The 228,941-nt window shown below is 39.3% G+C and overlaps 5 protein-coding genes, 2 non-coding genes and 2 pseudogenes across 42 annotated transcripts; 3 read left to right on the top strand and 6 right to left on the bottom strand.

Moving 5' to 3' along the window:
• Positions 1-26,041: 26,041 nt before the first annotated feature.
• Positions 26,042-46,977, bottom strand: PBLD (phenazine biosynthesis like protein domain containing). 2 transcript variants are annotated; one of them, XM_067025506.1, is made up of 10 exons: positions 46,908-46,977; positions 36,903-36,916; positions 36,361-36,460; positions 35,886-35,984; positions 33,537-33,646; positions 33,295-33,324; positions 30,227-30,315; positions 29,811-29,989; positions 27,682-27,744; positions 26,042-26,249 (listed from the first exon to the last, which is right to left on the bottom strand). In XM_067025506.1, the coding sequence occupies exons 1-10, from the start codon at positions 46,975-46,977 to the stop codon at positions 26,137-26,139; spliced, it is 867 nt and encodes a 288-aa protein (XP_066881607.1). In that variant the 3' UTR covers positions 26,042-26,136. The 2 variants fall into 2 exon arrangements, with proteins under 2 accessions (XP_066881607.1, XP_058908700.1); XM_059052717.2 differs by lacking the exons at positions 36,903-36,916; positions 46,908-46,977 and adding an exon at positions 46,895-46,900.
• Positions 40,198-40,332, bottom strand: LOC131751693 (small nucleolar RNA SNORA70). The gene has a single exon (XR_009334261.1). It is a non-coding gene; the product is annotated as a small nucleolar RNA SNORA70 (small nucleolar RNA).
• On the bottom strand, positions 46,960-123,599 carry RUFY2 (RUN and FYVE domain containing 2). 14 transcript variants are annotated; one of them, XM_067025483.1, is made up of 18 exons: positions 123,162-123,452; positions 121,451-121,624; positions 117,430-117,547; positions 111,114-111,215; positions 109,285-109,408; positions 109,030-109,091; positions 108,145-108,210; positions 105,165-105,234; positions 102,820-102,921; positions 102,562-102,678; positions 101,559-101,726; positions 99,496-99,593; positions 96,954-97,073; positions 88,859-88,988; positions 88,464-88,558; positions 82,622-82,670; positions 76,897-76,974; positions 46,960-47,040 (listed from the first exon to the last, which is right to left on the bottom strand). In XM_067025483.1, exons 1-18 carry the CDS (start codon positions 123,313-123,315, stop codon positions 47,029-47,031), a joined length of 1,839 nt encoding a protein of 612 aa, XP_066881584.1. In that variant the 5' UTR covers positions 123,316-123,452; the 3' UTR covers positions 46,960-47,028. The 14 variants fall into 14 exon arrangements, 12 of the variants coding, with proteins under 12 accessions (XP_066881584.1, XP_058908674.1, XP_066881586.1 ...); XM_059052691.2 differs by lacking the exons at positions 46,960-47,040; positions 123,162-123,452 and adding exons at positions 74,540-76,805; positions 123,490-123,588; XR_010838955.1 differs by lacking the exons at positions 46,960-47,040; positions 123,162-123,452 and adding exons at positions 74,556-76,805; positions 123,490-123,588 and having other exon boundaries at positions 96,954-97,116.
• Positions 62,431-73,313, top strand: HNRNPH3 (heterogeneous nuclear ribonucleoprotein H3). 17 transcript variants are annotated; one of them, XM_067025492.1, is made up of 10 exons: positions 62,431-62,745; positions 67,989-68,123; positions 68,643-68,781; positions 69,292-69,476; positions 69,933-70,019; positions 70,304-70,419; positions 71,456-71,591; positions 72,321-72,416; positions 72,494-72,586; positions 73,014-73,313. In XM_067025492.1, exons 1-10 carry the CDS (start codon positions 62,595-62,597, stop codon positions 73,088-73,090), a joined length of 1,215 nt encoding a protein of 404 aa, XP_066881593.1. In that variant the 5' UTR covers positions 62,431-62,594; the 3' UTR covers positions 73,091-73,313. The 17 variants fall into 17 exon arrangements, with proteins under 17 accessions (XP_066881593.1, XP_058908681.2, XP_066881592.1 ...); XM_059052698.2 differs by having other exon boundaries at positions 62,436-62,994; XM_067025491.1 differs by having other exon boundaries at positions 62,446-62,994; positions 69,292-69,431.
• LOC131751718 (small nucleolar RNA SNORA18) lies at positions 77,330-77,448 on the top strand (annotated as a pseudogene).
• Positions 84,183-84,312, bottom strand: LOC131751714 (small nucleolar RNA SNORA19). Its single transcript, XR_009334279.1, has one exon. It is a non-coding gene; the product is annotated as a small nucleolar RNA SNORA19 (small nucleolar RNA).
• On the top strand, positions 111,530-115,051 carry LOC136793657 (large ribosomal subunit protein eL33 pseudogene; annotated as a pseudogene).
• Positions 123,600-130,574: 6,975 nt separating the features above from the next.
• Positions 130,575-182,947, bottom strand: DNA2 (DNA replication helicase/nuclease 2). Of its 4 annotated transcripts, none has more exons than XM_059052672.2 (21): positions 175,700-175,870; positions 173,803-173,988; positions 173,318-173,501; positions 170,390-170,535; positions 162,442-162,573; positions 157,992-158,211; positions 154,755-154,872; positions 152,880-153,042; positions 151,238-151,432; positions 148,975-149,205; positions 145,819-145,935; positions 145,624-145,733; positions 144,853-144,962; positions 143,997-144,221; positions 137,708-137,901; positions 137,526-137,615; positions 137,239-137,443; positions 135,337-135,426; positions 134,550-134,732; positions 132,322-132,468; positions 130,575-131,683 (listed from the first exon to the last, which is right to left on the bottom strand). In XM_059052672.2, exons 1-21 carry the CDS (start codon positions 175,771-175,773, stop codon positions 131,615-131,617), a joined length of 3,189 nt encoding a protein of 1,062 aa, XP_058908655.1. In that variant the 5' UTR covers positions 175,774-175,870; the 3' UTR covers positions 130,575-131,614. The 4 variants fall into 4 exon arrangements, with proteins under 4 accessions (XP_058908655.1, XP_066881579.1, XP_066881580.1 ...); XM_067025478.1 differs by lacking the exon at positions 175,700-175,870 and adding an exon at positions 182,796-182,947 and having other exon boundaries at positions 130,576-131,683; XM_067025479.1 differs by lacking the exon at positions 175,700-175,870 and adding an exon at positions 182,796-182,947 and having other exon boundaries at positions 130,576-131,683; positions 157,992-158,124.
• A 3,483-nt stretch (positions 182,948-186,430) lies between these two features.
• SLC25A16 (solute carrier family 25 member 16) lies at positions 186,431-219,682 on the bottom strand. 3 transcript variants are annotated; one of them, XM_067025505.1, is made up of 10 exons: positions 219,413-219,682; positions 213,317-213,409; positions 213,088-213,123; positions 208,049-208,182; positions 207,316-207,379; positions 199,191-199,312; positions 198,875-198,941; positions 194,561-194,723; positions 190,086-190,154; positions 186,551-188,293 (listed from the first exon to the last, which is right to left on the bottom strand). In XM_067025505.1, exons 4-10 carry the CDS (start codon positions 208,109-208,111, stop codon positions 188,137-188,139), a joined length of 705 nt encoding a protein of 234 aa, XP_066881606.1. In that variant the 5' UTR covers positions 208,112-208,182; positions 213,088-213,123; positions 213,317-213,409; positions 219,413-219,682; the 3' UTR covers positions 186,551-188,136. The 3 variants fall into 3 exon arrangements, with proteins under 3 accessions (XP_058908692.2, XP_066881606.1, XP_066881605.1); XM_059052709.2 differs by lacking the exons at positions 186,551-188,293; positions 213,088-213,123 and adding an exon at positions 186,431-186,516 and having other exon boundaries at positions 219,413-219,661; XM_067025504.1 differs by lacking the exon at positions 213,088-213,123 and having other exon boundaries at positions 219,413-219,676.
• Positions 219,683-228,941: the final 9,259 nt, after the last annotated feature.

Below are 228,941 nucleotides of genomic sequence, written 5' to 3'. Positions count from 1 at the left end.
GACGCACGGCAAAATCCTGACATTACAGCCTTCGTCTGTTGGAAGTTTCTCCAAAGCTATGTCCAACACTAACACACCATCTGGAGTGGCCGGGCTGTCCCCAAAAGAATAACAAGGTGGGGGTGGGCGGAGGGTTGGTTCATCCTTTCCCATATCAGCGAGCAGCTTACATTACCAAAAACTGAACCAAGGTTTTAAAATTATTAGAAATCACTTGTGTGAATATGTTGGTCTTGAAATTTTAAGATATTTAGACGTTTAGTGTCAGAAAATTTCGCTTTGTCAAGATGTGTGGCAATTTTGCACAATGCTGACTGAATGTTTTCAATTGAGTATATTCATTTTATTTTAGCTATTAAGCAAGTTGGGACAAACTAGCAGGTCCTAATATTATTTCAGACCTGAAATTTTACTGGGCAAATAATTTGGCTGTTTTCTGCAGAATAATTTATTACAGCATATTAAAAGATATTGATGTGCTCAGAGACATAGAAAACAAACTTATGGTTACCAAAGGGGATCGGGTGGGGAACAAATTAGGAGTTTGGGATTAACATATACACACTCCTATATATAAAATAAATAAACAAGGACCTACTGTATAGCACAGGGAACTATATTCAATATTTTGTAGTAACCTATAATGGAAAAAAATCTGAAAAAGAATATATATATAAACTGAATCACTTTGCTGTACACCTGAAACTAACACAACATTGTAAATTAACTATACTTCAATTTAAAAAATGGTTTAGGGCTTCCCTGGTGGCGCAGTGGTTGAGAACCTGCCTGCTAATGCAGGGGACACGGGTTCGAGCCCTGGTCTGGGAAGATCCAACATGCCACGGAGCAACTAGGCCCGTGAGCCACAACTACTGAGCCTGCGCATCTGGAGCCTGTGCTCCGCAACAAGAGAGGCCACGATACTGAGAGGCCCGCGCACCGCGATGAAGAGTGGCCCCCGCTTGCCACAACTAAAGAAAGCCCTCGCACAGAAACGAAGACCCAACACAGCAAAAATAAATTAATTAATAAACTCCTACCCCCCAACATCTAAAAAAAAATGGTTTAAAAAAGATATGAATGTGTATGTAAAAGATGTATATTATCCTACTATATAATTGGATTGTGTGAGCTTGGATACTTAGGCAAATTCAGAATTTATACTCAATTCCCCCTGACACCGGTTTATAAATGTTTTCGGGACATATATTGAGATGATAATCACTTAATTATTTAATTTGACTTTTAAATCTAATAAAACTAATCATAATGTGCATACATGTGCAAAATGGAAATATCTAAGTGATTTGTGAGGTTTTAAAAAATAATTCCTAATGGAAGACTTTTTCCCCCACCTCATAAAGCTATAAACATGTCATACTACTTGGATGTTTCAATTGTGTCAGCTGTCCTCACGAACAATAATGAAGCATGATTTCCACTATTGATAGTGATGTGCTGATTTATAGAGAAACCATTAACTTGATTCTCTTATCTCAGCTTCTTTCTAGCTCTTAAGGAAGAGTAAAGTGGCAAAGAAACCAGTTCCAAATAGATTCAAGCCAGAATCATTTCTGGATTCTTTACTAAGATCAAGTTTGTTCTTTCTCCTTTTGAAGTATGGATTATGTAGGCATTATTCTCAGATATTTTTGTTTAATTAAATTATCAACAAGTTCCCACAAATCAGGAGTCTTTTAACTGTGTCTTACTTCCCTTACCATTGCTTGAGACTAAAACCCCATTGTGACTGCCCTGACTCCAAGTCCTGTCTTCCCATAAATAGTTGATTAATCCCCAGCTGAAGCAATGACAATGAAATGAAGTTGAGTAACATGAAGACAATAGAATGCAATTGGACATTAATGATCTCCAGCGTGACAGATGTTGAACACAGACTTTTGCATGGAGACACTCAGCTCTATTACTCTGATTCTTAACAGTCTTGGTCAGGAACAGCAGTCCTATGACAGGAGAGACTATGTTTAGTCATCAAAATGTCAAATACATTTTTTTGAGTTTTCATGGAAATCAGCCCTACTAATGCTATTATTTCTCATGCTCATTTATCTCATCTGTTTCCCCCAAGGAGCCTCCTCTGTGCTACCCTTTGGAATGTTTCCCTAAAAAACATACTGCTCTGGACACTATTGACCAAAGTGCTAATGAGATGCATGATTTTGCAGGCCATGTATTCAGGGTGGGTGAGAATATAGCCTGTGCACCAAGAGAATTGTAAACACAACTTGAAGAGAAAAAGGAAGCCCAGCAGTGTGCACACCACATAGCTATATTAGAACAAACTAGCAGATATCTGTGACATGAAATTGATCCAAGGATAGACAGTATTGCTGCAATAAAGGGCCTTAGAAGGTATATAGTAATTCATTGCCCAAATGTATTCTGAAGGACAATTTATTAGTACTACAAAGATGCTTCTGGGGGAAAAGGATTCCACTGTCAAGTAAATTTGGGAAACACATCTGCTATCTCCTGCTTAGAGTCATGAAGCAAAATTGGTATTAGTAAAGTTTCTGAGAAGTCCTGGAGTAAAGAAACCTTCTGACTCCAGAGTTTCCTAGACCTTCTCCAACACAGAACCCTTTCTTCCTAGAAAGGTCTTTTAACAAAGTTCCTTGGAATACATGTTTCCAAACCTGCTCTAATACCTTCCATTTATTTTATAGAGGAGGAGACTGAGATCCAGAGACTAAACATTAGGTTCAAAGGCACTGAGCAACTTAGTGACTGAATTAAGAAGTCAAATCTCCTGTAGCCTCTGATTTTAGAGGTTTTACAATTGAGATCACTTAATACAAGCCCCTTAGTTTACACTGGGGCAGCTGAGATCCACTAATGACTTCCCAAAGTCAGCAGAGTCACTAGTAAAAGCTTCAGGAATAGAATTAGAAATTTTGTGCTTAAAGGACAGTGTCATTTATTTCATAACCCTAGTGTCTAGCACAGTGCATAGAAAATAACAAGTAATAAACAACCCAGCCGGAGTGGCTGAAAAAAATGTTACATAAATGATAGATAAATGCCAATCAGAATGCGTGTATTGCCAGTGAATAACCTTTACAAATAATTCACATTCCCTCACCTTGTAAAGAACACACATTAGATCCACATTTTGAATGCAGAATTGATCCTTTCTTATCAAGAAACACATCTATAGCCATTTGAGGCATAAGAACTTGCATGTCAGACTAATTTCTACCATGTTTCTATACTGAGGGCATGATCCTACCAGGTGAATTGGCAGTTACTATATGTCTAGGGTTGGCCAGAAATCAAAACTGGCAGATGGAGATGGGAGAGAGTGGAAGATAGAAAGAGCTTACACCTGTAGGAGCAGAGAAGTAGGAGAAACATTATTTTAGAGGTAAAAGATCAATGGCTGGAAATTACTACATTAAATGGATAGACTAGATTAAAGGGTAAGCGTCTTAATTATCCAAAACTATAATTTTCTAAATAAAAACTCTCCAAAGAAACACACAATTAAAAGAGAGGAGAACACTTGTTCATTCTGAATTTGCCAAAAAAATATGGAAAATGAGGAATGGGGTTTGCTTCTGGAGAGCATGGCAACTGGGGGACTCTGAGTACCTGAAAGACATCAGAGGTGAGCCAGCAAAAGACAAAGGAACAATGAAGTTGAGTTCCACTTATATTTCACGAAAGACCAGAAGTGCAAGGTCTTAAACATTCTTGTGATTTTATAACGTGCTATGTAGTTACCAAGTGGGGAAAAAACTGCAAAAGGATTTATGTGTTTAGAGAAAGGAAGGGAGAGGCAAAGTCTTGCATCTCTGTTGCCTGCCCCTCAATGATCCAGGGAAGAGAAAACCCACTGGAGGGAAGAAACTAAGAAGGGACAGAGACTAACAATGGGGCCAAGAGAGAGATGAAAAAGATGGGAGGCCCTGTCCTAGGCCCCAGAAATGATCTCTCACCTCCAGAAAATACGGGCTTACTAAAGGGCCCCAGCTGATTCTCCAACCCCCAGTACATGCTGCTTCAGAATCCTGGCTTGGGAGTCTGATTTAGCTTCTAGTGCCAAGAGCCAGAATGACTTGTAGGGTTTGGACTCTGGGTGGTAGACCTTAGCCTCCTCTTAGTGTCTGGGCTGAGCAGCATCTTTGAAGTCAGTTTTGAATCCTGGATCTCCTTTCAACTAGCTGTGTACTCTTGCACAAATCACTTCTCTGATTTCTCCATCTGCAAAGTGGAATCATAATACATACCTCACAGGGCAGCAGTGAGCATTAAATGGGGTTTTATTAAATAAAGACCTCTGCCAGGTCCCTAAGAAAGTCACTCTTTAAATGACATCTAATACTTTACAAGTGATAATGAAAATGAATTCATCATCAGCTTCTGCAGCTTTTGACTTTAATGAATAATTTTTGAACCTTTTACACATAAAGCTACAGTTAAGGGGAAAGGGATAAACTGGGAGATTAGGACTGACACATACACACTACTATATATAAAATAGATAACGGGCTTCCCTGGTGGTGCAGTAGTTGAGGGTCTGCCTGCTAATGCAGGGGACACAGGTTTGAGCCCTGGTCTGGGAGGATCCCACGTGCCGCAGAGCAACTAGGCCCGTGAGCCACAACTACTGAGCCTGCGCGTCTGGAGCCTGTGCTCCGCAACAAGAGAGGCCGCGGTGGTGAGAGGCACGCGCACCGCGATGAAGAGTGGCCCCCGCTTGCCGCAACTAGAGAAAGCCCTCGCACAGAAATAAAGACCCAACACAGCAAAAATAAATTAATTAATTAATAAACTCCTACCCCCAACATCTTCTAAAAAAAAAGATAACTAATAAGGACCTATTGTATAGCACAGGGGACTCGACTCAATACTCTGTAATGGCCTATATGGGAAAAGAGTCTAAAAAAGAGTAGATAATATGTACACATATAACTGATTCACTTTGCTGTACACCTGAAACTAACAACACTGTAATCAACGATATTCCAATTTTTTTTAAAAAGTTACAGTTAAGCATGATGTGAATTCCAGTTGTGTGACCTTGAGAAATTTACCTAACCTCTCTAAGCCTCTTACCTTATCTGTAAGGAGGGTTAATAATAGATGTTATAGAATTGATATGAGGATTTAGTTAGTTACTCTTTGTAAAGCACTTAGACCTATGCTTGGCATACAATTAAATGCAATACAGGTGCTTGTTTAGATAAACAAAATGACCTGTTGCAATTATCCAGATCATTTTTGTTTTATTTCCTTTCTCTGCAGTGCTTGACCCACAGAATGAATAGGGACAGGGAGGCGAGGTTAAATTCAAAGGAGTTCCTTCTGCCTTTGATACTGGAGCAATCTAAGATTGAAATATCAGAGGCTAAAAAAACGTAGCTCAGGGCCTTACTGGGTAGCAGATTTGGTGGTTTCATTGTAGTTAGAGGTTCAATCTCACAATGACAGACACATATTTTAAAGCATTAATTTACAGGAGATGCTCCACTTTTCCAGTGACTGAAATGTTTGCACTCACCATCCAGGGTCCTTCCCTTCCTAGAACTGAGGTTTCTGAGAAGATGAATCAATAATCATGATGTTTCTCAGATGTCCCTGGCGGTACAGGGTGGGTAAGACTCTGCACTTCCAATGCAGGGGGCCTGGGTTTGATCCCTGATTGGGGAACTAGATCCCGCATGCATGCTACAACTAAGGCCCGGTACAGCCTAAATAAATACATTTTTTTTTAAAAAAAGTAATAATCATGATGTCTCTTTTCATGAACGTAGATAGATGCATAACAAAAGGGAATCAGTCTCAGGGGTGTGCTGGACTGTTCTATGGTAAATTTGGGCTGGGAGCTATGTTTTTTAGAATGCCCTTCCCTGTGTGCTTCTGGGTTTGAGTTAGGCCAAAGTGAAGCTGCATGAGCTTGGGAGGCAGAAGTGAAGCCACCATGGTCTGAAGATCAGTGTAGATTAGAGGCCGTGAGAGATAGATGCAGAGGTACTGGTAGATTCCAGTTTGTCTTTGCTCTTCTTCATGCTGCATCCAGTGTGGTCCCTCTCAACCGTCAGCCCTGCTGACCAACAGCGGCCCCAGGCCCACTATCAGATGCTTCACGTGAACTCACAGAGGTGGTGGCCTCAAAGAAGCGGACTCCTGCACCAGTGCCCCCACCCAGTCTTACTCCTACAGCTGGACATGCTTGGCTTCCAGACTCCCCTGCAAGCTCTGACTCATTCAGCCCAGCCAGGGCTGCTTAGAGACTGTTCTCTCATCCTTCAACAACCCTTTTTGGAACTTTGTCCCTAGCTCCTTCCCCAATTGTGTAGGGACTCATCCTTATAATAAATTCCTTCTTCTATAATACTCACAGTGGCTCTGCTTCCCTGGTTGAACCCTGACTGATACAAGGAATCTTTCACCTGGCCACAGAAAGGCCATAGGACCTATCCCTGCACAGAGACCCTCCACACTGGTGCCCCATGGTCTATGTGTCTGCCAGAATTAGAGCCTTTGTCTCTTGGACACTAATTACTATTTCCATCTGTTCAGCCCTGTGCCAGGCAACAGCAGGGATAAGACAGCATTTAGCCTAATGGAATTCACCATCTAGTTGTGGAGATAAGATCCAAGAGACATCAAAAAAGTTGCCTGAGGGAAATTCCTGGCGGTCCAGTGGTTAGGACTTGGCACTTTCACTGCCGACCGACGCCTCAGGTTCGATTCCTGCTCAGGATCCAGCAAGTCTTGCAGTGCAGCCAAAATAATAATAATAATAAAGAGAAGCTTTAAAAAAAGAAAAAAGAAAAAAAAAAAGACTAGCCTGAGTAGTAAACCAGGGTCATGGCCCCCAAGAGGTGCGCTAGATAGTCCATTAGAGTATGGGAAATGATCAGAAATTTTGCTGATATTTATTTTATCTCATTCTTTTCATTTCTGTCTCAAGGTATGTTTTATAGTGTACAAAATATAAATACATATATTTATATGTGAGTATATACCAATGCTTTTTGTTTTTTTTTAACTGATAGGAGCACGTGAGCAGAAAAGTTGGGACCACTGTCCTAGGCATGAGGCAGTACGTGGTTAGTACAATTAGGAGCTCAGAGCAAGGAGATTTCACTGTGCTCTGGAGGACAAAGGATTTCAGCTACCTCTCTTACTGCTGCCCGCTCAAAAGGCTTCTCCTCCTCCACTGCCCACACTCACCCACACCTCTGGGCTTCTTCACTGGTTGCTCCCCCAGCCTCAAACGCCATTTCCCCAGATCTTCCCTGGCTGGCTCCGTTGTATCATTCAGCTCCTGCTCTATCCGATGCTGTATGTCCCTAGTTGTTTGTTTAGAAACTCCAGGAAGTCAGGGGCTTCCTCTGTACTGTTCCTAGCTATATCTCCAGTATCTTGAACTCTGTCTAGTACATAATAGATGCTCAAGAAATACTGGTTGAAGGAACGAAGGAAAAGAAGGGAGGAGGAAAAGGGAGATGAAGGGACCCCCACACATAAAGGGAGAGTAGAAACTGTCCCCCTTAGCAACACAGCTCTTTTTCCTCCTGCTAATAGGATTCTTTGGGGGGAAACTGTGCCCTCCAAAGGCAGGGACCACAGGCCTGCTGCTTTTGTTTCTGCTCTGAAATTGTGATATCTGCTGCTTCACAGTGAGCAGGTGGCTTACTCCCACAAAGGGTGGCTCTCATTACAATCCAGGTTTCAGGCAGTACCTGAGTCAGCGCAGAGTAAAAGCCCAGAGGCCTCGTTGGCCCAGGCCAGCCGCTGATGCCAGCTCCCTGCCCCAAGGGGAAGCAATTTTCTGTTGATTTGAGCTGGTGTTGCTTTTTTGTTTCCTTGTGCAGTTTCAGCAGCTTGGCTGTACAAGTTATTCTAAATGTCCAAACACCCAGGTCTTTTAATTCTGAAGTTGTGTCCCTGTCCCTCCTCACCATCGTGTTTGAGTCTTACTTTCCTGCCTCCTACTGACTTCCCCTGAGTGGGAAGCAAAAAGAAATCATGCCTAGCTGACCAGATATCTGTACCCATGAGATTCCTAGGCTCTGTCTAAGTGGAGTCCAACATTGATAGTCATAGGAGTATATACTCTTTTCTATTCATTTGGCAACCATATACCAATTTGTTTCATTGTTTCAGACTAATTTTCATTCATTTGTTTATTCAACAAATATGTTTTGCACGTACTATGTGCTGGGTACTGTTGTAAGCCCTAGAAATAATGTTGACCACACTGCAAAAATCTCCACCCTCATGGATATTTAAAACTTGTTATTGTTGCTATATTCTGATGAATTTATTTTCTGTTTCTCCAGATAGGTTATAATCTTTTTTGAGGGAAGGGGAAAATTTTAGATATCTGGGTCTAGAGTGTTCAGTGAATACATATTTGCTGTTGTTGACTGAAGGTCTTACTCAGGCTGATCTTAAGCAAAGGAAACCAATATCATCACCATAAAAAAATTAACACCTACGGGAAACACCAAATGCTTACCAGGTCTTAGCTCCTAGCTTCATCATACCTTTTGAGTAGGGACTGTTACAATCTTCATTTTGTGGCCAAGAAAACTGAGGGCTCTGGTTAAACTGAGCTACACAGCCAGCGACTAGATTTGAAATCCAGTTCTCTTTCTTCCTAGAGCCCGTGCGCCATGCTGCACTGAGTCTTATCTAGAAGAGCTTTGATGTCAGAGAAAGAGACTTATTCATCACTGGGCCCCCAGTGCCTAGAATGATGCCTGGCACATAGTAGATCCTCATTAAAGTGCTGTGACATGTTCACAGCACTGTATCAGTCCCAGCAAGTCTCAGCCCTGCTAAACAGTAGGCAGTGGGGCGGGTAACTGGCAGGCATGATTAGACTATTTCTGTGAACCAAGTCTGAGGTTTCCTTGGAGCACCATCTCCCACTACTGGTATAGAATTAGTACCTAGTGCTGCGCTTGGTGTCTGATGTGCCTGGGGGTGGATCAGAAGCTTCTAAGGACTCACGGACCTCAGCCTTCCTCTTTGGATCCTTCTGCAAGACCCTCACCCTCCACTTCCCGTCTCCCACTGTGTCACGGTATGCCCTCCTCCTTAGGTTCCTGGAGCCTGTACGACCCTCAGTCTGGTTAGTGGGGTCCCTCATTTACCATGAGCTCTCTTCTCCCAAGCACTGGTCACTTGCTCTTCTCTCAGAAGAGGACAAGGGGCCTGCTTCATCCTACACATTCTTCTGGAGCCCCAGGACCCACCACTTGATCATTTCCACATTTCGCCAAACATAAAGCCTCCTGCTTCTGCATCTCTTCACACAGTCTCAGATCCTCAGAAGTCAGTACCAAAGGAGAGGGAGCCTAAGTTTGCAATGCCCCTCTGACACTGGGCTCCTGACCATCTTCCTCATAGGCCAGTTTCACCACTGAGGTGGCTCTTCCAACTCCAGCCTTCCACTGCTTGCATGTTCACCTCCCCACCACTGCCTGCTCCTGAGGCTTCAGTGGACCAGACAACTGAGCACCTGACGCTTTGCCAGTCATAAAACCACTGCTGACTGCAGGGCTCAGAGTACAAGTAATGCCCACAACCCCTTCCTTTCAGCTCACTTGTCCAGTTCCCCAGCTAATGCCCAGTTGCCGTATAATCTGTCACTCTAGGTCATCTAGGTAACGATTCACCCTAGCAAGTTTGCTTTGCTACTAACTGATGAACAGTGAATTGGGACCCAGGTTACACTGGTTCAGGCCTCCATGCTCCCTGGTGTCGTGCAGGATGCAGGTAAGTCATATCGAATGGAAGCCAAAAGTTTACTTAACTACTTAATGACTTTAGGCCAAGAAACACCCTGGAACACAAGTTTTCTGCAGAAGTCCACTATAAGAACCTTTTACCAATTCGATCTCCCAAGTGTCTCCATACTCAAATAGGTCAGAGAAATTCCAGAGTGCTGTTTCCAACCTTCAGTGCCCCCTTTCTCCCATGCCTCACTTCACCCAGGAGATCAGCTTTATTTGTTCCCCCAAAGTATGTTTCCCAAAGTGTGTTCTGAAACTCTTACCCTTCCATAAAGAAAAGGAAATTCTGGCTTAAACAAAGGTATACAGGCTTTACTATGATCATGGTCCTTCTCAGAATGGGAAATTCAGAGTTTCCTAAATTATGTGGCCATGGAAACTCTTCATCTCATTGGATATCCAGAGAGCAATACCCACAGAAATATTTTTGGAAAATACAACCTGAGTCCACACTCTTACATTAAGGAAAACGCCATCTTAAAAATATCTGTGGGCTTCCCTGGTGGCGCAGTGGTTGAGAGTCCGCCTGCCGATGCAGGGGACGCAGGTTCGTGCCCCGGTCTGGGAAGATCCCACATGCCGCGGAGCGGCTGAGCCCGTGAGCCATGGCCGCTGAGCCTGCGCGTCCGGAGCCTGTGCTCCGCAACGGGAGAGGCCACAACAGTGAGAGGCCCACGTACAGAAAAAAAAAAAAAAAAAACAACAACTGTGTATTTTTTTTTAATCTGTATATCTTTACACTCAAAAGTTTAACTTGCTATTTTGAAATGAAGAAACCAACCTCTTCTCTTCTACATTCTAGTCATTCTTTTGAGTCCTGAAGATTTCTCTTATAAAGTGACTTGTGAGCATGCAAACGCTCCAGGTAGTGCTGAGGGTGAGGTGGATGTGCTGGGAGAAGACTGTTGGGGCTGAGAAAACTTTCAGGACAAAAAACTGGCTGGTGAGCAGGATGGTCAGAGGTCATTGCTCAGCTGGCAGCCAGCCCAGAATTTGACTGTACATAAAGGGACCCAGGAAAGGAAGTGCCAACAGAGAGAAGGGCATTGGTGGCAGGATAAGATTCAAACTCCAGCCTAACCCACAGTTTATTGCCCCAGGCCTGGTGGTAACACATGCCTGTGAATAACCTACCACTGTTATTTGAATGTTTCTAACTATTGTCCAGTTAATCCACTAAAAAGAGATAGAAACAGACAGAATCAGACATTGTATGCCTCCTGATGGAAAAATACAGTAACAGGTGTATCTACTAAAAAGTTGAACCTGAATCTTATTAGGCCTCCACCTCGAACAATCAATTTTCATGACCTTCAGGGGACAGAGAAACATGTTAAGAGATACCACGTGGTGGGGGGGGGGGCACAATCAGCAAAATCCAGAACTGAGAATCTCAGTAGGACAACTGACACATTGATAACAAGTATCCTGCATGAAGAAAAAGTGAAGAGGGAACCTAGGAAATTAGAACAAGAGGCTAGAACCATATCAACCAAGTACAATGTATGGATCTTGTTTGAATCCTGACTCAAACCGACTCTAAAAATATTTATGAGACAATGAGGGAAATTTGGACACTGATTGCACATTTGATAAGGAATTACTGTTAATTATTTTCAGTGTAATAAAAATATCATGGTTACATTAAGTCTCTCTCTCTCTCTCTCTCTCTCTCTCTCTCTCTCTCTCTATATATATATATATATATATATATATATATATATATATATAATAATTATTTATTTGGCTGCGCCAGGTCTTAGTTGCAGCATGCAGGATGTTAGTTCCCAGACCAGGGATCGAACCCAGTCCCCCTGCATTGGGAGCATGGAGTCTTAACTACTGGACCACCAGGGAATACGAAAGTCCTTATATTTTAGAGATACATACTGAAATAGTCACAAATGAAATTATATATGTGGGATTTGCTTCAAAATAATCTAGGGCAAAGGGAAATGGGTGGATGTATACGTAAAACAAAATTGCCTATGAATTAATAGTTGTTGAAGCTGAGTGATGGAGATATTATGGTTCATTATAGCTGGCCTGGAAATGGGGACATAATTCAGGAATTCCCTGGAGGTCCAGTGGTTAGGACTCAGCGCTTCCACTGCACGGGGCACAGGTTTGATACCTGGTCTGGGAACTAAAATCCCGCATGCCACCCTGGGGGCCAAAAAAAGAAAAAAAAGAAATGGGGACATAACTCATAACAGTAGCAGTGTGTGTCTTCAGGTTTTAGGTGCTGGTGGACAGCATCAGCGCCTTGGGGTCAAGGAGGTGACCTAGTTCAACCAAACCACCAAGTCTGCTTCTGAAGCTGATCCAACTCTTTTCTGGTTTTATCCAAGACCTGCCTAGAGATACACCTAACTGCTTCCCCCTGGTCTGATCCCAGTCCCTTTACTGTGTGGGAGGAGAGGAAGAGTGGGAGACTTAGAGAGACAAATGTAAGGCACTAGAGTCCTCAAGCAGGAAGCTCTGTAAGAGAAAGCTCTAACTGCTAACTTATGACATGGAAACATGAAAATTCCGGGAAGCTGGTAGAAGTTTTGGTGAATTATGTGAAGTCTAATAAGCTAAAGCAAGACCACTGATCTCCAAGTGGCTCCTGCAGAAGTGAGTATGGGTTGTGCCGAGGGCAGCTATCTGGGTGGAGGCTGGTCATGTCCATAGGGGGAGGATGCACTCCGTGGCCAGAAAAGAGCAGGAATCGAACTGGCCCTAACAGGGATTCGTGTCTTTAGCTCTGTTACAAAGTTACCCACCCCTTGGTGACATCATATGAAAATCTCCCTATTTGAGGGAGCTAGGAGGGAGACTGTTCTCTTGCTCACGGATTTTGCCCAGCTTCAAAGATGTCACTGATAAATGGACCCAACCTCACATTTGGATCCTCAGAGGAAGCCCTTTGCAGAAGATGAGACCAGAGCCTTCCTAGTCTGAATCAGTGCCTGAATGTGGATTAGAAGCATGGATCCTGTGGAAGAAGCCATTTCCAGTAATGACTGTAAGAAACCCATGGCTTGCTTCACTGGATGATTGGGACAGCCGAGGCTGTTTCAATTAATCACTGAAGGTAATGTTATAATTCATTTTTTAAAAATGTACTTAGCTGTACAAGTTTGTGCAACTTAGATGAGCCTGGGGCCTTTTTTTTCAGAGATTTTAGCACTTGCAAAATTAATGCTACAGTGTCACCTATATACTTGAGAAAGCGCATTTGGTCATTTTGTGTAGGCACAAATTTAAATCCCAGGTTACCAGACATAGATGTAAATCGCTTAGCCAAAGAACAGATCCAGCTGGCTAACCATCTGGCACATGCATCTCCGTGTAGGCTTATAGCTCTTGTGGCTGAAGATGCCTTTTGTGGGGGAAATTTTATGTTATGATGATATTCTCAAGGTTGGAGAACCCAAAGATTTTTGATTAAACCACTTGCAAACATCACAAACTTACTGTACAAAACTTATCCCTCTCTGCTTTTTTTTTTTTTTAAGTTTTCAGTAGGTAACATCACTTAAGGTTCTTGCAGAAGAAAAAAAGAAAATGGAACCAGTCTTTAAGCAAAAAGGGGATATGGAACGATATGAGGAATAGCTCACTAAATCAAAGGAAACTTAAACAACCCATTCTCTGGCAGGACATGAATGAAAGTGACCTGGGACCTTAGCAGCCATTGCTCTTGGCCCCGGAGCATTATCATGAGATGACTCTGCTCCAACTTGCTTGTCTATTCCAGTCAAGTTTTCAAATACCCAGGAGAGAGAAATGGACTGGCCAGCTTGTCAGGCATCTCTAGCTATGGCTAGGAAACAGTAACATGGTCACTGGGGGGCTGGTTATGAGCTAGAAGCCACTGCAGTTTGTGTCTGTTAGAGAAAGGGGGACCCTTTCATCCTGCCCCAATGATAGGGATCCAGCAGAAATTGTAGATAAAGAAAAAAAGTAATCAGGCATCTCATGGAAACAGATTCTGGCTATAACACAGTTCTCAGCCAACCACTGCTCTCTCTTCATCTGGGAGAAATGGCCATTCCTGTTCTCCTCACCCAGCTCCACTCAAAAGCAGGGCTCCGGGGCTTCCCTGGTGGCGCAGTGGTTGAGAGTCCGCCTGCCGATGCAGGGGACGCGGTTCGTGCCCCGGTTCGGGAAGATCCCGCGTGCCGCGGAGCAGCTGGGCCTGTGAGCCATGGCCACTGAGCCTGCGCTTCCGGAGCCTGTGCTCCGCAACGGGATAGGCCACAACAGTGAGAGGCCCACGTACCGCAAAAAAAAAAAAAAAAAAAAAAAAAAAGAAAAGAAAAAAAAAGCAGGGCTCCTCACCCCTGTTCCCTTGTTGTCTATTGCAATAAAATGGCCTCTGATGGAGGAGACGAGAGCTTGGAGTACATGTGGCCAGGCAGGCCCATGCACCATCAGAGTGTCTGGCCCTGAAGAATGCAACCCCATCCTCAGCTACACAAAAGTTTTTCTTCCACGTGAGTAAGCACTTGATCTGGATCTCTCCACATCTCTCCTGGGAATCTTATCCAACTGCCTCCTGGGAATGATCCACCTGAGAAACACAACGGAAGTCCTTGCCATGGCTGTTGCTGGGTTCCCTGGAGTTCTGGTTCTAATAGGACTGGGGACTGGCATGAAGTGCTTCTAAAGCAACAACCCATTCATGGCAGGGTGAATCAAAATATGGTGTTATGCCTGGATCTTTATCTCTTTGTTGAAAAATAAGAAAGACTCATGAATAAGAACAAGGGAGAAATGAGCAAGTTAATGAATTCACATACAACTTTAAGACTGTGGAGTTTGACGGTAAAATGTTAAAATTTAAGATTTTAAAACCAGGGTTTCCTTGGTGGCACAGTGGTTAAGAATCTGCCTGCCAATGCAGGGGACACGGGTTCGAGCCCTGGTCCTGAAGATCTCACATGCCGCGGAGCAACTAAGCCCGTGTGCCACAGTTACTGAGCCTGTGCTCTAGAGCCCACGAGCCACAACTACTGAGCCCGTGTGCTGCAACTACTGAAGCCTGTGCGCCTAGAGCCTGTGCTCCACAAGAGAAGCCACCGCAACAAGAAGCCTGCGTGCCACAACTAGAGAAAGACTGTACACAGCAACAAAGACCCAACGCAGCCAAAAATTTAAATAAATAAAATAAATTTTTAAAAAAAGATTTTAAAACCAGCACTGCTCACTCAAGTCTTCTGTTCCTGCCTATTTTAACATGCTTATCTTGTTCATATTTGGCCAGAATTATCATTATCCTTATTGTCATTTTTAATACCCAAGATGTATTAAAAGTACATCCATGTACCAGATACTATACTAAACACTTTCACCATATTATCTTATTCCATCCTCTCAGCAGCCCAGTGAGGTGGGTACAATTATTATCCCCATTTTACAGATGAGGAATGTGAGGCCCAGAGAGGTTAAGAAACTTGCCCCAAGGTCCTTCTGCTGGTGAGTGGTGGAAACTGAATTTGTCTGACTGCAGAAAATAACCTCTTAACCACCATAAAATCTGAGTCGGAACATTGATAATGATTCAATATTGCCATAGGCAGAGGAACCCACATGTCTCCCTCAGGCTGTGGTAAAGCTTTGGGGGCTTACATGTACTGCATTTGTGGTCAGACCCTTAGGGAACTGTTGACCGAAACCACAGGCCTTGGCCAGGCCCACTTGCCTGAGTTGTCTCACATCAGGAGGTCCTGATAAGGAACACGGTGCTGCCTTGAAAGCTAACCAGGAGACTTCAGGAGGAGCCAAAAGAGGAAGGAGACAACCAACCTCCCAGAGTCCTTTGCTCTGGAACCCATCTTGGCTGAGAGATGCTCGTGCCACCAGGAAGGACCCTGAGTCAAGACTATGGGCCAAGCAAAATGATTGGCCAGAGACAACCCGGAAAATAACCCCATTACCATAAACCCTGAGACTACAACCATGTAGTAGAGCAGTTCTCCTGGGTTCCCTTACCCTGCTGCTCTCTGCCCAGGCGCCCCTTTCCAATAAAGTCTCTTGCATTGTCAGCACACGTGTCTCCTTGGACAATTCATTTCAGAGTGTTAGGCAATAGCCCACTCTCGGGCCCTGGAAGGGGTCTCCCTTCTTGTCACAAGACCTCCCGGTCTTGGATAAATAGTGGCCTGATAGCCAGGCTCCAACACTAGCCTCTAGTAAACAGACTCTTTAATTTAGCTTATCGATGGGCAGTGAAGACATCAGACTCCATTGCAGCAACCCTGGGAGGATGCTCTGAGCTCTGCCCTGCCCATTAGGAGCTGTAAGTTTGTGCAACAACCAGAAAATTAAACCCACCCGGGGAGGGGACATTGATTTCCAATTGGCATAGTTCACCAGATGCTGTTTGGTCTAAGAATTGCTTGACCTCTACTAGTGACGCCACCTGCCTTGGCTTTGGAGGGAGTGTTCCCAGCAGGAAAGGCCACTGCACTCCTGCTTGCTGCTGGATGTTGGGCTGTAGGCGTGGCGGGCTCCCCATATGTTGCAGGGGAGAGGCCAGCCACGCCCTGGGATGGATTCACCCTCTTATCCAACTCTGGGGCTAAAGCTACCCCCAAGAGATTACAGGCGCTCCCACCCCCAACTAATTAAATAGGTGGCCTCCTGATGCTAAAAGGGAATGAGGGCGGAAAAACAGCCGGACCCAGAAACCACCGATGCGTGCCTAAACAGTCTCTAATGGGTCAGGGTGGTTCTTTGCTGGAGACCTGGTGTTCTGTATAGTTTGTAGTTTTCAAATCTTATAGTTCAAAATGTATGTCATAGAAGCTTTACACATTATTTAAAATAATATTACCTATTAATGAGTATATCTTACAATTATTATTATTACACACCAATCCTTGTGTTAAAACATTGGAATAAAAGTAACTATTCAAAGACAATAGTTTTTCTCATGGGACAACCTGCAGATGATTCTACTACCTTATACAACACACACACAAACACGTAAAGAGGAGGCTTCTGGATTCAAAGCTAAGTGTCTGCCTAAATTACCTAAATCTAAATGTTCCTGCAATTATAAGTTTAGATGAAAACTAAAATCATGGTTTGGATTAAGGAAAGAAACCTTTAGAGTTTTTCAGGAGTTCAGCCCTCAAGTGAGTTATTATTAGTTGTTCTGCTTTCCATTGTTTTTGCTACAAATCGTTTAGGAGAGGATCTGAGATGCAAAGAGGAAGACAGTTGCAATAATAGGAAATTGGACTAAATTAAAATGATACTAAGTCACAGCACAACTTGGCCTCTTTGCCACCAACTTTTGACATTCTAATTAGGGTAAATGGTTATGCAAATCTAGTCAGTCACTCATTTCTCCCCCAGCCAGAGCGCGTGTGATTGTTTAAGTGAGGACTGTTGATGGCATAATTAAAGCTCTCCTAAAAATTAACTGGGAATTGGAGGACAGCCTCCAAAGATGCCCTAATTTGTGGGCAGCCCAGCACAGCTGTCCTTTTGTCCAGCCTGCCACCAGGACGCCTCGAGTTTCCCCATCAATATAATAGAATGTGACACTTGAGGTGTTCTCAAGCCTCAGTCCACAGGATGGAGTGGAAGACACAGACCGGCAAGAGTCTGCTGTACCCAGGGTTGCCTCCTGGGCATGTTCAGCTGAGAAAATGGGGTTTCAGGTGACCCCAAACACGGAGCACAGAACACCTGGGTTTGGGGGGCATCTATGAAACAGAATTAATTGGTTGTGAGTTGATAAACGTTGAAGCTGCATGATGGGTGCAAGGGGCAGGGGGGGAGGGGAGCGGCAGGGAAGAAAGTCCGGAGTAGTAACTATAGTATCAATATTTGCTTTGTTTTTGTGCATGCTTGAAATTGTCCACAATAAAAAAAAAAATTTTTTTATGTGTACAATACTGTTAATTAAACAAGGAGGCCTTTCAAAATAAACAAAAAAATAAATAAACAAGGAGGTCGTTAGACTCAGGTGGTTCTCATACTTAGCTACATAAGCAAACCAAAACCTAAACCCATAGATGCATCAAGGGTAAAAAGTCAAAACCTAAGGACAACCAATCACAGACAGCCAACTAGGCTTTCCCAAACGATGTTGGAGCTTAGTCAATCAAATAATTTCCTTGCTCTGCTTCAAAGTCTTCTCGATAATAAAGTCTTGTCCCAGGCCCTGTCAGTGAAGTGCTCCTAACCACTTCTGGTTTGGCACTGCCTGATTGGAATAGATGTTTGCTCAGATAAGCTCTTAAATTTTAAAAATATGCCCCAGTTTATCTTTTTTTAAAAAAATAAATTTATATATTTATTTTTGGCTGTGTTGGGTCTTCGTTGCTGCACACAGGCTTTCTCTAGTTGCGGCAAGTGAGGGCTACTCGTCATTGCGGTGCGAGGCCTCCTCATTGTCATGGCTTCTCTTGTTGCAGAGCATGGGCTCTAGGCACACAGGCTTCAGTAGTTGGGGCACACGGGCTCAGTAGTTGTGGCTCGTGGGCTCTAGAGCACAGGCTCAGCAGTTGTGGCGCACGGGCTTTGTTGCTCCGTGGCATGTGGGATCTTCCCGGACCAAGGCTCGAACCCGTGTCCCCTGCATTGGCAGGCGGATTCTTAACCACTGCGCCACCAGAGGAGCCCCCAGTTTATCTTTTAACACTACCAAAAACTAACATTGACCATGAGGAGGAAGTTATCAGTAGCAAAAGTCAACTTATGGTTATCCTCTTAAAGGAGGAGAGTCATAGAGCACCTACTAGTTAACATGAGTATGCTGTTCTATTACTTCTTATAACAACACACCCCCACATCCCACCTAACGACTCTTCCCAGTTAGGCCCAAGCTTGGAATGAAGAGCAAAGACTGAGGAGAGACCAGGAGAGAAATGGGTCCAGGTAAGAGATAGAAGACGGGAAATCAGCTGAAGAGGGTGAGAAGAGTGAGATCCCCAGGTATCTATCCAGAGGATAACTAAGAGTTGATTATGAATTAATTCTATGTCGTTGTTGGGCTGCACCCTGCAGGCTTGCAAGCCCTGTACTTGCCCAACTTCAAGAAAGCCTGGAGTCAGCAGCAGAGACATCTACGGTTTGATGGATGGCAGAGCTTACATGTCTGAAGCAAGGTCCTGGAGCAAGACCCCATTGTGTGCGGTGGCTGGCGGGCAAGATGGCAGCCGTCTTAGCTCCTGTGGGGTGGGGCCGGGGACGGGGTGGGGGGGGGGAGAGATCAGGTTGGCTCATTGGTTACCGGGGAAACTAGCAGAAGGGCACGCCCCTCACTGCCCTTTTGAGAAGCTATCAGGTAAAGATGTTCAGATCTAAAGATTAGAACAATGACTAGCTGGGGTCTGGGGCAAGTACATACATAGGAAGGTCAGTCATAGGAGTAGGTATAGGTGAAGCAGGCACTGGTCGAGGGGATGAACAGAGAGCAAGAGAACAGACACCTTGAGCGGCCTGGGTGGCCTAACCATACAGTCATTAAAAAAAACAGTACAATCCGGGTTTCCCTGGTGGCGCAGTGGTTGAGAGTCTGCCTACCGATGCAGGGGACACGGGTTCGTGCCCCGGTCTGGGAAGATCCCACATGCCGCGGAGCGGCTGGGCCCGTGGGCCATGGCCGCTGAGCCTGCGCGTCCGGAGCCTGTGCTCCACAACGGGAGAGGCCACAACAGTGAGAGGCCCGCATACCGCGCAAAAAAAAAAAAGCAGTACAACCCCATTTGACTTAAAAATAACTTAAGTAAACACTGCTAAATTTAAAAACTAAAAAGTACCTGATAGTCAAGGTGCAGATTCTCTCATGTTTGACAAGCTCCCCTGGCAGCCATGAGTTAAGATGCAATGGGAAAAGAAGTTGGTAGTTTCAGTCCTATAGGTGGATGTTTTTTAAAGACGGGGCCCCTTGGCTACAGGAATCACAATGCAAGATAGCTGCAGGCCTTGGAAATCACCTATCTTCCCCAGTGCAGAATGATGCTTTTCCTTTCTTTTAGAATTATCCATGTCTAGGGTGACAGTAATTAATGAGCTAGTAAAAAGCCTCCCCAGTCAGGCTGTGCCCAGGATTTCCAAGCTTTGTTAGGAAAACTTGAGAGAACCAGTGTGGACTAATTAATTGGTCTTCGGGTAGTAACTAAATCAAAGGTGTCTTGGGTACCCTGGGAAACCAGAGTCTCCTCTTTCTTGTGAATCAATCAGCTTAAGATTGATGAAGGGCTGCTAAGGTCAGGCTTAGAAACACAAAACCATCTGCCAATTCTCTAGGGCTGGTACCTACAATAGAGCAATTTTAGAAGAACAGGTGTTCACTTTTAACTTACCTCTTCTTTTCTTTTTTGCTGAAATCATGACTTTAGCTAGGAAGAGCCTCCAGTTGGTTGATGAAATTCACAAACAGTCTATTGTAACTTAAAATAACCTGGCCCAAAGGTATTGTGATAACCTCAATTGTTCTTGCACAAAGTCATAAACCACTTATCCCAGGACTTCCCTGGTGGTCCAGTGGTTAAGACTCCATGCTCCCAATGCAGGGGGCCTGGGCTTGATCCCTGGTCAGGGAACTAGATCCCACATGCCGCAACTAAGAGCCTGCATACCACAACTAAAAAGATCCCGCACACCAAAAGGAAGATCCCGCGTGTGGCCACTAAGACCCAGTGCAGCCACATATATAAATACTAAAAAAAAAAAAAAACCACTCATCCCTGACAATGGCCACTCTGGCCTCTCTGGAAGAATTTGACAGCATCAGAAAACAGTAACTACAAGGCATTGCCCCAGAACAGCTGCCATTGCCCCAGAATGGCTGCCATAGACTGAAAGTTTGTGTGTCCCCCAAATTCACATGTTGAAACTGAATCCCCAGTGTGATGGTACATGGAGGTGGGGTCTTTGGGAAGTGCTTAGGTCATGAGGGTGGAGCCCTCATGAATCAGATTAGTGCCCTTATTTTAAAAAAGACACCCCATAGAGATCCCCTGCCCCTTCCACCATGTGAGGACACAACAAGAAGATTGCCATCTATGAACCAGGAAGCAGGCTCTCACCAGACATCAAATCTGCCACTGCCTTGATCTTGGACTGCTACCTTCCAGAACAATGAGAAATAAATGTTTATTGTTTATAAGCCACCTAGTCTATGGTATTTTTGTTATAGCAGCCCAAACAGATGAAGGTAAAGACTAAGCCAAGGAACACTGTTTCACTCTGAGTGTGGAACAGATCCAGTCTTGTCCATCTCCTTTGCAGAGTAGGCTTGAGAGCCCACAAAGTCCATAAAACCTGACACTTAAATGTTTCCGGTTCCTTGAAAGTATCTGCAGTAGGCTAAGAAAATTTTCATAAGTTTTTGATGATGATCTATAAACACATCCATATGTTTGTTGATGATGGCTCAATGACTATAGTTGTTGTTCCTCTATTAAGAAAAAAAAAAAAAAAGATTCAGGGTTAACACCAAGTTTTCTTCTTTTAAATGGAGGTATTTCTTGTTCTTGTTAACCATTTATGTCTCCAATTTCCCAAGAATATGGGAAATTCCCCCAGACACTCTTGTGGTAGATCGTATTTTTCCAAAGATTGCTGCAGTCAAATATACCCCATCTCATAGGCTCTTATTACAATGTGACATTAACAATCCTCCATTAAGAGGTGGGATTTGTGTCCCTGCCCCATGAGCCTGGACAGACCTTCATAAATGCCTCAACCAATAGAATGTGGCAGAAGTAAAATCATGTGACTTCCTGGTATAGTCATAAAAGGTGAGACAGCTTCCACTTGGTTTCTTGGGGCCTTGGGAGCCAAGCCTACATGGAGGAAGTCCAGCTCTCCTAAACCTGCCATGCTGGAAACATCACGTGGAGAGATAATGTAGAGATAAAGGTGTTCAAGGAGGCCTAACTGGGGACTTCCCTGGTGGTGCAGTGGCTAAGATTCCGCTCTCCTCATGCAGGGGGCCTGATCAGGGAACTAGATCCCACATGCCTGCTGCAACTAAGAATTTGCATGCCACAACTAAGGAGCATATGTGCCACAACTAAGGAGCCAGCAAGCCACAACTAAGGAGCCCACCAGCCACAACTAAGACCCGGCACAACCAAATACATAAATAAGATAAAATAAATTTTTTTTTTTTTAAAAGGAGGCCTTACTGTTCCAGCTCTCAGCTGTTTCAACTCTCAGCTGTTTCAGTGTCCCCAACTCAGGCTCCAAACGTGTGTAAACAGCCTTTGATGATCCCAGCCCTGCCTTTGAACCACCCCGGCTGACACCAGGTGGAGTAGAAACAAGCCTTCCCAATATGTCCCGTGCAAATTCCTGGGGACCCACAGAATCTCCGAGCATACCTCTAAATTTGGGGGTAACATTACACAGGACAGTAACCAAAGCAACCCTCTAGGGATATTCCTTGAAGTACAGCAAGGGCACTAGATTTGTAATCACATAGCCTGGTTTTGAATCCAGATCTAATCATCTCACTTAGCAGAGTAAACTTAAGCAAGTCAATTTCCTTTCTGAGCATTACTTTCCTCATCTATAAAACAAGGATAATAATGACTGCCTTAATATACATCAAAACATTGGGGAGAATATTTCCACACTTATGACAGACAAAAGTTCATAATAAAGAAACTGGTAACAAAATGCAATGGAAAATAAGCAAAATACATGAATAGAGAGTTCAGAGAAGATAAAATATAAGTAGCAAGTTACTGTAACAAAAGATGTTTAACTTTCCTAATCAGGTAAATGCAAAGTAATACTAAGCTATCACTTATCAGATTAGCAAAATTCTGCTGGTAGACTGTGGTGAAAAGGATACAGTGCTCTGGCAACATGAACAGCTACAGTCTCTTTTGGAAGGGTATCTGACAATAGCTACTAAAATGAAAAACACACACATTCCACTTTTTTTTTGCATGTGAGATCTTATTTCCCCCACCAGGGATCGAACCCATGCCACCTGCATTGGAAGTGTGGAGTCTCAACCACTGGACTACCAGGGATGTCCCCCAAAATACACACATTATTCAAACCAGCAATCTCTCTCTCTCAAGTCTATCCTAAAGAAATAAAAGTACCAGGACATAGAAAATAAAATAAAGTTGCTCTCTGCAGTACAGCTTCTAATGGTAAAGCATCTGGAAATAAAATCAAAGGTCTTCAATAGGAGACTGAAGGGGGAATTCCCTGGCGGTCCAGTGGTTAAGACTCTGTGATTCCAACGCAGGGGGCACGGGTTTGACCCCTGGTCAGGGAAATAAGATATTGCATGCCGTGAGGTGTAGCCAAAAATAAAAATAAAAAAAATAGGAGACTGAGGGGATTGATTGAGTAAATGGTGGAACAGCTAATAATGTTAGAACAAGCTAGAATGAGCTATAGTATGGATCTCTATAGTGTAGGTCTCTAGCCACCTCTACAGTACTGCTTCCCTTGTTCAGGATCCACATTCCCAGGAGATGGTTTCTGATTTGGTGGAGCCCGAGTAGCATGACTGCCCCCTGAGGTGCAGAGAGAGGTAGCACCTGGCCACCTTGGCTTCCTTGGAGGAAGTTGGCCAGTACCTCCTTGACTATTCACAATGATGCTGCATAACTCCAAACAAATAATCATAACAACAAGAAGTCAGGAAATGGCTTTAATCTATCTTGAGCTAAAAATTGAAAACAATTTTCCCATTCTTTAGCTATCCTTGAGTTTACCTGATGCCCCTTCAGCTGGACAGTCTCATTTCTTTCTCTGTTCCAATAGTACAAGGCTGTGACTCCTCTTATTGTGATTCAATACACAGGGTGTTCATGGTCTCCAAGAGTTCAGTCTCGCACTCACCTGATGCTCTCTGACACGAAGGACTGGTTTGTGGTTTTGACTGTCTCTGCTGTAAGTCCCATCCCATCAATCAATGGTCTCTGTTCAGCAAAAGCCATTTTGCATGTGTATAAAAGAGAAAATAGGCTTGAACGATCTTCCCCTTTACTAGAATCTCACTAGAGTGCTATACACTTTTTGATATAGGGATCAATCCCTGCTGGGAAAGATTACAGTATTAACTTGCAGTGAATGATTAACATTGCCAAGCCAACTCCCTAATATTGTATAAAATAAAATGTTTTGGCTCCCCTAAAAATCAGGGTTTCTTATTCTTGCAGGTCTCAGCAGCCCAACTTGTTTTGCATATGGTTGCATGTTTAATTAGTGATCCTTTTGTAAGTGTCTGCAATTAGCACCATGATGATTAATAAAATAACTCCTTTAAAGCTCCATTTAGCTAGCAGAACTGCACAATCAGGTGTAATTAATTCATCATTAATAAATCATGGCTGATTAAGTAATCTGTATATTACCAACATTTTACTGAACAGCTCCCACCTGAGCACAGCTAATTTTTCTATGCTGAACAGAACTGGAAAAACTAAGAGAAAAAAAAAAAAACCCAGCTCCTCCAAAACTGCACTAAGCAGCAAGTATATTGGTATGGTCAAGGAGATTCTGAGATAATGCACATTTAGTTATTGAGCTACATAGGCAATTGTCACTTGGGAGAGAAGAAAATAGTGGCTGAATACTAGTGGCTCTCAAGTGTACACCAGGATCACCTGGAGGGCTTGTTATAAATCAGATTTCTGGTCTCCATCTCCAGAGCTTCTGATTCAGTGGGTCTGGGATGGGGCCTGAGAATTTGCTTTTCTAACAAGCTCCCAGGTGGTGCAGATGCTGCTTGTCTAGGGACCACACCTGGAGAACCATAGTTCTCCCTTTCTCATACCCTGAGGATGACTCACAATCGCCATGATTCCTACGTCCTTTCTATAGGTTTTAATAGTTTAAAAAACAACAATAAAAATAGCTTACAGTATTTTTTTTTTTTTTCCTGCGGTACACAGGCCTCTCACTGTTGTGGCCTCTCCCGTTGCGGAGCACAGGCTCTGGACGCGCAGGTTCAGCGGCCATGGCTCACGGGCCCAGCCGCTCCGCGGCACGTGGGATCCTCCCAGACCGGGGCATGAACCCGTGTCCCCTGCATCGGCAGGCAAACTCTCAACCACTGCACCACCAGGGAAGCCCGCTTACAGTATTATTTATCTATCCTTGTGTTTACATGCTATCTCTTCAACTGGATTGTAAGTTTAATAATTACTTCCTTTTATTTCTCTCAGCCCCCATAGAAGCTAACTACTTCCAAGATGTAGGAACTCTAGACAAAACCCAGACATGCCATGTGCATTCATCTCTGAAGTCTTGCTCATGCCCCAGTCTTTCGAAGCCCTGTCCTTCAACACTCCCTAGACTATGCCATAGCATTCAGTGTCTGCCATATGTAGACCCTAATCACAGACCAGTGCAAGTGCTCATTATCTTTTCATGAAAGGATGAGCCTTGTTTTCCCAGTTAGAGTCCCTTGAGAGCTCTATAAGCTTCACCTCTAATCTCCTTTGCAGCCTGGCCCCCAGCTCTCCACCCCACCAGCTTCTAGCCTGGTGTCTTATACACAGGAGACAGCAAATTGCTTTTTACCAACCACATCAGATTGCTGAGCAGTAGATCTGACACATGGGCTGGGAATTCAGATCCCAGCTGGTCACCTAACTTGCAGAATACATGGGAGCCACAACAAGGGGAATTCCCACCCCAAAAAGAACTTGGAAAGGGGCAAGATATTACTTTTCATGTTTAATTTTACTACCACTCTATCACACATACATTTTAAAAAATTTCTGGGCTTTTTAGTTATTTAGTTACATGTCCTGATTTTTAGTTATTAAACATGAATGTATTCCAATGAAGAAAATAACTTTTTAGGTACATTACAATTACTCCAATCTTACCCTCCACACATGAACTCTTTGCACTTTTCTATCTTCATGATCCATCTTTGTCCATATAAATTTGTATTCTCCACAGACACAGTATAACATTGCTAACAGTTTATACTCTATTGTGATTTTCTTTCTTGGTATTGTATCATGAAATTTTTTTTATACTTACTCATAGTTATTGGGTCTTTTCAATGGCTGCAAAATAGTCTATCTGGTACTCACACCTAAGTTTAAACGGTTTGCTCTTACTCCTCATAAATTTGTTCCTCATTTTGTGATTGGTGCTCATAATCAAAGGTGACAACATTATTCTTCGTTATTGGTTACTTACATTTCAAATATACTCACAGGTAGAGCCAAAACTCCATTAGTTAATTAGTCAGGAAGCATTATTAAATTTCCATTAGTATGTCTTTGTTGTTCTATGTCTAAGGTGAGGATTAAGTAGACTACTATGCAAACTTTATTCAAAGCAGCCCCTTACATTTCTTTCTACACAGAAAATACTTAGTAAGTCAAGATTGCAGCATCACGCACAAGCGCGTCTAGGCCGTCAGCGTGCCCTCTAAAACAAGAGCAGCACTTCCCTTGATGTCAACTCGTCCATCAGGACGCAGGGAAATCTTCAATTCTCCTCCCCGGCTGGAACACTGAAAGGCTAAAGAAAACATAAAACGAGTCACAAATTAAGATCATTTTCATCCTTTTTAATTGACAGGACATAGTGAGAGACCACGTATTACAAGCTCTAGAATGCTCCCAGGTCAGTTTAAAGAACACATTCCTTCAAACAAACAAAAAACAAAATAAATGAACAAACCAAACACAAATACATAGACACAGAGAACAGAGGGTGGTTGCCAGAGGCGAAGGGTCAGGGAGGGGCGGGGAGATCAAAATGGGTGAAGGGGATCAACTGTACGGTGAGAGATGGAAAATAAATTTTTGGTGGTGAGCATGTTGTAGGGGATATAGAAGCAGGAATACAATGTATATGTGACACTTATATAATGTTATAAATCAATGTTACCTTAATAAAAATCAATTAATCTTAAAATTTTTTTTAAATAGAATGCATTCCTTCATCTGTGCATGGTATTGCCCAGCCCACCCCACTCTGCTGAGGACTGAGAGACCACAGATGCAATTTGATCCACAAAATACACAGCTCTACAGCTTCGCTTCCTGAGCCACTTCCTCTATTACTTCCTGTAATGCCCCGACATACCCCACCCATAGCATCCTCCCTGGCTCTGTCTAGGAGAAGGCAAGCACATGTGAAAAGACAGAGGCTAGGACTAAAAGTCTAAGAAGATAAAGAGGGGTGCTCCTGGCCCTTCTGAAAAGGCCCCACCTTCCGAGGTCTGAATAGGACAAAGGGAGTTCTTTACTTATTGTGGTTAGCAAGCAACCATACTTGTCAGGCAACCATGAGGCACAGCCTCAGGCTTCCTAAGTTTAGGGGAGTAATTAGGCTCACCAAAGAAAGAGAACAGCCACCATGCTATTCCCAAATCAGGGTCACAGAGACTTAACCATCCCACTAAGTAAGAACCTCCATCCTTTAAAGTCAAACTCCCACTTTGATTGTGTAGCCTGTACCACATACAGACTACTAGCCACATAGTACTAGCTGTGTAAATTCCACTGGCTGCCTTTATTTTATCTGCCTCAGGCAATATGTAAATCACTAGGAGACTTGGTTCCAAAGCAATTTGTCTGATTTAATCTCATAACTAGCAATGGCAGTAAGGAACCTTGGTAATAATCATCCAGTCTCCACCTGTCACATTATAAATAACCTTTCTGGGCCAAAGTTATACAACTAGTTAACTTTATTCAACAAACATTTATTGGGTACTTACTGTATTAGAAGTGTGTCCTTGTGTTGGGAGAGACAGAGGTGGAAGATGTTTGGAGTGGAGGATGTTTTGAGTAGAAGGTTCAGGAGGAAGGAATTCGAAACCTCTCGCTTTCACGTGGGTGATAGTTAACATTTTATTACATCTTCAAGTGGATAGTACATATGAGAAGAAATACTAGCTTCAAGTTAAGCAAATTTTTTAAAATTTGAAAAAGAGCTGTCCTACCGTGCATGGCTTTCTTCCCCAGTTGCTGGGACCAGTAGCTGCTGAGAACTGTATGTGCAGACCCTTAAAAGAAGTGAAAAGTTATGGTACAATCCCAAAGAAAACAGGGGCAACTCTGTGCTAAATTCATAAACAATCAACTATCCAGTTTGACTAAACCTTAGATGACTTAGTCATTACGTTGGCCATGGCCACAGCCAAGTGTGGAATTAAGGATAGGAAGACGTAGAATTTACGGATTAACTCCTCCAAACGATGTATCCACTGTGTCTTATACTTTCTGAAGGCTGAATTAAACTGTAGGTTTTAATTCTTGTCTTGTCTACCAGTTCATTGTCAGCCCATGGTAGAATCAAGGTATTCACATAAATCTGTCTACATCTTTCAAGGGAAAAATATCTCCTTCCTCTTAGGACACACATGAAAGAAAAGGTGGGAACTCTGACAAAAGGCTGTATTTCCCACCAAGTCAGCCTTCACAGGTTTTCGGTGCCAGAAGAACTTTCTTTTAGTGAGGTATTTTTTCATATGATTGTGCACTAGGTTTAGATCAGAGAATAGATATTAAAATGAAGAAACAAAATGTAAAGTAATAACTGACAGAAAAGTCTTTGGGAGAAAAAAGGATGGTTTGGAAAAGGTCTCTCCTTCAGGAAAACTTACTAATGTTATGGGAGGTCCACATAGGGTGCCCAAGCATCCCAGTATGCCTGAGACTGTCCCGGTTTTAGCACTGAAGATACTGTATGCTGAGAAGTCCCTCAGTCTCAAGCAAACTGAAATGGTTGGTCATTGCTGCCCTTCCCACTCTAGAAAAGCATTATTACAGGGGGAAAAACTTGCCCTCTGTGGTAATTAAAATCTTTGGGAAGCAGCTGTGCAAGTGTAAGTCCACTCAGAACTTCTTTTCTACTGGGGAGGATTGAGTTGGACAAACAGTTGCTGGGCATTTTCCTGAGTCTTTAAAAGTACTTGCTTGCTGAGCTTTGAATTTCACATATTTTGTTCCTCAGAGTAACTAAGTCAAGGTCCCGAAACCATCCCAGCCCCTGCCATGACCAGAACAGGAGGCTCACAGTCTCTGCTCAGCCTCCTTTTACCCTGGCCACTATCCCATCCACCAGCCTCCTCCATCCAGCATCCCCCCTTTTGCAGCTCAGTCCATTCTTCTCAAGGAGGAGGAAAGTATGAGGCTTCACATTTTTGCCCATCTTTGATTTCATCCCTCTGCTTCTGTCTGGTAGAAGATCCTGAATACCCAGGTTCCTGAACCCATCCCACCCACTTTGTGGGCAGGTCAGGGAAATGAGGAGTGGAGGAAAAAACAAAACCACCATGCCTGTCCCAATTTCCCACCAGCAGTCCAGGGCTTGATCCTTCAAAAACCAAATCTTATCTAGATCAATGATCATGCAGGCTGGTCACTGAAAAGGAAAAAAGTCTTTGGGAATGTAGTGGACATTGGCCACTGGATTTTGCAAATGGCAGCTCTAGAAGTGTTGGCTCAGGGAGACAGTTTTGTTATTATTAAAATACCTAATAGCTATTGGGCACTTACCGTGTGCCAGGCACTGTGTCGAGCACTTAACATGCGTTGTGTTTACATGACATATTTTATAGCCAGGGAACAAAAGCTTTAAAAAGTTAAGTCAGGGACTTCCCCGGTGGTCCAGTGGTTCAGACTTCGCCTTCCAGTGCAGGGGGTGTGGGTTCAATCCCCGGTCGAGGAGCTAAGATCCCACAGGCCTTGTGGCCAAAAAAAAAAAAAACAAACCTCCAAAACATAAAAATCGAAGCAATATTGTAACAAATTCAATAAAGACTTTTAAAAAAATGGTCCACATCAAAAAAAATCTAAAAAAAAAGTCATTTGCCCAAGGTCAACGGCTAGGAAGCTAGGATGCAAACCCAGGCTGTCTGACACTAGTTTAATCCTGCTATACTGCCTCCTTAACTCTGTGTTTTTCACATGAAACTTCAGTGAAGGGATGGGGGAGGGGGAGGCAGGTAAACAAAGGCATCTCAAAAACCAAACAACCTGAAAGGTCGTGTGGAGGGCACATAAACAGCTACTTGCTATCCTCCTCCCTCTCCACTGCTTAGCCCTCTTCAGGACTCAGTCAAATTACCTGTTACGGGGTCTTCAGCCACACCAAACCATGGAGTGAAATATCTGGAGTAAAAGTCAAACGCTTGAGTCTGCCCATCAGGCTCTCCCTTGATGGTGAGAATGAGTCCTTTCACCTTCCCCGTGTTTTCCACTTGCGGCAGATTCTGTGTGTTCACTTTCAGGCTCTCCAGAAATGACCTTGTTCATAAACGGGATGGATCAGGACAAAGCCATTCAATAGACTACCTACTACCCACACTCCGTAAAGAAGGCCAGGATGCAGCTTGCCAAATGGCTCACCAGGAGGGGAACAAAACTCTCTGGCTGTGTAAATCATGGTTTGATGGAACATGGCACAGCCAGATCAAGTCAGAGCTATAAATCTGGGTGCTTGGCCTTCCCCAGGGTGCTGACAAAGCCAAAAATCTTGTTTACCTGTTGTAAGTATCACTGAGCCGGACCAGGAGCTTTCGGGTATCTGGGGAATAGCGGATGTCCTGAACCAGTGTGTCACCTATGGCAGTCTATGGAGACAGACCAAAACCTCCTCAGGAATTTATGAATTTGACCCATGTTTGGAGAGCAACCTCTCATGAGCGTCTGCTCTGTGCCAGGCACACCCAACATCTCCAATCCCAGGAGTTTCAGGTCAGTTTTGGGACTCAAGGCATTGCTCAAGAAGGCCAGTTTCCTGGCAGCCAGAGACCTTGATGAGGGTTGAGTTCACTCTCTGAGTTTAGCCAAAGATAGGCGTTGTTCACACGTTACTACGTGCCTCAACACACAGCTCCTTCAAGTGGGTATTTTCCCCACAGATAAGAAGATTCAGAGAGGCCCAAGGTCACACACACACACACACACACACACACACACACACACACACACCTTGACCCAGGTCTGAGGGGCCCTGGAGTCAAAGCTCTGAATTATTACTGTCTACTATCTGCAGAGGTGGGGGCTTCATGCCTGCCTCTTGGAGCTGTTGTGAGGATTAAATGAAATAATACGTAGAGTTCCTGCAGCAGTAACTAGAAGCTTCCACATGGGAAGGACTCAGGGCCAGCAGTCTGACTGGAAGTGGGGACTAGGGCACTTGCCTCAATGCTGCTCTGCTTGGCAAGCTCACTGTTCTCACACAGACTGTATGCTACAGATCAAGAACGTAGCAACATTTTCTAGAGATACCTTGATTCACCCTCTACTGGGCTGCACATAGCCTCACTCATATCTAAGACACTGTATGTTTGTCTTGTCTTTGCTGGCTTGGGGTACTGAGGGAGATTATGAGAGGACAAAAGCCCCTCCGAGTCGTCCTGTGGCACCACCACCAGCTGCCGGCAGAACAGACAAGAGTTACATGGTAGTTGTCTGGTTGTCACGAGGTGGCTTCAGGTTCTCTAAACTTCTTTAGGGACTGAGGTGTTCTAGGTCCTATGGCCAAGACTCCCTCTGCCGTGGGTGATGCCTGGAATGCCTGCCTCTGTGACCACTGCTGACCAACGTCCCCCCGCAGAAACGGGAACTCCTACAGCCCGATCCCATATGCTCTCCGGGGCCTCTCAGTCCCTCTGAAGGGTCATCCAGCCCTTCCCTGCATGGATTCTTATGTCAATTTGAAAGTTTAACTCTCAGCTGAGAATATTATTGCTAGTTTCTAGGAACACAAAATGACAATACTCACAATAAATAACCCTTCATCATCCTCATTTTACAAATGCCGACCCTGAGGCTTAGATCAGGTTAAGCTCTTTCTACCACGAACAAGGTCTACCACTGTGAATATTTTCCATTTTCTTGCCAATATGTTTAAAGTATTTTTATTATATTATATATAATATATTATATATAATATATATTATATATAATATATATAATATATTAATATATTATATATAATATATATAATATATATAATATATATTAATATATATATTTATAATACATATTTATATATATTATATATATAATATATATAAATATATATTATATATATAATATATATAAATATATATTATATATATAATATATTAATATACAATATAATATATTATATTATATATATATTATTATATTTATTAATTTGGCTTGTCTCCCAAAACTCAAGCCCTAGGTAGAGCTGAGTGTAAAATCAGAATCCATGATACTTGCTTATACTCTGAAAACTTAAAGCAAAACACTAAAGAGATTATAAAGGCTGAGTAGAAAATTCACTGAGAAATACCATTATATGCCATTTTACAGAATCATTTTTTTCTCATGGCTGCCCTTGGCCTGGTCCTGACCTGGGCCCTTCCTGCTCTACAAACTAAGCACCTGGCCATCCAGGGCTGCTCTGGCCTTCTGGAATCTCTGGCGACAACTGTAGTGCCTGCTGCACTGGGTGACAGTGAGAATTAAATGAGATAATACATTAAAACACTTAGTGCGCGGCACTGCACAGGGGAGACTCTCAGAAAGGTTCATTGTCATCATCACCATCATCAGCATCATCATCATCAAGCCCCATCCCCACACAGACCCCTTGAGGAGGCCAGTCTATGTATCTTGTCTTCTCTATAGAGGTTCCCATGCTTTCCTGCTCTCTTCCATCAAAGCACAGCCCTGTCATCTCAGGCGTATTCTCCACTAAAGACATCAGGACACCGACAGCTGCCAGGCAGTTTCCACTCTTTTCTTTCACTCTCAGCCTGCCACATGATAGTCTCCCCTCCCCCACCTTTCCATGGAGGCTAATCGGACAATGAAGAGTCAGGGAAAACTGGTCAACCTTCTCACTAAATAGATTCAATATTATTATTATTTTTCTTTTTCTTTTTTTTTTCTGGCTGTGTCGGGTCTTTGTTGGGGCGCAAGGGCTTCTCTTTAGTTGTGGCACACGAGCTTCTCTCTAGTTGTGGCGTGTGGGTTTTCTCTTTCTAGTTGTGGCTCTTGGGGTCTGTAGTTTGCGCACAACGGCTCTATCGGTGAGGCACACGGGCTGTATCGGTGAGGCGCACAGGCTTAGTTGCCCCGAGGCATGTGGGATCTTTGTTTCCTAACCAGGGATCAAACACCCATCCCCTGCATTGTAAGGTGGATTCTTTACCATTGGACCACCAGAGAAGTCCCTAGATTCAATATTAAAATTCAAATATCGGGGCTTCCCTGGTGGCGCAGTGGTTGAGAGTCCCCCTGCCAATGCAGGGGACACGGGTTCATGCCCCGGTCCGGGAGGATCCCACATGCCGCGGAGCGGCTGGGCCCGTGAGCCATGGCTGCTGAGCCTGCGCATCCGGAGCCTGTGTTCTGCAACGGGAGAGGCCACAGCAGTGAGAGGCCCGCGAACCACAAGAAAAAAAAAAAATTGAAATCTCAAATGCACAGTGCAGTATTCAACCAAGCTTAGAATGGAACACTTGTACTGGTAGAAGGCCTATCTGTTGAGATCAAATAGTACCGAATTTTTGTTCAAACGATAACAGATGATCATGTCACACGGCTCAAGTTTGATTCTTTTCACCAACCTTTATCAATTCCTCCACTTCACGGAAGTCCTAAATTGGGAAAAAAGACAAAACTATTGTCAAACAGGAAAGCTGTCAGTTTACGGCAATAACTAAAAAGAGCTGGGAATTCACTGGCAGTCCAGTGGTTAGGACTCCATGCTCTCACTGCCGAGGGCCTGGTTCAATCCCTGGTCGGGGACTTAACATCCCATAAGCCGTGCAGGGCGGCCAAAAGAAAAAAAAAATTAAAAAGATCTGACCTGGGGATGGGCTGGATAAAGAGGCAGGTCCAGGACGATACCATCCTCTTCTCTTCTGGCCTTTAGTTCCCCACTCAGAGTGACAAAGGTTAGGGTGCTATTCATGTTTTCTGGCCAAAAAAAGAATTCTATTTTGTCAACTAGAAAACTTTTTGAAAGGAATCAAGAAATAGCAAAATAAACATTGTTATATAGTTGCATGTCTGTTTTTTTGTTTGTTTTGTTTTTTTGTGTGTGTGGTACACAGGCCTCTCACTGCTGTGGCCTCTCCCGTTGCGGAGCACAGGCTCCAGACGCGCAGGCTCAGCGGCCATGGCTCACGGGCCCAGCCGCTCCGCGGCATGTGGGATCTTTCTGGACCGGCGCACGAACCCGTGTCCCCTGCATCGGCAGGTGGATTCTCAACCACTGCGCCACCAGGGAAGCCCTGCATGTCTGTTTTGATCACTGTTATGTAGTCTTAGATTCTCTTGCAGTGTTGTCCTTTCCAGTAAAGGGGTCCCAGGTTTGGGTTACTGGGGTCCTAAGTGGAGAAAACTCTCAATGGATTCTAATTTGAGAACCAAGAACATAACTGATTGGACTTGGCATCATGCTGTGCCCTTGAAAAAATTATTTAATCTCCTTAAACCTCAATTTCCTCATTAATAAAATGGGGTAATAATTAAAACTATACTAATTTCATTTTACCAATAAACTGGGGGTAATAATTAAACATAGCTCATAGGGATGCTATAATGTTTTCTAATGCAGATTTTTAACTATCCCCCTATAATACTATAGAGTTATAAACTCTACTAGTTTAAGATAAGCCAAAGGGATGACAAATAGAACATACAGGTTATGTACAACAGTCTGAGATGAACAAATCAAGCTTACCATAAACAAACCAAACTATACTAACATCTTGATTTAAAGATTAGATCACCAAACCTGATATAATATCCCTTCATGTTACTGATACAACTTGGGCCACTTATCTCAGTGTGGGTAACATTTTTAGTGAAAACAAAGATTTATGACCTAATTCTTTTCTCTTCCCTAACATTTCTGTAATACTTAACCATATCTCAAAGGTGAGGAAATTCAGCATTGCTGATTAACTTTCACAGAATAAAATTTACATTCTGAAACCCAAAGTTTAATTCTTCTCATTATAATTGGTGTAAGACATCATTATTTACAAAGCATTTTCTCATCGAACCTTAGGCCCACCCTGTGGAGGACTATCAGGCCTTTCTTTGGTGCTACCACTTTGCAGTTCAACTTCTCCTTGTGTTCAATTCTGCTTTCTTTACTCCCTTAACAATACTGATCTCAAGAACACTGCCCCCAATTCTTCTGGCATGCCAGTGTGTCTCAGAGCCTGCTTCCTGGGCAAACTTGACCTAATAACACCTTCCCTTATCATCCCCATCTAAGTTACACCCCCAGAGAACTTCTTTTTCCAACACCCTACTCCCCACAGTTACCCCTCTGTCATATCATCGTGTTTATTTCCTTGTTTAATTTTGTTTGTTGTCTATACTTATTCATGGCTGCTTCCATCTCCACTTTTAGGACATTTCCAGGCATCTCTTTGCCCCATTCCCACAAAGCCCTGATCTTTATCTCTTATACTAAGTGTAGCTGAGATGGAAACAGGTAGGATTAAGGTGCTGCATCCTCTCTTCACAGGGTAAATGTATACAGCTGGGGCTCATTAATATTTAAAATTCAGAGTAGGGCTTCCCTGGTGGCGCAGTGGTTGAGAGTCCGCCTGCCGATGCAGGGAACACGGGTTCGTGCCCCGGTCCAGGAAGATCCCACATGCCGCGGAGCGGCTGGGGCCGTGAGCCATGGCCGCTGAGCCTGCACGTCCGGAGCCTGTGCTCCACAACAGGAGAGGCCAGCCACAGCAGTGACAGGCCCACATAACGCAAAAAAAAAAAAAAAAAAATTCAGAGTAAAAAAGCTCTTACTGTAAAATGTATTTCAATGTGGGTGGGGACATATTCGGTGCAAAGTTATGTCCTTTTGGTTCCCCAATATCATATCATGTTAGACAACTATTCTGCCTTGAAAGCTCTGCTCCTGTGTTTGTCACAGAGACCAGAGAGCTCCTATTTAGAAGAAAATGGCATTCCAGGAAACAATGACCATGGCTTTCCAACATGCATGGCACATTCTCTGAAAGATCAAAGTGTTATAGAAGCTTGCTGGTTTTGTTTCTGCATAATAAACCACATGAAATAAACTTTGCAATGTCTTTATACCAGTCACTTTGGTTCACAGGAAAGAATGTGTGAGAGTTTTAAAAAATATTTGTTATTTGCTAAATGGTAAGTTCATAAAAGAAAATCACGTTACTTATTTTGTGAAACAGAACAGCTGCAGAAGCCAGGGTAGCGTGGCCACAGAGAGGAACCTCACTCACTGGTGTAAACCACCTTAATCCAAAGCAGGAACCTTCAGAGGAGAAAAAACCAAAGAGAGACAAGATCATTCCCATACAAGGGGGTAGTAAACTTTTCATTTTCTTATTCTTTTCTAAATATTTCATTAGCATGATTTATCACTGAAACATGTTGTGAAAGGAGGAGCAAAGTCTAGGCAAGCCTCCTAGGGCCCCCCAGTACTAGATCTGGAGCTGAAACACTCAAATTCACCAACACCTGCTCCCCCAGATGAAATGAAAACCAGATTAGAAGCTCCCCCTCTCCCTCCTATCTGCATGCAAATAGTAAATGGACATTTCCCTTAACTATCATTCCCCCACTGGAAAAGCAGCTTCTTGTACCATTCAGGAATGGTTAAAAAAAAAAAAAAAACACAACGTATTTACTTTGCGTAAAGTTGTCAGTCGGGTGTAGTTTTTGGATAAAAGCAGTTTCAGAGAGATTCATTTCCTTTGCAATTTTCTGATGCATGTCTTCATCCAATTTCTAAATTAGAAACAAAAGGTTATTGAGACTCCAGAAACAAAAATCTGACTTCCTTGGACAGCAACTGCCACTAGTAAATAACAGTTTATTAATATTAAAAGTTATATGCCTAAAAGGAAAAATCACCAAGGAATTCAAGGCACTTTTATAAAGATGGTTTGTCAGAAATCCATGCATGCAACCATGTGAAGAGCTGTGGAGGTTAAAAGCTAGAACAAATTCTGAAAACCTACCAGCCTGAGCTATCCTTTGTCAGATTATTATCTAGTCTATCTGAGAGCATGTGTTCTCTTCTAAAAATAATTTCTGCAAACTCTACAATCTCTCTTTCCTGTTGGATGAAGAGATGTTAGGTGCCCACTCTGAGCAGGCTGGACCACTCTGCCCCCATTTATGCACAGTTCACTCTCTTTCATGAGTCAAGCCTCAGGCCAAAGGTCACCTCCTCCAGAAAGCCTTCCAGACTGCTCTGTCTCTTCCCCAGTGCTTAGACCACCTGAAATTACTTGCTATGTCCTTTTAATGTCTGTTCCCCCCACCTCTGACTCTGGCTCTATGAGAGTACCAACTTTGCTACTTTGCTTTGTCCTGGTTTAGAACAATGCTTTTATTCATCCTGGGATGGAAGGAGGTCAATAAATATTTGCTAAGAGAATAATTATCCAGTTAACCTTCATTTTAAAAACCCTCAATATAGATATTTTTATCCACTTACACATAAACAAATTAAATACAGAAAGTTTGTGTAATATCCTAAGAACACAATACACCTAATAAATGGTAGAGTGATTAAGAATGTGGGCTTTGCAAATGGTAAGAACCAGTGAATCTAGAGGAAAAGTATATAGATGTTCATTCTTGAAATTTTTCTTAAGTTTTTTAATTTTTCAAAATAAAATAATTTTTTTAAAGTGGGCTTTGGAAACAGACATAATTAGCTTTGTATCCTGGGTCAGCTCCTAGAAACAGTGCAAGAGTGGGCAAGTCATTTCACCTCCTGAAGCCTCAGCTTCTATGCCTTTAAAGTGGGAATAATGGTACTTAGGTCAAAGGGTTACTGTGAAGACACATACATACATATACATGCATACACACACATACACACATTCCTCTTAACTCAAGGGAAAAAAATGGGCTGAAGCATGAATTTTCTTTTTGAGAATGAAAAGCAATTTTTTTAATCAACAAAATGATCACTACTTAGATTCTGAATTCTAAAGAAATCTCAAGAATTAACTATACTCCAATAAAAATTTATTTAAAAAAAAGAAATCTCAAGACAAATGCATTCTTACTTTGGCAAAACTTACTATTCTTGAGCTGCTGAAACCCAGAAATAAGAATTATACTTTATTCTAATAAATTCATAATTCACTTATCTGAGTTATGCAAGTTAAACACCCTTGTCTTTTAGTTGATTCAAATTCTTTTGAAACACTTTCCATATACTCATATAACATTACAGATATGTTTACCTATTAAAGTTTCTGTATTGAAAAAAAGGCATAAAACAGCAGCTGTGAAAAATCAGTCATGATTTTAAAACTATCAGCTGATGTAAAAATCCTAACAGGAGACTTACTAAGCTTTTCTGAAAGGAGCTCTGTATTAAAAATCTGTAGAGGCTCTGTAGTCCTACAGAAAGAGAAATCACGTAAGACATAGATACTTATTTTCTGAAAAAAATAACACAATGGGTTTTTCTGTTTGTTTTTTACTTAACACTTTTCTTTCAAAAGATTTAATCCAATAATGCATATAAAGTGCTCATCACAGTGCCTGATGCATAGTAAGTACTTGATAAATGTTACCTTTCTGAGTGATTCAAAGCCAGTGCTTTAACCTGCCACACTGCACTGCCTCCCCATAACAAGGAAATTATTATTATCCCTTTAACAGGTTGCAGGCAAGAAAACCAATGTCTATCAGATAAAATGGACTCCTGCAAGCAGAATCAATCACTGAGTGCCATGCTAGGCCACCAGCATCAGCACCATTCCCAAGGGAATGTGTTAGAAATGGAGAGTCTCAGGCCCTGCCCCAGACCTTCTGAATCAGAATCTCCATCTTAACCAGAAACCAGGTGATCCGTGAGCACATTAAAGTCTGGGGAGCCCTGGTGTATAAGGTATGGTCCTGTGGTCAAGGGCCTGAGCCTCTCAGTGGAGGAGTCAAGATAGATACAGAAATCAGCAATGGGTTTTGACATTAAGTACTCTAGGACTTTAAAGGTGAAGACTTGATGTGGACCTAGAAAAAGGGAAGATTTTGGTGAGTTGAACAGGAAAATGTGGGCAAAAAGCTTTGTACTGGGGACGCTTCTTGGGCAAATCACTTGACCTCACTTCTTTCTCCTTCTGTTAAATCTTTGACACTCTAGGATTCTGTAAGCTAAGGTAAGGAGAATTCGGATGGTAGGAATGAAGTGGAATGAACACATGTCACACCTCTGGGCACCTGTGGGCCTGGGGAGTGAGAAGTCCCACCTGAGTAGAGGAGGGGGTTTGGTGCTGCTGAGGCCAGCAAGGCAACAATGCTCAGAAGTGAACTCAAGCGCTTCACAGTGGCCTGTTGAAGGTTCTCCATGGAAACTGGCCCACCTGCCAGTGCATATAACACCTGAGAGAAACTCAGAGCCATTTAATTCCCCAGGGCTGAGTCCGCAGTCACAGGCCTCAAAGGTGATTGAAGGGTTGATGAAAAAAAGCCTGGATTTGCCTCCTTGACTGCAGGAACCTGCAGGGCCTGCCAGTCCTTCCTGTATCTGACCTGGCCAAACTCCCTATCCTTGTCCCTCCTTTCTTTGCCTATTGCTTCCCTTGATCTTTAGGACCAGAGTCTCTAAAAGTATTAAAGCATTTCACATTGTAGCCAAGCTCACCATCTACTGGTAATAGATTCCTTTGCAAATGGGCTTTTTTGCACATCAGCTAAAACACACACTACACTGACCATCAACTCTTTAATCTTCTCTGCTTTGGTATATTTCACCAATTACAATTTAAATTTCTATAAGTACAATTTCTGCCCCAGAACACTGAAAATGCACCTGCTATTTGCCTGAGGGGCCAGAGACAATGTAGAAAGTATGATAGTAGCAGCCCTCTATGTGCACCACATGTGGCTGAATTTCTACACTGGAACCAAAGATCAAAATAATGGTGAATCACGAGAAGATCAATATTGCTTCAACTTAGAGAGCTTTAGGAAAAGAAGAATGAGACTACATTCATTCAAAATACTGAATTTTGGTTCCAGTAATGTTTCCATTTTACACTACAAGCTTATTTTTATTATTTATTTATTTAGTTAGTTTTTGACAAGGACAAGAAAGTAGGGTTTATTGGTGGGCATGGGGGGGGGCAGCGCCAAGGCTCTCACAAGTGCAGGGCCTGCCATTTGTCCAGGGGGCCATGATTAGGGATGTACTTGACCCCACAGCCATCTGGGATGAGCCGCTTTTCTGCAACCATGTTTTCAAATTCATCTGCATTAAACTTAGTAAATCCCCACTTCTTGGAGATGTGGATCTTCTGGCGGCCTGGGAACTTGAACTTGGCCCTGCGGAGGGCCTCAATCACATGCTCCTTGTTCTGCAGCTTGGTGCAGATGGACATTATGACCTGGCCAATGTGGACCCCGGCCACTGTGCCTTGGGGCTTTCCAAAGGCACCACGCATACCTGTCTGGAGCCTAGATTGGGGACAGCATGCCAGTCATTAATGTCCACTGGAAAGGGCTGTCTCCAAGGTCCCTTAGGGCAACCCATACAGGCAACAGGCTGCATACAGTACCGAGGAGGCTGCTGTTTGCAGCCGCTGCGCACAGGGCCCCCATGGGGAAAAAAGCACAGTCGGCTTAACTGGCTGCAAATACAAGCTTATTTTTAAATGTAACACATAATAGTTTCAAACCAACCCGATAATTTTAGTTCTCTTGCTTTAATATCCATTTCCTTTTGCCAATTTCACATGAGTCAAGCTTATAGCTGCAAAATTAGAGCCATGTTTGTTTTTCTGCCTTCCAATGTACTGCATTGGGACACTGAGATTCCATCACTATATGGCCCGCGAAAGATTAATGATCAGAAAATCAGATACTCCCATCTTGTGGCAATTTAGAAATATAACAGCCTAAACAGGACAGTCCTGCTCCGTTCATTTGTCCCTCTGCTTTCCTTCCAGCAATGGAAAAGCACTTGGATGTAGAAAGTTCTAAATCACCTAGAAATGGGAGATTCCTTTCGAGGCACTTGGATTTCCGATTGTAAAGTTATGTCCACACAATGCAGCACTCAAACTCCAGGCCATCTTCAGTTGCTTCTAATGGATCTTATGGATGCTTAGTCTCTCCAGCTCCATCACAGAACCCAAAGCACATACTCACTTTGCATACCCTGCCCACCCCACCCTACCAATGAGAACAAAAGATGAATAATTGTTGGCTAACTAGAACTCTTAAAAGGAGATTTTGCCATAATATCACTGATTATAATATTTTCACTTTCACTCAACAGGTATCTATTTAGTGCCTCCCATGTGCTAGGCCTTGTGCTGGAACAAGTCAGAATAGATTAAGATCTCATGGAGTGTACAGTAGTAGTGAGAGAGACAGGCATTGAATGAATTACAAGAGTGATTTATCAACTGGGAAGGGGTACCATGGGAGCACATAAAAGGGGAAGACATTTAGTCTAGTATTGAGTACAGTGGGTTAAAAGCATGGGCACTGCAGTCAGGCAGACCTGGGGTGGGATTCTGAAGTCAGCCATTTAACCTTCTTCTGCTGTTTTCTCATCTGTAAAATGGGGATAATAATAATAAGACCTACTCATAGAGTGGTTGTGAGGGTGAAATGAAATAATATATGAAAAGAAATTAGCACAGTATGTATCTGGCTGAACTTGGCTGAAGTCACTGCCCTCAAAGCTGACAGTTATGTTCTAGAAGCCAGTGAGGATACTTGGGAAGCAGAAATTCCCACATTAACATTTCCTCTTCCTTTGCGTTGCTCTCTTCTCTCAAATACTTGGTAAAGGAAAACATTTCACTGTCCTAGAAAAATCTTCTCTGCACTTTGCATCATTTTTCTGGGCATAAAAATGAGATATGAGGTTGTAACCCTCTAGAAACCCCAGGAGCCTCTGACCCAGTGTGGTCACACTGAGCCAGTGATCCTCTCTCTAAGGAAGGGCAGCAAGTTTGGAAATGGCCACTGCACATGAGTTAAAGCATGGATTGAACACAGCATTGCTATATACCTGTTTTTCTTTAAATATATAACCCACCAAGCTGTAAAAGGGGCTTTGGGTCATCCCTAAATTTAACCAGAAAAACCAGAACAGCAAGTACTTTAGGAACTAAAACTAAGCATTCCTCTTTAAAAGTGTGAAGCCAGGGACTTCTCGCAGTCCAGTGGTTAAGAGGTCACCTTCCAAAGCAGGGGGTGTGGGTTCAATCCCTGGTTGGGGAGCTAAGATTCCCACATGCCTCAGGGCCCAAAAAACCAAAACAAAACAGAAGCAATATTGTAACAGACTCAATAAAAACTTAAAAAAAAAAAGTGTGAAGCCTATCCTTGCTGTCACTGGAAATGATTAGTAGTGTTTAAAAGAATAGAAACACACATATATGAATATTACGTTTGATCCTAGCACAGTGCCCAGCTTATGGTAGACAGCTAAAGGCCAGTTGAATCGGGGTAAATAAATACACTGGGCACACAATGAAGTTGTTTTTACGGATAATTTAAACAGGAAAACTCCAGAATAAGCCTCTCTTTAGAGAAGGTACCTTCTGAAACAATGGTTTTCAACTGGGGGTGATTTTTGATGGTCATGTTTGGGGGAGAAGAAGAGACTACTGTCATCTAGTGGGTCAAAGCCCAGGATCTGCCCAACATTTTACAATGCACATGACGGCCTCACACAATAAAGAACTTTCCAGTCCAAAATAACACTGCTATTGAGAAGCCCTGCCCTAAAAACACACAAATACATACACACACACATACACACACACACACACACACAAAATGACAACAAAAACAAAAACCTTAAGGCTTTGTTAGAATATGAAGGAGAATAAATATGGCTCCCTACCTCTGTTGATATGTTATTTTCACTAAATAGTAAAGTTGGTTTACAGAAAAATAAACAAAGTACCACCCCTTTTCACTACCACAGCCCTCTGACCTATTCCAATAGTTGGTCGGGAGTTCCTATAGTTTTTACACCGCTGTAATTGTAATGTATCTATTTCACTTTTTAAAATATTGTTTCTATACATTTTCCATGTCTCTACATCATTTTTATTGTAAAATTGTCAGGCATTTGAGAAAACCATCGATTTTTTTTAATTAAAAATTTTTTTTTCAAATATCTGTTTCATGTTCCATTTAGCCCTTAATCTGTTTTTGCTTTCACCTAATGTACAGTGTTATAAGTTCCTCATGTGAAAATTTTTAAAATGGACTTGTCTAGAAAGGAAAACAAAACTTTAGAATATTCTAGAAGCTCTGGGAATGTTGTTACCCAGAATTTTTTCCTCCAGCGGTCTCTTATCAAGTATTTAAAAAGCTCAAAGTACAATTATCTAGTCTTTAGTCTGTCCACCAAGTTTTTCTATAGTTAGTCTCATCTCAGTCAAATTTTAAATAATTTTAAACAAAACAAAATGAAAAAGAAAATTCCTTTGCAGTCCTGCACTTAAAATCTGAAGCATTTTTTCCCCGATAAAAATCCAGTGTTGGGCTTCCCTGTTGGCGCAGTGGTTGAGAGTCCGCCTGCCGATGCAGGTGACATGGGTTCATGCCCCAGTCTGGGAAGATCCCACATGCCACGGAGTGGCTAGGCCCGTGAGCCATGGCCACTGAGCCTGCGCTTCCAGAGCCTGTGCTCCGCAACGGGAGAGGCCACAACAGTGAGAGGCCAGCATACTGCAAAAAAAAAAAAAAAAAAAAAAAAAAAATCCAGTGTTGTTCCATGCTCTGCATCCCCATGGGACCTGGCATGAGTCCCCATGGTACCTGGTAACTGGTCTTTCAGCCTCTGTGGTAACTATGGGATAATGATCAGGTTTAAAAGTATATTTCCCCTGCTAGACTCTGAGCACCTCAAGGACAGGCAAACTTACTGATCTCTATACCTCCCGTCCCTACCCTGGAGCCTGGCTCACGGTAGATGTCAACAAATATTTGTAGACTATGTAATGACAGGCTGAACACCTACCAAGTTGTGGTCAGCATTATAAGGTTTAGCACTTATCTATGATTTTTCCTGAGTTCACTTGTGTTCTCTCTAGGTGTTTCAGGTGTCCACTATCTCCAGCCATGTGTAAAAGAATCCAAGGGTGGAAACAACAGTTTACACTTCCATTATAATTTTTATTGATTATGCATTGGGGAAAGTGCTAAATTAGCCTCCGGGAGAGGACTCTTGTGTCCACAGGATAGAAAACTAGCAAACTAGTCTTTAGATACCTATTCGGTTGTCCCTGACAGGCCATCAAATTAGCCTGGTCTCACAGGTCTAAGGCACAGAAGGGAATTGAGAGACTCTGCAGAAAGTGTTCCCAGACGGATCACAGACTTCATCTTCTTTTTCTTCCTTCCTTCAGTACTAAAGCATATTGCTTTTAACTATGCTGTTTTTTGTCTAAATTTTTATTTCCTAGCTTTTCCAAATATATAAATAACATGCAAAATATATTTTAATGGAGAGATAGAGAGGGGAGAGAGAGATCTTAAGTCTGGAGTTTAGTGACTGTACTGGAGGTAAAAAGGAGTAAATTGAGGAATAATACTGATTCTTGCCATCTGGTGAAACTGAGAACATAAATCACTCAAAACTTTTCCAAAACTCTTCAGGAATATTACATGGGGGGCTTCCCTGGTGGCGCAGTGGTTGAGAGTCCGCCTGCCAATGCAGGGAACACGGGTTCGTGTCCCGGTCCGGGAAGATCCCACATGCCGCAGAGCGGCTGGGCCCGTGAGCCATGGCCGCTGAGCCTGCGCGTCCGGAGCCTGTGCTCCGCAATGGGAGAGGCCACAACAGTGAGAGGCCAGCGTACCACAAAAAAAAAAAAAAAAAAAAAAAAAAAAAAAAAAAAAAAAAAAAGAATATTACATGGGGACATGGGGCAAATATATTAAGACTCTTTTTTAAATTTTTTAATTTAATTTTATTTTTGGCTGCATTGGGCTTCGTTGCTGCATGTGGGCTTTCTCTAGTTGCGCAAGCGGGGGCTGTTCTTCGTTGTGGTGCTCGGGCTTCTCACTGCAGTGGCTTCTCTTGTTGCAGAGCACAGGCCCCAGGTGCACGGGCTTCAGTAGTTGTGGCTCATGGGCTCCAGAGTGCAGGATCAGTAGTTGTGGCACACGGGCTTAGTTGCTCCGCGGCATGTGGGATCTTCCGGACCAGGGCTCGAACCCGTGTCCCCTTCATTGGCAGGCGGATTCTTAACCACTGAGCCACCAGGGAAGCACCTATATTAAGACTCTTGACAAGCAGATTTAGTCAATTTCACAAGTCCTTGACGTGAAGCTATGTTTGCCATATTGTTTCTAAACAAAGTTCACGTTTTAGAATCCGGCTGTTATTCTCTCACTAATTCTCCTAAGCTCTTGTGTTACTTGACAAAGCCTAATAACTTTATTACTTTCTGCACTTTGTGGTTGGAAAATGCCAACTGCAAGGTTGCATGGTGAATGCATCATCAAGGTAAGATGAGGACTCTGTTTTGTTTTATTTATTTACTTATTTATTTTTGGCTGCGTTGGGTCTTCGCTGCTACGGGTGGGCTTTCTCTAGTTGCAGCAAGTGGGGGCTACTCTTCTTTGCGGTGTGTGGGCTTCTTGTGGGGTCTTCTCTTGTTGCGGAGCACTGGCTCTAGGCGCGCGGGCTTCAGTAATTGTGGTAGGTGGGCTCTAGAGCGCAGGCTCAGTAGCTGTGGCTCACGGGCTTAGTTGCTCCGTGGCATGTGGGATCTTCCTGGAGCAGGGCTCAAACCCGTGTCCCCGAATTGGCAGGCGAATTCTTAACCACTGCTCTACCAGGGAAGCCCAAGGTAAAATGAGGACTCTTGATCACAATTTTGCTGCTCCATTTGACGGAAAAAATAAGTATACCAGACTCAATTAACAATATTCACCTGTCTCAGTAAAACCTCAGCCATTCTCCATCTTGATTTACAGTACAATCACCTGGGGAGCTTTAAAAAACAGTGCTGCTTGGGTCCCACCCCCAGAGATTCTATTGTGATTGGTTGGGCAGAGGAATATTTAAAGCAACTCAGGTGATTTTAATCTGCAGCCAGCTTGATGTTTGCACTCAAAGGCCCCAATTTAATAAGACTTTTTTTTTTTTTTTTTTTTTTTTTTTTGCGGTACTCCGGCCTCTCACTGCTGTGGCCTCTCCCGTTGCGGAGCACAGGCTCCGGACGCGCAGGCCCAGCGGCCATTGCTCACGGGCCCAGCCGCTCCGCGGCATGTGGGATCTTCCCGGACCGGGGCACGAACCCGTGTCCCCTGCAGTAGCAGGCAGATTCTCAACCACTGAGTCACCAGGGAAGCCCAAAGAGCCATTTTAAAATGAGACTTTCAGTAAGCTGAGTTCTCCCTATGTTAGAGCTTAATTCCTTCTATCTTTATACTGAATTACTTAATTCCTTGCAAAATGTCTCATCTTTGGTCCTGAAAAGAATTTCTAATTGTCTGAACTATAGGTATGGTTAAAAATATCCAGCTAGGGGCTTCCCTGGTGGCGCAGTGGTTGAGAGTCTGCCTGCCGATTCAGGGGACGCGGGTTCGTGCCCCGGTCCGGGAAGATCCCACATGCCGCGGAGCAGCTGGGCCCGTGAGCCATGGCCGCTGAGCCTGCGCATCCGGAGCCTGTGCTGCACAACGGGAGAGGCCACAACAGTGAGAGGCCCGCGTACCGAAAAAAAAAAAAAAAAATCTAGCTAGAATCTTTTAAGCTAAATGTAGTATCAGCCAGGTCCAGTCACATAAAACTCATCTAATTTCATTCTCCTCCCCATTTGGTGCTAACTAAATGAAAACACAGAGGCTACAGGGAGCTCGAGGTTTTTTTTGGCGGGGGGCAGGGCGGCGGGGGGCGGGGGGAGTCTCAACCACCAAACCACCAGGGAAATACCCCCCACTTTTTTTTTAATTGGCTCTAGTTCTCCTTTACATGAATCTTCATTTCTCTAGACCTAAGCATCTAGGTGTAAGCAGTCTCATCATATGATTTGGTCAAAATCAACTTCCAGACATGAACACTGCTGATATCATTTGACAAAAAACACAAACCAGAGAGGTACACAAATAGGTGGGTCTGATTTTTTTTTTTTTTTTTTTTTTTTTTAGCACATACTTGGTTCTACGGGAATCTAGGATTTGAGGCACTGCACTTCAAAAGAAAATACTACTTACATTTTCTAGGAGCAAACAGCAGCAGGATTCCCACGAAATGCTTTTGATGTGAATGCATCTGCTATGAAAATAGGGAACTTCATTTTCCTTGCAAGCCGTTTCTGCAAGCTCTCAAAATTGCTGGTAGCCTGCTTTCATGCTTGTTGCTGCAAAAAATCAAAAAGTTAATGTTTTACTTGATGTACAGAAGCAACTAGCATTTTCCAGGTACAAAGTCAAGCAATTATTCTAACACACCTACATTTAAAGTGATCCTCTGATATTAAGCCTCTAAATTGAATGTTTTAAATTACTGGATTAATAGAATATTTTTTTCATAGTGTACATATACTTAACATAATCATATTCCTAGAGTAGCCAAAACTACATTAGGCTGTTTTTAATGAAGTGCATGAAACTTTCAAGGGGCATATATGTTGCTTATAGTTTCCCAATGAATATTACTGCCCTTTTAATATAATGCATTTTTTCTAATTATAAAAAATATGCCCATTATCACTTTTCTAGTGGCGCTGTGGTTGAGAATCCTCCTGCCAATGCAGGGGACACGGGTTCGAGCCCTGGTCCGGAAGATCCCACATGCCGCGGAGCAACTAAGCCCATGTGCCACAACTATTGATCCTGCACTCTGGAGCCCATGAGCCGCAACTACTGAAGCCCGTGCACCTGGAGCCTGTGCTCTGCATGAAAAGAAACCCGCGCACTGCAAAGAAGAGTAGCCCCCGCTCACCGCAGCTGGAGAAAGCCCGAGCTCAGAAACAAAGACCCAACGCAGCCAAAAATAAATTTATATATTTTTTAAATGCCCATTATAAAAAAACTTGGAAAATCAAAAAGTGACTCATAACCATGTAAATCAGCAATAACTTTTTTTTTTGGACTTAACATAGTCAAAGGAGCCTCATGCTTTAATTTTGTGTTATTTTATAAATCTGCAGATGGAGATTTTTTAACTCATAATATAGATTTGTTAAAATATAGCTTTTCATTATAAGAATAACACTTTCTCTTTACTGAAAACCTGTAAAATATAGAAAAGCAGGGTGGGGAGGAGATCTCCTGTATTCTCATGCCCTACAGAGAGAAATTCTGTTAAACATTCTCAGTGTTTCCTTTGCTTTACCAGAAAGCATGGGTTTTGTCATAGGCATGGAGGGATTCTTCCCTCCCAAAGTTATAGAACTTTCAAAAAATTCAGCAAATTAGGAGGTGCTTTGTTTAAATCTAAAAGAAATTAACCTATACTAACATGTATTTCTTGTTCTCAAGATTAAGATAAATAACGGCGGGATGCCTTGCTGGCGTCCACACCTGGCACCAGCCCACTAGGCAGCTCCCAGGCCTACAGGTTTCTTTTCTTTGTGTTTAATTTATTATACAAGTGTTTTGCTTAAATTTCTTGCCAAATGCCTACTATTTTCTGCCTTTTTTTTTAGGTATAATTGGTGTATTACTTTCAGGAGTACAACATACTGATCCGATATTTTTTTATATTGGGAAATGATTTACCACAATCATTAACTACCTAGTTAATCCATCACCATACAAAGTTACAAAAAAAAGGTTTTTTTGTGTGTGATGAAATTTTGAAGATCTACTCTCTTAGCAGCTTTCAAATATGCATACATTATTGTTAACTATAGTCACCATGCTGTACATGACATTCCCAGGACTTATTTATTTTACAACTGTTAAGTTTGTACCTTTTGACCCCCTTCAAAAACTTCAGTAAGGTTGCACCTTTTGACCCCCAAGCAATAACATTGTTAGTATTTTAGATATACAGTTTTTAATCATAATTTTTACCCTTTTAACAGTATAGCATGAGTATAAATGCTTCAAAAACATCATTTTAATAGATTTACAATAGGCTCATGCATATGCTATAAATTATTTAACTATTTCCCTTTTGGTGAGTATTTATTTCTAATTTTTCACTTGTAAAGATAATGTAGTGATCAAATTTTTTGACTGTAAATTTGGTCTGCATTTCTGATTATTTAATTATAATAGATTCCCAAAAACCAAATCCCTGGGTCAAAGTGTACAGACATCTTAACTTACACATACAGTTAAATTTATCTTCAGAGAGTATATCAACTTAGCATATGAGAATGCCCCACCATCGGTGATCTGATAGATTTTTAAATACCTTGAATTTTCATTTGTGTTTCTTGGATTATTCTAACCAGACTGCAAAGAGCATAAAGTCAGAACCTCTTCTTATTTTTCTTTGCTACTAAAATTTCAGTTTCTAGAACAGTGCCTGACACAATAAATGTTTATTGAATTAATAATATACTGAGCATGCATCACAACTGAACTTTCATATATTGACTGGCAAATACTTAGGGCTTCTCAACATGGTATCATCTGCCAGCCAACATTTAAGTTTCAGTAGCATCACCATTATTGAGAGTACATTGCAGTTCGTTTATGTAATTATTTGGAAATGTTATTATAGATTGCCTTTATTATTTTAGAAAAATTGAATAGAGACCAGAAACAAATGACAGTTCTGACAATGAAGCACAGTTTTCATAAACATAATTGACACTGTTACAGAAATCATAAGTATGCCAAAAGGAGCACGTTTTTAGCCTCATTGAACTACAGCCCCGTTGGTCTCAGCCATCAGCTGTGTTCAATTGGATGAGAAAATTTATATTGAAAAGACTGTCTAACTTTCCTACAGAGATTATAAATTACATATTTATGTTTTTAAAATGTTTTAGATAGTCTTGTTTTCTTGCTCTAATTTGGTACAGAAAAATAAAATTCTACAACTAAGTACTTTATCAGGCTTCTAGAAATACTGCATTGCTTCTCAAGTGAAAACATTTCTTTAAAGGGAAAAATCCTCCAAGTCTCTAATATACAATGTCATTTGCCTGTTTGACAACCACCCTTCTCCACCCCACCCCTCCCACACACACACTTGCACTTCTCTTTTTCTAAAAGAACTCTGATTTCGTTTGGGGAGGCAATGCACCCGGCCCCATCAATGTATCATAAATGGTCTAAGCCAATCCGTATGATTTCATTCTCCTGTGCCAGATGCTCCCTCTTCCAGATCCTCCTGCAGCTAGAGATGTGGCCATAGGACCCATTTAGAGCAAGATTGCTGCAGAGATTCTAGGGACAATCTTTGGCTTTCTGATAAAAGGGGCAGACGGGAAAGGAAAATGGACAGCTTCTTTTTCCCCCTCCTCTTTTTCCTGTCTTGAATATGTTGCTGATGCCTGGAAATGCAACGATCATCTTTTGACCATGAGGTGACAAATATGAAGAGGAAAAGCTAACAAACTAGGTAAGGAAGAAATAGTATAGGTTCTTTACAATGTAGTTAACCTGCTAAATCAATGTTAGACCCTCCTACTTCCAGACTTATTAAGTAAACAGCAAATATCCTTAAGGTTCAAACTATTGTCAGTCCATGGAGTAGCCAAAATAATGGCCGAAGTAGCCAAAGGTGTCCACATTCTAATTCCAAGAACTTGTTAATGTGCTATGTTGCATGGCAGCAGGGAATTAAGGCTGCATACGGGATTAAGGTTGCTAATCAACTGATTTTTTAACATTTGAAGGCAGGATATTTTTTAAATTTTATTTTTATCTTTGGCTGCATTGGGTCTTCCTTGCTATGCCCGGGTTTTCTCTAGTTGTGGTGAGTGGGGGCTACTCTTTGTTGCAGTGCACGGGGCTTCTCATTGTGGTGGCTTCTCTTGTTGCAGAGCATGGGCTCTAGGTGCACAGGCTTCAGTGGTTGCAGCATGCGGGTTTGGTAGTTGTAGCGCTTGGGCTCTTGGCCATGTGAGCTTCAATAGTTGTGGCAGGCAGCCTCAGTAGTTGTGGCTTGTGGGCTCTAGAGCACAGGCTCCGTAGTTATGGCGCACGGGCTTAGTTCCTCCACATGTGGGATCTTCACAGACCAGGGATCAAACCCGTGTCCCCTGCATTGGCAGGTGGATTCTTAACCACTGCACCACCAGGGAAGTTCCAACTGACCTTAATAAGATTATTTTGGATTATCCCAGTGGACTCAATGTCACAGGGGTCTTTAAAAGTGGAAGAGGGAGGCAGAAAAGTTCAAGGCAGTGATTTGAACATGCTGTGCTGCTGGGTTAAAGACAGAGGAAGGGGACAAAAGCCAAGAAATATAGGTAGCCTCTAGAAATTGAATAAGGTGGGACTTCCCTGGTGGTCCAATGGTTAAGAATCCGTGCTCCCAATGTAGGGGGCATGGGTTTGATCCCTGGTCAGGGAAGTTCCCCGACCCCATGCCATGGAGCATGGCCAAAAAAAAAAAAAAAAAAAAAAATTGAACAAGGCAAGGAAACAAATTCTCCCCTAGAACCTCTAGAAGGAACAGATCTGGATTAGTCAGTTGAGGATGCCATAACAAACCATAGACTGAGTGGCTTAAACAACAGAATTTCTTTTCTCACAATCTGGAGACTGGGAAGTCCCAGATCAAGATTGATTTTATCCCAGTGAGACCTATTTTGGATTTGTGACCTTCCGAATTATAAAATAATAAATTTGTGTTGTTACACACTAGATTTGTGATAATTTGTTATAGCAGCAATAGGAAATGAACACAATCCAGTATTCTGTTACTTGCAGCCCAGCAAAATCCTAACTGCTGCACAAATTTCCAAGAACAATAATAATAAATACTTACTGAGCACTTATTATGTGCTAGACATGGTTGTAAGAGCATTTAATCCTCAGAGCATCTCATGAGATAGATCCTTATTATAATCTCCATTTCCATTTTACAGGTGAATAAACAGAGGCTCAGAAATTTTAAGTAACTTGCCCAAGGTCACACATTTAGGCAATGCCTAAATTTGAACCCAAATAGTCTAACTCCAGAGTCCATGTTGTTAACCACCATGCCTTAGAATATATCCCAGGATCAGAATTTGAGGAACTCTTACTTAAGGAACTAAAATGTTAGTTCCATGAAATTGTAAACTACCACTGCATTAAGAGAAATTTTGTCTTAAGTGTTAAAATACTTTAGACCATCTTTGAAATGAAAACTCAAGAGTTTAAAAATTCTCTTAGAATTTGCAGACACTCAAGAATACAAAGGACCCTGGTACAAGAAACACTAAATAATTGTACTATGTATGAAAACTAAACAAGATTTCTGATTAAGTAAGAAGAGTTCTTGGTCAAGTCTGAAAGTTTCTTATTTATTTATTTATTTATTTGTGGCACCCGGGCCTCTCACTGTTGTGGCCTCTCCCACTGCGGAGCACAGGCTCCGGACACGCAGGCTCAGCGGCCATGGCTCACGGGCCAGTGGCTCCACGGCATGCGGGATCTTCCCGGACCGGGGCACGAACCTGCGTCCCCTGCATCAGCAGGCGGACTCTCAACCACTGCGCCACCAGGGAAGCCCAAGCATTTTAATTTGTTCTAGAACAGTGCTTTTCAGATTTTAGCATTCATCAGAATCACCTGTGGGGATGTATTAAAACACAAATTGCTGGACTCCATGCCCAGAATTTTTTATTTCATAAGTCTGAGGTGGGGCCCAAGAATTTACATTTCTAACAAGTTCCCAAGTGATACTGATGCCATACTTGGAGAATCACTACAAAAAGAGCATGAAGTTTCTAACACCATAAATGTATAAAAATTATCTTTCTAAAATGTATTTTATAAATTTAATTTTTATTCTCAAAGGGTAGAAAAAGTATTTTTATTCATTTAATTTGATTAATATTCCTGTTGTGCTCTATGGTAACCAATTATGCTTAACATAGGGTTCACATTAACAATTTAATTTTCAAAAATTACTGTGTATTTCCTAAACACCAGGCACATGCTAGATTTGGGGGATAAAATGATGAACAAGTCACTAACTCTCTGTCAAGGTATTCTCACTCAGTGAGGAGACCAATGTAAAAAATTATAAAATATAAAAGAAAAAGATATAGATACAATGCTTATGAACACAAGGAGAGAGCAATAACTCTGCCCAGGAGACAGTCAGAGGGAGCTCCAGAGATGAGGTGACATTTGAATGGGTCCAAAAACATACACAAAAAAATGTCCAGCAGTTCCATAAGGTGGGAACAGGTATCTTGGGCAGAGTGCATGGATTAATCCCAGAGTAAGCAATTCAATATGGAAATAGATGTGGCAAGAGGATAGGAGAGGGTGGAGATAAGGCCATAAAGATCTGCTGGAGCCAATGTTCATGATTTGTTCTTTATCTTTGTGGATTCAGAAATCCAAAGTTCAGTTCAACAGCTACTGTGTGGCAGGCAGATTCCAATGCTAGGCACCAGGGAGAGAAGAGAATCTCATGAATGAGCCATACACCTCTACCCTGAGGATCTAATTTAGAATTTATTTTTGAAGATGTCTTTTTTTTTTTCTCTCTCTCTCTCCTTAAAATTAATTTTGGTTTCATTCCTATAAGGAAAAGGCAGGCTTAACGTCCCCCTGAATTGCTGAGAGAAAATTTGAAGCAGGTAAAGTTTGAGCAACTTGCCTTTATTTACCCAGTAAATGGGCTTGCTCAAATTTTGGCATCCAGTCAAATGGCTGGTCCTCAGGTGCAGCTATCAGGCAGGGCTCTGAGCAACTATCCAGCACGGTGTTTTTCAAATGATCCAAATAATTTAAATTATCCTTCTCTAGTTTCACTGACATTCCATTTGGACACCTAGAGTGGCTTTACATGTCCCTCAATAATGCCAAGCAAATATGCTGTTTAAAAAGAAATAAATTACCCCCAGAGGGTACAAGCTCATAAATCTAAATTTATATGATTTCGGGACTTCCCTGGTGGCGCAGTGGTTAAGAATCTGCCTGCCAATACTGGGGACACGGGGTCAATCTCTGGCCGGGGAAGATCCCACATGCTGTGGAGCATCCCATGCACCAGAATTACTGAGCCTGCACTCTAGAGCCCGTGAGCCACAACTACTGAAGCTCGTGTGCCTAGAGCCTGTGCTCCACAACAAGAGAAGCCACCGCAATGAGAAGCCTGCGCACCGCAACGAAGAGTAGCCCCCACTCACCGCCACTAGAGAAAGCCCACACGCAGCAACAAAGACTCAACGCAGCCAAAAATAAATACATAAAATAAATTTATAAATTCATATGATTTCTCAACTATTCATACTTCTCTTTTTTAACTCTTTAGTTTTTAATCATCAAATTAGTATATGAATATAATCCTTTTATAAACAATAAAATAGTACGGAAAAAACTAAAACCCCATTTGACAATTCCCTGTCCCACTACCTTCCCCGGAGTTCTACTGGGTTTGTTTTTGAGAACACAGTAGACACCCTCCTGAATTCTAATCTTGGTTCCTTTCCCATGTAAATGTAGGGAAATCATAAATCTTCCTTGTTCAAATAGCTTAGTCATTAAACCTGCCCATGGGTATGCCTGGGAACACTGAGGCTTATTTGTCCCTCTGTAACTGTCTTAGCTTGGTTACAGTCTCTTGTGGCTACAGACAACAGAAAGTTGATTTCTGTTATTCTGTAGCTGTTAGCATAAAAGAATCCACTTAGCTTTTGCTTATGACTACTGCGTCAAAACAAGGATACTCATTAATAAATGCCAGTTTAGTTCTTTGAAAATGTAAATACTTACTAATAGAGCACTGACTGGCATTCAAAGTGTACTTGAACACTGTCTACTTGCTGGTGAAAAGAAAATGAGTCTACAAAGGAATTACAAATTATAAGTAAAGTAAGTTTTTAAATAAAAATTTGGAAGAAAGTCTATTTTTAGTTTCATTTAGCTACTAAGACCACACACACACACACACACACACACACACACACACACACACACACACACACACGGCATTCAACTGCTTTGTGTTTACTTTTACCCATATTTCCTAGACTTAACAGAAGCTCTGAAACACTTCCTTTGTTCAAATATTTTTAGACTCCTTCTGATTTCTTCAACTACATTTATGTTTGAATACCCACTGTTTTGGATGGAAATTTTTCACTTTTCTGTTAAAGCTTACAGTTCTCATCTTATCACCATGACTTACCATTTATCAACCAAATTATTGTCCCCCGCTTCCTCTCCCCACTGGTAACCACTAGTTTGTTCTCTATATTTGTGAGTCCGTTTCTTTTTTGTTATATTCACTAGTTTGTTGTATTTTTTAGATTCCACATATAAGCGATAACATACAGTATTTGTCTTTGTCTGACTTATTTCACTTAGCATAATACCCTCCAAGTCCACCCACACAGTTGCAAATGGCAAAACTTCATTCTTTTTTATGACTGAGTAGTATTCCATTGTATAAATATACCATATCTTCTTTAACCATTCATCTGTTGATGGACACTTAGGTTGCTTCCATATTTTGCCAATTGTAAATAATGCTGCTATGAACACTGAGGTGCATGTCTCTTTTCAAATTAGTATTTTTGGTTTTTTTCAGATACATACCCAGAAGTTGAATTGCTGAGTCATATGGTAGTTCTATTTCTAGTTTTGTTTTGCTTTTTTTTTGCGGTACGTGGGCCTCTCACTGTTGTGGCCTCTCCCGTTGCGGAGCACAGGCTCTGGACGTGCAGGCTAAGAGGCCATGGCTCACGGGCCTAGCTGCTCTGCCGCATGTGGGATCTTCCCAGACCAGGGCACAAACCTGTGTCCCCTGCATCGGCAGGTGGACTCTCAACCACTGTGCCACAAGGGAAGCCCCTGTTTCTAGTTTTTTGAGAAACCTCCATACTCCCTTTTCTCCACATCCTTGCCAACATTTGTTATTTGTATTCTTTTTGATAATAGCCATATACATGTTATTTATAGATATTCATATTCATATATATAATATCTAGTTAATACAAAAGCAAGCAGTAATGGAGGAATAGAGAAACAATAAAGACATGACATATAGAAAACAATTAGCAAAATGGCAGACTTAAACCCTACCTTAATTACATTAAATGTAAATGGACTAAATTCACATCAAAGGGATTTTTTTTAAAGACATGATCTAACTATATGCTTTCTATAAGAGACAAACTTTAAATTCAAAGACACAAATAGGTTGAAAGTAAAAAAATGGGGAAAAGATATGCCATGCAAAGTATAACCAAAAGAGAGCTGGAGTGACTATACTAATAACAAACAAAATTGATTTTAAGACAATATGTTACTAGACACAACGAATTTATAATGATAAAAGTATCAACCTATCTGGAATATATGACAGTTATAAATGTATATGCACCTAACAACAGAACCCCAAAACACATGAAGCAAAAACTGACAGAATAAAAGAAAGAAACAAATCAACAATAATAGTTGGAGACTCAATGCCTAGTTTCAATGGATAGAACAACTAGACAGAAGATCAACAAGATTTAACAATACTATAAACCAACTAGACCTATCAGACATCTCTAGTACACCCCACAATAGCAGTAAACAGCACATCCTTCTCAAGTGCACATGAAGCATTCTCCAGAATAGACCATGTTAGGTAGCCCATAAAACAAGTCTCAATAAATTTAAAGGCCTGGAATCATACAAAGTGTGTCCTTCAACCACAATAGAATAAAATTACATTTTAATAACAAAAGAAAAAGGAAATTTGGGAAATGTGGAAACTAAACAACATTCCCCAATAATAAAAGGAAGTGAAGCTCCCTGGAGAAATGTCTGATTCTAGGGCCAGGGTAGAAAATACCAGATGAGCCTGCAGCATCTTCTAGTACCAGAAAGTAAGGCAGTCTCAAAAAATAAAAAGGATAGGGGCATGTCAAAGGGATATAGAAGCCAATCTGAAAGTGCTCCCAGTGGCCTAAGCAAGAATAATTTGAGCAACAAAATTAGTAATGTAGTAGTAGATTATAACCCAAAGTACAAAATGAATATCCATGAGTCTGTACTGACATATATGAAAGATGAAAGAATGAAAGAAAAACCTTACAGAATATCAAATAATTTATCTAGCTACTCTCTCTTCCAGCAGATGGAGTTTATTTATTTATATAAATTTATTTATTTATTTTTATTTTTGGCTGCATTGGGTCTTTGCTGCTGCACGCAGGCTTTCTCTAGTTGCAGAGAGTGGGGGCTACTCTTTGTCGACGTGCGCGGACTTCTCCTTGTGGTGGCTTCCAGGAGATGGAGTTTAAATACCCCTTGAGTGTGGGTGCACTCAGTTACTTGTTTCCAAAAGAGTAGACCATAGGAAGAGGATAAAAAGCAACTTCACGGTGGAGAAATCTGGCAAACACTACCTCACCCAGGTGATTAAAGGTAACACCATCAGTGATAAGTCATGTTGACAGCATATACTTTTGATATGGTGGGATGGGAATGGCACTTTACTTCTGTAGTCTTCTTCCCAAGAACACATTACTCTTGTCTAATCATGGCAAAGACATCAGAGAAATTCCAACTGAAGGATATTCTACAAAGTACTTGACTAGAGGATGCTAAGGAGAATGCTGACTAATGTAATTTAGCATCCCAGATCAGATACTGGAACACAAAAAGGATGTTACAGAAAAACAAGTGAACCCCAAATAAAGTGTGGAGTTTAGTTAATAGCAATGGACCAATGCTGGTTCATTACTTGTGACAAACGTACCATAGAATGTAAGATGTTAACAACAAAGGAAACTGAGTGAGAGGTATACAGGAACTCTTTGTACTATCTTTGCAAATTTTTGTAAACCTACAACTATTCTAAAATTTTTAAATCATTTAAAAAAAAAACAAAACTGAGGCCTGCCAATAACCATGTAAGTGCACTTGGAAGCAGATCTTCTATCAGTTGAGCCTTGAGTAACTGCAGGCCCAGCTGACACTTTTTTAAAAATTAATTTAATTAATTAATTTATTTATTATCTTTGGCCATGTTGGGTCTTCGTTGTTGCACACGGGCTTTCTCTAGTTGCGGCGTGTGGGGGCTACTCTTCATTGCAGCACGTGGGCTTCTCATGTTGCAGAGCACGGGCTCTAGGCGCACAGGCTTCAGTAGTTGTGGCACACAGGCTCAGTAGTTGTGGCTCACGGGCTTTGTTGTTCCGTGGCATGTGGGATCTTCCCGGACCAGGGCTCAAACCCATGTCCCCTGCATTGGTAGGCGGATTCTTAACCACTGTGCCACCAGGGAAGCCCCCAGTTGACACTTTTGATTGCAGCTTTATAAGAGACCCTGAGCCAGAGGCACCCATCTAAGCTGCCCTCAGGTTTCAGACCCACAGAAACAATGAAATAATAAAAGTCTGTTGTTTTAAGCTGCTAAGTTTTAGGGTAATTTGTTAACAGCAATACTAAGTAATAAAGTATGATTTCTTTTTTTCCCCAGTTTTACGGAGATATAATTGGCATACATTATTGTGTAAGTTTAAGGTATATAGCATAATAGTTTGACTTACATATATTCTGATTACTGCAGTAAGTTTAGTTAGCATCTATCACCTCTTATAAATACAATAAAAAGAGAAAGCAAAAAAAGAAAAATGTTTCCTTGTAATGAGAACTCTTAGGATTCACTCTCTTAACAACTTTCATACATCATATAGTAGTGTTAATTATAGTCATCATGCTGTATATTACAACCCTAGTACTTACCTTGTAAAGTATCATTTTTTTATATATAATATTCAGAAGTAGCCACTGCAAAACATAGGGACAAGATGCAGTCAATCTGTTTGAATTATATTTCTCATTATTCCTCATTGTAAGCTAATAAGTTCTCATTCCAGTTTTTACAACAGATTCTAGACCAAATTTACCTAGCCTGAGCCTATCTCCCTAAACTATCAGAATGTAAAAGCAAAATATACGTTGGTGAATGCCAGCTGTATATCCTAGCACATATTAATTTCCTACTAGACACATCCACTTGGATTGTATATGGCACCTCAAAATCAGTATACTCAAGTCCTATATTCCCTATGTCAGTTACTATCCCCACCATCAAACCCTAAACCAAAAATAACTCATCCTTGACTTTTTACTCATCCATCCACAGCTTCTCTAATCAATCACTAAATCCTGCTGATAATGGCTCCTAAATATCTCAAAGACATCCTCTTATATCTATCCCAGTACCACTGTTCTAGTTTAAGAGCTCATCATCTCTGCTGGGCCTTCTTTGCTAGACTGTGGTGAAAATTAGTTACTTAAAGTGCCTCCACCCCCAATATAACCATAGTTATTTGTACACTAAGAGGCATAGGTACATATATGAAGAAACATATTTTTATCTACCACTCAGAAGCTTAAAATCATGTGTGGGAGGAGAGGGGAATGGTCTGTTACTCTTAACGGTACAGTGCTTTCTAAGTTATCAATGTGCTTATAAAATATGAAAACCAGTACAATAGTTTGATTTAAATTCCTTAAGTAGCTATCTTTTGTAGCTGCTTTCCCTGTTCTTCACAGCAATCCACTGGGACAGAAATAATGTTCAACACTTTTAATTATTTTCAAAAATTAGAGAAAGTGTGCTAGGTGCTTTTTTCCTTTTAAGTTGCAATTTGTTTACTTAGTATATAATTATTCTAATTGGATGAGACCTTTTGGCTTCCCTAATCCCAGAATGAACACTAGGGTGACTTGAAGATACAAAAAAGTATCAAGAATATAAACTGTAATTAAGTCTTGTCTTGAGAAATAATTTTGAAATATGATCGAAAGACTACTGCTTTTTAAAGAGAGCAGATATATATAAATCAAAGAACAAGCATTTCACAAAACCTTAGTAAGACAGATGTAGTGTTCAAAAGGCATTAACTACCTTAATTAGACACACTCCTAGAAACTTATTTGTGGGTTTGTTACATTTTTAGCTTATTTGATTTTCCTGTAGACAAAAATATTGTAGTAATCCAGTTTTTATGTTATTTCAGAATGCCAGTGGGGGTATGTGAACAACTATCTTAGCCAATTTTTAGTTAATATGCTTTCCCTCCCCCAAAAGAGTACAGTGTCTTTCAATTTCTCTTTTTCAGGCTCTGCGTGGAATTTTCCTGTTCACTTCATCCTGGTGGTATAATCAGGATCACGTGTTAGCTGTCTTGTTTTCCTCTGGGCCGTGTGGGTACTTCTATTTCCTTCTCCTTTTTCATCTCTTCTCTCATTTTGGCCTCTAACAAGACCCTCTGCAGGGTCCCTCTGATCTCTGTACTAATAGGAAAGCACTGAAATGACGAAAAGGAAGACAGAGGAAAAAAAAAAAAAAAGCAGCTGGGAGTCCTTAGTTCTAACCATCTCTATGGAAACAATTCCACAGAGACCAATCTGGAAACAATTCAGTACGGACCACTGGAGCAATGGTGAGCCAATCTCACCAAGCCTTACTTACAGGACTCAACGTGCAAATGAGAATAGTTGATAGACATTTTTTTTTGAGAAAAGTAATAAAATAGGAAGCCAAATAAAAATTAAGTTTACCCCTATATAACGTACTTTTTTTAAAACTTAAAACTTCCTACTTGATGTAATAATAAAAAAGCCAAAGGCATGCATGTGCCAATTTCAAGTCCTTCCCAAGCATTCACACTGGCAAACAGCAGAATGCCCAATACAATGAAATGTGGCCAAAAAACCAAAGCATTGCAATTTGGTGGTGAAAAGTCCTAAGAATGATTTTAGGATTATGGCCCGTAACAATAAAAGTATGTGGAGAGAATGCCAAACTCATTCAGGCAGTAAACAGATTGCTTGAATTCACGCAAAGGGTAAAAGGGATTACAGAATTCCATCTACCAAATCAGGTTGAAAGACAGAAAGAATAAAGTAGTGATGTAATTTGAATCCAGGGAAGAACTCCATCTGAAGCGGAAGCTTGGAGTCTTACTAATACAGCAATTATTAGAGAAAAAAATTAAAAAGAAAGCTCCCCAGACCCCCTCAGTGTCAGACACCAAGATATCAAGTTTCAGTCCTGTTCAAAAGTCTCCAGCCAATAAACCATTAACTGCAGGTCCCCAGAGATGCTAACTGCAGTGTTAGCTAGAAATAACTTCAATCTGGGGACTTCCCTGGCAGTCCAGTGGTTAAGACTTCCCCTTCCAATACAGGGGGTGAGGGTTCGATTCCTGGTCAGGAAGCTAAGATCCCACATGACTTGGGGCCAAAAAACCAAAACATAAAACAGAAGCAATACTGTAACAAATTCAATAATTTAAAAATGGTCCAGATCAAAGAAAAAATCTTTTAAAAAAGTAACTTCAATTTGCCTAAAATGATGTTTGTTCCCTTAAAGGTTATTTACATCTCCAGGTAGGTACATAGTGCTTTAAGACCCTAAGTCCCTGGAGTAAAAACCACTTGGGTTTAAATCCTAGCTTCTGCCACTAGGTGTGTGACCTTGGGCAACTTTTTACATTTCTCTAGAACTCAGGCATACCATCTGTAAAATGGGGATAATAATTATTATTTTTCAGGGTTATAAAGAGTCAGTGAATTGAGCACAGCACCTAGCTCAAGCAAGCTCTCAATAATTGTGAGCTATCGTTATTACATTATCCAGTTTCATTTTTCTATCTCTTGTAAATGATGACATTGTCCCTTACCCTTCTCTAAGGGTTATTTTGAGGGAGTGGTCTCAAGAAAGACAGTAGGGCATTATGACCCAGACAATTCTTACTGTCGCACACTTGTCTTAAGCAGGTTTGAGGATGAATTAAAGCCACGAAATGGAAGTTTCCATTATATGACGGTAACTGGCCTCCTGTCTCCACCCTACACACTGCAAACCTCATTAAAGAAAAATTATTCAAGCTTCTCCACTGCTAATACCCCTTGCTCACCCTCATCCCACTCCCGACGGGCTTCCTAGTGCCTGTAGTACGAAGTACAAAGTCTTCGGATACTGAAGGTGTACAACTTAGGTTCGTCCACATTTGCAACCTTCGGGAACATCCGTGTACTCGAACTCATTTCCTTCTCTCCCTCGCATTTGACATACGTTCCTTCGTTTGCACTTTAACTTGCATTGATCTCGGTACAAGGACTGCCCTTCACTCTTACAGAAATTAGGCTTGCTTGTTTTTTGGGTTTTGTTTTTGTTTTTCCCTAAAAGCTGTCACTAGGAACCTCGGTGGTATGCGAGCCAGCACAACCAAAAATTATTAGGCGTCACTTGTTCGCGCAAATTTCAAGAATGCAAAGCATTATTCAGAAAACAACCCGAAATCGGGTACCGCAAGCGGCTGATGGGTCACTGAGATTACAAAATGGGAGACATTAAAAGTGAGACAGAATGCGAAAGCGAGAAGAGGAAGCGAGGAGTGATCTGCAGGGAAACTTCAATCATGAACATCCTCCCCCTCGCCCCCAACGAGACCCACGTTGGGGCGACTGGGCCGGCAGTGCCAAAGCCGGGGGATGGAGCCCCAGCCCGAGAACCCAAATCAGGGCCTGGTGGACACTCTCGTATCTTCCCAGCTGAGAAACCCTACTATTTTTACCGCATAATGCAAACATGGTGGACAAGAAAAGCCCTCCCCGCGTTTGGTGGCCGAACCACGTGGCTCCCTTTCCACGCAGGTGACGCTGAGGTAAGGGCGGGGCCTTTACCGAACTTGTTCTTGGTGCGGCAGAGCATCAGAGAACTTTTCCACACCCTGACGCCACGGTTCCTGCAACACAGGACCACTATTGCCTCTTCACATCTTCCCCGAGAGAGCAGAAAGGTGACCTCTGAGGATCTGATAGTTTTATGGGAAGCAAAAAGGTGGAGTTCGCAACCTCTTTCTTTAACTGGACTAGCTCCAGGATCTTCACCTCTCCCCGCAACAACCGAGCTTATCACCAACGCGCAAGCGCACTTCCTGCCGTCCGCCAAGGCTGGGCCGACTCTCTTGTCTCGCGTGAGTGGGGCCGGCCGGTCTTCCTTGCTCTCGCTCCACCCCCTCCTCCTCGCTCGCTCTCTCCCATCCCCCCAAGCCAGTCGCTCTGCTGCGCAGCTCCCTTAGCGGTTGCCGCCGCCGGAGACGGTTGGAAGAACCGTTGTGGGAGCGCTGCACGAGGCGGGCGACTTCTCACTGCTCACGACCGGACCCCGCGAGCACCGGAGTCGGCGGTACTGTCGCCCGACAGGGTATCTGAAGTAAAAGGGGGTAGGTTGGGCTGGTGGTTTCGAGAGCGGAGTCGGGAGAAGGACGAAAGAGCGACTGGGAGGGGGTGGGGCTGTGGGGGGGAAGTGTGGAGGTCGCCGCTCGGAGGCGGCCAGGCTGCGCCTCCCAGGCGATCTCCCACTTCAAGGAGGGCGGCCTCCCGGGGGGAGGAGTTACTCAGGTGGAATTCAGTGAACGAAACCGAGCCCCGAAGTGGGGGTCATCCAGCACTTCACCTCCTTTCCCTGCTGGTTTGGCCTCCGCCATTTTGGGTACGGCGGCGCGGCCACCTCAGCTTCCCGCCCTTCTCCTCTCTTTCTGTTTTTTGCCCCTCAGCTTCCGAAAACTGATTTAGAAGTCCGGGGGGTGGTTAAAGGTCCGTGGAAGGGATGAGGGTGGGGAAGGAAGCGAGCAGGGAAAGGCTGGGCACTTGGGTGGCGGGAGGATCTGGGCCGTCGGGCGCGCTCCCGATGGAAATGGCGCCAGATGGGCCTGGCCTCCCACCGCGGCCTCCCTTCCTCCGCAGTCTCGGCTGGGCTGCCTGGGCCGGCGGGACTGCGAGTGACTTCTGACGCAGATTCCCAAGATGTGAGAGGCTGGAGCTGGGGGAGGAAAGCCAATGGCGACGAAGGCGCTCAACTCCCAAATCCAGGACAAAGGAGCCAGACGGCCTCCTTTGTAATTCCGCCGCCCGGTGGCGAAGGTTTTTAAGCCAGGCTTGGCTGCCGGGCGGGGAGGGGGGGAAGGGGCGTACTCTCCCTAGCTCTTTGGTCTCTAGGGCAGCTAGATAAACGAAAAGTCTCCGGGGCGGAATAAAGGACGCTTAGCCGGCCCTTATAGTCCAGATTTGGAACTTCGAAAAGAGTACGTACTCATTTTCCAAAGGGTTTTTTTTTCCACGCTTCTCTTAAACGTATCGAAAGACTTTGTGGGTAATTGTTTTGTAAGCAGAAAAGCGGGTGACTTACCAGATAGGAATGTGAAATGGACTTATTTCAAATAGGTCGTCTGGATCCAGTGAACTGTGGAACTAGGCTTTTGGAACCTGTGGGCGGGGGTGGGATGGTTTAGCAATGGTTTTGTGTAGTTCGGTAAATATTGATTGGGTTAGAATTTAAGTAGGAGTTTTATTTTGGGGAAACGGTTGTTAAAACACAACCAGTGGTGGCAAAACTGTGTATAGGAATTGAAGTATTAAATCTCCAAGGGTTGGATTTTGTGCAGCGATTGTTTGGGCATTAGGCTGTAGAAGTAATATACTTCAAAATACAGTTAGGGTTTATTTTCTTGTGGTAACTAAGCATGTTTTCTATTTGGTGTAGTACTGTAGTAACGTTTTGACCAAGAAAATAAGCCTGCTCAACAGAAAGACAAACTGCAAGTTTAGTCATGTGATGCTGTGATGATTTTCGGTCCTTAGAACAGTCGGAGAACTGGTTCTGTAATTTTCACTGAAGACCGTACAAAAGGGACAGGCAGGCTGTTTTTCCAGCTTTAAAAACAAAAAACTCTTCCAGTTGTTGAAGATGTTTTATGATTCTTGTGGACTTTGAAACGACAGCCCAGAGTTTCCTATACTAGTTTCCTAGTATGTGACGTAACAGTTTCCCTGATTGGATTACTCTAGAAACCTTTTTTTTTCTGCCCTCTTTTTCATCTGCATCGTAATCTGGAAATCCATCTAATTGCCTTTATATTTTTAATAACTGTGTTCTTGGCTGAACTGCAGTGGCTGGTAACATTGTTCTAGAGAAGAACTTGATCATTTTAGAGACCTCACCACCTTTAGGTACTAGAGGTGTCTCTAATTTTGTTTTTATTTAAAATTAATGATGGGACTTCCCTGGTGGTCCAGTGGTTAAGACACCGCGCTCCTAATGCAGGGGGCATGGGTTCCATCCCTGGTCGGGGAACTAAGATCTCACATGCCTCACGGTGCGGCCAAAAAGATAAAAAATTCAGTTAAGGAGCAAGCACAGTGAAAGGGAAATGATGTAAAATTACCATGTTAAGCATTTCATCACCACTTATTGACGAAATTTTGAAGTTCCTTCTCATTTTTTTTAGCAGCAGTGGACTACTATTTAGAAAGTTATTAATGCATCAAACCCTTACTGTATGTATTATACTTCGGAAAATAGTATATGCCTCTGTTATAAAGGAATTTTTTATTTCTTTTGGTCTCTGTTAGATGCTTTTTCTTAACAGTTTTGTGATACAGTTCACATACCATAGACTTTACCCATTTAAAATCACATAACATGTGGTTTTTTGTGACTGGCTTTTTTCACTTAGCATAATGTTTAGGAAATTATATTTTAAATCTCATAAAAAACTGACTATATTTTAGTATTTCAACTGCTGGTATTTTAATTGGTGCTAACGCTAGGAATTCTTTAAAAAGCATTGTGATTAGCCATGACTGTTGCAAAGAAAGGTTGAGGTGGATTATCCTGAATAATTAGGAAATGCCATTTAGGTAGTTGCCGAGACAGCTTTATTAAGGTATTAGAGCAGATTGTCTTTTTTAATGTGTTTAGAGTTCGTCTTGGTTTTGTTTTAGAAAATAGAGTTCTAGGTTCAAATTTTGAGTTTTGAAGAGATAATAGAGTATGGCTTTCTTTATTGTGTACTCTTCATACACATGGGATGGAGAGTCACCCTATAAAATAGTTTATCTTCCGAATCTGCTGAATTTATCCTGATTTAAAATTGTGTTAACAGCTTGGTATTTTTTTGTAGGTTATGTTGTTTTTATATAGGTCTCATTGATACAGGCTGATAGAAAAATCAGAACTAGTTTGCTTGCCTAGTATTTCTTGCAAAGTGCTATTAAGACATAGTAAAGATATGTCAGTTTCTTTTTTTTTTTTTTTTTTTTTGTATTTGTTCCTGAAACAGTACCTTTACATTGAAAAAAAAGAATGTTCTAAATGAAATAAAGCCACCACATCTACGGTCTTTTCACAACAGATTAGATTGGCTTTGCAGAGTTCTTAAGTTTTTCATGAGGAAGTTAACATTTGAGGTTAGAGCCTCCCTATTTTTTCCTATTCTGTTCTTAAATTCCCCTTTGTAGAAAAGTTTTTAGGTTGCTGCCTGTTTTTGTTTTTGTTAAGAGAATGATAAAGATCTCCAAAATGTCTCAACTTTTTTCTCAAAGCCTACTTTCAGGGTGACTCTAGAGCTATTTTTTTAATAGTCTAGCTAATCACATATCCTAGTAAACATTTCCAGAGACCCCTTTTTTCCTCTCTCTGCTTTAGACCGTTCCTAAGGACACTTGAAAACTTAAGCCTTTGTTGACTTTGAAAAAGACTTGTTGTAACAGTCCTTATTTCCTTTCAAGATTCATGATGGTTTCCTATCCTTTAAGGTTCAGTTATTTTGTTTGTGGGTTATTTCATTAGTTTTACAGGGCCCCTTAAAATCCAATAACAGTGGCCACCATTGAATGATTACCATGTTGCAGACCAAGCACGGATTCCTTAACAGTCCAGTAAGGTATAAGTACCACTGCTGCACTCTACAGTTAAATGCAGAGGTTAAGTAGTTTGCTTAAATTAAGTAGCCAGTGAATGGCAGACTAGGGATTCAAACCCAGGGTTTCCTTTCTCTTAAAAGTTCTTCCCAGTTATTTGTGTGCATAATAATTAGTTGTAATGTCAGATAAAAATTTGTATCCTATTTTGAACATCTGTGTCTAGAGTGGCACTTAGCGTTTAAAAAAACAGCAAAACAAGTACCAAATGTGATTCGTATGCCAGAGGTATTTGCTTAATAACCACATTTGGATAATTTCTAGATTAGCTTGTTTAAATGCGTGGATTCTAGGGAAAAATTTTTACTCTTGAGATGCTACCCCTAACAGTTGCACTGATAATTAGATTGTGTGAAATTAAATACTAGTGAATACTGTTTATATGAAATATTCTCAAGCTTAAAGGAATCAAGTGAACAAATTGTTTTGTTTACAGGGGAGGAGGTGGTGAGGGAAAGGTTTGAAATATTCAGGTGAGTAGGATTCCTACAGCTGCATAGTGAAATTTATAAGATGTGGTAAGTTTCTGCAGCTGAAGGACTTCTGCATTAACCTCTTTAAAATGTTCGGGAATTTTAAAAGAAAGGGTGATTTGGTGGATGGTTCTTTGGGGGGGGGCAGAAGGAGGGTGTCTCATACCGTTTTTAATACTTTTTGAATGTGATTGCATTACTTTTTTAAAAGTTCTGTTTAAAGTAGTGAGTAAACTGGTTTTCAATATTACTATCTTCAATAATTTCCAAACAGGTGGCTACAAAAAACTGAAAGCCATTCACTTTTGAGTGCCCTTTTACCTCAGTTTTAAAATTCAGCCTAATTAACTCAGTAATTGTAAAACTTACTTTGGGGGAGTGTTTAAATCAGGTTTAAACACTGATAGGAATTTTTCCCCCTTCGAAAACAATTTGGTGTGTTCAGAATTACAGTGCATCTATTAAGTTGAGACTTTTAATACCATTTTTCTAACATTAAAGAATACTCATTGTACTTGTGACTTAGGCTCTTACTGTGAATGAATGATGGTACTGTGTACAACTTTTGGGTAATTAAGTTTTAAATAATTTGCATAACTATTCAAGTGAATAATGAAACCTGGAAAATTTGAGATGTGAGGAAGAGGCTAGAGTTGACATTAAGATGACAGGGTTGAAGAAATAGAGTTTGAAGACTGATGGTGGAATTATATGTAAGTTTTCTTAAAATTGGTTAATATATAATATTTGATACTTAGAAATTCAGTACTGGGGGGGGGGGTCAGGTTTCACTGCCTTTTCCTGGTCTTTTTGCCTACCCCCAAATAGAAAGGTGTTGTACTGTTGTATTGTGACGCTGTCACTGAAGTCACTGAACCATAGTTAACATTTCCTGTTGTGCACCACTGAGAGGTGTTTCTTCAGTACCTCTGGCAAGAGTGTATTTTGATTGACTGCTTTATGTGCTTGTTTATTTTTTATAGCATTTAAATCAAACGGTATTGAGATGGATTGGGTTATGAAACATAATGGTCCAAATGACGCTAGTGATGGGACAGTACGACTTCGTGGACTGCCATTTGGTTGCAGCAAAGAGGAAATAGTTCAGTTCTTTCAAGGTACCTCTAGTATTAGTCAAAGTTTAGTAGTATTTTAATTTTATATTTCTGTTACTCAGTTTTTAATTTGTAAAAACCCATTTGTTTGGGGGACTTTTTGATTTGAGTATATCTGGGTTAATGTATTAAGTTACGAAATGTGCTCCAGTTAATATTCAATACAGAATGTGTAAAAATATATAAAACCTAACTAATACGCAGTAAACTTAATTGAGAGTAATTATATGTGATGACATGAATTAGCGTATGGAGCATAGTTAAGTTTGATTTTTTTTTCCATGTAATATTAGGTGGGCTTTTTGAGTGTGTGTAATTTTAAAAGACGTTGGTTGCAGAAAAATTTTTATGTAATCCAATAATATTTGAAAAAAATCTTCCTTTTATATTATGGGGTGATGGGAAAACTAAGCTTTTTTGTTTTGTTTTGTTTAGACTTGTTTTAAATATTTGATTCAGATGGGAATGTTTCAGCCTTTAACACTGTTCCCCTTGATGGGGTTATTTGTCCTTGGGTTAAAGGGTTGGAAATCGTGCCAAATGGGATAACATTGACGATGGACTACCAGGGGAGAAGCACAGGGGAGGCCTTCGTGCAGTTTGCTTCAAAGGAGATAGCAGAAAATGCTCTGGGGAAACACAAGGAAAGAATAGGGCACAGGTGGGGATGGAGAGTTTGGGATGGTGTTAAATTTTTATTTTTGGGGGTTGTGGGTCACTATTGCTTAAATGGGGGGGTAACAGTAACATTTTTCTGGGGTAGTTTAAAAGAATTGATAATTATCTAAATTTAACTTGGAAACTACAGATTTGGGTGGGGAATTAATGCTATAATAGTTTGCTTAAATTAAAATTAGATTGTTTCCATTTTTTTGTAGGATGTTGTTGATAAATGCTTTTGTATAATCACCTGTTTTCTCTAAACACCTATTATATACTAAAGGAAACAAGCTTAAAATATTTTGTGAATTGTTTTCAAATGATTTGTATGTAAAACTTAAATATTAATTATTTAAGTTTGTAGGTGTAAAAAATGTTAACTTTTGGTGTATTTAGGCAATTTAAATTGGGTTATATCTAGATGTAGAAAAACCTACTGCATTTTGCCCAATATTTTATTTACTCTAGTATGTTTATGCTGAAACCTGTACCTTAAACCATTTTCAAATAGGTATATTGAGATCTTCAGAAGTAGCAGGAGTGAAATCAAAGGATTTTATGATCCACCAAGAAGATTGCTGGGCCAGCGACCGGGACCATATGATAGACCAATAGGAGGAAGAGGGGGTTATTATGGAGCTGGGCGTGGAAGTATGTATGACAGAATGCGACGAGGAGGTGATGGATATGATGGTGGTATGTGTATCTAATGAACAAAGGTTCTGTTGTCATTTTCTTAATGTTCCTGACACTTTGTCAAGAAATACAGAAATGGCAGTAATTCAGTACCTACTAGGTTTTAAAACCTGTTCATGAAGAGATGGATTCCCATGGCCAGCTATGGGACTTTATTGATGCACATATTGGCACCTGGTTTACTTATACAAAAATTTTTAAAAGATTATTACGTTTTGACATTTTCTGTTTGGCATCAGGGTGAAAATTAATTTTGTTGTCTAAATGTATCCTTTTCATATTTTTAATTTCCACCAAGTGTTAACTACTTTTTTCATATGCACTAAGTTGGAAGTTGCAAACTTTGTGGGAGGGTGGAGTTGCCAGACTGCTTGCCACAAAACATGCTTTTGTAAACTGGATTATAAAATTTGTCTCTTCAAAGCTTATTCATGTATTTCTCCTTAAATTACACAGGTTATGGAGGTTTTGATGACTATGGTGGCTATAATAATTATGGCTATGGAAATGATGGCTTTGATGACAGAATGAGAGATGGAAGAGGTAAAATAAATATTAAAGACAGTCATTTTTAGGTGAATTTCAGTATTTGCTTTACATGCACTTAGTGGTAATATAGGTGATTTGTATACAAAAGTCAACTCAGGCGTATTTCAGTGCATTCCTGCATAGGGCTTTATACAGATGTATACTTACAGGAAAATTCTCCATTTGATATTTAGAACAACTATAAATATTAATATTTCTTGGGATTGTCCCAAAAAAGGGTGTAAATAGGAAAAGGTGTGTATAGAGAAGAAATAATCTTTGGAAATTTTATTCTCGAGGTATGGGAGGACATGGCTATGGTGGAGCTGGTGATGCAAGCTCAGGTTTTCATGGTGGTCATTTTGTACATATGAGGGGATTACCTTTCCGTGCAACTGAAAATGACATTGCTAATGTGAGTAATTTTAGTAATTTATTAGTGACTTTATGCATAATCAGTCTCTAAATTTTGAAAATTCTTTAATGTACTCATCTTTGTCTTTTTAGTTTTAATGTCAGAAATCCCTTTAATATGAAAATACCTATGTCCTTATCTTCACTAGTTAATGAATATGTATGTGTCCATTGTGTGCCAGCCTACATAGGATTCAAGCAAGTTAAAAGCTACATTTATAAAATCCAGTTAATAATTTTGTGAAAGACTGAAGAGCAGAGTGGTGATGAGTGGAAGATTATTTCCTTGTGTCAAGTTTTGAAAGTGTTGTAAATATGTGACAAGTCAGTAAGTTTTAGTGGTGTGGTTTGGCTTTCTAGGCTTATGTGGTGATCAGAAATTGAACTGAAAATAATGGTAGTAGATGCTGCTATTACTGATTTGAAACTGGTTTGTTTCAAATTGGTTAGAGAATCAGCAAATTTCAGCCCATGGGGCCAAGTCAGTCACTGAGTAGTTGTGATAGAGACCCAGTGACCTACAAAGCTGAGGGTATTTATTTATCAACTAGCACTTGAAGAAAAATTTTGCTGTTGATCTTACTGGGAACCAATTGGACTAAGTTCCAGGTGCCTTTTGGGGTCACTTCAATCTGGTTAACTTGTGATTAGAACTAAATGATGTATTTTGGGAGCTCTGCATATACAGTGGGTAGGTTTATCAAACTCCATTGTTCTCAGTCATTTAACACCCAGTTTCTTTGCATATGTCAGTTTCAGGTGACTTTTTTCAAACAGTTTTGAAATACCTTTCTTGGGAGTGGGCCAGGGGAGCTTACTCTTCTCCCTCTCAGTATAGTAAGGAAAATATGGCTTTTTCATCTGTTTAAGGTAAACTGTTCTCTAGCTTAGAAATGTTTTTAAAATTTAATATCCCCTGGCTTATTTTAAAAGAGATCTCTTCTTTACATTTGTTTTAATATACTTAAAACCAAAATGTGTGGTAATTGGTTTTCAGTAATCTAAATAGAAAAGTAAAATAAAAGTTTTTTCTTTAGTTCTTCTCACCACTAAATCCAATCCGAGTGCATATTGATATTGGAGCTGATGGCAGAGCAACAGGAGAAGCAGATGTAGAGTTTGTGACACATGAAGATGCAGTAGCTGCCATGTCTAAAGATAAGAATAACATGCGTAAGTGGTATAACTTTCTCATTTGTAATTCCTCAAATGTAAGAGGTTCTGGGATCTGTAGATAACTTAGCGGTCTGGGGCCTGAAACCATGTGGCCTCATTATAATAAGTTCAGACTTCAGTGGCTTTCTGTTGAAGTTTACTCAGACTCTTAATACTTGACAGATTATTAGAGTTTTAAGTTACTAAAGAGAAAAAAATATGTATGTTTTTTGTACTTGCCTGAGTTTCTGTGCCATTTGCAAATTCTGTTTCTTAACATATTCGTTGATAACTTGGGTAAGTTATTCCTGCATGTCATCAAATCTGTCTTTAAGCCATTAAATTTAAACTCCACTAGTGATTCCCAAATCTGGCCACACATCAGTCACTTGATACTTAATAAGTTGTTCCAGACCCTACCCTCAAGCTACCCTCAATATTCTAATTCAATACTATGAATGGGCCTGGAATATGTTCTTAAGATGTATACCAGCAGGTTCTAAAATAATGAGTCAGCCCTTTTATAGATAAGGAAACTGAGGCGTCAAACACTTGTTACTTGTTCAAGCTTGAACAGTTTGAACAAAACTTAGATTTTAGTCCTATCTGGCCTTCACTTTGTCACTCCACTAGGAATTTGCAAGCATACTTTTTCAAGTTAATATTAGCCAGTCAGCCTTTTCACACTTCTGCTGATAAATTTGATCCATCATTCCTTTCTCCCATATTACTTTTTTTCCCTTAAAGAACATCGATACATTGAACTCTTCCTGAATTCAACTCCTGGAGGCGGCTCTGGAATGGGAGGTTCTGGAATGGGAGCCTATGGCAGAGATGGAATGGGTATGTAAAGTTTGTAAAATAAGCTGACTTAAGACACTTAGCAATCAGTCTTAAACTTTTTTTTTTTTTTCTTAAAGATAATCAGGGAGGCTATGGATCTGTTGGAAGAATGGGAATGGGGAACAATTACAGTGGAGGATATGGTACTCCTGATGGCCTGGGTGGTTATGGTAAGTGTCTGGTTACTCTGGTTCAGTTTGTGTTAGTCCCCTTATGTAGTGCAGAGTTGAAGTTCATTGATTGTTCTTTTTTAAAAAAAAAAAAATTATTTACTTATTTGGTTGCGCTGGGCCTTATTAGTTGCAACAGGCAGACTACTTACTTGTGGTTCACCAGCTCCTTAATTGCATCATGCGAACTCTTAGTTGCAGCATGCATGTGGGATCTAGTTCCCTGACCAGGGATTGAACCTGGGCCCCCTCTATTGGGAGCATGGAGTCTTACTATGCCATCACTGAAGTCCCTTTTTGTTTTGTTTTGTTTTTTAATTGGAGTATAGTTGATTTACAATGTTGTATTTTTTTTTTTTGTATATATTTTTAATATCTTATGCATTTATATCTTCTAAATGGTTCTTAATGTCTTTTTTTCCCTAAGGCCGTGGTGGTGGAGGCAGTGGTGGTTACTATGGGCAAGGTGGCATGAGTGGAGGTGGATGGCGTGGGATGTACTGAAGCATAACCACCGATATAAAAGTCCTGACAACAGCATCTGGTCTACTAGACTTTCTTACAGATTTAATTTCTTTTGTATTTTAAGAACTTTATAATGACTGAAGGAATGTGTTTTCAAACTATTATTTGGTAAAGCAACAGATTGTGATGGGAAAATCTGTTTTCTGTAGGTTTTATTTGTTGCATACTTTGACTTAAAAAATAAATTTTTATATTCAAACCACTGATGTTGATACTTTTTATATACTAGCTACTCCTGAGGATGTGCTGCTTTCGTAAGATTTGGGTTGATGTATTTTACTATTAGCTCTACAAGAAGTAGTTTAGTGTAATCTTAGTGGACAGTGGTTCACCTCTGCATAAACTACAAGTCTTAATGAGCAGACATCTAGAATAGAGCTTGGAAAATAATTAGTGTAACTCTTTAATAATTTCTCCTTGACAATACTGTAAATATAAAACCTTAAAGAGTTTAGGTGGCTTCAGGAGTATAAGTTCAGCTAATTCTATATTATTCTTTTTCAAAAGTCATTTATCAGGCATAGCTCTGAAATGTTAATGATCTAAGAGGTATCTGGCTATATGAATATTCATATTTGTGTTACCTGCAGATGGGAGTGTTGAAAAATCTAAATTCTAGCCCTAGATTTTAGAATAAATCCCCTCAGCACTTGACTGACGTACCAAAAAAATGTTTCCCAAAAGTGATAGTTGTAAGTTCTCAAAATGTCTTAGACTAAATAAGGTTCTCAGTGACATGAGAATTCAGTGCAAGTAGAAAGATATTTACCATGGAGTAGAATTCTCACAGATGTATTTTCAGTTTCCAGCCCAATAGTTAAAGTATATGGTTTTTTAATAACAACTGTATAGATGACTACTTTAAAAAAAATGTAAGACACAAGTCCATGTCTTGAGTCTTGCGATTGGATTTTGCATCTGATATGTTTAGAGTTTTAGAGCCATTGTGTTAAAAAATTATATGTAGCAAGGAAAAGGTGCTTTTTTACTTTTAATCCCTTTGATCAATATGGCTTTTTTCCAAATTGGCTAATGGATCAAAATGAAACCTGTCAATGTGAATTCAGTTATTGAACTTGTTACTTGTTTTTGCTAGAAATGTTATTAATGTAATAAATATCATTGTGGGAGATAAGAGTAATGGTGTCTGTCCTAGAATGCTTTGTGTCAGTTACTGATTATAAATCAAATTGGTAGAAGGTACTATGTCTAATTGAAGATTAGACAGTGACTAAGGAATCATTTCTGCTTGTTAGAGAAGGCAGCTTGATAACATAAGTGGAGCCTATCAACTGGAGCAATGATTCATCTTACTGCCTGTACTCCCTTAATTACCTATTTAAGTACTAGGCTCATACCACTTTTTAAAGAAAGATGACATGTGCTTTTATTTCCCCAGGATTACCCTATTAAAACGTACGCCTTCTAAAGTGGGCTAATTTTTCAAATCTTTTATTATATAAAATTCACATTTTAAAACTCTGGATAGAAGAATTACAATCACAATTCCTTGGCACCATGATAGCATTACTGTGGTAGTACTCCTAGATGAGGGAATGAATGGTATGTGAAGTTCACAAAGTACAAATTGACAGTTCTGTAACATAAAATCCAAAACTAGTAGAATGGTTTCTAGATAAAAGTCAAAACAAAATGGATCAACTTGTGTTACTCTCCTAAAAGCCTGCCTACAAAAAGCCCAAATCAATGGCAATGACATGAGTTTTGAGTGGCAAAGAAATTAAAGGGGGACTAAAAATCATGGTTTATTTGTTGAATGAAACCAGCCTTGGAATTTAAGAAAATCACATTTTAAGTTTAAGCACAGTTATAAAAAACAGTATTTGAAACTTTTCATTTTTGCTTTTTCTCATTTTCAGCAATCATAAAAATGTTAATCCAATCCCATCAGTACAAAATAGTTCCAAGAATGTAATCCATGTCTCATTCCTATCAGAGCATTAAGGACCACCTATAAATCGGTATGTCAGTTCTAACTGAACACTGAAAACTGGATTGAGAATATAAATCCGAAAGTAAAATAATGGTTTCATACTTTGGCAATTTAGAAAATTAAATAATTTTAAACTTCAATGTTAAGAATGTACTCTGAGGAAACAATCCTATAGAATAAGCAACCATATCTTAGCGGGAGGGAGGTAGCCATGATTCATTAATGCTCTTAGGAGTAATGTAGATACCTATGACATGTTTAAAAGGTTCTCAGACTTAAAAGTGCATGATTTAAATTAGGCTTAAAAGTAGAACCCCAAGTGGTGAGCACGCTGTTCAAATGGTTAATTATACAAGCGTAACTGGATTAAATTCTTGCTATGGCAGGGATTAGTGTTTATGTCATGCTTGAAATAGTTCAAGTATGAATTTAATGGCAGAGCTGAAACTACATCTTTAGGCCCTGGCTTGGAGGTGTTCAAATGGTAAATATTTTATTCTGTATATATACTGTAGTAGTAGACTGCTACAGTGTAATGCTTCCTAAAAGTTACTGGAATGGAAATGTAATACAGAATTTTTTTACTCAAGACTCATATCAAAAGCAAAGTTTTATTATTGCATTTTAGATTTCTTCTTAAATGCCTAGGGGAGAATCAAATTAGTAGCCTGTAATCCCTGCTACATTTTTTTCTGGGAAAGGGTTTATTTATGTTTTGACTTTCAAAGGGGTATGAGTCCTCCCTAAGAAATGCATATGGAATTTATTTTATTTTTTTTTTCCTCCCAGTAAGTGGGACTCACTGTTGTGGTCTCTCTCATTGTGGAGCACAGGCTCCGGACGCGCAGGCTCAGTGGCCATGGCCCACGGGCCCAGCCGCTCCGTGGCATGTGGGATCCTCCCGTACCGGGGCACGAACCCGTGTCCCCTGCATCGGCAGGCAGACTCTCAACCACTGTGCCACCAGGGAAGCCCTGCATTTCAGGCAAAATAATACCTCTGTAACACTGTTATCTGAAAGTTATCAGCAAATGTCACATTGACTTTTTAGAAAAGGAAGGCCTTTTCTAATGCAAAATGGGCAGAGGAAGGCAGAGCAAATAAATATTGTTGAAATCTTACCAAGGTAATGAAAAATGTTGAAATATAAATACTTCTGAAATGTGCATTTCCAATCTTTCAGAACTGTGAAGCTTTAAAGTGCATTAAAATTACAGGCACCATCAAATATCAGTTTGACAATCTGGAGAATGAAAAAATCTGAAGCCCTATTTTTAAGGTCTTTACAAAATAAGGCAAATGTGTTAGCTATGCTATCTGACCTCAATGGCATTAAGAAAAGAGTTACATGATTACTACATCAGGAATTAGGATAAAGTTACTGTAAAGCATGCCCTATCAAATTCTGAATTACAGTGGGGAAGGAAATGTCAAATTATACAATTTATAATTCCCGTGAGTTGAATATGTGGAAAGTAAAACTGGTACCAATGCTGTCTGAAAGCTGCTTAAGAAGGACTGTCTGAATATGCTGTATACACGTTCGTACATAACATTCATTGTAGGTACTTTTCATAAGAATTTAGTTCTGGAGTATTATGGCAAGTTAGATGAGCATCTTTGAATCAGTAATGCGTGACAGGAATCACAAACCCGTACTGGCTTTGGTGAAGAAGGCAAAGGCAGTTCGTTGTCAGAGCAAGCATTACAGAAAATTTCCCCACAGTTTCTACAGTGGTGCTATTAAATGGAAAAATCAGAGAAAAAAATTTTGAGTAAAATTAGCCATATTTGCAACATAACTTTTGGACTCACTTCCTATCTCCCTTACCTTTCTCTTAGAGAGTGAGAATTCCTTTTCACAAAGTTTACAATGTGTTGCTTCTTTGTCTTTCAACCAAACCAGTCCCTAGTAAGAGGAAAAATACAAATATTAATGCTCAAGTTGGTAACAAAGTTACATGTGAAAATATTTTCAACCAAGAGCATTTTATAGGAATAGATATGTATAGATTAACCAAAAATGAGTCCTTTGACAGATATACTAAAATAGTTGTAGATTTAACAAGTGTGGAATTTGCTTCAAAATAATCTGGGTGAGGAAGAAGGGATGTGGGTTGAATATGAATAAAGCAAGGCTTGGCCATATATTGATAAATAGTGAAACTGGGTCATGGTTCATTTTATTCTTCTTTTTACAACAATATTTGAACATTTCCGTGACAAATGTTTTTAACAAAAGTCTATTATGGATAGTAATTCTCTTTAAGGAAAGAACCCTAGTAAACCTGCATGGTTGGAAACACCTCATAGATTAACTGTGTGGTTTCCTTTACTCATAGAACTACCTGTTAGATCTGTGGGAAAGAACTACAAGACAGAGCTGCCAAGTAAACTATGAAAAACGTTAACAGTCAAACTTTTTATCTTAGGTATTGGCATATCCCAGTGATCTGTTCTAGGGTGTGATGGCTTAGGAGTGAATATGATTTGAACCTAATACATTTTTAGAGGGTGTCAAATTCAGAACCAGGCAGATCCATCTCCTGACACTAAACATGGTCCTAAAGTAAATCACTTGAGGAAATTGGATCCCAAAGATTACAGGTGGGGAATTTTGAAGTGTGTCCATATTTCATTGGAGATCAAAGAAGCCTAACTAAAAGAATTGTGGGCTGACTCACATGATAACTTCTTTTTGAAAGGGCTATTTTATCTTGAAGATTATGAGTTTGGAGGAACTAAGGTGACTGGCAGTGGAAAGAATCAGAACGTGAAATTCCTTAAAAATTTATTGACAAATAACTTTGTGTTACACATAATTTAAAAAAAAAAACCTTTACGCCATTAAAAAAAAAAAGGAAAGAACCCTAAAGAATATCCAGTCCAAAAACACTTTTAAGGATAAATTTTCATTATGTGAAATGCATGAGTCTGGCATTATGTATATATACCTTATATACAGCAAATCCACAAAAGTTGAAGAGATTTTGGAAATCAGATGATTGAGTTTGTTATTTTAGGTAAGACTTCACCTTAAATTCAGTTCTACACTGCTATTAATTTCCCTCACCTTCTGTAACTCACAAATTTAATAGTTACTATGTAAACTTTAGTGGCAAATATAAGTAGTGTTGAAGAGGTGGAAGTTAACTTGATACCTAAAATTTCTAACTTGACCCATTCTTTCTTTGTTGTTGTTGATTTAAATTGAAAACAATTATTGAAGAATTTGGAGGGAAAATTTTGACCCATTCTTAACCAAGCTCTTGGCTAGAAAAATCTTTTTTTTTTTCCCTATGAAAGCAACTTTGTTAGGTGGTGTCCATTTGATTTCGAGAAGACCTAAGTGAAAGAAGAGTCCTCTGCTTCTGATTAATCTCTTAACATCTCCCTTTCAGAAACAGCCCAGGCTAAGCTACATTGCCACTGCTTCCAAAGAACCAAGTATATCTGATTACCACTTGGGAGATGGAACAAGTGCCACCTACAACAGTGTACCTCTAAGCCATAAGACCTTTACCAGCTAATGAGAGAAAAATCTTCCAAGCAGAAAAGCCCACAGACAAATTTCTGAAAAGCCTGAGTTGTCTTGAAAGCCTTTTCTACCTGACAGAATTCTTTGAAGAAAGTGAGATGAGGACTAAGTATTCACAGATCAAGGTCACAAGGTTAATAACAGCTGTTTTTATTTCACAGTCTTAACCAGCAGCTATTATCTGATATAGCAGAGGTAAGATATGGTATTGGGTTACTGCACTTCAGGCAGTCTAAGGCTCCTTAGAACACGGGATTGTAAGTGAAGGTTTAAAAAAAAAAAAAAAAAAAAAAGGGAAAACCTAGACAGCTCATATCAGACACACCAGCAAAGTCATATGATTTGAATTGTGGAATTTATTTTTAAAGCAAGATGGGGCCATAAAGATAATTCAATCCAACTTGAAGAACACCATAAAAAGGAAAGTGATTTGCCAAGTGTCCCAAAGCCACCTAGTGGAAGCAACTTTGCTTCCTGCCCAGCTATTATTTGTAAGGGATGGAGAGCCTGATGTGAAGCAGATTTCCAAGCAGTATCATTTGGTTCAGAAGTAATCTTCTGACATCAGGGTTGAGCTTCCAACTTTATTTCCAGACTTATTTTAATTTGACTGAACTTACCCTGCCCCTCTCCCAAAGAGAAAAGCTGTACACTGTAGGGTAAGCCTAGTGTATTAGCTGGAAGGGACCTCAGAGATCAGCACCTTCAAGCTTACATTTTACAGATAAGAAAACTTGAGACCCAGACAGCTGAAGTAGCTTCCTCAACGAAACAAAGCTATTTACAAGCAGAGCCAAAACTAGAAGGGAGCAAGCTACTGCTTGGCAAACAAATGGCTATTTTTCTCTGCCCAGTTCCAGAATGTCAGCCACCCAGCTTAAATCCTCCAAACAGGATATTAGAGGATCCTTCTCTAGAGAAAGTCAACTGCCCCAGAGAGAAGTCTTGTAGGTACTAACATTGAGAAAGGATGCCCATCAGTTCGATAGTTAACAGATTTCTCTATGCTTGAGGCCTACCAGTCTATTACAACCCACCCTCATCCACCTAACCAACACACACAGGGCTTTCAAGATTTTTTTTGTGCCTTTTATTGAAATGGGGAGATTATCCAACATTTGAGGAAAGATTGGGGCATGAGGTACTCCAACCAAAGAACAAACCCAAGAATGGAATTCAGAAAAAACAGAATGGCAGTAGCAAAAGAAAACTTTAAAGAAACTATAATGAATATCCTCAGAGATAAAATAACAGGATGCTATTTTAAAAAGGAAAAATGAGTGAATAAAAGCCTGCTGAAGGACTTCCCTGGTGGCACAGTGGTTAAGAGTCCACCTACCAATGTAGGGGACACGGGTTCGATCCCTGGTCCAGGAAGATCCCACATGCTGCAGAGCAACTAAGCCTGTGCGCCACAACTACTGAGCCTGCACTCTAGAGCCCGCGAGCCACAACTGAGCCCGCATGCCACAACTACTGAAGCCCGTGTGCGCCTAAAGCCCATGCTCTGCAACAAGACAAGCCACCACAATAAGCCTGAGTACCACAAATAAGAGTAGCCTCCGCTCGCCGCAACTAGAGAAAGCCCGTACACAGCAACAAAGACCCAACAGAGCCAAAAACAAATTAATTAATTATAAAAATAAAAGAGCCTGCTGAATATTAAAAATATGGCAGCAGAAATAAAAAAGTCTCACAGAAGGCTGAACCTGAATCCAACCAAACCTTTAGATTTAATTTCCAGTTTACAGGCTTAAATAAGGGGATAGAGTAACAAATTTAAGACTACTATGAACAAGCAATCAGATAAAATCTGAAATATGAGAAACTGTAAACTGTAGGACAGCTGTTCCAGACCCATCAACTGAACAATAGCAAGGACCAAAAAAAAAAAAAAAAAAACAGACAAAGTCACATATAAATCCATTTTCATACATATAAAAACAGGGAAATCTGGATAATATTTTGTTAAAGCTAGACATGAATGATAAAACTATAAGAAAAACAACATAATGATTAACAAAAAATAGAGGACTGTTACTATAGGGAGGGGAATGCAATCAGGGAGCACACATGTTCTATTATAAGCTAAAACAGAGTATGCCAATGTTTTTAAGTTATACTATATGTGTCCTCTTTTGCATATATGATATATATTTAACAGTGAAAAAATTTTACAGAGTTTAAAAAATGACAGTTGGGCAGACATCCCTCTGTATCTCCTAAAAAAGTGTGAAAGCAGAATAAAGGCATACAGATTCATAAAATCTTTATCTTCATTCACCATTTCCTAGGAGGCTACTAAAGGAAGCATTGCCCAGTGGGGATTCCCTGGCAGTCCAGTGGTTAGGACTCCACGCTCTCACTGCAGAGGGCCAGGGTTCAATCCCTGGTCGGGGAACTAAAATCCCACAAGCCGTGTGATGTGGCCAAAAAAACAAAAAACAAAAACAGTTGAAAGAATGAATGGCAGCAAAGGGAAATGCCAGGACAAGGGTGACCAGACCAGGGACTTCCTTGGTGGTGCAGTGGTTAAGAATCTGTCTGCCAATTCAGGGGACACGGGTTCAATCCCTGGTCCGGGAAGATACCACATGCTGCGGAACAACTAACCCCGTGCACCACAACTACTGAAGCCTGCACGCCTAGAGCCCGTGCTCCACAACAAGAGAAGCCACTGCAGAAAGAAGCCCGCGCACTGCAACAAAGAGTGGCCCCGACTAGCCACAACTAGAGAAAGCCCACGCGCAGCAACAAAGACCCAACACAGCCAAAAATAAATAAATAAAATAAATAAATTTATTGTTTAAAAAAAAGAAGAAAAAGAGTGACCAGACCAAACAGGAGCAGTAAAGCGGAGACTCCAGGAGGGATGACTCCGATGGAAAAATAAAACTAACCAGTTACCCGATTCATTTTACCATGTGAAAACCTTTTATTAAGAAGCACTTTACAGAATTGTTTGAAAGTATAAGACTCTCAAATACAACAAAACTTAAAGGGGCGGGTAGGGGAAGAGTAAATATTAACTCCAGAGGAAATAAAAAGTAGTTCAAGAAAGAAAATATAATTACAATATACTACCTGGCCCAGCAAGGAACAATATTTAAAGTCATAATAAAGAATACACAGTAAATAAATGTCACAAAAACTTTTACTTAATTATACTGGGAGGGCAGTGAAGAGAAGACAGACCAGGGTGAGAGTGAACAAAACTCCACATCCACCATGCTAATGAGGCAGTAGATAGGTCTGAATAGTACTTAAGAAATAGGGGAATAAATACCAGAAGAAACAACTACAGGAAGGAATTAAAAGTAGCGTCCTTCTGGTGGCAGGAGCTGGGGTGGAAAAGGGACAAGAGGGTGAAAACAAGAGAATGCTTCCATTTTTTTTTAAAAGTCTTCCTTGTACAATTTGACTTTTTAAATTACTTTCATGTAACACTTCGATAAACCAAATGGGTAGCTTGTGTAGTAGGAAGCCTTCTGTCACTGAAGTACTCACACAGGGACTGTATTTTCTCCTGTGTTGTAAAGAGATTCTTGCATCCAGATACATTCAGAACCATATACTAATAAATTGTACCAAATCACTTTTACATACATTAACTTACTCAATATTCAAAGCAACCCTATGTAAAATCATAAGCCAATTTCAGAAGAGAAAACTGAGACTCCATGGGGATATTTGACTTGATGAGGGTCAAAAACTAGTAAGTAATAGACTAGCACAGGAATTTAAGGATTATCAAATTCAAAGGCAATTTCACTCTATCATGCCACACTTTGTAGGAAACTGAACAAAATTATTTCCAAGGTCATTTCCAACATGAGGAATTTTAATAATGTGTTCCAGAGGTATAGGGAAGAGATGGACCCCATCATACAAGCTCCCCATTCACTGCTTTTGCCTTTATATATCCCAGGATTCAATAATAGTACACAGGGCCTTACCTTTACTGGACACTTTCACATATATCCATACCTTCCTACTTGAGGAAAATACTTACACTCACCTGCAATGCTTTGTTGGCTTCTTTTATGTCTTCTATTTTAAGTTTTGATCTAAAAAGATTATAAATAGGTCCAAATTTCAGTACACATTTTAAAATATAGACCACCTAGTAATTCATTAGAAAGGTATTGAATTTTCATAGGATATAAAATTGTATATACTATATTATTCTAATGACCTTCTTTGGCTAGTGGGATTATATTTAATATTTTCCTATATTTCCAAAATGTCCTAAAGCAAAATATTTTTGAGATTTAAAATTTGCTTTTTTAAAGAAAGACTATTGGGCTTCCCCGGTGGCGTAGTGGTTAAGAATCCGCGTGCCCACAGTGGTTGAGAGTCCGCCTGCCGATGCAGGGGACACGGGTTCGTGCCCCGGTCCGGGAAGATCCCACATGCCGCAGAGCAACTGGGCTCATGAGCCATGGCTGCTGAGCCTGCGCGTCCGGAGCCTGTGCTCCGCAACGGGAGAGACCACAACAGTGAGAGGCCCGCGTACTGCAATGAGGAAAGGCACTGTGCTAGGTGCCTTCCCATACTTATTCTGCTAATCAGAAAAAGAACCCTATACGGATTTTACAACTCTCCAATTTACAAATGGAGAAATGGGCCTAAAGCTGTTAAATAAACAGCCCGAAGTCACATAGCTGATAAACCGTAGGAGGGATACATTTTCCTGTGAGTGATATTAATGAATACTAATTTTTGAATTTAATCATAGATTTTTAAAAAATATTTGTTTTATTTATTCATTTTATTTATTTGGTTGTGCCAGGTCTTGGTTGCAGCATGTGTGCTTCTTAGTTGCGGCCAGCGGGCTCCTTAGTTGTGGTGTGCAAAATCTCAGTTGTGGCATGCAGGTGGGATCTAGTTCCCTGACCAGGGATCGAACCTAAGCTCCCTGCATTGGGAGTGCCGAATCTTAACCACTGCACCACCAGGGAAGTTCCTAGTCATTGCTTGAAAATGCAGATATTGAATGGTAAGCTTAAAAATTATTTTCTGAAATATTAATTTTCCCTTTTAACAAAAATGTTTCATATTATTCTGTATGACCTTCCCCCTCCCAACCCCATTTTATTAAAAAAAAAATTTTTTTTTGACTGCACCATGTGGCACACAGGATCTTATTTCCCTGACCAGGGATGGAACCTGTGCCCACAGCAGTGGAAACATGGAGTCCTAACCACTGGACCACCAGGAAATTCCCCCAACCCCATTTTATTTTATTTTATTTTATTGTTTGGTGGTATGTGGGCCTCTCACTGCTGTGGCCTCTCCCTTTGCAGAGCACAGGCTCCGGATGCGCAGGCTCAGCGGCCATGGCTCACAGGCTCAGCCGCTCCACGGCATGTGGGATCTTCCCGGACCGGGGCACAAACCCGTGTCCTCTGCATCGGCAGGCGGATTCTCAACCACTGCGCCACCAGGGAAGCCCCCCAGCCCCATTTTAAATAACACCCAAATGGTCTACATAAAGCCAATTCTGGTAAATTAGGAGCAAAGGTTAAAGTATTGGTCCAAACTCTGTCCCTCATCATCAACAAATTTTTCTTTTTTATTCTTGTCTGAAGGTGAACTCACAGCAATGGCTAAATTAGTCATGCTGCTAATTTACCTCCAAAGGTTTATTTAGCACCTCAAAAATATCTTTTCTCTTGACATAAAGAAAAAAGACAATGAAATGTGCACACAACAAATTTTTAAAGAGATCATCAGGGACTTCCCTGGGAGTGGTCCAGTGCTTAAGACTTTGTACTTCCACTTCAGGGGGGTGCAGGTTCAATCCCTGGTCAGGGAACTAAGATCTCACATGCAGCCATGTGGCAAAAAAATTAAAGAGATAACATCATTCTGTGTATTAGGGAAGAATTTGTTTTTACTTAATTTCAATCTGATAACAGTCATAGGAGTAGGAGGATAAAGAGGAAGGCCAAAAGTGTTTCAGCATATAAACAGGTACAAATACTCTTAGGGGCCTATGGTCTCTTCTCCAGCCCTGATTAAATTCTTATCACAACAGAAGAGAACCAGAGTTAAGGAAGGATAAAATCTGTTCTGACTCAAAAGTGGCCCTATCCATGTCTTAGAGACTATGGTTTCAGAAACAGTAAAGGAAAGCTAATAAATCTGAAACATAAAAATTCAAACATCAGCAAGGAAAAAACATACATATCAAAAATGAAACTAGGGCTTCCCTGATGGCACAGTGGGTAAGAATCTGCCTGCCAATGAAGGGGACACAGGTTTGAGCCCTGGTCCGGGAAGATCCCACATGCCGTGGAGCAACTAAGCCCATGCGCCAAAACTACTGAGCCTGCGCTCCAGAGCCCGCAAACCACAACTACTGAAGCCCGTGCACCTAGAGCCCGTGCTCCGCAACAAGAGAAGCCACCGCAATGAGAAGCCCACGCACCACAACGAGTAGCCCCCGCTCGCTGCAACTGGAGAAAAGCCCGCACGCAGCAACAAAGACCCAACGCAGCCAAAAAATTAATTAATTAAAAAATATATATATACTAAAAAATGAAACTACAAGACAACAAAATGGCAAAAAAAGATGTACACTTGTACAACAAATAATTTACAAAGACCCCATAAGAAAAAGATGAGCAATCAACCAAAAACAAAAAATGTGCAAAGGATATGAACAGGCACTTTACAGAAAATAAAATACAAATACAAATGGAACACAAATGTAGATGTTTAACCCTGCTCATAGTTAAAGAAATACAAATCAAGACACTTAAGATTTTCACCTGTCAGACTGGCAAAAACAGGCACTCTCTCCTATTACTGCAGGGGGTCTAACATCAGAGACGGCAGGTAATCTGGCACTAACAAAATCTTTTTAAATTAATGTTTTTTAAAAAATTATTTATGGCTGCATTGGGTCTTTGTTGCTGTGCACGGCTTTCTCTAGTTGCGGTGTGCGGGCTTCTCATTGCGGTGGCTTCTCTTGTTGTGGAGCACAGGATCTAGGCGTGCGGGTTTCAGTAGCTGTAGCTCATGGCCTCTAGAGTGCAGGCTCAGTAGTTGTGGCACACGGGCTTAGTTGCTCCATGGCATGTGGGATCTTCCAGGACCAGGGCTTGAACCCGTGTCTCCTGCATTGGCCGGCAGATTCTTAACCACTGCGCCATCAGGGAAGCCCCTTTTTAAATTTATTTTTATGTTTTTATTATGTAAGTCTCAGGTATATAGCATTATATTTCAAAACCTGTACACACTCCAGAGTGATCACCACCAAGTCTAGTTACCATCCATGGCTATAATCAAAAAATTTAAATTCTTTTGGCCAGCAATCACCTCTAGGAACTTACTCTTCAGATATACACATTAAAGTATATCAAGGGACTTCCCTGGTGGTCCAGTGGTTAAGAATCCGCCTTCCAATGCAGGGGACATGGGTTCGATCCCTGGTCAGGGAACTAAGATCCCACATGCCGTGGGGCAACTAAGCCCTCACGACTAACTACTGAGCATGTAGGCCACAACTAGAGAACCCACATGCTGCAACTACAGAGCCCACATGCTCTGGAGCCTGCACGCCACAACTAGAGAGCCCGTGCACTGCAACTACTGAGGCCATGTGCCACAACTAGAGAGAAGCCCACATGCTGCAATAAGGAGCCCGTGCACCCCAGCAGAGTATCCTACATGCCACAATGAAGATCCCGCCTGCCGCAACTAAGACCCAACACAGCCAAAATTAAAATAAATAAATATTTTTTTAAAGAAAGTATATCAAGATCTATCAACACACATGTATAAGGACACAGAAGCATGTTATAAAAGAAAAAATAATAAACAATGTCAATTAAAGCACATTTATCCTATGGAATATCTTTATGTAATGATATGGAAAAACCTCTAACTCATTTTTTCTTTTTTTTTTTTAACTCATTTTTTTTAAACTCATATTCTTAAGTTAAAAACAAACAAACAAACAAAATCCTACCCCCCCGACACACACAAACCAGCAAACTTCAAAAGAACATGAATACAGTGCCATTACACAGGGATTAGGTATGCAGTCAGTATACAAGGGGAAAATTTAGTAGTCAAAAAACCCTTGAAAATTACTGCTCAAAATAACATTGAGCAGTAATTTTCATGCAAACTATAATCTGAGAACCAATGAACCAGAATAAACGAAAAAGGAAAACAACGAAATTCTGAATTCAGCTATCTGGACATCTAAATGATCATGACTTTAATACAACTATAAAGTCTCTAGTATTGAGTGGGAGATGGGTGAAAAGTAATATACCTTCCTTGTTTTACTATTCTAACCTGTTTTAATATTAAACCTTTATGATCTTAAATAAATGTAAATGTATTTTTTGTTGTGGGGATTGTTCACTATTGAGTCCCTAGCACTTAGAATAGTGCCTGGCACATAGCATTTGTCGGATGAAGAAATGGAAAATGAGCACCTGGTCTGGCTCAAAATGATCAATGAATGGATGCCAGATTAGAATAAAAATCTTGCTTATTGAAATCACAATGCAAATTGTTCTTTGTAGAAACAAAAACATCTTGTATCTTTTTGAGAGCTGGTATTTCTTTTTGTGGTTTTAGGGAACTACTCTTTTTTTTTTGGCTGCGCCTCACAGCATGCGGGATCTTAGTTCCCCTGCATTGGAAGCACAGAGTCTTAACCACTGGACTACCAGGGAAGTCCCAGGAAACTACTCTTTACTATGCCCTTGGTAATTGTTCTCAAGACTTCCTAATGGAATCCTAACTTCAGCAATTAAGTCTCCATTCCAGTATGATTTCTATTCAGTTTAATGATTACAAAAGATATATATGATATATATATAGCTAATCATATCCATATATATAATGAAATCTTCATATATAGATTTGTTCTGAGGTTAGCTAACTTTGGGGATTGATACTTGGGAGGAGGGAGGCAACTGTTTATTTTATACCTTTTGGTGCTCTTTGTCTTTTTTTGGCCGCACTGCTCATGGCATGCGGGATCTTAATTCCCTGACCAGGGATCAAACCCAGGTGCCCTGCAGTGGAAGCGCAGTCTTAACCACTGGACCGCCAGGGAAGTCCCCTTTTGGTGCTCTTTGAATTTTCTAACCATATAAAACATCAAAGGGATTTATTTATATAGGTGATAAGCTTATGGGTCATTGTGGCTTTCTTTTACTTTTCTGTATTAAAAAAAAAAATGACACTTTTTTTTTAATGTGACAGTGTTACATTCAATACTAAATTAAACCCTCCAGAGTTTACCCTAGATAGTTGACAATATGTTCAATCAGGGCATAAAGATGAAGCTAATCCAAAACACAGACCATGTGGACTAAGGAGGAAAATGTGAGAAAGACAGAATGCCATTTCTCCTTCTTGTCTTCATAGAAACACAGTAACACTTCATTGTGACAGAACCAACCACAATGCATGAAGTCAAGCCTCAACTCCAGACGACATCAAACACCATTCACTTTTCACAATGCTGGCTCCTTCTCAGAACATTCTGAAAAAGATCTCTCCAGATATTTCAAAAATTTGACTTTTGTTCTGAGAAAAATATATTAAGTGAACTTCTGAATTCTCTGATTGGAAGAAATTAAACAAGAGTCTTAGATTTCATCTACTGGAAAATGTTTAGAGCTAACACTTACTAAAATGAACATAACTTAAAAAAAAATCTCTCCAATCCACACCCTTGTTAATCTTTAAAGTTTTTGTTTGGCTTTGTCTTTAATAGTTCATATCTTTCTATTTTATATTTAAACTCTTCTGTCTACTTGGTTTGGCACACTCACAACTTAATAAGGGTCAATGACTACTTAGTTGGAGGAAAAAAGAGAAATTACTCGCTAAGTTTGTTGCCAAGTTCTTGAAGAGCTTGCTCCTGTTCGTGATATATTTTTTTCAACTGGTGATTTTCATCCTGGAGGTGAAGGAACTCCTTCAAAACAATAAAAGACAGAAAATGCAATTTAAAAGAAACAAACTCCACACTGCATACATACAATTAAAGGATAGGAATGTATCCTTCAGCTTTTCATAAAAAATAGCTGCTCTAAAAAAAAAAAAGCTGCTCTATCAACTATCAGCTATTTTCCATTCATTTAATCTCCTTACTGATATTTTTAAAGATGACCAGTACACTCTGTTTCCTTGGTATAAATGTAAATTATTATTTGATTCTCTTTTTAAATAACTGTCATCAAGATAGAATTTTTAAAGTTTTACCGCCATTATTTACTTTTTTAAGACTAATGATTTGTTGGGTCTCATTTCTAAGATGAGATAAGGTGTCTTTCTCCTTTTGAAGATCTTCTTGCAAAGTTTGCCTCCATTCCTTCTCAATCTTCAGATCAGTTTCCAGTTGCACCCTTGAATGACAAATAATACAGAGAAATTCAGTGTTATTTCTCACAAGACGGTTGTATGTATTCTTTATTAACAGCATCTCTTTGGCTGATTACTTTCACCTTTGTAATGCAATTCTTCAGGTAGTTTCTTTCACAAATATTTTTTAGAAAACAAGTTCAGTAGCACAGGGTTTTCAGATCTCAAAGTCTCAGTTAATTTGTCAATCACAAAAATCTCTTGCTAAATGACAATTTGTCATTTATTAACTCTGTACACATACATGCTGTATAAGCATGGAAAATGCCTGGAAGGGCACACCATACTATTAAGACTGGTTATATCTTAGAAATGGAACCATGTTCTGGGCCATGAGAAAATTTTTACCACAAACTAATGACAAGTATTGTTCTGATATAAGGAATATAGCAACACAAAATCAATTCAACATCAGAAACAGAAAAATCAGCCCTGGTGCCAAGTGCTACTTTGCAGATTACTGTTGGAAGCTGACCCATTACAGTACAGAGCTAAGACCAGGGAGACACTAGAGGAAAATCCACACTGCCTGAAAATGCCAGTTCACATTTGAAAGCTCTATTTCATCATTCAAACAACAGGTGCTAGCTGGAAAAACAATAGTCAAATTCTTACATTTCAGGAAACCCCCCCAAAATAATTCCAATTATTATTGCTCATAAGTAGTTGTAACAGGTAAGGTATATACTAATAATGCAATAGTTCCTAATACTATACATTTTTAATTATAATATTATGTCATAATGTTGAGAATATCACCATATTACATTATATTAATTTTTGTGTTATTATGATTACTTTTGTTTCCTCATAAAGTTAGCATTTCCATCTACAGCCAAATTATTTTCAGTGAAGCAATTTTAGATTTTATAATTAAGGTTGAAGAGACAAGATACCTCAAAATGGAATTTACAAATTGTTGATAAATACCATTTCACCACAAATTTAAAAGGGATACAGAGGGACAGGTATATGCTACTAACACTGAAGTAAGCAAAGTACAGAGTGAGTGCATTGTTGAGTGGCCGCATCATCCAGAATCAGAAAAAACTGAGTTAAAAAGCAAAGGAAAAATTTTATTTTTAAGTTTTTTAAAATATATTGTCAAAACACATGTTGACCACCAAGGGCAGAAACCATAAAGGGGGAAAAAAAGGGAAAATAGAACTATATAAAACTGTAAAACGTCTAAATGAAAAAAACCACTATGAACAAAGTTTAGAAATAAACTATAGGGTTTCCCTGGTGGCGCAGCGGTTAAGAATCCTCCTGCCAATGCAGGGGACACAGGTTCAAGCTCTGGTCTGGGAAGATCCCACATGCTGCAGAGCAACTAAGCCCATGCGCCACAACTACTGAGCCTGCGCTCTAGAGCCCACAAGCCACAACTACTGAAGCCTGCATGCCTAGAGCCCGTGCTCCGCAACAAGAGAAGCCGCCGCAATGAGAAGCCCCCGCACCGCAGAGAGGAGTAGCCCCCACTAGCCACAACTAGAGAAAGCCCGTGAGCAGCAACTAAGACCCAACACAGCCAAAAATAAACAAATTAATTAATTTTTTAAAAACACACACAAAGGGGGCTTCCCTGGTGGCGCAGTGGTTGAGAGTCCGCCTGCCGATGCAGTAGACACGGGTTCGTGCCCTGGTCCGGGAGGATCCCACATGCCGCGGAGCAACTAAGCCCGTGAGCCATGGCCGCTGAGCCTGTGCGTCCGGAGCCTGTGCTCCGCAACGGGAGAGGCCACAACAGTGAGAGGCCCGCATACCGCAAAAAAAAAAAAAAAAAAAAAAAACACACACAAAAAAACTATAAACTTAGAAAACATTTTCACTGTATGTGAAAAACCCACAGTAAACACATAAGGAGCTCTTATATAAATAAATATTAAGAGGAAAAACTAGAGGCTATGAACTGGCAATTCACAAAATAAAGAAATACAAAAGGCTATTACTAGTAATCAAAGATATGCAAACTTGGGGCTTCCCTGGTGGCGCAGTGGTTGAGAGTCCACCTGCCGATGCAGGGGACACGGGTTCGTGCCTCGGTCCGGGAGGATCCCACATGCCGCGGAGTGGCTGGGCCCATGGGCCATGGCTGCTGAGCCTGCGCGTCCGGAGCCTGTGCTCCGCAACGGGAGAGGCCACAACAGTGAGAGGCCCGCGTACCGCAAAAAAAAAAAAAAAAAAAAAAAAAAGAAATCAAACAATAAAGCACAATTTTTCAGGCTAAATGATTCCTTTAGGTTAACTGAGATACGATAGTGTAGACCTATAGTAACTGATATGATACAATGTCCATAATGTAGTAAATACAATAAACAAGATACTAAAGAGCATGTAGCATGATCCTCTTTCTATTGATAAAAAGCAAAAAATATCTATGCACACCCAAAAAGAATGTTAGAAAAAGGTATATCCAGGGAATTCCCTGGCGGTCCAGTGGTTAGGACACCACACTTCCACTGCAGGGTGCCTGGGTTTGATTTCTGGTTGGGGAACTAAGGTTCCCTCATGCCACGAGCACAGCCAAAAAGAAAAAAGGTATATCCCATATTTTTATGTTCTTCACTTTTTTCCGTATTTTCTTACATTTGGTCAACAGCATGTAATGTTTTCATAATCAGAAACCAAAAAAAGTTATTTACATTTTAGGTGAAAAAATGGAATTTGTTTTTCTTGGACAAAGTCCCAACTGCCTATTTCTACAGAAACAGTTCCAATTTTTCTGAGGGATCCCCTTGATCTCCAAATTGTTAACATGTTTATGCTCTACCAAAATGGCACCCAATAAGAAATGAAATTATTTTCACAGTTTCAGCAGGGACAAACATCTTCTCTCCACAGCTGTACCCAAGACCTATTGAGTAAGTTAGCCCTACAGGGAAGGACCAGGTCCCTGGAGCATTATTTAAGTCATCCTTTGGTCAGGGATCAAATAGAGGCATCATTGTAGAATTAATATCAGACTTGTCTTACCTACCCTTTTGTCAAACTCTAGAAAAGTGATTCAGTAACACAGAGTACTGAAGTTTCAAGATTGTACTGTATTGACTGGCAAAGTGTCCCAGTCTTACTTTTCACATTTTTCCATTTGGCAGGGTACAGGGACTTAAACAACAAAACCCTTGGCACCATTAATAAATTTGATGACTTAATGTTCTTTGTGATTTCTGTTGCCAAGGGAGTCCTGAAAGTGCTTTTGTGAAAGTCTTAAAATTAAGAGAAAATGTTTGTTTGCCGAGTGGTGGGGTTTTTTTTTTGGGGGGGGGTGCGGGGGGGTGCATGTGAGTTTTAGTTTCACAATTTACAAATGATGTAAGTTTCCAACCAAGGTAATACTCCCTGGCCTAAAGCCTTATTCTATATACCAATTTCTCAAAATGTTATTTTTGTGGTAGACTTAAAAGTAACTTAATTCGGTTCTGAACAAGGTGGAGTAAACACATTTCTACCTATCCCTCCAACTAAGTACAGTTAAAATCCCTAGACATTATATATAAACAAACATAAGAATATTCTGAAAGGGGAGAGAAGAAAGCAGACCAGCTAAGAATGTCAGAATTCAAGGAATAACATGGTGATGAGTTCCCTGAGGCTTCTTTTTGCCTTCTTTATAGCTCTGACTGGATGTAGAAGAAGCCCACAACCCACAAACAGCAATGGGCACAGACAAAAAAAGCCCCAAGAAAAGCCTACTCTCTCCTGCCAAAGAGCTAGGAAGAAGCAGCCTAGCATGATAGAAACCTTTTCAACGATAAATGCCCTATTCCAAAAAAAAAACACCAGAGGAAAAAACCATGCCCACCCCAACCACTGTCAGCAAAAGCCAAATGGGGAGCCTAGTTTCTACGCTCACCTGGCAATAATGAGGCATCCCTCCCAATTCCCACTGCTGTAGTATCAGAGAAAGAGCCAAGTGCGGAGCCTGGACTTTTTTTTACCACCACCCAGCAGTAATGAGGTATCTCTCCCCGACCACCTCTACGGTATTAGTGGAAGTCACATGGAGAGCCTGGACCTTTATCCTTATGCATCAGTAACAAGGCATTTCTCACCCTCCCCACAGTGTCAGCAAAGGCCAAGTGGGGAGCCTAGATTTCTACTCTGGCCTGGGGTTAGTGAGGTACCTCTCTCACTCCCCTCCAGGATGGTGTCAGCAGAGACCAAGAGGGAAGCATGGACTCCACTCCCACTTGATGATAACAAGGCACCACTCTCCCTCTTCAGTGTCAATGGAGACTGAGTGGAAAGCACAGATTTCAATCCCTGCCCACTAGTTAGGCACCCTTCTCCATTCCATCCAGGATGGTCCTGGGCTTCTACCCCCACTTGGTATGAAGAGTCAGTGTCCATGTTCCCCTGCTGGTGTGGTTTCAGCAGAGGACTGCTAAAACATAAGATTTAAGTAAGATGCAGTCTCATAACATAGTTCCCAAAATGTCCAGAATGCAGTTGAAGAATACCTGTCATACCAAGACACAGGAAAAATCAACAGATTCCAGGAAAAATCAACAGATGGCAACATGTCAGATAATTCAAGATGTTGGATTTAAGTAATAAGAATTTTAAAGCAGCCATCATAAAAATGTTCCCATAACCAATTAAGAATATGCTTGAGGAACCCTCCTACACTGTTGGTGGGTATGTAAATTGGTAAAACCACTATGGAGAACAGTATGGAGGTTCCTTTAAAAACTAAAAATAGAACTACCATACAATCCTGTAATCCCACTCCTGGGCATATACCTGCAGAAAACAGTAATTTGTAAAGATACATGCACCCCAATGTTCCCTGCAGCACTATTTACAATAGCCAAGACATGGAAGCACCTAAATGTCCATCGACAGATGACTAAATAAAGATGTGTTATATTTATACAATGGAATATCAGTCAGCCATAAAATGCCATTTGCAGCAACATGGACGGACTTAGAGATTATCATACTAAGTGAAGTAAGTCAAACAGAGAAAGACAAATATGATATCACTTACATGTAGAATCTTTAAAAAAATGAGATAAATGAACTTATTTACAAAACAGAAACAGAGCCACAGACATAGAAAACAAACTTATGGTTACCAAAGGGGAAAGGGGAGAGTTTCAGATTAACATATACACACTACTATATATAAAATAGATAACCAACAGGTCCCACTGTCTAGCACAGGGAAGTATACTCAATATTTTGTAATTACCTATAATAGCCTATAAGGGAAAATTATCTGAAAAAATATATAGATGTACGTATAACTGAATCACTTTGCTGTACCCCTGAAACTAACACAACATTGTAAATCACCTATAGTTCAATTAAAACAACAAAACAAAAAACTCCCAAAATGTAATTTCCTCCACCTGGAAATTCCTTCGCCTGCCCAGATAGTGACTTAGACTCTTGGGTATCATTTAAAATAGTTTATATTTTACCTCCTCTGAAAAATAAAAAAGAATATGCTTGAAACAAATTAAGGAATAGGAAGTTTTGAAAGGAAGAAAGGAAATTTTGGAAGGGAAGAAGAGTCAAACGGAAATCTTAGAACTGAAAAATGAAATAATCTCACTGTATGGTCCAAATAGGAGAATGAAGATGATGAGGAAAGAATGAATGAATTTCAAAACAGAACAACAGAGATTACCTGATCTGAACAACAGAAAGAAAACTGACCGAAAAAAAAAATAGTGTCAGTGTCCTGTGGGACTATTAAAAAAACGGTCTAACATTCATGATATCAGAGTCCCAGAAGAAGAGGAGAAAGCAGGTGGAACTGAAAAAAAAAAAAATCTGAAGAAATAATGGCTGAAATTTTTCCAGATTTCGCAAATATAAGCCTAATGATCCAAGAAGCTGACCAAAGGCAAAAAAGGATAAATCCAAAGAAGGAATCTTGAGGGTAACTAGAGGAACAATGATTCAAATGACAGTCTACCTTTCATCAGAAACTACGAAGACCAAAAGAAAGCGGCACAACACTTTTCAAATGCTGAAAGAAAAGAACTGTCAACTCAGAATTTTAAGGATAGTCTGAAAATATCCTTCAGAAATAAAGGTGAAATCAAGACATTCTCAGATGAAAGAGAACTAAGGGAATTTGTTGCCAACAGACCTACCTTAGAAGAATGGCTAAATGAAGTTCTTCAGACACAAAGAAGGAAACTTGGAGCATCAGGAATGAAGAAAGAACAATAGAGAGTTTTCTAAATTATGTTTAATGGTTGAAGTAGAAACTATATCATTGTCTGATGTGGTTCTCAATATTACATAGAGGAAATATTTAAGCAAATTATATTGTAAAAAAGAGAACGTAAAAAACCTAAGTGGAGGTAAGGCTTCCACACTTCCCTCAATATAGTAAAATGCTGATACCAGTGGTGAAAAGTTGCAGATGTATGATACAATGTCTAGAGTAACCACTTAAAAAAATCTATACAAAGAGATACACTAAAAAATACTATAGATAAATCAAAAGGGAATTCTAAATAATGTTCAAGTAACTCATGAGAAGACAGAAAAATTGAATAGAGGAATGAAAATACACAAAGCAGCAGATTTCAGCTCCAACATATCAAAAATTATACTAAATGTAAACAGGCTAAATACATCCTTAAAAGAGAGATTGGCAGAATGGATAAAAAACATGCACTATAGGAAACTTATTTCAAATATAATGATACAGATTAGGCTGAAATTTAAAAGATAGAAAGTGTAAACATTAATCTTTTGTTTACTACATGAAAACATTAATTAGAAGAAAGCAGGAGTGGCTATGTTAATATGAGATTAAAATAGACTTCAGAGCAAATAAAACCAGAGACAAAAGGCACATTATATAATGATAAAAAGGTCAATTCACCAAGAAGACACAGAAATGCTAAATATGTAGGCACCAAACAACAGAACTCAGAATACAAGAAGCAAAAACTGATAGAACTAAAAGTAGAAATATACAAATCCACAATTATAGTTGGGATATTTCAACAAATCCTCTCTTGATAACTGATAGAACTACTAGACAGAAAATCATCAAGAAGAGAAAAGAACTTAAAAACACCTCAATGGATTTAAAGGTAGCTTAGCAAGTTACATATCATACATGGTATGTGATCTTGTTAATGATCTATTAAACGTAATATTGGGTTGGCCAAAAAGTTCGTTCGGGTTTTTCTGGAACATCTTATGGAAAAACACGAACAAATTTTTTGGCCAACCCAATATATAACTCTTTATTTTCTATTGTTGTTTTGCTGTTTTCTTTAATAACAAACTGGTACACATTTATTGGGGAAAAAAATACTGATGTTTATAAAGTAAAAAGTAAAATACCCCTGTCAATTTTCCATCACTCCCTTGAGATAATCATTTTCCAGAATCTGTATTCTTTAAACTCTTTTCTATGTAAATACACACATATAGTTTTAATTTTATAAAAAATGGGATAATACTTAGCATACTGTCTGCAACTTACTTTTTCCAACTCAGTGACATATACTGACATCTTTCCTAGCTGGTAATGTATAGATCTATGTCATATGAAGTATTAATAAAAATGTTTTCAGAAAATATCACTTTCTTTGATAATGTAAGTTCCTTTGAGTTACAAAGGCCTATTATACTCAGTATGTAGAAACATAATGGCCATCAGATTAATGCTGAACAACAGCAAAAAGAATAAAACTCTCCTTGAGCAAGAAGATAGCAAGACAGTTGAAAGTACTCTATAAACAATAAAGGGAGCAAAAACGTAAGTTTTATCACAATTATGCTTTCTAGTTTTTTTTTTTCTTTTGGAAGGAGAACTCCACAACCTAGCCAGCACCATTAAATAAATAAAAATATAGGTTGAAAAAATATATATATGTATAGGTTGTCTACCATTATGTGCAAAAAAATGGGGGGAGGAAGAGGGGGAAATTATGTTAATACAAGCATTTATTTCCAAATATACTCACAGCTGTTTCTCCTTTTGGGAGATTTGTTTCTGCAGACCGTCAAATTTACTCTGGCATTCTTGTAGATATTTCTTGTCCTCATCTTCAGTGTCCATTTGCGCCTTCTCTGCTTGCTGCAATCTGGTGTAATTCAAATCAACTTTGGGTAAAACTGAGGCTAGAACTAGGGTGTAAAAGGGTGAAGAAGACAAATAAAAGAAAAATGGGGAAATAGAAACATTTCTAAATGAAAACAAAGTTTGAGGGAAAACTCACAAACTCAAACGTGAAAGAGCCACACAATGTCTAGAAATTGTTTTGTGATTTTTTTTCAATATAACACATAATATACCCAGAATACTATCTTCAAATGTGCTTTATTTCTTGTTCATAATTAACAATGCAAAGCAATATAGCCTTTACCACTTATGTAAAGCATAATGAGTTAACTTTCAAAGTATAATACGTGTGTTACTGCCTTTTTACAAAACCATGAAAAGTATAGTACTTATGTCTACACTAGGTGAAGAAGCCACATTGTTATATATTATGCTAGGATGTGTATGCTAGGAATCAAGTGTGCTACAAGGCCAAGAGCAAAGACCTGCAATTACTTCAAATAACAGCCAAGTCCTCCCTATAGAATCTTTATATATTTACTAAATTATGCCAATGTTCTGTGTGTGTGTATATGCGTTTTAAGATTCAAAAGAATTTATTACTAGTTGGCAACATTCTCTAGAGATCATTTTTGTTCCTCATCACTGAATTTTTTAAATTAGCTTAAAATGTGAATTTCTTTTTTTCTGCTTTTATTTGTAAGTCATTGCTTCTCCCTGTGCTTAGCTCCACTCCCTGCCTCCTATGGCCATCTAGGATTTCTTAGATTTAATGTCACTACTTTTATAAGAAAACATCTCCCAAGTATTCAAAGGACATTAAGTCCTTGTAGGGAATCAAAAGAGAAATTTCTATTCAACTAACCAAAAAAATTACCTCTTCTTTTCTTCCTTAAAACCATGCCAATAGCGCAACCCTCACACATTTCAAAAGTATAAAGGCCACTTCCAAAAAAAAGAGTAAGTGTAACATTCAAGTTATCTCTAAATTTAAATTTAAAATATTAAGATGGAGAGATGGGAGACCCAAGCTTTTCTCTAAGGGTACAGAAATGAAAATAAAAGTCAGAGTGAGGTAGGCCTTGAAGTTGTGCTATCACAGAAGAGGGCTAAGGGGAACTGGAAAATCAAGGAGCTAAAGCATAAGATGATGGCCAATCTGGGTTATAAACTGTTTTAAAACATAGTAAAAAATCAGTAAAGGAGCTAGTAGGCAAAGAGTGGGCCAATGGGGAAAAAAGTCTGTGCCAACACATTGTGAAACCAAAGATTAACTTATTATTAAACAATTTTTATATTTTCCATCAAAAAGTAGCTAAAAAGATAAAACTGCATTCAAAAATTCTGACCTTCAAAGGGTCAATACTCAAATAAGCCCTTGTGCACAAGGTATGAGGAATTTTTGGAAATCCAAGTGCACCCACTCTGCTTTATGGCAGTGTATTACCACAGCAGCTGATCAAGAAGTGTACAGGGTTCCTAATACCCTTTCAGAATACATAATAGCATAAATTCTTTTTCAATTTAATATATTATAAAATTGTTGATTCTCTTTTAGTCTGTTTGAATACAAGTGGTTTTCAGAAAGATATATCTTTGACCAGCTTGTACTGGTCCTGAGTGTCACTGCTGGCACATTTCACCAATGACATTGCAATTGTTCTAGTTTGAGTTAACAAATCATTGTCACTTCATAATGGAATGGACAGAAATCAAAAACAGAAAAAGGTAATAAAGATGTCCAAAAATGTAAAAATGGGGATAAAGAAAACAAAAAAGAAAAAAGAAGAAAGAGGATGTCAATAAAAGAATATTCATGTCAATAAAGCATTAATAGTTATGTTTTTCATAAGTAGATTCAAAGAAAGCAATGATAAGACATATGTTGACACCAACATGACAGGTCAATGGAAATACATTACACTTTCCAACAATAAAAGTGAAAAATGCCAATATAAAACAATTCAATTTAAACAAAATTATTTCCTGGGTTAGGTTGAGGGTCCTAGCTCAAAGAAACACAACTAAACTGCCAACTCAGAAATCTTGATTTCACATAAAGGGATGGTGAATGACAAGGGATATGACAATTAATATGCATGGAAATCAATCAGGGATAATTCCACCATGGATTTTGTTCGTTTTTCACTTTTTCAAGGTTTTTGTTTGTGTATTTGTTTTATGTAATACATTGAACCAAATGAAACTGCCGATATTAGGCCTTTCTAAAAAATCTACAAAATGGCAAGTTCAAATGAATCAGGCTAATATAAAGCAACTTGATTCCATGCAACAACCAAAACAAAAAAGGCAAAATTCTGCTGGGCTTAAAAAAAATGCCTAATCTAAATTTTCCTAATGGTCTTTGTGGCAGGTATCAGAGTTGAATAAAGAAAAGGGGTGTAAAGAAAGGAAAAAAGAAACTAAGACTGGAAATGCTGTACCTTTGTTCCAGCTGCCTCATGGCGGCAGTAATTTTATTGGTTTTTTCTTCTAGTCGGGCAATTATTTCATTTTTTTCTTTCAAATCAGCTTCAGAACCCTATTTAGAAAAACATAAAAGCTACAGTGGTTTTGATTTTTAAACCTGAATATCTATAAGCTTTGTATACCATTTTGCTACAGGATTGTTACTTTGAAATGAGCAGAGTTTATTTGTTGATTAAAATACTCCTAGATACACCCCTATGTTCATAGCAGCACTATTCACAATAGCCAAGACATGGAAACAACCTAAATGTCCATCAACAGATGAATGGATAAGGAATATGTGGTACATATAAACAATGGAATACTACTCAGCCATAAAAAAGAAAGAAAGAATGCCATTTGCAGCAACATGGATGCAACCAGAGATTATCATACTAAGTGAAGTAAGTCAGAAAGAGAAAGACAAATACCATATGATATCGCTTATATGTGGAATCTAAAATATGGCACAAATGAAACTATCTACGAAACAGAAACAGACTCACATACAGAGAACAGACCTGTTGTTGCCGAGGGGGAGGGGGAGGGGGGGAGGGATGGACTGGGAGTTTGGGGTTAGTAGATGCAACATATTACATATAGAATGGATAAACAACAAGGTCCTACTGTATAGCACAGGGAACTATGTTCAATATCCTGGGATAAACCATAATGAAAAAAATATAAAAAAGAATGTATATGTGTATATAACTGAGTCACTTGGCTATACAGCAGAAATTAACACAACATTGTAAATCAACTACACTTCAATAAAAAATAAATTTAAAATAAAATAAAATAAAATACTCCTAGATATAAAGCAGTACTGCTACAACTAGTCTTCATTTAAAATGTAATAAAGGGAGAATTCCCTGGTGGTCCAGTGGTTAAGACTCTGAGCTTTCACTGCCAAGGGCGGTGGTTCAATCCCTGGTCGGGAAACTAAGCTCCCACAAGCTGTGCAGCAAGGTCAAAAAAAAAAAAGTAATAAAGGAAAAAAACCCTCAGCCTTCAATATTTTCAGAAGATGACAGAATAAACTCGTGTAAAATATGCTATTATTTCAAATTAAATTGTAAAGGGCTTTTGGCAACAAGTCTACTTAACAGCAATGTCACTTTATTAGAAAATTTGTAACAATTATAGTAAAGCATTTCAATTAAAATTAAATCTCTTAGGACTATACTGTGTAAAGAAGTTTACAAAAATGTCTTGCACATTTTGACTGAATTTTCCCAAAAGATTTAAGCTTCATCTGTTAATCTGTCAGCATTAAGAAACAAACTAGGGACTTCTCTGGTGGTCCAGAGGCTAAGACTCCACGCTCCCAATGCAGAGGGCCTGGATTCGATCCCTGGTCAGGGAACTAGATCCACATGCTGCAACTAAGAGTTCGCATGCCGCTACTAAGACCCAGCACACCCAAATAAATACATAAATAAAAATATTTTTAAAAAACAAAAAAAGAAGAAACAAACTCAGATAGGTAATTTTTTTGTTTGTTCTTTGACATTGCTACATTTCTTCAGCTTCCATTTAGGAAGTCACTGGTTTTTACTACCGACATGGCACAATTAAAATGGGTTCATCTCTTAAAAACCGAATCTTTCATACAAACATTCATTTTCAATTTTTTTTAAATTTATTTTTATTTATTTTTTTTGGCTACATCAGGTCTTAGTTGCGGCACACAGGATCTTTCGTTGTGGCACGTGGGATCTTTCGTAGCAGTGTGTGGGCTTCTCTCTAGTTGTGGGGTACAGGTTTTCTCTTCTCTAGTTGTGACGTGCAGGCTCCAGGGCGCATGGGCTCTGTAGTTTGCTGCATGCATGCTCTCTAGATGAGGCGCGTTAAGTCCAGCATTCGTGGCACGAGGGCTTAGCTGCCCCACTGCATGTGGGAACCTAGTTTCCCAACCACGGACGGAACTGCATCCCTTGCACTGGAAGGTGAATTCTTTACCACTGAACCACCAGGGAAGTCCCTCATTTTCAATTTATATAACAAGAAGTTCCAAGAATTTAAGAACATTCCTTACCTGCAACTTTTGATACATCTCTATGTTAATTGCTTTAACTTCCTCTAGTTGTTGTCGAAGGCCTATCAGCGTATCTTGTTTCTCATGGATATCTTTCTCCAACAACTTCATGGCAAGTTCAATCTCATGTTTCATACTAACTTGTACTGCCAGCTCATTCTCCACATCCTGCAATTCAATACAGCCTCAATTCACACACTGCTTCAGGATGTCAAAGTCAGATACACAACAGTTAATGACAACAAAAATGAGTTACTATTTATTATGCAGACTACTCCTTTTGAGTTATAAGCCCCACTATAGGGAATCAACTAGGCCCTATAAGAACATTCTAAATATTTTCAAATGCGTGTTTTGTTAAATGAAAGCATTTTCCACATTATATTAATTTTAATGGCTAGAGAATTATGTATTCTTATAACTCATAAACTCAGTATTAATTTTCCTTAAACAAAGAAGTGAAGTAGTCCGTATCAGTAAAGGCCAAAGATAAATCAAAAATCCCATTTCACAAACAGTTTTAATTTCTTCTCTTCAAGAATTTTACATCAGAAGGATCCTAACATTAAAGACAAAGAGCAAAAGGGATGGAAAGGCTGGCAGTACTCTCTTCTTGACCTGGGTTGGTTACACAGGTATTTATGTTATAATCCATCAAGCTACATATTTGTATTTTTCTGTCAATATTTCATAATTTAGAAAGGTTAAAAAATAAGTTAATTTTAAATATGACTTTACTATTTGAATACTGATATCTAAATACATCATTCTATTCTATTTTTTGTAATGCTGGTCACTATCTACTCTTTTCACAAACACAGACTGTAACATAGTTTAAAAACACTGTTTAAAAAACACTGACACAATGGGCATCTAAAGAATTTGAAGGGACTAAGGGGATCAGATTGCTATCCCACACCAAGGAAGATAAGGCTGATAGAGATTTTAAGTGGTGCTTAAGGGTAAATTATCATTTTACTAATGTAACTGTAATGTAACCTACTTGTCTTAACTGAGATTCATCTCGAAGCTGCCTTCTGGCTTCATTGTACATTTCATCTAGCCCCTGCCTAGAATGCTTATATGTTTGAAGCTCAGTTTCCACATCTACTTTGGTAACCTAGGAAGAAAACATAAAACTTTTAATTCTATAATCACTACTATTAATTAATACAGCACAGATATATCCAGTCTATGCAAAAGCCCCCAAAAGGGCTATATCTGATGCAAGACAATCTGTCTGCAATCAATCTATACTTACTTCTAGGTGCTGCTGTGTTTTCATTAAAATCAATTTATTTTCACTTCGTAATTGATGATTTTCTTCTTGGAGTTTAATGATATTATTCTTTGCTATTGCTAACTAAAAATAAAACAGGGGCAAGAAAAAAAAGATTTTAAACATCTTTATTTATACTTGCTTTACAGGTTATGTTCATGACTATAACAACAGAAAATAAAAATCAAAAACTTGTAAAATGTCTCTCACATCTAAAGAAATTTTCATAAGAAAAATGTGCTCCTATTATCCCAAGATACCAATTAAAGAAATTATACTCATTTCTATTTCCTTTTGTTAGCCAGTCAAGTCGTATGTTAGTAGAAACATATTGCTTATCTGATTTATAATATGTCCTGAATATAAAGTGCATGAGTAAGCATATGAAGAATTATATGGTAAACAGTAAGACTGTAAAGACTTGTGTAAAGACAAAAACATCTATAAGGAAAGTTCTGCTATTATTGAAAATGTAACACAGACATTCATGATAATCAAATAGGACACCCTTGTGAAATCTGGGCATGCTGAGTGACTGACGATCACAAATATGAGACAGCTCTCACCCTCAGAGTTAAATATGAATGACTAAGTGACTTGGCTCTGAAGCCTAGAATGAAAAGAGAGGGATCCTAGGAAAGAAAATCAGGAACTACTCCCCAGTGTTGGCTTGCAAATAAATTTCTGAACACTTGGTCAGAAAGGCAACTCGAACTTCACAGTGCGCCTATTATGGTCAAGAAGAGGCACAAACTAGTGAGGAGCTCTCTCTAATGGTCCCAATCTATCAAACTATCAAATGGTCCTAAACTATCAAAATTGAAAATGCAGTCATGCAAACAGTCATGTGCTTCCTGGTTTGGGAAAATTAGGCCAGTTCTAAAAGAAATATGAATTTTAATTAAAATGTAGAGTAGGGTTCATAGCACTAATAACAGATTTCTTCCTCTAGCCCAAATAATTCTGAAAATGGAAAGCAATAATTCTTTTTTTAAAAAATTTATTGGGCTTCCCTGGTGGTGCAGTGGTTGAGAATCCGCCTGCCGATGCAGGGGACACGGGTTCGTGCCCCGGTCCGGGAAGAGCCCACATGCCGCGGAGCGGCTGGGCCCGTGAGCCATGGCCACTGAGCCTGTGCGTCCAGAGCCTATGCTCCGCAACGGGAGGGGACACAACAGAGAGAGGCCTGCATACCGCAAAAAAAAAAAAAAAACTTTAAATAAATAAATAAAATTTTTTAAAAATTAAAAATTAATTTATTTTTATTATTTATTTTGGCTGCATTGGGTCTTCACTGCCACACGAGCTTTCTCTAGTTGCAGCAAGTGGGGGGGCTACTCTTTGTTGCAGTGCGCAGCCTTCTCACTGCGGTGGCTTCTCTCGATGCAGAGGACGGGCTCTAGGCTCATGGGCTCTAGAGTGTAGGCTCAGTAGTTGTGGCACATGGGCTTAGTTGCTCCGCGGCATGTGGGATCTTCCCGGACCAGGGCTTGACCCTGTGTCCCTTGCGTGGCAGGAAGATTCTTAACCACTGAGCCACCAAGGAAGTCCGGAAAGCAATAATTCTATGGTTAGATAGATTAAAAAAAAAAAAAAATCTCAAAAGCAACTTTACAAATAATATAAAAAAGAGATCTGAGATCTGAGGGAGTTCCCTGGTGGCCTAGAGGTTAGGATTCGGCACTGTCAAGGCTGTGCCCTGGGTTTGATCCCTTGCTGGGGAACTGAGATCCCACAAGCTGTGCAGCATGGCCAAAATATTTTTTTTGAAGTTTTTTTTAAAAAGTCAAAAAAAAGAGAGAACTGAGATAAATTTCTGGTTCTGCAACCACCAGACAACTACTTCAACAATGCAGGAAACCAGAGCACATGGGGTGAGTTTTACACATGGGAGGGTGGAGAAAGGGCGTACATGATCATGGAGTGATGCTTGTAAGGAAAAGTAATCTGAATAGGAGAACATGAGGGACAGGATCATTTTAATGGTAATTTCTAACTATAGGTGATACAGGTCATCCAGATTAAAAAATGAGACTCATGGCTTATTTATAGAAGAGTTGTATGCATTTCATCTTTGGGGCTCATTTCTAGAAGTTGAGTATCTCAAACAATTCACAGATTCACCTAAGAATTTGCCAGAGAATACATGGTTTCTTTAGAACTTATGATCATCAATTACAACTGTACTATAAGTATTCCATCATAATGATGAAAATGTGTTTGTGTGCGTGCGTGCGTGCACGCTTAATGCATTCATACTTAAAACGGAAAAGGATCACCAATACTAGGTCCATGAAAGGCAATTATCCATGGCTAGGTGACAATACCTCTTCAATCAGCTTAGTATTCGACTTTTCTAAAGAGTCAACCCTTGAATGGAGACTGCTGACTGTGCTGCTGAAATTAATAAAGAAAAAACTCATTCAGAATCACACAAACTCACAAAGGCAAGAAAAAGTATGTTATCCTGGACTCATCATGTTGACTGACATGTGCCAACTGCCCTGTCTGAATTTTTGACTGTGGGAAATTTCATTAAGTTGGAGAACTTGATCTGACTAACAGAGCAATAAAATCTGTAGCAAAAGAATAAAATTTTTGGACTTCCCTGGTGGCGCAGTGGTTGGGAGTCCACCTGCCGATGCAGGGGACATGGGTTCATGCCCCGGTCCGGGAAGATCCCATATGCCGCGTAGCGGCTGGGCCCGTGAGCCATGGCCGCTGAGCCTGCGCGTCCGGAGCCTGTGCTCCGCAACGGGAGAAGCAGCAGCGGTGAGAGGCCCACGTACCGAAAAAAAAAAAAAAAAAAAAAAGAATAAAATTTTCTATTAAAATTCCATTTGACGCTGCTCATTATATTTTGCTGTCTTCTTAGGGTCCTTCTTACATTTAATTTATAACATTTAGGAATTAAAATTCCACACAAAGATTACTAAATATTGTTAAAACTAAATTCAAAATTATTTAAAATTTAGGATGAATTTTAAATGTCCACTTTATAATTAAGTGGCTTAATGAAGCTTGTAAATAGTGCTCTTCAACACAAGCTCCATCTGTTCGCCCTCTCCACTTTCATAATAACTTAAAGACCTCCAAAGTCATGGTTTGGGAAATGTGAATATTAGACACCCAGCATCAGGTATCCAATCAGCCTGCAGCTAAGCAATCTTTCTGTAGCTAACTCGTCTTTCAAGGATAGAGTCAAAAGTCAGGTTACAATATATGAACAAATTTGTTCTGTGCATTTTTACTTAAATCGATCAAGATTGGACGTTATTGTACATTTTACTGAGTCGTTTTTCAAGGTCTGCTTGATTCTACCATCTCAAACTTTCTCTAATAAAATGAAATATGCTGTATACGTTACAGTAAAATCTATAATAGATTCAACAAATTTTATACTAGCCTCAGAAATAAGTAATGGCATATTAGTTTGATGAAACAAGAAAAATGTTTTTCTACTTATATTAAATCATTTAAAAAATACAATCATTCTTAGGTAAACAACTTGAATTTTTCACAAACAGCACAAGGGTATCCTGATGGTGATATGTAATAAGCACAGGACTAGGAGATGGAAGACCAAGTTTATAGTCCCTGCTTTTCTACTTTCTAATTGTGTCACCTTCAAAGTTGTAAAACCTTTCCGAGCTTCAGTTTCCTTATCTATAAAATCAGACAATGATATTTGCCCTACTTTTATGTGAGAATCAATAAAATAATAATCAAAAAGCACTTTTAAAAACAATAAACCCTCAACAGTTGTTTTCTTTAAGTGAAGGATAATAAGTGAGTTCTATTTCTTCTGTTTTCTATACTCTTGAAATATTCTAAATGTACAAGAACTACTTTCTAAAGAAACAAACAAAAAAATTAATACATAAAATATACAAAAGTAAGGTACCAGTATTGCTGTAACTGAATAATACACATAATTGAAAAGGGAATGAGAAAGCTCTTCTGAACTGAATGAAATAAACTCTAAAGATAAACAGTTGAGTAAGAATAGTAAAGTACAGACTAGTGTAAAAAGCATGCTACCCTATGCATCTCTGGAGGCATACACAAGAACCTAGTGTATTAATTACTCCCAAAGAGGGAAACCAGATGCTTGGACATCAGGGAAGAGGGAAATTTTTCATTTTATGTTCCTTTTGAAGTTCGAACCATGTGAATATATTACCTATTCCCAAATAGTGAATAAAAATTTTAAAGTAAATAAATAAGCAGTACAAGGTTGCATTCAGATATACAATCTCAGAAATACAATTACAAAATACACATATATATGCATATATTTCCTATGATACCAATTATTAAAACTCCATGATAAAAAAAAAAGACACTGATATAATATCTTTCTTCTCTCTCCAACTTCAGAGAGAAAGCAAGAGTTACAATGTATTAGTTTCTTTTTCTAAAATGGGAAAATGTTTAACTGTATTTTCTGATTGTAATGCATGTTTATGGAGTGAAACTCAGAAAATACAGAAAAGTATAAAGAAATTTAAAAATTATTCATAATATCACCCAGAGATAGCCATTTTTTAATTATTCACCTTAGTTAATGAGAACAGTCTGTTTCTAACAATGTAGTAAATATTATTCACTATACCTGTACTATCTGGTATGGCAGCTATAAGCCACATGTGGCTTCTCTGAATTGAAATGTGCTGTAAGTGTAAAATGCACATTGAATTTTGAAGACAGTACAACCAAATACATAAAATATCTCATATTTCATGTTTCTTTTTTATTTTTTTAAAGTGGTTACTAGAAATTTTAAATTACCTTTGTGACTCACATTATATTTCTACTAGACAGAACTATACTATACTATTTTACACACAAGATTTCAGAAATTCTTCCCAGATAGAGTATTCACTAACAGTTTCAATGACCAGGTGACATTGTAAGGAGAAAACTTCCACCATGGAAGATGACAGTCACAGTGACACGTGAAGTTCTTTGAAGTAGGAAAAATGAATTTTTGAACCACCAAAATGATATAAACTTTCACCCTATCTAGTCTTTTTTTCTCAAGGGTAGAGGGATAAGTCTGAAATTCTATTTTTAAATGTCTCTGAAGATTCTATTTAAAAATATGACTATCATTTTCTGCTGAAAATCAATTATTTCCAATAATTCTCTGTATTCTCAATTTCCATTCACTCTCTATCCCCTCAACCCCTTTTCAAAGATGCTTAGAAAAAAGGAATAGGGTTAAGATGACCTGAAGGGGGGAAAAGAAAAAACCTAAGACAACATCCAAAATGTACTAAGTATCCATGTGTCCATAATACTTACTTCAGTTGTCTATTTAATTCTTCAACATAATTCTTCTGGTCTAATATGGCAGCAATTTGCACATTCCTAGAGGAAGGGAAAAAGTAGCTTTGTGCTAACTGGAAAGGTATTTACTGGGTGACCAAAAAAAAAAAAAAAAATCACAAAAGATCTAAATCATCTAACATTGTTGTTAAACCATAATGGTAATAAACCATAATGGTAAAACAACGTTATCTTGCCTTTAAAATAAAATTCAAGAATCTTTATAATCATATAGCAGCAAGCTGTGTACTAAATAACTATAACTTTTGTTAAATAAATTACTTGCTAATATTAAACAATACCATTAGTATGTTTTTAAATATTTTTGCATTTATTTTTTTAAGAAATATATTTGACATATACCATTGTATAAATTTAATATTGTGAAGTGATTGCCGTTATGTCTTAAAATAAACCAGCATTTTTAAGCTTATGAATAATAAGCTTTCATTTCTTTTTATCACAGAAACAGAGCTGACTATTAAAATGGGTCTCCGGGGAATTCCCTGGCAGTCCAGTGGTTAGGACTCCACAATCTCAGTGACAAGGGCCCAGGTTCGATCCCTGGTGGGGGAACTAAAATCCCATAAGCTGTGCAGCACAACCAAAAAATAAATAAATAAAAAATAAAATGGGTCTCTGAACTACTGGTATGACCAAAAGTCATACTTCAGATTAAAACCTCCTTCTAAGTGATTTTTGCTTTGTAAACCGTGTAAATGGAAGTGAAAACAAAACAAAGCAGGAACTACACAGAAAAAAAGGAAATAAAAACCACATTGCAAATAGATGGACCTCATACTGATTTGTAAAGAGCTACATATAAAACACAACATGTGAAATAACTTATGAAAATCATACCTTTCTTTATTTCCAATATCTTCTTCATTCTTTAAATACATGGAAAAATCAATCACTCCAACCTAAAGTAAATAAAGTTATTCTTATTTAGAGGGTGGAAATTCTAGAAGTACCTTTAACATACAACTGACTTCCATCCCTAATTTTTCTCTAGTGTTTAACAGCACTGTTTACAACTTAGAGTAATATCTGGATCAAAGAGGAACAGTACAAACTGAAAACACTCTGCGTTTGGCACTAGTCATTCTCACTTACTTGTGAGTCTAAATCCTCTCCCTTTACACACAGATTAGCGTCTATCACATTCAGGCCAACCAGCAGCCCAACAATTACTGCTCCTTCTTCTTCCATCATTAGTGCATGATACTCATAGAATTCACTGTGAAAATTAAAATAATAAAAATCTTAAATTACAAATTTATTTGGAAAACTAAATTTTAAAATCTCAATACCTTATTACAAGAGTGGAACCCATATAAATTAGGTAACTTGAAATTAGCCTTTCTATATGCAAATAACTTAAAAATTTGAGATTTAAATGTCTATAAAGAAAACGTAAAAGAAGCGGACTGAAGGAGATAAAAGAGGAAAAAGAATTTTGAGAGAAAGAAAAGAGAAGCAAACAGAGATTTTTTTTTAAAAAGGGGGCATCATTGAGGCCTGGAATGTTTGTGACTCTCAAAAGATACAGTGACTGCTGCTGATCTGATTACGATAATTTTTAGTACAGTTGAATTTTCATCCCAGGATTTATTAAGACACTTAGGATAAAGATTAATGTGGGGAAACAAACATAAGAAACATTTCAAGTCCATTTTCAAGTCAATGCATTTGGTATATCTATTTCAAGTGCTCTTAATAGATAAGCATTAAAGATATTTATGGATATCTAGATCCCAAAAAATGTTCAAACAAGAGACTTGTGAAAGAAATAGGACAGCCTAAAAACTAAGACTTGACAACTAATACTCAGAAAACTATTTATCACTGTCTCATGCCTTCCTCAAGAAGTCCCATGTATATTACTTAATCACCTTAATTAACCTTCAGAATATCCCTGAGAAATTGAAGGTGTTTAAAGCATGGTCATTCTCATTTAACAAATGGGAAAACCAAGATGTACAAATGGAGTCACAAGTAAAATAAAAAACAACCAGGGACTTCCCTGGTGGTCCAGTGGTAAAGAATCCGCCTTCCAGTGCAGGGGATGAGGGTTTGATCCCTGGTTGGGGAACTAAGATCCCACAAGCCACAACTACTAAGCCCACGTGCCTCAACTAGAGAGCCCACGTGCTGCAAACTACACAGCCCACGTGCTCTGGAGCCTGCACACCACAACTACAGAGCCCACGTGCTCTGGAGCTCACACGCCATAACTACAGAGAGAAAACCCACACATCACAACTAGAGAGAAGCCTGCACGCTGCAATGAAGAGCCTAAACTCCGCAACAAAAAAGATCCCTCATTCCACAACAAAGACCCGATGGAGCCAAAAATAAAAATAAATAAATAAATTTAAAAGAAGAAAACGTTAAAAAAAAAAAAAAAAAAAAGACCAGATTCTCCAAAATATCACAGACGCACTCTAAGAGAACAAGGTTGAATAGAGGGGCTGCCATGGGCTCACTCCCTTTGAGAACTGATATCCTTGCTTTGAAAGTCTGTCTTAAACATTTGGCCTTCAATTTAAACTGACGGTTTAAAAAGCACCCACAATACAGTCAAAGCAGTAGTTTGGACATTCAAGATCTAAAAGGAAACCTCCTGAATTAAAGCCCCAAATTCCAATACAAATTTTTATTCATAGAATTAACTGTAATTTAGGAAAAAATTAAAACTTAGAAATACGACATATAAATTTCCACCTTGTCAGTCAATAAAAATCTTACAGTATTCATTTTTTAGGCTAGTTCTTGATCCACGTTATGTCCCCACCATGCTTCTCTATCTCATTTTGCTCCTTTTATTTTATGCCATCGTAATGTATTTTACATATCCTTTCATACTATATCTTCAATCCTTTTTGGGAAACAGGATATAAATGAAATAAAGAATGAAAATGAACATGATTTAATGGTAATACCTCAAGAGATCCCTTTGAATAATTAAGCAACGCAGGTAGTCAGCCATTTTTTTTTGCATGAGGGCTAATCGAAGCCACGCTCTTGCACGACCCAGGGGGGTCCTGAAAAGCAAAACCCAACAGTCAGAAAAGAGCCCCAGCCCAAAGATTATAGACTACATCTTCTATCTTTGTTGAAGTACACATTAATAAAGAAAAAAGGCAATTTATCATGATTTTATCTTAGTTTCTAGAGCTTCAAGTCAGCTCTTTGAGCATGCAAACCAATCCCTCGGAGTTTTTAAGTCTCTAAGATAAAAATCTGCACCTACAAGGACATCTAGGTACCATTGTATGCCTTGGAAAAAATGACTCTCTAAATAGTGAGGATATTTCCACAAGAAATATTTTATCAGAATAGGCTTAGCCCTCTAAATATGATTATGCAAAATGCATCAATAAAGGCAATATACTGCTCTCAAAAAATAACTGATATTATATCTGAACTTTAAAAATCATGACAAAGCTAAGAAGGTATCTAGATGCTAATTAATTAGAAAGAATCACTGCTTGCTATTTTTCAAATTTTTTTTTATCCAGTTGTCATTTAAAACATTAAATCTCCTCTTTAAAGTGGAGGCCTGATGGGAACAGAACTTTTAAAACAACAAATTTGTCTGAAAGGCTGTGGACCAGGCCATTTTTGCTGGCTATAAGCAGTGTCTCTGGGACAGAGGGAGCACACAGCTCTTCTTAAAACTGAAGGTATCCTGCAACCTTACCAAATACGTTGATTAGTTCTAGTAGTTTTCTGGTGGCATCTTTAGGATTTTCTACGTATAGTATCATGTCATCAGCAAACAGTGACAGTTTTACTTCTTTTCCATTTGTATTCCTTTTATATCTTTTCCTTCTCTGATTGCTGTGGCTAGGACTTCCAATACTACATTGAATAACAGTGGTGAGACTGGACATCCTTGTCTTGTTACTGATCTTAGAGGAAATGCTTTCAGTTTTTCACCACTGAGAATGACGTTTACTGAGGGTTTGTCGTATATGGTTTTTATTATGTTGAAGTAGGTTCCCTCTATGTCCACTTTCTGGAGAGTTTTTATCATAAATGGGGGTTGAATTCTGTCAAAAGCTTTTTCTGCATCTATTGAGACAATCTTATGGTTAACAATGAAAGATCAGAAAGAGAACTTAAAGAAACAATAAAAGAATAAAATACCTAGGAATAAACCTACCTAAGGAGGCAAAAGATCTGTATTCAGAAAACTATAAAACACTGATGAAAGAAAACAAAGATAACAAACAGATGGAGAGATATACCATTCTGCTAGATTGGAAGACTCAATATTGTGAAAATGACTATACTACCCAAAACAATCTACAGGTTCAATGCAATCCCTATCAAATTACCAATGGCATTTTTCACAGAACTAGAACAAAAAATTTTACAACTTGTATGGAAACACAAAAGACCCCGAATAGTCAAAGCAATCTTGAGAAAGAAAAATGGAACTGGAGGAATCAAGCTCCCTAACTTCACACTATACTACAAAGCTACAGTAATCAAGACAGTATGGTACTGGCACAAAAACAGAAATATAGATCACTGGAACAGGACAGAGAGCCCAGAGATAAACCCATGCACATATGGTCACCTTATCTTTGACAAAGGAGGGAAGAATGTACAATGGAGAAAGGACAGCCTCTTCAATAAGTGGTGCTGGGAAAAACGGATAGATACATGTAAAAGAATGAAATTAGAACACTCCCTAACACCATACACAAAAATAAACTCAACATGGATTAATGATCTAAATGTAAGGCTAAACATTATACAACTCTTAGAGGAAAACATAGGCAGAACACTCCATGACATAAATCACAGCAAGATCCTTTTTGACCCACCTCCTAGAGAAATGGAAAGAAAAACAAAAATAAACAAATGGGACCTACTGAAACTTAAAAGCTTTTAGACAGCAAAGGAAACCATAAACAAGACGAAAAGACAACCCTCAGAATGGGAGAAAATATTTGCAAACAAAGCAACTGACAAAGGATTAATCTCCAAAGTATACAAGCAGCTCACGCAGCTCAATATCACAAAAAACAAACAACCCAATCCAAAAATGGGCAGAAGACCTAAATAGACATTGCTCCAAAGAAGATATACAGATGGCCAGCAAATACATGAAAAGATGCTCAACATCACTAATCATGAGAGAAATGCCAATCAAAACCACAATGAGGTATTACCTCACACGGGTCAGAATGGCCATCATCAAAAAATCTACAAACAATAATTGCTGGAGAGGGTGTGGAGAAAAGGGAACCCTCTTGCACTGTTGGTGGGAATGTAAATTGTTACAGCCACTACGGAGAACAGTATGGAGGTTCCTTAAAAAACTACAAATAGAACTACCATACGACCCAGCAATCTCACTACTGGGCATATACCCTGAGAAAACCATAATTCAAAAAGAGTCATGTACCAAAATGTTCATTGCAGCTCTATTTACAATAGCCAGGACATGGAAGCAACCTAAGTGTCCATCGACAGATGAATGGATAAAGAAGATGTGGCACATATATACAATGGAATATTACTCAGCCATAAAAAGAAATGAAACTGAGTTATTTGTAGTGAGGTGGATAGACCTGGAGTCTGTCATACAGAGTGAAGTAAGTCAGAAGGAGAAAAACAAATACCATATGCTAACACATATATATAGAATCTAAGGGAAAAAAAAGTCACGAAGAGACTAGGGGTAGGACGGGAATAAAACACAGACCTACTACAGCATGGACTTGAGGATATGGGGAGGGGGAAGGGTAAGCTGTGACGAAGTGAGAGAGTGGCATGGACATATATACACTACCAAACGTAGGGTGGATAGCTAGTGGGAAGCAGCCACATGGCACAGGGAGATCGGCTAGGTGGTTTGTGACCACCTAGAGGAGTGGGATAGGGAGGGTGGGAGATGCAAGAGGGAAGAGCTATGGGAACATATGTATATGTATAACTGATTCACTTTGTTGTAAAGCAGAAACTAACACATCATTGTAAAACAATTATACTCCAATAAAGATGTTAAAAAAAAAAAAAGGGTCATGTACCACAATGTTCAGTGCAGCACTATTTACAATAGCCAGGACATGGAAGCAACCTAAATGTCCATCAACAGATGAATGGATAAAGAAGATGTGGCACATATATACAATGGAATGTTACTCAGCCATAAAAAGGAACGAAACTGAGTTTTTGTAGTGAGGTGGATGGACCTAGAATTTGTCATACAGAGTGAAGTAAGTCAGAAAGAGAAAAACAAATACCGTATGCTAACGCATGTATATGGAATTTTAAAAAGCAGTACGGATGAACCTAGTGGCAGGGCAGGAATAAAGATGCAGATGTAGAGAACAGACTTGAGGGCACAGAGGGGAAGGGGAAGCTGGGACAAAGTGAGAGAGTACCACTGACATATATACACTACCACATGTAAAATGGATGGCTAGTGGGAAGCTGCTGCATAGCACAGGGAGATCAGCTGGATGTTCTGTGAACACCTAGAGGCGTGGGATGGGAAGGTGGGAGGGAGGCTCAAGAGGGAGGGTATATGTGGATATATGGCTGATTCACTTTGTTGTACAGCAGAAACTAACACAACATTGTAAAGCATTTATACTCTAATAAAGATGTAAAAAAAAACCAGAAGGTGTTTGTGCTCAAGATGAAAACTAATTCTATCTAGGCAAGAGATGTGCTGATGTGTACAAAGCAAAAATAACACAGTAACTCCTTGTGGCAAACTGAACAAAACCAGCCATCTGGGGAAAGGTGACCTGTGCTCATGGTAACAGTGGCATGGTTTGCACCAAATTCTGAAGCAACCTTCCTGCTAAGGTCATTGGACAGAATCGGTGTGATGCTATACCCCTCAAGGATTTAAACTTACTGAAAAGTAAATAAATAAAAGTGTGGACTTGTTCTCTTGCTAAAAAAAATTTAATCTCATATCTCTTATCCAAATTCTTATCATTTAGTAAAAATAAAACCAAGTTTTACAGAACATGTATGACTTTTTTTTTTTTGAGGTACGCGGGCCTCTCACTGCTGTGGCCTCTCCCGTTGCGGAGCACAGGCTCCTGACGCGCAGGCTCAGCGGCCATGGCTCACGGGCCCAGCCGCTCCGCGGCACGTGGGATCTTCCCAGACCGGGGCACGAACCCGTGTTTCCTGCATCGGCAGGCCGACTCTCAACCACTGCGCCACCAGGGAAGCCCATGTATGACTTTTTAAAAGAGAAATACATCATTCACACTTTTATGTTTTCTTATGCAGAGAACATTTTGGCAGGTAATGTGGGAGGAAACTTAATCTTCACTTCAAACAGCTAACAAATTTCTTATGGCTTAACATTTTATTTTATTTTATTTATTTAATTTATTTATTTTTATCACCCACCCACCTCGGGCTTAGCATTCTGGGGGGGGGGGCTTAGCATTTTAATGAATATTATTTTTCAGAAAACATTTTTTTACTTTTGTAGAGTTTGGCTTTTTAAAAACAATATGAACACGTATTTTCATATTAAAATGAAACCAAATCTTATATTTCTCTTTTTGAGAGTTAAATTCCCCTTTTCCTCTCTTTGTTAAAAATTGCTACACCTTATATACCATTATAAGAAATATGGGGCTTCCCTGGTGGCGCACTGGTTGTGAGTCTGCCTGCCGATGCAGGGGATGTGGGTTCGTGCCCCGGTCTGGGAGGATCCCACATGCCACGGAGCGGATAAGCCCGTGAGCCATGGCTGCTGGGCCTGTGCGTCCGGAGCCTGTGCTCCGCAAAGGGAGAGGCCACAATGGTGAGAGGCCCGCGTATCACCAAAAAAAAAAAAAAAAAAAAAAAAAAAAAAAAAAGAAATATGAAGTGTGAACATCACTTGCTATTCAATTCTAAAAACTGGGTTTAAATCCTGGCTCTGCCACTTAGTAATTGTAACTTCTTTGATCTTTACTTTTCACATCTATACAATTATCATGATAATAATCTCTACCCTAAGGTTGATTTAAGTGCTAAATGAGATAATTCATGTAAAACAATTATCCTGTTACCCTGATACAGTACTCAATGAATAGTAGCTATTTACTTTTATCACTCAATTAAGTACAACTTGCAAACATTTGGATGTTGTGATAACAGAAAACACTACCATATTCCCTATAACATACAAAAAAACCCTAAATTGTAAAGCTAAGAGAAAGCAAACTGATAATCTGACAAAAAATGGTAAGCATAAAAAAAAAGTTATCTCATTCACAAGAATTAAGATAAACTAAAGTAAGCTCTTCTATCTTAATCACACCCTGAAGAATATAAGACCTTAGCCTTAACAGCAAAAAACCTGCAAAAAATTTTCAACACTCATGAGTCACTAGCTAGAACATTCAGCTTTTAGGACATTTCATATACAGTTTTTCCTCAGTATTTGTGGGATACTGGTTCCACAACCCCCTCAGATACCAAAATCCATGGATACTCAAGTCCCTTATATAAAATGGCATAGTATTTTGCATATAACCTATGCACATCCTCCCATATACTTTAAATCATCTCTAGATTACTTATAATACCTAATACAAAGTAAATACTATGTAAATAGTTGCCAGGGTATGGCAAATTCAAGTTTTGCTTTTTGAAACCTTCTGAAAAAAATTTTTTTGAATATTTTTGATCCAAAGTTGGTTGTATCTGCAGATGCAAAACCCACAGATATTGAGGGCCGGCTGCACCTTCATCTAGTCAAACAGGCAGATGACAATATAGATCCCAATTTTGAGATTAAAAAAAGTAATTTGCACAAGTCCTGTGGTACATAAATGGCTTATCAGAGAACTCAAATCTCCTGAGCCTTTGCCCTGGCTTTAGCTTAAATCAGTCTTCAAATAGCACAACTGCCTACTACTGCAAACTAGCTTAATAATACTCAGGAAACAGAAATGCATTATTTATACATCCTATCTTAAAAGAACTTGCCTATTTCCTGCAATACAATGCAGAATTTAAGTAAGTGATATGAGTGACTATAATGATAGCAGTATAAAAGAAACAGCACTTAATTCTTATTGAAGGGGCTAAGAAAAATTTCATAAAGGAAATGAAATTTGAGCTGAGCCATAAAGAATAAACAGAATTTTATTAGAAGAGAATGCAAGAAGGCTACATAAGGCTGTGAGAAGATAATAAACTAGACTGTGAGGTACTTTTAAGGAACAGTAAATATACTTCTATGGTGAGGGAGGAACAAGTAATAAGATTACTTACTTAAGACCAGGTAAATCCCGGACACTAGCTCCTATTTCCTCTGCTTCTGGGTACAGCTTCTCCACCAGTTCCAAAGGGCCCCATATAGTTTTGTTATAACTCAAAAATGATTTTCTTACTTTAAAAAGAAAATATAATGCATGTAACTTCAACTTACAAAACTGTAGTAACATCATGTTAAATACTTAGTTTCAACATTTCTAACTTAACATACAATTATTCAGAGACCTGTCCTCTCTTATCACTACACAGCCCTGTTGATCAGGAGCCTGTTCATCAGGATTCTGATATTCTCCCTATCAGAAATATGCACCTTGGTCATTTTTCCATATCATAAATATGCAAGTAGGTAATTAAAGTAGAAGAACAACTAGGCTCATTCTTCTTTTTTTTAAACTTTCTTTTTTTAATAGATATTTATTTATTTTATTTTGCACAGGCTTCTCGATAGCTGTGGCGCACAGGCTCAGTAGTTGCAGCGCATGGGCTCTGTAGTTGGTGGCGTGAGGGGTCCAGAGCACACGGGCTCTCTAGTTGTGGTGCGCAGGCTCAGCAGTTGCAGTGCATGGGCTTAGTTGCCCTGCGGCACGTGGGATCTTCGTTCCCTGACGAGGGATTGAACCGGCATCCCCTGAATTGCAAGACCAATTCTTAACCACTGGACCACCAGGGAAGTCCCATTCTTTACCAGTACAAAAGCTCATTCTTTACCAGTACAAAAATAAGACTGGTGGCCCTAGCAGGCTGATCTTTACCAGTTTATTCAATAAACCAAGGACAAATAGTTATTTTACTTTTAAACACAAAAAAATTGTGACTTTACTTTTCCTTTTATTTGAATGTGAGATTCGGGTAATATAAAACCATGAAATCACTATGTTTCCTTCTAATACTGACCAGATCTCCTGTAGATCCAGTGTGCCTATCATATGCACCACCCAAAAGCCAGCAAGATAGGCAAGTTTTCCCTGGGGGAGAAAAATCAATCAGCACAAAGTAGCTTTATAATGGTTGATCAAGATAGGCATTTGACTGTTAGGATATGCCTCATGATATTTTGCAAAGTAAAGGAAAATATATTCAGAAAAGAGTTTAAAATCTAACTATCGTGGCCATCATTTGGCAAATTCCATTTCAGCAGGCTGGGGGAAAATAAAGACCTATGTTACTGCTATTATTTTTTTTTTAATAAAATGGAAGTTTTTCAAAAAGCAAATTAAAACTCAAGGCCTGAGATAAGACTGTTGACTTCCTGATGTATTAAAAGAAGTATTCAGAGACTGAGAATATCAAGAGTAGGCAAAAATGTGGGGAAACAAACACATTCACTGTTGTTTGATTAATCAGTGAAGCCTTTACAGACATCAGTTGCCTATATCCTTTGACCCAATAATTCTACTCCTAAGAATCCTAAAGAAATCTTAGCATGTGTGTATAAACATATATATCCAAAGTTGTCCTTACAGCATAATTTTAATAATATAAAACTGGAAACACCTAAGTGTACATTAAGAGTAAAGTAGTTAAATAAGTCATGGTATACATATACTATGAAATATTTTACAGCCATTAAAAATGTGATAAAGATCTCTATGTAAATGGCAAAATCTCCAAACCATACCATTAAGTTTTCTTTTTTTTAAATAGGGAAAAAAAGAAAGTCACAGAATAATGCAGCATGATTTTATTTAGAGTAAAAGAAAACATCACCTATAATTGAATTAAAAAAAGAAAGAAAGAAAAACTGAAAAGAGCTGGAAGAATGACAATGATTCCTTTAGAGAGATGAATGGAAGAGAATGAAGGGAAATTATGTTTTTGCTCCATGTGCTTCTATGTTGTTTGATTCATGTACAAAAAGAACATATTTCACTATTATATATAATTTTTTAAATTATTTTAACTCTAATTAAAGAAAAAGTGGAATCTGAGAAAACAAAAACAAAAAAACCAAACTCATAGATACACAGAACAGATTGGTGGTTGCCAGGGTTGGAGGGTGGGAATAGATGAAATGGGTAAAGATGGTCAAAAGGTACAAACTTCTAGTTATAAAAGAAGTCCTGGGGACGTAATGTACATAATGACTACAGTTACTGTACTGTAGATTGTATTGTATATCTGAAAGCTGCTAAGTATAAATCTTAAAAGTTCTCATCACAGAAAAAAAATCTTGTAACTATGTGTGGTAATGGATGTTAACTAGGTTTATTGTGGTGATCATTTCACAATATATAAAAATACTGAATCGTGTTGTACCCATTAAACTAATATGTTATATATCAATTATATCTCAATAAATATAAACAAATTTTAATTTAAAAATGAATACATTAATAACATCACATATAGGGTTTCTCAAATTTCGATGCCAAAGCTCCTTCTCAGTTTAAAATACATTTTATTAAACCATGTTTAGGTAAATCTCCTCTTTTGCTTTTCACATTTACCCCTACTCTCATGTGCCATAGTCAGAAACTCCCCCTAAGTGTGCATCAGCAGATGAATGGGTAAAGAAGATGTGGTATATATACACAATGGAATATTAGCCATAAAAAATAATGGAATAATACCATTTGCAGCAACACGGATGGACCTAGAGATCATCATACTAAGTGAAGTAGTCAGTCAGAGAAAGACAAGTATCATATGATATCACTTATATTTGGAATCTAAAAAATGATACAAATGAACTTACTTACAAAAGGGAAACAGACTCAGAGACATAGAAAACAAATTTATGGTTACCCAAGGGAAAAGGAGGGGGGGATAAATTAGGAGTTTGGGAGTAAAACATACACAGTACTATACATAAAACAGATAACCAATAAGGACCTACTGTATAGCACAGGGAACTATACTCAATATCTTGTAATAACCTATAATGGAAAAGAATCTAAAGAAGAATACAGATATATAAAATATACATATATATAATATATATATAAAACTGAATCACTTTGCTGTACACCTGAAACTACACAATATTGTAAATCAACTATATTTCAATAAAAATTTTTTTTAAAAAAGAACTTTCCAACTTACCCAGGCTTCTGGTATACCAACATAAAAGCAAGCTTCTCTTCCTTTTTAATAGTCACCTTAGTATGCAACTCTTACATAGCCCTCTACACAGCTCTGATCATATGAACCAGAGATCAAAGTAGTTACTATAAGTAAAAGAACAGTAATATAATACAAACACATAAAAATAATTCAATATGAAATGTACAGATGAATATAATATCCACTGCTATCATCATTTTCAGGGAGCACTCACATTTCTACAATAACCCAATCCAGAAGACAATTTTTCTAGATATGTTTCCATGCACTAAGGAGGTTCATATTTTAACAATCAACTATTTTAATGTATTTGTTCAAGAGAGCTCAAACTAGTAATTATAGTTCATACCAGAATCACCAAGCTTAAAATTTTCTATATAACTCTATAGTTGTCCTAGAAAATGGAAATCAGCTCAGAGTATGTTGAAAACATTTTTAAATCAAATACACTTTTTACAGGGACTTCCCTGGTTGTCTAGTGGTTAAGAATTCACCTTCCAACGCAGGGGACGTGGGCTCAATCCCTGGTCAGGGAGCTGAGATCCCACATGCCACAGGGCAACTAAGCCAGCGTGCCGGGACTACTGAGCCTGAGTGTTCTGGAACCCGTGCGCCACAACTAGAGAAGCCTATGTGCCGCAACAAAGAGCCGGCATGCTGCAACTAAGACCTGATGCAGCCAAATAAATAAATAAATAGTTTTTTTTTTTAAACAAAAGAGTATACAAATACACTTTTTACAAAACACTAACAACTAAGGATTTTCTGAAGACCACCCATTAGAAAACATAAAGTAGTAGGGTATTTTCTCCTAAAACCAACCCACCCAGTATTTTTAAAGTAACAGTAATTATGGCCTCAAAAAAAAAAAAAAAAAATCACATTTTCAAGGATATTTAAGATGGGAGGGGGAGATTCTATAGTTGGTTGTTTTTTTTTTTTAATCTCACAATACCTTTAAGACCATGTTTCAGACAGTGTTCCATAACAACGAAGAACTGCTGCAAGGGGGGATAATCAGAATCCAAAGTGCGGCCAAAGCTTAGAGCAGATTCAATGAGTCCTTTAATACTGAGTTTAGCCATGTTTAACAAGTTTGCTCTCTCTACAGCTGTAGGGTCTTTTGTAGCTGAAAGCACAAGAAAGGAGTCCAACATCACTTGCAAAGAACTGACATTGTAAACTATACAAACCCTTTCCTTCCCCTGTAAAACCAACAGTGGTTTGTTTTTCCTTGGTGGACAAGTAAGTCTTCCTAACATACACCCCTAGTTAACTTCTTTTTATGTCTCTCACGCATACCATAGAACAATGCTCACTCCAGCCAAAGTTTATGAATTATTCTCAAGATCCTGCAAATTGGCTATTCTAGGGTATTTATTTTACTTTTGTGATACCTCTTCAGGGAGAATGAGTTTTTTAAAATCTTTCTCTGGAGCTAAGAGTAACAGACAACATGTTTAAGGGTCTCATGCAAAGGCAGACAGCAGGAACCATCAAAGATGAATTCAAAAGCAAAAAAATGTTCAGAATAAACTGGCAATAAAACGTAGTTAAAATTCTAAGATTCCAATTTCACCCATAACAAACATGACAGGTAAATAAAATAGGGGGACACAAGAGAAGCCATTCAACTGTCACTCATTTTAATCCTCTATCTTGTCTCTTTTCATTGCAATTGTAGTTCTGTATTGCAGGACTCCTTTATTTTCCCAGAGGAAATAAAAGCAGGGTCCAGTTTCACCTTAAAGTTCCCTGACCTTCCACACAGCTGATCCAGTTGAATATCAAGGTAATCGATGCATTTTTTAAAAATGATTTTACCTGATACTTCCAATTCACAAAAATTTTTCTTTCCCACAAATTTTATTCTCAGTTTTCTTATAAATTCAGATGCTTCCCCATACTCTCATCACTGTTGTGGCAGAAATATTTTCAGCAAGCACAGATGCCAAAATGAAGTGTAAAAAAATAAAGCACTTAGTATACCGTCTCATAATCCCTGACAAATTTACTAGTCCAAGTAAACCAAATGTCCGTTTTTCCTTCACTGGACAAAAAGTCCAGGGTTCCCAATGATCTAGTATTTTACTTCTGACCACAGATAGCCAGGCGTGAAGCGTGACACTGAATCCTAAGCAACTTAAAATGCAGTCACAACTGCTACGACCAAGCTAGCTGGTGGAGAATCTCCACACAAGACATCATTGCTTCAAATCTGCATCGTGGTATGACTCCCTCTTTTTCGGGGACGAAACCAGTCGATGTTTCATAATCTGCAGCAATTCTCATTTTTCTTAACAGTGCCCATCACAATACGTAATGTACGATGCGACAACCAGACAAAGGGCGCCTTTATAACTGCTCGAAGGTAGGTCCTGGTGGGCGCCGGCAGCTCCCGAGGAGCGTTTGCACCCCAGTCGCGCCCCGCCCGGGCTGCGGCCCCCACAGGCGCCCAAGGGCCGGTTCCCGCATCTTGCCTGTAGAGCCCCTTCCCTGCCTCCCTGCCTCCCAGGCCAGCAAGGCTGCCCAAGGGCTAGGGGCGCCCCCAACACCCTCACGGAGGGCTCACCCGGGGTCCTGCGTGGCATCGGTGCCCCTCTCCCGCCCTCGGCGTGTGGAACCCAAGCCCAAACCTGTGACGCTTCCATTCGCCACCCCCAAACCTGAAAAGTCATCGCTCGTCCCCGACCCGGGAGCTGCACCCCGGCCGGCCCTGTCCTCGCTCCCCGTAAGCCGACGGACCACCAAACCTCTGCCCTTAGGCCCCTGAACGGGGAAGGGGGCGGGAGGGAACGAGGGGCGGCCGCGCGTTGCCATGGCGACCGCGGGCGCCCCTGCGTCCCCGGCTGCCGCCGCCCAGGCCCAAACCCGGGTTAGGACCCCAGTCCCGACCCCGAGGCCTCCATGCCACACCACCAGTCCTCCTGGCCCGGTCGAGCCCTCGGCCCAGCACAGAGGGCCGGGCATCCGCTCTCGGCCTGCTTCCCTTACCCATGGCGGCGGCGGCGCGGTCTCGGGCGGGGACTCCCTGGGCCCCGCCAGCAGCTCCCTTCAGGCGAGCGGCGGCCGCCACGGCGTCCGCGACCAGGCCCGGTGCGGCCCACAGCGCTCCCGGCGGCGGGAGGACGGCCGGGCGGTCCCGCGGCGCCCGAGTGGGGCGGGGGGCCGCGGAGCCTGAAGTCGGCAGCGGAGAAATCCGCCCTCTCTGAGCCACTTCGAGTCCAGCCGGAGCGGAAGGAGAAGGAAAAGGAGCGTGAGGAGAACCTCGCGTTGAGGAGGACCTCGCGTTGAGGAGGACCTTGCGTTGAGGAGCATGGGGGCGGACCCTGGTCTCTCACCCTGGGGGCCTCGCCGGAGCGCTAGGGCTGCATTTCCAAGGGGATGCGCGTCACGTGCAAACGTTTTCATCCACTGGGTCCGGCTGGGTTTAATCGAACCCACCTGACCGCTTCCCTTCTTCACCAACTAACTCGCAGGGGATCAAAAGAACGTAGAAAACCTGAAGCAATTAACAGTAGGCAGAAATCTACTAAAACTGTTAGCCCAAATCACGATACTTAAACCAGTGAATTCACTGGTTTATAAAAAGCAACGAGGAATGGTCTCAGTAATCGAGGGAAAGGTGCAGAGATAAAGCCAGCGTTTTCTCATTTCAGGGAGTAAAAACTCCCGTGGTGGGGCTTCACTGGTGGCGCGGTGGTTGGGAGTCCGCCTGCCGATAGGCGGGCCACGGGTTCGTGCCCCGGACCGGGAGGATCCCACATGCCGCGGAGCGGCTGGGCCCGTGGGCCGTGGCCGCTGAGCCTGCGCGTCAGGAGTCTGTGCTCCGCAACGGGAGAGGCCGCGGCGGCGAGAGGCCTGCGTACCGCAAAAAAACTCTCGTGATCAGATGACACTAGGTTTAAGTTATATCAGTTTGGGGAAACTGAGCTATTACCTAGTTAGATCAGCAATTGTTTTTTTTTTTAAGAATATATTTTTAAATTTATTTTTTTTTTTTTAATTTTTGGTTGTGTTGGGTCTTCGTTGCTGCATGCGGGCTTTCTCTAGTTGCGGCGAGTGGGGGCTACTCTTCGTTGTGGTGCACGGGCTTCTTATTGCAGTGGCTTCTCTTGTTGCAGAGCACGAGCTCTAGATATGTGGGCTTGAGTAGTTGTGGCGCATGGGCTTGAGTAGTTTTGGCACATGGGCTTCAGTAGTTGTGGCGTGCAGACTCTAGAGTGCAGGCTCAGTAGTTGTGGCTCACGGGCTTAGTTAGGCGGATTCTTAACCACTGTGCCACCAGGGAAGTCCAGCAATTGTTAAAACGGTGGCCGAGTTAGAAATAGACTGATATTTCGAGGAAATGGAGTGATGTTTATCTCTTCATCACATTGGCCAGCATACAGTTGTTTCTTTACTTCTTTTGGTTTTTAATTTTCTTTATTGTGAGATAATCATACATGGATAAAAATTTATGAAGCATATATACATTTAAAGAATCATAAAGTGAACAGCTGGGAAAACACCGCCAGATCAAGAGAGCGTAGAACAAGAGAGTCATCCTCCCTGGGGGAAAGGCCTTTAGCCACAATCCCCCTAGAAGTATTAATAAATACGATTCTGACTTCTATGACAATTGTTGCCTTGCTTTTCTGCATGTTATACCACGTTAAGTATGTGCCCCTAATCCATGTAGTTTATTTTTGCCTGTTTACAAACTTTTCACAAATGGAATAACATTACGAACATTACTTGTTTCTTTTGTTCAACATCATCCATGTCCATGAGGAGTTTCCAGGTTAGGGTGTTTTCAGGTTTACATACTTACTGGTCCCTATGTGCAGGAGAGCCTCTAGGGCATGTAAATAAGATTACAATTACTGGAAATCAGGTATGCCTTTCTTTAAATTTACTAGATAATGCCAAACTGTTTTCAAAATTTCTCATAATTTACACTCCTATCAGCAGTGTTGTTTTTCTGTTGCTGTGTCCATTCTAATGCTTAGAATTTTGAGGATTTCTTCATTTTTTGCGTCTGTGGGTAGGTGATTGCATGGCAGGTTTGTTTTTTATTTATCTCATTACTGATGACATTGAGCACTTTACCTATGTTTACTATTTGGAATTTCACTTTTGCAAAGAAACGGTGCCTGTTTTTCTATTGCCTTACCTTTTTCTTATTGGCTTGTGCAAGTTACTAAATATTCTACATACTAATTTGATATCAGTTATGTGTTGCCACTATCTTCTGGCTAATTTTTTTCTCTCCTTATGGCAACCGTTGATTGTTGATAAGTTCTTAATTTTCGTGTAGTGAATTTATAGTTTATGCCTTAATGTCTTAAGAAATCCTCCTTATTCCAAGGTTATGAAGATACTCTCCTTTAAGAATTACATAGTTTTGGGACTTCCCTGGTGGTCCAGTGGTAAAGAATCCGCCTTCCAATGCAGGGGACACAGGTTCGATCCCCGGTTGGGAAACTAAGATCCCACATGCCGTGGGGCAACTAAGCCCACGTGCCACAACTACTGAGCCTGTACACCTCAACTAGAGAGCCCACGTGCAACAAACTACAGGGCCCACGCGCTCTGGAGCCCATGCACCCTGGAACCTGCATGCCACAACTACAGAAGAGAAAACCTGCACACCACAACTAGGGAGAAGCCCACGCGACCAAACGAGCGCTGCAACGAGAGATCCCACATGCCACAACGAGGACCCGATGCAGCCAAATGAATAAATATTTTTTAAAAAATAATTACATGGTTTTGCCTTTAATATTTAGGCCTGTTAGTGCACCCAGAATTAATTTTAGTGATGATGTGAGATAGGGTCAAATTTCATTTCTTCAACTATCCCATTACCCTTTCACCATTCATCTTCCATGCCCATGAGCATGGAAGTGAAGGTCAATGAGCATGTATGTGAAGGTCAGTTCCTAGGCCAAAACCTCATTTGATCTTCAGAACCACCCCATGAGGAATGAATTATTTACCTCTTTTACAGATGGAACTAACCTCAAAGATTAAATAACTTGCCCCAAGTCACAGTACTATTAAGGAACAGAGCCAGAATCTGAACCAGTACAAAACTAGCCTCCATTTTCATAATGTCAAAATACATCTGTGGTTTTTACAGTGTTTGAAGGAGACTAAAACTGATGACAAGTCTAACCCCTTCCACCATCTTGCTGTTAAACACTGAAGTGACTGACTTGTTCATTTTTCTCTTCTCCAAATGATGAGTAAAAAAGGAGGGATTTGTGTTCCAAGTGCATTTAGAAAAGCAAATAATGTTAAGTATATATTTATTTATTTTATAAAACCATGAGAAAAAAGGGAAGGAGCTTTATTTTCTGGATTGCTTTCTCTCCAGTGACTTTATAGGTAACATGCAGGAAAGAAATTTAGTTCAGTAACAGACCAGCTTTATTTAAAGCAAAAAATATTTCTTCCTTTGAGGAAGATGTTCTTAAACTCCAAAATACATATTTGCTGGATACTCTAGCCACCTTGTATTGAACAGAATTGGAATTAGGGTGTATTTTTAAAACCTATTACACTTAATAGGTTTAAACTAGAATATTAATCTGTTCTGAGCTCTTAATGTACTAAAACTAAGAATCTAGGTTTTTAAATGTACAGATATAAACATGTAACAAAATACTGTTTTTTAAAAACTCATCACATACTGAAATATAAGGATGAAATTGAATGATGTCTAAAATTTGCTTTAAAACATGTCAGCAGGGGCTTCCCTGGTGGCGCAGTGGTTGAGAGTCCGCCTGCCGATGCAGGGGACACAGGTTCGTGCCCCTGTCCGGGAAGATCCCACATGCCGCAGAGCAGCTGTGCCCGTGAGCCATGGCCACTGAGCCTATGCGTCCGGAGCCTGTGCTCCGCAATGGGAGAGGCCACAACAGGGAGAGGCCCGCGTACCGCAAAAAACAAAAACAAAACAAAACAAAACAAAATGTCAGCAAAGAAAAAAAGGTTGAAAACAATTGCTGCAAAATCTAACTTGAATATGGGTGATGGGTATATAGGAATTCATTATACTACTTTTGTGTGTGTTTTTAAAAGTTTTGTAATAATGTTTTAAAGCTCATCATAAAAAGAAAGCTAGTTAAAGCCTTAAAAATAATTTTTATGTAAAAATCTTTCGTAATAAGCCAAAGCAGTATCTATATAAGAGCCGAGAGTCAGGAAAGGCAGACTTCACCCCCTGGGTCCATCTGGGTTCATACTTTCCAGGATCATGAGGTTCCAATCATCCAAGGGTCAGTGGTGACTTGAGTGAAGTTGGATGGGCCTATCCTCTTAGCTACAAGCAGTCTTTTTAATGAGCAAAGCTGTCCACTGAATCTCCATAGACCAGCTGGTCAAATCATACCACAAGGTTTCCAGCTGGCCTGAGATGTGATTTGCTTACAGTAACAATTGTAATGCTTTTTTTTTCTTTTTGGCTGCACTGTGTGGCTTGTGGGATCTTTGTTCCCTGACCAGGGATTGAACCCCAGCCCTTGGCAGTGAAAGCGCAGAGTCCCAACCACTGGACTGCCAGGGAATTCCCAACAATTGTAATGCTTCTAAACATTTGTACAGCACCTGGAAAATGTACACAACACTGAATGGGAAACACATAGTACTTGGGAAAATTGCTGAATTACTAATCAGAACATCTGGGTTCTAGCAATGACTTGCCCAGAGCCATATGCTAACATGATATATCTATGCTAGGTACTCTGCAGGGTTTAATTCAATTGAGAGAATATCTATGAAAATTATAAAGCATACTATGTATTATTACCGCTGCTAAAACAGTAAGTGGTATAAAGCTACATATAAAGATGGAAATTATTCTTTTTGGAAGGAAAAAAAATCAGAAAAGGCTTTTTGGAGAAGGTAGCATACTGGTCTTTCAGGCTGGGTGAAGTTGCATAAATTGTATTGGAGAAATAGACAAATATAGATAGAGGATACAACAAACAAGAAAAAGACATGTATAGGGAAGAGCAAAAATAGTAATTAGGGAATTCCCTGGCAGTCCAGTGGTTAGGACTCTGCACTTTCACTGCCATGGGCCCAGGCTGGATCTCTGGTCAGGGAATTAGGATCCCACAAGCTGTGCAGTGTGGCCAGAAAAAAAAAAGTACATTAGAACAAATATTCAAAGAAATATTGGAGAATGACCTCCATTACAAACCACACGTTCCAACATATTAGTGGGATATGAAAGAATGTCAGTAGGTTGCAACCAGCTTTGTTTTTTAAAATTAATTAATTGATTATTTTTGGCTGCGTTGGATCTTCGTTGCTGCGAGCTGGCTTTCTCTAGTTGTGGCAAGCGGGGGCTACTCTTTGTTGTGGCGCGCGGGCTTCTTCATTGCGGTGGCTTCTCTTGCTATGGAGCACTGGCTCTAGGTGCGTGGGATTCAGTAGTTGTGGCACGCGGGCTCTATAGAGCACAGACTCAGTAGTTGTGGCGCATGGGCTCAGCAGTTGTGGCTTGCAGGCTCGAGTGCAGGCTCAGTAGTTGTGGTGCATGGGCTTAGTTGCTCTGTGGCATGTGGGATCTTCCGGGCCAGGGCTCAAACCCATGTCCCCTGCACTGGCAAGCAGGTTCTTAACCACTGCGTCACCAGGGAAGCCCCGCAACCAGCTTTGTTTTTAATAGAATAGTGGTAAATATTAGGGTATATAACATATAAAAAGGGTAAATATTTTGTTAAAGTACTGTTTAAGGTGCACGCACATACATATGTTCATGCTGAGTCATGATGCAAATTGTGTTTCTTGTGGGTTGTGGCAATTTTTATTCTTAAGCACTGGTTCAGAAACATACCCCAAACTACCAGTAGTTATAACTAAATGATAAGATTACAAAGAAATTTAATTTTCTAAAATTTGTAGCATTTGAAATTCTCACTAAAATCATGTTACTACTCTATAATTAGACAGAAAAAATAATTTAAAGAAAGAAAATTATGCCAAGACTCTTAAACTCAGAAAATGTGAGGTAGATGGTGTCCTTGACAGAAATAGAGATTACAGAGGAAGGCATTAGATGAAGATGGAAATTTACATTTTGTATGTGCTGACTTGGAAGTGCTCACAGAAGACTCTGAAGGCAGGAGCTGGAACACAGATATAACTAGAATTCAGAAGACATGGCGGGGTATACAGATTTGGTAAACAGCTACATAGGCGATGGTTGGAGCCAGTGACTGTCCAAGGAGGACCAGACCAAACATAGAGCTCTGGGAAAGACCTGACTCTAGAGAGTGAGAGACGAGGAAGAAAAGAAAGGAATCAGAGGAGGCAGCAAGAGAGGTAAGGAGGCAGGAACTCTGAAGTGATTTTCAGGAATGGGGCCACTGGAATGGCTACACTGTCATCACATCCTGGCTTTACACTATAAGGAAGACCTTGTCTAGGCTAATGATGCTTTTGATCTGGACCTGCACAAAATGACTGCCCAATAACATTAGAGACTGGTAGCCACTGCTGTCTTGTCCTTGGCATGGATGTCATGCTTAAACTGCACTATTAGCAATTTGATGGCCCAGTCTGGGTTTGACTTACAGCTCACCCCAAGCCTCCAACTCACAGCATCTTATTTATAAAAGACGAATCCTAACTCTTTCAACTAAGTGGCTAGACTCTTGTAATCAAGACAGAGTCCCAAATGACAAGAAACACGGAACCCCTCCCAGGGCTCTTCTTCCACAGGGCTTTGCAGGCCATACAAATCTGTAAAGAAACCACTGATTGAACCAAAAGAATTTACATTATTCATCTCACTCCCAGGAACTGAAATTATCTTCAGTTCCTTCCTGTTATATAACTTCATGATATCTGACCAATATTTAAGCCTTATCTCTGTAAACTTCCTAGTTTTTCCTGTCTAATACATAGTATCTCCATGATCAACTCCATCCTGTGTGTCCTTCATAAATCTCTTTATAATGTCAACACTCCTTGGTTTCAGCATTAGAGCATTATCAGTATTTCAGTTCTCAATACTGGAAAAAATGGTGGACAACCCTGAACTTAATTATTATTTAGTATTAATAATTGACACAGTAAGATCTAACAGTAAGAGAACAATTTATTTAATAAAATCTTCAAGTAATAATTTTTTAAAAACGTGAGGTAGAGGCAGCAATTCTTAACATACTTAACATTCATTAAAAAAAAAATTTGAGAGAAATGAGAGATTTCCCTGCCAAAGATGAATACACTAAGGTTAAAATTGGTCACAATACAAAACATTTTTATACCGAAAGAGAAAACTGAGAAATGCCCTAAAACAAAGGGGCATATGAACATGAATAAGTGAAAATAGGAATACACCTTTTTAATTTGTCATCAATTCAGCAAACAAAATTTCTTCTCAAAAGAACAGTAGGCATTATTTTCTTTTACTAGAATACTGAAAAGTGAAAATAACAAGTGGGAGAGTAAGGAGAATCAGAAATTAACTGGAAATAATACACTTATCAGTGATAATTTAAAAGACTAGGTTTAAAGTGAAAACATCTCTGATATGAGAAAGCAAAAGTCAGGAAAAAAAACAGCAGAATGGCCTTTGAATCAGGGACCTCAAAATACAGAAAAACGTCTTATGTTCTCATCATCAGAAGATTGTCCTTAAATGACAAAAGCGAATCAATTTTCTTACCTAATCTTTCAAATAAACAAAATATTGTAAAAAATCTAAAAGATCGAATTAATCTTGAAAATTTAGACTTAAAGGTTTAAACCTCAGATTGAAAAATTCATCCCATCTTTAAAAGGTGGTAGAAATTTATCAAACTCTAGATCATGCAAAAACACGTTTATAATACCTATAAATTTAGACTTTTCAGTTTTGGTTCACCTATACTAAAAAAATACTATGTTAAATTTTGTATGGTAATAGAACTTTATGTTTAACAAGGTTATACCAAAAAATAAATAAAACAAAAAAACTGGAACTCTGAGAGAGTATATTTATATCATTTCTTACCCTTGGGATAAAAGTTATCTTCACATTGTAACCAGGCACTGATTTTACAGCATATCCGAATTATAAATAGGCAACAGTTAGAGAAGATCATGATGGTTTGGAAAAAGCAAGGAAAACAGTGCTTTATCTTCTTTGAAAATCACCCAATATATGACAAAGACTTTCATGTTCTCCTGATGGAAGATCAATGATGTAAAATAAATTAAGGAAGATATATTTAACACAATGTGGAATCACATAAAAACATATATGACATTATTATCTAACATTCTGTAATTTGGTTTACAGGGCTGCTAAAAAAATTGTAAAGATTTTTATGGCATTCTATGGATAATAATATACTTAAGCAATATGGTTTACATATCTTAGCCTGAGACCTACATATAATTTTTTAAAGAGATGATCTATTTTTAAAATAATCTATTAATACAATATGACAAGTAATAATCCCCATTTTTAAATATAATACTTTGTCCTAGATTTTTTTTTAAAAGGTTATAAACTGAGGGGAGAGGAACCAGAAGGGATAACCAGTTTTCCTAGATGTATTCTAGGAAACATGCACCCTGTTCCTAGGGCAAAAAATCAAGTCCCATTTTTTCCCCTTTCTCATTTCACAAACTATCCTTCTCCACCACCTTCATTATTTCACTTTTTGCTTAAAATCACTTCTTGTGAATTGTTTTTTTCTCTTTCCTTTGCAGAATCAGATCTTTTGAAATATGCCCATGGAAAACACGAGACACTGAGTTTTAGTTTATGCAAATACATAAACGAAGTACTCACAATAGCACAATCAAATGTGACCATATATAAAACAAAAAGGATATTAATTTTTCTGAGTTTAGATGATAAAGTAGCTTCCCCAAAGGAGGATAGCGGTTTAGTGAGGGCACACATCCCAGGAGAATCAGCTTATGTTTGGCTCTGGTTATAGCAACATTAAGACGTCGCCAATCTTTCAATAGTTCACCAAGCTGAAAGAAATTGTAATTTTCATTCTTTGAGTTTTCTTATTTGAGTTTTTTGAGTTTTCAAAAACATATACTGCAAAAAAGATTCATCAACACATTTGAAATCCAGACAGTTGGAAAAACTTGCCCACAGTGCCAACTTCAAGTATTTTATCGTGGGTATGATATCCTAGCCATAACTTTTAATTATTAAATATATATAATAAAAACATATTAAAATTTTTAAAATATTAAATATATATAATACAGAATTGAAGTCAGGACTTCCCTGGTGGACCAGTGGTTAAGACTCCGTGCTCCCAATGCAGGGAGCCCAGGTTCGATCCCTGGTTGGGGAACTAGAGCCCGCATACCACAACTAGGAGCCCACATGCTGCAACTAAAGATCCCGCACACAGCAACGAAGATCCCAAGTGCCGCAACTAAGACCCAGCACCGCCAAATAAATAAATATTTTTTTTAAAAAAAGAATTGACGTTATCTCCAATCAGTATAGCATTTAAAAAAAAAAAATCTATGAAACAAGCTCTCCATTTCTTTTTTTAAAAATAGATCTTATTGATTTATTTATTTATTGGCTGCATTGAGTCTTCCATTGCTGTGCTCAAGCTTTCTCTAGTTGCAGCGAGCGGGGGCTACTCTTTGTTGCGGTGTGAGGGCTTCTCTTGTTGCAGAGCACAGGCTCTAGGCACGCAGGCTTCAGTAGTTGTGGCACATGGGCTTCAGTAGTTGTGGTGCACAGGCTCAGTAATTGTGGCACACGGGCTTAGTTGCTCCGCAGCATGTGGGATCTTCCCAGACCAGGGCTCAAACCCATGGTCCCCTGCATTGGCAGGCGGATTCTTAACCACCGCGCCACCAGGGAAGCCCCAGTGTAGCCTTGTTTTTAACAGTAATATAAACTCGTCATAGTAGAAGACTCAGAGGAGTGGTTAAATATACCATGACCCATATATATAGTGGAAAACTATGCATCTGTAAGAACAGAATGAAATCTCTGTGTAATGACATGGAAAGATCTCCAAGCTGTTAAGTGGAAAAAGCAAAGTCCAGAATAGTGTATATATTACCTTTTGTGCAAAAAAGGAGGGAAATATGAATACTGATTCATATCTGCCTGCATATGCTTAAAGAAACCTAGAAGGTAACCAAAAAAACAAAAACAAAACAAAAACAAAAACCCAAACGTGATTATCTGTGAGGGTAAGAACTTAGTAGAGGAACAGGGAAGAAGGGAGACTTTCTACTATGTGTATTTTATTTTATTTATTTATTTTTGGCTGCGCAGCGTGGCATGTGGGATCTTAGTTTGCTGACCAGGGATCAAACCCGCAGTCCTTGCTTTGGAAGTGTGCAGTCTTAACCACTGGATGACGAGGGAAGTCCCTCTACTATGTGTATCTTAAAAACCATATGAAGGTATCGCACAGTCAAGAAAAATGAGTCAAGGAGAGATAAAAACGCAAAAAACAAAACAAAGCCTGGAATTATCTATAAATTTGAAAGTATATCTAGGGAAGCCTATATGTTTAAAATGCTCCACACACAATAACAAAGAGGTAGAAGCAACCCAAATGTCCACTGACAGATAAATGGATAAACAAAATGTGGTATATACATGCAGTGGAATAATATTCAGCCTTTAAAAGGAAGGAAATTCTGACACATGCTACAACATGGATGAACCCTGAGGACATTATGATAAGTGAAATAAGCCACTTACAAAAGGACAAATACCGTATGATTCCACTTATATGGAAAATTCACAGAATTCATAAAATTCTGTCAAATTTGCAGAGACAGAAAGTGATTGCCAGGGAAAGGAGAGAGTGGGAATTGGGAAATTGTTAATGGGTATAGAATTTGTTTTGCAAAATGAAAACGTTCTGGGGATGTGTTGCACACACTGTAAATATACTTAATACTTGTGAATTGTACACTAAAAGATAGTTAAGAAGGTGAATTTATGTTATGTGTTTTTTACCACAATTAAAAGAGAGGGAAAAAAAAAAAGAGAGGTAAATAATGTCCTAAACATATAAAATACAAATCAGACAACAAAGCAGAAAATACAATTAACTCACAGTTCCATCTTTATTACTTCTAACAAAAGATACTAGAATGATACTTTTGTCTCTTCCTTGGTATTTGTCTACTGTATTAACTTCGACCATCCCAAGAGAAGAATGTGCCAATAAATCATTGATGACTTTTAACTGTTGCCGGTATGGTGCAATGATACCAATATCAGAGGGATTACAACCAGCCTAAACAGAAAAGAACACAATTTAAAGTGAAAAAATCCTGACTTTTGTTATTTAAGCTTTATTAAATTTATTAAATGTTTACATAATGTGCCCAACTGATGTTTATAATACATGTTCCTATCACAAGGAGTAAATACAATTATTGAATTCACTGTAAGGCTACATCCACATTTCCTGAAATGAAATAATTTCCTCAAACATTGTTCCCTTGATATTTAGAAGTTCATGGCAGTATAATGGTTTGTATGCCACCAAAACAGTGTTGCCATACCAAAAAAAGTACAAAGAAATACATTTTACTTTCCGCGATCCTTTACACCAGATGTTTCCAATTGCCAATCACACTGACTTCAGCACTAAATTGAAACAATCAGAATTATCTGATGTTACAAAAAGTTATCCTAAATGGAAACTCAAAATGCCATTACTGTATAAAAAATTACAGGTCTTAGATAACTGTTCTCAAAATAAAAACTATCAGGCTTCATTCCTCTTTATCTTAATAAACAAAAGTTAACTTTAGATCTAAAGTTCCTTGCATTCTAATATTCTATTACTCTGCACCTTAATATTAATTAGCTCTCAAAATTAAATTCTATGTTACCTTAATAAAAATTGAGGTCAGGAAAACAACGAGTTTGGCTTCTGTTATATTACTGACACCTCCCTTTTCAACTTGTTCTGGTGCTGGAACCTAAATAGAAAAAATATGCATCCTGCTTGCAAAACAATCTCTGAAGTTAAGAGTACTGTCAGTACACAGGTGGCCATAGAGACGGTACTACCACATGTGGAAACAGATGAAAAATATCTTCATCTTAAAGCTGAAGGTAAAAGAATTAACAAAAATGAATGATATTAGTCACTTTCAGAAAGCCACCCAGAGGCAACCCATCTTAAACATGCTACATAGAGTTCAGACTAAAATCTCTATGAAAGCCGACCATACACTGGGCTTCACAAACTTTACTGTGTTATCCCCCATTTTATAGGAATCAAAGGTCAGAAGAGATAAGTAGCCTGCCCAAGCCTCACAATAAATCATGGCACTAGGATTCAAACTTAGATCTGGCTCTAATATCTGTGCCCGTTCCATTTTCTTGTTGATTTTTATACAAATAATGGAGCGATAAGGTTCCCCAGTATCTACCATACTTAGTAGAACTTTCAAAGGATTGTTTTGCTCCTATATCGTTCCTAAGTAACCTTGATTAATTTTAATACAACTTATTTGGAATCCTGATGCCAAGAAAGAGGAAATGTGAGTAGCAAAAAGAATCTGAACAATCACTGGTGAGGTTAAAAAATGGTAAATTATAACTAATAAATTAGAGTTGTGGTTTACAAAAGCAGTCATTTGTGAGATCAGTTTATGTGATTAAATATCCCAGAGCCTGCCTGCCCCTAGGTGTTAATTCTTCATCCTGAAACACTAAGGCAATGTCCAAGAGAATGAAAATTCCACCATGGTACACACATGGTAAGGCCCTAGTTTTAACAACCGGCTGGCTCCACCCATCTTAATAACAAGAGATATAACTATTTTAGAATAACATACATACATATAATTGGTCATTATATTTTTATTTGAACTTACATAGACTTCCAAATCAATAATGAGAAGCACTATAAAAAACAAACTGTAGGAACATAGGGTCAAAACTTTGTTCTTAGTTCTTAGAAATAAGACTCAAGTCATTTAAAGTCCTTGTGCAGATTTTTTGTTTAATGACAGATTTGCAAAGAGATCTTTAGGTGCATACGGTGGGGGGAGGAGATATATGGGAAATCTCTGTACTTTTAGCTCAGTTTTGCTGTGGACCTAAAACTGCTCTAGAAAATAAAGTCTATTTTTTTAAAAAAGGTCTTCAAAAGGTCATCAATTTATTGTATCTGCTGTCCATTTGTAAACCCAGACCTTTGACAATATCAATGCCAATTTCTTTTCAAGGAAATGTAATTATACAGCTGAGTTCCTTTCTAGCTTTCTGACTTCAAAAGTCAGTTTTGGGGCTTCCCTGGTGGCACAGTGGTTCAGAATCTGCCTGCCAATGCAGGGGACACGGGTTCAAGCCCTGGTCTGGGAAGATCCCACGTGCCGTGGAGCAACTAAGCCCGTGCGCCACAGCTACTGAGCCTGCGTGTCTGGAGCCTGTGCTCCACAACAAGAGAGGCCGCGACAGTGAGAGGCCCGCGAACCGCAATGAAGAGTGGCCCCTGCTCACTGCAACTAGAGAAAGCCCACATGCAGCAACGAAGACCCAACACAGTCAAAAATAAATAAATAAATATTTTTAAAAGTCAGTTTTGACATCTATCAATCACCAGAATAAACCTCCTCCCAAAGACAGTGAGTCTATAGAAAGAAAAGATTCTTTTGTGTTAAAGTACAAGAAGTACACTAGTTTTAACTAATAAGCTCTAAGGAAGCAATCGCTACTGAAAACTGAGGAATACAAATAATAGAGCAAAAGGAGAAAAACTAAAGAAAATGTTTGTTTTTTACCTTGTCAGTGTTAAGAAAACAAACAGGATTTTTTGGCTCGAAAACTTCAACCAGCCAAGGATTTTCAGAATAATCAGCATAAAACTCCAGTTCCAGCTTTACATCTTTAAAGTTAGGTAGGTTTATCACTGCATTGGCCACTTTGTCTGATCCACACTCCAGCTTTCCTTCGTATGTCAGTTTATTACTTAAGGACATAATTTTACTAAGGGAATTACAAAATAATTTTAGTTTTAGTGATGAACACAAATACAAAAATCACGCGTAGCTGACACTGTTACAAATACCTGTTCATTCTGTACTGCACGGTTAACTGTACGACAGCATTCTTATTCTGTTCCAGCCTCTTGAATAAGCTTTCACTCATGCCAAGAGCTCTGTCAACAAATCCAGTTCAGGCTTATCAGTGTACTGAAACTGTCCCTTAAAAAGAATCTAGTTTAAAATGGAAACCTCAACGTCTGCTTACCTTGCTTCGCAGTTTAGTACCAGGGGAGGAAGCTGCTGATGATCCCCCACCAACACAAATCTCCGCGAAAAAAAAAGTGGCCCTAGGCAAATTGGTTGGCTAATTTGAGAGGCTTCATCCACTATACAAAAATCAAAAGTTTTACGAGAAAATATGGGATGGTTTACTCCCATACATGTTGTTGCAACTATAAGCTAAAAACAAATAGGGAAAATAGATCAGTTATTTCATATGTCCAAGAAATAAACCTTGTTTTTCCCATTTTTGAAATTAAAAGATCAAAAAAGAACTGTTTGTCCCCCACAACAGGAATCCCCCAATATGATTGCAGAAACATAGCATGCAAAAAATTTTAATTTTTTACTATAAATTTTTAAAAATCAAGTTTCCAGACACTATAACAATGCTCAAATTTTGATATTTCAAAATGGAAATCTGAAACATTCAAGAGGCAGTAAGTTAATGAATTTATTTTTTTAACGTCAACCAGGACTTCACTTCTGTAAAGATGGAGTACTTTTCCCTAGTCCTCCCACAAAGTACAATGAAAAACCCTGGACATTATATAAATATAAAACTATAAACATAAAGACTGAAAGGTGGAGGAAAGGTAGACCAGCTAGGAACCTTGGGACACGAGGCACACCACAGTTCCCTGGGTTTTCCTTTTGCCTCAAATATCCCAGATTTGGAGCTGATAAGACTAGGAACACAGGAATGCCAAGGTATGCAGACCAAAAGAAGCTCCAACAAAAGCCAAAGGAACAGGAAAAGGATAACCTAGAAGACAGAAAACTTATACAATAATCATTCAACTCTAGCCAAACACCACATAAAAAACTATGGCCTCAATAGAAATAAAAAAAACAAAAATAAACGGGACCTAATCAAACTTATAAGCTTTTTCACAGCACAGAAAACCATAAATAAAACGAAAAGACAACCTACAGACAGGGAGAAAATATCTGCAAATGATGCGAACAACAAGGGCTTAATTTCCAAAATATACAAACAGTTTATACAACTCAATCACAAAAAAACAAACAACCCAATCAAAAAATGGGCAGAAGGGACTTCCCTGGTGGTCCAGTGGTAAAAAATCCACCTTACAATGCAGGGAACACTGCATTGATCCCGGGTCAGGGAACTAAGATCCCACGTGCCGAGGGGCAACTAAGCCCGCATGCTACAACTACTGAGCCCACGTGCCTCAACTGGAGAGCCTGCATGCCACAACTAGAAAGAAGACCGAGCGCGGCAACTAGAGAGAAGCCCACACACCACAACGAAGAGCCTGTGCACCACAACAAAAGATGCCGCACACTGCAACGAACACCCTGCATGTCACAAATAAGACTGGACACAGCCGAAAATAAATAAATAAATAAATTTAATTTTACAAAAAGAACTAATCTCCTTTATTAAAAAAAAAAAAGTGTGCAGAAGACCTAAATAGACATTTCTCTAAAGACATACAGGTGGCAAACAGGCACATGAAAAGATGTTCAATACCGCTAATTATTAGAGAAACACAAATCAAAACTACCACAAGGTACCACCTCACACAGATCAGAATAGACATCATTAAAAAGTCTACAAATAACAAATAATAAATGCTAGAGAGGGTGTGGAGAAAAGGAAACCCCCCTACACCGTTGGTAGGAATGTAAATTGGTGCAGCCACTGTGGAGAACAGTATGGAGGTTCCTTTAAAAACTAAAAATAGAGTCACCATATGATCCAGCAATCCCATTCCTGGGCATATATCTGGAGAAAACTCTAATTTGAAAACATACATGTACCCCTATGTTCATCGCAGCACTATTTACAATAACCAAGACATGGAAACATCCTAAATATCCATCAACAGATGAATGGATAAAGATACAGTATATGTATACAATGGAATATTACTCAGCCATAAAAAAAGAAATAATGCCATTTGCAGCAACATGGATGGATCTAGATTTCATACTAAGTGAAGTAAGCCAGAAAGAGAGAAAGACAAATATCATATGATATCATTTACATGTGGAATCTAAAAAAATGATACAAATGAAATTATTTACAAAACAGAAACAGACTCACAGACATAGAAAACAAACTTACGGTTCCCAAAGGGGAAAGGGTGACTTGAGGGATAAATTAGGAGCGTAGGATTAACAGATACGCACTACTATATATAAAACAGAGAAATAACAAGGTCCTACTGTATGCACAGGGAACTATGTACAATATCCTGTAATAAACCATAAAGGAAAAGAAAAAAATAATAAAATTAAAAAAAAAAAACACATGTTCAATCTAATAAAGATATTAGAAAATCTAAAAAAAACAAAAACAAAAAATTATGGTCTTGCCCCCCTACCAATGCCAGCAAAGGTCAAGGGGGGATCCTAGACTTCCACCTGCCTGAGGCTGGAATAAGGCACCCCAATACCTTGCTGGGGTGGTGTCAGAGAAGGTCAAGCCAGGATTTTCATCCCTCTTGGCTGGTAGTAACCCTCACCCGGCAATGCAGTGGAGACTGCGTGGGGAGCCTAGACTTCCTTCCACCCCTATCCAACAGTAATGAGAAGCCCGTCACCTTCTGCATTAAAAGAGGCCAAGTAGGGATCCTGGACTTCAGCTCCCAGCTGGCAGTAATGAGGTGGCGTACCCTCTTGCCCTACCAGGGTAGTGTTAGAGAAGCGAGCTAAAACAGAAGTTTTAAATAACACAATACAAACATGTTCAGGTTTCATCAAAAATCACTCGTTATATACAGAACCAGAAATATCTCAGACTGAATGAATATAGATGACAATCAATAGATGACAGTGATGTTAGAGTTATATGACAAAGATTTTAAACCAGCCATGATAAAAATGTTTCAATGAACAATTATGAACACACTTGAATGAAAAGAAAAAGATATAAAATCTCAAAACAATAAAAGTCTTGGCAAAGAAACAGAAGGTCCAACCAAATGGAAATTTCAGAACTGAAACTAGAGTAACTAGAATTTTAAAATCATGGAGTAGGCTCAATAGCAAGGGACAGAGAAAAGAATCAGTGAAAAAAGACATAGAAAAATAGAAATTATACAATCTGAATAACAGACAGAAAGTAGACTGAAAAAACAAAAACTAAACAGAGCCTCATGGACCTACGGGACATAAAGGATCCACCATTCGTGTCTTCACAGTCCTAGCAGAAAAGAAAAGAGTGAGGGGCTGAAAAAGCACTAGAAGAAATCGTGGCTAAAAATGTCCCAAGTTTGGCAAGAGACATTAAATCTATAGATTCAATAAGCTGGGAAAACTCCAAACATGATAGAAAAAAATCCACTACAAGACATATCATAATTAAAATTCTAAAAACTAAAGATAAGAAAAAATTCTGAAAAGCAGCCCAGGTGAACACCACCTTGCTATAAGGAAAAACATTCCAATTCAAAGGTCAGCATATTTCTCATCAGAAACCATGGAAGCCAGAAGAAAGTGGCAGAATATTTTCCCAGTATAAAAGAAAAGAATTACATATTTACCCAGAATCCTATAACTAGCAAAACTATCCTTCAGGAATGAAGGGGAAGTTGAGATATTCTCACATTGTATATCACTATACACCTATCAGAATGGCCAAGATGAAAAATAGTTAACACCACCAAATGCTGACAAGGATCACTCACACTTTGCTGGTGGGAATGTAAAATGTTACAGCTTCTTTGGAAAACAGTTTGGTAAATTTTTTTAAAACTAAACATGCAACTACCAAATGACTCAGACACTGCACCCCTGAGCAGTTATCCCAGAGATATGAAGACTTACGTTCACACAAAACCCTATACATGAATGTCTACAGCAGCTTTATTTGTAATAGCCAAAAACTGCAAACAACCCAGATGTTTTCCAATGGGTGAATGGTTAAACAAATTGTGGCACATCCATACTATAGAACAATACTCACCAATAAAAAGGAGCAAACTACTGATTGATACATGTAACAATCTGAATCTACAGAGCATTAGGCTAAGTGAAAAACACCAATTCCAAAAGATTACATACTGTATGTGAAACCAAGCAGGACCTTGTGGGGCCCTCCTAGGAACAAAAGCCTTTCCGGGTCCCCCATTTCTTATTCGTAGGATAAAGGCTTCAGCCTCCTCGATCTTCCCAGAGTTCCAAAGGGCATATCCAAACAGCTACTAATCAGGGAAATAGGGGATGCAGAAACAAAGGAAGAACAATCAAGAAACTATAGTGCAGGGATTAAAGGATCCTGGTTCTTCCTCAAGGAATATATGTTACAAATATCTTTGAGTTCTTCTTTTTTTTTTTTAATTTTTAGTGGAGTATAGTTGATTTACAATGTTGTGTTAGTTTCTGCTGTACAGCAAAGTGAATCAGTTATACATATATCCACTGTTTTTAAGATTCTTTTCCCATATAGGTCATTACAGAGTATTGGGTTCCCTGTGCTATACAGTAGGTCCTTATTAGTTACCTATTTTATATATAGTAGTGTGTATATATCAATCCCATCTCCCAATTTATCCCTCCTCCCCTGCTCCCTTGAGGTCTTCTGCAGGAAATAAGGCCAGCACCCAGGTGGAGGATAGTAACTGCAGGCTGAGCACAAGATTCCTGGAGCACCACTCTGTTACCTCACCACCAACCAACCAGAAGAAAGATACACACCCTGCAGCCCTCACCCCAAGTTTTGCCTATAAAAACTTCTCCCTGAAAAGAGTTTGAGGTTTTTGAGCACGAGCTGCCTGGTCTCCTTGCTTGGCCCTGCAATAAACATTTCTTTGCTCCAAACTCTGACATTTCAGTTTGTTTGGCCTCACTGTGTGTCCGGCATACACACTTTTGTTTGATAACATATATTTCTACTTATATAACATTCTTGAAATGACAAAACTGTAGAAATGGAAAACAGAAAAGTGGTTATCAGGGGTCAAGGAATGAGTAGGCAGGAAAGAAGTGGGCACAGTTATAAAAGTGCAACAAGAGTGATCCTTGTGGTAACGGAACTATTCTGTATGTAGACTGTATCACTGTCAATATCCTTGTTGTGATATTTTACTTTAGTTTTGCAAAATGTTACTACTGGGCAAAGGGTATACATGATCTCCCTGTATTATTTCTGACTACTGTATGTGAATCTATAATTATCTCAAAATAAAAACTTTAATTTAAAAAAGTAAATCAGACATACATCTTAGCCACTTCAAAATTTTTCAATAATTGGGATAGATATTAGACAAAAGAGTCATAAGAATAGTCTATTAAAATCTATTTTAGGGGCTTCCCTGGTGGCGCAGTGGTTGAGCATCCGCCTGCCGATGCAGAGGACACGGGTTCGTGCCCCGGTCCGGGAAGATCCCACATGCCGTGGAGCGGCTGGGCCCGTGAGCCATGGCCGCTGAGCCTGCACGTCCGGAGCCTGTGCTCCTCAAAGGGAGAGGCCACAGCAGTGAGAGGCCCGCGTACCGCAAAAAAAAAAAAAAAAAAAAAAATCTATTTTAGATAATTTTTAAGACAAAAATATCAGTTAAGACTTCCCAGTAAAAATATATACAGGCATTAAATAAAAATTAGGTTCTATATCAAAGCCTAAAAATACCTATCACAAGACTATTCATATACCATTACTTCTAATTCAAACTCACTAAAAAATCCTGATTATTAGTTCTCTAGGTGTGACACTATAATATAATAAGAAATACACATTTGGTCTTCCTTCTGGTTCTTGACCCAGAGCTCCTAAAACCCTTGGAATTTCCTGATTGATGGGGTGAGAGGAACATCTTTTGTTATTCATAAGTCACTTTTAATCATACCTGAGTTTATGCTAATGAGCTGACTTTCTTGAGTTCTGTGAGCCATTCTAGCAAATTATAGAATCCAAGGAGGAGGACACAGGAACCCCCAAGCTGGGCACAGGAGGCTTGAACTCGCAAATGAGAACTGAAGTAGGGGGCAGTCTTGTGGGACTGAGTCCTTAACCTGTGGAGTCTGCACTAACTGCACATAGTCAGTGTCAGAAGTGTGAGTAGACAGAAACAGAGTTTTCCTTTACTAGGATATTTTAAACTAGAAGATGGGAGCCCTGAATAATAAACCAGAAACCTTATTTCAGTTCAGAAGCAAAGAACAAACTATAAACTGGTCCTGTAGTTTACATAAATTAATCACGTGCAAATTTGGTCAATGTGATTAAATTTCCCAAAGTACCATTTCTCCCCTCATTCTGGCTACAAAAATTACTGTCAGTTTTATTATACAATAATTGTACTTACTTGACTATTGTAGAGTTCCTCTAGAAGAGCTAAGGATCTAATGGATTTTGATCTGCAAATATACTCCTCTGTAAATTTCTGGATATCTGGATGTACCTTCTGAGTCTGACCCAAGCGCAAAAATCCAATTTTAAACTTTGCTAACTTCAAAAGAATATTGTCAACAGCCGAGTGTGTATAGCTGGTCAACAAAACACTAAAACCACAGGCATAGAGAATTCTTACCTAATAATGAATAAAAGAAAGGAAAACAGTATTACTTTTAACTCCCGATAATTTTTAACATTTATATTTTTTGAATAGAATTAGAAAACTTAATAGGAAGCATATCTAAGAGCTGAGCCAAGTAACTTTTTAAAAAACTATATAGCCAAAATGTTTTATGAAAATAACATGGCATTATTGTCATGTTATTAATGATATGTTAATAATATATTATGTCATAATAAAATGGAATATAAATATACTTTGACTAGTGCCTGGCACACAGTATCAGTCACTAAATATTTGCTGCTATCATTATGATTATTCTAAGACTGCTTAATAATTTACTGACATGAAAAAAAATTCAAGAAAACTATTGCAACCGCCTCTGTACAACTTATCATTTTTTACAGGGAAGGAAAACATACATAACAACCGGAAGAGATTTTAGACAATCTTACATGCAAGATATCTACAAGGTGATTACAACTATTGGTAATTTAGGTTTTCTATTTCTCATGTCACTTTTAGTTTGAAATAAAGGCATTTTAACTTAAAATTCAGCCCTTCTGATATCCAATATCACATTCTCTGAACCAAGGAGAAGCTGATTTAAATATTCAGTTTCTAAGCAAAAGAATAATAACCTTACAAGAGTACATATTGTAGTTGTTTTTCCTGTTCCAGGCATACCCACGATGAGGGTGTAGTCTTTTGAAAGAAGTACCTTTTTCATGGCTTGCCTTTGAGGCTTATTCAAACCTACATTTAAATTTAAAAATAACAGGAAAAAGAGTGTTGAATTTCACTGAGCACCTTAACTACTTTACAAGAAAAGCTGAGTCTATTCTAGTCTGTTCTTCAATACGTCTTTTCAAAGTAAGGAAATGTCATGGTGACAGTAAAGGTCACAGGTAAACTAATTCCAAAGAAATCCTGGTCTAAAAGCTGTAATTACAAGTTTATAAATTATTAAAGGACTTCCCTGGTGGCCCAGTGGTTAAGAATCCGCCCGCCAATGCAGGGGACACGGTTTCAAGCCCTGGTCTGGGAAGATCCCACATGACGCGGAGCAACTAAGCCCGTGTGCCACAGCCACTGAGCCTGTGCTCTAGAGCCCACGAGCCAAAACTACTGAGCCCGTGTGCCACAACTACTGAAGCCCGGGCGCCTAGAGCCCATGCTCCGCAACAAGAGAAGCCACAGCAATGAGAAGCCCATGCACCGCAACAAAGAGTAGCCCCCAGCTAGCCGCAGCTAGAGAAAGCCTGTGCGCAGCAACAATAGACCCAATTCAGCCAAAAATAAATAAATAAATTTATTTTTTTAAAAAAATTATTAAAATACTAGACTATAATATAGATTAAATTATAAATAGAACAAAGAAAAATTAATGGATGCAGACACGCTGATTATAACATACCTTTTAGAATGCTGGCAACTGTGTCCTTTGCATCATGTGGAAGAACAGAACTGAGGTAGGATATAAACTGCGGTTCGCGAAAGTCAATGATTAAATCTCGAAGTTTTTGGCTGAAAAGAAAAAAAAAGCTTTTTTATTTACTACATGTTCCGTAGGAAAGTGGAGCAACATTCAGATTCATTTATTGTTACAAACCTGGCATAAGTATTTTCCATCAGTTTAGAAAGATTTCCTAATGGGGTATCTATATCACAATGCTTTTCTTCCTGGTCCAATCTGAACAAAGTTGATTCTGGGAGTCCTGACAAGTTCCTAAAACAGCAAACAGATGTACATGAATGTTTTTCATTTAACATAGTCAGTGGGTCTGTATAAGAAATATGCTGCTGTCTGCTAAAAGAGTAAATGAGCCAGAATTGCTATTAAAATGGCTACCAGCCCCTAATACATATTTGCTAACCAAAGACAGGCTTGAGGCCCTGGAATGGTGGGAAAAGGGAGAAGGGGAAGGCACAAGGCACCAAAGTTGAAGCAGTTAATAATCGGGAACCTACAACATTTGCTAACAACTCACTTGGACCTGTGCAAGTTGGACCTGGGCAATTCAGCCTGGGCTCACCACCCCAGAAGGATACTGAGCATACGGCTCCTCCCTTCTCCAGCCTGGAGTACAGGTCTCTTTCCTGACAGCTTCTCCCACTCCTCTATCAGCCCCTACGGCATGATGTTCCCTAGGTCCCCTCCCTGATCCTGTGTACTCTTCTTTCTTGTCATTTTCCCTCTGGTCCCATGCCCACACGTGGGTCTAAATCCCAACTCTACATCTTCAGGCCTGACCTCACATTCCTCTCCCACCCTGTTTCTCACCCAAGCTTCAGGTTTGGATATCCAGCAAGCAGCAAGATATTTATTTCCACTTAGTTAAAACCCAGGCTATGAAAGTTCAGATTTTCAAAACGGAGCAACTATTTATTCCTGCTGAACCCGATCCTTCTTCTGTGGTCCTGACCTCAATTAACAGCTCTTGCATACAGCTGTCTTGATCCTTCCCTCTCTCCCTCACTCCCTTCCAACCCTGCAACACTCGATCAGGATCCCATGTCAGACAGTTTTACTTTCTAAATACTTCTCAAAGTCATTCCACCTTCTCTGTCAAAACTACCCTGCCCTCAATCACCTGAAGCCTGGGCCACTACAACAGGTGCCTGACTTCTCCGCTTTCAATTTTGCCTCCATTAATTAACTCTATTCTCTACAGTGCATCCACAGAAAAATGCAAATCTGATTATTATCATTCTTCTGTTTAAAACTCTTCAGTACATCTGAAAAAGTAAAGCCAAAACTTCTTAATATGGTATATAAGACCTTCTATGACCTGACCTCTCCAATCATTCCCTTCTTCATCTTTTACATTCCAGAAACTAATTATTACCTGTACTTTCCTGAACACTCCACTTCACACCATCAGGTCTTTCCACAACCTGTTCCCTCTGTTTGATATACTCCTCTCACACTGCTTCATCAGGCTAACATATTCACCCACAGGGTGAAGATCTGAAATGACCTTTTTCACAAAGCCTTCCCTGAGCCTCCTAAAACTGGGTTAAATGCCTCTCCTCTGTGTTCCCATCAATTCAAACACTTGTCATATTAGACCAAAAACATATTTATTTATTTGTTACCCACAAGACTATGAGTTCCTCAAGGGTTTACAAAGCACCTAATGCACGTTAGGTGCCAAATAAATACCTCAAAGGACTAACTGCAGGGATTCCTAAGAAACAACAGAAATATCACAGCTGATACTCCAATATCATAAAACCTAGGCTAGGACTGGTTATGGCTTAACTAGGATAACTGATTAGCAGAGAGCAAGCCTGGACATTTCCACTGCATCCCAATTACTGATCTCCATCCACTAAGAAATGTGACGCATGCCGGCACTTAAATGCAAGAAAGGCTGGGGGGTCCAGGAAGAAGGGAATATGGATATTAACGAACATGGATATTAGTTTCTACCAGAAATTTTCATACTGACTTTTCTATTTACTTAATATTATTCTTTAAATTAACTCACTTTGTTTTAACTTATACTTTATAAGTATAAAGTATTTACAACTATAAATGGAAAAAAGCATCTTCTTTAAAAAAAGGAGGGCTTCCCTGGTGGCACAGTGGTTAAGAATCCACCTGCCAACACAGGGCACACGGGCTCGATCCCTGATCTGGGAAGATCCCACATGCCGCAAAGCAACTAAGCCAGTGCGCCACAATTACTGCGCTCTAGAGCCCGCGTGCCACAACTACTGAAGCCCACGCACCTAGAGCCCGTGCTTCCCAACAAGAGAAGCCACCACAATGAGAAGCCCACACACCACAACGAAGAGTAGCCCCGGCTCGCTGCAACTAGAGAAAGCCTACACGCAGCAACAAAGACCCAACGCAGACAAAAAATAGTAACAATAGGGCTTCCCTGGTGGCGCAGTGGTTGAGCGTCCGCCTGCCGATGCAGGGGACACGGGTTCATGCCCTGGTCCAGGAAGATCCCACATGTCGCAGAGCAGCTGGGCCCATGAGCCATGGCCTCTGAGCCTGCGTGTCTGGAGCCTGTGCTCCGCAATAGGAGAGGCCACAGCAGTGAGAGGCCCGCGTAACGCAAAAAAAAAAAAAAAAAAAAAAAAAAAGTAATAATAAAATTATAAAAATATTTTTTAAAAAGGAGAGAATGAAACGGTGAGTGCCCAGAGTGCTAAGAAGGAGAAATAAGCTTTACAGCCAACACAGGGCGTCTGTCCTGCCTGCTGTACACATGGTTGTGAGAATCTGATAAGATTACGTCCACATTAGCACTATGGAATGTAATGTACTAAACAAAAGTTTAGCATTTGGATAATTGCTAAATGCCACTGAACTCTACATTTAAAATGGTTAATGGTTGTTTTTATGTCATGTGAATTTTATCTAATTTTTTTTTAAAGGCATGGAGTACTGGTACATGCCACTACATGAAGATGAACCTCAAAAGCAGTATGCTAAGTGAAAAAAGCCAGTCACAGAATACCACATATTGTATGATCCCATTTATGTGAAATGTTCAGAAGAGGCAAATCTATAAAGATAGAAAGGGAATTGGTGGTTGCCTAGGGCAGGGGGAGTGACTACAGGATACAGGGAGTCTTTTGGGGGTGATGAATGAATATGCTCTAAAATTGATTTTAGTGCTGACTGCACAGCTCTGTGAATATACTAAACATCACTGAATTATACACTTTAAATGGATGAACCATATGGTATATGTTTACATGTCAATAAAGCTTTACCCCCCCACCCAAAAGGGGAACATTTCATTACCTGTCTAATAAACAGGTTACAGTTGTCATGTTAATCTCCTTCATGTACCCCCTAGACAAAGCAAACAATGTCCTCTCTTCTCCACTTAAAATAATTCTGTCACCTGCCATTAGATTTGTGATAGGCATGGCACCATTTTTATTTTGGAAATTATGTAAATATTGTCCATCACAAACTGTCTTTACATGTTCTGTTCTTATCAGGTTCCCAATGCAGCTGCCACTCTCCTCCCTATGAAAGAGAAAGAAAAAGAGAAATTAGTTTTAAAATAATCTCTTAGGACTTCCCTCGTAGTCCAGTGGTTAAGACTCGTGCTTCCACTGTAGGGGGCACAGGTTTGATCCCTGGTCAGGGAACTAAGATCCCGCATGCATACGACAAGGCCAAAAAAAATAAAAATAAAAAAATCTCTCATCACCAGATCTCTAGACAGGTGCTAGGGAGGACCTCCCTTGTTGCACCCACAGTCTGAGATTTGTTTTTGTTTGGGGTTTTGTTAAATATTTATTTATTTATTTATTTGGCTACATCAGGTCTTAGTTGTGGCATGCGGGCTTCTCTCTAATTGTGGCACTTAGGCTCTAGAGCGCTCAGACTTAGTTGTCCTGAGGCATGTGGGATCTTAGTTCCCAGACCAGGGATTGAACCCAAATCCCCTGCATTGGAAGGCAAATTCTTAACCACTGGACCACCAGGGAAGTCCCGGAGATTTCTGAACAACATGCATATCCACACTTTGATTCTTGACTGACACCCCACCTCCTGTGCTGATACACATATAACACTACAGAAGAAAAATCGTAATAACCTGACTCTGAACCTGAAGTGAAGAAAGTAGTAACGTATTTCTTTAGTGTTTACAAGAGAATTTATAATTATTGTTACTAAAACAATGGCAAGCAAATTGTTAAGTCCACTGCCTCTTAGAAGTAAGCATTAAGCATTTAAAATCTCTCAGGCATTACTATTATATTACAGAAGCTTGCTGGCGTGTACACTGGACGTATTTACTGTACTTATGTAGTCTGTTGAAAACGACTTAAACTTTCTCCACTGTAATGGTGCCTTGTGTTAAAGTCTAGTATTAAGGAAATAACAATCTAAGGTCTAAAGTCACATTATTATCAATATTCATTCTGGAAAGAAAGAAATGGATCAAAAGCAACTAAATATTACATAAAGAAATATACTATGCAAAGATATACAAAATTATAACTTTACAAGTAACTTGTAAAAAAACGGATCTCACAAAATACAATATTGACCCACTTTAGAAAATGTGAATCTCTATCAAAACTTACAAAAATAAAGACTTTCAAAATGCTAGTATTGGGCTTCCCTGGTGGCGCATTGGTTGAGAGTCCACCTGCCGATGCAGGGGACACGAGTTCGTGCCCCAGTCCGGGAAGATCCCACATGCTGCCGAGCGGCTGGGCCCGTGAGCCATGGCCGCTGAGCCTGCGCGTCTGGAGCCTGTGCTCCGCAACGGGAGAGGCCACAACAGTGAGGGGCCCGCGTACCAAAAAAAAAACAAAAACAAACAAACAAAAAATAATGCTAGTATTTAAAATATTAAGTAAAACTTCATTAATTTTCACTGTATCAATATGCTAAAATTCACCTTATGAGATACTCAAGTTTATAGTCTTCACTGATGAAAAAGGATTTAATTTCACTAGTAATTTTTTTTTTTTTTTTTTTTGGTACGCGGGCCCCTCACTGTTGTGGCCTCTCCCGTTGCGGAGCACAGGCTCCAGACGCGCAGGCTCAGCGGCCATGGCTCACGGGCCCAGCCGCTCAGCAGCATGTGGGATCTTCCCGGACCGGGGCACGAACTCGTGTCCCCTGCATCGGCAGGTGGACTCTCAACCAATGCGCCACCAGGGAAGCCCACTAGTAATTTTTTAAGTAAGAATTCTTGAGGTTTATTTATTTACGCATTTGTGTATTTATTTATTTTCGCCGTGCCACATGGCACGCGGGATCTTAGTCGTCTGCCCTCCCCACCCCCCAAGGAGTGGAAGCGCGGAGTCTTAACCACTGGAACCGCCAGAGAAGTCCCGAGGTATATTTAATCTACTGAAAATAACAATGGTGCTCTACTTAGAATCAGTTCACTGACAGCCATCTGGAGTTGGCATGAATATATGAAACAGCATGGCTTTAACATGCTACATAACCTGTATTCGTCATGAATTACAAATTTCATACCACTAGCTAATCCAAATTACTGAAGTTTTACTGTATTAAATGGACCACTTACATATCTGAAGCAGGCGTTGACCATATAGTTTGGTAATTTTTTTTATTATGCTTTGACTGTGACTCCAGGGTTAACATTAGACACCAAAGGCTGAAATACTCTAAGTGTGTAAGTTTTAGATGCTGGGTTTCTTCTTTTATTTTGGGCTGCATGCTGGTCGGGACTGAACTGTCATCCATCTGTTGTTCAACCGCTCTAAAGATAAAGCTCCAAATCAGAGATGCATATGAAACATTTCACTGGCTGGTTATGAAATGAGGTATTTCTAAAATAAATACACATATATGATAATCATCATAACTTATAACCACAGCCCCTAATTTTCTTTTAAAGTCATTTCAACATTTCAGAAGCCAAATGGCTTTTTACAAAACAAAATGCACTAGAAACTCAATACTGCATTATTTTGCCTTGAATGACCGTTCCCCTAACAAGTGCTGAAGTTTTGTTATAGTCCAGTCTTCATTCCTATATGTAGCAAGTTTCGGCTTTTTGTAGGACTGCATTTCTCAAAATCACAATATTTGTACATCCAGCTCTGTGCCATTAAGAAAGTCAACATAAAAACATGAAGAACCATGAGGAGTACCAATTTTGCTTAATATTAATTTTGAATTTTTATACAGAAACAAATACATTATAGAATAGTATACAAAACATGGAGAGTACAACTTAAGAGTTCAAAAATATGTGCTTGTACTATAGGCCCAGATTTCCCACAGTTCATGGTCTCTGCCATTAAGAGATCTTTTGATACAATACAGTTGACCCTTGAACCACATGAGACTGAACTCTATGAGTCCACTTATATGTGGACTTTTTTCAGTAGTAAATACTACAGCACTAAATGATCTGAGGTTGGCTAAATACAGAAATGTGGAGGAACCTTGTATATGGAGGGCCACCTATAAGTTATACTAAGATTTTCAACTGAAGGGAGGGTTGCCACCTCCAACCCCAGTGTTGTTCAAGGGTCAACTGTACTTTTAAAACTCCTTTAAGTGAATTTTCAGGCTGATTTAGAACTTTGGTTCTGGTTTGATCTTGTTTCCTAGTCTGAATTTACATCTAACTACCTTCTTGTTTCCTCCAAAACTCTCACTGGCTATGAAGGTGTAAATACATATGATTGCTCACAAGACAGCTAATAAACTTCCCATATGTAGAAAAATAGACATATATAAATAAGACAAGTCTACTGAATCATATCAAAGTGTCTGGAAGAACAAATTTCCCTATTTTGAACTACAAAAGGTTTGAAATTAAAACATCAACTAAGAAAGGGAAGATTTCTTGAAACATCATTTAAGAAAAGGTGTATACACAATGCCTATACTACAACTTTCTGAAATAGGTTCTGTAAGTTCTACAATTATTTCATTTCCCCAGGAACTATATGCAGCAAGATTAAAATATTCACTTTGGAAGAAGTTTTAAAAGCATTCTATCTCTCAAAGGAAATAGGCTTGTTATATAATATGAACTAGCTGTGCTTGTTTTTTTGTTTTTTGTTTTTCTATTCCCTTTGTTTTAAATAACGAAAATGAAACCATCAATGCCAGACCAGCCAACAATGTTAAATCATTCTGAGTTGAATACTTACTTAACTGGAATTAATACTTTTGGAAGACAGTGTGTTTACCTGCTATAAAGAGCACAGTTGCCCAACTGTGAACAATATTTACAGGTTTGCTGTTCCTCAATTATTTGTGGGAAAGGAGCAAGCTTTGTCTTCTCTCCAGTAGCAGATTTGTTAATACGATGAAACAAAGAGAATGCCATCTGGTTTCTTAGCCTTAATAATTCTATGAGGGAAAAAAGGATGGGTGTTTTGTTTTTTAAGAATTAAGTAAAGTTTATTATACATCTTTTCCATTATATATAACTTTCAGATTCAAAAACATAAAAAAGGAAAGAACAACATTCATATTTCCCACTATACTAAAATAACCGCTGATAACATTTTGGTATATTTCCTTCAATTTTTGTTCACTTAGTAAGTTCTTTGAATAACCATGAATCTCATAAGTAGTAAATATCGTGAAGCTGGTGTTTTATTGGCTGAATGCTAAGGACAAATACAGCTATCTAGAGTGTCTTGAATGTAAGACAGCAAGTTTAAAATAAAGTTTTATATAGTAAAATATTTTTAATTTATTTGTTTAATGTATAGTTGATTTACAATGTTGTGTTAATGTGCACTGTACAGCAAAATGATTCAGTTATACATATATATACATTCTTTTTCATATTCTTTTCCATTATGGTTTGCCACAGGATACTGAATATAGTTCCCTGTGCCATACAGTAGGACCTTATTGTTTATCCATTCTATATATAATACTTTGCATCTGCTAATCCCAAACTAAATGTCCATTGACAGATGACTACATAAAGAAGATTCAGGGCTTCCCTGGTGGCACAGTGGTTAAGAATCCGCCTGCCAATACACGGGACACCCTAGTCCGGGAAGATCCCACATGCCACGGAGCAATTAAGCCCGTGTACCACAACTACTGAGCCTGCACTCTAGAGCCCACAAGCCACAACTACTGAGCCTGTGTGCCACAACTACTGAAGCCCGCATGCCTAGAGCCCATGCTCCACAAGAGAAGCCACTGCAATGAGAAGCCTGCACACCACAACGAAGAATAGCCCCCGCTCGCCACAACTAGAGAAAGCCCGCACATAGCAACGAAGACCCAACACAGCCGAAAATAAAATAAATAAAAATAAAGAAGATGTGATACACACATACACACACACACACACACACACACACACACACCCATCGAATACTACTCAGCCGTAAAAAAAGAATGAAATAATGCCATTTGCAGCAACATGGATGGACCTAGAAATTATCATACTAAGTGAAGTGAGTCAGACAGAGAAAGACCAATACCATATGATATCACTTATTATGGAATCTAAAATATGACCTAAATGAACTTATATAGTAAAAAGGTTAATAGTGTTTTCAACTATACAGTATATTGTTCAAATTCTTTTGGTTTTTTTTTGGCCATGACGCACGGCTTTCAGGATCCCAGTTCCCTGACGAGGGATTGAACCCAGGCCCTCAGCAGTGCAAGCGGGGAGTTCCAACCACTACACTACCAGGGAGTTCCCTATAATTCTTTTTTTTAAAAAAGTACCACAACTGGGCTTCCCTGGTTGGCGCAGTGGTTGGGGGTCTGCCTGCCGATGCAGGGGACACGGGTTGGTGCCCCATTCCAGGAAGATCCCACATGCCGTGGAGCGGCTGGGCCCGTGAGCCATGGCCGCTGACCCTGAGCATCCAGAGCCTGTGCTCCACAACAGGAGAGGCCACAACACTGAGAGGCCCGCGTACCGAAAAAAAAAAAAAAGTACCACAACTTACCAATTACAACCTGTTTTAGGCCTAGCAATGGCAGTGAGTGATTGTCAGATATAAATGTGTGTCACCAAAAATTGAAGAAAAAAACCAACCAACAAAACCCAGAGAAGTAAAATTGAGAGAAAACAGCTCAACCTCTTTTATCGAGATGGTTGGCAGGTACAGGATACATCTGGCCGGTCTTCAGGTAGAGGAGCAGGCCAGCCTCTGGATCAGCTCTCCTCTCTTGACTTAGCAGTGTGTACAGAACAAGCTGTGAAAACATGGTATATTTCATCAAATAAAACCTTAACTTTCTATATTTCCATACATGTTTCGTAATCAATACATATTGTAATTTTAAAATCAAAAGGTGAATCAAGCTATTTCCATTTTGAAAATAACATGATCCAAATTTAGTAAAGGTAATACAATAAATTCAAAGTCAAATATTTAATTTCCACAAAACATAGTATATGCTTCTCATTCTCAGTTTTATACAGACAAAAAAGAAATATTTAGAATTTTTCTTAGACAGTAAATAATCTCCAATAAGTTAAAGAGGGAAATTAATCAAGCTATGTTTTACATTTTGAAGTTGTCGCCAGACATTATTTTCCCTGTTTAAAATAAGTGAATTAAACACTAAAATGCATATTATTTATGTCATAGTTACTGTGACAACTAAATGAGACTAACTCTACTAACAGTTTACTGTTTTTTTTCCAGAGCAGGAGGGAGCATTAAGTGCTTTAAGTTTATGTGGCGCTTTTCAGAGAAACCATCTAAGACAAGTTAGAAATAGCTCCTTTAGTTCATGGAAACACCTTAACAGCAACACCTTGAGCCTATGTAGCAAAATACCGCAATATGTACCACAAAAATAAATAAAGATCTTCCTTAACTGAAGTTAGTTTATAACATAAGCTTTTTTTGTATTACCAAAGTGAGAAGTCAAATCTCCTAAAAGGTATATGTATACATATAGCTGATTCACTTTGTTATACAGCAGAAACTAACACAACAATGTAAAGCAATTATACTACAATAAAGATGTTAAAATATATATATATACATAACAAAAAAGGAAGTGATTTTAAACCTTTAATGAAACATTATACCTGGATTTAATATTCTTTTGCTTATGCACTAGTAATTATATTCATTAAAGTTTTAATTTGAAGAAAAAATAAATTTCCTAACAGGGGAAGTCTATGTCTTTCCTCATCCACAATATCTATCTATCTATCTATCTCAATGAACTACTATAATTATTCTTTCAATGTCTCCTTGTTTCTTGCACAATGAATATGCAATATGCACTCCAATATATTTGTTTGAGCCTTGTCCAAATCATTTTTCCTGTTTTTAAATATGATAAACACCACTGTATTCTTAAAAGTTCTTCTTGCAGCTTCTCTTCTTGCAAAAATAAAAGTTCCAACTGAACAAAATTAAATACAGTAATATTCTTTGCCTTGAAGGCACTACAATTTAGAGCAGTGGCCTTAGAAGAAAAGTCTTTAAATCTATACCACTTTAGATGTTTAAATGCTTTTGTATTTCTCTTCCTTTTAGCATTCACAAGTGATTTCAAACAAACTTGTCCTTAAAAACACAAGTAAAAATTTTCAGCCTCATGTACACAAAACACATTTCTTCAAATCTTTGACTTCAAAAATAGCTTTTCTTGGGCTTCCTTGGTGGTGCAGAGGTTAAGAATCTGCCTGCCAATGCAGGGGACACGGGTTCGAGCCCTGGTCTGGGAAGATCCCACATGCTGCAGAGCAACTAAGCCCGGGCGCTACAACTACTGAGCCTGCACTCTAGGGCCCGCGAGCCACAGCTACTGAGCCCATGCACCACAACTACTGAAGCCTGCGTGCCTAGAGCCCATGCTCCACAACAAGAGAAGCCACCGCAATGAGAAGCCCGTCGACGCAACTAGAGAAAGCCCGCCGCGAAGCAATGAAGACCCAACACAGCCAAAAATAAATAAATAAAATAAATAGCTTTTCTTCTATCTAGACATGATTTTCCTTTCTCAAGAAGGCTTTAATCTAGCCAAGTCTTTGTTCATAATTTCAGCCATTTCTGTTTTACCAAAGTGAAAAATTCAAGTCTTCTGATACGGGAAGCCTAATTTTTCCTCTACCTCCAGTATCTGTAAAACCCAATGATAGGTGAAACAACAAGGTTACCCTATTTTTCATTCCCAAATGGAAAAGCTTTTGTGAGAACCATTGGTGCTTGGTACACAATTAAGAATGGCAAGAAAGATTTAATAAGGGAAGATCTTGTTACCCCCTGATTATACAATTCAGTACTTTGAATCAAAACCTATTTTACATAAAATCTGCTGAAATAAAATGTGAAATTCCATGGGCAAAAGGAAATTTAAGTTTTATTACAAATGCTATGTTGTTATATTATTTATTCCTTTAATACTTATTATACCATAAAAATACAATAATGTTACTACTTTTAGTTTTATCTTTGCTTATTTAAAAGTGTCTAGGGGACTTCCCTCATGGTCCAGTGGTTGAGACTCCATGCTTCCCCTGCAGGGGGCTCGGTTTCGATCCCTGGTGGGGGAACTAAGATCCCATGTGCCATGGGTGCAGCCAAAATAAAATAAAATAAATTTTAAAATAATAATAAAAGTGTCTAGAACATACCATAGATTGCCAATGTGGAGGCTGGCAGAGGGAATGGAAATAATTAGAAAAAATAGAACTTTATGTTAATTACTTTGATTTGTTAACTCACTGTAATTAATATAAATTTCAGGTCACTTTGAAGGACAACAGAAGACATATTTACCAAGGAGAAGACAATTAAGAAAACTTGAATTTAACCTAATGGTAAGATACAGTTCTATATTTCATTTTAAATAAAAATCAATATATTGGGATTTCCCTGGTGGTCCAGTGGGTAAGACTCCACACTCCCAACAAAGGGGGCCCAGGTTCAATCCCTGGTTGGGGAACTAGATGCCACATATAGGCCACAACTAGGAAGCCCACATGCCGCAACTAAACATGCTGCAACAAAGATCCCACGTGCCGCAACTAAGACCCGGCACAGCCAAAATAAATAAATAAATATTCTTTTAAAAAAAGAACAATGGGACATCTTAAAAGAAAAAAATCAACATAATTGGATTAAAGGTCAGAAGTAAAACAATAAATTTACACTGCTGTTTCCTAAAGAGTATCCTATGTAGATGTTACATGAAAACAGTAGCTCTGTGGTAAATTCGGTTTAGGAAATGCTGGGTTAAATTAAAAACTACCTGAATTGAATCAAAATATATAAAGCGACTACTTTTCAAACATATTTTTAAAATTTAAATATATTACACACTCATAATTTTCTTATTCATATTTATACCTGACTACGGTGTTCAATAGAATTTGATTCTTTGCCAGTTTTAAGTTCCAGTGGCATTATCTTATATTTCGTTTTACATCCTCGATGTATCTTCACGCCAACTGTAACATCTATTTTGCCCTTCAATCCAAACCTAGGAGACCAAATGCTTTCTTCAATATCCAGTGAGTTTATAACTTCGATATGACATGTTGAATTACCATTACTACCATCACTTGGCCTAAAAAACAAAACACAAAAATATTTAATTAATTAGAAATATTTAACTAAAATATTGAATTGAATTGAATTAGAACACTTAGCTCATTTCTTATATGCTGGCATTGACTCCCTACTGCACGCATGGAATGTGGGGATGGGAAAGAGTCTACAGACGTTTACGGCAGTGATTCTCAAAGTATGCTTCCTGGATGAGTAACATCAGCACCACCCAGGGAATTTGTCATAAATGCAAATTCTCAGGCCCCATTCCAGACCAACAGGTGAGGCCCAGAATTTGTTTAACAAACTCTCCAAGTGATTCTGATGCACAGTCAAGTTTGAATCCTATCAGTTCTTAGTCATAATTCATTTATTTATTTATTATTAATTTTTATTGAAGTATCGTTGCTTTACAATGCTGTGTTAGCCTCCACTGCACAACAAAATGAATCAGCCATATACATACAGATATCCCCTCCCTTTTGGACTTCCTTCCCATTTAGGCTACCACAGTGCCTTAGGTGGAGTTCCCTGTGCTACACTGTATGTTCCCATCAGTTGTCTATTTTATACATAGTATGAACACTGTATATGTGTTAATCCCAGTCTCCCAATTCCTCCCACTCCACCCCTTTCCCCCTTGATGTCCATACATTTGTTCTCTACATCTGTGTCTCTATTTCAGCTTTGCATATAAGATCACCTGTACCATTTTTCTAGCTTCCACATATATGCGTTACTATACGATATTTGTTTTTCTCTGACTTACTTCACTCTGTATAACGGTCTCTAGGTCCATCCACGTCTCTACAAATGACCCAATTTCATTCCTTTTTGTGACTGCTAACTCATATAATTTAAATTTTCTTAATGTTTATCGTCTGCCCCTTTCAGTTCATTCCCACAATAATCTTCCTAACTCAGGCCTTTATTTCCTCAAGTCTATCTATATTACTGCAAAAGTCTCACTCCTTGGACTGCTGGAGCCACTATGACAGTCTGAATATTCTGATGTACAATTATTACACAGATTAACATATAATGGCTTGCACGCGGTTGCACCCTCGGTAACAAGGGATGTGTTTCTCCGTGTAACACCATATGAACCTGAGTAAGAACGAGCAGTCTCTTCCCACTATCTGCTGTGTGGGCCCTGATCACCTAGCCCTTCATCCCTACCCTCAACCCCAGGACAACCCTCAGAGAAGCACAACCCTCAGTAAGTGCTCCTGCACTTACTCATTATATCCTTTACTTAATCATTAAATGAATCCTGCTCTGCCACTATCAATATTTAAACCTAAGTACTCAACATTGTTGTTTTATATTACAAAAGAGGTTCTGATTTTAGTATCTTACCTGTTAAATAAGCCAAGAGCACAGGAAGGAGGAATAAAGGAATTTATGAATGTCAAAAGAATTAGAAGAGATGAAAATAACTTTTAAAGCCTCTTGCACTTCTCTTATCTAAGATTTACTCATTTTCAAAGCAGTAAGTTATTCTGCAGAAGAAAGGTCAGATAGGAATAGTCTTTTTTTTTTTTTTTTTTTTTTTTTTTTGCGGTATGCGGGCCTCTCACTGTTGTGGCCTCTCCCGTTGCGGAGCACAGGCTCCGGACACGCAGGCCTAGCGGCCATGGCTCACGGGCTTAGTTGCTCCGCGGCATGTGGGATCTTCCCGGACCAGGGCACGAACCCGTGTCTCCTGCATCGGCAGGCGGATTCTCAACCACTGCGCCACCAGGGAAGCCCAGGAATAGTCTTTTATTTATTAATCCTATTTTATACTCAAAGCCATATAAAATACTAAATGTACTGTAAATATTAAATGAAAAGGATAAATTTTCTAGTAATAAAACTTTTTATATCATATAAAAATCAAGATTCAAAAAGTATAAGAATTCTGACTGTCAGAATACATGATTTAGTTGACTTGTTTTGCTAATTTCATGTTATTTAGATCAGCAGCTATTTCTTAACAAATGAGAATATTTTCTAAGAGGAAGAATGCTATCTTTGGTAATTTTTAAAAAAATTTTTCAGGATGCTTCAAATATAATCTCCAGGAATATACGTATACTTCTGCAATTTTTGAAGAGGACAATAGAGGAATTCAGGGAAGCCACAACTTATCAGAAATTTCTTAAATATTAATCTGTTTTCTCTGATGGATGTTATCTGATCATGACATGTATTTAAATATACTTATATGAAATAAAGCAAACTTTATTAAATGTGTCATATGCATACTTAGAAGATAAGTAATGAAATTTTTAACATTACTATTAAAATTCTTTCCCCTAGAAAAAGAAGTAATGTGGTTTTAGACTTAGATCTGTAGAACAAATGACAGGTACTTCAAATTACCTTCTATGCTTTTCATCAACATAATGCTATAAAACTCCTTTGAGAGTCACCTGATAGAGAATATAAGAGGTCATGAAGATTAAGAAAATACACATTTACTACTTATGGGTGAGAAAGGTTCTGCCTTGAAATGGCTTTTAAAGGTCTCATTCTCTGCTCTAAAGTCTAAAGTTTTGTTGTATCTTTTAAAGACTAGCTATGGACTGCTGGGGAAATTATGCAAAGTAAAGTACAGAGAAGTGCCTCCTTCACAGAAAGAAGAGTCTTACATCAAGCTACAGAGATGAGAACACCAAGTTGGGAATCAAGAAATTCCTTATTCTAGACTCTGTTCTACCACCGCTTTTTCACATAAAACCTGGACAAGTCACACCACCTCAATGGACCTCAATTTCCTTACTGGAAATCTAAGACTTAAATCTCAAAAATCCCCTTCAGGTCAAAGATGATTCTGAATCCCAAACTTTCCTAGGCTTCCATGATAACTTCTTCCAAGCTACCAAATCCCTTGCTGGTCCACTCCAAGCCTCCTTCGATGGATTCCACTCTCTCCCTCTGTCCTTATACAAGGTTACCTCCCAGGGTTCTATGCCTCTTCTGCTGCCCTCAGCAGATTGCTGTTCTCTCTCAACAAACCCCTTCACTTCTACGTTTTCAACTACCACCAATACACTGAGTTCCTGGAGGGTTTTAGTCTCCCTGTAACACCTAGAACAATCCTGGGCACAGATGCAGTATGTAATACATGTTTGCTGAACAGATAAGTCCATAAGTCTGTGAGAATATGGCAGCTTATTAACTCTGCAAAAACAATAAGTAAATTTTAGCCAAAAGAAAAAAACATGCAAACAAAATGCTAAAACAACAGTGAAAGAAAAGCTAGTATCTAAAACAACCATAAGGAATTCCCGGGCAGTCCAGTAGTAAGGACTTGGCGCATTCATTGCTGTAGCCCCGGGTTCAATCCCTGGTCGGAGAACTAAGATCCCGCAAGCCGTGGGCAAGACAAAAAAAAAAAAAAAAAAAAAAAGATAAAACAACCACAGAAATGGATATCCACCACAATTTTAAATCTCAAGCAAATTTAAATGACCCCAAAGAAATAATAAGGGAGGAAAGAAAGGTAGGGAGGGAAGGTAAATAAGGATAAAGAAATAATTAGGGCGAATTCCCTGGTGGCGCAGTGGTTAGAATCCGCCTGCCAATGCAGGGGACACGGGTTCGAGCCCTGGTCTGGGAGGATCCCACATGCCATGGAGCAACTAAGCCCGTGCACCACAACTACTGAGCCTGAGCTCTAGAGCCTGCAAGCCACAACTACTGAGCCCACGTGCCACAACTACTGAAGCCTGCACGCCTAGAGCCCATGCTCTGCAACGAGAAGCCACGACAATGAGAAGCCCACACACCACAATGAAGAGTAGCCCCCACTCACTGCAACTAGAGAAAGCCCGCGCACAGCAACGAAGACCCAACACAGCCCAAAATAAATAAATAAATTTATTAAAAATAAATAAAAGTAAATAAACATACAGCACAAATCCATGGTAATCAACACATGAGACAGTCCATATATGATAAGTAACACAGAAATATATATGAAATTAGGACAGCCCCCCCAAATATTTATAAACTGAAGATTTTATTAAAAAACCATACCTACATCCCCAAATTATAAATTTTACTATAGTGAAAATAGAATTTTCTACTCATTAGATTATTTTTTTTGTCCAAGAATTATACTCAGGACTGTAATTTATAAAGTAAGCAAACAAAAAGGCTAGTTGTCATAACTTGACCTCTAAAAAGCTTTAATTCAACATCTTGAATAAGATCCTGGTGTAAAGATATGAACACCATACAAACAAAATGGGTTTCTTACAGAGAGAGCTGCATCTGAGGGAAGTCAGTTGAAGTATGTTTATGCATGAAATCTCCAGCCCATTTAGAAAATGAAGGAAGATACTCCTCTACTCCTTGTTTTATTTCATCTTGATTCAGATTTAGGCGGTACCTACCAAAGTAAGAGATATTAAATATGAAAGCTTAAATATGAAAAAAGTAAACAAGGAAAAAAAACATGCAAATAAGCAACCCAAGTGCCCATCAACTAATGAATGGATAAATAAAATTTGGTATATACAATGGAATATTATTCAGCCTTGGAAAGGAAGGAAATTCTGATACATGCCATAACATAGATGAACCTTGAGGACACAAGACTACATAAGCCAACAACAAAAGGACAAGTACTGCATGACCGCTTACGTGAGGTACCCAGAATAGTCAAATTCATAGAGACAGAAAGAATGGTGACTGCCAGGTACTGAGGGAAGTTGTTTAATGGATATAAAGTTTCAGTCTGGGAAGATAAACAAAGTTCTGGAGGTGGATGATGGTAATGTTGGCACAACAATGTCAATGTACTTACTGTCACTTAACTGTGGCCTTAAAAGTGGTTAAGATTGTGATTTTTAATGCTATGTGTATTTTACCACACAAAAAAAAATCCAAATAACAGTGACATGACATCAAATTTCAGATCTGCTCCAACTCCTATCATCTCAGGTCTAATAGGTCCCAGTTACACTTTGGGGATAAAAAAGAAACCATAGAAGATGTTGCTCCTGAAACCTAGCAATGGAAAGTAGAAAAGTAAAAGAGGAAAAAAGACTGTAGGAATAGAAAAGTCACATCAGCCTTACCGAATCAAAGGACAATCTATAGGAATGTTAACCTTAAGTCAGAAGTCAGCAAAGACTACCAGAATCTAGTCTCAGTTTTTCAGGGTGCCCACAAGGTCAAAACTATGTCATAATAATACTACAATATTATTTGCCTTTTTTGCTCTTGTATTCTCATGAGTACACAGTGGAGATTTCTGAGTCCACATACACACATACAATATAGAGAATGAAGAAGCAGATATAAGAAACCAGATGTCTATTTTTTTAAATTGGAGTATAGTTGATTTACAATGTTGTGTTAGTTTCAGGTGTACAGCAAAGTGAATCAGTTATACATATACGTATATCCACTCTATCCATATCCAATGGCCTATCCATATAGGCCATTACAGAGTATTGAGGAGAGTTCCCTGTGCTATATAGTAGGTCCTTATTAGTTATCTATTTTATATATACAGGTATCTTGCATTAAGTCATAAAATTAAAACATCTGCAAAAATGTAAAACAATGCCACTTGTCTCATTACATTTTTTTTCAAAAACAGTTATTTTTCATTAGACTGTTATTTATGTTAACATGGAATGGACTGTTATTGTTATTTTCAAATTAACCAATAAACATTTTAAAATTGTCTCAGTTTTCATTTCTAGTACAGTAATTATCTATAGATATAACCCACATAAACAAAAGCTCCTCAGGGTCCTCAATAACTTTTTTAGTGTAACATGGTCCTGGGACCAAAAAGTTTTGAAAACTGCTGTCCCCTTCCCAGGATGGTTCTCCCAGCTCCTTCTGCATGTTTAAGCATCACAATCTTAATAACTACTCTGAGGTGTTAAGAGCACACGTGTTTCTGTCAGATCACACCTAGGTTTGAATCCTAACTCTTTATTAGATGTGTAACTTTGGGCGATTCACTGTTAACTGAGCCTCAGTTTCCTCATCTGTAAGGTGAGTTGATAACTACCACACAGTTAGTTTGACGATTAAGTAAAACAGCCTATGTAAAGTATTAATACTTGGCTTATGATAAGAACTCAATAAGGTATGAAGATAATAACAGTGAATACTCATATAATGCTGACTCTAGGCCAGGTACTATTCTAGGTGCTTAACATGAACACTTTAAACCCTCATTATATCTCTATGAGATACTATTATTGTCACCCACTTTAGAGCTAAGGAAACTGAAGCTCAGAAGTTACTTCCAAAGGACACACAGCTCTAACTCGGGAACCTAAGTTCTTAACCCCTATGCTCCCTTCTACACTGTGTTTTAATAATTAACTGCCATAATTTTCTCCCTGCAGGCCTGAGTTCACCTGAGTACTGGTATAGCCTCCAACAATCTGCAAACTCCTTTCAAAAAACACAACTTATCATTTTCCTTACCTTCTGAAGAGAGCACAATATTCAATAACATTCATCAAAATCTGAGACTCCAGAATACTACAAATTTACCATATATTAACTCTGTAACTCTAATACCAAATTTAATAAGCTCCTACCTTCCTAGGTTTCTGCTACCTCTGGCTTACCAGAACTAAAAAAGCAGAGCCCTATCAGTCCTCTAGGAGAGCCAGTTCAGCAGGGAAGACAAAATTAGCAATTCTAGCTCTGCCAAGATTGCTTGTCCTGAACACAAAAGAAACTTCAGGTTGAAGGCAAAGCTGAAGTATCTCAAACAAGGGAGCAATTGCTGACACCAAAGTGCCCCGAATGACCTACAGAAACACAATCAGCCCACATAAGGCAAAGGGTGTTTGTCTGAAAAAGGTTGTTTGAAATCTGGAAAACTTCCAGTGGATGAAAGATGATATAGGTGAGGACGTGGGGGAAACAAGGACCCATATATTGCCCACAGAAATGCAAAATGAATTCTGCACACATATTAAATCATTAAGTTGTATACCTTAAACTAATACAATGTTATATGTCAATGATATCTCAACAAAACTGGAAAACAATGAATGGAAGAAAGAAACAGGACAATGTCTACATAGAGCAATTTGACAATATATATCAAAACTTTAAATGTACCCAGACCGGATCCTGTCCTGGAGGGAAAAAAATGCTACAAAGAACATTACTGGACAAAACTGAAATGTGCACAGTACATCAGACACAAGTATTGTAACAATGTTAAATTTCCTGAAGTTGATAACTGTTCTGTGGTTACTTAAGAGAAAATCCTTATTCTTAGGAAATACACATTTAAGTATTTAAAGGTCAAAAAAACACATATACAACTTAATCTCAAGCAGTTTAGAAAAATACATACACAACAGGTAAATCTGAGTAAAGAGTGTATGGATGCAACTTTTCTCTAAATTTAAAATTATTTTCAAATAAGATTTTTTAACAAAAAGATACACCCCTATGTTCACAGCAGCACTACTCACAATAGCCAAGACATGAAAACAACCTAAATGTCCATCAACAGATGAATGAATAAAGATGTGGTACATATATACGATGGAATACTACTCAGCCATAAAAAAGAATGAAATAATGCCATTTGCGGCAACAAGGATGCAACTAGAGATTATCATACTAAGAGAGGTAAATCAGAAAGAGAAAGACAAATGCCATATGATATCGCTTATATGTGGAATCTAAATTATGACATAAATGAACCTATCTACAAAACTGAAACAAACTCACAGACATAGAGAATAGACTTGTGGTTGCCAAGGGGAGCGGGTTGGGGGAAAGGATGGAGTGGGAGGTTGACGTTAGCTCTTATAAAATGGATAAAGGTCCAACTGTATAGCACTATATTCGATATCCTGTGATAAACCATAATGGAAAAGGATATAAAAATATAAATATATGTATAACTGAGTCACTCTGCTGTACAGCAGAAAATAATATAACATTGTAAATCAACTATACTTCAATAAAAAATTTTTTTAAAAAGATGTTTTAAATGTTTAAATGTAAATAACCTCTGGTCCAACAATTCCACTTCTAAGTATTGAGCCCAGATATATGCCTGCACAGCTATTAAAATTAAAATGTACAAAGGTATTTATTATAGTGTTGCTAATAAAAGCAAAGACTGAAATGCCAGGGGCTCTTAAATTATTGTACATCCATACAATGAAACATTTTGCCACTCAATTAAAAATGAGATAGCTCAACCAGTACTAATATGGAATAATCACCAAGTTTTTTTTTTTTTTTTGGCCACGCTGCCCAACTTGTAGAATCTTAGTTCCTTGACCAGGGATTGAACCCTGGTCCATGGCAGTGAAAGCACTGAATCCTAAACACTGGACTGCCAGGGAACTCCCAAGATTTAATATTTATATACAATAGTGTGTATGGTATACTACCATTTATATAACAAATAATATATAAACATAAATAATCACAAACACAATTATATGTAAATATCTGAAATCTCTGTGGAAGGACATACAAGAAACTGATAACAGAAGGTGCCTCTGGAGCTAGGTAGTGACTGACCAGGGATGCAGGAGTAGGGGATTTACTATCACTGTATACCCTCTTGTACTATTACAACAACACATGGTGTATGTGAATTTATAACCTATTTAGAAATAATAATTTACTATTAAAAAAAAAACCCCTGCACAACTGGGTAATCTTTTTCCTAAATAACCTTTGAGAACCATCCTGGAACCATTCTTCATTGTCACCATCTCCTTAGGCAGATTCTTCCTAGTTTTTTACTTTTTACAGACCAGGACTCTTCTAAGTTTCCAAACCAGTCCACACTGGTTATTTAAAGTCTTCTGCATTTAAATTCTGCCTTTTTAATTTCGAGCCAAATCACAGCAAAATGACATGTAACCACCTGCTCTTTCCTGAGACTATAGAGATACTTAAGGTTTGGCATCTTCAAGCCTAGACTTTTATAGATCTAATGAGAGGACAGAGTATGAACAGGTAAAAATCTGTTCTAAGATCTGTAATAAAGTAGGAGAGCCTATGAGAGAGGGCAGGAAAGAACTTTGAATCTGTTATTTTTAGGCTCTGGGAATTTTAAAAAGTATCCTTTTGAACAGGGTTGGGCAAGATTCATGAGAGAATTAGTATTTTCATAACTGAAATGAAACACATATTTTCCCTTAATGATTTAGGATATCATGATAAAAAAATAATAATAATGCAGCAAAAGGGATGGAGAGAGATTACCATACTAAGTGAAGTCAGAGAAAGACAACTATCATATGATATCACTTATATGTAGAATCTAAAATATGATAGAAATGAACTTATTTAGAAAACAGAGGGCCTCCCTGGTGGCGCAGAGTCCGCCTGCCGATGCAGGGGACACAGGTTTGTGCCCCGGTCCGGGAAGATCCCACATGCCGCGGAGCGGCTGGGCCCGTGGGCCGTGGCCACTGAGCCTGCGCATCCGGAGCCTGTGCTCCGCAACAGGAGAGGCCACAACAGTGAGAGGCTCGCGTACGACAAAAAAAAAAAAAAAAAAGAAAAAAGAAAAAAAGAGAAAACAGAGACTCACAAACATAGAAAACAAACTTATGATTACAAAAGGGGAAGGGGGGTCAGGGGGGTGGAGATAAATTAGAAGTTTGGATTTAGCAGATACAAACTACTATACATAAAATAGATAAACAAGGTCCTACTGTATAGCACAGGGAACTCTATTCAATATCCTGTAATAAACAATAATGGAAAAGAATATGAAAAAGAATATATAGGGACTTCCCTGGTGGCTCAGTCGTTAAGAATCCGCCTGCCAATGCAGGGGACACAGGCTCCAGCCCTGGTCTGGAAAGATCCCACATGCCACAGAGCAACTAAGCCCGTGTGCCACAACTACTGAGCCTGCACTCTAGAGCCCTCAAGCCACAACTACTGAGCCCACGTGCCACAACTACTGAAGCCTGCGTGCCTAGAGCCCCCGCTCACTGCAACTAGAGAAAGCCCACGCGCAGCAAGGAAGACCCAATGCAGCCAAAAATAAAAATTAATTAGTTAATTTTTAAAAAAAAGAATATATATGTATGTATATGTATAAATAACTGAATCACTTTGCTATACACCAGAAACTAACACAACATTGTAAATCAACTATACTTCAAAAAATATATATATATAATTCAGTGATACCCAAGGATCTGCTAAGAATACATTCCTGACACAACACTGTAAAGCAACTATATGCCAATAAAAATTAATTAAAGGGAGTTCCCTGGTGGTCCAGTGGTTAAGACTCTGTGCTTCCACTGCAGGGGGCACAGGTTCGATCCCTGGTCGGGGAACTAAGTTTCCTCAAGCCGCGCTGCTGTATGGCCAAAAAAAAAAAAAAACCAAACAAAAAAAAATTCTGATCTTCATAGTTCTTATATTTTTTAAAAGTTTCTCTTTTCCTATATAGTAATGAAGCTATCAGCTCTCCTATTATATGACTATGAAGGTACCTTTCTCCTGCATCTTAGAAACCAAATAAGACTGTTATATATTAATGAAAAACAACAGATGCTGAGGGCATAAGAGACATTCCATTACATAACATGCACAAGGTTTAATACAAGGACATGAATTCTGAGCAAGGCTGCTCAAAATCCTTGTTTTCTTTCATCCTTATATTCACGTTGGGTTCTGGACTGATCAGGTTACCTGATACCTGAATACCTGAATACCTGTGGTGGTTTAAAATATGTCCACAAATCCTTTGACACCCCCTTCAAAAGATGGCACCTAATTCCCCTACCGTTAAGGGAGAGCTAGACTTAGTGATGAGTACTTAATGAATAAAAAAAGCAGAAGTGACATCGTAGCAATCAGAGACTAGGTTATAAAAGGCACTGTGGCTTTCTGCTCTCTTTCTTGGACCCTTCAATCTGAAAGAAGCAGATTGAGTCCCAGGACACATTAGCCAGCCCCCTAGAAAAGCCCATGTGGCAAGGAACTGAGGCCTCTTGCCAACAGCCAGCTAGGAATTGAGTCCTCGCCACAACAGACATGTGAGTGAGTCATCACGGAAGCAGATGCTCCTGCCGGGGTCATGCCTTCAGATGCAGCTCATATGGGAGACCCTGAGCCAGAGCCACCCAGCTGAACTACTTCCAAATTCCTGATTGACAAAAACTATGAGATAACAGGTTAGATGTTTGTCATTTTAAGGCACTAAGTTTTGATGTGTTTTGTTTCAGGGCAATGATCCATACAATACACAACAGATCCTGGTTAGAATGTGACAAAAAAAATTTTTTAATTTGAAAACCAAAGTGGCAACTAAAGCAATAAGTAGAACTCTTAAGTAAAAACTTTATTATATCTATTCATATTCTGAATGCCATGCTGTGTGGTTGTGACCAAGTGACAACTTCTCTGTGCTTCCATTTCTTCCTTTATAACAGGTTGCTATCAGATTATATAAGATAGCTAAAAAGCACTTAACACAGTGCCTGACATAGGGCAGGGTTCTAAAATGTTTTTAAGACAATAGATTGTACGTCATTAGTAAATAAGTGTAGAATTATGGAACACATTTTTCTCATTTAAACAGTGAAATGTAGAATTATATCTGGGAAAAGTAGGTTTGTATCAACTAGTCTGGAAAGCAAAATCAGCACTAATAAAAAAATTTCTGTGAAAAAAAGATGGACTGCAGTAGGAGTCAAGAAAGAAATAAAGAGAGAATATACCAATCCCTCTGCAGGTAGCCACTCATAAAACGCCAATGACTAGCCATTTGTGGGTTTACATACATTATCTCCATTGTCACAAAAAGTCTGCAAAATAGGTATTACCACCCTTTTCAGAATCTTTCAGTAACTAGTTCAATCATAAAATTGGCAAAGCTAGAATTTGAAAGGAGGTTCATCTGACTCCCAACCCCATACAATTTTCAGGATGTCACACTGTTTCTAGAAGTAAAACAAAAAGTTCACACTCTCTGAGCGGAGCTGTGGAGTCAATTATGCATATAGAGAATATTTAGATATCTTTAGCCAAAGAATTCCTGTTCTGCAATTTCAGAAGCTCTTCGCAGAATTGCAGTGGGATACTGCAACCCTGAAATCCACATTCTAGTATTATACTGATATATATTTAATAGTCTAATAGCCAAATCCTTATAGATGCTAGGAAAGAAGTTATATAACAAAACTGTATCTATAGTTCCTCTCGTAACTACTTACATTTCCTTCAGATGCCTTATTTCTTGAACAGTTTGAAAAGCAAGTTCTTGTAGCTTTTCTGGAGCAAAACTATCACTTATTGCTTTTTGAAATACTTCATGGAGAACCGTACCAATCAGCATTTGGCGTGTGGCTGGATCAGAGCTCTACCAAAAAAAAACAAAAATCATATGAACATCTTATTTCACAACGTATCAACAGATGTGATCATACATTTATTACCTAACCTATTGAACCACCATAGCCAAAGTACACTGGTGAGACAAATGCCAAAATATGAAACAATTTTCTGGCGAGTAAAATTATAGGTGACTTTCACTTTCTTCAATTTAGAATTACCTGAATTATTTTACAAGTTATTTTTTTCAAATCAGCACATTTCCATTTTGAAAAAAATTAAAATAACTTATATGATAAAGTTCAATGTGGTCTCAAATATTTAACATATTCATCTCTAATTTCACTTTAAAATGAGCCCACATGGAAAAGTCAATAGTCATGTGAGTAAAATACTCAAACATGAAACAAACTTACAGCAGAGAGTTTTCTTTTTTGGCTGCCCCACACACCTGCGGGATCTTAGTTCCCCAATCAGGGACTGAACCCAGACCCCGGCAGTTAAAGCGCTGAGTCCTAACCACTGGACCGCCCGGGAATTCTCTACAGCAGAGATTTTCTTTTTCCAAATTTATTTTTTTAAATTAATTTATTTATTTTTGTCTGTGTTGGGTCTTCGTTGCTGCGCGTGGGCTTTCTCTAATTGCTGTGAGCGGGGGCTACTCTTCGTTGCAGTACGTGCGCTCCTCATTGCGGGGGCTTCTCTTGTTGCGGAGCACGGGCTCCAGGCGCACAGGCTTCAGAAGCTGTGGCTCGCGGGCTCTAGAGCACAGGCTCAGTAGCTGTGATGCACGGGCTTAGTTGCTCCGCAGCATGTGGGATCTGCCTGGACCAGGGCTTGAACCCGTGTCCCTTGCATTGGCAGGTGGATTCCTAACCACTGTGCCACCAGGAAAGTCCCCAGCAGAGATTTTTGACAAACTCTCGCCACTCAAAAAAAAACAGTAGTTTTAGGGCTTCCCTGGTGGCGCAGTGGTTGAGAATCCGCCTGCCGATGCAGGAGACACGGGTTCGTGCCCTGGTCCGGGAAGATCCCACATGCCGCGGAGCAACTAAGCCCGTGAGCCATGGCCGCTGGGCCTGCGCGTCCGGAGCCTGTGCTCCGCAACGGGAGAGGCCACAACAGTGAGAGGCCCGCATACAGCAAAAAAAAAAAAAAAAAAAAAAAACAGTAGTTTTCAATTAACTCTTTTATTAGCCTGGACCGTCCCCTTGAAACTATCAAAAAACAAGAAAAAGTCCACCAAGACACCCATCAGGAATTTAAAAAATTAATTTACAGGAAACTCTCTGTATTATTTTTGTAAGTTCTATGTGAGCCTAAAATTATTTCAAAATAAGTTTTTTAAAATATTAATATTCAGGACTGCTTTATAATATGTTGTTAAAAGAGAAGTTAATAGTATCCCCACAATTGAAGAAAAAGCTGATTTTTTTTTAAAAAACTATAAATTAGTGATAACTAAGACTATTAGAAAATCTACTTAGGTATTTTTCTTCTTTTACTCTTCTGCTTAGCTGCATTTTTTTTTTTTTGGCTGCATTGGGTCTTCATTGCTATGCAGGGGATTTCTCTAGTTGCAGTGAGCAGAGGCTACTCTTCATTGTGGTACGCAGGCTTCTCACTGCGGTGGCTTCTCTTGTTGCAGAGCACAGGCTCTAGGCACATGGGCTTCAGTAGTCGTGGCATGCAGACTCAGTAGTTGTGGCTCAAGGGCTCTAGAGTGCAGGCTCAGTAGTTGTGGCGCACGGGCTTAGTTGCTCCACAGCACGTGGGATCTTCCCAGCCCAGGGCCTGAACCCCTGTCCCCTGCATTGGCAGGCAGATTCCTAACCACTGCGCCACCAGGGAAGCCCTTAGCTATATTTTTTGGTTTTCTACATACATAGAGACTAATTGTATAATTAAAAGAATACCCTGGGAGGAAGAGGAAACTTAACAAATAAAACTCATGTTCTTCAAAAATAAATGGCATTGGGAATTCCCCGGCAGTCCAGTGGTTAGGACTCCGTGATCTCACTGCTGAGGGCCTGGGTTCAATCCCTGGTCAGAGAACTAAGATCCCACAAGCCGTGCAGAGCAACCAAAAAAGAAAAAAGAAATGGCATTGAAACAAAGGGAGTGGGTGTAAGGCAGAACATAGATTAAAAGAAACTATGAGACATATCAACTAAACATAATATTGTTTGGATATTGACGCTAACAAATGAACTGAATAAAAAAAATTTGATAAAAGACATAGAGATAAAACAGATTAATTTAAGGAATTACTGTTCATTTTATTGTATATGATAAAGATACTGTGTTTATATATTTTTTTAAATCCTCAGCTTTCATTTAGTTGCAAGATAATACAATGTCTGGGAACAGCAAAATGGGTACATGGGAGTTTATTATAATCATCTCTTTACGTATGTTTGAAATTTTCCATAATGTTTTTAAAAGAGACTCTCACATTTACTTTTAGTTCACTGGGAATCACATGAAGCCAAGTTTGGAAATGCCCAGATATATTAAATTAAAACTTTTATCACTTAATTATATTATTATTAGAATTAATTATTTTACAAAATGTTGAATAAGAGTCAAAGGATCTTAGGGCACCTGGCCTTGAACCCCAACACTGCCACTTACTAGCTACAGTAACTTTGGGCAAGTCACTTAACTTCCTGATTTTCCCCATCAGTAAAATGCAGCTGATTAATACCATCTACTTCACAGGATTGCTGGGAGGATTAAGTAAGAGTGTGTAAAAGTGCTCTGTAAACTCTTAAGACCCTGTGGAAACACTGGCTGATAATATTGTTCACCTTAAATGTTTCACTCAGGACAGCTCTTCTCATGCATCGAATACTACTGGCTATGCTTGTGCCAGAAATCAGCATGTCTGGATACAGAATCAAATATCCAAAATCTTCATCTATTATCCAAGTATCAGATATGCAGTCTCCCTCCAAATGAATGATGTCCCCTGGCTCTACTGGTACAGAGCACCTAAAAATAAAGCAAAATTAAAGTATACATAGTTTAGATTCCTACATTTAAACATATTAAGGAGGCTTCAAAAATAACTGGAGGAGGGGCTTCCCTGGTGGCGTAGTGTTTGGGAGTCCACCTGCGGATGCAGGGGACGCGGGTTCATGGCCCAGACCGGGAAGATCCCACATGCCATGGAGCAGCTGGGCCCATGAGCCACGGCCGCTGAGCCTGCGCGTCCGGAGCCTGTGCTCCGCAACGGGAGAGGCCACAACAGTGAGAGGCCCGCGTACCGCAAAAAAAAAAAAAAAAAAATTACCAGTCATTCCTAAGGATACACAGTTCTTTACATTCTAGTGACTGCGAAGCAGTGATGATTAGGTGCTTTTCATGGTTTCCTTCTGCATTCTCTACAATATTGACTGCTAATACCAGGTACCGGTTATCCATTCCTCGGCTCAGAACTGCTTTAGAAAAGGAAGCTTCCACCTTCTTCTTCTGAAATCTAAAGCATACACATACAAAACTACTGTAGCACAAGCATGAAATAAGAAGCCATCCAATCTCTTTTATCTACAAACCAACCTTCTAGTTTTCTAGGTTTGTTTCTTCCGGAAAGCTTATCACAAGACCATTGGCTTAAAGAGGTAAAGAGAGAGAGAGAAAGGGCATAGCAGAATTCCTATTATAAAAACTTCCCAGAAGCAATGCCATTTAAAACATGCTTATGATATGGATTTTTCCAAATATAAGCTCTATGAGGAGCTCTTTGGGACATCTATGATTATGAGCACGAATGGTAAATTGAAAAATATTAGACACAAATTCCTACCACTGGTGCAAACCTTCCCAAAGTACAAGTGAAAGGAAATGTCTAGGACACTATCCTTTTGTAAATAAAAGATGTTTGTTATGGAACAATATAGTGTGGGTGGTTTGCTGGAACTTCTACTGTGAGCTTCATTATTATATTAATCTTTCAATTAGGAGAGTACTTAGAAATCACCTAGTCCAACCTACTATTTAGTGCAGGAAATCATTCTATAAAACCTCATTGGGGATCAACTAGCCTATGCTTTGTAGAGAAAGCAAGATTAATATCTGTCACCTTAACCATTCCTTCATAGAGTAACTCAGAAATTTCTTATGTATAATAGGCAAGTCGATTTCACAATTCTTTTATCCACTGATAAAAGAAGGTACCGGTTTTTTTTATCCTAGCCGCCTGAAAACTGCAAAATACTCTAATCTCTCCTCTAGAAAACATTAAGTCCCTCTTAAATCTTTCCAGTTTGACTGCAGTCTTTATCAGTGACAGTCCAAAGTCATTATTTCTCCAGTTATTACCCTAAAACTTTACCCTAAAACTGTCTTGATCACCCAACCTTTGTAACCCACCTAGGTTATATTCCTCATTCACCTACCCCACGTAGCCTCAAGCCATGAATTTCCCAAGGTCAGCTGGGACGCTTTAAGGATCTCCCAAAAGGTACTGCTGATCAAAACTCAAAGAGCAGGGCTTCCCTGCTGGCTCACTGGTTGAGAGTCCGCCTGCCAATGCAGGGGACGGGACGTGGCTTCGTGCCCAGGTCTGGGAGGATCCCACATGCCGCGGAGTGGATAAGCCCGTGAGCCATGGCCGCTGGGCCTGTGCGTCCGGAGCCTGTGCCCCGCAACGGGAGAGGCCACAATGGTGAGAGGCCCGAGTATCACACACACACACACACACAAAAAACAACAACTCAAAGCGCAAAGATCCGTCAACAATAATTAGCCTCAATATCATTACTACTGACAATTCTACACTATGCTTGCGGGTCAATTTCCCCGACCATTTAAGCCGCTCTGAGGGTACAGATTTCTCCCTGGGATAACTTTCTCCAATTAAACATCAAGAAAAACATCTAGCAGTTGCAATTTCCTTTTATGAAGACATTTAAGGTGGCTACAACTCCCCAAATTCAGGAAAGTGGTGATATCAAGGTTAAGAATGAACTGCTGGGTGAGGGAGAGTATTCAACCTCTGGCCCGGGCTTGGCCCCAAAGAGAACCCTTGGAAACAGACCCCAGCTCCGGAAGCAAGTCGGGCGCCCCGGGACCTGAGCCCGGTCACTCTGCCCCAGCCCCGGTCCACAGAGGCGCGAGTGCCGCCTCTCCCGCTCCCTTCTTTTCAAATCTCCCGCTTTGTTCCCAGCCCCTCCCCCCGCCCTGCTCACAGCTCCGCCGGCGGAGCAGCCTTATCTCCGCAACTCTTCTCCATTAGCAGCTCCAGTTCGTCCACCTGCTCCATCCAGAGCGCAGAGACCTCAAACTGCCGCCAGATGAAATCAGAGGAACCCGGAGCAACACACGGGTGGAAAAAGAGCGCCAGGCCGCGTGGCGCCGCGCGCATGCGCCGACCAGCCGAGGCCCCAAGTGACCTGCGCGGGCAGTCCCTGCGACGCCCTGCGCGTAAGGAGCTTTTGCTCCTTTGCCTTAGGGTTTGGAAAACAGGGAGTCTTCGTAATCTGGCCCAGACTAAGTGCTCCGGCTCCTCTGTCTCTCTGTCTCTGTCTCTCCCCCTCCCCCTCCCCCTCCTTCCCTCTCTCTCGACACGCCGACCCATGCCCGACACACGCACTTAGTATGAACAAAACTGCAGTTGCCCAAACCAAGGCGTCCCTTGTTAGCTTCCGGAATTTTTCACTCTTTGGAAAACAACCTCTCCTTTTTTTCTGGCTCAACTGAGAAAATGGAAGCTGTCAGAAAAGAACTTCCTCATCATGCCATGACTAAATCTACAAAACCACTAATATCTCCTCCCCGTTTTATAACCTCTTTCCACTTTTTTCAGCAGTGGACAAAGCGTTCCTCCTATCAATGGGCAATCCCTCTACTTCTGCTTGGGATCCCAAGGCCTCTTGCATTCTCAAGGGCATTACTTCTTCTGTTATTCCCTCATTCTCTACTATCATCAATCTGGCCCTTATTATTGGATCGCTCCCTGGCTTGTAATGTGTCCCCGTATTTCTCATCTTGAAATGATGTTACCTTGATGGAACCTTTTCTCTCTTGGCCACCCTCCTGAGGAAAACTTCTTTAAAGAATTTTTTTCAAGGCTATATCCAATTTCAACTCCTATTCACTTTCCTTTTGCTTTTAGATTTTTGAATTAAAAATCAATTTTCTTACATACACAGATTAAAAACCACCTTTAAAAATAATATGCTACAAATAGAACTACCATACGACCCAGCAATCCCACCACTGGGCATATACCCTGAGAAAACCATAATTCAAAAAGAGTCATGTACCAAAATGTTCATTGCAGCTCTATTTACAATAGCCAGGACATGGAAGCAACCTGTGTCCATCAACAGATGAATGGATAAAGAAGATGTGGCACATATATACAACAGAATATTACTCAGCCATAAAAAGAAATGAAATTGAGTTATTTGCAGTGAGGTGGATGGACCTAGAGTCTGTCATACAGAGTGAAGTAAGTCAGAAAGAGAAAAACAAATACCGTATGCTAACACATATATATGGAATCTACAAAAAAAATAAAAATAAAAAAGGTCATGAAGAACCTAGGGGTAAGACGGGAGTAAAGACACAGACCTACTAGAGCATGGACTTGAGCATATGGGGAGGAGGAAGGGTAAGCTGGGACGAAGTGAGAGAGTGGCATGGACATATATACACTACCAAACGTAAAACAGATAGCTAGTGGGAAGTAGCCGCATAGCACAGGGAGATCAGCTCGGTGTTTTGTGTTCACCTAGAGGGGTGGGAGGGAGGGAGATGAAAGAGGGAAGAGATATGGGAGCATATGTATATGTATAGCTGATTCACTTTGTTAAAAAGCAGAAACTAACACACCATTGTAAAGCTATTATACTCCAATAAAGATGTTAAAAGTAATAATAATATGCTACAGAATATTTAAAATATACAGAAATGTGGGACTTCCCTGGTGGTCCAGTGGGTAAGACTCCGAGCTCCCAATGCAGGGGGCCCAGGTTTGATCCCTGGTGTGGGAACTAGATCCCACCTGCAGGCCACAACTAAGAAGTCCTCATGACGCAACTAAACATGCCGCAACTAAACATGCATCAACGAAGATCCCGCATGCGGCAACTAAGACCCGGAGCAGGCAAAATAAATAAATAAATGTATATATATATATATATATATATATATATATATATATATATATTTTAATACAGAAATGTGTAAAAAATAATGATCACTTCCTAAGGGTTTCACCCAACTTAAAATAATCTTTATCAAAAGTTATCTTTCACATTCATGTTTATTCATATAAAATTATGAAGAAGTTATGAGCAACTTCCTGGAAAAAAAAGAATGGAAAATCCTTGCCTGTAGTAGTTACAGATTTTATAGCTGTGATGCCACAATCAACTGGTTTTCCTCCAACATCGCAGGCCCTCCTCAATCTCCTTTACTGTCTCTTCATTTTTCTGCCCAATCTCTAAATGTTGAAAGTCCTCAGAATTCAGTTCTGAAAATTTTATTTGTCTACTAGCTCCCTAGGTTACTTCAACCATTTTCATGGCTTTATTTATCTATATATTTTTAAATAAACTTATTTATTTTATTTATTTTATTTTTGGCTGTGTTGGGTCTTCGTTGCTGTGTGCGGGCTTTCTCTAGTTGCGGCGAGCGGGGTCTACTCTTTGTTGCGGTGCGCGGGCTTCTCATTGCGGCTCTAGGCGTGTGAGCTCAGTAGTTGTGGCTCACGGACTCTAGAACGCAGGCTCAGTAGTTGTGGTGCACGGGCTTAGTTGCTCCGCGGCATGTGTGATCTTCCCGGACCAGGGCTCACACCCGTGTCCCCTGCATTGGCAGGCGGATTCTCCACCACTGCGCCACCAGGGAAGCCCCATTGTCATGGCTTTAAATACCATCTCTGTCCTGCCATTTCTCAAATTCATATTTACAGGCAAGGCTTTTCCTCCAAATTCAAGAGTCCAACTGCCTGCTTGACATCTACACTTGGTGGGGAGGGGGAAACTTCTTTAACATAGACAAAATGGGAAAAAAAAGTTTTTTTTTTTGGCCGCGAGGCTTGCAGGGATCTTAGTTCCCCAAACCCAGGCCGCCTGCAGTGGAAGCGCAGAGGCCTAACCACTGGACTGCCAGGGAATTCCCTAAAATAGAACTTTATATTTCCCCAACAAACCTATTATTCTTCTCAGTAATAGCACTAACCACCCAGCAGATAAGGCCAGAAACCCAGAAATCATCCTTGATTCCTTTCTGTTACTACCCACATCCAATTCATAGGCAGACGCATAGATTCTGCCTCTAAAACTATCTTAAATCTCTTCGTTCCTTTCCATCTCCACTGTCACTACCTAATCATTATCTCTCACATGTGCTTCCATTCTTGTCTCCCTGCAATTTATTCTTTTCCCTTTTGTAATATTTTATCATAAAAACTTTCAAATGTACAGAAAAGTTAAAAGAATTATATCATGAACACCATATACCTATCCCCTAAATTTTACAATTAACATTTGCTATCTTTAGCAAATGTTATCATGCTTTATCACAATGTATATCTATCTATCCATCCCTCTATCCATCTATGAATTCAAGTTTTTCTTTTTAAATGCATTTCAAAATAGCAGACATTTCGCATTAGTGCATTTCACCCCTGAACACTTTAGCATGCACATTATTAGCTAGAGTTCAATATTTTGTCTGTGGTACTTTAAATGTTTTATGTAAATTTCATATGTGAATCGTAGAATTTACATAAAATGAAATGCACAAATCTTGTGTGTATCATTTGATGAATTTTGACAAACATGTTTGACACCAATCCTTATTAAGATACAGAATGTTATCATCACCCCCAGAAAGTTCTCTCATACCCCTTCCCAGGCAATTCCCACATCCATCCCTACTGAAAACCCAACCACTAAACTGATTTTTTTTCACCAGAGATCTGATTTGTCTATTCTACAACTTCATATAATGAAAATCACATGGTATGTACTATTTTGTATCTGGCTTCTTTCACTCAGTATAATGTTTTTGAGATTCATCCATTTTGTTACATAAACCAGCAGTTTGTTCCTTTTTATTGCTGAATAGTAGTCTACTTGGTCAGTCTCCAGTTGACAAACACCTCGATTATTTACAGTATTTTGCTATCTTGAATAAAGTGGCTACAAATATTCTTGTATAAATTTTTTCATGGATGTGTGCTTCTGTTTCTCTTGAGTAAATACCTTGGGGTGATATTTCTGGGCCATGGGTAGGTTTATATTTAGGTTTAACATAAGAAACTGCCATACCTTTATGCAAGTGGTTGTAACATTTTATACTATCCACCGACGATGTTTCAGAATTCCAGTTTCTGCATATACTTGACAATATTTGATGCTATCAGTCTTTTCAGTCTTAATTTGCACATCCCCATCACTAATGAAATTACTTTATCATGTGCTCAGTCATCTGTATATCCTCCTTTGTAAATGTCTGTTCATATCCTTTGCCCAGGGACTTCCCTGGTGGTCCAGTGGTGAAGAATCCGTCTTGCAATGCAGGGGATGCGGCTTTGCTTCCCGGTTAGGGAACTAAGATCCCACATGCCGCGGGGCAACTAAGCCCACATGCTGCTACTGAGCTCTCGCGCCTCAATTAGAGCCCAAGTGCTGCAAACTACAGAGCTCACGTGTCCTGGAGCCCGCGCCACAACTAGAGAGAGAAAACCCACACGCCACAACTAGAGAGAAGCCAGAGCACCACAACGAAGAGTCCACGTGCCACAAGGAAAGATCCCACATGCCTCAACGAAGATCCTGCATGCCGCAACTAAGACCCGACACAGCCAAAAATAAATAAAATAAATAAATAATAAATAGGGCCTCCCTGGTGGCGCAGTGGTTGAGAATCCACCTGCCAAATGCAGGGGACACGGATTCGAGCCCTGATCCGGGAAGATCCCACATGCCGCGGAGCAACTAAGCCCGTGTGCCACAACTACTGAGCCTGCGCTCTAGAGCCCGTGAGCCACAACTCCTGAAGCCCACGCGCCTGGAGCCCATTCTCCACAACAGAAGCCACCACAATGAGAAGCCCGCGCACCGCAATGAACAGTAGCCCCTGCTCATGGCAACTAGAGAAAGCCCGAGCACAGCAACAAAGACCTAACGCAGCCAAAAAATAAATAAATAAAATAAATTTAAAAGTAATAATAAATAAATCGTAAAAAAAAATCCTTTGCCCATTTTTTTCTTAACTGCATTGTCCTTTTATTATTGAGTTACAAAAAACTTTTTTTTCTTTTTTGGCTGTGCCAAACGGCGTGGGATCTTAGGTCCCCAACCAGGGATTGAACTCAGGACCTCGGCAGTGAGAGCTCGAAGTCCTAACCACTGTATCACAGGGAATTTCCCAGGAATTCTTTATATAATTCTTAATAAAAGACTTGTCAGATAGGTTTTGTATTTTCTCCCCATCTGTGGCTTGCCTATTCATTTTCTTAACAAAATTGTAACCCAGCAGGACCCTATGGGGCCTTCCCCAAATCCTCTGCTTTAGCTCCTCTCTGAAGTCCCTAGATAATAGTATCTGATACACATTTCCTGAGTAGTTCTATAGATGTGAAAACCCCCCAACCAAATGGAAGATGTTTGTTTTGTTTTTTGGCCACACCATGCAGCTTGTGGGATCTCAGTTCCCTGACCAGGGATTGAACCTGGGCCACAGTAGGGAAAACCTGGCATCCTAACCACTAGACCACCAGGGAACCCCCTGGAAGGTGTAAACTACTTGATGATCATGAACACATAGCCCCCAGGCCTGATGGAGCCTGATTGATGATGTTAACCCCTGTGACACCGCCCTGTTACCTCACAAGCTGATCACACACCCTGCGACCTCACCCCCTCACCTGGCCTTTAAAAATGCTTTGCTGAAACCCTTCACGGAGTTTGGGGTTTTTATTTTTATTTTATTTTTTGGTATGCGGGCCTCTCACCGCTGCGGCCTCTCCTGTTGAGGAGCACAGGCTCCGGACGCGCAGGCTCCGGACGCGCAGGCTCAGCGGCCATGGCTCACGGGCCCAGCCGCTACGCGGCATATGGGATCTTCCCGGACCGGGGCATGAACCCGCGTCCCCTGCATCGGCAGGCGGACTCCCAACCACTGCGCCACCAGGGAAGCCCCAGAGTTTGGGGTTTTTAGAGCATGAGCCCTCCATCCTTCTTGTATTGGCGCCTTATAGTAAATGCTGCACTTTCCTTCACCACAACCCAGTGTCAGTAGGTTTACTGCAGTGGTAAGCAGACCCAAGTTTGGTTCGGTAACAAGATCTTTAGAGATAAGAAAGTTGTAATCTTTATGAAATCTAATTTATCCATTTTTCTTCTATGCTTTTAGCTTTCTGTGACCTGTGGAATCCTTGCCAACCCCTAGGAAGTAGAGATATTCTCCTTTGCTTTCTTCTTGAAGTTTATTGTTTTATTTTTCATTTAGGTTTTTGATCCATCTAAAATGAATTTTTGTGTGTGGTATGAGGTAGAGAATGAGTCGTGTTCCCCCCTCCCCATCCCCCCAACCATGTGCATATCCAGGTTTTCCAGTAGCACCTGTACAAAAGACTATCCTTACCCCATGGGATTGCTTTGGCACCTTGTTAAAAAAAATCAAACGACTATATAAGTATAGGTCATTTCTGGCTCTCTATTCTGTTCTTTTGATGTTTGTGACTCCTTATGCCAGTATCACATTGTCATGATTACTACAGCTTTAGAGTGAGTCATACAGACAGGTACTATATGTCTTTGTTACTTTTAAAGATTGCTTTGGGTATTCTAGGTCCTTCACATTTCTGTATAAATTTTAGAATCAGGTTGTGAATTTTACAAAGAGCCTGTTGAAATTATGATTGAGATTACATTAGACCTAAAAATCAATTTGAGAAGTATTGATTTCTTTAAAATATAGAGACTTCTTGGGTTTCCCTGGTGGCGCAGTAGTTGAGAGTCCGCCTGCCGATGCAGGGGACGCAGGCTCGTGCCCCGGTCCGGGAAGATCACACATGCCGCGGAGCGGGTGGGCCCATGAGCCATGGCCGCTGAGCCTGCGCGAGCGGAGCCATACTGCAAAAAAAAAAAAAAAAAAATAGAGAGACTTCTAATCATTAACCTGGTTTATCTCTCCAATTATATAGATTTTCTTTAATCTCTCAGCAACATTTTGTAATTGTCAGTATAAAGCTCTTGCATATATTTTGTTAAATTTAAGTATATATTTTTCACAAGTTTTTAAAATTTTATTTATTTTACTTACTTTTTTTTTGGCTGTGTTGGGTCTTTGTTGCTGTGCACGGGCTTTCTCTTGTTGTGGCTGGGGGGTCTACTATTCGTTGCAGTGCGCGGGCTTCTCATCGTGGTGGCTTCCCTTGTTGCGGAGCACAGGCTCTAGGCACGCAGGCTTCAGTAGTTGTGGCTCACAGGCTCTAGAGCACAGGCTCAGCAGTTGTGGCACACAGGCTTAGTTGCTCCGCGGCATGTGGGATCTTCCCGGACCAGGGCTCAAACCTGTGTCCCCTGCATTGGCAGGCAGATTCTTAACCACTGCGGCACCAGGGAAGCCCTAAGTATATTTTTTGATGCTATTTTAAATGAAATTGTTTTTCAATTGCTTCCTGCTAGTATATAAACATACAATCTTTAAAGTTTACCTTAGGACTTTCCTGGTGGTCCAGTGGTTAAGATGCCTCGCTTCCAATGCAGGGGGCACAGGTTTGATCCCTAGTCAGGGAACTAAGATCCCACATGGCGCATGGTGTGGCCAAAAAAATAAGATAAATAAAATTTACCTTATATCCTGAGACTTTGCCAGCAGTTGTTTTGTAGATTCATTAACACTTTCTATGTAAATAATCATGTCATCTACAAATAGAGGCAGTTTTACTTCTTCCTTTCTGATCTTTATGCTTTTTATTTCACTTTCTTTCTTAAGTTCACTGGTTAAATAGAAGTTCTGACACTGGGCATCCTTGCCTTCTACTGATCTTAGGGGGAAAGCATTCAATATTTCACTATTAAATATGATGCTAGCTGCAGGTTTTTCATGAATATTTGCTATGGCTATCTAATCTATGTAAAAAACAAAAACCTCCAAAACTTAGTGTCTCTAAACAACAATCTTTTTAAAATTAATTAATTTATTTATTTTTGTGGCATGTGGGATCTTAGTTCCCGAACCAGTGATCAAACCTGCACCCCCTGTAGTGGAAGCAAGGAGCCCTAACCACTGGACAGTCAGGGACAGCCCCAACAATCATTTTTTTAGCTATGAATTTTCATTTTGGGCAGGGCTCTGTGAGGAGAGCTTTTCTCTGTCCATGAAGCATCAGCTGGAAGCTGGAAGATCCACTCTGAAGATGGCTTACTCAAATGGCTGGCAAGTTGAGGTTGGCTGACAGTTTCTCTAGAGGGGCTGCCTGGCTTCCTCACAGCATGTTGTGAGGATTCCAAGAGCAAGCATTCCAAAAGACCAGATGGAAGCTGTTTCAGCTTTAACATAACTTCAGAAGTAACACAGCATCACTTCCACTGTAGACACAAGTCCACTCAACCAGATGTAAGGGGAGGGAACGGTCTCTACCTCTTGATGGGATGAGTGTCAATGACACAAGAAGAACATGTGAGATGAGACGTATGGTTGGAAAATTAATCTGACAAAATGCTCTATCAGATTGACGAAGGTCTACCCTAATGTGATTAATTTTTATAATGTATCAATTTTGAATTTTGCCAAGTGCTTTCTCTGCATCTATTGAAGAATCATGTGTTTTTCTCCTTTATTCTGTGATTACAGGAAATTACACTATTGACTTAAGATTGTGAAACAACTTGGCGTTCCTAGGATAAACCCAATTTCGTCACAATAAACTTTTTATGTTTTGCTGGATTTGATTTCCTAATATGCTGTTAAAGATTTTTCCATCTTTGTTCTTGAAGGATACTGGTTGGTAATTTTATTTTCCTGTAACAACTTGGTCAGGTTTGGGCATCAGGGTTATTAGTGGCATCATAAAAGTGCTGTCTTCTAATTTCTGAAAGTTTGTATAAAATTATTTCTTTCTTAGATGTCCAATAGAATTCACAATCTGAGCCTGGAGTTTTCTTTGTGGAAGGATTTTTGATAAATTCAGTTTCTTTAATTGGTTATGCAGATTTTGTTTCACCTACATCAGTTTTGGTTGTGATTTTCAAAGCCTCTGTGCATTTCATCTAAGTCATCAAATTCCTTAGCAAAGAGTTATTTAGAAATCCCATATTATCTTTTTAACATCCATAGGATCCATAGTAATGTCATCTTTTTCATTATTTTTTTTTTGGCCACGCCGCATGGCTTGTGGGATCTTCGTTTCCCAACCAGGGATTGAACCCGGGCCTTAGGCAGTGAAAGCGTGGAGTCCGAACCACTGGACCACCAGGGAATTGCCCATTCTTGATATTGCTAATTTATGTTCCTTTTCAGTTATCTGTCTAGCTAAGGGCTTACCAATTTTGTTGATCTCTTCAAAAAACCAATTTTGGGGTTTGTTATTTTCTCTAATGTCTGTTTTTAATTTTGTTGATTTCTGTTGTTTTTAATTTTGTTGTGTTGTTTGTTTGTTTGTTTTGGCTGCGCCAGCATGTGGGATCTTAATTCCCCAACCGGGGGTCGAACCCATGCCCCCTGCATTGGAAGCACAGAGTCAACCACTGGACCACCAGGGAATTTCCTGATTTCTGTTTTAAGTGCATATAATTCTTGATAAAGCAGAGTGATCTTTGTAAAAATATAATCAGGCATTTTATTCCCCTACTGAAAACCTTCAAGGCTTCCCACAGCATTTAGAATAAAAGACAAAATCATTACTATATCCTATAGAGCCCTAAATACATTGATCTGCCCTTTGTCTACTTCTCCAACCTATTTATTGCTACTCCCTCACTCAGGGAGCTTCATTCACACTGGGCTTAGATCCACCACTTATTGTGTGAACCTGGGCAAGTTACTTGATATCCCTGGGTCTCAATTATCCCAACTGTAAAAAAGGAATATTTAACAGTGCCTAGCTTATAGTACTGTTACAGAGTTAAGGCATCAAAAGTGCTTAAAATAAGGAATGGAACATAGTAAATCCTCAGGAAATATACATGACTTACTATTTGTCATTGATTTCTAGTTTGTAACAATGTCTAATATTCAAAGAATTGATCTAAGTGTTTAAGTATACAGTTGCCATACAAGTATATCAGATACCATTGGCCCAACTCTGCAAGGCAATGCATACTCATATAATATAGGTGTTGTTATTTGCCATTCATCCTGGCTCAAATTAGCAACAAGACATTTCTGTGAAGAAAAAACAAGTAACTTTCTTTCTAAATTGCTCTTTCCCTGAACTGTTTGTGCCTCCTTTCTCTCCTACTAGAACATTTTCTCCAAAAACAGGGACCCAACCTTTCTTCTGCCCGTCAGTAAACATCACTGAGCAACTATTATGATGTCATACCCTGTGCTCCTTAAAGGGGATGAAGGTATGACTCTGCCCATGAAAGAACCAATTGGGAGGACAAGTAAACATGCAGTAACCAAAAAGTATGGTACATACCCTGTTAGAGAAATACCCAGTGATAGATGCTATTGGGAATCCAAATCAGACTGCAAGTACAGTTAATAGACCTCTCAAGGTATGCCCCCATAATGCTGATATAATCCGAGGCACACAATGGGTGCTGCATAAATGGATGTTGAGTAATCTGGGGGAAAATGTTGTAAGATATTATTATATATACCCACTAACCTTTTCATCTCCATACAGACCCCCATTAAGAGCTAGGAATGGTACTTCACTCATCAATCCCTAAACAAAATCACTGCCCCATTCTATAGATCAGAGGGCTGTACCCAATAAAAGGCAAGGAAAGTATTACAGTGGAGATCAAAACAGAAACAGTCAATATTCAAATTGAAGATAATCTGTCAAGATTCACTTTGCGTTATCAATCTGAAATAAATCAGATAAAAATACTGTCATTATTGTAAGTATTCTTCCATTATGTTTAATATTTGTGCTTCAATAATGCAAATAGTTAAAAGAGAGGAATAATTGTTGAAATACGAATAAAATTTATTTTTAATAACCTATGTATTCTGTAACATAGAATGCAAATTTTTATTTAAAAAAATATTTGCAGTCCTCTTTTATTGTTAACATAACTGAGATACTTATTTTATACATTTAAATTATCTTGAGATTTGATAGCAGTATTTAGCTACAGTGTAGCCGAGAAATGAAAATATACAAAATACTTTTAGGAACACATGTATTTTTACCTGTGGGTACACTTACAAATCATACAAAGATACACATTTATTTTAAAATAAAGACTTTGAAAATGAAACCAGTTCATAAAATTTTTACCAAGTTATGACAAGAAATCTTTTATGCAAAAAAAATAAAAATTGAAGCAGAAATAACACTTTCAATTTAGTTTTCTAATGTCTTAAAAATCACATCAATTCTACAAATTGCTGTTTCTGAGGACAGAACTATAACTGTTCCCCTCCCATTTTTGTCATGCTTATAATAAAACATAAAAACTACTCTAAACATAATAACTGGAATTTGTACATTTTAAACCATTTTAATATAAATGATAGCAATTCAGATCATGTTTTACATTTCTACTTAAGTTTATATTGCACTAAAATTATTTTACGTGGAAGAACTAGTTGCTGTGTCATAACATAATAATTGGAAACATTCTTTGACATTCACATCTATATTAATGGATATTTCACAGTCCACTTAAATAAATTTTCTAGTATACAAATAAATTTTCTAGTATACATCAAATCATCTAACAAAAACAAATCTGTAATGCTAACTTGTTTTGAGAGCAAAGATATTCAGTATTTACTATTACTGCCTTTGGGAAATACACTGACTTTTAAAAACACATTTAAATCACTCAGAAACTGGGAATAACATTTGAGCAATACCTGAAAATTCTTGACTTGCTGATGAGTCTCTACATGGTTACTTTTTGAATGCAACATTTATCAAAAAATGAAGAGAAAAAGTGTATGTCCTTTTATCCAGTGGAGCAGAATTATGAGAAGAGAAATATTAAGAATAATACTTCAATGCTGGCTTCTAACCTATGTTTTATATAACTTAAAATTACAGCTCTCATCATTCTGCTGCAATATAACCAAGACTGTTAATAATAATAATAACAATAACAGCAACCAACATTAGAGTCTTTGAAAATCATGATTACAATTAAAAGTTTGGAATAGCATGATAAAACTAATGGCAACCTTTTGAATCCCATTTTAAGTTAGTTCTATCCAAATAACACTTTAAAATGGTTTCAAATAACCTTACTGATTAGCCAGCATCAGCTTAGGATTTTTTTGCAATGTTCTAAGATATAACTTTTGGCGTAAAAGTATAGTAAGCACTTTTGATTTGTGATGAATAGAAAAATCAAGTACTAAAATACCAGTGGTTCCTGTGACAGGGTAAATATCCCCCTTCAAGTAATGTTCTCCCCTAATTAAATTAACATTTTATTTTTCCCTCTGAGAGTTTATTAAGGAAAAGAAATAACAATATTTTTTAATTGAGGTGAAAAAACTGCTTCATAAGTTCATATGTTGTAAAAGCCACTGCCTGAGAAGGAACGCAGCGAATGTAATTAAGAGATAAACCACGATATAATCCTTTTCGAATTCCATGGTGTCCATAGACATACTTCATAGTCTCACGCATGGTACTGAAAGAGAATGGTTAAATGATGACACCTTTATGCCCAGTCATGAAGAGACAATTTCAGGATCCATAACAGCATTTTTAAAAGAAGCTAAAAATGCCATCTTGAGTAGCTTTTGGAAGGCAAGTGTTAAAACAAGCTAAAGGGCTTCCCTGGTGGCACAGTGGTTACGAATCCGCCTGCCAATGCAGGGGACACGGGTTCGATCCCTGGTCCGGAAGATACCACATGCCACGGAACAACTAATGCTCCACAACTACTGAGCCTGCACTCTAGAGCCCAAGAGCCACAACTACTGAAGCCCATGCACCTAGAGCCCATGCTCCGCAACAAGAGAAGCCACCTCAATGAGAAGCCCGTGCACTGCAACAAAGAGTAGTCCCTGCTCACCACAACTACAGAAAGCCCGTGCACTGCAACAAAGAGCCAACGCAGCCAAAAATAAATAAATAATTTTTTTGAAAAAAGCTAAAAATTCATAATAAAAGAGCAATTCATTCCAAACAAGTACAAGCATTATGCATAGAATTCCGGGGCTCATTAATACAATATATTTTGTTTGCATTATGTCTGTGACATTTACTAGCAACACTATTTCATAATAATATTTGAAATATTGATGTCGTCTTTTTAAAGGATATATGAGCAGTTGCCCTTTAAACTCTCAAGTTTCTGCTCAAGTTCTATGCTACAATGAGCAAATGGTTTTAGAACTAAAGCTTGAAGGACTATCTTCCAGATTTCATCAATAAACACTTTCTTGTTTCAGTGTTCTTTCCCTTCAAACCAACATTTTGGGCTTTGTCTTTCTCTTTCAAAAATATTCAAAAAATCTTTTGGGTGAATGAAGGCAATTCATGGTCCTGAATAAACATTCTGCTCTTCCCCTGAGGAACAACACATCACCAATCAAACAGAATGATTCGAAATCTCTACAGATTATAGAAAACTCTAGAGCTGTACTATGCAATAGTGGTAGCCACTAGCCACATGTGGCTACTGAGTACATGAAATGTGGCAAGTCCAAAATAGAGATGTGCTGTGAGTGTAAAATACACCCTGGATTTCAAACACTTAGTACCTTTTTTTAAAAGGATGTAAAATACTGAAATGTTGAAGTGACAAATTTTAAATATATTGGTTTAAATAAAACATTTTAAAACAATTTCATCTGTTTTTGTTATTGTTTTTTGCGGTACGCAGGCCTGTCACTGCTGTGGCCTCTCCCGTTGCAGAGCACAGGCTCCAGATGCGCAGGCCCAGCGGCCATGGCTCACGAGCCCAGCCGCTCCGCAGCACGTGGGATCCTCCGGGACCGGGGCACGAACCCGCACCCCCTGAAACAGCAGGAGGACCCCCCCAACCACTGCGCCACCAGGGAAGCCCCATCTGTTTCTTTTCATACTTTTTTAATGTGGTTAGGTTACCAGAAATTTTTAAATTACATATGTGGCTGACATCATATTTCTATTTAACAGAGCTGCTCTAAAATTAAATTTGTTTTTGGGTTTTTTTGGCTGCAAGGCTCGTGGGATCTTAGTTCCCTGATCAGGGATCGAACCCTGGCCCCCACAGTGAAAGCACCGAGTCCTAACCACTGGACCACCAGGGAATTCCCTAAAATGAAAATTTTAATAGGAGGATTAGGACCTGATTAAATTCAGTTTACCAAAGAATACTATGGGAGGTAAAATGAAAGCTCTAGACTACTAGTGAGATCACAGTCCTATCTCCCTACTTACTATACACATTACATTTCCTACAGAAATTGAACAATGACAAATGAAGAACTTACAGGCACTTTTCAAATTCTGGAAGAACAGTTCCTAACTGCATTCGCCGACGTGTTACATCAAATGGGTAGCTAAAAGAAGAAAAAGAAGGACTTAAAAATGATTTTTAGTTTTCTACTCGGCAATTATTGAATACAAAGCCCTATGTATGCTAGGAAATAATGTGTTCCTATTCTCTTACTGTTTTGTCTAATCTGGGAATCAGGATATAGGCATATGAATAAAATCAAATAACAATACAGAGGTCTCCTTGCCTTTGCCTAAGTGGTTCCCTTGGGTTAAATGATTCTTCTCTTTCATCACCCAATATCAAGTTCTATTTATTCCCCCAAACCAAATCAAATGCCGCTTCCTGAGGAAACAGACTGGGTGCTTTCCATTGTTGTAACCCTAAGACAGGGTTTCTTAACTTTGGCACTATTGCCACTTTGGGTTGGATAATTCTTAGTTGTGGGAGCTGTCCTGGGCACTGTAGGGTGTTTAGGTAAAACCCTGGCTTCTACCCACTAGATGCCAGTAGCACACCCCCAGTTGTAACAACCAAAAATGTCTCCAGACATTAATAAACGTCCAGTAGGGGCAAAACCATGCCAGTTAAGAACCACTACCCTAAGACTATTCAGCAAGTGCCCCTGTATACAGTAGGCCAACAAAAAATTCTCCTTAAGGGCTAAAATTAACAATACAGATAATTGCATTTAGAGGATAGACAAAATTCTATGTGAAAAGATTGCCTGATTCTGCAACTATGTATGGTGACGAATGTTAACTAGACTTATTGTCATGATCATTTTACCATATATACAAATATCAAATCATTATGTTATATACCAGAAACTAATATAATATTGTTAATTATACCTCAATTTAAAAAAATTTTTAAAGATTGCCTAAAATGAAATATACAAAAGTAATCTCTTAGGAGTAGGACCCCAGGTGTTGTGGTTTTTTTTTTCACTTTTTTGGGGCTAATGTTGACAGCTTATGTTAGGTCCCGTGCTAAGCAATTTACGTACATTATCTCATTCCATCTTTACAACAATTGTGTAAAGTAGGTACTGTTATCTCAATATTAAGATAAGAAAATTGAGTCTTAGGGCTTCCGTGGTGGTGCAGTGGTTGAGAATCTGCCTGCCAATGCAGGGGACACGGGTTCGAGCCCTGGTCTGGGAAGATCCCTCATGCCGCGGAGCAGCTGGGCCCGTGAGCCACAACTACTGAGCCTGCGCGTCTGGAGCCTGTGCTCCGCAACAAGAGAGGCCAAGATAGTGAGAGGCCCGAGCACCACAATGAAGAGTGGCCCCCGCTCACCGCAACTAGAGAAAGCCCTCGCACAGAAACGAAGATCCAACATAGCCAAAAATAAATAAATTTATTTTAAAAAAAAGAAAATTGAGTCTTAGAGACATTTTCTATGTCATAAAGCTGCTTTCTACTTCCCTATTCAAAGCTCTCGTTTATACATATATATATACACACATATGTATATATACGTACATATATATAATATATACATAAGTGATATATGACAAAAATAATTATATACTTTTATATACATTTTAATTTACTATGAAATAATAAAAAAACCACCCATGTACCAACCAAACAGCTTAAGAAATAACATTACTAATAGATGAAGAGCTCTATGCATCTAAGCAGCATCTCCATGAATTACCTTTTTTTTTTTTGGCCCTGCTTTTGGCCCTGCTCCTCAACCAGGGATCCAACACATGCCCCCTGCAGTGAAAGTGCGGGGTCCTAGCCACTGGACCACCAGGGAATTCCCCTCCATGAATTATCTTTTTAAAAATTTTAAAAATATTTATTTATTTATTTTTGGCTGTGTTGGATCTTCGTTGCTGCATGAAGGCCTTCTCTGTTGCGGCGAGTGGGGGCTACTCTTCGTTGTGGTACGCGTGCTTCTCATTGTGGTGGCTTCTCTTGTTGTGGAGCACGGGTTCTAGGCGTGCAGGCTTCAGTAGTTGTGGCACGTGGGCTCAGTAGTTGTGGCACATGGGCTTAGTGGGATGTGGCATCTTCCCAGACCAGGGCTCGAACCCATGTCCCCTGCCTTGGCAAGCGGATTCTTAACCACTGCGCCACCAGGGAAGACCTGAATTATCTTTTAATGGGAGGTGGAGAGAAGAAAAAACTTTAAGGGGAATAAAGGGACCAAAACCTCAACCTGAAGGATTCAGTTTCCAAGCAGGAAAAGATGTGTCTGTGTAGAAGGAATTGATTAATAAAGAGAAAGTAAGAAGACAAAGTACAAGGATCAGAACTAGGGAAATAACAATGGGAAAGAAAGAAAATAACATTCTAGGTAATGTTTTTAATCAAAAAAATGACAAAAATATTTGGATATGTACAATGTGAAAAATGATCTCAAGGTATTATCAGACTAGAAGATTAATGGTGATCAATAACAAATAGGAAAGTTGGGGGCCGAGGATAGACATGAAAAAGAAGATAAGAAAGCAGTATATGAATTACAGAGCTTGAACTGAGGACAGAAGTCCAGGCAGAAACATCCAAGAGCTTGCTAGAGAAGTAATGAGAGTCAGCAATGAAGATTTAAATAGAATTAGTTATCTGTACAGAGAGGACCATTGAAACCATAAAGATAGATGAGCTATTCTGGATTTTTACGGGAAGAGCAGAGGACCAAAGTCTGGCTAGGCCTTAAAAAAATCAGCACAGATAAGTAGGAGGAAGACATGAATCAGCAACATACCTGAAAAGAGAAAGTTGCCGCAACTAAGAGTTCGCATGTCACAACTAAAGATCCCGCATGTGGCACCGAAGATCCCGTGTGCTGCAACTAAGACCCAACGCAGCCAAATAAATAAATAAATATTTTTTTAAAAAAAGAGTCAGTGGGTATAGAATATAGCTTATGAAGTAAGTGGAAAAGAGAAGACAGATTTTAAAGATCTAAATTGGAAGTAAATGAAGAAAAGGGGCAGTAAAACCAAGAAGAGAATCAGAATAGCTAGAAGTGATCATGTCTCTGCAAATGAACAAGGTTCCGCAGCCATGTTTCTAAAAGTAAACTACACACACTTTTTTTTTTTTTTTTGGCTGTGTCAGGTCTTAGTTGCGGCATGCGGGATCACTGTTGCCGCATGCGTGATCTTTTTAGTTGTGGCATTCAGGATCTTTAGTTGCAGCATGTGAACTCTTAGTTGTGGCATGTGGGATCTAGTTCCCTGACCAGGGATTGAACCCAGGCCCCCTGCACTGGGAGCATGGAGTCTTAGGCACTGGACCACCAGGAAAATCCCTACACCTTTTTTCCTTTACTTTCAGTCTAGTATGATCTGCTCCCACACACAAGTATACTGAATCTGCCTTCACAAAAGTAATCCTTCATTGTGAAATCCAATGAATACCTTACTTTTCAGTGCTTATCTTACTTTGAGTTTTCTTTATCCATTGGATACTCTTTTTTGAGCCTTTGTGACACTACTATTTCCTGCTGTCTTCCTGTTTTTCAGGATACTCCTCAGTCACAGAGAGCTTCCCTTCTTCCTGTTCCTGAAAAGTTCCTGCTTCTTAGTATTCCAGCCATTTTTTATCTCATCTATCCAATCTCTCTTGGTCTACAGAAATTCTCTAAAGCCAACTTTCCAATTACACTTTCCACCTAATTTATCTATGTCCCTAATACACTTATATTAATATAAAACTCCCTTGCATTGCTACTGTCTTAATAAGAGTATAGGTTTCTTGGGACTTCCCTGGTGGCACAGTGGTTGAGAATCCGCCTGCCAATGCAGGGACACGGGTTCAAGCCCTGGTCCGGAAGATCCCACATGCCATGGAGCAACTCAGCCTGTGAGCCACAGCTACTAAGCCTGCGCGCTAGAGCCTGTGCTCCACAACAAGAGAAGCCACCACAATGAGAAGCCCCCACACTGCAACAAAGTGTAGCCCTGACTCTCCGCAACTAGAGAAAGCCTGCATGCAGCAACAAAGACCCAAGGCAGCCAAAAAAAAAAAAAAGTATAGGCTTCTTGAGGCAATACTTTTGTTTTTCCTTTAGTGAAACCCCCAATGCCTAGCATACTGACAGGCACAAAGTAGGCCTTCAAGATTTAGTGCAAGAGATGTTGTACCTACACACATACACACACACACACAATAAATGGCTCAGATTTCAGAAAACTCATAAAGGCAATTCATGAGGAAATATGGATGAAAACTATAGTGTTTCTAGCTTTCTTCTTCCTTTCTTTCTTTTAAAATCCACAGAAATTGAGTAGGTTCAAACTAATTTGGTCAATTTGGCATGAAGTTTTTATAATATGCTTAAAGTGCAGGCACACTGGGAAAAATGTATTAAATTAATATTTATATTTTGCAAGGGATCCTGTGTTTTAATAATCTATTAGAAAAAATAAGACTACTAACCAATGGTAAAAATCAGTATTGGATAAATGTAATTTGACTTAATTAAGTTGATGAAGAAACTTACGATATTGTCTGTGCTATTGCTCCAGCAACACCACCACAAAGTAAGTTTATGTGAGTTTTCAAAACTAAGACATTAGGATTGTCTGATGAAGGTCTGCCAAGAAGGGTAGGAGCATGGGAAAGCCCAACACTCTTTAAGGTACCAAAAGTAAAAAATGAAACACCTGAAAAACAAAATATAAATTCACCATGATACTTAAAAGAATGTGAGCTGTGAGAAGACATCATTCTTACATAATAACCAATTAACTCAAGGGATTAACTATGCATTTCCTGATTTCCAATGTTTGGCTTAATCTAAGATAAAAAGATTTAATTAATGTTTACAAATAATATAAAGATAACAAAATTACCACCTATAAAAAATTCTACATTGGTTTTTCACACACTAACATAATGTTCAGTTCACTGAATAAAGGTAGTAGTTGAGTATAATGCCACCTTACACATGAATAGAATTGAACAGTTTTCTAAGGTTTTACATAAGTAAAAGTTAAATTAATGATTAGTAACCTTAAGTAAACATGATATATTTACAATAACAATGATGGTGATGATGTAAGGTAGAGGCAAGAAATTCAAAAGTGATAAAGCATTGTTATTTCAATTCAGTGTCTAATGAGTAAAGCATTGTTATTTCAATTCAGTGTCTAATGTCTTTGAGGAAGAGTTATGACAATGAGAAACTCACCAGACACATGGAATCTAATGAATATTGAATTAAGTTATTGACAATGTGCAGTTGGTGCTGGCTGAATATTTACACGATTTTATAATAAAAGGATTAAAGTCATACATTAAAAAAAATAACAGAACTCAAGTATACTTACCAACTAAACATTACTCAAGATATCTTGATATCTACTAAATTTTAAAAACATACTGAAAAAGATACTTGATTCTTAAGAACAAATAAGCACTAACAAAAATTCAGTCTAGGATAACACCTCAATATATGCATTAGTTCTTTGTATAAAATTCTTATGATCTTATAGTATTTTATAATGACGCTATACAACTTTAGAATATTCATACACTTTTTTTTTAAAGAAGTGGTTTTTATTTTTTAATTTTATTTTTATTTATTTATTTTTGGTTGCATTGGGCCTTCGTTGCTGCGCGCAGGCCTTCTCTAGATGTGGCAAATGGGGGCTACTCTTTGTTGCGGTGCGCAGGCTTCTCATTGCTGTGGCTTCTCCTGTTGCAGAGCATGGGCTCTAGGCACGTGGGCCCCAGCAGTTGTGGCACATGGGCTAAGTAGTTGTGGCGCACGGGCTTAGCTGCTCCACGGTGGGTGGGATCCTCCCAGAGCAGAGCTCGAACCCATGTCCCCTGCATTGGCAGGTGGATTCCCAACCGCTGCACCACCAGGGAAGTCCCCATACACTTTTTTTTTTTTTTTTTTTGTGATATGCGGGCCTCTCACTGTTGTGGCCTCTCCCGTTGCCCATACACTTTTATATATGAGAAATCTATTCTATAGACTTAAATACAGAAATTTTAACCACAGGAAAAGCTCACAACAAGGAAATTCATAGCAAATTAAACACAAGTAGAAAAAATATATAAATACCTTAATTATGTGGAATGGTATTCACTGAAATATGACACAATTAATAAAAATGTGAATAGTATTCAGAAATATGAAAAACATTTGGTAAATGGGAAAAAATTAAGAAACAAAATTATATACATACTATAATTATGTAAAAAATGTATTTCAAAAACAAAAAAAAAAATTAGAAAGAGAAAAAATACAATAAAAAAACTAAAGAGTTCTGATTCCAGCATAATGGCAGTCTAGGTATTCTGAGGGACTTTGTCATTGCAGAACAACTATATCCATTGCTGGGCTTACAAAAAGGAAGAGAAGGTTTCCAAGAATCCCTAGCAGCACCACCTTCCAAAAATATAATATGGGGCCCACTTGGGAATTGTAGCCCATGAGAGAGTTGGAGTGACTCTACATTTTGACGGCAATAGCAGCCAAGCCATTGAGAAAGATGCTGCCACTGGGCCTAGAGAAGATGCAATCATTGGGTCAGAAACTCAGAGGTTAAGATCAAGTAATGGACTCATAATTAAAGACCACTCAAAAAAAGCCACAAGAAATAAAACAAACAACAAACTAAATAAATAAATAAAGACCATCAAGCATAGGAGGAAGCAAATAAACTTATATATTTATAAAATATTGGCAGGGGGGCTAAGTATTCAGAAAAATAAGCAAACCAGATAAGAAAGGAATAAAAAGAAACGTAAAAAGAGAAACAGGGCTTCCCTGGTGGTGCAGTGGTTAAGAATCCACCTGCCAATGCAGGGGACACGGGGTCGAGCCCTGGTCCTGGAAGATCTCACATGCTGTGGAGCACCTAAGCCCGTGCGCCACGACTACTGAGCCTGAGCTCTTGAGTCTGTGAACCACAACTACTGAGCCTGCATGCCACAACTACTGAAGCCCGTGTGCCTAGAGCCCGAGCTCCACAACAACAGAAGCCACTGCAATGAGAAGCCCGCACACCACAAGGAAGAGTAGCCCCCACTTGCCACAACTAGAGAAAGCATGCGTGCAGCAACGAAGGCCCAATGCAGCCAAAAATAAATAAATAAAACAAATAAATTTATTAAAAAGAATAAAAAAAGAAAAACAAGTAGAAATTAATAGCAAGGTAAAGAAATAAGTCCAAATATATCAATAATCACAATAACCATTAAGTATACTAACTGGCAATTAAAAGATTTTACTGACCAGATTAAAGAAATACCCAGCTATATATATATAATGATTACAAAATAAATACCTAAAACAAAAACATGACAAAGTAGAAAATGAAAGGATGAAAAAAGATATCCCAGGCAAATATTAACTTGGATCTGGGTAAAAAAAAATTATGAATGGGGGGAATTTGAACAATGACAATATACAAGATGATATTAAGAAAGTTTCATAATGGTAAGACAAATACCATAAGATATTACTTACATGTGGAATCTAAAATGTGACACAAATGAACCTATCTATGAAACAGAAACAGAATCATGAACATAGAGAACAGACTGGTGGTTGCCAAGGGGGAGGGGGCTGGGGGAGGGATGGAGTGGGAGGTTGGTGTTAGCAGATGTAAGCTTTTATATATAGAATGGATAAACAGCAAGGTCCTACTGCCTAGCACAGAGAATTGTATTCAATATCCTATGATAAACAACAATGGAAAAGGATATATATATTAAAAAAAAAGAATGTTGTGTTTCCCTAGTGGCGCAGTGGTTAAGGGTCCGCTTTCCAATGCAGGGGACACGGGTTCGAGCTCTGCTCTGGGAAGATCCCACATGCTGCGGAGCAACTAAGCCCGTATACCACAACTACTGAGCCTGCGCTCTAGAGCCCGCGAGCCTCAACTACTGAAGCCCACGTGCCACAACTACTGAAGCCCACGCGCCTAGATCCCGTGCTCTGTAACAAAAGAAGCCACCACAATGAGAAGCCCACGCACCGCAACGAAGAGTAGCAGCCCCTGCTCACCGCAACTAGAGAAAGCCCGCACGCAGCAATGAAGACCCAAAGCAGCCAAAAGTAAATAAATTAAATAAATAAATTTATAAAATCGGTAACGAGCCAAAATGCCAAGTATCATCACTTTTACTGACTGCTGCACTGTAGCTCCTTAGCTGGTACAGTAAGATAAGATAAGATAAACATAAAAAGACAAAGAAATAAGGATTTGAACAGAAGTAAGAAAAATGATGTTATTTGCACAGGATGTGATGGTCCACACAGAAAATCCAAAGCATTTACAAGTAACATGGTAGCTGGCTATCATATCAACAAGTAGAATAATGGCTAGCTAAAAAATCATATAAAAATTAAATCAAGCAATAAACTGAAAATGTAATTTTCTAAAAGACACAACAAAACTTATAAGGTGTCTATGAATATATCTAACAAAAATGTCCAAGATCTGTATGCAATTTCATTCAGAATTCCAGCAAGGATTTTTGTGCAACATCATAAAATGATTCTAAAATGCACATGGAATAGCAAGATGTCTACAGTCCTTACATTCATTCCTGAAAAAAAGGAGCAAGGGACTTGTCCTACCAAATATAAAGACTTACTATAAAACTGCATTCTATTATTGTTTTAAGAAGTAGCACTACAGATCACTGAGGAAAGGAGAAATTAATCAATGACTATCCTTAGGGAAGAAAAAAAGTAATTCTAAACAGATTAGGGGCTTAACTATAAAATGCTAAACTTTAAAATCATTCCTACAAGAAAATGAAAAACAAATATTTTGCCAAATTTAAAACATACCTGCATATGGAGCCATTCCTAATATAGTAGGCATCAAGCCCCTGTAAAATCCAAGGAAACCACCTTCCTTTTGAGTGAAGAAAAATTAGAAGTGAAATTACACTGGGCTCGTTATGATAAATGCAAAAGAACAAAAGCATACATTATACAGGAAAAATTATTCTGGACCCACACTGAAACACAGATGTGTTTTCATAATTATGATTAGTATCAGTAATAATAAGTAAAACAATAACTATTCAAAACAATGACATTCAAAACATTTGCCTAAATATAAAAGGACATGTTATAGACAAGAAAAGTAAAAATGAAATACCTTTGCATAAATTGTTTTGAATGCATGAATAATTCCCGTATAAGTGTGTTCCCCTTTCACCTGGAATGCTAGACGTACTCTAACCATATCAAGAGGGTAAGTACAGATAACTGCTGTCATACCTGAAAAGAAAGCAGAAACTTAAATGTATAAGAATCATATATTATGTGTGTGTGTGTATATATATATATATATATATCTTTCCTGTCATTAGTAATGCTCTCAAATTATATAGTAATGACGAAAACCCAATGAAATCAAAGTAATATTACTGACAGAATTATATCATAATATTATCAGCTGAAAAACTTGTAAGTAAAAGGGTCAGTTTGTAAAATCTTTTCAAGTTCCTCCCACTGTGAAGTTATAATGTTAGCACCAAAATAAGTACAGTGTTAGTGGATCATGTTAGTATTTTTTAAATTCTATTATTTGTCTATTCACAGCTAAGATATCAGAAAAGAAAAACTGACTATCTCCAAAGCACTAGGCAGGATATTTGACTTTTTCCTTATTTTCTCTAATCCTAAAATGGAGAGATGATTAACCTACCTAAGGAATTCTTTTAAAAATAAAATAAAGGCATCTTTTTAAAAAATTCAAAGCATGGTCACTATTTTCTTTTTAAAATTTAGGTAAGGGTAATTCCCTGATGGTCCAGTGGTTAGGACTCCATGCTCTCACTGTCAAGGGCCTGGGTTCAATCCCTGGTTGGGGAACTAAGATCCTGCCAGCAGAGCAGCTAGGCCAAAAAAAAAAAAATACAGGAATTCTGAAAAATAAATTTTAAAAATTTATATAAATTTGTTACTGACTAAACATAATAAAAATATAAATGTCCAAGGTCATAGAAACTATTTTAGGAATAAAATCTCCTGATAAACAAATTTAGTATTAAGTTCTAGATTTTCATCAATATATCATTTCAAATTCCATAAACTATCCAGGTGAATTTTTATTTATTTATTTATTTATTTATTTTTGGCTGCGTTGCGTATTTGTTGCAGCGCAGGGGCTTTCTCCAGTTGCGCTGAGCGGGGGCTACTCTTCGTTGCAGTGCACGGGCTTCTAATTGCAGTGGCTTCTCTTGTTGTGGAGCATGGGCTCTAGGCATGCAGGCTTCAGTAGTTGTGGCACATGGCCTCAGTAGTTATGGCTCACGGGCTCTAGTGCACAGACTCAGTAGTTGTGGTGCCTGGGTTTAGTTGCTCTGCAGCATGGGGGATCTTTCCAGACCAGGGCTCGAACCCGTGTCCCCTGCATTGGCAGGTGGATTCTCAACCACTGTGCCACCAGGGAAGTCCCCAGCTGAATTTTTATTTGCATCTTTTTTACTGAGGTATAGTTATGTATCAGTTATTTTTAAAATTAAAAATAATCTTCTATTTTTGTCAAGTACCAAAGAAATATATGCTCAAGGTAAAAAAAAATAGAGAATAAAAACAATCAAAAATTTTAAAATATACATATTCATCCTCCAGTAATAACCACCTAAATATATAACATTACAAACCTTTTATACAGGGGCATTTACACACATCTAAACACATACACACATTTAAAACATGACAATGGGTTTCCCTGGTGGCACAGTGGTTAAGAATCCACTTGCCAACACAAGGGACACGGGTTTGAGCCCTGGTCTGGGAAGATCCCACATGCTGCAGAGCAACTAAGCCCGTGCACCACAACTACTGAGCCTGCACTCTAGAGCCTGTGAGCTGAAACTGCTGATCCTGTGTGCCACAACTACTGAAGCCCGCATGCCTAGAGTCCATGCTCTGCCAACAACAGAAGCCACCACAAAGAGAAACCTGCACACCACAATGAAGAGTAGCCCCTGCTTGCTGCAACCAGAGAAAAGCCCGCGTGCAGCAACAAAGACCCAACGCAGCCAAAAATAAAATAAATTTATTTAAAAAAAACATGATAATGGTGTAATTCTATTTTGTAGTCAATTTTTCCTACTTTACATTATATTGTGAACATCTTTCCACATGAGAAAAACATTACCTGGATGTAGTATAATTTAAACAATCCTCTTAGACATTTAGGTTGTCTCCATTATTTGCTACATGATATTGTAATAGTAAACAGTACTTTGATGAATGTCCTTAAAACTAAATATTTCATTATGGATAAATTAAATTTTTAGTTCAGAAATTCCATCAGTTCAGTGATTAGAAATGTCAGTCCCTCATTTCAGCCAATTTGATTTTGAGCTGTTCAACTGAGCCATTTATTTTCAAGCTATTCATTTTCAAACTATTTAACTTGTTTTTTATCTATTGGTATTCAAACCAGCCATATCTGGCAGCCAAGGCAGTGACTCTTCTAAATGGCCTCTTTGAAGCTGAATCTAAACTAATACAGTACAAATGTGATGTTCCTAAGACAAGGTTTGGCAATAATATCATATTTAAGTCACAGCAAATACCTTATTATCCAGATATTTATAAAACTATCGCAGCTTGGTTTAATTTTTTGCAGCTTGTGCTAAATATTTTGCAAGGGAAAATTTTACAAAATAGAATGAGAGATTATCTATAAACTAGTTCCATGTTTATTGAAAATGGTTCATATTAAGGAGTTTAACAAATATAGAACTGAATCAAAAGGCTGACCATTTTAAGGCTTGATCATCCTGACACAATTTGAACATCAGATTTTGCTAGGATTTGCCCAGATCATCACTATTCGTTTTATTTTTTTATGCTTCTGTATATTTTTACAACTCCCATTTTTTTTTCTACTCCCTATCTGGATCACTTTCATCTTGCCTCTCCTATTTGTTCTCCCTGACTCCATTTATTTCTTCTTTCCTTCTCACATGCTCCAAGCCTTCTCATTATCTTCTTACTGGTTTCAAGTGGCTTAACATGAAATAACTGAATTAACAAAGAGATCAAAATGGTAAATTGGTAGAAAATGAGGACATCCAGAAATATCTAAAGGTAAAGGAGGCATTAGTTTAAAAGCTGTAAGACCATGAGTCAAGCTGAGGAACTGGCATAACCTAATTGTACATCAGAGAATGGTAAAAATAATGCCAATAATTACTATAATGCTAAATTGATGATCTAGTTTTACAATTTTTTGGCCAGTTTACTTCACCATGTTTTTATATGGTATATTTCTTTTGAATTTGAGCAACCAAATCTTCCTAAAGAAAAACAAAACCTTTTAACCAGGATGTTTAGAACTTACAAAGTTTTTTCTTGTTGCTGTTGTTCACCATTTCTAAAAGCAACTCAGTGATTTAAATGTAATTTTAAAATTTAGAATTTAGCAAGAAGATTTTTTTTTCTGAATTTTTTTTTAGAAGATGTTGGGGGTAGGAGTTTATTAATTAATTAATTAATTTTTGCTGTGTTGGGTCTTCGTTTCTGTGCGAGGGCTTTCTCTAGTTGTGGCAAGCAGGGGCCACTCTTCATCGCGGTGCGTGGGCCTCTCACTATCGCGGCCTCTCTTGTTGCGGAGCACAGGCTCCAGACACGCAGGCTCAGTACTTGTGGCTCACAGGCCTAGTTGCTCTGCAGCATGTGGGGTCCTCCCAGACCAAGGCTCGAACCCGTGTCCCTGTATTAGCAGGCAGGTTCTCAACCACTGTGCCACCAGGGAAGCCCTAGCAAGAAGATTTTTGATAATTTTGTACTCTGATAAATCTTGAAAACTCCTTAAGATTTTAAATGTTTATTTATCCTTGGAATAAGTGGGAGGTGAGAACTATTCTTCTGATAGTCATATTTTACCCTTCCCTCTAAGTATAAAATTATGAAGCCCTCTACAGGATGGATTTAGACTTTCAAAAGCCGTAAAAGTCTAAAAGTCCTAAATACAGAAAAGATTATGATATCTTATATTGTTCAAATGAAAAACAATACTGCACTGTAAAGTAAGTTTGAGGATATCCAACTAAGTTCTTTTTTTTAAACATTTATTTATTTATTTATTTATTTGGCTGCACTGGGTCTTAGTTGCAGCATGTGGGATCTTTTAGTTGTGGCATGCGGGTTCTTCAGTTGCAGCATGTGGGATCTAGTTCCCTGACCAGGAATCAAACCTGGGCCCCCTGCATTGGGAGCGCAGAGTCTTAGCCACTGGACCACCAGGGAAGTCCCTCCAACTAAGCTCTTATTCACTTCATGATGACTATGTCAATGTTTTTAAAAATACCACATCATTAAGTTCCTTTTTCTCCACACTCTCTCCAGAATTTATTATTTGTAGACTTTTTGATAATAGCCATTCTGACTGGTGTGAGGTGATACCTCATTGTGGTTTTGATTTGTGTTTCTCTAATAATTAGCAATGTTCAGCATCTTTTCATTTGCCTGTTGGCCATCTGGATGTCTTCTTTGGAGAAATGTCTATTTAGTTCTTCTGCCCATTTTTTGATTGGGTTGTTTGTTTTCTGAGGAATAAGGAACTCAAGTGGCTGGCTCAAGAAATGTAACAAGCCGCTGGCATGGAAGGTTTAATAACATTCCCCCATACTTATGGAGGACCTCAGATCTTTCAGAATGTTTTCACAGAATTCTTTACTTTGACCCTCACAACAACTAAGAAAGGAAGGGAGTTGGGCAATCATAAGTTCTACTTTAACAAATGGATAAATGAATTATGGAAAGCTCAGATGACCTGCCCATAGTCAAAGGACATGTATGTAATGGAGGCCAGCCACGATCCCAGGCAGTAAGTGTTCTGTCCATTTGACCTCCCAGCCTTACGCCAAGCACTAAACTAGAGACAACTAGAAGTGGCCACAAGCAGAACTCAGCTCATTGCTTCTGGTTTCTGACAACTTCCTTCTTTTTCCTCTTCTCTATCCTGTCACTCTTAGTTTCATAGGATCTGGCAGATCAAGATTTATTTCAAACAAGTGAAACATACAGAAAGAAAGGAGAAGGCCTTCCTTAAATATACAAACCTTGATTCTCAGTCTCTAGTTTTTCCTTTTTGAATGACTGAGATTCAACATGTACTGGACTGTAGTTGTAGGATGAGGGAAAAGGTTGAAGTTCAAAAAAGCTTTAAAATAAGCTCTGTTGAAATGATCATGAAAAACATACCATTTTTAATTTTGGCAAATATAAAATTTCCAAACTTATGTTCAAAGACCACCAAAGGTACAGAAGCAAAGATACCAGATATAAATAAAATTAACCAGAACATTTATCTCAACTGTTTAATATCATAAAAGCAAAATGTAAATTATAATTACTTAAACATGGTAATAAAAAGAGAAATATTGGTTAATGGAAGCACTAGTCTTATCTATAATAGCTAGAATTTTTTAAAACTCTTTTCTTTAAAAATTAAAATTTATACTTGAAGTTCCTTTGGTTTATTATTATTTTCTAGTATATATTGAAACCTTGATGTTAACACGTCTTTCATTTCAGAAATATGAAGCTAAAAGCACCATTTGAACATGCTAGTCAAGAAATAATCAAGTGTCACAAAAAGGAAATAATACAAAGTCTTTAGGATTCTACTCATCTTCATAATCCTCCTTCATCTTTCCTACAACCCTAAAAGAAAGAATTTGACCTGTCACTTATAAAATCAAATTTAAGAGACAAAAAACTTTTAAAGTGATGTAAGAAATCATAAATTTTAAGATATGGAAAGTTTACTAAAATTTTCCTTCTGTAAAATGAGAGATAATCATAGCACTTTCCTCACAGTATCTTTCTGTGAACTACATGTCAAGTACTCAAAGATTACATGGCAAGTGCTCAGGTCTGTGAAGGGTACAAAGCAAGTGAACAATACATGTTAGCTAATGTTACTCACCAGCACTGCCATGCCAGTGTAAAATACTAAAATATTTCTATAGCAGTTGACAAATAGCTGTTGCTCCAGCTTCCAAGATCTCCCACATGATGACTCTGGTAGCCTCTCCCCCAACCTGAGCTCCCACCACCACCACATACCGAGTGCTGATCCAGCCATGAAAAAGTCAGTTGGAGGCTTTCAGAGCCTGTCCTATTTGTTAGTACCTCTAAGATTGGTTTGCTAAATATTTTAGATACCATTCCTGGTTATTTTTAATACTTATTGATCTTGGGTCAGTCTGCCAGAAGTCAAAAAGAGTTAAATAAACATTGCATAAGGCAAAACCATGGATAAGGTAGGTCAGGTTGGACATTATAAATCTAGGTCCAAAGAAATCAACTGAAATCCTACAAACCTTGTGATAACCACATAGTTAAGATTTTGATATACCACCTTCCAATGGTCTTATTTCCATTAGCAGAAATAAAACTGTTAACGTGTTGGTTTATAAACTTGCAGATTTTTTTTAATGAATATTTACATATGTATTTACTTTTTAAAAGCAAAATATGATATAGCATATTAAACATTCTCTTTTGTAACTTCCTTTCTTTCTACATATAATTAAACATCCTTCTCTGTCAATAAATACAATTCTACAAATGTACAAAACAAATCTAGTACTGGAAGTATAGAATCCTGACATGGATTTTTCTTTAACCACTCTTCTATTGCTACATACTTAAATTAGCTTTTGGTGTGAGAAACAAAAAAAACAATGAAAATCTAACATTAAAAAAACCAATACAAAAAAAAGTTTTAGTGGAAAACATGAATAAATGTTTTTGTCTTAGAATGGGAAGGCATTTCTCAACACAATTCAAAAAATTTTGAAGCCACAGAGGAAAAGACTAACCCATTTGGCTATGTAAAATTTCTATATGGGGGGAACTTTTGGATGATTTTTTTCCAAAAAAATCACAAATAAGGTTAAAAGACAAATCTAGAACTGGGAAATAAAATAATAGCAATATTTGACAGAAAAAAAAAATAATGTCCTAATTCCCAAACTCATAAAAATGAATATTTAAAGAATAGAAATAATTCAAGGCTGAAAGTAAGAAATACAAATGGTCAATAAACATTTGAAAAGCTGATCAACCTTACTCATAATTAATTGCCAAATACTAAAAATTTAATAAGCCCCAGTGTTGGGCTTCCCTGGTGGCGCAGTGGTTGAGAGTCCGCCTGCCGATGCAGGGGATACGGGTTCGTGCCCTGGTCCGGGAAGATCCCACATGCTGCGGAGCGGCTGGGCCCGTGAGCCATGGCCGCTGGGCCTGCGCGTTTGGAGCCTGTGCTCCGCAGCGGGAGGGGCCACAGCAGTGAGAGGCCCGCGTACAGCACACACACACACACAAAAAAAAAAAAAAAAAAAAAAATAAGGCCCAGTGTTGGTATGGTATGTAGGGGAAAGGGCTACTGAAAGCATTAAGGAGATCAGTTGTTTGAAAAGGTCTATCAAAAAGTAAATACACATATCCTCTAATAAAGTAATTTCCCTTCTGAAAATTATTCTACAGATATATTCACACAAGTACAATGTGTTATTTGCAAAACAAAAATTTTAAATATCCCAAATGTCAATCAATAGGGGACTGAGTAAATAAATAATGGGCCATTTTTACCTTAGAATAGAACACAGTTCTTCACAAAATTAAGAAAGATCTACGTACTGACACAGAACAAAGTCCTAAGATAACTATAAAAGTTCTAATCCTATAGAATAGTATTGGAAAAAAGCACACATAAGAAACTGCTAATAGTGATTGCTTTTAGGGAGCAGAACTATTTTCATTATACAGGAATATGTATTACTATAGTCATTATAATTTTAAAAAATTTTTTGAAAGAAAAAAATAAACATTTCCAGAAGGAGAACTGTCAAAGGGAACGTATGATTTTCACATAGCTGTAAGTTTAGACTACTCCTTACATCTCCTACTGTAAAACACTCTGAGTTGGGATATTAATGATTTCTTGCATAATTGAGCATAGGAAGATAAGAAATGTGTGCTACTTAATCAATGTCACACATATTACCTAAAGCAAATTAAGTATTTTAATAGAAAATTAATTTGCAGAAATAAAATATACCCACTCCTGTATAGCACAGGGAACTATATTCAATATCCTGTGATAAACCATAATGGAAAAGAATATTTAAAAAAAAAGAATGTCTCTATGTGTATAACTGAGTCACTTTGCTGTACAGCAGAGATGGCACAACATTGTGAATCAACTCTACTTCAGTTAAAAACAAAAAATTACCCACTCCTCTTACCTGCCATGGACCCAGCCATTAATCTGTGTACATGACCAGAAACTCCCAGTTTTGTAGTAATTAACTAGAAACCAAAAACATCAAATTATGCACTTTTACAGAAGCAATCTTGCCAAATGTACTATATTACACATTGATGACCACAAATACTCAAAGTGTGAATGGGAGTAGTAGGAATAAAATGTTACTATAGACAGTGAAGTCTTGATACTGCTTACTTTTCATTTTAAGATACCCTATGAAATTTAATTCATTAAACTCCTTTCTGTGTTAAGATGTTTGAGAGAATAAACTTTCAGTCAGCCAGAAAAGAGAAACTTAGTATGATGGGAAAAGCTGTTAAATTACAGCATTACTCAAAAACAGACTTTCACAATATGGTCTTACTAGTTTATTTAATAAGAAAATCCAAAGTTGCAATGTTCCTCTCCTACAACTGAGAAACAAAAAGCATATCAAAAAGCTATTAATATTTTATGGATTTATTATTAGCTACTTGAAGGAATTTGGGCTCTTCTTCATAAGTATGAACATAAACAATTTACTCAAAAATGACTAACAGTCCTGGAACAGATAACTCCAAAACCAAGTTATATTTAAAAACTTAAACTATCACAAGCCTTAGTCTTTCAAAAAGGCATTACTTTATCCATTCATCCAAAGCAAATGCCTTGTCAATTAAGTATGATATTCAAAGACACAAAAGGGGAAAACAAGATAAAGGTTCAAGTACCGTTTTATAATGCTCAAATGCCATAAACTGGATTGCACCATAAGGAAAAATTCGAATCATCATTGCACCATTCCCTTTATACAATCCAAGGTATCCCTCCTTTTGGGGAACAGCACGCAATGCAGAAAATACTCCTATTTTTAGAAAGATTTTTAGAAGAAAAATACTATTAAAACAGAGAAAACTACCTAAATTCAAATTTTCATCACAATCACAGATAAAGATTACTATGCCATCATTCATGATATAACTTTGCTTGAGGAATTACATGAATAGTAATTTCTGTATAACAGTTAAAGCTACTTAAAATATATCATATGTCCAAATTATGTAAATATTCCTCATGTAAAAATATAAAACATACTATATCAAGAACAGCTACAAATTATAGTAAATTATAATTATTGCAAATTATATCAATCTCTAGCAACCTAAAAGAATATTAACAGAAATATATTCAACATCCAGATAATGCACTGCAGATGACTATCTGGAAGGAGGAAGGAAGGTTTCCCAGACTGACCCAGATACCTGTGTGGTTTGTTTATAAAAGAAGCTGCTAAATAAAAGAAACAAATAAAAAACCTACCAATTAAAAAACTATTTAAATTGGGGGGCAAATTTTCATTAGGAGTACACTTTAATTAGGAATACAGAAAAACAAAGGCCTGAGTTCTGATCCGATACACTGATATGTTTATTGTTCTAATAATGTCAATCACTAATCCTGTTTGCAGTACAGACTTCTACATTCCATTATTAAACTATTTAAATTCCAATATTAAACTATTTAAATTCAGGTTCCTTTCCAAATTTTTCAAACAAAAATTAGATCAAATATGAAAGTAAATCACTGGGCTCATTTCAAAGTTTAGAATTCAAGTAACCTTTGATCCCTTCGCAGAAATCAAAACTGTAGGTACTTACTAACATCCAAGAAAAGATATACTCTAAAAGCATTTTTAATAAGCAGATATCTAAGTGGACTAATAATGTATTAAAAAGAATTCTATTTGGGGAGTTCCCTGATGGCCTAGTAGTTAGGATTCCAGGCTTTCACTGCTGTGGTCCGGGTTCAATACCTGGTTGGGGAACTGAGATGTCGCAAGCCATGTGGCACGGCCAGGGGGAAAAAAAAATGGAATTCTACTATATATATATACACATACAGCTATATGTATACTATAAAGTTCTTCCAAAATACATGAATAATACAACTAAATATATTCACCCCTCCCTAAAAAAATTTTTATCAAAGACGTCCTCTTGCTGGAAGAGAAGACTAATGATAAGCCCAGTTTAATTTTATTTAAATGTGTTCATAATAATTTAAGGGTAATCAAAGTTAGAACAGTGGCCACCTAGAAGGAATAGGAAGGCTGACGATGAGAGAGAGTACAGAGGAGGTTTCAACTGCACTGATGATGTTTATTTCTGAAGTTGGTTTCCACTGTACTAATGATGTTTATTTCTCAAGTTCTGTGCAGCTCCCCATATTTATTATATTATTCTCTAAAACTTTTTTTTTTTTTGCGGTATGTGGGCCTCTCACTGTTGTGGCCTCTCCCGTTGCGGAGCACAGGCGCCGGACGCGCAGGCTCAGCGGCCACGGCTCACAGGCCCAGCCGCTCTGCGGCATGTGGGATCCTCCCGGACCGGGGCATGAACCCGTGTCCCCTGCATCGGCAGGCGGACTCTCAACCACTGCGCCACCAGGGAAGCCCTCTAAAACTCTTTGATTGTTACAAATATTTAAAGAGAAATCATTAGTAGAAGTGAAATAAAGTTATTTCAAAAAAAGGAAATCCAGGGACTTCCATGGTGGTCCAGTGGTTAAGACTGTACTTCCAGAGCAGGGGAGCACAGGTTCGATCCCTGGGGGGGGAACTAGGATCCCACATGCCGTAGGGCCAATAAATAAATAAATTTTTTTTTAAAAAAAAGGAAATCCAGGAAACAAGGAGCAGGGGAGGGTGGCTGGGGAGGATACAAGAAAAGCACAATGAACAGAAAGCATAAATCTATGATTGAAAAAAAAAATCTAAAAGATATAAATCCAGGACTTCCTTGCTGGTCCAGTGGTAAAGAATCTGCCTTCCAGTGAGGAGACACGGGTTCGATCCCTGGTTGGGGAACTAAGATCCCACATGCTGCGGGGCAACTATGCCTGTGTGCTACAACAAAAGAACCCATAACAAAGATCCCGCATGTCGCAACTAAGACCTGACACAGCGAAAAATAAACAAAATTTTAAAATATTTTTTTTAAAAAAGATATAAATCCTTCTATTAAAAGCCAAAGACTCTCAAATTCTGTTAAAAGGCAATGTCTAACCAAATGCTTTTCACAAAAATCTCACCTAAAACAATAACACAGAGAGACAGAGGAAGAATGGATGTTGAATGTTTTCAAATGGCATTTAAATATCCATTGAGATAATTACGTTATTTTTCTCCTTCAACTTATAGTCTGTACTATTTTTACTTTGGGAAATTGAGATTTTCTTTATGGCATAACACTGAACCAATTTTTGCATGTGTTACAAGCATATTTGAAAAGAATATGTATTCTCTGCAGGGTGCAAAGTCCTCTTGTCTATGTTATATCAAGCTTGTGTGTTATTTAGATGCTTTTCTGTATCTTTATTTTGTCAAGATAGGATTACAAGAAACTAACAGTTGGTAAAATATAAGCATATGCTTGTGTATATATACATAAGCTCTGAAGGAAAATGGAAGAAAACTAAATGCTTGATTCTAACAAGGGGACAGGGGCTTCCCTGGTGGTGCAGTGGTTGAGAGTCCGTCTGCCGATGCAGGGGACATGGGTTCGTGCCCCGGTCCGGGAAGATCCCACGTGCCGCGGAGCGGCTGGGCCCGTGAGCCATGGCCACTGAGCCTACGTGTCCGGAGCTTGTGCTCTGCAACGGGAGAGGCCACAGCAGTGAGAGGCCCACGTACAAGGGGGATGTTTGCTTTTGTACTTTTTGAATTATGAACCTGTGAAAATATTATACATTCAAAAATAAAAATAAATTTAAAGGATTTTTAAAGAATCCTATTATGATTCAGCTACCTATTTTTATATCACATTGACTGTAAAAAGTTAAATGGAGGTCAAAGATTTTTAATATATTACAGGAAAAAATTCTTTACACTCGGTACAAATTGGGGAAGAAGAAATTCTAATTATACCCCTTCCTTTTCATTTGGCCACAATAATTTTGATTCAAAATAAAAAGTAGTTTTTGATGGCTTGGGAATAACACCATACACTTTTTAAAAGAAGCTAAAGTAGAAGTTTTATTCAATAGCATATCTTTATCATCTTTGACTGTGAAAAATCATGTTTTCAAATTTAAGCAAAACTGAAAAACTATATTATGCATGTAAAAAGGGAGGCACCTAGAATAAAATGCTCAACAATATTTTTAAAATAAATTAATAAGCCACTAATACTTTTCTTTTGGCTTGTATATTTTAAAGATACATGAAACTCCATACTCTACGCCAATAGTTCATTGTTGCACTACAGGAATTGTGTTTCAAATTTTGCATGCCTTGTAGGGTACACTGTAACCCGTGGCATGCAGCCCTGTAGAGCGTGAAATCTAATGTGAATATGTAAACTAACGATTACAAATCAGGAAACAAAACAACATACATCAGCATGGGGAGAAGTTTAAAAGAATAAAACAATACTGCTCAGACATTCATATGCTGGGTCACTGTCAAACACCATGAGATACTGGGTAATATAATTCATCTCCTTTTCACCCTCAATTTAGACTACAAAAGAAAATCATTTCCTTCCTTTCCAGTTTTATATAATCTCTCAATAAGTTCAAAGGTCTGATTCTTTCTATACATGAGCAGTACACTGAGAAGATGTAGAATTCATTTCTGGATACAAAGATATTAGCAAAATTTTTCTTTCAATTTAAAGAACAGACTGACTTTGTATTAAAAATATTGACAGGAAAAAGAGACACAATAAATATAAAATCACATTTTAAAAACCCAATTGTTAAAATAATTGATTCTTATTCACTCTGTTAAATATCTTTCTTAAAAATGATGCATAAATCATGCAGAGCACACATCATTCCCATTACTGAAGTATGAAACTGTAAAGCAATGGAGTAGTATGAGTTAGTTGCCTTGACCTAACTTCTTTCTTGGTCTCTATCCACATTACATTTTTTCTTTTAAATCTTTTTCCCTCTAACTGAAAATTTAATATATGTTCAACATGTATTACAAATTAGCTTAGAGGAAAAAAATTACCTATAATCTCACCACTGAAAATTAACCATTTAATGTTCATATTTCTCCTAGCCTTTTGTCTAAACACGTTTACTTAGATAAAATGCAATATGATTAAACCATTTGCAAAATTTTTTCATTTAATTAATATATTATGAACATTCTTCCTAGTCAATTAACATTCTTTTACAATTTTTAATGATTGCAAAATAGCCTATAATATGGACTTATTTATTTAAGTAATACTTATTATTTAAGTTAACTAATTCCCTATTATTAAACATTTTGGTTGGCTCTTTTTTTTTTTAACCAACATAAATAATGCTTTGATTCTTGTATATACATATTTGAGCACATTTCTGATTACTTCCTTGAAACAACCTCCTAGAACTAGAATTGCAAAGCCAAAGAATATGTATCTTTTCAAGACTTTTGATGCATATTACCAAAATGCCCTCCAAAAGGGCTATAAAAAATCCTTACTCCCACCAATGATATATTAGAGTGTCCATGTTAATTATAATAGCTGATTTTTATGTTTACAAGGAACAACTAAGGGCTCGATATTTTTTTAACAATGCAAGTTTATCCATATATAGTAATTGCATTGGATTCGCTTGCCCTAAGATATCTACAACACATGCTTAAGTGTTTAAAGGAATAAACCTTACCTCTATCACTAGCTGGATTTTATTTTTAATCAAGCTGAGTTATTATGTGTGTCTGTTAAGGATGTGATTTGTTAATCTCAATAAACAAATATGTAGTACTCACTTCAATGATTCAAAGATTTTGGAGTACATTAATACCCTAAAATGATAAACATATATAACCATTATTGCAAATGAAACAATTAAAATAGATAAGAGATACAACCCTCGTAAAATCTGCCCCCAAACTTGAACTCCCTTTTGTGTCCTCTTTCCACTATAATTCACAGCTAGAAACGAAGACAGCAGATGGATAACATTTTCATTTTTCTCTTTAGCATCCATTAACTCACCCAAGTGTTTGTAATGGTGATTGTGAGCTTGTAATAAAACCTTCACTCGATCCAAAGGAGCAACTGTTGTTTTGGCACAGCATCCAGCAATACCTAAAAAAATTGAAAAGATCAGGAAGAAATTCCATACCATTTCTTTCCAGATGGAAATCATTATTTAGAGGCTAGCATACCCTCTAATCTCTAATTTGATCTCCATGGGTAGAACTGCCCAGTAGCAGGGATATGTAGATGATGGGCCCCCATTCTCTAAAATTTAATTATTTAGCATGTCAGACTTAATTAGTTTGAAGAGTGTAAATCTGCCCCCTAATTCCTGATGAACACTGGAATCTTGCTAAATGTGGTTATGGAGACAGACACTTTGAGGGATTTACCCACCTATAAGCTTCTGTTTGAAATAGCATCTTCTTCTTCTGGATGACTTCCCATTGAAATAATCAAATTTCACCCGTAAAATTCAGTCATTCATTTATCCACTCAGCAATTATGTATTTGGTCCCTACCACATGCCACTGTGCAGACATGTGGATGACAGTAAAGTGCATACATGGGCTTTAGCATAAATCAGAATCCAGGTGAGCTCTAATAGCTTGGCATGCTTCTAAGGTGACTATATATAAAGATTTTTTGCTACAGACTGTTTGTGTCCCCCCAAAATTCACACATTGAAAACTAATTCCTAGTGATGGTATTTAGAGGTGGGAGGTGGTATTAGAGGAGTTGATTAGGACCCTCATGAAAAGAATTAATGCCCTTATAAAAGAGGCCCCAGTGGGACTTCCCTGGGGGTCCAGTGGTTAAGGCTCTGTGCTTCCACTGCAGGGGGGCATGGGTTCAATCCCTGGTCGGGGAACTAGGATTCTGCAGGCTGTGCGGTGCGGCCAAAAAAAAAAAAAGAGGCCCCAGGGAGATCCCTGGCCCCTTCCACCATGTAGAAACACAAGCTATGAGGAAGCAGGTCCTCCCCAGATATTTGCTGGCACCATGACCTTGGACTTCCCAGTTTCCAGAACTATGAGAAAGAAGTTTGTTGTTTATAAGTCACCCAGATTACACTATTTTTGTTATAATGGCTTGAACCATCTAGGACACTTCTGTAAAGTACCTTACATGTAGTAAGCACTCAACCAAATGAGTTGTTACTATTATAAAAAGGTGGACAAAAAAGTCCTTGGTGTCTTTTTTATGGTTATGTTAAGCTCTTCATCATTGCATATTTGTTAAGGAAGGTACAAGAGGACTGGGATATTGTGAGCCTCTTTACTACTGCATCCCCAGAGACCAGTTCAGGGCCTGGCACCTAACAGGTACTCAATACCTGTTTACTGAATGAATGAAGAGTCTTACTTTACAAAGTTTTAAAAATATAAGACAAAATCACTCAAAATCCACACACATTTACTTAATAGCTCAGCATGTAACTGATGCTAAAATGCATATTCTGAAATACCCCAAAATAAAATGCCTATTTGTGCTCAAATATTAAATCCACATATAAGTTTCTATATCAAGCTTCTCTTATCTGAACTTATGGAAATAACAGTCATGGCCACTCAAAATTGAGGATAAGCTAAAAATAATTTTCATTCGGGTATATTTGGTTTCAGAATAGTTTATTATATTATTATCTTCCCATTCATTATGAAATAACCATATAAAAATTATTTAGAAACTGTTCAATAAGTAGTTTCTTTTATTTTATTTATTTATTTATTTTTGTGTGTGTGGTACGCGGGCCTCTCACTGTTGTGGTCTCTCCCGTCGCGGAGCACAGGCTCAGGACTCACAGGCTCAGCGGCCATGGCTCACGGGCCCAGCCGCTCTGTGGCATGTGGGATCCTCCCGGAACGGGGTACGAACCCGCGTCCCCTGCATCGGCAGGCGGATTCTCAACCACTGCGCCACCAGGGAAACCCCAGTAGTTTCTTTTAATAATATCTTTACTTGCTTATCACATCACTTTATAGCTCAATTAATCATCACAAAAGTCCACTGAGTAAGGTCAAGTAGCCTTTATCTTTATTTTGAACAGGTGAACTTAAGACATTTGCCAAAGCGGACTTCCCTGGGGGCACAGTGGTTAAGAATCCGCCTGCCAATGCAGGAGACACAGGTTCAAGCCCTGGTCCGGGAATATCCTGCATGCTGCAGAGCAGCTAAGCCCGTGCGCCACAACTACTGAGCCTGCGCACTAGAGCCCACAAGCCACAACTACTGAACCTGCATGCCGCAACTACTGAAGCCCGAACGCCTAGAGCCAGTGCTCTGCAACAAGAGAAGCCACGGCAATGAGAAGGCTGCGTACCACAACGAAGAGTATCCCCCGCTCAACGCAACTAGAGAAAGCCCGCATGCAGCAATGAAGACCCAATGCAGCCAAAAATAAATAAATTTATTTATTTTTTTTAAAAAAAGATATTTGCCAAAGACCACTGCTAATCACCAAAAAAAAACATGTATGGTTTCCTTTGTACCAGGTACTAGACTAAGAGATTCAACTGCAGGCACTATGCCAAGGCTTTTACAAGTACTTTCTCATTTAATTATTACAGTTACATTCTGAGGTAAGTACTCTTATTTTCCCATTTAAAGGATGGGGAAACTGAGGCAAAGGGAGGTTAAGTAAGCTGCCCAATGGTATTTTCTCATATCACTTGGACCAGGAGCACCTATAATGGTTATAAAAATCTGTGTGCAACTTTTAAATACCCATTTTATTCAAATAAGAAAAAACTAGAAAACAAAGCAAATTTTCACAATAGATGAAACTGGTAAATCCATACAATGGAATACTACTACTGAGTAACAAAAAGGACCACACTACTGATACATACAACATGGATGAAACTTAAATGCATTATGCTAAGTGAAGGAAGCCAGACTCAGAAGACTACATATTGTATGATTACATTTATATAACATTCTGGGAAAGGCAAGACTATAGAGACAGAAAACAGATCAGTGGCTGCCAGGGGTTGGAGATGAGAGGAAAGGCATGAGTACAAAGGAAAGTGGAAATAATTGGGGGTTATGGAACTATTCTATATCTTGACTGTGGTGGTCATTACAAAACATGTTTGTTAAAACTCATTAAACTGTACACACGAAAAAGGGTGAACTTTACTGTATATAAATTATACTTTAACTTGATATTTTAAAAAACTATAAAAACAAACAAAAATATTGTGCAAGGTTCTAAAAAGTACACAGCTTAATCAAGATTCCATTGCAGGGCTTCCTTGGTGGTGCAGTGGTTGAGAGCCCGTCTGCCAATGTAGGGGACGCGGGTTCGTGCCCCGGTCCGGGAAGATACCACATGCTGCGGAGCGCCTAGGCCCGTGAGCCATGGCTGCTGAGCCTGCGCGTCCGGAGCCTGCGCTCTGCAGCAGGAGAAAAAGATTACATTGCAGAGTTTCCTATACTTGCTGTCTCCAATTTCTTTCTTCCTCTTAATAGATTTTGTGTAGTAAAGTATAAGATACATAGAGAAAAGTGCACAAATCACAAGTATGCCACTTAATAAATTACAGTAAGGTGAATACACCCACATAAAGACCACCCAAATCAAAAAATGGAACATTACCAGCCTCCCAGAAGTCCCTTTCCTCAAATCACTATTTGCCAATCAGCCTTCTGAGTTCTAACAACATGGATTTAGTTTTGGCTGTTTTTGAACTTTATACAAATAAAATCACACTGTTTACACTATATCTGGCTTCTTCTGTTCATCATTATGTTTGTGAAATTCATACACGTTGGTGTGGTGGTAATTTACTCATTTTCAGTGCTGCATAGTATTTCACTGTATGATTATACCATATTTTGTTGTACATTCCTTTTTTTAAAAAAATTATTAATTTATTTATTTTTGGCTGCATTGGGTTATAGTTGCAGCGTGCAGGCTCTTTGTTGCAGCATGCAGGCTTCTCTCTAGTTGTGGCCAGAGCATGTGGGCTCTGTAGTTGCATCATGCGGGCTCTCTAGTTGTGGCACACAGGCTCAGTAGTTGTGAAGCACAGGCTTAGTTACACCACAGGTGGGATCCTAGTTCCCTGACCAGGGATTGAACCTGTGTCCTCTGCACTGGAAGGTGGATTCTTAACCACTGGACCACCAGGGAAGTCCCTTGTTATACATTCAAACATTGATGGACATTTGGGTTGATTCTGCTTTGGGGATATTATGAATATCACAGATAAGAGCAGAAATAGATATGTTGGGTATATACCAAGGAGTGGAACTGCTGGATCATACAACTGCTAGATCAACTGCAGGTATACAAATGTTCAGCTTCATAGATAACTACCCAGCCAGCTCTCCAAAGAGGTTGTACCAATTTGCATTACCCGGTTGCTAACCCTGCCTACACATTACCAAGACTCTACTCCAATGTCTAGTCAACATCACAAAATGTAACATGTCCAAAACTGAATTCCTGATCTCCCCCAACAACCATCATGAACGTTGTTCCAACTACAGGCTTCCCATTTCAGTCAATGACAACTTCATCCTTTCAGGTGCTCAAACCAAAATAAGCCTCCCTTGACTTCTCTTCTTTGCCCATCTCTAATCTGTCAGAAAATCATTTATTCTATCTATATCCAGATTATCACAATTTTTCACCACCTCCCCTGCTACTAACCTGATCCAAGCCACCACGATCTATCATCTGAATTACTGCAATAACCAGCAAACTGGTCTCCCTGCTTCCATATTTACATCCCTGAAGTTATTCTCCACAGAGCAGCCCAAGTAATCCTTTGGAAACATGTCATATCATGTCACTTCTCTACTAAAGACCTGCAATGGCTCCCTACTTCACTCCAAGTCAAAGTTAGAATCTTTACAGTGGTTTACAAGACCCTTCATTTCCTGCCCCCTTTAACTTTCTAACCTTCTTCCCCCATCAGCACCACCTGGCTCCAGCCACATAGGTCTCACTGCTGTTCTTTGAACCGATAAGGTCCTCCCTGACTTTGAAGACTTTGCTTTAGCTTTTCTCTCCAGCTGGAAGGCTCCTTCTTAGACATCAACTTGCTAAACTCCCTCATGTTTTCAAGTTTGCTCAAGTGTCATCCTCCCAATGAGACTTATCACGAATTATCCTATTTAATACTGTACCCACATAGCCTCTCCATTTCCTTGCCCCATTCTCCTTTTTACTTCTTCCCATTCATCATGTTCTAATATACTATATAACTTATTTTTTCATTTTGCTTATCGCCTTTCTCACAACAAGTCCCCAACCAATGTAAACTCTAGGATCTTTGTTTTATTCCCTGATGTACACTGAGCATGTAGCAGACACTCAAATATTCGTTGTATAAATAAATGAATGACCTTTTTATCAGAACAAAATAATTCTTAATACTATTGCAGCATACAGATATCTTTCTACAAGTCCTCATAATGTGGAATTTTAAAAATTCCCAGCCTTTACAAGTAATTAAGTGATGACAACCCAGACAGTCAACTAAGAGAGGGTAGAGACCGAAACACCTCTTTATGGGAAAGCAGAAGAAATTTCTGAGAGACAATACGAAACTTCTGGCCCGACAGTCACACCAATAGTAGGGCTGCACCAGCTATCTGTCAAGTACCTGTGGCACAGTTTTCTAGAACCACCGGATCCAGTTTTGGTTGTAGTCAGTTTTGCACAATTTCCCAGTCATCCTTAAAAAGCTGACCTCCAATGTTTATTTTCTTTTAAGCAAACAGCAAAATCCAATTCTACTCTCGGTCGTGCACAGTCTTTATAAAAGAAAGGAGTGCCCAGCATGTTGCACTGAAACCCTGACGTCCTTTAAGGGACTCCCCTCTTTTTCCTGCTATCCAACCCTGAAGAACTGGTGCCTGGTTCAGCCCTTCCATGGCTCCAGCCGCTCCTCGACAGCTCGAGGCCCTTCCTCCCCAGGATCCTGCTGTCATTAGTCAAGTGATTCTTAGAGGTTACAGCGGGTCCGGGCAAACACCTGGCAGGGCATTGGAGCAGCCAGAGTCCAAGAATGTCATCGCGGCCGCATACACCCGACCTGCCCCGGATCCCACCCCGGCCACTCCGTGCGCGGCCAGGTCCTCCCGGCGGAAACCCACCTCCGGCCAGGAAGGAGCGCAGCCAGTAGAAATCTCTGCGGGCGGCTGGCCCTCCGGCTCCTGCCGCCTGCGGCATCGCGGGAGGTGGCTCGGCTGCTGCCAGGGCCGCCGCCGCCGCCATCAGGACCAGGGCCGCGTCGGGAACTTTGGTCGCCAATTTATAACCCAAGCGCCCTAGCCATGGCCAGAGCAGGCGGTGACAGGGCACCGACCGCCGCACGGCGGGACGGAACACCACGGGCGGCGCGGCGCTGGCTGATGGCGTAGGCCAGGGGCGGGGCCTGGGTCAAGGCCCGAAGCGGGAGTCACCAGGGCTGGTGACCTCCCCCTCTCCCCAGCCTTGCCCCACATCTCTACTTCTGGCCTCGCTGTGCAGGCGTCTTCTGTTACAGGCGGAAGAAGGGAAGCATGGCCAGCGAGAAGGTCCTTCCAAAACCCACCACCTCAGAAAGCTCTCCCCCGTCCATCAACCCATATTGATCATCATCGATCGACATGTAACCGTCCATCGGGCTGCCTTCTGACCTTCCCAAAATGAACCCTTTCCAGAACCAACCTTTTTTTCCTCACTCTTTCCAGGAACTTCCGAAATTGCACTGTCTCCCACCTGATCAGCTCTGCCTTCTCAGGTCTTCTCGCTGAACCTCACATTCTGCCTCCCTAACCCCCCCCCCAACAAGCTTCTATTCCACCCCCAACCCAAAGAAATAATTGCTAAAGCAAGTTCTTCTTTCTTTGGGGCGCTACAAATTACACAAATACTTCTGCCTTGCCAGGACTTTCTGAATCTGTGCTTTGTGCTTAGCTCTCAAATTCCACCGCTCTACTCCCCACCAAATCCTAAACTCTCAGGAACCTTCCTCCAGTTTCTTCTCCCTGACCCCGATGTATTACAAGACTATTTTTTTCAAACCACCCCTTACCCAGCACTATTCTCTTACTGTGCGTCCCTTATCACCTCCAACTTGAGCAAAATTCATTCCTGTTCTTTGTGACCAAAGTTGTTCTGAACTTTTATCCTCTTTTTCAGAAATTACCTATTATAATTTTCGTTAATACTTAGTCCAATCTTCCCTATTATTGACACTGGTCCCCACTTTCTCTTTCTATGGATATGCCTCTGCAAGGTGTTTCTGGCCGACATTTATCATTAATGGTGAGTCCAGATTTCAAATTTAGTTTTTCCCATGTTCCCAAAATTCAATTTCTACCAGAAAATACAGACCCATATAATAATATCATTATTTATAATTTGCATGTCTAATGTGAAGAATTGAAAGCTCCCCAAAGTGGGGATGGTTGCACAACATTGTGGATGTAATTAATACTACTGAATTGTACGCTTAAAAATGGTTAAAAGAGGGCCTCCCCTGGTGGCGCAGTGGTTGAGAGTCCTTCTGCCAATTCAGGGGACGCGGGCTCGTGCCCCGGTCTGGAAAGATCCCACATGCCGCAGAACGGCTGGGCCCGTGGGCCCGTGGGCCATGGCCGCTGAGCCTGCGCGTCCGGAACCTGTGCTCCGCAACGGGAGAGGCCACAACAGTGAGAGAGTGAGAGGGCCCCGTACTGCAAAAAAAAAAAAAAAAAAAAAAAAGTTAAAAGAGAGTAAAAAAAATTTTTTTTTGGCCCTGTGGCTTGTGGAGTGACCAGGTGCCCCGTGCAGTGGAAGTGCAGAGTCCTAACCACTGGACCGCCAGGAAATCCCTGAAATATGTTTTATTACAATAAGAAAGGACAGAGGGCTTCCCTGGTGGCGCAGTGGTTGAGAGTCTGCCTGCCACTGCAGAGAACACGGGTTCCTGCCCCGGTCCAGGAAGATCCCACATGCCGCGGAGCTGCTGGGCCCGTGAGCCATGGCCGCTGAGCCTGCGTCTTTGTTTGTTTATTTATTTTGGGCTGAGTTGGGTCTTCGTTGCTGCCCGCGGGCTTTGTCTAGTTGTGGCGAGCAGGGGCTACTCTTTGCTGTGGTGCACAGGCTTCTTGTTGCTGTGACTTCTCTTGTTGGCAGAACTCAGGCTCTAGGCGCGCGGGCTTCAGTAGTTGTGGCTCGTGGGCTAAGTAGTTGTAGCTCGCAGGCTCTAGAGTGCAGGCTCATAATTGTGGCACACGGGCTTAGTTGCTCCACAGCATGTGGGATCTTACCAGACCAGGGCTCGAACCTGTGTCCCCTGCATTGGCAGGCGGTTTTTTAACCACTGCACCACCAGGGAAGTCCCCAGGTGTTTTTTTTTTTTATATGTAACAAAAAAAGAGAAAGGTCTATGCTTTCATATTACGAAGAGGGACTGGTTTGGAACTTCCCTGGTGGTACAGTGGTTGACAATCTGCCTGCCAATGCAGGGGACACGGGTTCGAGCCCTGGTTCAGGAAGATCCCACATGCCACGGAGCAACTAAGCCCGTGCGCCACAACTACTGAAGCCTGCGCGCCTAGAGCCTGAGTTCTGCAAGAAGAGAAGCCACTGCAATGAGAGGCCCATGCACCACAACGAAGAGTAAGTAGCCCCTGCTCACCGCAACTAGAGAACGCCTGCGCGCAGTAATGAAGACCCAATGGAGCCATAAATAAATAAATAAATAAATAAATTTAGAAAGAGGGACAGGTGTAAGGCACAGAAATGGGATAGGAATGTTGGCACAAACTGTAAAGATGAAAATATACAGAATACCAAAGGACAAAGGTTTGGCAAAGGTTTTTGTTTTTGTTTTTGTTTTTTGTGGACCATTTTTAAAGTCCTTATTGAAGGGACTTCCCTGGTGGCATAGTGGTTAAGAATCCACCTGCCAATGCAGGGGACACAGGTTTGAGCCCATGCTGCAGAGCAACTAAACACGGGAGCCACAAACACTGAAGCCTGCACACCTAGAGCCTGTGCTCCACAACAAGAGAAGCCATCGCAATGAGAAGCCCGCGCACCGCCACGAAGAGTAGACCCCGCTAGCTGCAACCAGAGAAAGCCCCCGTGCAGCAACGAATACCCAACACAGGCAAAAATAAATAAATAAATACATATTTTTTAAAGTCTTCGTTGAATTTGTTACAATACTGCTTTTGTTTTTGTTTTGTTTTTGTTCTTTTTTAAAATAAATTTATTTATTTAGGTTGCATTGGGTCTTTGTTTCTGTGCACGGGCTTTCTCTGGTTGTGGCAAGCAGGGGCTACTCTTCATGGCAGTGCACAAGCTTCCCTTATTGCAGAGCATGGGCTCTAGGCACGCGGGCTTCAGTGGTTGCGGCTCACAGGCTCTAGAGCGCAGGCTCAGTAGTTGTGGTGCATGGACTTAGTTACTCCACGGCATGTGGGATCTTGCCGGACCAGGGTTCGAACCCGTGTCTCCTGCATTGGCAGGTGGATTCTTAACCACTGCACCACAAGGGAAGCCCCTGCTTCTGTTTTATGTTTTGGTTTTTTGGCCATGAGGCATGTGGGATCTTAGCTCTCTGACCAGGGATTGAACTCACACCCCCTTGCAGTGGAAGGTGAAGTCTTAACCACTGGACCACCAGGGATGTCCCAGGCAGTTTTTTTAAAATATGGGCAATACATGAATACCGTATAGACTGGATATAGCAATAACTACCTAAAAAGCCTTCTTTGGGGACTCCCTTGGCAATCCAGTGGTTAAGACTACACACTCCTGATGCAGAGGGCACAGGTTCTATCCCTGGTAGGGGAACTAAGATCCCACATGCCGTAGGGTGTAGCTTAAATAAATAAATAAATGTAAAAAGCCTTCTTAGAAAGCTTCACCCAACCCCACACATACCCCGACGTTTCATGAAACAGGGATAAATCAATGTGCCTTTTATTATTATTATTGCTTTCTGCAGTAGAAAAGTCTACTGTTATATTAGCCAGGCCCCATCTGGCCTGGCCTAGACCTGGGCCCGGAAATAGCTGAGAAGAGCCCGTCCCCCCCACCAACTACTCCAGCTTCTTTTTGTCTTGCTTCTGCTCCTCGTCCAGCACCAGGGTTCGTTCTCGCTCTTTCACCAGCTGGACACCACAGTAGGTGACAAACAGGATGGCCAGTGTGGTCTGGGGGAACCCTGTGAGTAGCAGGCACTGGGTGACCAGCTCTGTGAACTCAAGGCTGCTCAGGCTTACAAGGTTGTACATGATGATGGCCGAGGAGTTCATGGCCCCAAAGATGGCTGAGACGCTGCGGGACATCTGCTCCCACAGAGAGGCCTCCATGTGCGCTAGGGACCCCCACTCTGCCAGTTTCTGTACCCAGAGCTCAAAGTTGAGGCCAAAGCAGTGAAGACATGACCACAGGTAGACATTATCACAAGGCCCAAGCCACAGAGTGGTGATGGCACATGTGGCCACATTGGCCCCCGACTCTGGAATCACCGCAGAGTGCTCCGCACCAATGTGGTCATACATGTACTTGCGAAGCCAGTTGTTGATGCCACTGTCAAAGTGCAACTCCACGAAGACATAGAGCTGTGATGCACTTGGGAGGCTGGGGAGGGTCCAAGTGGTTGCAACGGTGTCAACAATGCTGAAGAGCATGGCCGCCTTCACTCACTCACATACCAGCTTTTTTTTTTTTTCACATACCAGCTTTGAGTAGGCTAGGCCAGCCAGGGACAGGGGGTCGTCCCTGCCTGGGGGGCATTACACCTTCCCCCACCCCCCCACTCCGACCTGGGCCTCCCAAAATCCAGGGGAGGCCCCATTTTAATAAACATTGTCATGGACCTTAGCTATCTTTTATTTATTTATTTATTTATTTATTTATTTATTTTTGGCGACACTGTGAGGCTTGCAGGATCTTAGTTCCCCGACCAGGGATCTACCCCGTGCCCACTGTAATGGAAGCCCAGAGTCCTAACCACTGGACCACCAGGGAATTTCCTTAGCTATCTTTAAGTTAGGCTAGGTAGTCTCTTTTAGACCACAGATCATTAGCATTTATTTACTTAAATTTACCAGGAATTAGCATCATATATCACAGATGACTTATAATTTAAATAATTTTGGAGTCATATATAATTTATCCGATATATAACATATGATCTTTGCTCCTTTAGTGGCGTTTGTACACTCTTTAATATGGTTTGATTTTTTTTTTTTTTTTGGCATAGCTGCACAGCTTGTAGGATCTCAGTTCCCCAACCAGGGATTGAACCTGGGCCACGGCAGTGAAAGCCTGGAATCCTAACCAGTAGGCCACCAGGGAATTCCCTGATTTTTTTTTTTTTTTTTTTTTCTGATTTTTTTTTTTAAAAGCACACTTTGGTTATGTTTTGACCTTAGGTAATTAGATCTTAAGAAATTGCATAAGATAAAGATGATTCTTATTATTTTTGACTCTAGAAATAATATTAGATATGCTTAAGTTGTGACATCAGCTTTCCATGGCTAGTGTACAATAGAAAAATTTTGTGAACATGAGGTAAAGTTTAATCAGGAAAGCAGGGATTTTAGGAAACAGCTTCAGGTTTCTTTTTTATTATGGCATTAGTAATCTGGTATTCAAACAATGAAAAGTGACATTTTTTAGTCAAACCTTTTTCTACAGTCCTCCAAAGCTGTACATTAAATTTCTAACAGAGTATAGCGAAAAAGAACAGAAACATTGAATGTCTGTTTCTCTACTTAGTAGGTAAGTGATCTTTTTTTCTAAATTTTATTTATTTTTTGGCTGCCTTGGATCTGCATTGCTGTGCATGGGCTTTCTCTAGTTGCGGCGAGCAGGGGCTACTCTTCATTGTGGTGCACCGGCTTCTCCTTGAGGTGGCTTCTCTTGTTGCGGAGCACGGGCTCTAGGTGCGCGGGCTTCAGTGGTTGCAGCACACGGGCTCAGTAGTTGTGGCTCGTGGGCTCTAGAGCGCGAGATCAGCAGTTGTGGCGCAGCACAGGCTTAGTTGCTCCGCAGCATGTGGGATCTTCCCGGACCAGGGCTCGAACCTGTGTCTCCTGCATTGGCAGGCGGATTCTTAACCACTGGTCCACCAGGGAGGTCCCGTAAGTGATCTTAAAGACAATAAATACCTGATATTCAGTTTCTAACCTGTAAAATATGGGTGATTCCCCAGATATGATATGGATATCACATAAAATCATTTAGACAAAGGACCTACCACAGTGCACAGCACATAATATGTGCTATATTCCTTTCACTTCCTTAGTATGTGCACCCCTAGACCTGCAGAACAGATCAGTATTCATTCAATCCATACATATTTACTGTCCACCTACTGTGCACCAGGTGTTATGTTAGATGGTCAAGCTATGAAAATAAGATTAAATTCCTACAAAGACTTTTGTAAGAGAGCAAGCAGTTACAAAAAAGTAAGTATAATTTGTCAGTATCTGTCCACTATTAGGGGTATGCATAGAGTACTATAAGGAACAAAGAAGGAAGAGACCAATTCTATTGGGGTGGGGTTGGGGGAGTAAGAAAACCTAGAGAGTTGAGCTGAGCCTTGAAAAATGAGTAAGAGTTTTCTGAATATTTCAGAAGAGGAACTACATCATCTCAGTGTAGTTACAATTAGATATAGCAATGAACTGGAAATTATTTAGAGAACTGATCTAATTTATTTTTGTTGTTGTTCATCACATATTTCTTGTACAGGTGCTAGGCATCAAAGATACAATAGTAAATAAAAACTTGGTCCCTGCACTTCAGGGAGCTTATATTCTAGTGGAAAAGAGATCTTAATCAAGTAACCACAGAAATTTACGTAAAATTTAAACTGGAATAAGTACTTCAGGGAACTAAGTTCCCACATGCTGCACAGCATCGCCAAAAAAAAAAAAAAGACCATAAAACAGGGATTGACCTAAACCAGTTTAGAGAAGCCTTCCTTAAGGAAATGATGCTTGAACCCAAAGGTGAAGAATGACTAGGGCTTAACTGAGGAAAGGAAAAAGAAAAAGCATTCCAGAAAAAATAAACAGAGCTTATGGTGGAAGAGTTTGGTGTCTTCAAGGGTCTGATCACAACTTCGAATGCATTACCATGCTATGTCCTTCCAGGCTTCTGGCAGGTCACTCACATTGACAAATGTGTAAGACAATAGAGGGAGCTGCTAGACTGAAGAACTGTAAAGTGCTTGCTTTCCCTAAAATGAAACTTTTCTGCAGATGAAATTTACTGGTTTATAAGAGTGGAATTATTGGTTTGTAATTACAGAAGAAAGCCACTGAGGCTGGAGTGAGAAGAACTAGGATGTTTGTGATATAAGATGAGATAGAGAAATAGGTCAAGTCTTATAGCCGCCGGCAGCCTTGTAGCCCCCGTAGGAATCTTGACATTATCCTTAAGCAATATGAAGCCAGTATTAAGCTGTGGCTGACGTGGTGAGGCGTGTATTTCAAAATGATCATTCTGCCCATGGCTTGGACAATGGAACAAGGACAAAAGTGGACGTGAGTACACTATTGCAAGACGTGGCAATTGGTCTAGAGTAAAGGCCATGGGAGTGGAGGGAAGTAGATGGATTCGAGGCACACTGAAGTGATGCAATGGACAGAACTTGGTGATAGATTCAATTAGGGGGTGAGGAAGGGGAGATAAAGATAATTCCTAGGTTCCTGGTTTACATGACTGGATGGGGAATTCCCTGGCAGTCCAGTGGTTAGGACTCTGTGCTTCCACTGCAAGAGGCATGGGTTCAATCCCTGGTCAGGAAACTAAGATATCACAAGCCACGTGGCGTGGCCAAAAAGAAACCCATGAAAAACATGACTGGATGGACTCACTGAGGCAGGAATCACTGGAAGAGGATCAGTTTGTTGTTGCTTTAGGGCAAAGCAGAAGGACAGGGGAGAGGATGAGTTGCATGGTTAGGACACACTGAGTATGCGGAGGCCTCAGAGACATCTACAAGGAGATACTAAAGAGTAGAATATATAAGGAGCAACCCGGGCTGAAGATATAATATTAGTAAGTCAAGCCTAAAGAGAGAGAGTGAGAACCTAGAACTCAGCCTTGAGTAACTGCAACACCTAATGGCCAGTTGGAGAATGATGAGGCGGTAAAGGAGATAGAGGAGTAGATAGAGATGTGTGTGGGTGAGGGGGTGAGGGGGTAGGATAGAAGCCAATGGAAAGGAGTGTTTTAAGTATAATGTAGTATTGGAAACGTTGAGTTTAAGATGTCTATGAAGGATCTAAGCTGAAATATTCTGGGAATTCCCTGGCTGTCCAGTGGTTAGGACTCTGCACTTCCACTGCAAGGGACACGGGTTCAATCCCTGGTCAGGGAACTAAAATCCCACAGGCGCGTCCAAAAAAAAAGAAAAGCCTGGAGCAATGGGATTCAGTCTAGAGAGATAAATTTGGAAGTTTGGGGCATTTACATTACAACTTAAAGCCATGTTTATTTAGAAAGCATAGTATAATGTGTAAAGACATTACTCAATCAACGGTAGCAATTGTTATTCACACACTTGAGCAATAATAACACTGATGGATTTACTTAGTGTTTTTCTCTGAGAAGATAAAAACACTTTGGAGATATTATCCAGTTGCTTCTGTCAGTCAGTATTTGACCTGTCAGCAATATTTATTGAGGGTATTATAGTATTAGGTCCTATAAAAAGATAAGACACAAAAGAAATAGAAGATATGAGTCTTATCCTTAAGCTTTCACGTAGTTGGGGGAACAAAATGTTGACGTATGCAATACTAATGAACAGAGTCAAAATTACATAATCAGTGATACAAATTAATAAAGTTCAATGCTATTCTTCATGAATGCTGAGGAGAGGTGATAATTCAGAGGTTATCTGTGTTTGGTGGGGTTGTTTAAGAACAATTTCCTAGAGGAACTGAGTTGTCAGTGGATTTTAAATAATAGAATTCTACAGATGATGAAGGCCTTAGAAACCTTTAAGACAATGATAACTATTTTTTTGTTTTTTTTGATGGGCACTTACAGTTTCCAATTTTTTTTTTTTTTTTTTTTGGCTGTGTTGTGTCTTCGTTGCTGTGCGAGGGCTTTCTCTAGCTGCGGCAAGCGGGGGCCACTCTTCATCGCGGTGCGCGTGCCTCTTACTCTTGCGGCCTCTCTTGCTGCGGAGCACAGGCTCCAGAAGCGCAGGCTCAGTAGTTGTGGCTCACGGGCCTAGCCGCTCCGCGGCATGTGGGATCTTCCCTGACCGGGGCTTGAACCCGTGTCCCCTGCATTGGCAGCCGGATTCTCAACCATTGTGCCACCAGCGAAGCCCCCAATTGTTTTTTACCATTGTGAAATACAGTGAAATTGTGTTGCTGCAGACACAAACCTACCTTCAGGGCCTTTGCATCTTGCTCCCTCCTAAGCATAAACTCTTCCCAGTTTCCTTCCTTAATCTCTTTCAGATCTATTCCATGAGCTGATCATTGTATTTAAAATTGCAGCCTTCCCCAGCACTCCCTGTCCCCTTCTCTGCTTTCTTTCCCCTGCCTCTGACCATCACCATCTGACACACTATATGTATTCTGCTTTCTAGCCTTTTTTATTCTCCTGGCCCCGTTCCATGATTGAATGCAAGCACCACAAGAGCAGAGGTTTCATTTTGCTCACTGC

Source organism: Kogia breviceps, chromosome 2, assembly GCF_026419965.1.
Source record: "Kogia breviceps isolate mKogBre1 chromosome 2, mKogBre1 haplotype 1, whole genome shotgun sequence".
NCBI lineage: Eukaryota > Metazoa > Chordata > Mammalia > Artiodactyla > Physeteridae > Kogia > Kogia breviceps.
This window is presented reverse-complemented; position numbering and strand designations above follow the sequence as displayed.

Coding starts and splice junctions, on each gene's coding strand:
- RUFY2 (XM_067025481.1), bottom strand. CDS start 123,315: ATGGCAACGCGCGGCCGCCCCTCGTTCCCTCCCGCCCCCTTCCCCGTT. Junction 109,092..109,284: donor GAGAGGATTTAGACTCACAA/GTAAGTGAGAAT, acceptor TATTTACTTTAG/GTTGGAGTGATTGATTTTTC. Junction 88,559..88,858: donor AAATCATTAGTCTTAAAAAA/GTAAATAATGGC, acceptor ATTGTTTTGAAG/GAGTTCCTTCACCTCCAGGA.
- HNRNPH3 (XM_059052698.2), top strand. CDS start 62,595: ATGGGAAGCAAAAAGGTGGAGTTCGCAACCTCTTTCTTTAACTGGACT. Junction 68,782..69,291: donor AAGGAAAGAATAGGGCACAG/GTGGGGATGGAG, acceptor ATTTTCAAATAG/GTATATTGAGATCTTCAGAA. Junction 71,592..72,320: donor TAAAGATAAGAATAACATGC/GTAAGTGGTATA, acceptor TTTCCCTTAAAG/AACATCGATACATTGAACTC.
- PBLD (XM_067025506.1), bottom strand. CDS start 46,977: ATGAAGTTCCCTATTTTCATAGCAGATGCATTCACATCAAAAGCATTT. Junction 27,745..29,810: donor GGCTGAAGACCCCGTAACAG/GTAATTTGACTG, acceptor ACTTCTTTTAAG/GGTCTGCACATACAGTTCTC. Junction 26,250..27,681: donor GGGGAAGAAAGCCATGCACG/GTAGGACAGCTC, acceptor TGTTTTCTTTAG/CCTTTCAGTGTTCCAGCCGG.
- DNA2 (XM_067025478.1), bottom strand. CDS start 182,893: ATGAGAAGCCCGCGCACTGCAACGAATAGTAGACCCCCCAGCCACAAC. Junction 144,963..145,623: donor AGTTGCCAGCATTCTAAAAG/GTATGTTATAAT, acceptor ATTTAAATGTAG/GTTTGAATAAGCCTCAAAGG. Junction 137,444..137,525: donor GTGCAGTACAGAATGAACAG/GTATTTGTAACA, acceptor TAATTCCCTTAG/TAAAATTATGTCCTTAAGTA.
- SLC25A16 (XM_067025504.1), bottom strand. CDS start 219,533: ATGGCGGCGGCGGCGGCCCTGGCAGCAGCCGAGCCACCTCCCGCGATG. Junction 208,183..213,316: donor TCACCATTACAAACACTTGG/GTGAGTTAATGG, acceptor TTCTAAAAATAG/GAGTATTTTCTGCATTGCGT. Junction 198,942..199,190: donor TCAAAACAATTTATGCAAAG/GTATTTCATTTT, acceptor TTCACTCAAAAG/GAAGGTGGTTTCCTTGGATT.